Source organism: Bos indicus x Bos taurus, chromosome 1 (assembly GCF_003369695.1).
Source record: "Bos indicus x Bos taurus breed Angus x Brahman F1 hybrid chromosome 1, Bos_hybrid_MaternalHap_v2.0, whole genome shotgun sequence".
NCBI classification, from domain to species: Eukaryota; Metazoa; Chordata; class Mammalia; order Artiodactyla; family Bovidae; genus Bos; species Bos indicus x Bos taurus.
Window position 1 is genome coordinate 113,223,495 of NC_040076.1, and position 288,358 is coordinate 113,511,852.

Consider the following 288,358-nt stretch of genomic DNA (forward strand, 5'->3'; position numbering starts at 1 on the left):
ATTTTAGTGAGGACCTTCCCATAAAACTTGATATTTATCAGATTTTTCACAAATAGTCTGGGAAGTTTACTCTGTTCCATTCCTTGATTTAGTAAAATAAAAAGTAGAGAAAATCATAAAATTTGGGTATCTCCAATTTTATGTTAATTACACCTTCCAACGTTAAGTACCATGAGTACCAAAAACATAAATACCATGAAATTCACAGCAAGGTCCTGAATACGCTAAAGCATTTCATAAGGTTTTAAAGTCTGTTGAAAAATTACAATCCTTTCATCGCTCTGCCAGTTCTTCCACTGGTGTCCTTAAGACCATCTGAGGTTTTAAAAGTTCCTGTCTTAGTTAGTTCAGTGTGAAGCCACAGTTGAGGCCAGGAGTCCACATTTCTCAAAGTTCCTCTGAAAATTGACGTGCCTCAGAGCCACCCAGGATCTTGTTAAAAATGCCTGCCAGAATCTTTAGCATTGGGCCTTGAAATCTATGTTTTTAAGAGGGCACCTTAATTGCACTCAGGATCACTTCAAGGCTAAGTATCAACAGAAATGTAACGAGTCCTGACTTTTTTCTACAGTGAGTTATCACTTCACCTCTGTCAAAACAACCATCATTAAAACATCTACAGATAATAAATGCTGGAGACGGTATGGAGAAAAAGGAAACCGCTAATACTCTTGGTGGGAATGTAAATTGGTGCAGTCACTTTGTAGAGCAGAATGGAGGCTCCTTAAAAAACTAAAAATATGGTTACCATATGATCCAGCAATTCCTCTCCATATATATAGATAGATACTGATATAGATACGGAGATGGAGAGAGAAAACTTTAATTCAGAAACATACATACACCCCAATGTTATAGCAGCATTATTTACAATAGCCAGGACAGGGATGCAAATGTCCTTTGACAGAGGAATGGATAAAGAAGATGTGGTACACATACACAATGGAGCATTACTCAGCCATAAAAATGAATCAAATAATGCCATTTGCAGCAACATTGACGGACCTAGACTCTATCAAATTAACTAAGTCTCACAGAGAAAGACAAATATATCATTTATATGTGAAATTGAAAAATCATATAAATGAACTTTCTTACAAAACAGAAATAGACTCACAGACATAGAAGACAAACTTATAGTTACCAAAGCAGAAAGCAGGGAGGGGGGAGCAGCGGGAGAAATAGATTAGGAATTTGGGATTAACGAATACACACTACAATATATAAAGTAAAAAACAAGGACCTACTGTGTAACGCAGGAAACTATATTCAACATCGAGTAATAACTTTTAATGGAAAAGAATCTGGAAAGAATATATATATATAACTGAATCACTTTGCTATACACCTAAAACTGATACAACATTGTAAATCAACGTTGTAATAATGTCAACATTGTAAATCATTGTAAATCAACTATAGGTCAGTAAAAGAAAAAACTGTCATAATGAATCCTGATTTTTCCCCTTTCTTACTTTCACAAGCCTTCCAAAGCACAAACAGCAGTATCAACAGCTGCAGCTTTACTTTTTGTCTGCAGTGATCTGGTTGCTATCAAGATGTGCCTCATTATTTACTTATTTTTTTACTTCCCTGCTAGCTCAAGTCTTTGAGGTCCCAGACCAATTAATTTCTTAATTCACCAGAGGGAAGTGTCACTCTTGTCTTTTAACTTTGGCATTAGCTTGATAAAGAACCATGATAACTAATTCTTTGAGAAATTTTTTTTTTTAGGTTTGTTAAAATTTAGCAAAATAGGCAGTCCATGGACTACTACTTGGGATATAAACTGGTACATTTTGGTGGGAATATGGCCCTTTCATCTTGGGAAACCTAAGAAGATCACGCTGGGTTTCATGGCAGGGTCACGAGTCAGACTTATTTCCCCAGTACTGTCCCCAACTATGCTGTGAGGAGACGTGAATCTCTCAGACAGGTTTACTTCTGTCCACATTTCTGAGCCAATATGAACTCAGGAAGACTCTCCTGACCAGTAGGTTAGCTGTGTATGATCCTGGCACGGCCCATGGGCATGGGCAGGGCACACAGGATTCCTTTCTTTTTTTTGCAGTGTCCTAAAATTATCTGGACATGCTGCCAGTTATGTGAATGTCTGCAACTTGATGCATTTAGTAATACACTGACAGCTCTTCATCGCACAGATATATTTGTAAAGGTGGCAAACATTTTTCTTATTGAATATTTTATGTGTATTTGAAATACAATGAAAAGCAGTTTATAAATTAATAATAATAGCAATTATCTTTTTCAGGCTGTTGTATATCAGGCACTATGTTTGGACATTTCAAATATATTATCTTTAACACTTTCACAGAAACTGCAAGTACGTATTATTGTTCCCACCTTACAAGTAAAGAAATTGAGTCTGAGATTGTTCAGTCGAATATCTTACAAGTAGTGAGTAGAATCCAAGTTTTAATTCAGAAGTAAACTCAAGAGTTAAAAATACAACCCCCAATTTTACTTTTTGCTCTGTTTTAACTGAATATTTTGTTAAACAGTACCTAGTATATACAGTAACTTTAAAGATTCATCTGGAGGCAGATGAATAGAACTTTGATTACTGCCAAGATGAACTTAGGCAAATGTTTCCATTTCTGTGAGTTTAAGTTTCTTCACCTACAAAATGTGACTATTTGAGGCTTACATGAGAACATGGGCTTCCCTGGTGGCTCAGTGGTGAAGAATACGCCTGCCAGGACAGGAGACGTGTTCATTCCCTGGGTTGGGAAGATCCCCTAGAGAAGGGAATGGCTACCCACCCAAGAATTCTTGCCTGGAGAATCCCATGGACAGAGGTACCTGGTGGGCTACAGTCCATGGGGTTGCAGAAGAGTTGGATACAACTAAGTGACTGCTGCTGCTGCTGCTAAGTCACGTCAGTCGTGTCCGACTCTGTGCGACCCCATAGACGGCGGCCCACCAGGCTCCCCTCCCTGGGATTCTCCAGGCAAGCATACTGGAGTGGGTTGCCATTTCCTTCTCCAATGCATGAAAGTGAAAAGTGAAAGGGAAGTCGCTCAGTCATGTCTGACTCTAGCAACCCCATGGACTGCAGCCTACCAGGCTCCTCCGTCCATGGGATTTGCCAGGCAAGAGTACTGGAGTGGGGTGCCATTGCCTTCTCCAACTTAGTGACTAAACATCAATGATAACAACAAATGAGAACATGAGTGTCAAGAACCAAACCAACAGGTGGTCCCTCTGACTACTTATCTTCTTCCTTCATGCCTAACTGTAGTGCTTACCATGTGCATATTATTTCATAGTAAATTGGAACTGAGAATAAAACTCATAGTGTGTAGATCAAAACTTAAGGTTAAATTGAGAATAAAGATTTGGATTTCTATCAATTCTGAGGAAAGAAATGATTATAAGATAACCTCACACCAAAAGTTCAATATAAAACCAATCTTTTAAAAAATGTAGGGCTCCCTGACTGCCATACTCCACTGAAAAACAGCTAATTAACCACAGATTGCCAGATGAAGACAGACGAGTTCTTTCTCTCTAGTTCTTCCAGAAAAACCCTATTATTACTTTGCCAAAACACTGTGACCTTGTCACCGGGCTGGGGAATGCAAACAGATGAAAATAATGTGGTCTGAAGTGAAGAAATAGACATATAGAGAATTTCTCACTCAAATATTTCTTTCACATATATTGTTGTTTAGTCAACTGTCCAATTGTCAGAATCTACAGATGTACCTGGAGGGCAATTCAAAGAAAATGTTAAGAACTAAATGAAAGGAGAAGGAAGCTCATGCAAAAGTGCTTTGTTTTGATAAGTTATGAATAAAGTAAGCAACCATAGTTTCATGTAATATTTATATAACACCAAGAAAATTAACGAGAGGGTTCTGTAACCTTTAGGAATTTTAGAATTAATGACTGGAGCCTTGGCTTCTTTCCACGGAAGTCACAGCAGGAGTCACAATGAGCCTCAGGCTTTTGTCACAAATACAGCAATTACTCTTTATGATTTTGCTAGAGATTCTTTTCTGTTTGAACACTCTCCTCAAACAAAATATGATAATATTAATTAGCACCCATAAAAACGATAAATTTTTTGGTTCCCTATCAGGCAGTGCCTTAGGCTCCACTTTAAAACAGGTTCATAGGGAAACCCTCAGTATTCATTACGCAAGAATCACTGCAGAGAGTCTGTGTGGATAGTAGTGAACCATAGGACTGGAGAGCCAGGATGCCTGGGCTTCTGTCATAAACCCTGCTGCTTACTATCTGTGACTTTGGGAAGAGACAATCTTTTTGTGCATCTGTTTTGTCACATGTAAAACAGGAGTGATAAGAAGGACCTACTTCATAGGTTGTGGTAAGGATGTAAAACTTTGAGAACATTACCAGGTACACATACAGACACCAGAAACATAACTGGCACTATTAAAACCAACATTTTAGAAAAAGCAATTTGTCAGAGTTACCACCTAGCCACTTGGCCTTGAGTAAGTCACTTTTCTGATTCTGATTTTCTTAATCTTAAAACAGGGAATATATACGGTAATACTCAGCTGCAGAGTGAGGGCTAAAGATTGTCTTTGAAAACATGGCTGAATGCTGCAAATAGTTGGACATGACTAAGCACAGCACAGCACACCAGCAGCAAATATAGTTGCTCACTGTATTGTAACCTCTCATGGTTTTTTAATCTATATCAATCTCTTTTCCCACCTTCCACTTTTTAACTGCTTGCCTGTCTTTTTATTCCTCTCTCTCTCTCTATACACACACACACACACACACACACACACACATACATTTTACATTATTAATTCCCTGAGAAATGGAAGCAATATGTATTTATACTCCATAGCACATAGGTCAGTATCTTAAATATAGTGGATACTAAAAAATTATCAACTGAGAAAAATTAATATTAGTTTAATTTTAGTACTTTGGCATACACTAAATTCTGTGAGTCTCCTTGGCTTTACATTATGAAAGAACTCACTAGGAACCTGGGAAATTAATACAGTAATACTTTCTATACCATACACATAGCAGAAGTAGAATAAAAGTTTGCAAAAATACTTAAAATTTACATTTTCCCTTTGATGATTTGCCACTTTTTTTTCTCTTGTAAGCTCATAACCCACTAGAACCCAGATCCATTATTTCCACACTTCAAATGTAACTCATCCATATGAATTTTAGAAACTTCCCCAGGTAACTGAGACTGATAACATGGATCAGGAAGGCCTAAGTGTAAGAGCACTTCTACCTTCAATCAGCTTTCCAAGTGCTGACTGTGCTGTGCTCCATGGTTGCGCTGTGTTCTGGCCTCACCTTGGTACACTTATGTCTGCTTCTATCCATTGTGCTGTCTTGGCCCAGACACAACTTCTAAAATTCACAAAATCACAGGTCCTCAAGTATTCACGAATATAATCTTTGAGCAGCATATTGGTTACCTACTGTTGCTGTAGGACCACACAGTCAGTGACTGGAAACAGCACAGATTTCTTCTCTTACAGTTCTACAGGTAAAAAGTGTGACAGAGGTCTCCCTGGGCTCAGACAAGGTATTGGCAGGGCCGCATTTCTTCTGCAGGCTTGACAAAAGACAAGTTGAGTTCTTCTCCTATCCCATTACTCTGATTTTTCTTTTGCCTCCTCCTCCTCCCACATTTAAGGACCTTTGTGATGACATTGGGCCCACCCAGATAATCCAGAATAATTTCTCTATTTTGAGGTCAGTTAATTAGCAATCTTGCTTCCATCTTCGAGCTTAATACCCCTTTGCCACGTGAGGTGACATAGATTCCCAGGTTCCAGGAGGTAGGACACAGCCATCTTTAAGAGTTCATTGTTCTGTCTACCACGAGTTGTTCAAAAATAGGTTTAACATCCTTTAAACATATCCAGGTTAGCACACTGGAAAACTGACATTTTAAAACTGGAGTTCTTTGATAACTAATGAGAACCTACTGTACAGCTCAGGGAGCCCTACAAGTGCTCTGTGGTGACCTGAATGGGAAGGAAATTCAAAAATGAGGGCATACATGTATACATATAGCTGACTTCATTTTACAGTAGAAACCAACACATTGTAAAGCAACTATATCCAATAAAAGTTAATTTAAAAATAAAATAAAATTGGAGTTCTTTAAGTAATTTGAGAGAATTAGACTTCTAGAAGGAAGAGATAGTTCATTTTTGGAAACATGCTCACATAGAAATGCCAAGAGATTCTTTCATCTCAGAAGTCTGGTTTCCACAGTGACCAATACAGCATCATCTGTTGTTTTGCAGTCCGCCACGTAGGGCACCCACCTTGATTCCCGCATGGACAGATACGTGACAGAACACAAAGCCCTCCTGGCAGACACACTTTATCTAAAAGTCCACAGGCTGAGCATTTTGATGCATAATTCAGCCTCCTCCAGCTAAGTCCGCTTCCCACTGTGTGCGTGGCAACATGCTGGACTCAATGGAAAGACATCATTCGCATTGGATGGTTTCCACTGACGGACAAGTTGACTGCAGAGGAAAATTTATGACAGACAGAGAGCACCTCAAGTTCAGCTACAGATGTCAGAGTGCTAGTGTCACAAATGAGCTACAGTCTGAATGTGGAGGTTTGCTTCATGTGGAAGCTGACTTTTTAGACTTCTCTGGTATAGCTGGTTATTAGTAGTAACATGGCCTTTATATAAGACAGCCAGGTGCAAAGCCCAGATCTTTCCCTTAAGAGATTCGTCAACTTGGGCATTTCACTTTCTAGGTCTTAGTTTTTGCATCTGTAAAATTAATGATTGTTACCATACTGGATGATTATAAGGAAAAGTGAGGTAATATATTAATTTTAGCATAGTGCTTGGCACACTGTAAGCCCTCGATGGATGGCACTTCTTTTTCTCTTTTTAATCTGTTAGACTTTACTGCTTTAAATTGCAGCCAAAATATTAGGGAGAATATAAAAATATAGCTTTTACCCATAGTAACAAGCTACTGAATTATTATTACATTGATATACTATTTGTTAAAATAGTTCATTCTGTAACACTGTAATTGAACAAAATATTAAATCAATTAAGTGAAAATGAAAATTTTAGTTTATATGACTTTCCAGCAACATGAGATGAAATTCCTTATTATTTTGCAAATTCTATTATTTGCAAATGTAGATTTATTTCTGCCTTGTTTCCTTACCTCTTTACTTTTGGGTCTCTCACATTTAAATTCCCTGTTACTGTGTTTCTAATGGGGCTTCCCAGGAGGCGCCAGTGGTAGAGAGCCCACCTGCCAACGCAGGAGACATAAGAGACACAGGTTATATCCCTGGGTCAGAAAGATCCCCTGGAGGAGGGAATGGCAACCCACTCAGAATCTACCTAGTTACATGATAATGGTCATGCTAAACCAGGCTTCCCTGGTGGCTCAGATGGTAAAGAATCCACTAGCAATGCGGGAGACCTGGGTTCGATCCCTGGGTTGGGAAGATACCCTGGAGAAGGGCATGGCAACCCACTCCAGTATTCTTGCCTGGAGAATACTGCTCCTCTCTCATGGACAGAAGAACCTCATGGGATACAGTCCATGGGGTCTCAAAGAGTAGGACATGACTGAGTGACTAAGCATAGCACACAACACGTACGAAACAAGGAAGAGGCAGCAAGAAGAGATATATGATAGAGGAACATACGGAGTGTAATGGAACCTATTTTTAAGGAAGAGACAGATTTCAGGCTGGGCTTGGTCTCAATCACCCTTCTAGTCAAAAAGACTAGCTGAGCATAAGCCAGATGAAACGCATCTGGTCATGAACATGATATAGACAAAGAGAGCTTCAGGGCCACAGAAATCAAAAGAAAAGTTGGTCCCTAGGGGTAAGCAACCAGAACTGGGGCACTGGGCAGAGCTTTCCTAGCAATAGAGTTGAGAATTATCATCTGTAAAGTAATCTGGAAGCAAGTCCAACTGTAGATGGTGAGATCAAGGGAGTGAATGTAGTAGCCCCAGGTTGCTTGGAAGCGTGAGACAATGGGAAGCCAAGAAGCAGAACCTGAACACAACAAGAAAAAATATATGTTCTGGCCAGAGAAGACCAAATCACATAGCTAGTGAGCTAGTGAGGAGGATTTAGAAATTCACTGTCCAAAGTGAAGCTTACAATATTTCTAATGTCTTTATACATAACCATGCTGAAGTTATGTGCAAATATCAAGTATATGGCTTTCAATGTATAGTCATCATGTAAAGAACTAGTAGCTGTTATCCATTTCAGTGGATTCCTTTTATGATCTTCATGAAGCCATTAGTTAAAGCCTCTTTTGGGAATTCTCTGGCGGTCCAGTGGTTAGGACTCCGTGCTTCCACTGTAGGGGGCATGATTCGATGCTTGGATGGGAACTAAGATCCCACAAACCATGCAGTGCAACCAAAAATAAAATAAAAAGGCTCTTTTTAGGCATTCCTCCAGGTAGCTACATATAATAGTTTATTCTTTTTTTTTTTTGGTTTTATTTTTTATTTATTTTTTTTACAGGCATCCGCCACGGGTGTGCACGTGTTCCGCATCCTGAACCCTCCTCCCACCTCCCTCCTAATACCATCCCTCTGGGATTCACTGGGATGACCCACATAATAGTTTAAATCTCACACTAAGTTTATCTAAATACTATCTTCCACAGTACCAAGCAGGCTTGCTCTATATGTTTGTTTTATTTTTTTTTAACTACATTATTTCTTCCTTTGTCCTTTTCTTTCCTAGATGTATACTGGGAAATTTGTTAGCGCTCATGATCTCATCTGTTATACATGTCCAGGGAAGCCTAATAGGAATTTAGGAAATTCACTTATAACATATGTGTTCCCTACATTCTTAGCCAGCAGACTTCACTGATTGAGTGCTGATGGGTCTGCTGAATGTCCTGCTGAATGTCTTTTACCTGAGCCCAGGTAATGAGAATAGGTGTATCTCTTCTTGGAAATTAATGCTGTTTTTGTCATCTATCTCCAAAGATACAACTGCAGTTTGAGTGTGCTGCAGCTCTCTCTGCTTCCCCAACTCAGATGCTCCCTACTAAAATCCTTCAAGAGGCCATCTTCCTCTGTTTCACTCATGGATGCATCCTATCTGTCTAGGATAGTGCTGGTACATGGGAGGCATGTGGATATTTAGTGCCAAGTTGCTCTTGGGGAACAGGAAGCATAGCAAGGGTTAACCCTGTGTCCGGGGTGGGGGGGAAGGGTGAGGGGAGTAAGGTGGGTCAGAAGTCTGCACTATCGGTTCCTGGGAGAGCAAACATAAGAATGGTTTTGTGCTTTGGTTGCCCTTTCCAAGTATCTCATGGTCTTGCTTTCATACTGTTTTTTTTCCTAAAATTTTTTTTTTTATCACACAATGCTAACAACTACTGTATTAACTTAGTATTTTAAACGTTTTTTCATAAGTACCACTTTTAAAAATATATTCGGCTGAGGAGACCACTCTCCCTGTCACCTACACTCACCTGAGCCACAGCTCTGTGAGGAGCTATTTCAGGGAGGAGACTACTGCTGTGACTTTGCTAAAGGGAGCATTATTAAAGGGATGGTTAAATCAGAGTACAGAAAAACAGCATCGAACATTGATGTATTTGTCAATTGCTGAACATATTTATAAAATTGTCTGCTTAATAATCTTTAATGTGGTGGTGCTAAATCAGTCATGTCTGACTCTTTGTGACCCCATGGACCGTAGCCCACCAGGTTCCTCAGTCCATGGAATTTTCCAGGCAAGAATACTGAAGTGGGTTGCCATTTCCTTCTCCAGGGGATCTTCCCAACTCAGGGATTGAAACTGAGTTCTTGCTTTTTCTGCATTGGCAGGTAGATTCTTTATCACTGTGCCACCTGGGAAGCCATCTAATAATCTTCAATGCTCATGCTAAACATTGATACTCCTGTTTATGTAATCATCAGTAAATCATCAGTAAAGATTATCATTTTAATCTTCAATGCTTCCCTTCTTTATCTTTTATTTCTTCTTGCTCTCTGTTTTTTTCCTGCTCTTTTGTAAATATTCACAAAGAACATACAATATCTATAGTACTGATAGATGCTGGCTTACAGAATAGAATTACAAGGTACTCAGGAAGTACTTGGAGTACTCAAGAAGTACTCTGAGAAGGAAATGGCAACCCACTCCAGTGTTCTTGTCTGGAGAATCCCAGGGATGGGGGAGCCTGGTGGGCTGCCGTCTATGGCGTCACACAGAGTCAGACACGACTGAATCGACTTAGCAGCAGCAGCAGCAAGGTACTCAAGGTACTCAAGGAGACGACAGATTTTTGGATCAACGTGATCCTGTGTGTTAAGTTCTATAGGGAGATGGGTATGTATGAGATGCTGCGTGAGCACACAGGAGAGTAACTAAGTTTGATGTTGAGCAAGCTGCCCAAAGGAGAAATCTTAAGAAAAGAGTGAGACTTCTAAAGGAAGTCAAGAAAGAGGTTTCAAACAAAGGGAATATGTCCCTGACCCCACTGGCTGCCCCTTTAAGCACCATTTCCTCTTCAGTTATTCCTTGCCATCGAAATCCCAACTTTGTTTGTATTTCTAGTAGCCTCATGAATCACTTAAGGCTTGAGTAAGCCTTAGAGATTAAATCTTGGTTAGTCTAAGTCAATAGGAACAGTTCTATTACCCTTTTCATGGTTGGTTTAGAAAAGATGACTTCATTCCATCCTGGTCCATGAGACTGATTTGAGAGATGATTTTTTATGGGGATTCTGGGACATCTCATGTGAGGATGGGGTGGTCTTTTCTGGTTTTTATATGCTGCAAAGTCAGGATATGATGTTTGAAACTAACAGATACACTTGTCACCACAAGAGACAAATTTGATAAAAAAAAAAGGGGGGGGGCAAAAAAACAACAATCCTGGAACCACTAACTGGAACTAACTCTGATTTCTTGTTGTGTCTCATAATAAATCACTTTATTTCATAAGTAATTTTGAATTAATGGATAAATAATAACAAAGGCTTTAGGGACAATAAATTATCATAGTTCCATAATCCTCATACTTACATGAAGGGCTTGGCTAATGTTTCTGGAATCCTTATTGTACTGAACTGAGTAGTTAAGGATGAAAAAGCAGCAATTTCCCTGAGGCTATGGATGAAACACCAGGGCCAACTCTCACAAGCTTGAGACACCAATAAATAAAGAAGAAACTAGTTTGATTCTATGGGAAAATGCAAGATGCCCTAGCCTAAATATGAATGCCAAAGGTAAATTTTGCTAATCTCTGGAAGGGTATAGAGCAAGTGAGTCTGGCAGGAAACAATAGATTGGTCTCTCTGACTTTAGTTCCTTTAAGTTGGCAGGCTCACCAAGTAGACTCACTCCTATAAAAGCCTGCCCTTAAACCGTCAAAGCTTTAATCATGAACCACTTGTACTGATTTTGTTTCACCAAGAGAATCATTTTCAGTTTATGGTTTCACCATGATCTTTGGTCTAATATGCTCAGGGCTTCTTCACTGTTTTTCCCTCCACTCTTCCCCAACACTCAATTTGACACTCCATCAACATCTGGGGCTTCCTCAAAAAAAACATCCTACCATTTTTGGTCAACTAGAATCATCTCCTCTGGCACAGACCACTCTGAACAAGATCTGCTCCAGCTTTATGAAGATTCTAAACAAGATCCACCAAAGTATCTTCTTACAGAGATAGAAAACTGACCAAGTTATTTGAAAAAAGCCCCATTCTTTTAATTTACTGATATTCAACATGTACTTAGGCTTCCCTGGTGGCTCAGATGGTGAAGAATCCGTGAAGAATTCAGATGGTGAAGAATTCGCTGGGTTGAGAAGACCCCTAGAGAAGGGAATGGCTTCCCACTCCAGCATTCTTGCCTGGAGAAGTTCATGGACAGAGGAGCCTGGTGGGCTACAGTTCATGGGGTCACAAAGAATTGGACACGACTGAGTAACTAAGCCAAGAAACATGTACTTGGTTTTTTGAACATATAATAGCAAAAAATTATCAACCTTACTTTTGCAGAGAACATTCAGTTATCTCGACATCAGTATTACAGTATAATTGTTGAACCCACATCAATTCATATTGACATAAATTTAGAATATGTACATGTACCAAATAATAAAAAATAGGTATAATAAAAGTAAATAGTCATGGTGTTTATTTTCCTAAAATAGGTACATTGGAGCAGATGCTTCAGAAAAGTGCTTAGATATTAACAGGACAAAACCCTGTCTCAGAAATATTTTTATTAAAGAAGATCTAGCTTTTTAGGATAGGCTTTATAATTCTTTCTTAAGCACAAGAGAACATTTCTATAAAATGGACAAAACCCTATTTTCTTAATTCTCACTGTTTTCCAAAACTATGAGCCAGACTGGAAGCTGTAGGAACAGAAACCTATCACTCTTGTTTGTTCTGAAATTCTAGTGCTTAAAAAAATGCCTCACATATAATGGGTGTGCTTCTCTTTAAATATATATATATATATATATTTGGAATCAGAAGTCTGAGTACTGCTTTTCTAAAATAAATTTTTTATTTATTTATTTTTGGCTGTTCTGGGTCTTTGTTGTTGCTCGCAGGCTTTCTCTAGTAGGGCGAGTGATGGCTACTCTCTAGTTGTAGCGCATGGGCTTCTCCTTGGGATGGCTTCTCTTGTTGTGGAGCACAGGCTCCAGGTGCATGGGCTCAGCATTTGTGGCTTGCTAGGTTGCTCTGTGGCATGTGGAATCTTCCCAGACTAGGGATTGAACCCGGGTCTCCTGCACTGGCAGGCAGATTCTTATCCACTGCTCCCCCAAGGAAATCCCTGAGTATTGCTTTTGAGTAATATGTGAACTGTGAACTTCCAGATGTTCAAGCTGGTTTTAGAAAAGGCAGAGGAACCAGAGATCAAATTGCCAACATCTGCTGGATCATCAAAAAAGCAAGAGAGTTCCAGAAAAACATCCATTTCTCCTTTATTGACTATGCCAAAGCCTTTGACTGTGTGCATCACAATAAACTGTGGAAAATTCTGAAAGAGATGGGAATACCAGACCACCTGACCTGCCTCTTGAGAAACCTGTATGCAGGTCAGGAAGCAACAGTTAGAACTGGACATGGAACAACAGACTGGTTCCAAATAGGAAAAGGAGTACGTCAAGGCTGTATATTGTCACCCTGCTTATTTAACTTCTATGCAGAGTACATCATGAGAAATGCTGGGCTGGAAGAAGCACAAGCTGGAATCAAGATTGCCAGGAGGAATATCAATAACCTCAGATATACAGATAATACCACCCTTATGGCAGAAAGTGAAGAAGAACTAAAGAGCCTCTTGATGAAAGTGAAAGAGGAGAGTGAAAAAGTTGGCTTAAAGCTCAACGTTCAGAAAACTAAGATCATGGCATCTGGTCCCATCACTTCATGGCAAATAGATGAAACAGTACAAACAGTGGCTGACTTTATTTTTCTGGGCTTTAAAATCACTGCAGATGGTGACTGCAGCCATGAAATTAAAAAACGCTTACTCCTTGGAAGGAAAGTTATGACCAACCTAGATAGCATATTAAAAAGCAGAGACATTACTTTGTCCACAAAGGTCCTTCTAGTCAAGGCTATGGCTTTTCCAGTGGTTATGTATGGATGTGAGAGTTGGACTATAAAGAAAGCTGAGTGCTAAAGAATTGATTCTTTTGAACTGTGGTGTTGGAGAAGACTCTTGAGAGTCCCTTGGACTGCAAGGAGATCCAACCAGTCCATCCTAAAGGAGGACTGATCCTAAAGGAGATCAGTCCTGGGTGTTCATTGGAAGGACTGATGTTGAAGCTGAAACTCCAATACTTTGGCCACCTGATATGAAGAGCTGACTCATTTAAAAAGACCCTGATGCTGGGAAAGACTGAGGGCAGGAGGAGAAGGGGACTACAGAGGATGAGACGGTTGGATGGCATCACCAACTCGATGGATGTGGGTTTGGGTGGACTCTGGAAGTTGATGATGGACAGGGAGGCCTGGCGTGCTGTGGTTCATGGGGTCGCAAAGAGTCGGACATGACTGAGTGACTGAACTGAACTGAACTGAGTACCTGATGGTCTGAAAACACTGAAGCAGACTGTGAGGGTGCTGTTATGCAGTGAGTGTCACTGTGCTTCCGGAAGACTATGACCTATTTCTGATTTCGACCACGGACTCTTAGATTTGAAGGTAAGTGAAGAGGTCTTTTCAACCTCTTACCCACTTTAGCAAAACTGCAGTTTGTTTCTGCTCTTTTTGGTTTTAGTTTGCTTGCTACATCCAATCATTTGTCTTAGGCATTCTTTTAAAAGAAAGAAAAAAATTACTCCATCTTCTATATGACTGTATTTTCCGATCCAGAAGAATAGTTGTCTTTCTGCACATGCACATCCCCAATTTTTTTATGACATTGCTTCTTGACTCTCATCATCTTGATATTTAATCCTTTCACCTTTCTCTGGGACATGGAAATCTCCTTTAATATGTGGTATCATGAATTGAACTCAGTACTCCTGATTCACTCTTTTTTTAATCCCAGTTAAAAATATAATAAATCTAGAGAAAACTTAAAGGAACATTGTATTATTCGCCTGTATTAACAAATATTTAATATTCTCTTTGAGTTTTTCTTTGTCCATATAAAAATATAACATTTTTTGCCTGAAGCTTTGCTAAGTTGCTGACATTAAAAAAAAAATTGCCCCTAAATATATTTGTCCCTAAAAAATAGCATGTATTTTATGAGAACAAAGACATTTTCTCACATTATCACTGTATCATTAACACATCCAAGAATGTAACATTGCTATGACAATAAACAGTCAACATTCAAATATACCTAACTGTCCAATTGTTATTTATAGGTACTTCTTTTTTCCCTGTCCCAGGATCCAATCAAGGATCATGGTTTACATTTGGCAGTTGTGTCTCTTTAATATTCTTCAAATTCTCTCACTTTTCTTTGATTATTTTCTGTTTAAAAAGACTTTGGGGCTGATGTCTTACAGAATATTCCACAATTGGAATTGGTCTGATTGCTTTTTCATTATTAGATTCAGGTTAAACATTTTCAAAATAATACTACATAGGTAAAGTCGCGTCATATCACTCTACTGCATTAAGTGGAGCATGGTGTCAGCTGGTTCCATTTCTGGTGGTAAACATTTTTGTCATTTGATCACCATCATTTAACATGGTGTTCCCAGACTCTCCTTTATAGAGGTCAGTATTCTCTTTTGTAATTAATCCACATATAGGGGGTAATATTACTTTAAGACTATATGAGCATCTTGTTCTCTAAGATTTATACCTACAGTTTTAGCATCTATTGATGACTCTTGCCTTCATCAATTATTACACTGGCTGGTGCAGCAGTTCTAATTTTATCTCTTTAAACTTTACTAGCTGGCATTCTAATATAAAGAAGAGCTTTGCCTTTCCTGATGTGCTTTGTGTGCTTTTCATCTCCTTTGTTCTGAATATTATACTCCCACCAAAGGAGCCTAAGATTGCAGTAAATTATTTCTCATAATTGGGTCACAATGGTCACTCAAAGAACAAATTGCAGTTCCATTTGAGCATCTAGAGTTTTAAACAATTCAGCATATATTAGAGCATTAAAGTGTAAGAATTAATTAGATATGTCCTACGTAATTCATAGGGGATATTCCTATTTCTTTAGCATCCTGACTTAGTTAATTTTTACTTTTTCAAAGCTCTCTACTGACAATGTATTTTTATCTACTGTCTGTCACTGAACTGTAGATACATGCTTAGCAATAAAAATGATCACATAATATTGCTGAAAATGATTGTAATTCTACCCATAGCTACAAAGTCATTTGCCAATGATTTTCCACACATCAGCATTATATGTTAACATGTTAGGGCACAAGTGTTTTTTATTACACGGTAACATTAAATAAGAATTATAAACACTAAATATAGGAATAACATGGTACAATTGCGATGTAATACTTCTCTGCAGAAAACCCTTGATAGAGATACTGTTAACATTTAAGCATATTAATTATCAGAAAATGTTCTAAATGGTTTGAAATTAGGATTATCTGGCTCACCTTTTTTTTTCCCCCCCAGAGAAAACAACAAAGCCTAGAGAAACTAAAAATCACTTCTTTATTTCTTTTCACAAGGACACTTCTTTTCAAGGACACGGGTTTTTTCTTTTTGGTTTGGTTCATAAAATCACAGAGATTCCTGAATTGGTGTTTCTCTCATGAGTGTCATCATCCCTCAAGCTTACAGAAGAAACAGATGTGGCTTTTCTTCCCATAAAGACTGTATGAGGCTGCAGCAGTTAAACATACTTCTCAGCTGCATCTTCGCAACTGCAATTTGGCACTGCTTTTTAATTTATCAAATTGAAAAAAACATAAGGCAAAAATTATGAGCCATTTCTCTTGTTATTATACTGATTATACAGATTCAGCATGAGCAAGACAGATGCTAATTTGTGCATAAAGCACATTCCTTTTGACAGGAAAATATATATACATTGTGGTTGAAAAAAGACAAGGGTAGTGCTAAAAGCATTTTTTGATTTGTATGGAAAGTTTTCAGTTAAAGACATGATCTCCTGCTTTATCACATCACTAATAATTCCTAGATATAGAGTGTCAGTAAAGCCACCCACACAAATCTCTTCCCATGGAGCCCGGTGAGCTTGGCAACTGAGATATTTGAACCAGGATGAATCCAAGCAAATCACAGAAGATAGGTGTGATTGAGAGAAAACAATGAGGTCATCTGTGTCCCAATTTCTTGCACCATTTCTTCTACAGAAATTCCAGTGTGACCTTCAGCAATTCCCTTAACAGCTTTTGGTTTCTGTTTTCCCATCAAGATGTTTGGGTTACATGCTGGCTGTGTACCTTTCAGCTATAACATTTGATATATGGATTTTATTTTTCAAGCTGTGTAGAATGAGTTTGTGATCTAAGCATCTTTGAACTGATATAAATTCAGAGTCAAATAACCCCCATGACAGGTGGATTTTCCCCAAATCCCATTATGACCCAGAAAATTTGGTATTAAAAGCAACTTTCCTCCCGATAAACTTATAAGCACTTAAGTGTCATAAATTCAAGACCCAGTCAGTGGAACAAGAATGATGTCTGCCAAGAATGATGGCAAAGCAGAGTTTTAGAAGAATGGAAGATTAAAGCTTAAAGTGGAGAGAATGTCTGTGGTGATGGATGAACTTCTCCTATTTAACCTGTAATAAAAATCATACTCTTCCTTCAAAGCCTAGTCAAAAAGCTACTTACCCTATAAAAACGTCCCGATTGCCCCTCACCAGCCCTATTTTCCATTCAGTTTCCTTTCCATTTTGTTCTATCTTCCCTTCAGTGCGGTCTTCTATTAAAATTAACTATTCACATGTCAATTTCTCCCACTGTTTTGTAAATTTCTTGAGCCTGACACTTCTCTTTTGCTTTTGTGTTCATTCTTTTTACTTTCTTACAATCAGAGGTCTTGGTAAAAAATGTGAAACGAATAAGCTACTACCAACTGAAAGAATTTGGGAAAGTTCAAAAGGAGAGAGGCGATGCCAGTTAATATGGTCTATCAACCTTCCAGGATCCTCCTTGCTGGAATCTTACCTCCACTGAGTGATGTGCATACCACCAAGAAGGATCCTGAGTCAGAATGATTGACTACAGACAACCTGGAAACGAATCCCATCACCATAAAACCCAAGACTCAGCCACGTGGCACAGCAGTTCTCCTGGGTTCCCTTACCCTGCTACTCTTCACCAAGGCACCCCTTTCCAATAAAGACTCTTGCTTTGTCAGCATGTTGTGTCTCCTCAGATAATTCACTCCCAAGCATTAGACAAGAGCTCACTCTCAGGCCCTGCTTCCTACAACAAAATGATTAAACTGGCCAGTTGTCTTGGTGATCACTAGATGCAATTTCTAAGTATTAGCCTCATTACTCAAAAAGTAAATAATCTCACATCAATAAAAAAGAATTAACTCCTCTTTACTGCATTTGCTATTGATTAATGACATGTATTTTCCACTCTCTGTTCTCATTATGATTGTAGACAGTTAAGTACTCATCAATTTCTGGCAGACAAATGTTAAGATTTACCTGACTGAGCTTCTTGAAGTCAGGGATCATGTCTTGTCCAGTTCTGCGCTGCCGGCATTGGTCATGACATCTGGCACTAAGTATCTGCTCTATTAAGGCTTACTGCATGGAACAATCCTGACCTAGGGACCTGGGTTAGGATTAGACGGGGAGCTTGGGGAGAAAACAATAGATTAGTTTTTTTCTTGGATGAATTCAAAAGAGACTTCCAAGAACGTAAACAAAGGATTGCAGCTCCCAGTGAGCCACACTATTTGCAATATTTTCAGAGTGACTAGTCTTTAACTAACTGTTGTTGACCCCGGAGTAATTCAGGGTGGGGAAGTGTTTAGGGCACTGACCCCTGAACAGTCCTAAACCCACATGTAAATTCAGTCTGCCCTCTTCATCTGGGGGTTCTGATCGGTGGACTCAACCAATCATGTAGTAGTATAGCATGTATTCTTGCCTGGAAAATCCATGGATGGAGGAGCCTGGTAGGCTGCAGTCCATGGGGTCTCTAAGAGTCGGACACGATGGAGCAACTTCACTTTCACTTTTTACTTTCATGCACTGGAGAAGGAAATGGCAACCCACTCCAGTATTCTTGCCTAGAGAATCCCAGAGACAGAGGAGCCAAATGGGCTGCAGTCTATGGGGTCGCACAGAGTCGGACACGACTGAAGCGACTTAGCAGCATAGCATGTATTTACTAAACTAAATTTGCATATAAGTAGACCTTCACAGTTCAAACCCATATTAAGGGTCAACTGTAGTCTCATTTCAACAATGTATACTTTTTAATAAACTTGTATCAAGGGATGTGAGACAGTGAGTGTGAGATCATGAGATACAAAAGGAATTATTTAATATTCTAAACTGAATCATCTAAGGTTATCTCAGTCCTGAATATTCACTGGAAGGACTGATGCTGAAGCTGAAACTCCAATACTTTGGCCACCTGATGCGAAGAACTGACTCATTTGAAAAGACCCTGGTGCTGGGAAAGATTGAAGGCGGGAGGTGAAGGGGCTGACAGAGAATGAGATGGTTGGATGGCATCACTGACTCCATGGATATGAGTTTGAGTAAGCTCTGGGAGTTGGTGATGGACAGGGAAGCCTGGCGTGCTGTAGTCCACAGGGTCGCAGAGAGTCGGACATGACTGAGCAACTGAACTGAAAATTATCTCATTTTTTTCTTATTTTTAAAAATATCCCCCAAACAGCATTTATTTACCCATTGAACTCCAAAAGATATACTTTGAAAGTCTAGTATTTTATAATCATCCATTTCGATTGACATGGGCTGACACATAAGGACGACAGCCAAAGAGTTACAAAAAATAAATCCATGACTCTTAAATAATCATAACCTCCCCCCACCCCTAAAAGTTACAGGTATCAAAACTTTAGATGTATTGCATTGAAAAGAAGGTTTGTGCACCTCATTATTTAAAGAGGGAAAACAAGGTGCAACTTAATCGTCATGTGAGGCAGCTTATTATTAACCAGATGGAAAGAAGAAAGGATCTCTCCGTCTCAGCTTCCTGCACAGTTTTCCATCAGTTTAAGAAACAGGCGAGAGCAGTGAATTCATTTTTGCATGTACAGACATACTGCTTTAACAAACATTACCAGCTTGTTTTAAATGAATCATTTAAATAACTGACTGTTAAATAGCCTGTGTCCGCTAATTCTCCCTTCTAACTTCCCCATTGCTTTCACCTTCATTTCACTTAGATCAGCAGGCATAGTACTGAAAAGGCCTCCTTGGGAATGCACCTGTCTGCACAATTGGAAAAGGAAGCTACCACAGGCTCAAAGCAATGCCAGACAGTGAATTTGTCCAGAACTGCTTCCTGGGAGAGCAGAGAGTAGATGTGAGTAGTCTGAGTAGCTATACTGCCACACAGACGAGTTTAGCACTAGATACTCAGTGATTGTGATGAGGAAGGACTGGCGGGACAGGGTGGGGTCAGGACCGAGGTGCCTGCGTTGTTTTCTCCAGCTTCCTTGTCCTGTTGGTTGCTCCTCCAGAGGGTGAGGTTGTCTTGCAGCAGCAGCATGACGAGCATGTAGTCCTTCTGGATCTCTGTGTCCAGAGAAGCTGGACATCAGGAAGCTGAGGCCTGGCCTAGCCGGATGGGGGTGCGTGGGCTGCAAGTGCTCTTGGCTGATTGCGGAGGCTTCCTTTCCACAGAGTGAAGAGTTTGGGACTACATCGTTTTTCTTCTCACCGGAACGCCCCCCTGCCAGGTAGCGACAGGAGTCGCCTTTCATCTCCAGGGAGAAGACTTTACTCTCACACTGGAAATCACTGTGGTTCCTGATGAGGAACTTGTCCAGAAAAGCCAGCATGGCGTTGCACACCGTTTCCAGCTCCTTGTTGATCTTCGCTCGCTAAACCTTAACCTTCTTTAGTTTCTTCTCATTCCCTGTCCGCCATGGTTTTCTGGTTGATGATCCTCCAGGAAGACAGTCAGGCAATGCCCACGTTCTTGTAAGCCACAGAGAAGAGGTCTCGGTCTTCAGTGAAGACAGGTTCATTGAGGCTGGTCGCTTCCTTCATCGCAGAGGCTTTGGCCAGCTGCAGTCGCAGCTGCTTGTGGTGCCCCTTGTCGTTGTGGCTGGGCCTCTCCTGGCGCCGGGCTCCCTCGCTCGCCCAAGACGCGAGCGCTCTTGGCCACCGCAGAGGCCACTGCCACTGCGCACGCGCACAGTGGCTTGCCTTGTGGTCCAGGCTGCAGGTGGCAGGCAGCTCTGCTGGCCCGCAGCTCTGCTCGCCTTCTCGGCTGCCTAGACCTCTGGGCTGGGTTGTTTCATTTTCATATTTGTCTGGAGTGTCGAAAAAAGTTTATAATTCCTTTTTCCTCCTTTCTAACATGATTGAGATCTTTTTTATCCACTTCATGAGCTGATCCATAAAATGGATAGTATCTGTACTATTCACTTAAATAGTGTCTGACTGAACTATAGGAGACAGCATGTGAGGGAGCGTGTGGGAAACTAGAGTCTGGTACAGCTGGCTGTTGTTGTTCAGTCCCTCAGTCAAGTGCGACTCTTTTGTGACCTATGGACTGTAGCCTGCCAGACTCCTCTGTCCATGGAATTTTCTGGGCAAGATTATTGGAGTGGGTTGCCATTTCTTCCACCAAGGGATCGTCCCCTCCCAGGGATCGAACCCCGATCTCTGAGTCTCTTGCCTGGCAGGCGGATTCCTTACCCCTGAGCCACCAGTGAAGCCCACAGCTGGTTGTGCACTGGTCAAAAACCTAGCATAAGGGAGTGATGCCTGGGGTGATTTTTGGCAATTTTTAGTATATTCATTACTCAGTTTCCTATTGTTTCATCTACATGGAAGAATATATAAAGACTATATAGAATGTGATTTTCTTTATATTATGTATGATAAGAATACAGGAAAATATTCCCTCTATATGCTCTGAGGTCTAGGGTCTGAATAACATCGGAAATGCTACATGCATCACTTAGATATTCTTAACACCCATTAGCACATCAAGAACCTTTGAGAAGTTGTTTAACATTGTTATCCTAAAATTTTCTATGTGTATTTGACCATTTTGCATTTTCTTTCTCCTTCTTCCCTTCCCTATCACTCTTCCTCCGTCTTCTACTTTGACAGAATATCTAATATTAATACTATATTTTAACCTCTGATGTGTTCTTTTGGAAGACCTCTAGATAGGTTAGAATTTATTGTGAAATAAAATCAGGCTAGGAGAAAACTATAGCATAGTCTAGATTGCATAGATCTGATAATTTACTCTCATGGAGTTTCTTTTTGATGCTATATTCACTTAAAAGTACTATCAAATCTACCTTTATATTTGATACAGGAATGCTATTTGGAAATATTGTCCATCCCAATGTTCACTGCACATGAAAATGTTTTTTAGAAAAATTTCTGTTAATTGCTAGTGAAAATTTGCTTCTTCCAAATTAAAGCATCAATAAATATATAACCTCAGTTTACAAGATGTCAGGAGACAGTTTGGTTTAAGAGTGATTATTTAGCAACTTAGTGATATTCACAGCAATTACAACTTCCTTTTTTTCAGCTGTGCACTTTCAGTGTCAAGCTTGTTATCAGGCTAGCCTATGTCATTGCTGTTAGGTGTTTGTAGTAGCACTGGGAGTCAAATCCTCTTAAGAGTAACATCCTAAAGAGTAACATATGCCAAATTTTCTCAGAGAAATCTAGCTAAATGCAAAGGAACATCTCCAGAGAACCCCCAGTTATCTCCTACAATTTCATTGGCCAGAACCAGGTTAGGTGCCGAGCTACAACAAATACTAGCAGAACAACTATTGCAGAGGAGATGAAATGACCATGGCTGGCTTAGGTTAACTGTAATTTACCCCCAATCTACATAACTACCATAATAAAAATGTGTTTTTTTTTTTTTAATAAGAAAGAGACAGGAAGAGATCTTGAGTAGGAAACATAGTGTCTATTCGAAACCCTTCCAGGGGCTCCTTTTCATTTAAAAATAGAAAACAGATTAAATTTATAAGCCATACATGTATCTTTATGGCCATTCTACTTTATGGCCCTTTGTTCTACTTTTATGTCTTAATCTCATTATCAATTAAAATTTATTTTCCTCTTGCTCATGGTTTTTCTGTACTTTTTTTAAAATGTATAATTCTGATGTTTTAGACTTAACATGTTTTTCAAAATGATATACAGTATATGAAAACTAGAGCTATCAGATACAAACTAGGGGATGGAAGGTGATTAGGTAACTGTTCTGTGTTTGAATATACAGGAATCATTGACATTCCAGCAGAACAGTTAGAAAGTACTTTGGGCCAAGCCTTTAAAAACATGGCTGTGGTAATCAACTTTCCTAGCATGATAACCGGAGAAGGCAATGGCAACCCACTCCAATACTCTTGCCTGGAAAATTCCATGGACGGAGGAGCCTGGTAGGCTGCAGTCCATGAGGTCGCTAAGAGTCCAACACGACTGAGCTACTTCACTTTCACTTTTCACTTTCATGCATTGGAGAAGGAAATGGCAACCCACTCCAGTGTTCTTGCCTGGAGAATCCCAGGGACAGGGGAGCCTGGTGGGCTGCCATCTATGGGGTTGCACAGAGTTGGACACGACTGAAGTGACTTAGCAGCAGCAGCACCATGATAACACTGAATATTCTCATGTAATTAACACCTCTAACTTACAGAAAAGCAGCAGTGGTGGCACTCTAGGTAGAATTTAATTAGCCAAGACAAATAAATTAGGTTTCGTGCTTTATCAGGATAGAGGAATTGCAGAGGCTGGTTTGGAAATTTCAAGCCATTGAATATGCCATTTGACCTCTCAAGGAAATTAACTTTTCTAGCTGCCATTCTGAAAAGTTCTAATTAAGCTATATTGTTATTATTGACTTATTTGTTACATTGGATGTCATATAGGCAACTTTCTTGAAATTCTGGAAAATCTTTCAAATGCTTTTCTTCTTAATGTACAACTGCATGATAGGTGAGATGGAAGGCATCTTACGATGGTACATGTCAATTGGACCATAGAGAAGATTTACAGATTTAATCATACAGATCCCCAAAGATTCACTTTATTCTTTCCATATGGGGACCCGATTTGAATTACATTTCCTTTTGTACAAGAGTCTTATAGGATAAAGAATGCATGGAACATTTGAAAAAAATTAGCCTATGTGGTAATGGGAAGAGACAGATGTTGGAAAGGCAAATGTGGACTCATTTTATGGGGAACTAAATAAATAATGGGAAGACTTACATAAGAGTGACAGTTAGTAGTGATCCTAAGGGAAATGATTCAATTAAATAATATATAGGACAAAAAGTATTAGAAAAGGATTGGTAGGTAGAAATATAACTAATTATACGGTTATGCAAACTTGGAAACACTTTGTGTGGTTGGTGCTTGAACTAAAACATATTTCACCAGTACAATTACTTCAGCAGAAAGCAGGAAGTATGTGTTGGAATCAGCAAGGGCCCTGGAGGGCACAGACATAATGAAGAGGAAGAGAAAATTTGATATTCTTGCAGTCAGAAAAGAGAGAAACGAAATGAAGGGTAGATGTCTTTAGGAAGAACAGTTAAATGTATGTGATTATAATGTGTGATACTTAATAAATTTTTCCTATGTGATAGGTAATGTATGTTTTCTCAACCTCCCCATAAAATAATTGATAAAAGCTGATGTTTCTCACTAATTCTTTGTGAGATAGCAGGCATTTCAGGACTGTAACAAAGGCTGAGTTCTGGTCTCGGGTTAGTTCAACTGAATCTTGGAAGGACAGCTACTTAAGATTTCATCAGTTGGATTTTGTTCTGTAAATGGACTTATTTCATGTTTATTTATTTCAGTTTTGGAAAGAGATACTGCTTTTTATTTTTCTCCATGGCAGACATCTGGAGTTATCTTGGGCTCTGCTCTGTTCTCCCATCTCACCAACACTTCTTGAAAAAGGGCCTTCTGTTTGGGGGATAGGGGTGAATTACTCAGGTATATGGCTTTATGGGCAATAATGAGGGGCAGTAGGGCACACCGGTTCAGCATTTCTGTAGTCTTTGAATTAATTACCTTGATTATTTTGTCTTTGGACAGCCCCTGCTGTTGGATGACTTCCTATGGAATACTGGGGAACTTCTCTGGGGTTTTGCATGAGATTCTTGGAATACATGGCTTTCACCTTTGTAGTAGTCCTCTCTACCTGTTTTGGGTTTTGCGTGTGTGTGTGTGTGTGCACAAACATATGCATGTATTTTAAACACTCACTCTCTTATTGATTCCAATTTCCAACAATTTCATAAAAAATTTTTTGCCTATCAAAATAATCTCTTCTTGTTTCTACCTAATGTCTATTTATTTTTATTTCAATTAGAGTTTGGAAGGAAAGAGAAGCATGTGAGATTAGTCAACTTAGCCATCTTTAACCAAAGACATAGGTATATATTCTTGACAGTTTAAAACACTTTATGTTCAGGGTGTACATTGGGCCCCTCCAATGAACTGGTATCCATTTTTTTCTTAACAGGTTACAATATTAAAATTGATTCAGTTGTTCGTATTATCATCATTTAGTCATTAAGTCATGTCTAACCCTTTTCGATCCCATGGACTGTAGCCTGACAGGCTCCTCTGTCTGTGGGGTTTCCCAGGCAAGAATACTGGAGTGGGTTGCCATTTTCTTCTCCAGGGGATCTTCCCCACCCAGGGATTGAACCTGAATCTCCTGCATTGCACGCAGATTGTTTATCGTCTGAGCCACCAGAGAAGCCCTCATACGTCATACTTTCTGGCTAAGGGGAAAACATCCTTTTGGCCCAGGAAAGCTCTTCCTGGAAATAACCTGATGTATACCAGTTTTTATATAACCCAACTCACGTAATTCCTGCTTTGGTTTTAGACATTAGCTTAAAGCAGGATTTGATTTAGTAAACAACAGTTAGTCAACTTTTGTAGTTATTGATCAAGGCATTGCATCTGCATGTGAAAACCATCATAAGTAAAAGGAAGATTGATGGAATATGAGCTGGTACTGTACTTCCTGCTTGCTAATATCCTTTTATTCCCCTTTTAGAGCTAGAATATTAAAATTTGACTTATAGGTAATTATTGCTAAGTGCATATTCAAGCTAATAAAGAATTATTAAACACACTTAGTGAGGAATCAATTTTCAAAGTGATTGAGTCAAAAGAAGCCAAATATGGAAAGGTCTTGAGCATAAATAAAAAGCCCTGAATATAAATCTTGATGCTGTCACTCTTCATGATATTTTTTATGAGAGAGTTACCTGTGCTCCTGCCTTCCTCCCAATTTCTTCCTCTGGGAGTAATATCGTCTTCCTAGGAATAATAGTCATTCTAGGAGTGTTATCATCCTTTCATTGTTGTTGAGAGTAAATTAAAGCATCCATAGTATTTAATAGTACTTCCCTGGTAGCTCAGACAGTGAAGAATCTGCCTGTGATGCAGGTGACCTGAATTTGATCCTTGGGTCAGGAAGATCTTCTGCCCACTTTAGTATTCTTACTTGGAGAATCCCATGGACAGAGGACCCCGGCAGGCTACAGTCCATGGGGTCACAAAGAGTCGGACACAACTGAGTGACTATCACTTTCACTTTTCAACATAGTATTTACAATAGTAAGTGCTTAATAAATGTAACTTAAACTGTTATTGCTATTTTTGCATTCCACCCTCCTTCACATTGTCCTCGTCTCCTTTAGCCCTAGTTCCTAGTTCTCACCTCTGTGTTGGGATCTCTGCAGTCTTACACACTCCTTCTGGGATCTCTGCAGTCTTACACACTCCTGTCACTCTTATTCTCACATTCAGCACTGTTCATCTTTTTCTTGATTTACTGATGATCAATCTTAAAGGGAAAATTGTATCCCTTTGTGCTTTTTACCTTTTTCCGCCTAAACCCCCCAAACCGTATTTTTGCTTCAGTAACCTCTCCTGCAACATCTGCCGCAAGGCTGGGCTGGAAATGCTGGCTAACAGAGCATGCTGGATGGCAGGGTTTTTGCATTTAGTCAGTTAGTAAAATTAAGTGATTATGAAACACAGGAAATGTAGACATGTTATATAAAACTCTACTAAAAATCATATTATTTAAAAAGAAATATATTGCTAGTATTTTCACTTTTTATATTTATCATATAAAAGTTTTAAAACTAATCTCAAAAATATACAAGCAACTCCTACAGCTCAACTCCAGAAAAATAAATGACCCAATCAAACAATGGGCCAAAGATATAAATAATTTATAGATATAAGCCAGTTTTTCTTTAAATGTTTCCTCCAAGAGACTGTTTTGGTATTAATAATGCCAAAATGGGATTAATGATAACAAATGGGAGTAAAAATAAATTAACAGATTTGAAATTAAAATTTTATACATTGCACTCTTCCTGGCAAGGCACAGACATTCCTTGAAGCTCAGCCTAAGCAAACTCTCATTTACCACTCCCTTTGTTCACACACATGTGCGCTCACACACATACATACACACTCAGATGCAAAAACCTGAAATTTTTATGTAGTATCTACATTTTTGTTATGCATACAAAAATTTGATCAGAACGTAATAGCTGAGACAAAATTGAGTTATAACACTCACGCTATCACCCGGATCAAGAAAAATTCACCTAAGACATTCTACACAAGTATTTTTGATTTTTTTCTTTTCCTATCTTCTCTCAGTATTTCAGGGGAATGGACAACAAAAGTTAAATTACTGCTCTCTTAAACTTAGTCGTCATTGTCAGCTGTGCAAGAAAACTCCTCAACAACTAAAGGTATCACATGTCACGACAGAAGAGATAATAGATGTTCAGAATTCCCATTCTGTTTTTCATGTGTCTATTGTGAGTAGAAAGTTTAAAGATTTGTGAAGAAAACAAACTTATGGTTCCTAAGGAGGGTAGGGAGGGGTGGGATGAACTGAGAGATTGGTACTGACATATGTAAACTACTATGTATATAACAGATAACTGATGAGAACCTTCTGTATAGCAGAGAGCTCTACTCAAGGCTCTGTGGTGGTATAAACAGGAAGGAAATCTAAAGCAGAGGGGACATATGCATACATATAACTGATTCGCTTTGCTGTACAACAGAAACTGACACACCTTGTCAAGCAACTCTACTCCAGTAGAATTTTAAAAGTTAGAAAAATAAGATTTACAAGAACACAGTTTGGAAAAGCAGGAATAAATTCTACTTGTCATGGAACTGTAAGTCAAATATTGTTCAAACTCCAAAACATCTCTGCAGGATTTCCATATAGTGATGTTTTGGGAGACTCCTGGAAAAAAAATCTCTGACATTTGGTCTGCAAGATGAGTCTCTATCTTGGATATAGTTGAATGAGTAACTTCTACCAGTTCATTGGCAGTTGAGTTTGAGTTTCTGAAAAACATTCAAGTTGATTGATATATTTATAAACTCTAGAGATTTTCATTTGAGCAAAAAATGATTTTAAAAAACACAATGAGGCAAAAATTTGGCTTCAAAGTTTCCATAAAGAAGATGCAGAAAGCTAAATGTAACAAGACTTGTAGTTCAAGGATGTATATGTTCTGCTATGACTATAGTTCTGTAGGTTGCATCTGCACACTGACATTAAATGTTTTAATGTTTTTTAAGACTTAAAACAATGTTATGCATATAGTAGATATTTATGTGCCTTTGGAATGTCCTGAGCCCCTTTCCTATAGTGAATTTCTTACATTATGAATCCTGCTTCCTAAGATGAAGGCCATAAACATGTTTTTCCAGGCTCCCTTGCAGCTAAGGTACAGATGTGTGACCTTGACTCTGCCAGACACACATTAAAATATGAGGTCTCTGATTGGTAGAGAGTGGTGTGAAGAAGGTAGTGCAAGGGGGATTCAAGTCTGATGATGAATTTGATTGCAGGTAGATGCTCAGTTTCAGAAGCAGCAGCAGCATGTGGCCTAGGTTCCAGCACCTGATGTTGGAAAGACAAGATACAGAGCCTGTGCCCTGCATGCAGGCCTAGTGTCCTCTAGAGTCATTTTGTCCCACTCCTAGTTATATAGCCTTTAAGCCTGATTCTTCAGAAGTCTGTAAGCTATCTGAACCCCTCTATTAAATTTCTTTTCTACTTGAATGGTTCAGAAGAGCTTCTTTTGTCTGCATCTCACAACTTCAATTAGTACAGTACCTAAAACAATGGTACTATCAATACTATTGCTACTACTAATAGTTTATATTTGTATAGAACTTTTGTAATTTTAAAATAACATCTGACTTCCCTGCTGGTCCAGTGGTAAAGAATCCACCTGCCAATGCAGAGGACATGGATTTGATCCCTGGTTTGGAAAGATCTCACATGCCACAGGGCAGCCGACCCCTTGTGCCACAACTACTGAGCTCATGTGCCTGGAGCCTGTGTTCTGCAATAGGAGAAGCCTCCACAATGAGAAGCCCATGCACCTCAACAAAGAGTAGCCTCCACTTGCCACAACTAGAGAAAGCCCTCATATAGCAACAAATACCCAGTGTAGCCAAAAATAAAAATAAAATAACATCTTTTGTGTCTTGACTTTCAGATGATCTCTTTCAATTCTCATATCACCTTTAAAACCTGGGATGTGGTAGTTTCATCTGACATGTAAGGAAGCCATAAAACAGCAAGGCTAAGTAGCTTGTCTTGTCACAGAGCTTCCTGGTGGAGACAGAAGTAGAAATTAACATTATTTTTGTTTTGATTCTATTGGCTTCACCATTATTTAATCCCATAAAGAAATGAACTTTTCCCCTAACCCTTGCTCAAGCTCCTTGATTTCTTACATGCTTAATAATAATAAAAAAAGATTCCACCAGAGAAACATTTTGCAAGTAGAATTATTGGATTTGTAAACATTCTGTGTTACAAGTGACTTGCATCCAGCATCTACTCATCTTTCTCCTAGGTGAATGTTCTCTAGTGGCGGGGGCAGTTACTTATTTCCTGCACAGTTCCTGATCTCACTCTCCTCTGGCTCCAAAGATGAGGGTAAGATTTATACCCATGTAGAGTGATTGGTTCAGAAGGCAATAGCAACCCACTCCAGTACTCTTGTCTGGAAAATCCTATGGACGGAGGAGCCTGGTGGGCTGCAGTCCATGGGGTCCTGAAGAGTTGGACACGACTGAGCGACTTCACTTCCACTTTTCACTTTCACACATTTGAGAAAGCAATGGCAACCCACTCCAGCGTTCTTGCCTGGAGGATCCCAGGGACGGCAGAGCCTGGTGGGCTGCTGTCTATAGGGTCTCACAGAGTCGGACACGACTGAAGCAACTTAGCAGCAAGAGCAGCAGAGTGATTGGTTGAGGGAGGAACGGGGACATGATCCAATGAGATGCCATTTGGATAATCCTGGAGAGGCACGTTATCCTCTGCTGGTTTTAAACATGGAAGGATGCAGGCCCAACCTTCATAATGTATAGGTAAAGTTGACCCAGAGAAAAGAACTGAGAGATGGGTCCTGATGTCATTGTGTGAGCCTTTGATTCCAGCTGTGCCTGGGAGTTTCAGTTACATGAGCCCCTAAATTACTTTCATGCTTAGTCCAGTTGGATTGGATTTTTTGTAGCCAAAATAATTTTAGTTGATAATCTGTGCCCTTCTAACTTTCTTGGGCTTCACCAGTTCTGCATAATTCAACAGAGCAGTAGTCAGGCCAAGAGATAAGTCAACCAACTAGAAATCTAATTTTCTTTCACAACTTAGTTACTATTTTTTCAGGAAAGGACCCCAAATATTGTTTTCCCAAATGTAGATAAAGATTTAAGAGGATAGCAATAGATTAGACTTAGGAATGTATAACTTTCTCAATATTTCCTGCATTAGTCCTGTCCCTACTTTATTAGTAGTCAATAACCACTTAGCTAGTCCCTTTCTAAATTTAGAAATTGCCTTATAATATCCATTAATAGACTTAAAAGAACAGAAAATACTCGTAATGTTTTTTACATTCTAAGCAATTTATTAAATTTGCATATTCAAAACCTAGGTCCTTGAGATTTTAAGTTCAGTTCAGAAATTTATTGTACTTCTGCAAAATTTTTGTAGCCAATTTTAAGGCATATTTAAGTGAATTTGGGTGCCTTTTACAAACTGTATACCCATATTCTGAAATAATTTAAACTGCATTCATAAACTTAATCATTTTCTGTAATTTTTAAGTACTTTAATATCTGACTCACACAAAATCTTCTTAGTATTTAAATAACTTTCATAACTAATATATTAAAGTTAAAAATGTGGCAGATTTAATGTTAAGTAGTCAATAACTTCATGCAAAGATGGGCTCAATATAGGACAGAAATGTTAGGGACCTAATAGAAGCAGAAGATATTAAAAGAAGTGGCAAGAGTACACAGAAGAACTGTACAAAAAAGATCTTCATGACCCAGATAATCATGATGGTGTGATCACTCACCTAGAGCCAGACATCCTGGAATGTGAAGTCAAGTGGGCCTTAGGAAGCATCACTACGAACAAAGCTAGTGGAAGTGATGAAATTCCAGTTGAGCTATTTCAAATCCTGAAAGATGATGCTGTGAAAGTGCTGCACTCAATATGCCAGCAAATTTGGAAAACTCAGCAGTGGCCACAGGACTGGAAAAGGTCAGTTTTCATTCCAATCCCAAAGAAAGGCAATGCCAGAGAATGCTCAAATTACCTCACAATTTCACTCATCTCACATGCTGGTAAAGTAATGCTTAAAATTCTCCAAGCCAGGCTTTAGCAATATGTGAACCGTGAACTTCTGGATCTTCAAGCTGGTTTTAGAAAAGGCAGAGGAACCAGAGATCAAATTGCCAACATCTGCTGGATCATAGAAAAAGCAAGAGTTTCAGAAAACTCTATTTCTGCTTTATTGACTATGCCAAAGACTTTGACTGTGTGGATCACAATAAACTGTGGAAAATTCTTCAAGAGATGGAAGTACCAGACCATCTGACCTTCTTCTTGAGAAACCTGTATGCAGGTCAGGAAGCAACAGTTAGAACTGGACATGGAACAACAGACTGGTTCCAAATAGGAAAAGGAGTACGTCAAGGCTGTATATTGCCACCCTGCTTATTTAACTTCTATGCAGAGTACATCATGAGAAACGCTGGGCTGGAAGAAGCACAAGCTGGAATCAAGATTGCTGGGAGAAATATCAATAACCTCAGGTATGCAGATGACACCACCCTTATGGCAGAAAGTGAAGAAGAACTAAAAAGCCTCTTGATGAAAGTGAAAGAGGAAGTTGAAAAAGTTGGCTTAAAGCTCAACATTCAGAAAATGAAGATCATGGCATCCGGTCCCATCACTTGATGGCAAATAGATGGGGAAACAGTGTCAGACTTTATTTTTCTGGGCTCCAAAATCACTACAGATGGTGACTGCAGCCATGAAATTAAAAGACGCTTACTCCTTGGAAGGAAAGTTATGACCAACCTGGATAGCATATTCAAAAGCAGAGACATTACTTTGCCAACAAAGGTCCATCTAGTCAAGGCTATGGTTTTCCAGTGGTCATGTATGGATGTGAGAGTTGGACTGTGAAGAAAGCTGAGCGCCAAAGAATTGATGCTTTTGAACTGTGGTGTTGGAGAAGACCCTTGAGAGTCCCTTGGAGTGTAAGGAGATACAACCAATCCATTCTAAAGGAGATCAGTCCTGGGTGTTCACTGGAAGGACTGATGTTGAAACTGAAACTCCAATATTTTGGCCACCTGATGCAAAGAGCTGACTCATTTGAAAAGACCTTGATACTGGGAAAGATCGAGGGCAGGAGGCGAAGGGGACAACACAGGATGAGATGGCTGGATGGCATCACTGACTCGATGGACATGGGTTTGGGTGGACTCTGGGAGATGGTGATGGACAGGGAGGCCTGGCGTGCTGCGGTTCATGGGGTCGCAAAGAGTTGGACACGACTGAGTGACTGAACTGAACTGAGTCAGTAACTAATAAATTTAGTAAGGTGTTATCGTAAGTCAACAGTCAACTCAAGTGCTGCTTTTAAATTGGAATTACAAGCTGTGGCTCTAGTAAGCTAAATGTTAACAACTGTATAAAATCCTAAATTTTCACAGATTCTTTCTTAATCACTATGCAGAGTTAAGCAAACTGTACAGTTATAGGAAATAGTCCTCACAAGAACCTTTACTTCAGACACTAGCTGCAAATTCAGGGTCTCCAGTGCCACCTTCACTTAGGACCAGCTGGCTGCAAATTCCAGGATTCCCATGGCCACACTCAGGTTTGATAATTTGCTACAAGGAGTCACAGGAATCATTGAAAGCCACTGTACTCACAAAGATTATACAGGGACAGTGTACAGGACAAAATTATCCAAAGAATGTTACATTAAACAGAGTCTAGGAGGGCTTCCCTGGTGGCTCAGATGTTAAAGAACCTGCCTGCAATGTTGGGAGACCTAGGTTCGATCCCTGGGTTGGGAATATCCCCTGGAGGAGGGCATGGCAACCCACTCCAGTATTCTCGCCTAGAGAACCCCCCATTGACAGAGGAACCTGGCAGGCTATAGTCCATGGGGTCACAAGGAGCTGCATGCGACTGAGCATCTAAGCACACACACACACAGGAGGCCTCCACACAGAGCTTCTGGTCATCCCCTCCTTGTGAAGTTCTGCACAGCACTGCCTCCTCCTGGCTGTGATGTGTAACAACATGCAGGGAGCACTGCCAACCAGAGAGGCTCACTCCAGCTGCTGGTGTCCAGAGCTTTTACTGGGGCTCAACCGCAGACTGCCCACTTTGGTCTAATCTTTTGTCTCCAAACCTTCCTGATGTCAGGCTAATGCCTTTATTTTCTAGTTAGTCTGGAGGTCAAAACTGATTAGCATGACTCAGAGCCACCATAAGAAATCAGTGTTAGGTTCTCTGGTGGTCAAAGGCCCCAACAAACAGATAGTTTTATTGATACCAGGCTGGGCATGCCAGGGGGTAGAGCTCACCTTCCACAAGACAGACTTTATTTGTGTAGGATTAATTCATCAGTACACAGTGCTGAAGTATATTCCTCTATCTGATTTTCCTAAGTGTTTCTAAGTGATTATAAATCGTATGGGTTTGAAAGATGCTTTCTGTGGAAGGTAATTACTATCCCAGTGAACTGAGATTATGTTTCCCTTTAGTTTTTCACCTGGCATGAGTTCTGGAGTTGTGGCCATCTGAGGCACTCCGTGTTGTTCACTGAGATGACTATATTGTTGGCTTTGTCTTCTTAGAACTTTCTGGATTTGGGCCAAATTTACAGGTAGTCAGATTGGTTTTTAAATGAGAACCTTGAGATCTACAGGTGAAAGGTTTCCTAAGTAAAATGAATAAACAAACATTTTGTATTCTGCAAAGTGGCATATACTGTTTTATATGCATAATTTTGATGTTACATTAGCAAGCTCCTTACGAGAGAAATGGGAATTCCCTGGTGACTAAGATGCAGGAGACCTGAGTTTGATCCCTGAGTCAGGAAGATCCCCTGTAGAAGGAAATGGCAACCCACTCCAGTGTTCTTGCCTGGAAAATCTCGTGGCCAAAGGCGCCTGGCAGGCTACAGTCCATGGAGTCACAAAGCGTCAGACACAACTGAATGACTTCACTTTCTTTCTTTCACTTTAAGAGAGAAACAGTAAATTTTCATCTTGTTGCAGTAACTGTGAGCAAATTCCTTCTAAAGCTTACTTACCAGCCATGGTTTGGACATAAAGAGTATTAATAATGCTTTGAAGCAATTTTGCAACATAATAGGAAATCATCATTTTGGGATCCTCTGATTTCTTTAAAAAGCTTCGAGATTTGTTTCTAAAAAGCATGGTGACAACATACAGCTGTCATTATGGGCTCAAAACAAAAGGAAATCACTTTATTTGTGTGGATTTGGGAAGCAGGACACCTAAGCACACGGTAAGGCAAGTCCAGCCCAGATGGCTGTCTGACAAAACTCATATTTCTTGTCAATAGTACAGCAGGATGCCTCCAAAAGTGGGAAGTTAAGGTAGCAAATTCCACGAGCTGTGTCTTTGTGTTCAGGCCATAGATTATGTACTCAGCCTCTTAGACTCCAGAAATTAATTGTAGCAGAGCTCATTACTTCACAGATTTGCATATACCTCTCCTTTTCCCTAGAAAATAGTTTCCAAAGATTAAATGTGAGGTTTTAATGAAGTTATCTTTTTATCATTTATTTTTAAAATTCCTAGCTTCAAATCCCATTGTTAAACTGGAGTTCAGTATCATTTTTACATGTGGAATTTACTGTCACCATCATATCATAGCTAACATATCAGCATATCACATCTGAAGCAAACAAAGTCAGAATTTCAGCCAAAATAATGTGGGATTTAGATGAAATAATAACTAAATATATACTGTTTTATAATCATAAAGAAAATCCTTAGAATTACAAAGGAGGCCAATTATATGGTAATATGAAAGTGAAAGTCACTCAGTAATGTCCAACTCTTTGTGATCCCATGGACTGTACAGTCCATGGAATTCTCCAGGCCAGAATACTAAAGTGGGTAACTTTTCCCTTCTCCAGGGAATCTTCTCAACCGAGGACTGAACCCAGGTCTCCCTCATTGCAAGTGGATTCTTTACGCTGCACCACTAGCGAAGCCCACATGGTAATAGAGACATCAAAAACCCAGAGTTGGTATACAAATGCACATATATTCTATTAGAACATCAATAGTAAAATCTACAGTGGTCTAGTAGTTGCCTTAATTTCTATGTAGCAGTGAGCAATGGGCTTCCCACGTGGCGCAGTGGTAAAGAATCCACTTGCCAATTCAGGAGATACAAAAGACGCAAGTTCGATTCCTGGGTTGTGAAGATCCCCTGGAGTAGGAAATGGCAGCCAGCTCCAGTATTCCTGCCTGGAAAATTCTGTGGACAGAGGAGCCTGATGGGCTACAGTCCGTGGGTTTGTAAAGACTCAGACAAGAGACAGAACACACACACACACAATAAGCATTAAATAATATCTGCAACAATTATATAGTAGTAACAAAGGCTCAAGTAATTCTATTATAACTACTATGGTAATAAATTATTGCTGTTGGTCAGTCGCCAAGTCGTGTCCGACTGCCGACTGAGCACGTCAAGCTTCCCTGTCCCTCAGCATCTCCCGGAGTTTGCCCAAGTTCCTGTCCATCACATTGGTGATGCCATTCAACCATCTCATCCTCTGTCACCCTTATCTCCTTCTGACCTCAATCTTTCCCAGCATCAGAGTCTTTTCCAATGTGTTGTCTCTTTGCATCAGGTGGTCAAAGTATTGGAACTTCAGCTTCAGCATCAGTCCTTCCAATGAGTATTCATGGTTGATTTCCTTTAAGGCTGACTGGTTTTATCTCCCTGCTGTCCAAGGGACTCTCAACTCTTCTCCAGCACCACAGTTTGAAAGCATCAATTCTTTGGCACTCACCCTTCTTTATGGTCCAGTTCTCACAGCTGTACGTGACTACTGGAAAAATCATAGCCTTGACTATACAGACCTTTGTCAGAAAAGGGATGTCTCTACTTTTTAATATGCTGTCTAGGTTTGCCATTGGAGAAGGAAATGGCAACCCACTCCAGTATTCTTGCCTGGAGAATCCCAGGGACAGAGGAGCCTGGTGGGCTGCTGTCTATGGGGTCGCACAGAGTCGGACACGACTGAAGCGACTTAGTAGCAGCAGGTTTGCCATAGCTTTCCTGCCAAGAAGCAATTTGCTTCTTGTCTTCTAAATATAGGGTTTGTTAAATTTCACTTAAAGGTTTGTGAAAATTGAGATATAATGTGTGTGTATGTGTCCAGGGAGTGGATGATGTTGGCCAAAGACTGAATTCTACATAAATTGGTTTCAGAAATGCAAAAACTACCCTCTTTTAACAGGTGGCTATCTAAATGGATTTTGAGAAATGACTTACAGTTTGCAATTTCTCCGACTTTACCTCCCTTTGTTATTCTCAGTCTGTTTCCTCCAAACTGTTAAGCAGTAAAGTAAAGGCCCCCCAAGGGTGCTTGGGCGAACTGAAGGAGATTATTTTTGTACTTTATTGATACCCTTGGCTGTCAAGAGAGTCAGTCCTCCAGTTCAGAATGGTGGCAGCTTCAAAGCAGAAAAGCTTTCAAAAAGGATAGGAAAACAAGCTCAGAGCCTGGAATCTGCAGCAGACAAGGAAGGAAACTTGGAAAATTGGTCCAGCAAGGTAAATAGACAGAAGGCCTAAGGGAATTCCTTGAGAACAACTTAGAATTCATTGCTTTCTTATATTAAACACATGAATTTTACCTCTTATATGAATGCAGTATATATCTGTCAATGTGTACTTTGCCTATTTGTATGTCTATGTGTGAGTAGTTGTTTGATCTTCTCAAAAAAAGCCTACTGTGTGCAGTGTTACTCCACACTTTAGAAATGATGGAACTTGAGGCACTGAGATGTTAAAGGCTTGCCTAAGGTTACATACTTTGTAAGGAGCAGATTCAGGCTTAGCATATAAAGCTTGTTTCTTAACACTTTCCCAATGGATAATTGAAGGGATTGGGCTGACCAAGCCTTGTTCTGGTGTACAAAATGTTTACACGGAGCTTTCAAAAGGTCCTTAAAGGTGATTTTTAGTATGCTAATTTTCATTGACATACAAGTATTTTATGCTGTAATGCCATTAAAATCAGATCAGATACTACATATATGAACTTTTCCAGAAATTACCAAATGTATGGATTTCTCCCTTAGTTAATATTGTACCTGATTCTTAACTTCAAATCTTTCCAGCACAGAGTGAGAAGATTCCTCTAACTAGCCATGGGCTTCTCCAAATTACCTGCCCAACCTCACGTAGAGTTGATGCATGAGCTAGCAGTGCATGAAGAAGTTCATTACAGAAAGGAATTGGATTTGATTAATTTTTTCTAAACACTGATTGACTATGACAGTCCATTTTGCTAACATTTATATTGCAGTAAAGTTTAATTGTGGATTATTTCACCATAAGGCAAACTAGACTGACATAAAGCAGAGAATGAAAATTTACAGTGTTGTATATATATCTATTTCTAATTTTCTGTTAGTTGCTTTTCTATATTATTTATGACTTTAGGCACAGACCTTTATGAATATACACAATTGTGTTCCTAAAATAAAAAAATTTTTAAAAATTGTTAAAAACAAAGAAATAGATCATAAGAAATACAGGATCAGTAGCCAATATGACACCATCTATATGTACACATGAACTTTTCCCTATTGACATGACATTAATGGTCAGGTCGGTCAAAAAATAGATAAACCAATGTGCCATCTGATATGGCTATTTCAGAATAATGATTTTGCTCTTACATATCACTGGGGTGTGAGGATGGTAGAAAGCTTTTCTAACTGCAGGACACTAGCTTAATACATTCTGTCACCAGACCTTTTTTCTTTTTTTCTTTAATTTTTTTCAAAATGCCTCTCTATTCTTTTACCTCTTAAAGTGACTAAAGGATTAGAGATACCGCTTTGGAATTAGTTAGGCTCATCCAAGACACTTCCTATTAGTCAGAGGAAAAAAAAAATTAGCTTGTAAAGGAGCTCAAAATAAAATTAAAAAAAAGTGAGTGGAGAAGGAAGATGGTGAGAGGGACATTCAGGGGGAAAAGTCCATATTTTAATGGTGTGTCCAAGTTCATATTTAGTAATTGCTGTTCATATTGGCTTCTGACCCATAAAAATTTGGATAGATATGCCAATCAGACAAGCACTGAATGAGAAGTGTGTGCACATTAATCTCAGGTCCTCAAACAATTCTGTTTTACTGACATACCTTGGGTATTGGATGATACTGGATATTAAAATAATGAGCAAGACTATTAAATTGCAAATACGAAGTTTTCAAGTTTAAATCAAATCTTGTCCTTGTTTGATCATCACAACCCGCAATAAAAAAGATTTCCTGGTTTGTTTCAGTAGAACAGACATTTGAGGAGGGTCAGTAGGTTCAGTTCATTGTTATAATTAACATCTGGGTTGATAGCTTCAGCTATAAAAATTCTGGTATACTAGAACAGGGAACCAACTACACAGTCTTGTTCAAAACAGTAAGTGCATGTCTCTCACTGCATTCTTTCGAGGATGAATTTTTGTGCCAGTTTCTTTTTAACACTTCATATGAAAACGTGCACACTGATATTTTAAAATTTTGTTCAACTTTGTTTTAGTGTCCAAAAAATACAAGTTTGCTCTAGAATCAATTAAATAAATAATTAAGATCAAAGTAAAGAAAAAAAATTTCCTCTAATCCTTTCTCCTGCTGTCATTATACCTAGGCTAACCACCGAAACATATGGGTCCACGTCCTCCCAGACATATACAATGGTGTGGTAAAGGACCTGCGGGCCAATGCAGGAGACGTAAGAGATGTGGATTCAGTCCATGGGTCGGGAAGATCCCCTGGAGAAGGGCATGGCAACCCACTCCAGTATTCTTGCATGGAGAATACCATGGACAGAGGAACCTGGCAGGCTACAATCAATAGGGTCGTAAAGAGTCAGACACGACTGAAGGGACTTAGCACACACATAACTGAGTGACTGAGCATGCATGCACACACAGTGTTTCCACATATATTCATATATTTCTGATGCAAAATATTCAATATCTTCATTTTAGAAACAAATTGAAAAAGTTGCATCTTTTAGATCTTTACTCGAATAAAATTTCTGATTTCCTTCTGGTTCTTTCCTAATTGCTTATAATTTAAGCTTGTAGCAAATAAATGTACAATCAAGCTAATGATTATTAACCAGCTAATTGCCAATTAAACATTTTTTTTTGAGAGTCAGATATGTTTCCTCTTAACGTTTCTGAGTTTAAATCAGTACATTTAAGTATATTCATTGAAGGTTTGTAACACGTCCAGGAATAATATAAGGGCTAGAAGCAATAACAAAATATAATAACTGATCTCACCATTTAAAAGTGATTTCAGTGTGCCCAAGGATACAAAACAAACATTGGGAATAGATTGGAGAGCAGCTGATGCAATATGGAAGAGAGACAGTGAAGGAACAAACCCTGAGAATTAAAGACACCTCTGAGAAGGCTTCAAGGGCTAGAAGGAGGCTGTTGACCCTGAGAGACTTAAACCTTAGGAAGGAAGGAAGGAAGGGAAAATAATTTCAGGCAGAGGAAGCAACATGAGCCAACGCATGAAACTGATAATGATCTCGGTGTGACAGGCCTTTACACAGTGGGAAAAGGTGGTAGTGAAAATTTGATGTGGGAAGTGACAAAAGAAGTATCCATTATTAAATTACAACATTTTGACTTGAAACCATCTGAATGAATGATTTTGATTTATTGGAAGCCTTATCAAATATCATCTTCATCATCTCTCTAGCTCTCTATGGAAATATCAAGTGCCTGCTCACATCCCACATATCTTTCAAATCAAATGTGCCCCACACTGCATTCATCATAGCCCCTCTATTGAATGCCCCAAATTACCACAATAGAGTCTGTTAGTAAAGCAAAACCTAGCTTGTGCTTCTTGAAGCAAGAAAAAACCATGAATCTAATAGAGTCTTAACCGTGTCTTAGAAGAGGAATATTTACAGAATTTTGGCTTCTAGGCTTAGGTGGCATAAGTTGGTTCCCCCAAGACAGAACTAATTGGGGCTGCACAAAATCTCCCTAAGAACTTGATAAGTCAAGTCTTGATAAGCAAACTTTTATTTGGTAAGTGGGCTGCTGCTCAGGTGAACAGCTTTTTATCTTTAATAAATCTATCTGCAGGAATTTCCTAACACAATTGATGGAGCTGTTTTTTGCTTTACAGCCTTATCTTTCTCTGGAAAAGTTTTCCCGGAACAAAGAACTCTATCATGTTGACATAGGTGGTCTGCAGGCTTGTCTAAGTCATGTGGACACAGATGGTCTCAGTTCTCACCTCCCTAAACCAGGTCCTTCTCAGATGTTTCCTGCCTGAGTCACTGGTAACACCCACCACCCTGCTGCTCTCCCGGGGAACGAGCTTGACGTCATGTTCACTTCCCCATCCTCTGATGCAGGCTGTCACTCTCAGCTCCCATACTTCCCAAATGTTTACCAAATGCTCTTCCAGCATCTCTCCTGTCTCCACACTTTCTTTCACACAAAGGTTAAAGTTACATTTCTAAAATAAATAACTGCATGTGTAACTTCTCTCCTAAATGATTTACAATAGTTTCATACTTTATATATGTGTGTGTGTGTGTGTGTGTGTGTGTGCGTGCGCTCAGTCGTGTATGACTCTTTGTGACCCTATGGACTGTAGCCCACCAGGTTCCTGTATTCATGGGAATTTCCAGGCAAGAATACTGGAATGGATTGTCATTTCCTTCTCCAAGAGACCTTCCTGACCCAGGGATCAAACCCACGTCTTGTGCGTTTCCTCCATTGGCAGGTAGGTTCTTTACCACTGAGCCACCTAGGAGGTCCATATATAGCCCATACACATCTATGTGTATATATAGATGTATACATGATGGTTTCATTAATCAATTGCATCTGAATTAAACTGGACAAAAAGTTTCCCAATACTAAAAAATAAAACCTGAACTTAATAGCATTGACTTCAAGACCCTCCCTGAGCTGGTCTCAACCTCTTAATTCACTTCATATGATGCTTTTTGTGTGTAAATAGTTTCCTTAACACAACATAGAGTTTTCAGGGCTTTGTCCTACCTGATACACTCTCTCCCTTTTCTCCACTCAAAGGTCCTTTATTCAGTGTTACAACTCTCTGTTTCCTTCCTATTGCTCTCTATCTTCCTACTAGTCTCCTTAATTACCAACTGATTTGATTAGTGTCCCAGGGTTATGTCCTTGCCTCACCACAGTTTGTTTGTCTTTTTTTCAAATGCTCTCAGCTATTTTAATGCATCTGTCTCCTCATATTTGGTGGTTCTCCAATCCACATCAATCTTCCTTAACTATCTTCTAAGCTCCAGATGCAAATTCACTGTGCTACTCACAGCCCCTTGGGATTCCTACAGGCATCTCAGATTCAACATGCTTGAGACCAAATGCATCCTTTCTCCTATAACTCTTATCACAGTATCATCACCCAGAGAACAAACCTAGGTGCTAGTTCCCTCACCTCTCACATCCCATCACTGACCTTGCTTTGCCAAATTTACTTCCTTAGAGTTTTTCAGGTCTTTCCCATCCCTGGAGCTCGTCTCTGTCCCTCTACAGTTGCTCCAGTTCATGACTCACAACTCTTGCCTGAGATTTGGTGACGACTGCCTAACTGCTTCTCTGATACCTTGTCATTTTCATATGCTATGCTATGCTAAGTCGCTTCAGTCATGTCCGACTGTGCGACCCCACAGACGGCAGCCCACCAGGCTCCCCCGTCCCTGGGATTCTCGAGGCAAAGAACACTGGAGTGGGTTGCCATTTCCTTCTCCAATGCATGAAAGTGAAAAGTGAAAGTGAAGTCGCTCAGTTGTGTCCGACTCTTAGCGACCCCATGGATTGCAGCCTAACAGGCTCCTCTGTCCACGGGATTTTCCAGGCAAGAGTACTGGAGTGGGGTGCCATTGCCTTCCACTGAGCCACCTGTGTTTCTAAAATGTAAAATTGCTGTCCCTTGAAAGTTTTCAGTGGCTCTTCAGTCCAGTTCAGTTCAGTTCAGTCACTCAGTTGTGTCCGACTCTTTGCAACCCCATGAATTGCAGCACTCCAGGACCCCCTCAAGACTCCCTGTCCATCACCAACTCCCCGCGTTCAGTCAAACTCACGTACATCAAGTCGGTGATGCCATCCAGCCATCTCATCCTCTGTCATTCCCTTTTGCCCCCAATCCCTCCTAGCATCAGAGTCTTTTCCAATGAGTCAACTCTTCTCATGAGGTGGCCAAAGTACTGCAGTTTCAGCTTTAGCATCGTTCCTTCCAAAGAAATCCTAGGGCTGATTTCCTTTAGAATGGACTGGTTGGATCTCCTTGCAGTCCAAGGGACTCTCAAGAGTCTTCTCCAACACCACAGTTCAAAAGCATCAATTCTTCGGCGCTCAGCTTTCTTCACAGTCCAACTCTCACATCCATACATGACCACTGGAAAAACCATAGTCTTGACTAGATGGACCTTTGTTGGCAAAGTAATGTCTCTGCTTTTCAATAGGCTATCTAGGTTGGTCATAACTTTTCTTCCAAGGAGTAAGCGTCTTTTAATTTCATGGCTGCAGTCACCATCTGCAGTGATTTTGGAGCCCCCCAAAATAAAGTCTGACACTGTTTCCATTGTTTCACCATCTATTTCCCATGAAGTGATGGGTGGCTCTTAAAAGCCTACAAAGTACAGATAAGCCTCTTCAACATGCAACATAAAACCTTCTATAAAACCTGGTCTCTCTGAATCCGTGCTATATCATGTGCCTTGTGTTTTGCATTTCAGCACTTATGATTTTTTTTTTGCCTTTGAGATTATGTTTATGTTTCCTTTGCCTGGAGTTTATTTATTCCCCAAGTCTTCTGAATAACTCTGTTATTCTTTAAAAGTCCATTAAGCATCTTTCTAAGGGAGACTTCTGGGATAAGATGAATTCCTCTTTGTATTCTCATAGCAGGGATGTACTATTGAACATAACGTAATAACATTATTTCAGGAGAAGGAAATGGCAACCCACTCCAGTATTCTTGCCTGGAGAATCCCATGGACAGAGGAGCCTGGCAGGCTACAGTCCATGGGGTTGCAAGAGTTGGACACAACTTAGCAACTAAACCACCACCAATGACATTATTTTTTATAGGCCAATTCTGGTGCATTCATAGGACTTGGACCTTGTTTTGATTCTATCTAATTCATTTAATCTTCACAAACATACAATAAAATAGGTGTTTTAATTATTATCATCACTTTACCTGTGAGAATTTGAAGTTTACAGTTTAGTGACTTTCCTAAGCTAGCAAGTAACAGAGCCTGAACTTAAGCCCAGATCTGCTTGAGTTTTAACTATTATTCTATAGTAAGATGATGATATAGTGAGTTCAGTGTCTACATATGGTATATACTCAATGTAATTTAATTATTAACCAAATGCATATTATTCATTTTTATATATTTAGTATATAAGTTACTGTAAGTGTTCAATAAATGCTTCTTTCTTTGAAATAAAAGATGATTCTTATCTTCTGAGTTGAATTAAATATTCCTTACACAAAGATTTCTGTGCTCCAAAAGCATTTGTTTTTAATTTTTATAATAGTAATTTGAGTTTCATTACTGTGAGTCGTTCAAGTGTTTGTGCTTCTTATGACCATAAACTTAGGGTCAGAGAATATATGTATTTCAGATTATTTGTCCACATATCTTCCAAATGGTCTTTCCAGAATTAGATTAGAATTAGATTATCAAAGTATAATATAATTTACATACATAGAGTTGTATAGATCTTAAGTGTTATAAGGAATGATGACAAATGCAGGCACTTACCCCATCAAAATATAGAACATTTTAATCAACCCCAAGAGTTTTTTAAATTCCTCTTTCAAATCAACTAGTGTCCCATCCAACATGGAACACCCATTTTCCCCCTTGGCTGTTTTAAGGATTTTCTCTTTTTTATTCATTGTCAGCAATTTAATTACGATATGTCTTAGTGTGATTTTTGTTATGTTTCATCTGCTTGTAGTTTGTGAGTTTTCTTGGGTCTGTGTTTATATTGCAAATCAAATTTTGAAAATTCTTAGCCACTGTCCCTTCAAATATTTTTGTGCCGCACCCTATCTCTTGACCTTTTCTTAGACGCCAATTACATATTTGTTAGACCGTTTGATATTGTCTCATTGATCACTGAGGTTCTGTTCATTTTAAGTCTTTTTTCTTTATGTGTTTTTTGTGTTGTTTCTATCACCTGATCTTGAAATTCACTATTTTTTCCTTGTGTTGTTTCTAATCTTCGTTAAGCCCATCCAGTGAATTTTTATTTTATTGTATTTTTAGCTATAGAATTTCATTTGGTTCTTCTATATGGTTTCTATTTATTTATTTACAGTCTCTATCCTTTCCCTCCCTATGTTATTGCTGTTGTTCAGTTACTATGTCATGTCCCACTCTGCAACCATGGACTGTAGCACACCAGGCTTCCCTGTCCTTCACTATCTTTTACAGTTTGCTCAAACTCATGTTCATTGTATCGATGATGTCATCCAACTGTCTCATCCTCTGTTGCCCCCTTTTCCTCCTGCCCTCAATTTTTCCCAGCATCAGGGTTTTTTCCAATGAGTTGGCTCATTCCTCCATATAGTTATGTTTTATTTTCAGTCTTTCAACATGAACATAGTTATAACACTATTTTTCACTGTCCTTGTCTGTTAACACATTTGAATCACCTATGTAAGTTATGGTTCTATGGTTCTGTTTTTATTTACTGATTTTTCTCCTGAGTATAGGTCATGTTGTTCTGCATCTTTTCATGTCTACAAAGTTTTTGCTGGATCCTAGATATTGCAAATGCAGTATTTGTGAAGGTCTAGATGTTCTTTCCTTCCTTGAAGTGTGTTGAGTTTTATGTCAGACATTTAACATCTTTGAAGATCAGTTTGATTCTGCTGAGGCTTTCTCAAGCTCTTCTCCAACAAGTTGAAAGTCAATTTTGCTGAACTAGCCTTACTCTTTAGCAGTTGTCTTTCTGGAGTCTCTTCAGAATCTCTTGAGTGTTTAAAAAAGATTCTTTACTCTGGTTGGTCAGTATTCAAATGTCTCTCATTTGAGAGACAACTGGCCCTATGCCAGTTTTGGTGGTGAGTCTGGTTAGAGCTCCAGGTATTTGTTCACTCTTACTAGCACTTCTTTGCCATTTTCATATAATCTCATCCTGGATGTATGCAACCTAGAATTAAGCTAAAGATCTACAAGGGCTCAGGTTGATTTCTGGAGCTCTTTCTCTGTGTGTCTCTCTTGTTGTCCCTCAGCTACAAGTGCCTCTCTCACCTCTGATCTCTGTCTCTTAATCTCAGTGGAACCACTTTGCTTTATTTCTGCCTTGTCCGCTTCTGTTCCAGAAGTGCCTTCATGAAGCAATCTGGGTCATTTGTGGGGTTCTTCTTATTGGTTTCCCTTTTCTCATAGATCAGAATCCTGTAATGCCTGTTTTCTGGTATATGAAAAAATTACATATTTTAACCAGTTCTGTAGTTATTATAGCAGGAGCTATAATCCAGGATCAGTTAACTCCACTATGGCTAAAATTGGGAGTCATTAAAATTAGATTACATTAGAAAAAGTAGCTGCTAATGTTATAACTTTATAGGCTCAGTGATATTTGTGGCAGGATAGAGAATCAAAGTATTACATTTTAAAGCACATTTAAAGGATATATTGATCACTTCATTCTTATTCTTATTCTTAAAAGGACTTCTACAGTAGTTATTTTTTCTATAATCTCACCAAATAAACATTTTGACTTCTATGATGTCTTTCTTTTGATTGTGTTATTATTTGACAACAAAACTGTCAAAGGCTATTGCTCAATGGTGAGTCAGTGGCTCTCTGCAAATTTTATTTGCGCTAAAGCTATTCCTCATTATTCATAAAAAATAGCTTGTGCAAAAAAAAAAATACTACCAAAGATGGTATATTCAGGGTATATGATGGACAGGATGCATCTTACTAAACTCATCTAGTCCACTGAGCTGTGATGAGCATCTTCCTTTATCTGGGTGAGTGAGCACATGGTATGTCTCATTTAAAAACCAAAACAGTTCTCAGAAATTTATAGTAGCATGAAGTCATAGTTTAGTAACGTCTTTTGACAATAAGCATGTCTATAAGAAAGAGCTTGAGTTGACTAAGGAAGGATCTTTGGCAAAGATTTCAAAATGTTGCAATGACATTGTCTCTACTAGCAGGTTGTTTTCAGCTTTGTTGCCTCTCATGAAGAACTGAGCAGAAGATAGCCATGAAACCCAAAGAAAATGAATGACTTGAAATAGCTACTCTAGACTGTGACTCTGATCAAGTGTTTTATAATTGAGGCTGAAGAAAAGAAAAACACTTTTTTTGAATCTGGGGAAAAATATGGAGTAGTAGTAAGTTTTGGAAATATAAATGTAATGTATAGAGTAGGTTTTATGGCCTGAAGTTACTTAAAGTTTAGAAGGCTTAGAGGAATAAAGTGTTGGTCTTACTCAATGGGCTTTGGAGGGTGAATGGTGGACACTATGAAAAGGGAAATATGTGCTTTCAAAGCCCTCTGCATAGCAGAATGCAGAGGTTGAATATTGGAATTCATACCGTGAGCAAACTTTTTTTTTACTTTCAAATGTGTCTATGACTCTGTCAAGTCCCCATTTTAACAAACTCTTGAGGGGACTGATTATTTTGAACCAAAGTGAAAGTGGAGTAACAGTTGAAATCTTGCTATATTCAGAGCTGGTAAACCAACTGTCTGAGACGGCAAAAGGAAGCCTTTATTTGTGGTGCTTGTTGATTTTGGGGGTGCAAATATTCTTACCATGATCAAGTTTATATTTCCCAGATTTTAACAACTGGCTTAAAACTTGCTGACACTTTTATAAGACCTATGGGCAGCTTCAGCACACCAATAGCTATATGATATGGTACAGTGCAAGAGAGGTTGTGATGATCTTAGTTTAGAATTCTGGCCCCATTTTTTGTGAAGTATGACCTTGGGAGAATAACCTTTCTGGCTGTATCCAATAATTTGTGATTTATTAATACTACAAAGGGTTGTTGTGCAAATTGAATGAGGTAATGATTGAGTGCTCAATACAATTCCTGAAACATAATAAGCATTCAATAGTTGGTAGCTATTATTGACTATATGGAGTTTTGAGATATTACAATGCAGTTACAGAAGAGTAACTGCTTTTTTAATCTGAGGATTGAGAAAATAAAATACCTATTATGAATTCTGTAATTTTGGCAAAAATATTTTCATTATAAAGTGAATAGATATAGCAGGCTTATCTTACCTACATTTGAAACATTATTTGTATTTATTCTTACTACAGAAAATGCTGGGATGCATATGGGTTTTAGATATGTTTTGATAAATTAATTGTTTCCTAAGGGTCAAAGATTCATAATTTTGTAACCACTATACTAATAATTTTGCAGTGAAAGGTTGAGTGAGGCAAACGAGTCATCACCTGCAGAGATGAGTGAACAAATGAGTTGATACAGGTCCCTGGAGTTATTACTGCATATTCACAAATGCAGTTTTCTAATCCAAACATCTAAGCACTTTTCTGTACTTGATGATGGAATTTCAAGTAAGACTCAATTTTAGGTAAATTGGACGGAACTGAATTTATTTTTCTAAGAGTGTATAATGTTTCATGAGGAACAGTACTTTTACTTCTGTTTTTCAGAACCTTATTCTTCTGAGGAAAATATCAATATATTTTTATCTATTAAAAAAATACTGATGAAAGTGGCTCATATAGTAGATTTCTTAGAGTAGAAATGTCTTTTTATCAGAATCCTTCAAGAGCTTTTGCATTTTGAAGTTCACTCTATTATTATTGTTAGATATTTTGTTCATTTAAGGCTCAATCCAAAGAACACTGAATTTTTAACTCTCAGTTAATGTTTTGCTCCTTTAACAATGAAAATATCATGAAAATTTTATAAATGTATTTCAAAGGGTAGCATGAGAGTATTTCTAGAGCTCTTTTTGGGGGTAGAAATAACAAGATCACCTTTTTATTTTGATGCTACTGTGCCAAGCCTATCAAAATACATATATTACAGTGTAATTCATATTTAACAAATGGCTATGATTATATTTGAATTCAAGCCTATCAGAGGTAATAAGACTGCAGCTACAATAATTCAGAGTAATACAGACAGCATCCATAGATTTCTCTAGCTTTCCACTTTTGTGTAATCATAAAGCTTCCCAATTACACTGTTGGAAAATCACTGAAAAATGCAAATGGATAAGAGGTTGTCAAGCAGTCGTGGGAACTGGCAAGAATAATAATGTTGGCAGTTCTGTAATCACCAAGCATACAAAAGCTGACAGGACAAGCACTTTCCTACCAATTGACTGAATATATATTATTGCTGCATGTTTTAAAAAGCACAGGTGGCAAAACACCATTTTCTGAGCTGGACTTTAAAGCATATTCAGACTCATCATGATTTGCTGACTGGCAGAAAGAAAGAATGCTGTTTAATATTGAATTAGTTATTCCATAATCAGCTGTGTTGAATGCATTATAAGGACACATTTCTTTTTCAGCAAAGGAGCAAACAATACACAAAATATCCTACTAAAAACAACATTTTTTGGAGCCAGTCTAACTTTCTCCATTGATTGGGCATTATCCAAGGAGCCATGAGGACTGTTTCCCTGTTTGGAAAGTTCTGATCACTTGGTGAGCTGGGGGCAGGACCTGGAGGGCTCCATAGCTGGATCACTCACCAGTGAGCCTCATATATTGGGTTGGCCAGAAAGTTCTTTTGGGTTAAGATTGGACAAAAACTCAAATGAACTTTTTGGCCAACCCAATATAATGGAGGCAAAAAGGCAAGAAAGAAAACTGAGGGGCAAAGATGATTCTGCTGTCTGTCCAGGTGCCCAAGGTCTCAGTTTACCTGCCTCTAAATGACTTTTTTTTTAAGGGCCTGTATTTGTTTCCTGAAGAGGGGATGGCAGCTCACTCTGGTATTCTTGCCTAGAGAATCTCATGGACAGAAGAGTCTGGCAGGTTACAGTTCATAGGGTCACAAAGAGTCGGACATGACTGAGGCAACTTCACACCTTAGCATGTATCTGTTTCCTAGGGCTGCAGTAAGAAAGTATTACACGCTGGGTGGCTTAAAACAACTTCGGTTTATTTTTTCATGGTTTTGGGGAAGCGAGAAGTCAAAGTGTTGCAAAGGCTATGTTCCCTGTGAAGTCTTCCGGGGAGGATGCCTCCTCGCCTCTTCCAGCTTTGAGTAGCCCCAGGTGAACTTTAGCTCATGGTGATGGAACTCTACTTGCTGCTTCTGTCTTCACATGGCCATTTTCCCTTTGTGTCTGTGTCTTTACAGAGTGTTCTCCTGCGTGTGTTTATGTGTTTGTCCAATTTTCCCTTCTGTAAGGATACCAGCTGTGTCCTGTTGGATTAGGCTCACTCTGATGATCTCATCTTAAATTTGATTATAACTGTCGAGATTATATTTCCAAATAAATTCATATTCTCAGGGACCAGGATCTAACATTTATATTTAGGGGACACAGTTCAATTCACAGGAGACTAGGAAACAGATTACTTTTACGTTCTAAACAAGAGAGTTAAGTCAGTTAGAGTAATAGGCTAGGAGTACTCTATGGGCTTCCCAGGTGGCTCAGAGGTAAAAAACCCACCTGCCAATGCAGGAGACACAGGTTTGAGTTTTGGGTCAGGAAGATCCCCTGGAGAAGGAAATGGCAACCCACTCCAGTATCCTTGCCTGAGAAATCCCATGGACTGAGAAACCTCTCTGGCTGCAGTCTACAGGGTTTTAAAGAGTCGGACACGACTAAGTGACTGAGCACATGAGTGCTCTAAAATATTTAAGACAAAAAATAAATTAATGGAGTGTGAGTCATCACTCATTTAGCATTATAGGAATTTATGAATGTCCTCTCTGCCAGACACACACTGGGCATGCCAACACAGTGATGAACACAACAATGGAGCTTGGAGTTTTGTATATTGGATAATATTCAGTTATTCAATATAAATAATATTCAGTTAATCATAGTTGAGTTAGATCTAGTGAAGGGAAAGTTTGGGATGCTAGGAGAGCATATACTGAGAGGATTTGATGTAGTTAGGAAAATCAAAAAAAGGTCTTTGAAAAGCAAGATAAGTATGGTAATAGTAGCAACAATAATAGAAAATAATGATGGACATTGAATGGTGGACAGCAGGTTTTGGAGGGAAAATTGTGACTTTGATTTGGACACTCTGAATCTGAGAGTAGAACTATGATTTCTGAGGTCTCCATTATAGTGGTAGCATTTTAAACTGTGGAAGTGAGTGAGTTTGATGGGTAGAGAGAAAAGCGTATGAGGAGGATGAGGGCTTTACTGGGTTCCAAGGCTCTCCAGTACTTAAAGAGCAAGTAAGAAAGGAAAACGAAATTGGAAAAGTGAGGAGGAGGTAAATTAGAAGATGTGCCATAATGTGACAGAAGCCAAGGGAAGAGAGGATTTCAAGGCAGTAAACATGTCTAAGACTTCAAGTAAGATGACAATTGAGTAGGGTTAATTATACTTCGGAGAAGGCAATGGCACCCCACTCCAGTATTCTTGCCTGGAGAATCCCAGGGATGGGGGAGCCTGGTGGGCTGCCGTCTATGGGGTCGCACAGAGTCAGACACGACTGAAGGGACTTAGCAGCAGCAGCAGCAATTATACTTCATAGTGTAAAAGTTATCAAAGCTTTTATCAAAAATAATCTTAGTGATGTGGAGAGGGCAATGCGTGTATTGAATGAATGAACTGGTGAAATAAGGAAGCTGAAAAGTAAGAATTTTGTACCTACTTCAAGAAGTTTGACTTTGGGAGAAGTGAAGGTAGTGGCTAAAGGTAAAGTGGAATCTTGGTGTGTGTGTGTGTCTGTGTGTGTATACATGTGCACCTATTTAAACAGATAGTTTTGGTTTAGATCAAGCATAAATACTCATGGTAAGGATTCAGTGAAGAGAGAGTTATTTAGATAAAGAGAGACATCACCAGCCTAAGATTCTAGGAAGGTTAAAGGTGGCGGGATTCATAACAGGTGGAAGGGTGAGGGAGCAGATTTGGGCCCAGGAAATTGAAAGTTTATATTTCATGGATCCCAGTTGTTTTGAGGGATAAGAGGTGAAGTAACCTGCCCCGAATGTAAAGAAGACAGACGTGCCAGTTTGTGGAGACTGAAGTAGTCATTGCAGAGATGGAAGGCAGTCATAGAAATCCAAGTTTGAAAGCATGTTGGTTCAGAAATCTTTGTCATTCTGTTTTCCAGATGTATTTCAAATGTCTAGAATGGGACTGGTGCATAGCCCACAATTTGCACCTTGTTGAAAGAATGTTTTATGAATTTGAGGTTGCAAGGTGACCATTACCTAAAGGCCAGAACACAGGAACAGAGTTCTGTCTTTGTTTATATTTGACCTTGAGTCCCTTTACACAAGTTGAAGACAGTTCTTAGCAGACTTAAAAGGGACTTCTGGCTGTAGGAATTTGAAATGGTGTGAAGAAAGGTAGCCTATTCTGTACTACAATTTATATCTATAAGAAAAGATTACATACATTTTCAGCCTAGTTTTGTTCACTTATCCAAGTTCTTGCTCTCTTTCAATTTCTTCTTTGCTTTAAGGCGTCTTTGACAAGAACACATGCACTTTGAGGAAGCTTTTGTCAAAGGATTACCACTTCTTGTTAAGAAATGCGTGCACCTGAGAGAGATCTGTCATAAAATGAGTGGCAATTATTCTGTGTTTAGAATTAGTATTGGAAGTGGGAATGGCATGTTACTTCCATGCTTTCCATATGTCACTTTAGTCTGTGCAACAAATGGCTTGAGTCAGTTTTGACAGCTTTTGCCACTTCTGATGGAAACTTGGTAAGTGACTTGACGATATCAATTTTTTAGTGTTAAGCAACTCAACTCTCAATTCTGAAGTAAATATCCTTGTATTGCCACACATCCTGGTGGTATTACGTAGGCTTCTCTTTCAATGCTTATATTTTATTTTGGAATTAAAGTTAGCATAATCATATAGTAATTTTCATTCTTGATAATGATTTAATAACTTTGGATTCACAGAGAGCAAACCTACTAAAATTGTCCCGGGAGCATGTATGTGAAGATGTGTGATATCTTGATTAATTCCTGCACTTAATTAATTCTCTCTGTCCCTTTTTCCAGTTTGCCTGTGTCCCTCTTTCTAATAACAATTGAGACCCATCCTTTGACAATATATTTATAAATGATAGCACTTTCTTTTCCAGATTGCAGTATTGAAAATAAAATTTAAAGTATTTTATATTTTAAAAGGGCTCATCACACAAAACCAGTAAATTCTCAAAAAGATGTAACATACCATCAGTGATAAAACACTCTGAGTAAGGCTGTCAAATATATTTAATTACAAGAACCATGTTAGTAACCTCATAATAGCTTTTATTTGGTAGTTTAGAAAAATGCTATTCCTCATCCAGAATCAACAGCTTAAAAAAATTTTTTTTCAATGCAGTTTGTTTTCTGCAAGGAATAACTTGTACATGAAATGCATTTCAGAATAGAGCTTAATTCCCTCTGAATGGCTTGAGTATAAGTGACTCATTATGGGCTAAGTGACAATTAATTCATTTTCATCATTCATCGATTCATTTCAACTTTGGTTAGGCAAATTAACCACCTGAGGTGCACCTGTTTGAATGCATGTGTTAGGCTTGCATATAAAGTAACTACAGAAAAAAACAAACACCACCCCCCCCCCAAAACCTGTTTCTATATCCTCAGGGACAAGTAGAGTGCATTGCAAGTGATAAGTGCTTGATAAACAGTTACCAAAAAAATTAAAATTTGCTCAAATTCCACTATTACTCAGTGGAATTTGAAGTGAAGTGCATATTTCTACCATGTATTATTTTACCATTTACTTTTCTGCTATCAAAAGGTCTACAGCAACTATTGCTGAGATATTCTTCCATTAAGCATCTAATGTGTATTTAGAGTAGGTGTAGTATTCAAATAGCTCATCTAACTGTAAGAAGTGTGGAACCTATAGCTACAGAGAAAGGAGTTGTAAAATTACAATGACTTTAGCGCCTAAGACTTGCTATGATCTATCCTCAAACTGCTGTGACTCCTAATGGTCAAAACAGAGCCTTGAACTGTTTTAAAAAACTATGTAGGGAGAGGAGCCAAGATGGCGGAGGAGTAGGGCGGGGAGAACACTTTCTCCCCCACAAATTCATCAAAAGAGCATTTAAACGTCGAGTAAATTCCACAAAACAACTTCTGAATGCCGGCAGAGGACATCAGGCACCCAGAAAAGCAACCCAACTCTTCGAAAGGAGGTAGGAAAAAATATTAAAGACAAAAAAAAGAGACAAAAGAGGGAGGGACGGAGTTCTGTCCCGGGAAGGGAATCTTAAAAAGAGAGAAGTTTCCAAACACCAGGAAACCTTCTCACTGCCGAATCTGTGCCGAGCTTTGGAAGCACAGAGGGCAACATAACAGGGAGAAAAAATAAATAAACAATTAAAACTCGCAGATTGCGAGCCCTATGGTAACTCCCCCAGGGGAGAAGCAGCGCAGACGCCTGCATCCGCCATTAGCAAGCGGGGGCTGGGCAGGGAGGCGCGGCGCGGGCTGCATCGCTCAGAGTAAGAATCTGGCCTGAATACCCTGAGCGCTATCTGAGCGAAATAATTTGGGCTAGCAAACCAGACTGTGGGATATCTACCACGCGAAAAGCCAGCCCTAACCTAAGACTGCCAGGCCCGCGCACGGAACAAAGGACTGAACAGAGATAGCCGGCTGCAGGCCTTCCCCCTCCAGTGACAGGCAGCCAGAGCCGGAAGGGGGCAATCGCAGCCCCAGAGAGACATTATCTATAGAACTGTAAGCAGGCTTCTTTGCTAACTAAAACTTCTTGGGGGTCTGGACGGTCAACATCTGCCTGAGAAGGTGCACCGGTTTTACACCCAGATAACGGAGTGGTGGGGAGGTGATAAGTCACAGCATTGGCGCTCGCCAAACACCTCATCACCTGAGCTGCTCCGACCTGGGAAGAGCACAAAACGCAGGCCCAACTGAGTCTGCGCCTCTGAGGACTACCCGAGTGCCTGAACCTGAGCAGCTTGGACCTGGGAGGTACATGCAGCCCAGGGCCGGCCTCGGATTGTTCCCGGCGGAACAACCTAGAGCCCGAGCAGTGTGGGCAGGGTGGTTACACGCGCCGTGAGCCGGGGCAGACCCAGGGTGGCTGAGGCACTGCGAGCCCACGCCAGTGTTATTTGTTTGCAGCATCCCTCCCTCCCTCCCCACAGCGCGACTGAACAAGTAAGCCTAAAAAAAAAAAAAAAAAAAAGTGTCCTCCACCGTCCCCTTTGTGTCAGGGCAGAAACCAGATACTGAAGAGACCAGCAAACAGAAGAAGATATAACAGAGGGAAACGCCTTGGAAGCTACAGGCAATAGATCAAAACCCTGTGGTTACTACGGACTACATAGGAAGGGGCCTATAGATCTTGAGAAATATAAGTCTGACCAAGGAACTAGCCAAAAATGAACTGAACCCACAGCACCCACAACAAAACCAAGAAAGTCCTAGATATATTTTTATTATTTTTACGATCATTCTTTCTTTTTTTTTTAATTAAAAAAAAATGTTAAGTCCTCTATTGTTCCTTTAATTTTCACTTTTATAACCTATTACTTTGCAAAAAAAAAAAAGACCCTATTTTTTTCTTCTTCAGCAAACTTCATATATATATATTTTATAATTTTTTGATCTTGTTTTTTTTTTTTTTCTTCTTTTCTTTAACATTGTATTTTTGAAATTCCAAACTCTACTCTAGATTTTTAATTTTTGCTTTTTGGTATATGTTATCAATTTTGTACCTATAGTTTTTTTTTTATATAATTTCTGTGACTTTTTTTTTCTTCTTCTCTGTTTCTTTCTCTTCTTCTTTTATATAACATTGTATATCTGAAATTCCAAACTCTACTCTAGATTTTTAATTTATGCTTTTTGGTATTTGATATCAATTTTGTACCTGTATTTTCTTTATAATTTTTGTGACATTGTTTGTTTTTGTTTGTTTGTTTTCTCTCTTTATTTTTCTTTTTTTTTTTTAACATTGTATTTTTGAAATTCTAAACTCTACTTTAGATTTTTAATTTTTGCTTTTTGGTATTAGTTATCAATTTTGTACCTGTACTTTCTTTATAATTTTTGCAACCTTGTTTGTTTTTGTTTGTTCGTTTTTTCTCTCTTTCTTTTCCTTCTTCTTTTCTTTAACATTGTATTTTTTTAAAATTAATTTTATTCTATTCTCAAACTTTACATAATTGTATTAGTTCTGCCAAACATCAGAATGAATCCACCACGGGTATACATGTGTTCCCTATCCTGAACCCCCCTCCCTCCTCCCTCCCCACACCATCCCTCTGGGTCGTCCCAGTGCACCAGCCCCAAGCATCCAGTATCGTGCATTGAACCTGGACTGGCATCTCGTTTCTTACATGATATTTTACATGTTTCAATGCCATTCTCCCAAATCTTCCCACCCTCTCCCTCTCCCACAGAGTCCGTAAGACTGTTCTATACGTCAGTGTCTCTTTTGCTGTCTCGTATACAGGGTTATCGTTACCATCTTTCTAAATTCCATATATATGCGTTAGTATACTGTATTGGTGTTTTTCCTTCTGGCTTACTTCACTCTGTATAATAGGCTCCAGTTTCATCCACCTCATTAGAACTGATTCAAATGTATTCTTTTTAATGGCTGAGTAATACTCCATTGTGTATATGTACCACAGCTTGCTTATCCATCCATCTGCTGATGGACATCTAGGTTGCTTCCATGTCCTGGCTATTATAAACAGTGCTGCGATGAACATTGGGGTACACGTGTCTCTTTCCCTTCTGGTTTCCTCAGTGTGTATGCCCAGCAGTGGGATTGCTGTATCATAAGGCAGTTCTATTTCCAGTTTTTTAAGGAATCTCCACACTGTTCTCCATAGTGGCTGTACTAGTTTGCATTCCCACCAACAGTGTAAGAGGGTTAAATTCCAAACTCTACTCTAGATTTTTAATTTTTGCTTTTATGTATTTGTTACCAATTTTGTACCTTTAAGAACCCAATCTTCAGGACCCATTTTTCACTAGGGAGCGAGATTACTGGCTTGACTGCTCTCTCTCCCTTTGGACTCTCCTTTTTCTCCACCAGGTCGCCTGTGTCTCCTCCCTAACCCCTCTCTACTCTACCCAACTCTGTGAATTTCTGTGTGTTCCAGACGGTGGAGAACACTTAGGGAACTGATTACTGGCTGGATCTCTCTCCCTCCTTTTCATTCCCCCCTTTTATCCTTCTGGCCACCTCTGTCACCTTCCTCCTTCTTCTCTTCTCTGTATAACTCCGTGAACATCTCTGAGTGGTCCAGTTGTGGAGTGCACATAAGGAAGTGACTACTGGCTAGCCCACTCTCCACTATTGATTCACCTCATCTCATTTGGGTCACCTCTAACTCCCTCCTCCCTCTTCTCTTCTCCATGTAACCCTGTGAACCTCTCTGAGTGATCCTCACCGTAGAGAAACTTTTCATCTTTAATGTAGATGTTTTATCAATGGTGCTGTATAGAAGGAGAAGTTTTGAAACTACTGTAAAAATAAGACCGATAACTGGAAGCAGGAGACTTAAGTCCAAACCCTGACTCCAGGGAACTCCTGACTCCAAGGAACATTAATTGACAGGAGCTCATCAAATGCCTCCATACCGACACTGAAACCAAGCACCACACAAGGGCCAATAAGTTCCAGGGCAAGACATACCAAGCAAATTCTCCAGCAACAAAGGAACACAGTCCTGAGCTTCAAGATACAGGCTGCCCAAAGTCACCCCAAAACTATAGACATCTCATAATTCATTACTGGACATTTCATTGCACTCCAGAGAGAAGAAATACAGCTCCACCCACCAGAACACTGACACAAGCTTCCCTAACCAGGAAACCTTGACAAGCCACCTGTACAAACCCACACACAGTGAGGAAATGCCACAATAAAGAGAACTCCACAAAGTGCCAGAATACAGAAAGGACACCCCAAACTCAGCAATTTAAACAAGATGAAGAGACAGAGGAATACTCAGCAAATAAAGGAACAGGATAAATGCGCACCAAACCAAACAAAAGAGGAAGAGATAGGGAATCTACCTGATAAAGAATTCCAAATAATGATAATGAAATTGATCCAAAATCTTGAAACTAAAATGGAATCACAGATAAATAGCCTGGAGACAAGGATTGAGAAGATGCAAGAAAGGTTTAACAAGGACCTAGAAGAAATAAAAAAGAGTCAATATATAATGAATAATGCAATAAATGAAATTAAAAACACTCTGGAGGCAACAAATAGTAGAATAACAGAGGCAGAAGATAGGATTAGTGAATTAGAAGATAGAATGGTAGAAATAAATGAATCAGAGAGGATAAAAGAAAAACGAATTAAAAGAAATGAGGACAATCTCAGAGACCTCCAGGACAATATTAAACGCTACAACATTCGAATCATAGGGGTCCCAGAAGAAGAAGACAAAAAGAAAGACCATGAGAAAATACTTGAGATAATAGTGGAAAACTTCCCTAAAATGGGGAAGGAAATAATCACCCAAGTCCAAGAAACCCAGAGAGTCCCAAACAGGATAAACCCAAGGAGAAACACCCCAAGACACATATTAATCAAATTAACAAAGATCAAACACAAAGAACAAATATTAAAAGCAGCAAGGGAAAAACAACAAATAACACACAAGGGAATTCCCATAAGGATAACAGCTGATCTTTCAATAGAAACTCTTCAAGCCAGGAGGGAATGGCAAGACATACTTAAATGATGAAAGAAAATAACCTACAGCCCAGATTATTGTACCCAGCAAGGATCTCATTCAAGTATGAAGGAGAAATCAAAAGCTTTTCAGACAAGCAAAAGCTGAGAGAATTCTGCACCACCAAACCAGCTCTCCAACAAATACTAAAGGATATTCTCTAGACAGAAAACACAAAAACGGTGTATAAACTCGAACCCAAAACAATAAAGTAAATGGCAATGGGATCATACTTATCAGTAATTACCTTAAACGTAAATGGGTTGAATGCCCCAACCAAAAGACAAAGACTGGCTGAATGGATACAAAAACAAGACCCCTACATATGTAGTCTACAAGAGACCCACCTCAAAACAGGGGACACATACAGACTGAAAGTGAAGGGCTGGAAAAAGATTTTCCATGCAAATAGGGACCAAAAGAAAGCAGGAGTAGCAATACTCATAGCAGATAAAATAGACTTTAAAACAAAGGCTGTGAAAAGAGACAAAGAAGGTCACTACATAATGATCAAAGGATCAATCCAAGAAGAAGATATAACAATTATAAATATATATGCACCCAACACGGGAGCACCGCAGTATGTAAGACAAATGCTAACAAGTATGAAAGGAGAAATTAACAATAACACAATAATAGTGGGAGACTTTAATACCCCACTTACACCTATGGGTAGATCAACTAAACAGAAAATTAACAAGGAAACACAAACTTTAAATGATACAATAGACCAGTTAGACCTAATTGATATCTATAGGACATTTCACCCCAAAATAATGAATTTCACCTTTTTCTCAAGCGCACATGGAACCTTCTCCAGGATAGATCACATCCTGGGCCATAAATCTAGCCTTGGTAATTTCAAAAAAATAGAAATCATTCCAAGCATTTTTTCTGACAACAATGCAGTAAGATTAGATCTCAATTACAGGAGAAAAACTATTAAAAATTCCAACATATGGAGGCTGAACAACACGCTGCTGAATAACCAACAAATCACAGAAGAAATCAAAAAAGAAATCAAAATTTGCATAGAAACGAATGAAAATGAAAACACAACAACCGAAAACCTGTGGGACACGGTAAAAGCAGTCTTGAGGGGAAAGTTGATAGCAATACAGGCACACCTCAAGAAACAAGAAAAAAGTCAAATAAATAACCTAACTCTACACCTAAAGCAACTAGAAAAGGAAGAAATGAAGAACCCCAGGGTTAGTAGAAGGAAAGAAATTTTAAAAATTAGAGCAGAAATAAATGCAAAAGAAACAAAAGAGACCATAGCAAAAATCAACAAAACCAAAAGCTGGTTCTTTGAAAGGATAAATAAAATTGACAAACCATTAGCCAGACTCATCAAGAAACAAAGGGAGAAAAATCAAATCAACAAAATTAGAAACGAAAATGGAGAGATCACAACAGACAACACAGAAATACAAAGGATCATAAGAGACTACTATCAACAATTATATGCCAATAAAATGGACAACGTGGAAGAAATGGACAAATTCTTAGAAAAGTACAACTTTCCAAAACTGGACCAGGAAGAAATAGAAAATCTTAACAGACCAATCACAAGCACGGAAATTGAAACTGTAATCAAAAATCTTCGAGCAAACAAAAGCCCAGGTCCAGATGGCTTCACAGCTGAATTCTACCAAAAATTTAGAGAAGAGCTAACACCTATCCTGCTCAAACTCTTCCAGAAAATTGCAGAGGAAGGTAAACTTCCAAACTCATTCTATGAGGCCACCATCACCCTAATACCAAAACCTGACAAAGATCCCACAAAAAAAGAAAACTACAGGCCAATATCACTGATGAACATAGATGCAAAAATCCTTAACAAAATTCTAGCAATCAAAATCCAACAACACATTAAAAAGATCATAGACCATGATCAAGTGGGCTTTATCCCAGGGATGCAAGGATTCTTCAATATCCGCAAATCAATCAATGTAATACACCACATTAACAAATTGAAAAATAAAAACCATATGATTATCTCAATAGATGCAGAGAAAGCCTTTGACAAAATTCAACATCCATTTATGATAAAAACTCTCCAGAAAGCAGGAATAGAAGGAACATACCTCAACATAATAAAAGCTATATATGACAAACCCACAGCAAACATTATCCTCAATGGTGAAAAATTGAAAGCATTTCCTCTCAAGTCAGGAACAAGACAAGGGTGCCCACTTTCACCATTACTATTCAACACAGTTTTGGAAGTTTTGGCCACAGCAATAAGAGCAGAAAAAGAAATAAAAGGAATCCAAATTGGAAAAGAAGAAGTAAAACTCTCACTATTTGCAGATGACATGATCCTCTACATAGAAAACCCTAAAGATTCCACCAGAAAATTACTAGAAATAATCAATGACTAGAGTAAAGTTGCAGGATATAAAATCAACACACAGAAATCCCTTGCATTCCTATACACTAATAATGAGAAAACAGAGAAATTAAGGAAACAATTCCATTCACCATTGCAATGAAAAGAATAAAATACTTAGGAATATATCTACCTAAAGAAACTAAAGACCTATATATAGAAAACTATAAAACACTGGTGAAAGAAATCAAAGAGGACACTAATAGATGGAGAAATATACCATGTTCATGGATTGGAAGAATCAATATAGTGAAAATGAGTATACTACCCAAAGCAATTTATAGATTCAACGCAATCCCTATCAAGCTACCAACAGTGTTCTTCACAGAGCTAGAACAAATAATTTCACAATTTGTATGGAAATACAAAAAACCTCGAATAGCCAAAGCGATCTTGAGAAAGAAGAATGGAACTGGAGGAATCAACCTACCTGACTTCAGGCTCTACTACAAAGCCACAGTTATCAAGACAGTATGGTACTGGCACAAAGACAGAAATATAGATCAATGGAATAAAATAGAAAGCCCAGAGATAAATCCACGCACATATGGACACCTTATTTTTGACAAAGGAGGCAAGAATATACAATGGATTAAAGACAATCTCTTTAACAAGTGGTGCTGGGAAATCTGGTCAACCATTTGTAAAAGAATGAAACTAGACCACTTTTTAACACCATACACAAAAATAAACTCAAAATGGATTAAAGATCTCAATGTAAGACCAGAAACTATAAAACTCCTAGAGGAGAACATAGGCAAAACACTCTCTGACATACATCACAGCAGGATCCTCTATGACCCACCTCCCAGAATATTGGAAATAAAATCAAAAATAAACAAATGGGACCTAATTAACCTTAAAAGCTTCTGCACATCAAAGGAAACTATTAGCAAGGTGAAAAGACAGCCTTCAGAATGGGAGAAAATAATAGGAAATGAAGCAACTGACAAACAACTAATCTCAAAAATATACAAGCAACTCCTACAGCTCAACTCCAGAAAAATAAACGACCCAATCAAAAAATGGGCCAAAGAACTAAATAGACATTTCTCCAAAGAAGACATACAGATGGCTAACAAACACATGAAAAGATGCTCAACATCACTCATTATCAGAGAAATGCAAATCAAAACCACTATGAGGTACCATTTCACACCAGTCAGAATGGCTGTGATCCCAAAGTCTACAAATAATAAATGCTGGAGAGGGTGTGGAGAAAAGGGAACCCTCTTACACTGTTGGTGGGAATGCAAACTAGTACAGCCACTATGGAGAACAGTGTGGAGATTCCTTATAAAACTGGAAATAGAACTGCCTTATGATCCAGCAATCCCACTGCTGGGCATACACACTGAGGAAACCAGAAGGGAAAGAGACACGTGTACCCCAATGTTTATCGTAGCACTGTTTATAATAGCCAGGACATGGAAGCAACCTAGATGTCCATCAGCAGATGGATGGATAAGCAATCTGTGGTACATATACACAATGGAGTATTACTCAGCCATTAAAAAGAATACATTTGAATCAGTTCTAATGAGGTGGATGAAACTGGAGCCTATTACACAGAGTGAAGTAAGCCAGAAGGAAAAACAAATACAGTATACTAACGCATATATATGGAATTTAGAAAGATGGTAACAATAACCCAGTGTACGAGACAGCAAAAGAGACACTGATGTACAGAACAGTCTTATGGACTCTGTGGGAGAGGGTGAGGGTGGGAAGATTTGGGAGAATGACATTGAAACATGTAAAATATCATGTAAGAAACGAGATGCCAGTCCAGGTTTGATGCACGATACTGGATGCTTGGGGCTAGTGCACTGGGACGACCCAGAGGGATGGTATGGGGAGGGAGGAGGGAGGAGGGTTCAGAATGGGGAAGACATGTATACCTGTGGCGGATTCATTTTGATATTTGGCAAAACTAATACAATTATGTAAAGTTTAAAAATAAAATAAAATAAAATAAAATAAAACTATTTAACCCTTTTTAAAAGAGCATCAGTATGGTTATTGTAGAGACTCCATAGATAGCAGGATGGGCCCCATCCAACATCTGGTTTGATGTCAAGACAGATGATGTCACACACACCCAAAGTTTATGAAATGATTTATTACTAAGCTCCCAGGCAGGTCTGAAATGACTCAGAGAGCAGGGAAAGGAGTCTTAGAGTCTTAATGGATGTTAGGAGGTGGGGTCAGGATGAGGGTTCATTCCTGTGTGGTTTGAATCTTCCCATTGGTTCCCAAGGAAAGAACACCTGGCCTTTCTTAACTTGCCCAGATTGGGGGTGGGGGACAAGAGGAATAAAGGATTGGTGAAACTTAAAAGATGTCTGTGATCAAACATCAAAAGTAGAACCAGGGTCTTTATTACAAAAGCCATTATGGGAAAGCAAAATCAGAATTTGGGAGTGTCGATTTTCATCTTTGGATCATTTTAAATGATCTATTTCTTGGAAGAAATCAAGAAATCATTTCCTTTTGGGTCTTTAAGGCCTCACAGGTTATGATTAACCCTGGGCCACCGCTTTCCCTTCTAACCATTGTTTCTACCATTTTCCTTCCTGGAACCAAGTGCTGGCCGTACGGAATCATGGGTCAGCTCACTAACTCTGGATCTTTGCTCTTGCTCTTCTCTTTTTCTGGACATCTTTCCCACCTCATTTGCAGGTATATGTCTTATCTATTCTTCAAGCTCAGCTAGAGGCTGGAACCTTTTCCTGGTTGTGCCTCTTGGAAGAAATCACTGCTTCTTCTAAAGCCCCAAAGCATATTTGGTTTGCTCTGATAGCACTTGTCATTTTCTAGCTGGTCTCTGAAAGTGCCTAAAGACTGGAATCGAAGAGACGGATTGATTTTTGTATCTTCTGCACTTTCTCAAAAGATATCTGTTCTAAGAGGGCAGGAATTTTGTTTTGCTCATTCTTTTTCCTTAACACTTGGAACAGTGTTCACTATATACTATTTTGTAAATAAATAATAGACAATATTTAGTGAATAAATAAAAGTAAAATTCATAAAGCCTCTCTGACTCAAACTTCTATTAGATTCTTATATTGCTTCATTATGCACTGCGTAAGTAAAAGGAAAAGGCAGATTTTATTGAGAGTTTAGCATTTCAACTGGTTAAGTTGGCAGTTGAGCTAATTTAAAAGGAAAAATCAATACTGAACCAAATATTCACAACTGGGCATCTCAGATATGGTTCTATACAGAGAATCTAGCATTTTCAGAAATTTAGATAGATTTTGATTGAAACAGGGAGTGTTAAATAACCTGTGATCACTGAGAAGGTACTTGGCAAGCACAGACATTTTGCTTTGGCCCTGTTTTCAGAGATTTATGCTAAATCTGTTCTTTTTATCACAGCTGTAGGCAAAATTAGCAGATGCTGAGAGGCTGGCTTCGTCAGATCGTGCACAAACTCCCCTTGGCCGTACTTGTATGTACAGCATTCACTGGAGGCCGACCTAAGACAGGTTGTAAGACAAGGAGTGATCTCAATTACTGGTATTGTGAACACTTAATGGTATCAGGTGGGCCAGTCTGAGTGAGGGAGGTCTAATGAGGAAGGAGAAATCAAGAATGAATACTTCCAAAGTCTGGCCTCTAAATTGGGAGATTGGGAATGACATATACACACTAACATATATAAAACAGATATTAATAATAAGAACCTACCGTATAGAACTCTATAATGACCTATACGGGAGAAGAACCTGAAAAAGAGTGAAAATAGGTATATGTATAACTGATTAAATTTGTTGTACACCTGAAACTAACACAACATTGTAAATCAACTATACTATAATAAAAATTAAAAATGAAATGATAAGAGTAAAAACTTGAAGTTCAAAGAAAAAATAAGCTTGGCTTCAATGTTCAAGGAGTAACTCTTCTCCAAGCAAATGTGACCCAAACACAGGCTGCAGAAGGTTGCGGTATCTGAACTCACATATGCACTCCTCAAACTGAAGGTGTCAAATTCCAACATCAAAATCCCTAGGTAAATAGGATTTCAACTGATGGTTGGTTGTTTGTTTTAAAGAAGTTTCCTTGCCTTTCTACTCCCAGTATCCCTCTTCATATTCAGGAACATAATCCATGCTCTTCATTCTTAGATTATGGATGCCACAATGGAAAAGACAAAAGGAAAAAGAGAAGGATACATGATTACAAAAGGAATTGAGCAATAGGACTAGGAGGTCTGGAAAGTTAATTACTAACAAGCCTGGGGCAGATTGTACTTTTCACTTCTTGAATATGCACTGGTCTTGAGATTTGCTTTGAGGAAAGTGACACTGTGTGTAATTCAGAGTCCAGGGTTCAAGAGGTCTTACAACTTCTGCCTTTGCCCTCCTAGCTGCTGCCCTGAAACTTCCATGTAAGAAGCCAGCCTAGTTTACTGGAAGGTGAGAGGTCACGTGATTGGTTGACTCTCTGCATATTAGAGAAGTCAACTTAGACAGACCTTTTGTTTTGACTGAAGGCAGCTGTGTGAGTGAGTGCAGGTGAAACCAGCAGAGGAACCACCTCGCCAACTCACAGATTAGTGAGAAATTACAAATCATGTTGTTTTGAGTCACTTAGCTTTGGGAAGATTTTGTTACGTGACTAAAGATAACTGATGCACAGCTTGATTGTGAATTTCAATTTTTTTTAGTCTACAGGGCAGTCTTAATTCTTTCCACTTTCCAACTTTTTTAGGTTTTTAAAAACAATATAATTTCAATATCTTTAAGTGTTATATACCTCTGAAAGATCATTAATTTGTTCATTCATTCATACTCACGTTGGTGTTCTTCAAGTATCATATATGTATTAGGAAGTAGCAAGTTGAGACTTTAGAGGTAGGTGGACACTAGATGGTTTTCAATTCAGTATGGGCTTACAGTTAAAAATAAAATAGAATAGATAACAATATTACACATAGTAAAGGTAAGTATGGTTTCAGTTATTAAAACATATGTGTATACTGAGTCACAGTATGAATGTTTCTTTTACCTTATTAAAAAAAAGTTTAAAAGCCACTGGACAAGATCATGGAAAGCATCACACAGTATCCTAAAAGCTTTGATTTTTTCCCAATAGTCTGCAGTGTCATTGAAGAGATTCAGGCAGGTTTATGTATGAGCTTTAGACTGATTGTGCTGGAGGCTGTGTGACAGATCTGTTTGAAGGAGGAATGACAGAAGTAGAAAAATTAGAAGTCTAGGCTGAAACAGAGGTAAGCAGAGAGAGTTTCTTTTAACAAGGATTTACTACATTTGGAGAGAAAGGAGTAGATTTGAGAAGTGTTTAAGAATTTAAATCAGAAAAAATCTGAGGTTAATTGGATATGGTGGTGTAGGGAAGGAAGGAATCAAGGAATTTGCAGGTTCTGACAGATATATGGGAAATAATGCTAGGAAAGGCATACAAGAATCTGGAAAAAATGGTACAGATGAGCCTATTTGCAGGGCAGGAATCGAGACAAAGGCATAGGGAATGGATGTGTGGACACTGGGCGGTGGGTAGTGGGATGACTAGGGCGCCTGGGATTGATGTATGTGCACCGCCATGTGCAAAACAGATAGCTAGTGGGAACCTGCTGTATAGCACAGGGGGCTCTGCTCAGTGCTCCGTAGTGACCTAGATGAGTGGGATGGAGTGGGGAGGGAGGTCCATGAGGGAGGGGATATATATATATATATATATATATATATATATACACATGGCTGATTCACTTTGTCGTATAGCAGAAACTAACACACTGTAAAGCAACTATATTCCAATTTTAAAAAAAGACATCAAGGATGATATAGAGTTCTATCTTGTTTGAATGGCATAGCCACAAACAGGGATAAATAATGTAGGGATAAGAGCAACATCTGTATTGGAGGTTTTACTAATTAATTTAGTTTGGAGCATGGCAAGACTGTGCTGTCTGCAGGACATTCAAATAACTAGCTAGATAAACGAGTTTGAAGCTGGAGAAACAGATGTGAGCGTCATTCAGTGGTAATTGAAATCAAGAAGGTAGATATGTAAAGAGACTATAAAGGGAGAAAAATGGGCCTAAGAAAAGAACTTTTAAATACTGGGGAAACCCTTGAGTAGTCAAAATAAAAAGAGGTTAGAATGATGCCCAGGGAAGAAGGCCAGATCCTGCAGTGTACCAGAAATCAAGGGAAGGAGGCTGGGTTTAATAGTGTCAAGTGAAGCAGAGAGATCCAGGAAACTAAAAATATTCTTTAGATAGGTAGGGAATCATTTATATCAGTGCAGGGGTGGGGGAAGGAGCAGGTGGTAGTTAAATTAGTAGAAAAAGAAAGGATGTCTGGATGAAATTAAAAGGTAAGTATCTTCCCCAACCTCCCTTGCATGAAAGTGAAAGTGAAAGCCACTGAGTTCTGACGGACTCTTTGCGATCTCTCAGACTATATAGTCCATGGAATTTCTAGGCCAGAATACTGGAGTGGGTAGCCTTTCCCTTCTCCAGGGCATGAGCTCATTCTATTCATTGCTTCTTCATTAGCATAATTCAGGCCTCCACTGCCTCTTGCCTGGTCTGCTAGTTCCACTCTGCTTGCTGTACAGACCTTGTGATTTAAAGAATCATAAGAATTGTGACCACAGAAGGTCACAGAAGAATTGTGACCCCACTCCAGTACTCTTGCCTGGAAAATCCCATGGACGGCGGAGCCTGGTAGGCTGCAGTCCATGGGGTCGCTAAGAGTCAGGCATGACTGAGCGACTTCACTTTCACTTTTCACTTTCCACTTTCATGCGTTGGAGAAGGAAATGGCAACCCACTCCAGTGTTCTTGCCTAGAGAATCCCAGGAACAGGGGAGCCTGGTGGGCTTCCATCTATGGGGTCGCACAGAGTTGGACATGACTGAAGCGACTTAGCAGCAGCAGCAGCAGCAAGAATTGTGACAAGTAGAATGAAAACAATATATGAGTTACCTTTACAGCAGTTAAGTGACAAGTATTCTGCCTACTATGACACAGAGCTGATGGTAACATGGTAGCAGCAACATTTAACCTTTTCTGGGAGGTTTAAAAAACTTCCCAGAGAATGTGTCATTTGAACTGAATCTTGAAGAATGAGTGGGTTTTTCTCAGAGGATCAGGACATTTGAAGTAGTAGGAAGGCATGTACAAGAGGAACAACAGAGCACATGGCCAGAAGGTAGGTGGGTGTCTTAGTCTACTTGGGCTGCCACAACAGACTGGGTGGCTCAAACAGGAGAAATCTATTTGTCAGAGTTCTGGGGGATGGGAATCCAAGGTCAGGATACCAGCAGAATCAGACTCTGGTGAGTTTTCTTTTCCTGCCTTGCAGATGGCTGCCCTCTTGCTGTGTCCCCACTAGGTGGAAAGAGAGATAGAGCTCTTTACTTCTCATTAGAACACTACCTCCATCATGAGGGCACCACCCTCATGACATCATCAAAACCCAATTATCTCGCCAAAGCCCCATCTCCAATCATCATATCAAGGGTTAGGGCTTCAATACATGACTCTTGGAGGGACACATTTTGGTCTACAACACTCTGCCTCCCCCTAAAATTCATGTCTTTCCTTGGATGCAAAGTGCATTCATTCAACTCCAACAGCTCCCAGAGTCCTAGATCATCAACTCTAAAGTCTAAGGCCTAAAGTCTCATTTAAATAAGATCTAAAGCAGGCACGGGTGAAACTCAATGCAAAGTTCATCCTGAGGTAAAATTCTCTCCAGCTGTAAACCTGTGCAAAATGTGTTTTGAAATCCAATTTCCAGTGTGTGTGTGTGTGTGTGTGTGTGTGTGTGTTGGGTAGTTTAAGGGTAGAGTGCCACAAGGCTGCCCCCCACTACACCTTCAGATGCTAGTGACAAGCCCAGATTGTTAACTGTAATTTTATCCTGCTCACTGGCTACAGACTAGAAGTTTCATGACCCCCTTCCTAGACTTCAGATGAAGTTTACAAGTTCAGGTTGTCACCTGTACTTATGACTAAAGTGAAAGCAACTAAAGTGTTAGTCACTTAGTCATGTCCAACTCTTTGCAACCCCATGAACCCTCACCAGTCTCCTCTGTCCATGGGATTCTTCAGGCAAGAATACTGGAGTGGGTTGCCATTCCCTTCTCCAGGGAATCTTCCCAACTCAGGACTTGAACGTGGGTACTTATGACTGACTGACTATAAATCAGAGGTTTCCACAGTCCCCTCTCTTTTGGTTTAATTAATTTGCTAGTGGGGCTTATGAAACTCAAAAAGAACATTTTACTTACTAGATTGCTAGTTTATTATATCAAGGGTGCGAGCATGCATGCTAAGTTGCTTCAGTTGTGCCTGTGTGTGACCCCATGGACTGTAGCCCCCAGGTTCCTCTGTCCATGGGGATTCTCCAGCCAATAATGCTGGAGTGGGTTGCCGTGCCCTCCTCCAGGGGATTTCCCAACCCAGGGATTAAACCCCATCTCTTATGTCTCCTGCATTAGCAGACAGTTTCTTTACCACTCACGCCACTTGGGGAGCCCCAGTTTATTATAAAAGGATGTAATTTAGGAACATCCAGATGGGGGAGATGTGTAGGGCAAAGTATATGAGAAAAGGAAAGAGCCTCCAGGTGTGTCATTTTCCCCAAGTCTCCATGTGATCACCAACCCAGGAACTCTCTGAACTCTGTCCTTTTGGGTTTTGATGGCTTCATTACATGGGCATCATGTAATGACAAAGAGACGTTACTTTGTCAACAAAGGTCCATCTAGTCAAGGCTATGGTTTTTCCAGTAGTCATGTATGGATGTAAGAGTTGGACCATAAAGAAAGCTGAATGTGAAAGAAACGATGCTTTTGAACTGTGGTGTTGGAGAAGACTCTTGAGAGTCCCTTGGACTGCAAGGAGATCCAATCAGTCCATCCTAAAGGAGATCAGCCCTGGATCTTCATTGGAAGGACTGATGTTGAAGCTGAAACTCCAATACTTTGGGCATCTGATACAAAGAGCTGACTCTTTTGAAAAGACCCTGATCCTGGGAAAGATTGAGGGCAGGAGGAGAAGGGGACAACAGAGAATGAGATGGTTGGAGGGCATCACCGACTCAATGGATATGAGTTTGGATAAGCTCTGGGAGTTGGTGATTGACAGGGAGGCCTGGCATGCTGTGGTTCATGGGGTCACAAAGAGTCGGACATGACTGAACGACTGAACTGAACTTACATGGGCATGACTGATCATTGGTGATTGATTTAACCTCCAGCTCCTCTTCTCTCCCTGGAAAACCATGGGGTGAGACTCAAAGTTCTACCCTGTACCCTGGCATTGGTTTCACTGGTAACCAACCACAATCTTTAGGTGTGAGTGTGATCTAAAAGTCACCTCACTAAGGTAACAAGAGATAACTCTATCACTTTTACACAGACAATTCTGAGAATTTTAGTAGCTCTGTGCTAGAAATGGGGATAATTTCAGTTCAGTTCAGTCACTCAGTCATGTCTGACTCTTTGCAACCCCATGAATCGCAGCACGACAGGCCTCCCTGTCCATCACCAACTCCCAGAGTTTACTCAAACTCATGTCCATCGAGTCGGTGATGCCATCCAGCCATCTCATCCTCTGTCATCCCCTTCTCTTCCTGTCCCCAATCCTTCCTAGCATCAGGGTTTTTTTTCCAATGAGTCAACTCTTCGCATCAGGTGGCCAAAGTATTAGAGTTTCAGCTTTAGCATCAGTCCTTCCAATGAACACCCAGGACTGATCTCCCTTAGAATGGACTGGTTGGATCCCCTTTCAGTCCAAGGGACTCTCAAGAGTCTTCTCCAACACCACAGTTCAAAAGCATCAATTCTTCAGCACTCAGCTTTCTTCATATACATATATATATCCTAGTATAAATCACAACATCACACTGTGGAACCTAACAGATTTTGTGTTCCCAAAGTACGACGGTGAGACAGCACTGGGTAAACATTTTCAGTCCAAAAGGGAGAAATCAGGAAGAAGTAACAGGGATGGGTCCCAAGCAATCTAGTACCCAGCAAGGTAAATTGCATTAGATCCCAAGACTCAGGATTAAGCCCCTTTGATTTAATGACCCACCTTCCAGATCCATTGGAGCAGGAGTCCAGCTCTCATGGCACTGCTGCCCGAGGGTTGCACCGCTAAAAGCTTTGCTGGGCAGGAATGTTATCCCAAAGGCTCCTGGTAGCTCTGTCCTCTTGGCTCTGGAAGACCCCACCCTCATAGCACTGATTAGAATTCCCTCTCTTTATCCTCTTTAATCAAACCTGGCAATGTCAATTCTCAGATAATCCCATAATCTCTTTCAGTTCAGTCCCTCAATCTTGTCCAACTCTTTTCGACCCCATGGACTGCAGCATGCCAGGCTTCCCTGTCCATCACCAACTCCCCAGAGCTTGCTCAAACTCATGCCCATAGAATCAATGATGCCATCCAACCATCTCATCCTCTGTAGTCCCCTTCTCCTCCTGTCTTCAATCTTTCCCAGCATCAGGGTCTTTTCCAATGAGTTTTATAATAATTTCTTTATTGTGTGAGAAATTTCTTTATTGTGAGAGAGCCCTTGGTGTTCTCTTCTGAAATGGTTTCTTATTTTATTTTATTTTTTTGCAATTTGGCCAGGATGAATACTATCTAAATCTTAAAGTTTTGGTTCATTTTTGATGAACAGTTCATTACTTACTTCTTCTCTTTTCCTGATTTTTACAATCACTCAGGAGGAATCAACCTTAAAACTTTGCTTAGAAATCTCCTTAGCTAAATATCCAATTTCATCATTTGAAAGTTCTGCCTTCTGCACAAAACTGTAATATGAACACAGTTCAGCCAAATTCTTAGAATTGCCCTCCCTCCAATTTTCAATAATGTGTTTCCATTTGAGACCTTGTTACTGAGTCCAAGTTTGTACTGCTCACTGCACCGCAGGACAGTAAATTGAGAGACAGGTTACTGGAGCAAGGACTAGTGACTTTACTTAGAAAGCCAGCAGACCAAGAAAATGGTGAACTGGTGTCCCAAAGAACTGTCTTCTCCAAGTTAGAATTCAGGCTTCTTTTATACTAATAATTGAAAGTGTTAGTTGCTCAGTCATGTCTGACTCTTTGTGACCCCACTGACTGTAGCCTGCCAGGCTCCTCTGTCCATGGAATTCTCCAGGCAAGAATATTGGAGTGGGTAGCCATTCCCTACATCAGGGGATCTTCCTGACCCAGGGATCAAACCTGGGTCTCCTGCATTGTAGGCAGATTCTCTACCTTCTGAGACACCAGGGAAGACCTTTCTTTTTTAATACTAAAAAGGGAGAGAGTAAAGCCCTGGTTCTGACCAGACTCAGAAGGCGATGTGCTAATTTCTTCCTTCCTGCCTCCAGGCCAGGTCAGGACATTTTTTTTCTGTGAGCTAAACAAAGATATCTTAGCTTAAGGTTTATCACCTGGGAGTCAGGGTTCCCAGAGATGGGCCATTATGTATAATTTACACTTATAATTTTGGCAATGTCCCTTTAAAGTTTCTTTCCTATCACAACGTCACCAGAAATGGCCCCTAATGTCCATATTTTTATACCATTCTGTTAATAATTATTTGTATATTCTCTAAGAAGATGGAAACTTTCCCTCCAGGTCTCTTCTCTTCTTGTTATGAGTCCTCAAAAATTAAACTTTAAAACTCCCTTCATAGCAATGTTGGGTTCTTCTAGTATGCATCTCAAAACTCTTCCAGACTCTACTCATTACCAGTTCCAAATCTACCACCCCATTTGTAGGCATTTCTTATAGCAGCACCCCACTTCTCAGTACCAAGATCTGTCTTACTGTGGGAACCGGTAATATATGAAGAGATTTACTATAAGGAGTTGACTCACACAGATTTCAAGGCTGAGAAGTCCCAGGATCTGCCATCAGCAAGCTGAAGACCAAGGAGAACCAATGGTATGGCTGTAGTCTGAGTCCAAACCTAAGAACAAAGACAGCCAATGATTTAATTCCAGTTCAAGTCCAAATCCATGGCAGAAGAAGACCAATGTCCTAACTCAAAAACATTTAGGAAGAGAGAGCACACTCTCTCTCATTCTGTCTTTCCTTTCTACGCAAGCCTTCAAGGATTGGCTGCAGACCACCAAGAAGAGCACTCTGCTTTATTCTACTTATTCAAATGTTAATCCCATCTAAGAATACCCTCACAGACACACCCAGAATAATGTTTAACCAAATATCTGGGCACCCCATGACCCAGACCATCTGACACATAAAATTAATCATCACAGTGTGAATGGAATAGCTCCTGGGGATTGAAGTTGGATGGGCAGGGCTGGAGCCATTTAAGAGCCTACGTGGTGAGCCTTCTAAGGCTTTTTGTTCTCTCTTTGCTAATAAGGAACCATTTAAAAGTATTTTAGCAGCAAGGATGTATGATCAGAACTGTGTTTTAATTTCTTATTAATATTGATGGTGGTGATATAAATTTTTTCAGAAATTCACACAAAAGACCCAGAAGTCTGGTTAAAACACGGCAATATTTAGAGGCACTCTAGATTCTCATCCCCAACTTCAGCACTTACTATTGTTGTGAATTTGTCAAGTTACTTAACCTCTTTCTAAGTCTCAGTTCTTCCATCAGTAATTAGAGAAACTGCACAGAGTCCTGTGGATCAAATGCTATCACGACTAAAATAACTGGAAAAAAGTACCTTTCCCCAGATGTTAGTTCTCCTACCCTCTCTGTGGACACAGTCAACCTAGATTTGCTGCCTACATCAGAGCATATTTTCATCAGTAAAGGAAACAGTATTAAGAAATTATATTTCTGTGTTTGGAATTTCATTTTATTATTTATAAAAAAGAGAGTTGACTGATAGAAGCAAGTGGACTGCTTTGTGTTTTATTATAAAAAATTTCAAACATGCACAGGAGAGAGTATAGTTCATGAACTTTTATTTACACATCACAGACTATCAAAATTTTTGCATACGTGCTTTATTGATGGCTTTCTGTGAAGTATTTCAAGCACCACACGTCACACACACCATAGTGTACCCTAAAAGTATGGGTATATTGCTGCATAATTAAAATGCATTATCACACCTAACAACACTAAGTAAATATTCATGTGTTCTCAACAATAGCGATAGTTCTGTGTGCTTTTCAAACTATTCACATTATGTACTAAGTTATTTCAGTCATGTCTGACTCTCTGCGACACTATGGACTGCAGCCCTCCAGGCTCCTCTGTCCATAGAATTCTTCAGGCAAGAATACTGGAGTGGGTTGCCATGCTCTCCTCCAGGGGGATCTTCTTGACCCAGGGATTGAACCCATGTCTCTTAAGTCTCCTGCATTGGCAGGCAGTTTCTTTACCACCAGCGCCACCTGGGAAGCTCCATTCATATTATAGGGGCTTCATTAATAAATGCACAGAAATTGATGGACAAAAAATAATCTATCATTTCTAAATATATGCATAATCTTAATAGTCCCCACAAAAACAGCTGTTCAGTTAGATTGGCTTATAATTTGAAATACAGGGTTTAGTGTGAGTTAATAATATTCACACAAAGACTTGTGCCATTGATGGTGATGACAGTTTAAATGTGACAAATCAATACTAATGCAAAAGTAGAAGCCACAGGGAAGGCTTCAGAACATTACCAGCAGGCTAGCTTTCCTTGTATTCTCTGTAAAAGCTTGTATTTTACCTTAATTAAAAAGCCATTGACATTCAATTCAGTGATGTGTGTGTGTATGTGTGGCAGAATATGTATATATGTGTGTGTATATATATATACACTCTTTTTAAGTGAAGTTATTGGAAAGTAATACTTTCTTCATAAATTAGAATAACAAAGCCTTATTGTTGAAATTGTTTTTGTACAACTACTCAAGTTGAAAATGTCTTTATCCTTGAAACTGACTTTATCCTAGTCATGGATTGGTGGCGTTTAATATTCAAGCTTCCTCATTCTTTTTTTGAAAGGCTGTCACAGGAGAATTGCATGTAGAATATATAATGATTTATTTAGTCTTGCAGCCCCTCATACGTGGGAACCAAGAAAAGAAAAGGAAGACAAGCTGATTCTCTCTTATTAATAGAAACAACTGTCTGTGAATTAAATAACTGACAGTACAAAATTAAAAATAGTGACATAAGAATCTGATTTTTAAAGTGTTTTTGCTATTCATAGCATCCATCCAGATTTTAGAAAATTTATTTATTTATTTATTTTATTTCTTTGGATGCTCTGGGTCTTCACTGCTTTTTGTGGGCTTTCTCTGGTTGTGGTGAGCAGGAGCTATTCTTTGCTATAGTGCTTGGGCTTCTCATTGCAATGGCTTCTCTCGTTGTGGAGAACGGGCTCTCGGGTGCGTGGGCTTCGTTAGTTGACACATGGGCTCAGTAGTTGTGGCACATGGACTTGGTCGCTGTGGTGCATGTGGAACCCTCTGGGGCCAGGGACTGAACTCACATACCCCGCATTGGCAAGAGGATTCTCTTAGCAATCTTGGCATGTGTGCTAAGGGTGGAGGGCATAAGATGACTGGAAAATGAAGGTCAGCCATATTGCCATATTTCTGAGTATAAATGTGGTGGCTTAGAAATACTCTTTGAAATTCCGGGGGTTACACATAAGCCAGTTAACTCTGCAGCCGTGTCCTTCATAAGTTTCAGCAACAAGCAACCAGGCCTAGCTTTGATATGATTGCAAGATGATTTTGGCATCAAAAAGACAAGAAGCCACTTGACATCCCCATTAGGACGTTTAATAGCTGTCTCATACTCATCTCCCCAAACTCATGTCCTATCAAGACTCCCCCTGCCTCAACAGCTCAGGCTAAGAAGCTCTACTTAGACTAGCTTTGAGTCTTTTTTCTCTCACAGCCCATGTCCAGGGTTCAGAGAATCCTGCAAGCTCTACCTTTAAAACATATTCAGAACTCAATCACTTCATCACCACCTGGGTCCAAGTCACTACATGTCTCCTCTGGATTATTGTAGTAGCTGCTTAATTAGTGTCCATTTTCCCTCTGGTCCCTCTGTAGTCTTGCCTCAACACAGCAGCCAGGATGCTTTGTTCTAATTTTTAGGTTCCCTACTTGAAACCGTCCAAAGACTTCCAATGCCCAAGTAAAGTCCGAAGTCTGTGTTATGACCTATGAGGCTCCACTTGATCTGATTTTCAGGTTACTTTGCTCCCCCTCGTTCATTTATCCTTCAGCACACTAGACACACCATGTTCCAGGAATTTTGTACTTGTTACTCTCTCTGTCAAGAACATCCCTCCCTCCCCCAGGATAGCCACACTGCTGGCTGTCTCATCTCCTTCAAAGTTTTACTTAAATATCTTCTTGGTGAGGCCTTCCCAGGCCTCCTCATTTAAACTTGCAATCTCCTGCAATGTTCATTCTTCTTTTCCCCAGCTTTCTTTTCCAGGTAGCATTTTTCACCACCTAAGCCATGACTTATTTTGTTTATATACATACCTTTATTGTCTATCTCCTCAACTACATTATAAGCTCTCTGAGGCAGACGGCTTTTTAAAATTGCTACATCTCTTGTGATAACAAGAGTGTCTCGTGCGCACTCAGTCCCTCAGTTGTGTCTGACTCTTTGTGACTCTGTGGACTGTAGCCCACAAGGCTCCTCTGTCCATGGGATTTTTTAGGCAAGAATACTGAAGTGGGTTGCCATTTCCTCCTCCAGGATCTGACATATATGAACAAAGGTACCCACGGAGCTGTTTAGCCGTATTTTGCATTATATATTTTTTAAAACATGCTGCCATACTTTATAACATTTTCTTTTCACATCCAACAATTTGGCATAGAACTCTTGCCACATTTTTTACATTTTAAAGGTAGAGCTTGCAGGATTGTTAGAGAGTTGGACCATAAAGAAAACTGAGCACTGAAGAATTGATGCTTTTGAACTGCAGTGTTGGAGAAGACTCTTGAGAGTCCCTTGGACTGCAAAGAGATCAAACTAGTCAATCCTAAAGGAAATCAGTCCTGGATATTCATTGGAAGGATTGATGCTAAAGTTGAAGCTCCAATACTTTGTTCACCTGATGCAAAGTACTGACTCATTTGAAAAGACCCTGATGTTGGGAAAGATTGAAGGCAGGAGGAGAAGGGGATGACAGAGGATGAGATGGTTGGATAGCATTTCTGACTCGATGGACGAGAGTTCAAGCAAGCTCCGGGAGTTGGTGATGGGTAGGGAGGCCTGGTGTGCTGCAGTCTGTGGGGTCGCAAAGAGTCAGACATGACTGAATGACTAAACTAAACTGAGCTGAAAACATGCTACCATACTGTATACACTTTCTTTTCATATCCAATAATTTGGCATAGAACTCTTTCCACATTAGGATGTGGCTCAGCCTCATCTGTTGGAATTGCAGTATGCCTTATATGGATATGAGCTTCCCTGGTGGCTTAGTTGGTAAAGAATCCACCTGCAATGCAGGAAACCTGGGTTCAATCCCTGAGTTGGGAAGATCTCCTGGAGAAGGGAAGGCTACGCACTCCAATATTCTTGCCTGGAGAATCCCATGGACAGAGGAGCCTGGCATGGCACCTCCATGGGGGTGCAAGGAGTTGGACATGACTGAGTGACTTTCACTTTCAACTGATATAGGTCAGGAATTAAAGGACGTTTGAATTATTTCCAATTTTTAATAAAGACACTGTAACATGCATGTTCTGTACCTGATTGCTTGAGCATATGAGACTGTATTTCTTTAGGGTAAGCCGATTTGTGTTTTTTCACCTTTGCTAAGCTGGAACTTGGAGAAGGCAATGGCACCCCACTCCAGTACTCTTGCCTAGAAAATCCCATGGACGGAGGAGCTTGGTAGGCTTCAGTCCATGGGGTCGTGAAGAGTCAGACACGACTGAATGACTTCACTTTTACTTTTCACTTTCACTCACTGGAGAAGGAAATGGCAACCCACTCCAGTGTTCTAGCCTGGAGAATCCCAGGGATCAGGGAGCCTGGTGGGCTGCGATCTATGGGGTCGCACAGAGTCGGACACAAATGAAGCGAGTTAGCAGCAGCAGCAGCAAGCTGGAACTGTGTTTCCTGGAACTCCCTCTCTTATATAGTTCCTACATACTAAATCTCTAAGAAGCATTTTTTCACGAAATTTGAAGGTGGAAGTTATCAGTAGCCATATTGTTTTTATACTTGAAAAATCGGTCTGGGCACCATGTGTTGCCTCTGCTCATGCACCCGAAAACTCAACAACCGGCTCCCATGACAGCCCTGCGGTAGAAACTGAGCCGCACTAGGCCAGCCCAGCCGCACCTTCTCCTTCAGCTTCTCCACCTCCTGGGTAAGGCACATGTTTATTCTGTGATGGCATGCATGGGCTCCTCCTGTAGGACACCCCCATTACTCAACTGAGAGGTTGGTTAGGGCTGCGTCTCATGCAGATTCTTATCCTTCCTCGTGGCTTCAGCCTCAGCCTCCCAGGTTTCAATTCATTCTTCCTTCTCCCACGTCACTTCCATCTTCCCCTCCTGACCATCAGCCTTTGGATTTCATGCTCCAGGTCCAGACATATAAACAGTAGCAGTGTACTGACTGTGCAGCCAGCTCCCACAGTTGCACAGGATCAAGCCAAATACATGTATTTCTATACCAATGGTCCTGCTTCTCTGTTGAAATGTTGATCGATGCAGGTAGATATTGAAAAACAAATTTTCTAGGTTTTAGATGGTTTTCATTTTAATAGATTAGAAGATGGATCTCTCATCTATGAAACATTGGAAGCATTTTCTCCCAGGGATCTATAAATTATGAAACTTGCACCTTTACAACATGAAAAAAGTGCTTCCCTGGTGGCTCAGATGGTAAAGCTTCTGCCTGCAGTGTGGGAGACCTGGGTTTGATCCCTGGGTTGGGAAGATCCCTTGGAAAAGGAAATGGCAACCCACTCCAGTACTTTTGTCTGGAAAATCCTATGGACAGAGGAGTCTGGTAGGCTACAGTCCATGGGGTCGCAAGCAGTTGGACATGACTGAGTGACTTCACTTTGACTTTTTAACAACATGATCAGTTGGTAGAGTGTGTTTCTTGCTGAGAAAGGTGGCTATGGAGGAAACCAGGGAAGGGAAACAAGAGTAACGTGAGGCCAAATGCTGTGTAGTCCTCATTTGCACAGCTGGCCTCAGTTAACAGGACCACTGTGAATCAATTTACATTTTTAAACACTGCCTTTACAATGCCAGAAATCAGAAACGTAATTTCCACAAAATAAAAGCTTAGATTTTTTTTTTTTTCTGTTGAATGTCATTGAAGTTTTGTTGTTCATGAACAAAAGCAATTTTCCTCAGTGTGTGCATTCTTACCCTTGGCAGATGTGGGACAGATGTTTTTACTATCGACACATGGAGACTTACAGGAAAAACACCCTTCTAATTACTCAAAGCAGACAAAAACTGTGTTTCATAACTTAGTGATGAAGTAAAAAACATGTCTCATGGCTTAAAACATTCATATTAAGATGCCATAATAGTCTGTTGTTCCTTTGATCACGTCTATGTTTTAAGAGTCAGTTCTATATATCTCTGTCTTTATGGAGGCCCAGTGAGATGCTTTAAACTCTAGCCTCTTTGTTATTACTGATTGAAGTGAATTTTGGAAAACAGAGTCCTCTTTAGATTTTCTAGTTTCCCTCTGCTATAAAGAGTTTGTGTCAAGCAGTAGTCCCTAAAGTTGTCAATAACAAAAGGCCATTTTAAAAGGTGAAGATGAGGGGAAGGAGAGGGTGGGATGAATGGAGAGAGTAGCAGGGAAGCATGTACATTACCATACGTATAGCTGGTGGGAATTTGCTGTCTGACTCAGGAAACTCAAACCAGGGCTCTGTGATGGCTTGGAAGGGTGAGATGGGATGGGGATGGTAGGGAGGTTCAGGATGAAGAGGACCTGTGTATACCTATGGCTGATTCATATCAATGTACAGCAGAAGCCAGCATAATATTGTAAAGCAATTATCCTTCAATTACAACTAATTTTTTTTTTTTTAACTGAAGGAGCTTTCTTCTTTTGGACAAATGTTTGGTTGGAGGGATATGCTTAACAGAACAGGGCCTGCCTGCCTCTTATGGTGCGCATTTGAATTTCCATAGTCAACCTGGCAAATGTAGCTTCACCATAGGAAGTGACTGTGGCTGACCCAGAGAGTCCCAGAAATGGGGTCCACATATGCCTTTAACAGAATCTACATGCCTTGATGACTTACACTCACAATGAGCAAAAGCCAATTCTTGTGAGATTTATGTTTTATTTTGCAAAAATTAGATGAATTCAGATACTAAGCCGAAGGTTAATCGTTATCACTCTCCACACGGCAACTTTGTGGATCTCTGGAGAGCTCTACCTCTTATCTCACTGGCAGCCAAGGGCCCAGCACAGCTGGGAAAGAGCAGGAGTTTAAGCTGCTCTACGATGAGATACTTCACAAAACAGTCCTGCTTGTATTCCAGAGGCACCTGTTAAGTCACTCTCCAGGGAATCTGCAAACACCTTCTAGCCTTCTCAGGTGAAAGTTAGGGATGTGTTCAAGCTTGGGAACAGCTTTACTGATAATGTATGAAATCTGAACAGAGTTCTGGAGTGTCTGCCCTGATCTGGTCCCTAAAATACTTAGAAATAGGTGTCTTCACTTCTTAGAAATTCTTTTTTCTTTTTAAAACACCATGAAGGTTCATTATAGTTGAGAAATGCCCCTTTTTTTCTAGAGCATTTCTGGTCTAAGGTTCTGGGTTTGGTCTTTCTAGCCATCTAAATTTTCTGTGAGCAGGGCACATTCAGCCAGTCCTGGTTTCCCTAGAATACACTCTGCATTTGCAGTCCTATGATTTAGTTTTCCTTCTCCTGAGGAGAAAATAACTTACTTTCTAGCCCTGACTGTGATGTCATTTCCTTTCCTCTTCATGCCACAGAGGATTCCATTCTGGAAAGTGGCATTTACGCTTCTGGGAAAGGTGAGATATGGTATACACAGTTCATATAGAACTTTGGGTCCAGAGTAGACATTGGCACAGCAGTAAACTCAGATGCTGTTTGATACCAGCCAGCTCATTCTCACTCACCTCTTCCCTCTGCCAGAGAGTACCTCCAGCCCTGACAGGCATACCCTGACACCCAAAGTTTCACATCTGTCTTCCCCTGCCTAGCTTTCTCTGCTCATTGGTCTTGAAGACACAGCCCCAAGCATGGGTCTCTAGGGACCTCATTTCACGGAGTGGTGGTGAAGAGGAGGGATCTCAGAACCAGGCTGTGTGGGTTCCAGACCTGGCTTTTCATTTACTCATTGTGTAAACTCAGGCAAGTTACTTGATCTCTTTGTATCTCAGTTCCCTTATCTGTAAAATGAGGATTAAAATATTTTATCTACCACAAGTGTTGTCTGTGTTTACTGAATTAATGTGTCTGCTTTCTTGAATAGTGCTGGCCACTAGTAAGTACTATGTAAGGGTTAGCTAATATATTCTGACATTTTTAAAATACTACAGTTATTTCCTAAGTATTTCTTTTTTTTTTTAAAGGACAGTTCTGGATTATTGGTCTTTTTTTTTTTTTCTTAAGTTAAAAGAATGTCCAGATTCTTCAACCCTCTCTTTCCTTTCTCCTTTTTACTTTCCTTTTAATTTCCTCTCTGTACCTGCATAGGACAAAATGAGTCTACCTGGCTGATTCCTGGTGCAAAGGGTTCCTTGGGTAGCACTTTGGAAACTGTGATGGTCTTAAAGATGTGTCTCATAATGCATCCCAATGTTGTAACATGACACCAATGGTTTTCTTTATCTAGCAGCAACAACTACGCAGAAGTAGGAGGAGATACTTACCATGGACTGGATCTTGTGATAGGCATATATATAGACCTATAATCTGTCTCTTTACAAACTTAATCTTAACATTTAGAGACATGATGGTAAATACCAGATGCAACAGTTACAGGGGTGGAAGTGATCTCCTCTGGGAAGGGAAACTGGGGGAAGGGATAGGTGGCCCAGAACTGCAATTGTCTTTTTGTACACTGTAGAATGATTTGACTTCCACCTGTTTCTTCTGCTATTTATCATCATTATCAAGAAACATGCTTATACTTTCATTTCTTGATTTTTTTTTCAGTTTTATACATTATCCTATGGTTTCCTGTAATTGGGAAATGAAGATTTAGCTCTCTTACAGCCCTTCTCCCATCATCTCAATATATTTCAGTTAGCTCAATACTGTATTTAGACAGTGTACTGACTGTAAATATTATTTACAGCTGAGCCATGTAGTATGTAGTGCACCTCTTTTATTGTACAATGCTGAGCATCCTTGGAGTGAAGAGCCATTATTTCTATTTATCAGTCACTTATTCAGCACCCTTGATATCTTCAAACACACCAGGTAATTACCAGATTTGGTTTTGTTCATGCTATTTTTCCTCCAGCTCCCCATCTTCTTGCCCTAAGCCAGTAGTTACCTGGGTCTCTCCTCACCATCACCAGAAAACAGTACTGTGAATTGTTTTACTTCTATCTTTTGTTGGATTCTGGTTTTTTGAGTCTTATGTCTTCCTTTTTTTGATCAAGTGGAGCACATTCTCCACTAGTCTCCTGAGAAAGGGAACAGAGAAGATAAATTTGTTGAGGCTTTTCACATGTGCATATCTATTATCACATATACTCACAACAATCGGCAAAGTAGTTTTATTATACTTAGCTTATTGGTAAGAAAACTGAAGTTTAAAGAGGTTTAAGAAATCTTCCCAACCTCACAAAACCTCACACACAGGGAAGTAGAACTGAGAAGGAAACTGGCAGAGTTGTATACATGCAGGCACACACATACGATATAGAATTGGCTAGTACCGTTTATCCTTAATTAATTTTATTTTTACAGAAACAAATTTTAGAGAATTAATCTGAAGAGTATAAATCTTTTTTCATTCATTTAATTTTTTTCTTTCTAGCTTTGCCTTGACAATTAATTCACCATTCTTTTTGAATGATAATCCTAGATAAAAATGTCACTTTCTATAATTAGAATACCAGCTTGAATATTAAAAGATAATAATCAATGGAGAAAGTTTACAGATACAACAAATTGAGTTTGACTATTCCATGTCAAATGAATGTTCAGATCAGATCAGATCAGTCGCTCAGTCGTGTCCGACTCTTTGTGACCCCATGAATCGCAGCACGCCAGGCCTCCCTGTCCATCACCAACTCCCGGAGTTCACTCAGACTCACATCCATAGAGTCAGTGATGCCATCCAGCCATCTCATCCTCTGTCGTCCCCTTCTCCTCTTGCTCCCAATCCCTCCCAGCATCAGGGTCTTTTCCAATGAGTCAACTCTTCGCATGAGGTGGCCAAAATACTGGAGTTTCAGCTTCAGCATCATTCCCTCCAAAGAAACCCCAGGGCTGATCTCCTTTAGAATGGACTGGTTGGATCTCCTTGCAGTCCAAGAGACTCTCAAGTTGGATATTTAATTTTTTTTTCATGGGCATGATATAAATAGCAATAATACTACAAGGATTTATAGCTTCTGAGTAATTAAACAACTTATCTTAGAAATACTGGCTACAGTTTTTATTAGAGAAACAATCCTTCACTCTAAATTCTTTATTGAATCATGTGACTATTGAAATTGAAGACTAGGTAATGGCCTTAGATGGACAGGGAAGCCTGGCGTGCTGCAGTCCATGCAGGTTGCAAAGAGTCTGACACAACTGAGCGACTGAACTGAATGGCCTTAGATGACCTTGGGTTCTCTTCGTTAGCCCTAACATGTTAAAACCACGTCACATAAAAATGAGGAATAGTGTGTAAAGGGGATACCAATGATCAGTTCTTCCATAACTGTTATGAACTGAATGTTTGTGTTCCCTCAGTGTTCATATGTTGAAGCCCTAACCCCTAGTGTGATGGAATTTGGAGACCAGGCTTTTGGGAGGTAATTGGGGTTAGATGAGGCTGTGGGGGGTGTGGCCCCCCAGTGGAATAGTACCCTTCTAAGCAGACAAGGAGAGACCAGAGTATACTCTTTTTCTCCACCATGCAAGGATACTGAGAGAAGGCTACTGTTTACAAACCAGGAAGGTGGAATTAAATTAACTAGCACATTGATCTTGTACTTTCCAGTCTCCAGAACTGTTAGAAATAAATGTTTGTTGTTTAAACTACCCCATCTATGATATTTTGTTATATTAGCCAAAGCACATAAACATAATACCTCATTTATTAAATTTTGGGATATTTTAAAACCTAGGATATTATGACAAGGAACATTTTATATTTAGAACAAACCATTTGTGTGTTTGTCTAAAATATCATGTAGTTTGGAGGTCCGTATAGCATTTTTTCAAAATCAGAGCTCTACAGTTGGAAACGCTAGGGTTCAAGTTTCACCCCTGCCACCGTTGGCTGTGGGAATCTGAGCAAGTTTCTGTACTTGTGACATAGCATTAATAAGACACACCTTGTAGGGTACTGTGACAGTCAAGAGACTAATGTCCATCAGGTACTTAGCATCATCCTTTGTATGTAATAAGTACATAATTAGATTAGATTGGTTTTTAAAAGTGACTTACATCTCTCTCTCTCTCTATCTCTCATTTTTTCCTCTCTCTCTCCCCTCTTTCCCTCTCTCCCTCTCTGAGGTGGCAAAGTCAGGCCCAAATCAAGAGTAGTTTCTTGACTAAGAAGTCTGTTTTAGTCAGGATCAAATCACAAGGAAGAAAGTACAAAATCTTTTGAACAAGGGAAGTTTACTATAAAGAATTATTAATAGTGGAATGAAGTGACAGCGAAGTAACTTTGAGAGGAAAAGAGGACTGTAAAAGATACAGGGTTAGCAGATACAGGGAGCACCCACCACATCCTAGGGTGAGATACAGTGTCCGAGGAAGGACCCTCACCCCACCCGGCTGAGATCCAGGCCTCCCTGCGGGGACTAGGTGATGACTAGATGGCAGAAAAGTCACTGTGGAGATGTAGGACTGGCCAGGGATCTTCCCTCCATGTTGTCAGAGAAGGTTGTCCGGAGAAACTATCAAGCCTCAGAACTTGTGATGTGCTGGGGACACCTGCTGACCATTAGATGCTGCTGCAACTGGGAGCTAGGGAGGCTGCCCTCTGCGGGAGTCTAGTCCTCTGCTCTGAACTTCCAGGGCACTGTCAGGTCATCTGAACAAAATACAGGTCAGCCCCTCTGGGTTGCTGAATGATCATACTTGTAAAATCCTAGGCATACATATACCAAAACTTGGAACAGTGACCCAGGCTGGGGTGCCAGCTTGCATTGTCTGGGGCCCATGGTTATGCCACTGCTGCTTGAGTTGAATGCTAGGCAGAGTGTGCTGCACCCAGATATTGGAGAAAGGTGCATGCTTCTGGATCTCAGCACAGAGGGAAAGCAATGGGAGAAAATTACTCTCTGCTGGTGACTGGAAAGAGATCCACCTGAGAACCAAGAAGAGAAAGCTTATTTTTCCCCAAATCTCTCTCTAGAACACTCTAGAGAACACTCTCTAGAACACTCTATGCATGTGTGTGTGCTCAGTTGTGTCTGACCATTTGTGACCCCCATGGAATGTTGCCTGCCAGCCTCTTCTGCCCATGGGATTCTCCAGGCAAGAATCCTGGAGTGGGTTGCCATTCCCCCCTCCAGGGGATCTTCCCAACCCAGGGATTGAACCGGCATCTCCTGTGTCTCCTGCAGTGGCAGGTGGGTTCTTTAACATTGAGCCACCTGGGAAGCCCCGCACTCTCTATAGATGAGGCTTAATATCTTGTTGAGTGGCAAAGGAGAAATATTTGCAGAGCCCAATTCTGTTACCATACTCCATGAAAAAAGGGTGACATTGCAGCTGACCTGTAATCACTTCGGTAACCTGTACCATGTCACAATCAGAAACTCACATACAAAGAAATCATCATATCAGGATAGTGTGCCCAACACTGTGGGCCCTACAGAGGTCAAGAACAGTAATCCTTAATGGGGGATCAATGTGACATATACCACTCCAGGTGTCTGACATCCAAGAAAGAAATTTTAAATCTTATACTCAGAGAACTTAAGGAGAAAGAGAAACAGAGTAGAGAGTTAAGTATGGCCGTACAAACTTTTCACCAAGAAATTACAGAGGTGGCCGATTTTTTAAACTATGTTTTTGTGTAATTTATGTCTTTTTAATCATCCACAGACACACTTAAACTGCTTTCTATTTAAGTATTTATTAAATTCCACAATAAAGTATATTTCTCTAAAAGCACTATACACCACAAATAAACATTACTTTAAAATCATACAAAATCATATCACAATATTCCACATGTACCAGTTCTGAATTTCCCAAAGCCTGAACATCATTCCTTGGTAGGTTAGCCAGAACTGTTTTCTTTTTGTTTCTTTGTGATTTTGGTTAAAAAAATTCTTTGTCGCACATCTTATTTCTTGCCAACTTGTCACATTTGTTTTTTTTGGCTATTGCTTCTCTTCAGAAATGCATCTTGGTAGGTAAAAGAACATGTTAGAATCCAATAGACCTGGTTTAAATTCCAGGTCTTACATCTTTTAACTTTGTAGGCTTAACCAATTTATCTCTCTAGATCCCTAGTATTTCGGTTTCTTCATCTTTGAAAGGAAAATGTACATAAAAACCATATTCTTACAATGATTAACAGTCATATAACTTACATATAGACATACTCATGGTATTTGGTAGACTGTTGATACACTAGAAACGTTAGTTTATCTTTTGCGGCTTAACTAGCATAAGAAAGGGGAGAACAAAAACTAATCAGTCTGTTTTCTGCTTGTTAATATTTGTGATAATGGAAGTGAGGGGAGGAAATTTTGAAATCATGGAAAAATACAGTTTGGCTGTCATCCATCTGTGGACGTCAGTTTGATGAATAGTCTCTAGAGTGAGAGAGGCGCAGACTTGGTCCTACCAATCAGAAAGTCTTAACAAATCAAGTTGTGAGTTTAGCGTGATGACAAGTCCATTTATTCATCTCTTTCTCTTAGGACTCTGGCTGCTTTGGTGCCCTCAGGAAATGCTATAACATCAGAGTTAGATTAGATATTCTCCATAGGCTTGGTTCTTGGATGTTATTATAACATCCTGAGAGCATACAGAATGTTTATATGTGCTGGATTCCCTCTGGCTTCTTCATGATGAGCTTTCATGATGAGCCAAGGCCAACTGGAATAGCCCATGCAGACAAGATGATACCGTGATAAGCTCACATTCACCAGATGGTCCATTCTCTACTCTCTCCCATGTGGCAAAAAGTGAAACTGCCAGCCTCTTGATTAAACCACCCTTCATCTTCTGTCCCATCCAAAATGTCAACTTCATAAATTATCTACTCCACCCATTCTTCACCCTACAGTCCCCTGACTGCACCACATACCTTACACCCGACAACATACCAGAAAACAAATGTTAAAAAATTCCCGAGAGAAAGCAGAACTTCTTGAAGAAAACAGAATTCATTTGTTCTGCTTTCATTTTCCTTGCTAATTAAAATAATTTAAAAGCCATACATCATAAGAAAAATAGAACCCATAGGAATGGATTGATACCCAAGATGTATAAGGAGAGAGAAATCAAGCAAATATCTGTTTAAGACAACTTCAAAATCAGCCCCAAGTCAATTTTTTTCATGAAATGCTGGAAGAAGTTAATGGAAGATCACAAAATTATTTTCAAAATTATGGAAAATAGTGACTAACAACCCAATTTTTTGAAACGGGGAAGAAGTCCACAAATTTTAGAATAAAAGCTTCACCATGATCATGGGAAAGATTATGCAATGGATTATTAAATGGCAGTTTGTGAGCTCTCAGAAAGGAATGAACGCTCTCTGGAGATCAGCATAGTTTTATATAACTGAATCATGTCAGATCTCACATTTCCTTTACTGACAAGGGTTTTGAATGGGATAGGGCAGCAAAGTGCTTTGGAAATGGTATATATTAACTTCAGAAAGACAGTTACCAAAATATCTCTTGATGTACTTTGGGCAATTCATTAATTTATTTATGATACGGTTAATAAACCCATATTATTTGTCAACGATTATGCTTGCACTATGCAAGATAGAAGAATGTAGCCTGGATGATGATAACTGTGGGTAGATTAAATACTTTCTAAAATATGTATTTCCAAAGTATGTACTAGAATTCTAACAGTTGGGAGTTAGCAAGACTGTAACAGTCCTAGCTGTCCTATATTTTAATGAAAATTCTTAGCTACCAAGAATTGCTCAAGTTTAAGTGACATATTTGAAAACAGAATCAAGGCTGAGTGATAACTTGACAGAGTATAGTGATGGATCAAAACAGACTATGCAAAATTAATTGGAAATGACACAGTATCTAGCACTTAGTTTCAAGAAATCAACTGCACAGGTAATAAAGAATCTTCATTAAAACAGATGCTCAAATGAAAACATCTTAGTTATTTCATTTCCCTGGAAGGCCAGTATTTATTGTGACCTCCCTACCAAAAAGTTGATAGAATTTGAGCTACCTGCTAGAGGCTCAAAGTCAGAATAAGAGTCCATCAAATGGACACTACCTTATACTTGTCAGACCATTTCTACCATGTTATGCTCAGCCTTGGGTACTGAATTTTAAAAGGGACAGTCTGTGTCTACCAGCATGCCAAGTTGAAGGCAACAGTCCTATGTATGTTTTGGCAATCTTGTCATAGAGAGTCAACTGAACTAACTGAAGGATGTCTGCACAGAGAAATGAAAACTCTCAAAGGAGATAAAATAATTATCTTTAAATGTTGAAGGGCTGCAATGTGGAAGAGGTGTTTAACCAAGTTTATGAGCTTGTGACCTTCAGAGCCTTGGGATACCCAAGGGACTGAGAGGTGTTATTTGCTGTGTAGGGTATTGGGGATTTGAAGTGAATGGAAAAGAGGTGGTAGGAGGGGTTTGCTTGAAGGAAAACCAATGTAATAAAAAAGAGAAGCAGAGACTGGTGAGTAGAGCAAAGCCTTTGAGATCCAGTGCACCTGGATCCAAGTCCTGGCTTTAAACTAGTGTGATCTTGGGAAAGTTGTCTAACCACTCTAAATTCAGTTTATCACCTGTGAATTTGGAATAATGGTAGTAACTAATTCAGAAGATTGATATGAGTGTGAAAATATGTGATGCACATAGAGAGAGAAGTGCAAGGCATGTCATCAATTAATATTACCTTGTCTTTCTTCTTCTGTAATGCATTGGAGGAAAGCTAGGATTAGCATTTGAACATTAAATTGAGTTAGTTTTTGGCTTTCTAATGTAAGGATTTCTGATCTGTTGTAACAGCCCAATATTACATCTTAAGTGATAATGAGCTCTCCTCCGCTTGAATGTTCAGACAGGTTTGGGGAGGAGCTTTATATCATATACAACATCATTCTAGAATGATCCTATTAGTTCCTAGGTTTTGTAAGCATGAGGATCTGTATTTAGCATCAAATATTTCTCACAACTTTTCATGAGATAGTGTTTGTATTTTTACTATTCAAGTAAAATAAGCGAAACATACTGAGTTATTACTGTGGAAAATATGAGTGACAGCTACAACATACTGAGTTTTTACTGTGTTGTATGTGTTTTACAATAACTCTACAATAAACTTTAGTACAGTAAACTCTTTGTAATAAACTTTGTGAGGCAGACGAAGCAAACTGAGTCTTCTAGAACTTAAAAGCATTGGACTAGGGCTACAGAATTTATGGAGGACAGTGTAAGCTTTAAAATATTTTTTAAAAAACTAATTCTCATACAAATAAATAGTAAATGTGTGCCAAAATGTTATTTAACTTGTCATTGAGGAAATTAAAAAAAAAAACAAGGTTTTTTAGAAGATATCAGAAACTGATTATATTGTATAGAATCCATTAAAGAAAGAATGCTGGGATAAAAGTGCTAAATCAGATATAAAAATTTTATTGCCTTAATTCCATGAGGACAATAAAAATATAATCTTGGAGTTATCCTCTCTCCCGGACAGGACTCTCTTTTATCGTTATTGAGCAGGGAACAGCCTCCAATACCAAGTTTCATGTGTCGACTGTTGCTGTTGTTTAGTCGCTAAGTCATGACTGACTCTTTTGTGACCCCATGGACTCCTCTGTCCATAGGATTTTCCAGGCAAGAGTACTGGAGTGGGTTGCCATTCCCTTCTGCAGGGGATTTTCCTAACCTGGGGATTGAACCTATTGCATTGGCAGGTGGGGGCTTTACCACTGAGCCATCAGGCAAGCCCAAATATGTAGACTATTTATTGAGAAATGTTTGTAGGATCAACATCTATGGAAGAGAGGATAAGAAATCACGAGTGGGCAGAAGGAACAGCTGAGGTGTGACCCTGTCCCAGCAGATTCAAATCTGTTTTCTTAAGCTGGGAGGAATGTGTTAGACTTTTATATACTTTCCTTTACATAATTTCACCAGTCATGAGCATGAGAAGCTGTTACTCTTGGGAGGAGGCATGACCTTGAGAAAGCCAGTTTTCTTCAGTGAGGCAATCCCCAAAGAGGACTGACAACTGAACACTGTCTTTTGGTAGTATTTCTGGTAGTTGGGGGACTATGACCTTCATTTCCAGAGAAGGCAATGGCACCCCACTCCAGTACTCTTGCCTGGAAAATCCCATGGACGGAGGAGCCTGGTAGGCTGCAGTCCATGGGGTCGCTAAGAGTCAGACATGACTGAGCGACTTCACTTTCACTTTTGACTTTCATGCATTGGAGAAGGAAATGGCAACCCACTCCAGTGTTCTTGCCTGGAGAATCTCAGGGACGGGGGAGCCTGGTAGGCTGCTGTCTATGGGGTTGCACAGAATCGGGGCATGACTGAAGTGACTTAGCAGCAGCAGACCTTCATTTCAGGAGGAAGATCTTGAGGAATAACTTTCTCAATCTACCATAAATAAAAATAAGTTGTATCTTAGTATTCTACTCATTGAAATCTAAATTTAAACTATTGTTAAATGTGGACCTTAATCAGTAGTAAACAGTGAGTCCAACAAACTTACACTTCCCTAGGTCCCAGAGAGTCACGATGGTTTTGTCAGATAATCATTAGCATAACAACTAAGGATATCCAACTATCTTTTGCATCATTAAAAATTTTTTTTAGCATTTTACTTTTTAAATTATTAACATATGATACTACATTTACAGGAAACTTGGAATATACAGAGCAAAGTTATATATAATTACACTGTATATTACAATTATTTTTTGAAGTAGGTATATTAAGATTTTTAGCTGGAGTTGGGCTTCCCTGACAGCTCAGTTGGTAAAGAATCTGCCTGCAATGTAGGAGACCACAATTTGATTCCTAGGTTGGGAAGAACCCTAGAGAAGAGATAGACTACCTACTCCAGTATTATTGGATTTTCCTTGTGGCTCAGCTGGTAAAGAATCCTCCTACAATTCCAGAGACCTGGGTTCAATCCCTGGATTGGGAAGATCCCCTGGAAAAGGGAAAGGCTACCTACTTCAGTATTCTGGCCTGGAGAATTCCAAGGACTGTATAGTTTTTGGAGTCACAAAGAGTTGGACATGACTGAGCAACTTTCACTTTCAACATCAAACTCTCAAAAATTAATAGAATGGATAGGCAGAAAAGTAAGATATAATAGATCTGGAAAGTGCTATGAACCAATTCAACATTATTAAGATTTGTACAATTTTTACACAACAGCACGATACAAATTCTTTTCAAATTCCCATAGACTGTAAACCAGGAGACACTGGAACATATCCGGGCACATAAAAAAAGGCACAATGATTTCATGGTCTAAAGGTCCTGAAATCATACAGAGTTTGTTCTCTTATCATTGTGGCACTCTGTTAGAAATCAATATCAAAAGATATTTGAAAATAACCCAAATATTTTCAAGTGCATTGTGACATTTACCAAGAGCGATCTTTGATTTAGCTATTGAAAGCCTCATTAAAGTTAAAAGACTGAAAAAACACAGAGGGTTATTGCAGAGAAGAAAGCATTTAAATGATAAATTAATATCAAAATGAGAAAGTAATATCAAAGATACCTTAAAAGCCCCATGTATTTGGAAATTAAATGTCCACTTTTAAATGATACATGTGTCTAAGAAGCCATAACAAGGAAAATTAGAAAATATTTGTAACAATAAAAAGGAAAAGAGAATTTATTAGAATTAGTTTCATGCGGCTGAAGCTGCTCAATGCAACTAAATACAATATGGAATCTAGAATAAGGTATGAAAACAAATAATGGCCACTAGCATAAAATTTTATGAAATTTAAACAAAATTTGTAGTTAATACTGTATAATATGTTAATATCCTGTTTTTTTTGTTTGTTTGTTTACAACGTAGTATTTCTTTATAGTTTTGGAATTGGATTAGAAGTTTCAAACCTCATTCAATTTTTTTTTAAATCATTAAGATAATAAGCTTTCTAGACTCTTAGCAGTAATACTAGTTCATCATTTAATTTTTTTCTTAACAATAGTAGGGAGATATGACTCCAAAAAAAGCTCTCATCAATTAAGACAATATCATGAAGTAGTTAAGAATTGAACATCTTGAACTCATAATTTTTAAGATATTAGCACAGATGAACTCAAGATGTACTATTGCTTCAAACTATGGATATTTCTTGGTAAAATATGAATATGAGATATTCCTCTCAGGGATTTGCAACCCACAGATTGCAAATAAAAGAATCAGATAATTTTAGAACAGTTTCTACCTTATGGATTCTGAAGTGCTTGTCTTCCTCAGAGAAAGAGCACACTATGGATATTTACTTTTTTTTTCTTTTAAATTAATTTATTTTAATTGGTGACTAATTGCAATATTGTGGTGGTTTTTACCATACATTGACATGAATCAGCCATCGGTGTACATGTGTCCCCCCGTCCTGATCCCCCCTGCCACTCCATCCCTCATCCCTCTGGGTTGTCCCAGAGTACCGGCTTTGAGTGCTCTGCTTCATGCATCAAAAGAACAGCAAGCAAAACCTCTTTCCTAAATGTACTTTTTTTTCCTCACTAGTAACTGAAATTCTTTTAACAAGAACAAAATCTTGCATGTCATCACTAGTGTTAATGCCTAAATTTAAATGACCTTATGAGCAGCAACATTATGAAGTGGACATTATTATTGCTGACCATGAATTTTAGAAATTCTTTCCTTGCTGGCCTACTTTGAAGTAAGATGTGGCTTGTGACTCGATTTGGTCAATAAAATATGAGTTTAGTTATCATTTCCAGGCAGAAGCATTTATAAGCTGGTGCATGATTTTCTCTGGTCTGTTTCCCAGTTGCAACAATTGGAGAAGCATACATAGATGGGGAGGTGCCATCAATGTCTGAAGAGGGCTGGAATGCAGAATCACCGCATGGAGACTGGCTGCCCTGGAGAGCTGCCCAAACCCTGCAGCAGACTTTGTGGGACTGAGAGAAACTATGTCAAGCCACTGAGATTTTTGCCATTATGACCTTAGTATAACTGAGCTTAATTTACTAATAGAAATGAAGACTTCTATGTATGCTAAGGTATGACTGACTCAGATCATCTCCTTTCCTTTCAGCAGTTTTTGGCAGAAAGGAATGGTAAAGAGAAGCCAGGAAGGCATTTTTGAGGATACTCAGTCAAGAGAATGTGATGGATGTGAAAGGTGGACCATAAAGAAATCTGAGCACCAAAGAATTGATGCTTTTGAACTGTGGTGTTGGAGAAGACTTGAGAGTCCCTTCGACTGCAAAGAAATCCAACCAGTTAATCCTAAAGGAAATCAGTTCTGAATATTCACTGCTGAGCATACACACTGAGGAAACCAGAATTGAAAGAGACACGTGTACCCCAATGTTCATCGCAGCACTGTTTATAATAGCCAGGACATGGAAGCAACCTAGATGTCCATCAGCAGATGAATGGATAAGAAAGCTATGGTACATATACACAATGGAGTATTACTCAGCCATTAAAAAGAATACATTTGAATCAATTCTACTGAGGTGGATGAAACTGGAACCTATTATACAGAGTGAAGTAAGCCAGAAAGAAAAACACCAATACAGTATACTAACACATATATATGGAATTTAGAAAGATGGTAACAATAACCCTGTATACAAGACAGCAAAAGAGACACTGATGTATGGAACAGTCTTTTGGACTCTGTGGGAGAGGGAGAGGGTGGGATGATTTGGGAGAATGGCATTGAAACATGTATAATATCATATGCTAAACGAGTCACCAGTCCAGGTTTGATGCACGATGCTGGATGCTTGGGGCTGGTGCACTGGGACGACCCAGAGGGAGGGTACGGGGAGGGAGGAGGGAGGAGGGAGGAGAGTTCAGGATGGGGAACACGTGTATACCTGGGGCGGATTCATGTTGATATATGGCAAAACCAATAAAATATTGTAAAGTTAAAAAATAAAATAAAATAAAAACTAAAAAAAAAAAAAAAAACTGAATATTCATTGGAAGAACTAATGCTAAAGCTGAAGCTCCAGTATTTTAGCCACCTGATGTGAAGAACTGACTCACTGGAAAAGACCCTGATGCTAGGAAAGATAGAAGGCAGGAGGAGAAGGGGATGACAGAGGATGAGATGGTTGGATGACCTCACTGACTCAATGGACATGAGTTTAAGCAAGCTCTGGAAGTTGGTGATGGTCAGGGAAGCCTGGCATTCTGCAGTCCATGGTGTTGCAAAGAGTCGGACACGACTGAGTGACTGAACCGAACCGAGTCAAGAAAAAGGAAACCGGTTGGTGCAACAAGGAAATATTTGTAACATTTTCACGTTTGTCCTGTGACAAACTTTCATGGATGTAGTTTATTAAAAGTATTTTTGTAGTTTATTGGAGGTATTAAGCATACTTTTGTAGATGTGTTTTTGTAATATTAAAAGTTTCCTTCTCTTTCCTTCTTTCTTCCTTCTCCCTCCCTTCCTTCCTTCAAGATTTGATATCAGAGGAACTAGAGCAGAGAAACCTTGAAGCCTGAGTAGAAAGTCTCAAAAATTATATAAAGACTTTCTTACAGTTTACGGAATATTATGAGATTTTGAATATACATATCATATTTCAACTTGTGACTACTGAAAAGTGGTTTACCATTCAGAAGTCCTTCCAAGTACAAGCAGCACATATCTAGGCCACTGAAAGTTTTATTAGTTACTACCTCCACTACTGGGAAAGTACATGTAAAATGTAAGTCACAATCTATATAGTTTCTAAAAATGTAACCTTCATTTTTTATTAGAGTCATACAGGCTTATAACAAGATCACAACCACAGTCCTATATCCACTTTACCGTTTCCATCTTTAACTTCTACTTTCAAGAGTCAAATACACTTCACTCTTTTAATAATTTTTTACAATATTTACCTTTAAATTTCATTTATTGCTTATAGTTCTCTTTTTCTATTTTTATTTTATATAGTATATTGAGTTACAACTAAGAATGAAGATTAACCTCCATTAAATTGGTAATTGCCCCAATTACCATCCCCTTATACACACCACCCTCCCCTAATTTTAAATATTATAATTTAAGCAAAATCAATATTCATGGATAATACTATGACTATACATATTCACAACTAAGCCATGTAGTATATTGTGAGACATTCTATTTTGTGTATAAGTTTTCTTTTCTCTGGATGTTATAATTATCTCTCAGTTTTTTAAGTTTAGTTTTCTAATTGCTGCTGCTGCTGCTGCTTAGTCACCTCAGTTGTGTCCGATTCTGTGTTACCCCATGGACTGTAGCCTGCCAAGCTTCTCTGTCCATGAAATTCTCCAGGCAAGAATACTAAGGTGGGTTGCCATGCCCTCCTCCAGGGGATCTTCCTAACCAAAGGACTGAACCTGGGCCTCCTGCATTGCAGGCAGATTCTTTACCACTGAGACACAAGGAAGCCCCAGCTTTCTAATTACTTAGCTCTAAGTCAATGCTCTGACAACATTATAAAACTATAAAAGTCCCAGTGATACATTCAAACACATTTGCTGGTTTCATTTTTGTTCTCGACACAGTCCTCCTGGAGTCCTCTATCTTCTGAAATTATTATGACCATTTGCTCTCTAGGCCTGCTGCCTAGATGTCAAAGTGCAATCTTCCTTCACTATGAACCTGCATGCCTTCAGCAATCATGAACATGCTTGAAAAGAATAAAAATTGGAAAAGCCTCATCAAAGAAACAGAAACTCTCAACAAAGAAACAGAAGGTATAAAGAAGAAGTCAGTGGAGATTTTAGACTGGAAAAGTGCATAACCAAGATAAAAAAAGTAATTGGATGGACTGAAGAGTGGAATAGATGGGACAGAGAAAGGAATCAGTGAACTAGAAGATAAAACAATAGAAATTACCCAATTTGACTAATAGAGAGAAAAATGACTGAAAAAAAATATGAACAGAGTCTGCTTTGGGTCCCTGTGGGGTGATAATAAAAGATCTAACATTCATATCATCAGATTCCCAGAAGAGCGTAAGCAATGAGGCCCTGAAGGAGTACTCAAAGAAATAGTGACTGAAAACTTCCTGCATTTAGCAAGAGGAAAACACCCCACAGATTCAAGAAAGCTAGTGACCTCAAACAGGGTAGGTCCGAATAAATCTATGCCAAGACATCACAATTAAACACAGGAAAATTAAAGACAAAGGAAAAAATTGAAAGCAGAGAGGAAAATGACATCTTACCTAAAAAGGGAAAAGCAGTTCCAACAACATTGGACTTTTCATCAGAAATCATGGAGGCCAAAGGGATTGGCAAAATATTTTTCCATTGCTGAAAGGAAATGATTATCAACTGGAATCTTTTACTCAGTAAAAATATTTGTCAGTAATGAAAAGGAAATTAAGACATTCTCAGATGAAAGAAAACTAAGAAATCTGTTATCAGCAGACCTAACCTAAAAGAATGGTTAAAGGAAATTCTTTAGACAGAAATCAATAAAATTAAAAACAGAAAACAATAGACAAATCAGTGAGACTGGTCCTTTGAAAAGATTAATAAAATTGACAAGCCTCTAGGAAGATTGACAAAGGAAAGAAACTGTGGACACACATACAGTATCAGTAAAGAGACGCTGCAAACATCGAAAGGAAAATAATGGAATGCCACAAGCAACTTAATGCACACAAACTTGACAATTTTTTAGAAAATGGGTCAATTCTTTGAAAAACTCGAACTACCACAACTCACTCAATATGACTCAATATGAAGTAGCCAATTTGAAGAGCCCTATAAATATTAAGCAAATTGAATTTGTAACTTATACACTGCTCACAGAACTCTCCAAGCCTACATAGGTACTCTGGAGAATTTCATCAAATATTTAAAGGAGAACTAACAGCAATTTTACACAATCTCTTCTATAAAATGGAAGAAAGAATATGTCCCAACTTATTCTGTGAAGCTTACTATAGAGATACAGTAATCAAAACTGTGTAGTGTTAGCATTGAGACAAATACAGATCGACGGAACAGAATAGAGAACCCAGAAGTAGAACTAAAATACACAACAGATGTTTTACAAAGGTGCAAAAGCAATTAAATGGAGGAAAGGAACTTTTCAGCAAATGGCCGTGGAGCAGTTAAACATCCAGAGTGGAAGAACCCAAGAACAGAAACTCAATCTACTTCTCATAACTTATAGGAAAATTTAACTGGAAGTGTGTCACAGACTTAACTGCATTATGTAAAACTATAAAACTTCAAGAAAAAAACAGAAAAGAAAATCTTCCAGATTTAGGGCTAAGGGAAATATTCTTAGACTTAACACCAAAAGAATAATCCATTAAAAGTAATGTTGATAAATCAGACTTCATTTAAAAAATTGCTTTTTGGAAGATCCTGGTAAGAGATTGGGGCTTCCCAGATTGCTCAGTGGAAAGAATTTGCCTGCAGTACAGGAGATGCAAGAGACACAGGCTCGATCACTGTGTCGGGAAGATCCCCTGGAGGAGGAAATGGCAACCTACTCCAGTATTCTTGCCTGAAGAATCCCATGGACAGGGGAGCCTGGCAAGCTACAGTCTATGAGGTCAAAAGAGCAGGACAAGACTGAGCGACTGAACATGCACACACAAGAGATTGAGATAAGAAGCTACTCACTGGAGGAAAATATTTACAAACCATCTCTCTGAGAAAGAACTTGTATCTCACTATGTAAAAACTCTCAAAACTTACCTGTAAAAATAGAAACAATTCAACAGAAAATAAGCAAAGGTATAAACAGACATTTGACTGTTGAGAAGATACAGTTGTCAAATAAGCACATAAAAAAATATTCAACATCATTAGCCAATGAGATAGCACCACACACCTAACAGAATGATTAAAATAAGAAGTAGTAACATCACCAAATGTTGGTGAGGATATGGGAAAATTGAATTACTCATACACTGCTAGTGGGAATGTAAAATGTTATAGTCATTCTGGAAATATTTTTGCAGTTTCTTAAAAACTAAATGTGCAATTTTTGATCCAGCAATTACACTCATAGGTATTTATCATAAAGAAATTAAGTGTTGTGTTTACATAAAAACCTAAACATAAATATTTATAGCCCCTCCCCAAAGGAAACAACGCAGATGTCTTTCAATGGATGATTAAACAGTTATATGTCTGTACAACAGAACAATAAAAAGGGAATAAACTATTGATATATGCCATAACCTGGATGGATCATCAGAAAATTATAGTCATTTAGAAAAGCCAATCCAAAAGTTTACATGATATGCAATTCCTTTTATATAAGATTCTTGAAAAAAACAAGACCATAGAAATGGAGAACAGGTAAGTGCTTCCCAGAGATTAAGGAGGTGTGGATGGGAGGGAAGTACATTCAGCTTTAAAAGTTAAATATGAAGGATCTTTTTGGGATAGAAATGTTCTGTATCTTGATTGCATCAATGCCAGTATTCTGGTTGTGCTATTGTGCTATAGTTATACAAGATTACCACTGAGTAATCTTGAGTAAAACTCAGTAAAACTGAGTAAATGGTACAGAGATAGCTTTGAATTATTTTACAACTGCATATGAACCAACAATTATCTCAAAATACAACATTTAACTTAAAATACTATGGCATAATATGAAAAAATAGAATTTTGAAATATTTGGAAATTGACAGATAGACCAATAAATGCATGTTATATCTGTATATGTATATTTAGTGAACATATTTATACATATTGCAATGTACATATATTAGTGTGTATATGAAAAAACCCATGAATTTACTATTTGGACACTTACAAAAGCATTGCCAACCCATGATACACACACACACACACACACACACACACACAGCGAATTGATATTTGAAGATTCAGCATTCACAGTTTACACTAGGATTTAAGAACTCCAGGGAATATAATGTGGACAGTGTTAGTTATTCAGTCGTGTCTGACTCTTTGTGACCCGGTAGACTGAAGCCTTGGAGAAGGCAATGGCACCCCACTCCAGTACTCTTGCCTGGCAAATCCCATGGACGGAGGAGCCTGGTAGGCTGCAGTCCATGGGGTCGCTAAGGGTCAGACACAACTGAGTGACTTCACTTTGACTTTTCACTTTCATGCATTGGAGGAGGAAATGGCAACCCACTCCAGTGTTCTTGCCTGGAGAATCTCGTGGACAGAGGAGCCTGGTGGGCTGCTGTCTATGGGGTCGCACAGAGTCGGACACGACTGAAGTGACTTAGCAGCAGCAGACTGAAGCCTGCCAGGCTCCTCTGTCCATGGAGTTCTCCATGCATCAATACAGTATACTAACGCATATATATGGAATTTAGAAAGATGGTAACAATAACCCGGTGTACGAGACAGCAAAAGAGACACTGATGTATAGAACAGTCTTATGGACTCTGTGGGAGAGGGAGAGGGTGGGAAGATTTGGGAGAATGACATTGAAACATGTAAAATATCATGTAAGAAACGAGATGCCAGTCCAGGTTCGACACACGATATTGGATGCTTGGGGCTAGTGCACTGGGATGACCCAGAGGGATGGTATGGGGAGGGAGGAGGGAGGAGGGTTCAAGATGGGGAACACATGTATACCTGTGGCGGATTCATTTTGATATTTGGCAAAACTAATACAATTATGTAAAGTTTAAAAATAAAATAAAATTAAAAAAAATATCTGCATGTGAAAGTGAAAAAAAAAAAAGAATACTGGATTGGGATGCCATTTCCTTCACCAGTGGATCTTCTTGACCCAGGGATTGAACCCGAATCTCCTGCATTGCAGGCATATTATTTATCTTCTGAGCCACCAGAGAAGCCCATCCAGGGCATGTAGGAACTTATAATTTTGCCAATTAATGGATTTTATTGGCACATTGCAGTTCTACTGTGTGTTAGCAAGTTGTTTACCTAAGCAGGGGGCAACTGCAACACAATTTTATGCTTTACTTTTCATTCCCTATTCTTTATATTATTCCTCATGCTATAAATTTTTTTTTCCTGAAAAATAGCCATTAAATAAGAGAAAGATACTAATAAAAATGTAGTTAAATTCAGTGTTAGATGTGCAGGGAAAAGACAAAGTGCTAATAAAGGAGCAAATCATTTATAACATAATTTTGTGTTTTTAAAATTTGAGGGATTCATCAAGGCATTGATATACATCCCTCGAGAATGCCGATGGCTCACAAATGCATATAAAATACGTATTACCATTTCACTAAAGAAATTTAAGTATAAAGTAAGCAATTTTAATAGCAGAACAGAGTACATAAGGATTTTTGTTAAATTCATAAGGATTCTTACAATATAACTAAGGATGAGCCAATGACTTTGAAGTCATATGAACACATAGTCATTTTTAAAACAGTGTTCTAATGCTGTGGTTGTAGTTGGAGGAGGCAGAGTTGTATCAGTAAATATTATTATTATTATTTGGTATCAGTAATTAGCACTAGTAAAAATACTCAATATCCTTTTCTGTCCTTTAAGTTGAGACTTTTTCAGGGTGCTTTAAACAATCATCCAAATGATAAAAGAAAAATACTACACATTATTATATTTTCTTTTTTAGTGTATTTAGTATTGCTTCCCTCTTCAAACATCTATAGCTTCCAGTTTCACTGAATTTTGCCATTATAAATAAAACATTTGGAAAATGATTTTTTCAGAATGATTTTTTTCTTGCATGAAAGTTTTAAGTTAAAATTTACTCCACTTTTATCACCTCACATGAAACTTACAGTTCAATAATTTTGTTTCACATGAGTTTTTAATAGCTGACCATGGTGCTTGAGTGAATGCTGACATCAGCTATAAAATGTTTGTGGGCAAATCAACATAGTCTTACAGATCATATATAAATCATGTAACATGTATACTTAACTTTGTCAGAACTTTGGCATAACTTTTAAATTCTCATTATCGGAGGACATATGAAATTGGGGAAAACATAAGAATTGTTTCTGGAACTTTCCAGTTCCCTTGGAAAATAATTGAGTGCTGATATACTTAGGATTCCAGAGTAAATTTTCCCCATCACAATCAACATTTTACAATGTCTGTAAGTGGTAATTCCCTTTCCTCAAAGTTTCTTTCACTTTATACTTAAGCAGGCAAGTTCCTTTTTCTCAAAGTTTCTTTACACTTAAGCAGGCAAGTATTAGAGTTTTTGAGGAGAATTAGAGAGAGAAGGGGGGGCGAGGATTAGTTATGCAGCCTACACATTTATTTTACATACATTGTTTAAGCCTCAGAGAACTGGGCTGGAAATTTTAATCATTTATTTGCAGAAACAGAGATCTTACAAAAACTTTTAAACTAATAAATTTGATAAATTAGCCTTTATAATATCTACTGTATAGTAGAATGGATAAACTACTGTATTTGGAGTTAAAAACATACACATATATTTTAGATTTAAGTTTTGGCTCTAGGCAATGTTCTTATGCTCGGACAAAAATGGAAAATCTTGTTCGTTGCAAAGCAGAAAGACACAGATCTTTCCTAAATAGCCCAGGAACATGCATGTTTATAAATATTTAATATTGCTGTTATGTCAATATAGCTAGGAGATATTTTTAGTTTCATTCATTTCTCTCTATAGATGATCAAGCTTTTTAAGTATATTAGCCCGTTTTACTCCTTCTATCTGCTAAATTTATCAGTTCTTGTGAAAACTATTTGATACTTGTTTCCTTATATATTGGGTTTTTTATGAGTTGCACATAGGTTCACAATAGTTATGTCATCAAGTAATGTATATATTTATACATAATGCTTTTAACTCTGAATTCTGTTTGCTCTAATGGTACTACTTTTACTATATTATCTTTCTCTTGGTTAGTATCATTTTCCATTCCTCCATTTTAAAACTTCCTATGCGGCAGATGGTGACTGCAGCTATGAAATTAAAAGACGCTTACTCCTTGGAAGAAAAGTTATGACCAACCTAGATAGCATATTGAAAAGCAGAGACATTACTTTGCCAACAAAGGTCCGTCTAGTCAAGGCTATGGTTTTTCCAGTGGTCATGTATGGATGTGATAGTTGGACTGTGAAGAAAGCTGAGCGCCAAAGAATTGATGCTTTTGAACTGTGGTGTTGGAGAAGATTCTTGAGAGTCCCTTGGACTGTAAGGAGATCCAACCAGTCCATTCTGAAGGAGATCAGCCCTGGGATTTCTTTGGAAGGACTGATGCTAAAGCTGAAACTCCAGTACTTTGGCCACCTCATGCGAAGAGTTGACTCATTGGAAAAGACTGTGATGCTGGGAGGGATTGGGGGCAGGAGGAGAAGGGGACGACAGAGGATGAGATGGCTGGATGGCATCACTGACTAGATGGATGTGAGTCTGAGTGAACTCCAGGAGTTGGTGATGGACAGGGAGGCCTGGCGTGCTGGGATTCATGGGGTCGCAAAGAGTCGGACACGACTGAGCGACTGAACTGAACTGAACTGATGCCATTAAGTTCTAAACTTGAACTTGTAAATAGCTGAATTTTGTTTTTTTTTTTACTCAAGTTGAGAATATCTGCCTTTTAAATAGGTTTATCTTCCTTATATTTATAATGATTACATTAAAGAAATCTTTTTATTTCTTTATCATGTAAGTCCTTCACTTTGGACTCATTCCTTCTTTGCATAACATCCTTATTCTGCCCTTTCTAATACTGCTTTCAAAGTTATACTTTCTGTTCTATATATTTGAGTCAGTTTCTCAACGACAGTACAAACAACTTGTTGGGCTGTGTGATTCTTTGCTGTGAGAGCCTGTCCTGTGCATTGTAGGATGCTTCTGAACAGCATGACTGACCTCTACCTTCTCCTAGAGTTTGGGCAACCAAACGTGTCTCCAGCCATTGCCAAATATCCCACAGTGGGGAAACTCACTCCCATTTGAGGACCACTGTTTTAAAGGTTATCTGTCAATTGTCATGTGTACATATATCTTAACAAAGCTTAATGTCGCACTGCATCTTCTGCCCAGAGATGAGGACCTTAAAATGCTATATTTGAACCCCTTCCTTGTAGATTCAATTTCCCTTCTGGTAAAGTACTTTCTTCTGAAATGATACTCTCTGTACTCACTGGGTTTGTATCTGAAAAATATGTTTATTTTAGCTTTACTTTTAAATGACAGTTGAGATTGGTTTAGAAGGATGATGCTACTTTTCCTCAGCAATTAGGAGATATTACTCCAATTTTGTTTGGCATGTATCATTGCTCATGAGAAGTATGCTGATCGTTACTTGTAAATGATTTGTATTCTCTAAGTTTTTACTATTTCTCATCATCTTTGATGTTCTGTAGCTTCCTTATGATATTTTATTCTATTTGTGAATTTGTTTTTAAATTCTACTTAGGATTTAAGAAGTGTTTTTAATCTGAGTATTCACTGTTCCCTCAACTCTGGAAAATTTTCCAACATCATCTCATCAAATATTACTTTCCCCTCATTTTATGGATTTTCTCCCAGAACTGCAGTAGAAATAAGTTGGATATCTTACTCTTTGCATCTCAACTTTCACATCTTATCCCTTTGACTGTGTTTTAGTATCAGTGATTACTTTATATTTATCTATCATTTTATCAATTTTTCTTTGGTACTGTCCAACATAGCTGCTTACACATCTGAGTTTTTAATGTTAATAAACTACATTATTTAATTCTAGACTTTACATTTTCATTCTTTATATTTGACTCCTCTCTTTTCCCCACAATGTTTATTCTTGAATTTTGGTTATATTATTTTCATCTCTGAAAATTGTAAACCTGCTTTTTAATATCTAAGATTTGCATAAAGGTATTGATGAGATGTGAATTTTCCCATTTTTATAGCTGCCGTTTCAGATTTTGGCAGTCTATTTCGTTTGAGTATGCTGAAATTTCTACAAATGGGCTCCTTGTCAGTGGCAGTTATTTTTTGTATGGAGGATCGAGTGGCCTAAGATGTCGGAGTGTCCTTTTAGTTATTAGATAAATGTCTTGGCTTTTTGCTTCTTCAAAAATCATGTCCACAAGCTTGTGTTTTCTCTTTTTCTCAGTTATAAACATTCTTTCTGTGACCCACAGAGATTAACTGCCTTTGCCATATCCTAAGGCATCAGGTACTCTCTCTTCCGTTAAGACAGATAAGACAACTCATGCAGATTCTTTTCTTAGGAACCTTAGTCCCATCTCTCAGACACAAAGCCCAAGGCCATCAGGAGCATCTTGGTGAAACTGTGTTAAAAATCCAGTCATTTAGACAGATGTTCAATCTAGATATGCTATGGGACGCTGCAGTTCTCAGTCACTCTTTGGTTAAGTTTCCTCTTATTTTCTGGCACCAGGGAGTGCTCATTTTTTTACTTTGGGGCTTGGGTTTGAATTTAAATTTTATTGGTTATATTTTATCAATATAACGTTAATATATAATTTCTATGTTAGAAGTTTTCCACTTCAGTTGAGTTTTCTGTATCGACTAGAACTCATTTAATTTTCTAATGTATCAATATTTCTTACTACTACTTTTGCTTCTATATTTTTAATTTTTTAAAAAAGAAACCATTATTTAATCCAATTTTACTTAGATCTTACTCTGTTCTCTCCTTGAAGCCTTCTACATCTGTTCCACAGAAACTGCCTCTTTTCATGTCCTACTGAGAATACAAAACCTGTTTTGAAAAACCTCTGCTAGTTCATACAGTTCCACGTAGTTCATACACTTTTCAGATGTCTGCACTTCATTTTTGCTTTAGGATGAAGTTCTTTCCTCTTTCATCTCCAGTACATTTTTTGTAAGTTCTACACTTTTTCTGGTTGACCTTCTAAATCCAGCCTCTACCCTCCTTCACCCTGTGGGCACTTGCTGTGAAACCAATATGTATGAACTCCATCAACAGACTGGAGAGTCTTCTGGCTTCCAGTTGAGTTCAACCAGGAGGAGCATCTGTAGGCAAAGAGAGGACAGAGAGAGAATAAGGTTGGAACAGTTATTTCCCTATCTTAATTCCTTCCAGGTTATTGACTTGGCACAGCACCCACGAGGGACCCTAGCATTGTAGCTACCTTCTCGAGATTCCAAGATCTGTTACCTGACTTCATCCCTTCAGACTTGGTGTAGAAATGGCTACCCGTGGTTGCTGCCTGGGAATCTGCACCATCCTTCCTTGTATCTCTACACCCTGCCCACACCTTGGTAGAACAATCCCTTTATTGAATTCTTTTCTTGTCTTAGTTTTTGTTTGTTATTTTCTGAGTCTTGATTTTAAAAGTTTAACTTCAGATTTTTGCTATTTTTTTCTCATTCTTTATAGGGAGATGATCTATCGAGAGCAGGCAAAATACATGTGGAGTTTCCTTGGCCAGAGTCTTAAAATATGTTAGTCAGTTCTGTTTTCCATGTTTATAGCTTGAGTTTATTGTGTTCATATTATACGGCTTTGTTAGAATCAAATAAGAATTTATCCTATCCCATTGCCTAGCTCTCCAACATTCTTTTCTGTATTGCTTCATGCCAGCTGTGACACTCCTATTTAACTAGCCAAGCTACATTCTCCGTAGGAAGGGAATAGAATAACACTTCCTGGCATACATAATTCAGAAAAAGCTCTCTCTATATTTATTTGTCATGAAAATGGTCACTCAAGGGCTACTTCATCTAACTGAAGGTTTAAATCAAAGAGGAAGACTCCAAGCTGAAAAGGTTTAACTGGAAAAAGACATGCGGAAGCATTCTGCTTCCTCTGGGCCAAGTACCTCTTGTCAGACTAGCCCTTCTGGGATTGATAAAAACTATCAATTCTTGAAAAACACAAATAAAACTACTACTTGATAGCACTGAAGAGTAATAGAAATGTGTGGAAATTGGAGAAGAGATGATACTTGGAAGAAGGGAAAGGATTCTGGTGTTTCCTGTTTACAAAACATTTATGCTCCACCTCCAAGGATTGCTTAAACTGATGGAAAATGCACAGTGTTACTTGCTTAAAGAACCAGAAGACAGGATTCAGTGGGCAATTGCAACCACTGAAATATGAGGAGGAAAAACACCAGAAAAGGAGAAAATTAGAAAGAAGGAGCCTCAGATTCTGTGTGTAACTCTGCCCAAATCTCTGGAAGCTCAGCTAAAGCTGAAAGAACTGAACAGAGATTTGAGAGGCTACCCACAGCAGGGAAACAGAGTTTGATATTTTGCCTTCAACCAAATAAACTGCTTGCTGTTAAAAAAAAAAAAATTGCAAGTATTTCCTTACTGAACTTATCAGTCCAGGGCAAAGCTTATCTGTGTAATGAGGGTTTCCTTCCCTTCAGTTCTGTTTCTTTCCCATTTTTGTTCCCTCACTTTCTACATCCCGCCTTCTGCCAACTCCTTGAGATATTTTCTTAAACCTCCATTCATCCTTCTACAAACCAGACAGAATCTCCTATTCCTTCTGCTACCTTGTTTTTCAGTCATTACTTACAAGGAACAAAAACACACTGAAAATAGCTCTTCAATAAAAAAGAAGTTATTTAAAGTGAATAACCATTCAAAGCATAGAAATTCAAGACAGCTGAAAGAGGTCATGCAGAGGAAGCTGGGCCTAGTAACAAAGTCATCAGGTCTAGAAAAAGGAAGAAATTTCTCTTTCTAAAGCTGCATGACTCTTTTGTCATTGCTTGTTTCTGCATCCAATATTGAAATCCTAACTAGAGCTCTCCACCCATAAGTCTACATGACTACTTGGCCTCCACTCCCCAAATGACTCATTCTTTGAGTCCAAATTGCAGGAAAAACCAAAAAGCAAAACCAAGAGAGCCACTTTTTGTATTGGCTGACTTTGAGTTCTGTTGCTCATTACCAGTCCCATCAGCAGTGGCTGGTGAGATACATTTGTTGAAGGGAAATGGGAAGATGGGTTACATCACCCCTACAGGAGTCCTCTGGGATGCAGAAGATTTTCTCAAAAGAAGGCATGCAAATGGTGTTGTCAAATATACTGCAACCTTTGCAATCAATAATTTATGATACCTTGGTATAGCACTTAATAACAATAGATAATTATTTTCATAATGGGGACACTGCCAGGATACTTGTTAAGCCAAAAATATTTCTTTTGCTGTCCTCAAAAGCAGAGTTGCATAGATCAAGGAAGTGGTCATTTTGATTGTCAAGGATCTTAAGCCATATGTTTTTCTAAAATTCACATAGCATGTTTGATGTATTATCTAATTTTTCAGACCAATAGTGGTAGATGTTACAGGCTAATGCAGTCTCTATTTGTATTAGTTTCCATCCAGGACCTCTAAATATTCTTTTGTCAGTTATCATATATATAATCCTTTTTTAAAACTGAAAGAGTACAGTGTTAACACCCAGTAAAAGACCCTACGGCAACATAGGGACTACATCAAAATGTTAACAATGGTTATCTCTGTGAGTGATTTTCTTTTATTTAAAAAATTCTAAAATATTCTATAACTAATTGTATTGCTTTAATAATAGAAAAAATAACTTCATAAAAATTATGCATTCTAAGTGCACAGGGGTAAATATTTTTGTAAATGAGAACTGTGGGCATAAATAAGTGATTAAAGTCTTGTAAACATGTAAGTATGGTTGAGAAAAGCACAGAAGTAAAAACCAGCACAACTTAAAGAGAGTGCCATAAAATAGCAAATAACTTTAGAGCTACAAAAAAAAAAGAAAGAAAGAAAAAATTGTCAACATAAAAGACAATAAAGGAAAGCTAGAAGCAGACTTTGACATTTACCTTTAAATACACGCAGTAGAATTTTGAGTAAAACTGCTACAACAACAAACATCCACTAAAAACTTCAGTTAAAAATTCTGAGAAGAATTTTTTCTTTTTTTGGCCTTGGTAACCTTTTCTAAAAAAACTGCCAGTGGTCTGACTAGGAAATGACAAATGCAGACAATATTCATGATAAGAATAAGAAAACATGAGGAAGTAAATACACTTCAAATTTGGTCACTTAATCAGATCATTGATTAATTTATTTATCTTTTCTCTTCTGTAAGTCTAGAGACCAGAAGGAGGGAAATCAAAGTAATAGTAGAGAAGTGATTTCTAAGTGTTAGTCTTGAAGCAACTGGGGCTGCCATTGATCAAGATTTTATATTTTCAGGAGAGTGAGAAAAATGAGAAAATAGTAAACTTCATGTTAAGGTAAATTTATTAAATTTACATGAGATTATGTCCTTAATATACTTTCATTATTAAAATATCCTTTCTTCTATGAAATGACGTAGGTAGTGGATGGTGATTACTAATATATTTCCAGCAAAATGAAAGAGCTATAAATGCTATATTTTCCCAAATTTTCTGAATCTGTTAGATCCAAGAGTTATAGAATTACAGCTTTAAACCATCATCAATGTACATAGTCTTTAAAGACAATAGTTCAATTGAGCAAGGAGATACACATCCACAAATAGGAATAGTACCATGCATTATGTGGTCAGATGATACGGTGAGTGGCACAGATGTGGGCTGGTAGGACCAGGAAGGTCTCAGGTGGTGGTGAGTCTGCCTTGTGATTTATACGCTGGGTGAGATGTTAAGTGATGATGGCAGAGAAAAGAGCACTCTGGAAGAAGACAATGGGGTGATAAAGTTCAGAATACACAAGGGCCTATGAACTGAGTAGACATATTTGTGGACATGGCAAAAAATAAGATCAGATAGACAGGACTGATGAAGTTGAGAAAAATCATTCACTTCAAGATTGTGTTAGGTTTTTTTTTTTATTATTAAGTAATGGCAATTATTTGGCAGTATTAAAACAAAGTGAGTGACTGTTTGAAATTATTACTGTTAAAGTTTTTTTTTCTATGTCTTTGGTGCTCTGATGTTTAAACTATGTATCTAGGTTTGAATTTATTATCATTTATTCAATTCTTGACATGTTGATCTTCTTGAACCTTTAACAAAAATTTGAGGAAGTTCTCAGTAATTTGAATATTATTTTTTGCCATTTTCTCTAAAATTTCAATCTTTAGCTCCTAAGAGATATATTAGAACACCTCATTCTGATTTGTGTCTCTGAATATAACACCTGGACTTGCCAAAGGACTCCAATCAGTGCTCAAATGGGTCTTGCTCTTTGAGAAGATGTTGCCCATCTGAGCAGTCTTGTCTTGATAACACTCAGCCCAAACCTAATATCTGATGTCTCAGGTCTGCTTTGTCTGCAGGTCTGGTGTCACCAACTTTCATGTTTTCTTTGGCTTCCCAGTATTTCTCTACCATGGACCAGTGACTTGCTCTATGTCCAGGAGACAAAAGTGAGGCCACCTTTGAAGTGGGATGGGAGACCTCTTGGAGGTGTGAGGATGATGATCCAGTCCTGAATCACTGCAGGCTCTAGGCTCACTCAAGGGATTGAATTCTTGGTCCTCTCCACCTTTAACATACTTTCTCCAGATAGCTTATGGCCTCATTCTTCAATTTTTTTCATTTTTATTCAAGTGCCATTCAATGAGATCTTTGATGAAAGCTATTTAAAATGGAAGCAAGGTTTTATGTCAGTTTCTTGATTTGCAGATAGTTTATATTTAACTCTCAAAACTGCATGAAATACACTCTGGTTATAAGATGTTCGGGAGACTTTTTCTTCCACCTTTGATGAGCCAAAATTCCATGTTGTCTCCCTTTAATGGTGATTGAGCTTTCTCTCATTCTTTCTTTTACCGAGGGTAACATCTTTTAGGGATAGTATAGTCGTAGCTTTACTGGGAATCTGTTTTCTAACTCTCTGTCTTGAGTGGATCCTTTGTCTTGTTTCTAACTCTGGGATGGGTTTATAAAGTGAAAGTTGCTCAGTTGTGTCTGACTCTTTGTGACCCCCTGGACTATATGATCCATGTAATTCTCCAGGCCAGAATACTGAAGTGGGTATCCTTTCCCTTCTCCAACCCAGGGATCGAACCCAGGTCTCCCATCTTGCAGGCGGATGGGTTTATAAAGCTCAAAGTTATTACTATGATTAATCAAACTCCCAAAGATACTTACTACCTTAGCTCACTGCTTATCACTATTGTTGCAATTGTTGTTATTGTTCAGTCACTCAGTCGTGTCCAACTCCTTGCGACCCCATGGACTGCAGTACACCAGGCTTCCCTGTCCTTCACTATCCCCCAGAGTTTGCTAACATCTGTCGCCATCCAACCATCTCATCCTCTGTTGCCCTCTTCTCCTCCTGCCTTCAATCTTTCCTGGTATCAGGGTCTTTTCCAATGAGTTGCCTTTTCTCATCAGGTGGCCAAAGTATTGGAGCTTCAGCTTCAGCATCAGTCCTTCTAAGCAATATTTAGGATTGATTTCCTTTAGGATTAACTGGTTTGATCTCCTTGCTGTCCAAGGGACTCTCAAGAGTCTTCTCCAGCACCACAGTCCAAAAACATCAATTCTTGAGTGCTCAGCCTTCTTTATGGTCCAACTCTCGTATCCATACATGACTACTGGAAAACCCATCAGTTTAATCCAGTTCAGTCATTCAGTTGTGTCTGACTCTTTGCAACCCCATGAATTGCAGCACGCCAGGCCTCCCTGTCCATCACCAACTCCCAGAGTTCACCCAAACTCATGTCCATCGAGTCAGTGATGCCATCCAGCCATCTCATCCTGTGTTGTCCCCTTCTCCGCATGCCCCCAATCCCTCCCAGCATCAGAGTCTTTTCCAATGAGTCAAATGTTCGCATGAGGTGGCCAAAGTACTGGAGTTTCAGCTTTAGCATCAGTCATCCCAAAGAACACCCAGGACTGATCTCCTTGCAGTCCAAATGACTCTCAAGAGTCTTCTCCAACACCACAGTTTAAAAGCATCAATTCTTCAGCCTTTGTTGGCTATAATGTCTCTGCTTTTAATACATTGTCTAGGTCTTCATTTTAGTATTTGGGAATTTTTCCATTATATTCCTATGATCTCAGCTATATATTTATATAGATATTTACTACTATGTTACTTTTTCTCACACTTCTAGGAGGGATAATTAATTTTTTATCTAACATATCTCATTGCTGGAAATGAAAATATAATCAGTGTGTTAAAATATTGACAATGGTACAAGATAAGATTAGAAATATACCTGTGGTGGATTCATTTTGATATATGGCAAAACCAATACAATATTGTAAAGTTAAAAAATAAAATAAATTTAAAAAATATATAAAAGCTTAGTAGTGTATCAGTTAGAAGGCTAGTACAAAGCACTTCTTTTAAAGACTATTTTTTTAGAGTACTTTCAGGTTTACAACAAAATCCAGATGAAGGATTTCTCATATAACCTCTGCCACCACGCATGCATAGTGCTCCCAGTTTCAACATCATAGAATGGTATGTTGCTTCACCAAGGGTGAACTTACACTGACACATACAATCACTCAAAGTCCACAGTTTGCCTTAAGTTTCACTCTTGTTTTTGTATATTCGTGCATTTGTGCATAATGACATATGTGCTCAGTTGCTCAGTCTTGTTGACTCTTTGTGACCCCATGGACTGTAACCCACTAGGCTCCTCTGGAATGGGTTGCCCTTTCCTACTCCAGGGGGTCTTTCTGACCCAGTGATCAAACCCACATCTCCTGCATTGGCAGGTGAATTCTTTACCACTGAGCCACTTGGGAAGCCCTGATAATGGTATTATAACATCATTCAAATTAATTTCACTGCCCTAAAGCTCCTGTTTGTTCTGCCTACTCATGTTCCCCTGTTCCCATCACCCGTGGAAACCACTAGTCTTTTTGCCATCTCCATACTTTTGCTTTTCCAGGATGTCATATAACTGGAATCATAAATCATCTAACCTTTTCAGATTGGCTTCTTTCACTTAGTAATATGCATTTATGTTTCCTTTCATGGCTTGATATATATATATATATATGTATATTTTACTGATGAATATTTGATTGCCTGTATGTACCATTCACCCACTGAAGGATAGACTGGTTATTTTGGCAGTTTTGGCAATTATGAATAAAGCTGCTATAAACTTCTGTGTGTAAAATGGATAACCAACAAAGACCTACTGAATAGCACATGAAACTTTATTCGATGTATGTGTCAGCCTGGACAGGACGAGGATTTGGGGGAGAATACATGTATCTCCCATGGATATACATATACATGGATACATGTATAAATATGGCTGAGTTCCTTCACTGTTCACCTGAAAGTATCACAAAATTATTAATTGTCTATACCCCAATACGAAATAAAAAGTTTAAAGTTAGAAAAAATAAGTATCTGTGTAGTTTTTTTATGCATTTAGGTTTCAACTCCTATAGAATTCCTAATACAAGCAAATGTGATTGGTGGACTGTTTGGTAAAATGCGTCAGGTTTTAAAAGAAACTGCCAAGCTGTCTTCCAAAATAGTTGTGCCGTTTTACATTCCCACCAGCCAAGTATGAGAGTTCCTGTTGCTCCTTATCCTCACCAGAGTTCCATACTGTCAGTGTTCCAGAATTTGGCCTTTCTAAATAGGAGTGTAGTGATTATGATAAATTTTTGACTTGACCAAATAAGTTATGTTTTAAGGCAGAATAAGAAGATTTAAACAAACTTCCCTACTTGTTTGGGCCTCCCCTCTCCATCCCTAACGTGCCGTGTGCATTTGTGCTGCCACATTAACCAGAGTTCTCCAAAGACAGGCGTGACTGCCAAACTGCAACACTTGTTTTTCCCCTTTCTTCTGATGCTAACAATATAAACTTCTCAGAAGAAAAGCATCCTTTCCCAACTCTGTGAGGGGTCATGGTGACTTGTTGCTTGCTTTGTACATGCTTACCTGGACTATGTATCCTTGGCCAACTTTATGTAAAATATCAATGCTGTTTTGATGTACAGTCTTTGCCTTGAAAATGTGTGTGACTGTGCCTTCAACTTCTAATGGTTAGAAGAGTTGTCAGGCCTTTCTGAGAATTTGTTTTGCAGTTTATAACCCTCAATTTGGCTTGAATAAAATCCATTTGTTTTCTTTATTTTTAATGAATTTTCATCAACAGATTTAACAATTTTACATGTTTAGTCATAAATTAGAAGAGATTTTGATAATTCAGAAATGTTGTGTACTGAGTGAGTATGAAGTGGTGGAGGAAACATGAAGCCAAAGCAGGAATAATTTGGGAGCTGGGAGGTAAGCAGTTGAATAAAAAGCATCACTCTATATAGTCACCCTGTTTATTTAATTTATATGCAGAGTACATCATGAGAAACACTGGACTGGAAGAAACACAAGCTGGAATCAAGATTGCCGGGAGAAATATCAATAACCTCAGATATGCAGATGACACCACCCTTATGGCAGAAAGTGAAGAGGGACTAAAAAGCCTCTTGATGAAAGTGAAAGTGGAGAGTGAAAAAGTTGGCTTGAGGCTCAACATTCAGAAAACGAAGATCATGGCATCCAGTCCCACCACTTCATGGGAAATAGATGGGGAAACAGTGGAAACAGTGTCAGACTTTATTTTTCTGGGCTCCAAAATCACTACAGATGGTGACTGCAGCCATGAAATTAAAAGACGCTTACTCCTTGGAAGGAAAGTTATGACCAACCTAGATAGCATATTCAAAAGCAGAGACATTACTTTGCCAACAAAGGTCCGTCTAGTCAAGGCTATGGTTTTTCCTGCGGTCATGTATGGATGTGAGAGTTGAACTGTGAAGAAGGCTGAGCACCGAAGAATTGCTGCTTTTGAACTGTGGTGTTGGAGAAGACTCTTGAGAGTCCCTTGGACTGCAAGGAGATCCAACCAGTGCATTCTGAAGGAGATCAGCCCTGGGATTTCTTTGGAAGGAATGATGCTAAAGCTGAAACTCCGGTACTTTGGCCAGCTCATGCGAAGAGTTGATTCATTAGAAAAGACCCTGATGCTGGGAGGGATTGGGGGCAGGAGGAGAAGGGGACGACAGAGGATGAGATGGCTGGATGGCATCACTGGCTCGATGGATGTGAGTCTGGGTGAACTCCGGGAGTTGGTGATGGACAGGGAGGCCTGGCGTGCTGTGATTCATGGGGTCGCAAAGAGTCGGACACGACTGAGTGACTGATCTGATCTGATCTGATTATCTGAAGAAGTAAACACATGACTTTGACTTTCACAGAAGAGGGCAAGGGGAAGATGTCTTTACCAAGTTTGAAATACCAAGAGCAGATTTATATCTTCTCTTAGGACAGAGGAGCCTGGAGGCTACAGTCTATGGGGTCACAAAGAGTCTGACACAACTGAGTGACACTTTCTTAAAACTTAGATAGGAGCTTTCTACTTCTATAAACATTAAATAAAAATTACAGAAGAATCCAAAAACTGACTGTTGTTGCCATTGTTCAGTAGATAAGTTGTGTCTGATTCTGTGACCCCCATGGACTGAAGAACACCAGGCTGCCTTGTCATTCACCATCTCCTGGAGTTTGATCAAATTCATGTCCACTGAGTTGGTGATCTTATCATCTCATCCTCTGTTTCCCCTTCTCCTCTCGCCTTCAATCTTTCCCAGCATCAGTGTCTTTTCCAATGAGTCGGCTCTTCACGTCATGTGGCCAAAGTATTGGAGATTGAGCTTCAGCATCAGCATCAGTCCTTCCAATAAATATTCAGGCTTGATTTCCTTTAGGATTGACTAGTTTGATCTCTTTGCAGTCCAAGGGACTCTCAAGAGTCTTCTCCAGCACCACAGTTAGAAAGCATCAATTTTTCAGCACTCAGCCTTCCTTATGGTCCAACTCTCAGATTTATACATGCCTACTAGAAAAACTATAGCTTTTACTATATGGACATTTGTTAGTAAAGTGATTAAAGCCTTTTGATACACTGTTTGGTTTGTCATAGCTTTTCTTCCAAGGAACAAGCGTCTTTGAATTTCATGGCTACAGTCATTGTCCGCAGTGATTTTGGATCCCATGAAAATAAAATCTGTCACTGCTTCCAACATCTTATGGTACCAAGAAAATATGAAAGTAACCTAGTGAGATACCACTGCCAGCAAGAGTCAGTCTAAGGAAAGGGGAGGTACTCTGGATAGTTTAGTAGATTACAGGTCCTTGAGCAGTGACTGAACTCATTAGGAATTTCACATTTTCACAAATATAATTTCATGTCCATGGTTATAGTTCCATTAGCTATTCCATTGACTAGATGATTGTATGCCTTAAGTTACTTGTGTTAAAAAGTAATATATTACTTAGTGAAATTTATTTTCAAAGTGTCGAATGCATGAAGCAATTTTGAATCTAGATTATGTGACAGGTGTTTGGGGTAAGCATTGTAATTCTGTCACAAAATTGCAAAATGGAAGCAATCTTGTCTTTGTAAAATATAGCTCTTCTATGCCCACTTATTTGAAAATAAAGCTGCTTTCATGAAAACAATGTCAACACCCTCATGACATGTCATTGACAGACAACTTTCTATCGCAAGAATAAAGTGCTAAGAGTCAAGAGGGCAGGTAGACTTTTTCTCTTGACTTTTCTTTTCTGCTACATGGTTTGATCTACAGGGATTTAAAATTGTTAGCATATGGTGTGTGAATAAACTACTAATGTTCATTAAACACCCACCAATTAGTTAACACGTTACAAAGCTGAAGGAAGTTCAAGAGATTTTCTTGTTCAGGACATTTAGGCAGATGAATATCTAAATCAGAAATACCCAACTATTTGACAGGATCAGCTCATTAATCAAGTAGCTGGTATGGCACAGTGTAACAGCATCAAAGATTATAGCCTTCAACACTGGGTATGAGGTCTGATTGGAAACTGCTACCATATATCTCTCTTTCCTTTTTACAGTTTTCAGGTAGCTATCCACTTTTTCTCTTGCTTCTGATCTGCAGTATAAGTAACTCCCACAAATAATTTGGGGCTTCATCAAAACCACAACCTGTCTGAAGGTGTTATAGAGCTTCTCAGAATCCAGGAGTTGGTTCATTATCTTTAGAGATGAGTTTATTGACATGAGTCCACCACTCTGCATGTGGTGATACTCTTGGTATATGTGCCAATTTTTAATATTGGTGGTGTGAGAGACTGAAGGAAAATACTAAGGGGCAGCAGAGCCAGCAGGACTTTGAGCAATCCTATGAGGTTTAAGAAACAAAAGTAGATGTATATAGACCTGTGAGGGAGGCCAGGGATTGAGGCTCCAAGATTTGGGAGACAAATAGGGTATAAAGAAAATGTTTTAGAAGTGGTGAAAGAGGAATGGGCTATTTCTCTTCTAAGTATTTGTTCATTTATAAGCCCACAGGGCAAGATATCCAAAATTAAGCAAAAAATAAAAATCAAGCAAAGATTTCAGTAGTCTCCCTTCTTTGCTGGGGAGACAGAAATTGTAGGAAAGAATATCCCAAATGGAAAAAAATAACCTTGGTTTACATTAAAGGCTCTCAACAAGGAACCTCTGGGAAGAGGGGTAGTTGTTTTACATGCTAGGAGACAGAGTTCAAACCTTGTAATGTCTGAAAAACAGCATCATGTCACCTAGATTGAGACAATCTGCCAGCACTCTGGCTGGCTGTCAGAAAATGAGCATTAAGTCTCTGGAGGCAGATATTGTGATCCAGAGCCTCTCACATTTTTCATGCACAATGACTGAATATCAAAAAAAATTACCAAGCGTACCAAGAATTATGTCCAAGAGAAAATGATAAACAATAGCAATCAGTCGTATGGTTGATGCAGGCTATTGCAATAGAAAACTAAGACTTGAAATTTATGGTAATTAACATGTTCAAGATAATAGAGGGTGAGACAGGCGATTCAACCAGTGATCTGAAATCCACAAAAGGAAATTGTAGCACTAAACATGTAATTTAAAATAAAAATGCAATAGATGTGTTTAATAGCAGATTGACACATCTGACAAAAGGATATATGTCTAAAAAGACAAAAAAGACTGAAGCACAGAAAGTAAAAGAAAGGAAATATAAAAGATACCAAAAGACACATTGGAAAGTTCCTATATATGTAATTTTTATGATAGAAGGAACCTGAATGGAGCAGAAGCAAGATTGGAAGACCAAATGATTGAGAATATTTCAAAAGTGATGTGAATAATCAGGCTAAAGGTCCATTAAGAGCTATGAACATAAGCATGGATAAAATGGAAACACAAACCAACCGAAAAACATGCAACTGCATCATAGTAAAAGTGTTGCAAACTAAGATTGGGGAAAAATATAAATAACAGAGAAACCCAAGACAAAACATATATTAACCTTCACAAGATCAATAATAAAATTAATGGCTGACTTCTCATATGGATAAACACAAGTCAGACAATGGAATGGTATCTTTAAAATGTTGAAAGAAAGAAAATTGCCAATCCAAAACTTTTCCTTAGTGAAAAGTTTCTTCAAAAATAGAGGTAAAATAAAAATGCTTGTAGGTAATGATTCTGAGAATTTTGCACTTGGAGGGAAGCACTATAAGAAATGTTAAAGGGTTTGATACTAAACAGAAATGATTCCAAATAGAAATATGGAAATCAGGAAGGAATGAAAAGCAACAAAATGGTAGCTATAAGTAACTCCAAGCAATTATTCACCATGTAAAGCAACAACAATCCTGATTTCCCAGGAAAATTAACATAATTTTTAACTTAATATTTAATAAATACTTCTCAGAAGCACATCTTTTCTTTCCATCTAATGTTCTCTTTCCTTTGAGCTATGGAAAATCTACTTCTAATAGTGAATGATGAGATGTCATTTAGGTTTATTTTAATCTCATTTTATTTTTGTTAACATGTATGGTGGCCGCCCTATCCTAGACCTTTCCCCGACCCCTTGACTGTTCCCTTTGTCAGATTTAAATTTTGAGAAAAGCCATTGTAGACAGCAGACCTTTGACAGTTCTGGTGCCTAGATTATATTTATCTTATTTTGTCTGGCTGTCCTTGTTTCTTTGCTTTGTTTTGTTTTTGGTAATTGCTTTATCCATATAACCTCTCTGTCAAGGAAAGTTCCCAGGGCTCCTTTTCTTTCTTTCTTTGGCTTATCCACTTTTTTTTTTTTTTTTAATGACTACATGTCCCAAGCTAATATTTGTTCACACCTTTATCATTTATGTACCCAGATACTTATAGGCTTTGAATGACAAGTTTAAAAACTACTTCCCATGTAAGAAAAAGAAATTAAAAAAAAAAATATTTTGTGACAAGAACCACTCTGAACTAGAGATAGACACTGAAAAAAAAGACAGGGTCTCAGTGTTTTATTGATTTTAAATATATGCACCTTACTTATAGCCATAGGTGCTATTATCATTCAAATTTTGGACATGCTTAGTCAAGAACTACACAGAGTCTGCCTGGAATATGGCATGTCATTCAGCAGCCCAGTGATTTATTGTCATTTCAAATGGATATTCTTTAAATGTTTGTTTAATATTTATTTAGTAGGGACAGGAAGGGGCCTACTTTTAGTGAACCACCTATCTATTATGTTTAAACTATGTAATTTAATTTATGTACCGCTGCTGCTGCTGCTGCTAAGTTGCATCAGTCGTGTCCAACTCTGTTCGACCCCATAGACGGCAGCCCACCAGGCTCCTCTGTCCCTGGGATTCTCCAGGCAAGAATACTGGAGTGGGTTGCCATTTCCTTCTCCAATGCATGAAAGTGAAAAGTGAAAGTGAAGTCGCTCAGTCGTGTCTGACTCTTAGCGACCCCACAGACTGTAGCCTACCAAGCTCCTCTGTCCATGGGATTCTCCAGGCAAGAGTACTGGAGTGGGGTGCCATTGCCCTCTCCGAATTTAGGTACTAAATGTTACATAATATTGTATTTTACTTGGAATTATTCTTTATTTACAATCCTTCTGTTACTCACGGCTTGTATGGTATTAGTCACTCAATCACTATGGCTAGAGGTAATCACAAGGTTATCAGATCAGATCAGACCAGTCACTCAGTGGTATCTGGCTCTTTTCAACCCCATGAATCGCAGCACGCCAGGCCTCCCTGTCCATCACCAACTCCCGGAGTTCACTCAGACTCACATCCATCGAGTCAGTGATGCCATCCAGCCATCCCATCCTCTGTCGTCCCCTTCTCCTCTTGCCCCCAATCCCTCCCAGCATCAGAGTCTTTTCCAATGAGTCAACTCTTCACATGAGGTGGCCAAAGGACTGGAGTTTCAGCTTTAGCATCAGTCCTTCCAAAGAAATCCCAGGGCTGATCTCCTTCAGAATGCACTGGTTGGATCTCCTTGCAGTCCAAGGGACTCTCAAGAGTCTTCTCCAACACCACAGTTCAAAAGCATCAATTCTTCGGTGCTCAGCCTTCTTCACAGTCCAACTCTCACATCCATACATGACCACAGGAAAAACCATAGTCTTGACTAGACGAACCTTTGTTGGCAAAGTAATGTCTCTGCTTTTGAATATGCTATCTAGGTTGGTCATAACTTTCCTTCCAAGGAGTAAGCGTCTTTTAATTTCATGGCTGCAGTCACCATCTGTAGTGATTTTGGAGCCCAGAAAAATAAAGTCTGACACTGTTTCCACTGTTTCCCCATCTATTTCCCATGAAGTGGTGGGACCAGATGCCATGATCTTCGTTTTCTGAGTGTTGAGCTTTAAGCCAATTTTTTCACTCTCCACTTTCACTTTCATCAAGAGGCTTTTTAGTTCCTCTTCACTTTCTGCCATAAGGGTGGTGTCATCTGCATATCTGAGGTTATTGATATTTCTCCCAGCAATCTTGATTCCAGTTTGTGTTTCTTCTAGTCCAGCGTTTCTCATGATGTACTCTGCATATAAGTTAAATAAACAGAGTGACAATATACAGCCTTGACGAACTCCTTTTCCTATTTGGAACCAGTCTGTTGTTCCATGTCCAGTTCTAACTGTTGCTTCCTGACCTGCATACAAATTTCTCAAGAGGCAGATCAGGTGGTCTGGTATTCCCATCTCTTTCAGGATTTTCCACAGTTTATTGTGATCCACACAGTCAAAGGCTTTGGCATAGTCAATAAAGCAAAAATAGATGTTTTTCTGGAACTCTCTTGCTTTTTCCATGATCCAGCAGATGTTGGCAATTTGATCTCTGGTTCCTCTGCCTTTTCTAAAAGCAGCTTGAACATCAGGAAGTTCACAGTTCACATATTGCTGAAGCCTGGCTTGGAGAATTTTGAGCATTACTTTACTAGCGTGTGAGATGAGTGCAATTGTGAGGTAGTTTGAGCATTCTTTGGCATTGCCTTTCTTTGGGATTGGAATGAAAACTGACCTTTTCCAGTCCTGTGGCCACTGCTGAGTTTTCCATAGTCTTACTCAAAAATGCATTTTAAAATCCTTTCTGCTTATTTTCATGGTGGAAAAAAAAAAATGTTTTCTACTTCTTTCCAGTGATTTCCCTCTTTCTTTTCTTATTTTTATTAGATGCAATTGACATGTAGTATTGTGTACCTTTAAGGTATACATTTATACATTGCAATACAATTACCATCACATTCTTTGCTAACAGCTCTATCAGGTCACATAATTATAATTTCTTCTCTGTGGTGAGAACAATTATGATCTAGTCTCAACAACTTTGAAGTTTGTAATACAATATTGCTGACAATGATTATTGTGCTGTGCATGTACATCCAGAACAAATTTTAACACTAGTCACAAGTTTGTACCCTTAAAAACATCTCCCCAGTTGCGTCATGAAAGTCTCTGAACCCGTTGCCATTCTAGAAGGTACACAGAATGTTCAGAACTGAGATGATGAAACCTGCTTCTGGTCATTGCGCTGTGTCTGTGTGATTTTGGTTGGAAGTTTCTGCTGACAGTGACTCTGCCATGTTAGGGGCCTCTCAGCTGTCTGGTCTCTGAGTTGAGGGTAGGCTTGTCAGCAGTTGGAATGCATGTAAAGCAAGCTGGCTGTCAAAGAGCAGAACCTCTCAAGCAAGATAGGGTGGCGCTAATGAGGCTTGTTCTGAAACCAGTGTCCACTTCAGGGCACTGTCTACATCAGCCGGAGTGTAACCAAATTACATTCTGGCAGTTATATCAGGAATTCTGTCTGGAAAGTCCAGTGAATTGGCACCACTGCCTGATTTCCTGCAATGGAGCTGTCGCACACTTTATTGGAGTGGCCTTTTTTTTAGGTATTAATATGAGTTTCCCTGGTGGCTCAAATGGTAAAGAATCTGCCTACAATGGAAGAGACCTGGGTTCGATCCCCAGGTCAGAAAGACCTCTTGGAGAAGGAAACGGCAACCCACTCCAGTACTCTTGCCTAGAGAATCCCATGGACAGGAGGAGCCTGGCGAGTTACAGTCCATGGGGTCGAAAGAGTCAGACATGAATGAGAGACTAACACTTTAGGTATTAATAGCTTCCTGGCTTGCGGCTCAGTTGTGTTTTCCAGTCTAACTCTATTGATACTGCAACCAGCAGAATCTGCACCTTTCCCTTTCCAAGCCATCTCTTCCAAGGTTTATATATATATATATATATATATATATATATATATATTTGTAATTTTGAACAGTTTTTTTTTTTTTTTTGCCATTTAGTATATCTTTCATGAGCATTTTAAATTAGATGATATTTCAAACCATGCCAACATGTAAAATGGGCCTAACTGGAATTGTTTTTCAATACTTACGGTATTGAAATTCAATGCAATTCTCACGTACCATTCCTTCAGGAGAAGCAAACCTCAACATATCTTAGGGTTAAATTCCATAATCCCAATGCAAGTTAATGATGTTACATCTATACCATATTTTACAATTTATAAGAGTTTTCCATTGTGGAAACAATCCAGGCAATGAACTGCAAACAGTGGGGGAAGAAGGATCAGAGGGCTCTGCACAGGGATGTCTTTTCTTTTCAATCTCTAATATTTACTCTGAAAAACAGGGATAAATTTATGCATTATCTTATCTACTTTATATGAGAAATTTATGTTCTCCTAGGGATGGATGTGTGTGTGTGTGATAGCATTGTGTGTGAAATAATTACTTTAAGTTAAGGATCTATTTTGTTCCCTTTTGGTTTTGCATCACAGTTTAGTATTTTCTGGCATTCATCAAACTTTAAATGATACCATGCCCATAATTACTTATTTCTAATTTCTAAGTTATTCTCTTGACCACATTGATAGTGGAAAAATGACATAAGGAGAAATACATTTCACTTCACTGTCAATCCATTTAATATATTTAAAAATATTTTTAGTACATGTTTATCCAATTTACACCATTTTTATGAAGATGGGATTATTTATATTATTATTTCCCCATTAAATCTGTCTTGAACACTTAAAAGACTAGCTAATTTAAAATATTTCATTTTTGAAAGATTCAAGATGTTTCACATTCATAGTATATCACATGAGATTAAGATGTTTTGGTATTTTTGTTCTGTGGAGAAACACTGAGTTAAGAAATACTATAGAGTTCATTGGAGAAGGCAATGGCAACCCATTCCAGTACTCTTGCCTAGAAAATCCCATGGACGGAGGACCCTGGTAGGCTGCAGTCCATGGGGTCACAAAGAGTCGGACACGACTGAACGACTTCACTTTCACTTTTCACTTTCATGCATTGGAGAAGGAAACGGCGGCCCACTCTAGTGTTCTTGCCTGGAGAATCCCAGGGACGGGGGAGCCTAGTGGGCTGCTGTCTATGGGGTTGCGCAGAGTCAGACACGACTGGGGCAACTTGGCAGCATACAGTTCATAAGATGACTCATAATTAAACTGTGTCAAGATTGCATATTCCATAGTTGATTGTATTTAATAGCCTAGTATTATTGGGAAGGTTGGATTGCTAACCTTTTTTTAACTTCAGAAGTATTTTTCTTCTGACTAAGTGTTAACATATTAAAAATGAATAAAATATCAAATAAAACTTTAACAAAATATTTTCATCTTTCCCAATGTGTTGAGAATCTAGCATTTATTAGTACACAAAATTAAGATTAAAATATTCTAAGGACTAAATAATGAAAATACTAAAATTTGTCCATAATGTAAAAAGTAAAAATAAATCATTCAAATCTATATAAACACATTGAAAAGGGGTTTGAATACTTGTAAAACTCCTTAGGCAAAGGGATTTTCAGAAAAATGGCTTTAGGAAACAGTCTATTTTTGTAGCTGTATCCTTAAAATTTCTAAATCTATCATAAAATTTATTCACACATATGTAAATGTTTTGCATTACTATTCATAAAAATATTTTTATCCTCCAACACATTCCTAAGTATAAATAGATAGGAATAAATATAAATACAATGTACACATATGTTTATATATGTGCATACATTATACCTATATGCATGCATATCCATTATCCATTATCACAGTAATATTGTATAACAAACAACTAGGACACCTTAGAAAGGAATAAAATGACATACATTTATTTATCTCACACTGACATGCTCAGGTGCTCTTGGCTGGCCTGGCTGGTGCACCTGCAGTCAGCTGGAGTGACAAGGCTGCTCTGCTGATGGAAGCTGCCCCTCTTGCACCACTAAGGATGGACTGGTTTGGACTGATGTAGGATGTCTGGGCTGAAATGACTAGGGTGATGTGGTCCTGCTACATTGACTTGCAACCACCAGCAGACTAGCCTGGTTGTGTTCATAGCTGGTAGAAGTACAAGAGCAATAACAGACACATGTGTGCTTTTTTTTCCATCCCACCTTGCACCATCACTGCTAGCCTCCCCCTAAGGAAAGCAAAATCACATAGCTGAATTAAAAATCAAGGGGTAGAGAAATACACTTCATCTTTGTTTGAGGGAAGACATGCAAAGTCATGTAGTGAGAGTGTGACTGAAAGGAGAAGTGAACAGTTGGAAGTAGTAATGCAATCTATATATTGAAACTTTTATATTTAGGTTTTTAAATGAGACTTGTCTTGATAGAATTAGGAGTCTTTTGAACTAGAAATCAGTCAAGGACTATCTATAATTAATAAAAGAAAGGTCTTGAAATTTTCTCTAATACTAAAGATAACAGTTTTGCTTTGACAGATATTTTAGTCAAAATTAAATATTTCTTTTAATTATAAATAAGATTCCATTATTGAAGGTGGAATTGAGTATGTCCTTTTAGGATCTGAAAGCACATGGTAAAAGAGTCGGGAGGAAAATCGTGGGCATGATGTGTGTGACTACCTTCTAGAATTCTGTGACATTGCGTTTTCTCTCTGCTTGTAATATGTCTTGTACTTCTCTTCTTTCCGCTTAAGTGCTTAAGCTGCACTTAATGGCACTTAAGCTGCATCAGGGCAAAGAAAACAAATGAGCAAGCTGAAACAAATGGATTTCACTTCCAAATTCAAAGCATGAGACTGTGAAAAAAAAAAAAAAAATCCCAAGGGTTTGGAAACTAGTCCTGGCAGTCAGCCACTTAAAGGGGATTTTATGCCCATATAAGATATACCAGAATGGGAGGGAAAGAAAAGTAGAGATCAAAGCTGTGGAGTCTAAATCATGAAACTAGGAAGATGGAATACAATCGAGAGAAGCTAGAGACTTGGTTTCTCAGAACAAAAGATCTCGTCTCACCCTTCTGATGCTTGTTATTTCTAAATATTTATAGGCTTGACGGGCAGTGCTACAATTATCCCTCCTGGTTATTAAATCCACTCTGTATTAGTAATACTTTTGGAAACCTTATGTGCTAAGTTGCTTCCCTGTGGAAAAATAAGCTTTTTTTCCTTAATGATTGCTTAAGAAAGAATAAATGAAAAATGAAGTATTAAAAAATCTATCTGGAGTATGACTTCATTTTAAAGAAGGATGTTTTAGGAGACAAGAGAAAAATAAATTACTGTTAAAAACAAAGGAGAAAACTCCTATAAATCTCCTGTAAATTGTAAACATGGAAAACAAAAAGCTCTATTTTGACTGCTGGAATATTTTGTACTCAATTGTAACCATGAAAAAGTTTCTAATGAGTTGGTCTAAATCATTTATGCTTGGGGTTGTTCTTAGATCCATACAGTTATTTTAGGAAAGAGAGAAAAGTCAAGGGACCAATAGAGAACAGAGATAACATAAACCTGAATTTGCTAGCACATGCTTTTAAAATCCACAGTGCCTATGATTTAAAAACTACCTTCAACAATTGCTGAGGTAATTCATTCCACTATCAGAGTACCTTAACATTTTTGAGATAAGGATCCCTTGAGAGGCTAATCTGAGCTCTCCTTCCCTGAAACATTCAGAAACCAGAATTTTAGATCCATTCTGTAGAAAGGAAGTAGTAATTTGTAATTCTATTGAAAATATTATAACCTTGCTGAGTTTTAAAATATAAAAGTCATGCATAATGTTAATTATAAATGAGATGACCAAGTGGAGAATTTTTACCATCTAATAGTAACTATAATATTATTGATAAATTGGTATAATGCTCCATAATTAAAGTATTTTAAGAGCATTATGTGAGTTGACCCTCACATAATAATTATTATTTTTATTATCATTATCAACATAATGATCATTATTATTACTTTATGAAATCTTAAACAATTTCTTCAAAATTGCTTTCATATACACTTTTTACACATTATATCACATTTTTCTGGGCAGTGCATTTCATTTTTCTCATCTGCAAAATATGTTTAATAGTTCCTACCTCACAAAGAAAAGAGTTCATTGAGATAATAATACACATGAACCCTTAGAGTAATTCATGGCATAGAGCAAATGCTTGTTAAATATAATTCATTATCATCATAATGAATATGTATTTAAACAGAATTTAGATGTCAATAGTTTAACAGGAACTTGATCCATAAAAAAAGTGCTAAGAGTAAATTAAAAGCCTAGAAATTTCCTAGATAGTCTAGGATCAGTACATATTTACCCTCATGACTTCTATGTAAATATATACATTGCTGAAATTGACCCTTAAAATCACGTGGTTTTAATAGAAGATTAGACTGTATTTAACTATTTTAAGCGAGTGTTATGAAACTAGGGTCCACTTAATTTTGGATCCCCAGTAAATTGGAGTATTTCTTCTTTTAAGCCTTGGAGACAATAATAGGAGAGTATGTTCACAATTAAGCAAGTTGTCTTCAGAAAGTGACTTTATACGAGGGTGTCTTGTGTCACCAGGCTCAGTTTCTCAGAAAGAGTTACACAGGATACAGTAACAGGCTGTAGATACACAGGCTTTAGATTTGTAAGAGCTTCCAATCTGAGCCGTAAAGGCCTTTCCTTTCCTGGTGATCTAAACAGAACATGACCTCTTTGAAACTCTACCTTAATGTATCTCATTGCTTCTTCATCTTTGATATACAGGATTTTCTATGCGTGGAAGACACGCTTCTACTTAATACAGAAAGAGCAAGCAAGAATAAGAATCCTGTCAGGATGGATAACTTTCACATTTTGTCTGTAACTATGGTCTCTATGGGCTTCCCAGGTGGGCTCAGTGGTAAAGAATTTGCCTGCCAGTGCAGGAGATGTGGGTTCAATCAGTGGTTTGGGAAGATCGCTTGCAGAAGCAAATGGCAACCCACTTCAGTATTCTTGCCTGGGAAATCCCATGACCAGAGAAGCCTAGTGGGCTACAGTTCATGGGGTCACAAAGAGTTGGACCCTATCTAGAAACTAAACAACAACAATGGTGGTTTTGTAATTAGTTAGTCTTAATCCCAGAGCAAAAGGAAATTAAGATTCATCCAGTCTTTTTGCCATTGTGTCTCCATTAATTTCTTGGGTAGCTGAAATTTACTCTTGAGTGGTTTCTTCAAAAGCATTCAAAGGCATTATATATTCTAAGTTCTTGCAGGTTTAGTTTGTTGTTTTCATTCTTACATAAGAATTTGGGAAGTTATAAAATCTCATCCCTTTGAAAACACTGGAGGCATTCCTCCACTGTCTTCCAGTCTTCCTGTGGAAATTCTGGAGACTAGCCTGATGTTTTACCACTTATCTGTAACTTGATTTTTAACACTTGTACTTTTAAAGGACTCTTTTATTATCTTGGAAGTCAAGTGATTTTACTGTTCTATAATAAAATTAGATGTTCTATATCCATTTTCCCCTTTGGCATATGCTATGCTTTTTCTATCTCTGGATTTATGATGATAATTGAAACACTTTTTGCATTATATTTTTAAATAATTTTATGTGTCATTATTTTGAATCTCACCTGTAGGGGAGCCATTTAGGTATATGTTTGATTACATACTAATTATTTTTTCTGTAGTCTTCTTTGTCTCTGCCCCTCCACCAAATTTTATTCAGAAATAATTGACATATATGAATGTGTAAGCATTAACATTATGCTTAATCGCTAAGTACTGTATGACTTTTTTGAGGCCCCATGGACTGCAGCCTGCCAGGTTCCTCTGTCCATGGGATTCTCCAGGAAGGATTCTGGTGTGGGTAGCCATTCCCTTCCCCTGGGGATCTTTCCAACCCAGGGATCAAACCTGGGTCTTCTACATTTCAGGTGAATTCTTTTCATCATCTGAGCCACCAGGGAAGCCCTATAAAGTGATGGTCTAATGTGCAATCTACAGAGTAGGACCCCAGCCAGGGGGACCTCTGTATGTGCCTGACACTCAGAACAACAGAGAAGGACCGCAGGCAAGAGAGCCCTCTATGTGCCTGAACAGGCAGAACTATGAGAGAGACTGGCCAAAGAGGCCTTCTGATCGCCAGCAACCAGAGGCTTGAAAAAAGACTCTGATAGGACCATAACTCCTGCAGCGGAGGAAGTCCTATGTCCCTACATACTTGGAGCCGACAGGGTCCCCACAAGCCAAGCAGCTGCGCCACTTTCATGCTCAACTCTCACTGGGGCAGAGTTACCACAGGCAAAAAAAGTTTGTGTCTATGTGCACAGGGTCGCTTTGGTTGTGCCTGACTCTGCGATCCTGTAGACTGTGGCCTGTCAGGCTTCTTTGTCAGGGAGGGGGGTTCTCCAGGCAAGAATACTGAAGTGTATTGGCCAATACTGGTTGCCATACCCTTCTAGAGCACTATTTTTCCTGCTGCCCTAGCCGCCATCTCCCCTTTGTACCTGGTGCTGCCAGAACCCCTGCAACACAAGCAGCTGCACCACCTCCCCACCTGGCCCTCACAGGGGCAAACCCAAGTCCTCCAGGGCAGAACCAGGAGCAAACCCCAGTGGACGACCTACATGCAGAGGTGGAAATAAAACCACAATTGAAACCCAGGGGCAGTGTGGCTAAGGAAGAAGACACAAAATCTTCCCACCAGCTGTACAAGCTGCAGATTAAATCCACACAATCAACTAGCCAGACTCTGTGCCTATGTAATATATAAAAGATCATTGAGAGCTCCCACAAAAGAAAATGCATTAGTTCTGATGGCTGTGGACATTGGAGGCAAGAACACACAGGACTAGGAACAGATTAGAATCTGAGCTGCCCCCACAGTAAGTCCAGAGACCAGCACAGTGTTGGAGGGCATCCTAGGGAGGTGAGGTGGACTGTAACTCCCAGCGAGGGAAAGGACTCTGACAGCAGTGACTCAGGAAAAACATTTATTATTCTTATGTTTTGACTTGTTCTATAGATTCTTTTTGGATTCCCCCCTCCCTTTTTTCCCCCTCTGTTGTAGTTGGTGATTTTATTGCCACTATGAAATCTAATGAAGCTTTGGAGCTTTTTTTTTCTTCTCAAGCACACTTTTTATTGTTGTTGTAAATCTCTGCCTCTACATTGGGGTTTTGCAGTTCTGTGGAGTTTTTTTTTTTTTTTTCTTTCTGCTTTTTTTAATTTTAATTTTTTAAACTATCATTATTTTTTCTACATTTATTCCTTTGTTTGCCTTCCCTGCCGTTTTTTGCCCCTTACAGTTAATCTTTAATGTATATAACTCTTCTTCATCTACCTCTATTTAAATCTGCATATCTATTCTTTCTTTTCTTTCTTTCCCTTCCTGTCAACATATGTGTTAGTTTTGTTTTCATTGCTTTATTTCCCACTTGGCACCTTGCTCTAGTTTTGTTTTCCAGTTTGTGATTTAGTTAGTTTTGTTCTTAACTGATAAGTATAATTTTTTATTTCCTTTGTTCACTGGGTCAATCTACTGTACTTTATTTTTGTTGGACTGTTTTGACTTTGTTCATGGGTGTGTATGTATATGTGTATATTCCATTATTTTAATTATTATTTGTCTGATTTTGTAACTGCTATTTGTCTGGGGTTCATTTTGGCTTCTCATTTTTTGGATATTTGTTTTAAGCTCACTTAATGCTATAACAAACTATTTGTGGAATCTTTGTTCCTGACAAGATATGAAGCCCTGAGCCCTTGGAGTGGGAGCACTAACTCCAGACCCTAGCCTACCAGAGAACTAACCCTAGGGAGTTTCAAATAGTGAGAACTCATACATAGGAAGGTACTGGAATACAAGACCCAGCACCACTCAACCACACCCTGTGCAGGATGCCTCATCTAAACATCAAACAAAATAAAAATACAAACCAAATTATCAGCAGACAGGATTAGCACTTCACTCAGCCTTGCCCATCAAAGGAAAAACAAACAAACAAAAACTCAGCACAAATCTCACCACACAAACCACTGGACCAGCCTTAGAAGGGCAGAAACCAAAAGGGAGAAAGAATTCAACCTTGAAGCCTGGGAAAAGGAGATCACAAACACAATAAGTTAAAAAAAATAGTGAAAAGGCAGAGAAATACTACACAAATGAAGGAACAAACTAGAAAACACAGAAGTCCAAATAAATGAAGAGGAAATAGGCAAACTACCTGAAAGGAATTCAAAATGATAGTAAAGATGATCAAAAGCCTTGAAAACAAAATGGAGAAAATGCAAGAACCAATTAACAAAAGACCTAGAATAATTAAAGAATAAACATACAGAGACAAACAACACAATTACTGAAATTAAAAATACTCTAGAAGGAATCAATAGCAGAATACCTGAAGCAAAAGAACGAATCTGTGAGCTGGAAGATAAAATGGTGGAAATAACTTCTGAAGAGCAGAATAAAGTAAAAAGAATGAAAAGAACTGAGGATAGTTTCAGAGACCTCTGGGACTATATCAAATGTACCAACACTTGAATTATAGAAGTCCCAGAGGAAGAAGAGAAAAAGAAAGGGTATGAGAAGATTTTTGAAGAGATTATAGTTGAAGATTTCTCAAATATGGAAAAGGAAATAGTCAATCAAGTCCAAGAGGCACAAAGAGTCCCATATAGGATAAACCCAAGGAGAAACACACCAAGACACATACTAATCAAACTAACAAAGACTAAACATAAAAAAAGAATATTAAAAGCATCAAGGGAGAAGCAACAAATAACATACAAGGGAAACCCCATACACTTAACAGCTGATCTTTCAGCAGAAACTTTGCAGGCCAGAAGGGAATGGCAGGATATATTTAAAGTACTGAAAGGGAAAAATCTACAACCAAGATTATGGTACATGGCAAGGATTTCATTCAAAATTGATGGAGAAATAAAAAGCATTTCAGACAAACAAAAGAGAATTCAGTACCACCAAACCAGCTTTACAACAAATATTAAACTTATATAGTCAAGAAATAGAAGAAAAGAAAAACAAATCTACAAAATCAATCCCAAGCAATTAAGAAAATGGCAATAGGAACATATGTATCAATAATTACTTTAAATGTAAATGGATTAAATGCTCCAACCAAAAGACACAGACTGGCTGAATGGAAACAAAAGCAAGACCCATATATATGCTGTCTATAAGAAACCCACTTCAGACCTCAAGACACATAGACTGAAAATTAGAGGATGGAAAAATATATTCCATGCAAATGGGAAGGGAAAGAAAGTTGGAATAGCAATCCTATCAGACAAAATAGACCTTAAAACAAAGAAGATTACAAGAGATAAGGAAGGTCATTACATAATGATCAAGGGATCGATCCAAGAGAAGGACATAACAATTGTAAATATCTATGCACTCAACATAGGAGCACCTTAATACATAAGACAAACACTAACAAACATAAAAGGACAAAATGACAGCAACACAATAGTAGGAGACTTTAACACCCCACACACACCAATGGACAGATCATCAAAATAGAAAATTAATAAGGAAACACAAGTCTTAAATGATACATTAGATGAGATGGATCTCACTGATATCTTCAGGACATTCCATCCAAATGCAGAAGAATACATATTCTTCTCAAGTGCACGTGGAACATTCTCCAGGATAGACCACATCTTGGATCACAAATCAAACCTCAGTAAATTTAAGAAAATTGAAATCATATCAAGCATCTTCTCTGACCACAACCCTAGGAGACTAGATACCAATTACAAGGAAAAACTGTAAGAAACACAAATACATGGAGATTAAACAACACAATTCTAAATAAACAACAGGTTACTGAAGAAATCAAAAGGGAAGTAAAAAAATTTCTAGACACAAATGACAATGAAAATATGATGTCTCAAAACCTATGAGATGCAGCAAAAGCAGTTCTAAGACAGAAGTACACAGCAATACAATCCTACCACAAGAAACAAGAAAAACATTGAATAGATAACCTAACTTTACACCTAAAACAACTGGAAAAAGAAGAACAATAAACCCCCAAAATTAGTAGAAGGAAAGAAATCATAAAGCTCTGAGCAGAAATAAATGAAAAAGAAATGAAAGAAACAATAGTAAAGATTAATAAAATTAAAAGTTGGCTCTTTGAGAAGATAAACAAAATTGACAAGCCTTTAGACAGACTCATCAAGAAAACAAGAGAGAAGAATCAAATCAATAAAATTAGAAATGAAAAAGGAGAGGTTACATCAGACAATGTGGAAATACAATGGATTATAAGAGATTATTATGAAAAACTATATGGTAATAAAATGAATAACCTGGAAGAAATGGATAGATTCTTGGAAAAGGTCAATCTTCCAAGGCCAAACCAGGAAGAAACATAAATTATGAAAAACCCAATTACAAGCACTGAAATTGAATTGTGATAAAAAAATCTCCAAAAAAACACACAATAGCCCAGGACCAGATGGCTTTACAGGAGAATTCTATGAAACATTTAGAGAAGAGCTAATGCCTGTTCTTTTAAAACTCTTTCAAAAGTTGCAGAGAAAGGAACACTTCAAGGCTCATTCTATGAGGCCATCATCACCCTGGTACCAAAAATCAGACAAAGACAACACACGCAAAAAAAAACTACTGACCAATATCACTGATGAACATAAATGCAAAAATCTTCAATAAAATTTTAGCAAATAGAATTTAGCAACACATTAAAAAGCTCATACACCATGACCAAGTTGGGTTTATTCCAGGAATGCAAGGATTATTCAATATATGCAAATTAATCAGTATGATATACCATACTAAAAAACTGAAAGATAAAAACCATACGATATTCTCAACAGATGCAGAAAAAGCCTTTGACAAAATTCAGCACCTATTTATGATTAAAACTTTTCAAAAAATGTGCATAGAAGGAACCTACCTCAACATACTAAAGGCCATCTATGATAAGCCTACAGCAAACATTATTCTCAATAGTGAAAAACTGAAAGCATTCCCCCTAAGATAAAGAACAAGACAAGGGTGTCCACTTTCACCATTATTATTCAACATAGTTCTGGAAGTCCTAGCTACAGCAATCAGAGAAGAAAAAGAAATAAAATGAATCCAGATCAGAAAAGAAGAAGTAAAGCTCTCACTGTTTACAGATGACATGATATTCTACATAGAAAACCCTAAAGATAGTATCAGAAAATTACTAGAACTAATAATCAAATTTGGCAAAGTTGTAGGATACAAAATCAATTCACAGAAGTCACTTGCATTTCTATATATTAACAATGAAAAATCAGAAAGGGAAATTAAGGAATCAACCCCATTCACCATTGCAACAAAAAGAATTAAATATCTAGGAATAAACTTACTTAAGGAGACAAAAGAACTGTATGCAGAAAATTACAAGACACTAATGAAAGAAATCAAAGATGACATAAACAGATGGAGAGATATTCCATGTTTCTGGGTAGGAAGAATCAATATTGTGAAAATATTGATCTGTCTACAGATTCAATGCAATCCCTATCAAATCACCAATGACATTTTTCACAGAACTAGAACAAAAAATTTCACAATTCATATGGAGACACAAAAGACCCTGAATAGCCAAAGAAGTCTTGAGAAAGAAGGATAGAGCTGGAGGAATCAACCTGACTTCAGGTTATACTACAAAGCTACATCATCAAGACAGTATAGTGCTGGCACAAAAACAGAAATATAGACCAATGGAATAAGGTATAAAGCCCAGAAATAAACCTATGCACCTATGGGTATCTTATTTTTGACAAAGGAGGCAAGAATATGCAATGGGGCAAAGACAGCCTCTTCAATAAATGGTTCTGGGAAAACTGGACAGCTACATGTAAAAGAATGAAATTAGAACACTTCCTAACACAATACACAAAGATAAACTCAAAATGGATTAAAGACCTAAATGTAAGACCAGAAACTAAACAACTCTTAGAGGAAAACATAGGCAGAACACTCAATGACATAAATCAAAGCAAGATCCTTTTTAACCCACCTCCTAGAGTAATGGAAATAAAAACAAAAGTAAACAAGTGGGACCTGATTAAACTTAAAAGCTTTTGCACAGCAAAGGAAACTATAAGCAAGGTGAAAAGACAACTCTCAAAATGGGAGAAAATAATAGCAAATGAAACAACTGACAAAGGATTAATTTCCTAAATATACAAGTGGCTCATACAACTCAATGCCAGAAAGACAAACAACCCAACCAAAGAGTGGGAAAAAGCCCTAAACAGATGTTTCTCCAAAGAAGACATACAGGTGGCTAACAAACACATGAAAAGATGCTCAACATCACTCATTATAAGAGAAATGCAAATCAAAACTACAATGAGATATCACCTCACAAGTGTCAGAATGGCCATCATCAAAAAGTCTGCAAACAATAAATGCTGGAGAGGGTGTGGAGAAAAGGAAACACTTGCACTATTGGTGGGAATGTAAACTGATATAGCCACTATGGAAGACGGTATGGAGATTCCTTAAAATACTAGGAATAAAACCACCATATGACCCAGCAATCCCACTCCTATGCATGTACCCTGTAGAAACCAAAACTGAAAAAGACACATGTATCAATGCAGCACTATTTACAATAGCTAGAACATGGAAGCAACCTAGATGTCCATTGACAGATAAATGGATAAAGAATTTGTGGTATAAATACACAATGGAATATTACTCAGCCATAAAAAGGAACACATTTGAGTCAGTTCTGATGAGGTGGATGAATGTAGAACCTATTATATAGAGTGAAGTGAGTCTGAAAGAGAAAGATAAATATCATAATTCTAATGCATATATACAGGATCTAGAAAAGAATTTATTTACAGGGCAGCAATGGAGAAACAGACATAGAGATGGACGTATGGACATGGGGAGAGGGGAGGAGAGGGTGAGATGTATGGAAAGAGTAACATGGAAACTTACATTACCATATGTAAAATAAGTAGCCAACAGGAATTTTCTGTATGGCTCAGGAAACTCAAACAGGGGGCTCTGTGTCAATCTAGAGGAGTGGGAAGGGGCAGGTGATGGGAGGGAGGTTCAAGAGTGAGGTGATACGTGTGTACCTATGGCTGATTCATGCTGAGGTTTGACAAAAAAACAACAAAATTCTGTAAAGCAGTTTTCCTTTAATAAAAAAATAAATTAATAAAAATTAGAAAAAACCCTCGACATTCAGAAAACTAAGACCATGGAATCTGGTCCCAAAACTTCATGGCAAATGGATGGGGAAACAATGGAAACAGTGACAGACTTTATTGTTTTGGGGCTCCAAAATCACTGCAGATGTTGACTGCAGCCATGAAATTAAAAGACGCTTGCTCCTTGGAGGAAAAGCTGTGACCAACCTAGACAGGATTTTAAAAAGCAGAGGCATTAATTTGCCGACAAAGGTCCATCTAGTCAAAGCTATGGCTTTTCCAGTAGTCATGTATGGATATGAGAGTTGGACTATAAATAATGCTGAGCATCAAAGAATTGATACTTTTGAACTGTAGTATTGGAGAAGACTTCTGAGAGTCCCTTGGATGGCAAGGAAATCCAACCAGTCAATCCTAAAGGAAATCAATCCAGAATATCCATTGGAAGGACTGATGTTGGAGCTGAAACTCCAGTACTTTGGCCACGTGATGCAAAGAACTGAATCACTGGAAAAGACCCTGATGCTGGGAAAGATTGAAGGTGGGAGGAGAAAGGGATGCCAGAGGATGAGATGGTTGGATGGCATCATGAACACGATGGACATGATTTTCAGCAAGCTCTGGGAGTTGGTGATGGACAGGGAGGCCTGGTATGCTGCAGTCCACAGGGTCACACAGAGTTGGACACAACTGAGTGACTGAACTGAACTGATCCTTCCTCATCCTCTGATTAAAATGTTATCACAGTTGAAATTATATTAATAATTAGTTTCCATCATTATAACAATGTAAATATTTTTCACTGCAAAACCTCTTAGAATACTATGATTACATGTTCTTTATTTCTTTTTTTTAAGTTGAAGTATAATCGACCTACACTACATTAGTACCAGATGTACAAAATAGTGATTCAATATTTCTGTACATTACAAAATGATCACAATAAGTCTAATTACAATCTGTCACCAACAAGGTTATTTTGATAGTATTGACTATATTCCCCATGCTGTGTATTTTATCCCCATGATTCATTTATTTGTACCTCTGTATTGCTTAGTCTCCTTCACCAATTCCCCTCCTCCTTAACAACCATCTATTTGTTCTCTGTGTCTCAGACACTTTCTGCTTTGTTTTGTTTTGTTTTTTAGCTTTCACATGTAAGTGAAATCACATGACATTTGTCTTTCTCTGCTTGATTCATTTTACTTTACATTCTCAGGGCCTATCCATGATATTGTAAATGGTAACATTTCATTATCTTTTATGTCTGGGTAATATTCTATTGCATATACATACTACCACTTTATTCGTCTATTAATGGACACTTTGGCTGTTTCCATATCTTGGCAATTGTAAATAATGCTGTGATGAACACTGGGGTACATTTATGTTTTTGAATTAGTGTTTTCATTTTTTTCAGATACATACCCAGATGTGGGGGTCTCAGGCTGGTGCCAACCTGTTGGTTAGATGAGCCAGGACCTTGAGCAGCTGGCTGTAAGGCTCACAGAGTGCAGGATTCATGTGGGCCCGCTGGTGGGTGGGTAAGCCTCCGGTGCTAATAGGCTACAGGGAAGACTGTGAACTAGTACCCACCAACACCAGAGTCTTTGAGATAGAATGAACTCCACAAAATGGCTGCCACTAGCCTCTATGTCCCCAGGGAGAGTTCGGCTGTCTCCCGCCTCTCGCGAAGTATCTCCAAGATCAACAGGTGAGTTGGACCCAAAGTCTTTTCCAATTACTGGCTCTGCTCTGGGGCTCAGAGTGTTTGAGATTTTTTACATGCATCTTTTAAGAGCAGAGCCTCTCTTTCATACAATCTTCTGGCTCCCCCCCATGTAAGCCATACTGGATTTAAAAGCCATCCATTATGGGGACTCATCTTCCCAGTTCAGGACCCACAGACTGAGTAGCCTATATGGCACTGAGACCCCTGACTGTTAGGGAGAACTCTGCAGTTGTGATTACCCTCCCATTTGTCGGTTTCCTAACTCAGATTATGGGTTGTGACTCTATCACATTTCTGCTCCTCCCACACGTCTCTTTGTGATTCTTTCCTTATATCTTTAATTGTGGAAAATCAGGTCGTTCTCATTGATGGCTGCTCTGTTGTCATTTAGTCATTAGGTCATGTCTGACTCTTTTGGGACCCCATGGACTGTAGCCCGCTAGGCACCTTTGTCCATGAAATTCTCCAGGCAAGAATACTGGAGTGGGTTGCCATTTCCTCCTCTAAAGGATCTGCCCAACCCAGGAATCGAACCCACATCTCCTGCATTGACAGGCAAATCCTTTACCATCTCACCAGCTGGGAAGCCCCAGCTGCTCTACAAACAATGGTAATTTTGGTGTGCCCATGGAAAGAGGTGAGTTCAGTCTTTTGATTCTGCTATCTTGGCCCAAGCAACTCTTCTTTAACTCTTTTTTTTTTTTTTTTGCATTGATTGATTTTATTTTTAAACTTCTATTTCCTTTTTCTTGTTGTTCTTAATGTTATACTTCCTTACAGGGAGTATAACAACATAACTTTCATTTTTGTGATAGCTTTATATAGCTACCAATTCTTTAAGTGTTTTTAATTTATGACATTATTTTTGTTCATCTGCTCTGTGGCAAGATTATTTTGGTGTGAGATCTTTGCTATTTGCTTTTCCTGTTTCCTCCTTCATGTTATGTTATATTTGGTAAGAACCAATGCTGATTAGTTATTGATGGTACCTTATCTTTGAGTGTGGTTTTCATCCTTTACCTGTACCAGTAATTTATAGGAGGTTCATTACAGGACTGGACAGTTTATAGTACTGTTGGGTAGCTCTTTACTCCATCCAACATAAGTGAGCAGCTGTAGAGCTGTCTCCATTTATATCATTATCTTTTGCTTTGCCTCATGAACTAAATGCTTCCTCGAAATATGGCATGTCACTGAGATTTTTTGTTTAGCCTTACTCACCCTGATTTTTTGTTGCCATATTAGTTCATGGAAGTTCCCACAGTTAACCCACACATTCTGATGTTTCAGTCGAGAGATGTTGACTTCAGTTATTCATGTTGGAAATTCTGCCAAGTTAGTCTGAGATCTGCAGCCACAGGCATCCATCTTCCCTGTTTACCTCCCACTCTTTTACTTTCTCCAAACTTGGAAATCCTAATTTATATCATATCTTGTTATTCTGATTCACAGATTCATTTCCCATAATTATTAAAAGTAATTTTTTTGTTCTCTTTATTTTCTAGTACCATCTTTTATACTAGAGGCATAAAAATGTGATTTTTACAAACAATGCTGAAGGATTACTCAAAAGCATTGGAAAATCTTCATAAATATGAATTATTTTTTCACTATAAATAACATTCTTTCTCCTTTTAAAAACATAAGACTTCTTAGACAGGAAATGTCACAAAATATACTTGCAAAACAAAAGCTCCCATGTAATAACCCAAATCCATTTGTTCATTTAATAAAGAAAAATTACATCTGGAAAATATTGAAGTGATTATGAAACTGAAACAAAGTAAAAATCTAATATAATCTTGACTAAAATGGCTAACAATCAGAGAAATGTCTCAATAATTAACTATGCTGGACTTAGATGTCCCTAGTACTTATAAAGATTCTTAGTTACAAAGGGCTTTATTCTGATAGTGTAGATTCCTCCCAAATCTTTTATAATGAGATGGTGATAAACACTCAGTTTTTACAGGAAGGGAAACAAAGTGGATTTTCCCCTACCAACATCAGGGGCACGTCCATGAGTATTTGAAACAGAAATATACAAAGAGAAAAATGGAGAGGTTTTTAGACACAAGTCTATGTTTTCAGAGGCAGAATCTGTTTGCATTACAAGCACCTCCGAACATTGTGAGGGTGAACCTATAGGCGGCTTAGAGACTGTGCCTTCCAGGTTCCTGTGGTCAGAGCTCTGGTTTAATTCAAATTCCTGCTCAGCCTAGTGGGAAGGACGGGGCTGCCTACCAGTGATTACTGTACATTCAGAAGAGATCACGAAGGTGAAATATATTGTGTATTTCATTAAAAATACCATGATTATACTTGAAATAATTGTTTAGTTCCACTGTCCTATAATCAGGAATTACAATTTTACCATACTAGTCTAGGGGTAACCAATCTAGTCTTAAAGGGACTAAAACGTATTTGGTGAACTTACATTTTTTTTTTTAAAAATCAGACATCTTTATAAAAGGATACCCAATTGACTGACAAAATTTTCAAAATAAAATCTTTGCTAGTTTTTACCCAGCATGAAGTCCTCTTCGTGGTTATTAACAATTCGTTTATGATTTTATTTTTGTCCCTCATAATTTTTACAGCATTTGAAATTTTACCACTCCATATTTCTCAGATTAAATGTATTACTTATGCTTCAGAAAGATTACTAATAGAACTCGTCTCCAATTGTCAGATACATTTTCATTCTAAAATTAATTTTTTTTAGGCTATACAGTAGCTCTCTTGCTTTTTCGATGATCCAGCGGATTTTGGCAATTTGATCTCTGGTTCTTCTGCCTTTCTAAATCCAGCTTGAACATCTGGAAGTTCACAGTTCACGTACTGTTGAAGTCTGGCTTGGAGAATTTTGAGCATTACTTTGCTAGCGTGTGGATGAGTGCAATTGTGTGGTAGTTTGAACATTCTTTGGAATTGAAACTTTCTTTGGGATTGGAATGAAAACTGACCTTTTCCAGTCCTGTGGAACTCCACTGCTGAGTTTTCCAAATTTGCTGGGATATTGAGTGCAGCATTTTCACAGCATCATCTTTTAGGATTTGAAATAGCTCAATTGGAATTCCATAACCTCCACTAGCTTTGTTAGTACTGATGCTTCCTAAGGCCCACTTGACTTCACATTCCAGGATGTCTGGCTCTAGGTCAGTGATCACACCATTGTAATTAATTGGGTAGTGAAGACCTTTTTTGTACAGTTCTTCTGTGTATTCTTGTCACCTCTTCTTAATATTTTCTGCTTCTGTTAGGTCCATACTATTTCTGTCCTTTATTGCGCCCATCTTTGCAAGAAATTTTCCCTTGGTATGTCTAATTTTCTTCAAGAGATTGCTAGTCTTTCCCATTCTATTATTTTCCTCTATTTCTTGGCAATGATCTCTGAGGAAGGCTTTCTTTTCTCTCCTTGCTATTCTTTGGAACTCTGCATTCAAATGGGTATATCTTTCTTTTTCTTCTTTCCTTTTGGCGTCTCTTCTTTGCACAGCTATTTGTAAGGCCTCCTCAGACAACCATTTTGCTTTTTTGCATTTCTTTTTCTTGGGGATAGTCTTGATCCCCATCTCCTATACAATGTCATGAACCTCTGTCCGTAGTTCATCAGGCACTCTGTCTATCAGATCTAGTCCCTTAAATCTATTTCTCACTTCCACTGTATAATCATAAAGGATTTGATTTAGGTTATACCTGAATGGTCTAGTGGTTTTCTGCACTTTCTTTAATTTAAGTCTGAATATGGCAATAAGGAGGTCATGATCTGAGCCAAAGTCAGCTCCCAGTCTTGTTTTTGCTGACTTTGTAGAGCTTCTCCATCTTTGACTGCAAAAAATATAATCAATCTGATCTCAGTATTGACTGAATGTATATGTCCATATGTAGAGTCTTCTCTTGTGTTGTTGGAAGAGGATATTTGCTGTGACCAGTGTGTTCTCTTGGTAAAACTCTATTAGCCTTTGCCCTGCTTCATTCTGTACTCTAAGCCCAAATTTGCCTATTACTCTAGGTATTTCTTAACTTCCTACTTTTGCATTCCAGTCCCCTATAATGAAAAGGACATCTATTTTGGGTTTTAGTTCTAAAAGATCTTGTAGGTCTTCATTGAATCTTCAACTTCAGCTTCTTCAGCATTACTGGTTGGGGCAGAGACCTGGATTACTGTGATATTGAATGGTTTGCCTTAGAAATAAACAGAGATCATTCTGTTGTTTTTGAGATTGCATCCAAGTACTGCATTTTGGATTCTTTTGTTGACTATGATGGCTACTCCATTTCTTCTAAGGGATTCCTGCCCACAGTAGTAGATATAATGGTCTTCTGAGTTAAATTCACCCATTCCAGTCCATTTTAGTTTGCTGATTCCTAGAATGTCAATGTTCACTCTTTCCATCTCCTGTTTGATCACTTCCAATTTGCCTGGATTCATGGACCTACCATTGCAGGTTCCTATGCAATATTGCTCTTTACAGCATCAGACCTTGCTTCTCTCACCAGTCACATCCACAACTGGGTATTATTTTTGCTTTGGCTCCATCCCTTCATTGTTTCTGGAGCTATTTCTCCACTGATCTCCAATAGCATATTGGGCACCTACCGACCTGGGGAGTTCCTCTTTCAGTATCCTATCATTTTGGCTTTTCATACTGTTCATGGGGTTCTCAAGGCAAGATTACTGAAGTGGTTTGCCATTCCCTTCTCCAGTGGACTATGCCAAAGCCTTTGACTGTGTGGATCACAATAAACTGTGGAAAATTCTGAAAGAGATGGGAATACCAGACCATCTGACCTGCCTCTTGAGAAATCTGTATGCAGGTCAGGAAGCAACAGTTAGAACTGGACATGGAACAACAGACTGGTTCCAAATAGGAAAAGGAGTATGTCAAGCCTGTATATTGTCACCCTGCTTATTTAACTTCTATGCAGAGTACATCATGAGAAACACTAGGCTGGATGAAGCACAAGCTGGAATCAAGATTGCTGGGAGAAATATCAATAACCTCAGATATGCAGATGACAGCACCCTTATGGCAGAATGTGAATAATAACTAAAGAGCTTCTTGATGAAAGTGAAAATGGAGAGTGAAAAAGTTGGCTTAAAGCTCAATATTCAGAAAACGAAGATAATGGCATCAGGTCCCATCACTCCATGGAAAATAGATAGGGAAACAGTGGAAACAGTGGCTGACTGTATTTTGGGGGGCTCCAAAATCACATCAGCTGGTGACTTCAGCCATGAAATTAAAAGACACTTGCTCCTTGAATTTAAAAGATCAACCTTGACAGCATATTAAAAAGCAGAGACATTACTTTGCCAACAAAGGTCCGTCTAGTCAAGGCTATGATTTTTCCAGTAGTCATGTATGGAAGTGAGAGTTGGACTGTAAAGAAAACTGAGTGCCAAAGAATTGATGTTTTTGAACTGTGGTGTTGGAGAAGACTCATGAGAGTCCCTTGGACTGCAAGGGGATCCAATCAGTCCATCCTAAAGGAGGTCAGTTCTGTATGTTCATTGGAAGTACTGATGTTGATGCTGAAACTCCAATACTTTGGCCACCTGATGCAAAGAGATGACTCATTTGAAAAGACCCTGATGCTGGGAAAGATTGAGGGCCAGAGGAGAAGGGGATGACAGAGGATGAGATGGCTGGAGGGCATCACCGACTCAATGGACATGAGTTTGGGTAAGCTCCGGGAGTTGGTGATGGACAGGGAGGCCTGGCATGTTGTGGTCCATGGGGTCACAAAGAGTCAGACACAACTGAGTGACTGAACTGAACTGAACTGAATACAGTAGCTCAATAATACTTTTGATAAGATAGAGATTAAAAGGGACTAAGAAATTTTCTATATTTAATAACAACAAAAGAGCTCCCAACTATTTATATGTGAGGTCTATATATTTCAAGAATATTTTATCATTCCCATTTTTGAAGTTCATGTTTCCTGACCTTACTGTGACAAGGTTTTATTTTCTATTTTTACTCTTTTTGTAATCTGCCCTACTTTACCATGTTTTTTGGTCTGTATTCTCCTCAGAGCCCTTTATCCAGCCCCAGCTACCATCCAAAAGACTAGAAAAGAAAGCACTTACCAATTATTTTTACTTCTGTAGCACTTAGCATAGTGTTAATTTAAAGTGCCTTATAGACATATACCAGCTTTTATTACTTGATCATAGTTTTTCCAATGATCAAAAGCCTTTAATGGGTTTTTATTTCTGATAATTTTTCATCCAGCAATGATTGCCTCCTCCTTTTTATCCCTCTCTATTTATACTTATTTTTCCATTGTGTACCCCATTTTTTAGACAGTTTTACCTCATCACAGCCTCTTATAGTCTTCTTCTAAAATTTTCTTAGACCAATTTTGTTAACAAAATTTTGTTTTATACACTGCTGTTTCTTTTTTCTGGTCTTATTCACACTTGTATAAAATACCATAGTTGTATTAGGGTAAAAGTAAATTAACAAACCTGTATTCTTCTAAGAACTCTAGCCCCCTTTTGATTCCTCACATGTGTTCAGTAGATTGTCTTAAATGCCTATGCGTCCCTTTTTTTCTTTTTCTGTCTGTGTGTGGCGGTGATGGCTCCTACTGCTGCTGACTCCAAAGCAGCAATTTTGCTGATCATGCCCACTGAAGATTTCATGGCTGTTCCAGGTCTTTCCTGAGATGACTGAAGCTCCACGTCACAGGTCTTGCTGTGTGTGCTAAGTGCACTCTCTTGCATCCTGATGAATGATTTCCTGTTATTGCAGCAGTGACTGGCCCAATCTCCCATTGCTGCAGAACCTGGAACCATTATGGTGACCACCTTGCACATGAAGTCTGATGTTTACTCTTTTAGGTTTTACTCTGTCTTTTATTGCAACTCCTTAGCCCTAGAAACCAGGCAATAGTCTGTACAGTTTGGTCTTTCTTAAAGGGCAAATGGAGTAATAATAATAAGAGGAAGACTGTTCAGAAACACCCTGATAATTGGCCAACTTCCAGTCTATATGCTTGTCAGAGCATAAATATACTGCAAGACCAATAGCTTAAATGTAATTCTCTCTTTAAAAAACCCTACTATTGAAGCAATGAGAAGTTGTAAAAATCAGTAATTTGCCAGTCAGTTCTCAAAACAAATGATAAAATAGCATTTCCCCCAATTATTTTTCTGTATGCATCTCCTATTTATTTAGGATATAGGGCAAAAGTCAAAGCATTTACTTCCTTTGAGGCTCATCTATTCCTAATATAGAATTCTGAAAATAGGAACTCTCTTATATGGTGATGAGGACCTTTGCTCTTAGATATAGATACTTATTTGAAAAGCATTAATATGAACAAAGCATTACCATATATTTAGTACGTTATTAGTTAAAACAATCGTGGTTACTGGATTGCTGTAAATACCTTCACATATATGAAAAAGAAAGCTAGGTACCTGTTCTCCATGGATTGCAAGGTAGAGGGAAAGGAGAGGGAATTCAAATACCAGGAAGAGAATGCTGATCAAGTGCTCATAATACTGTAAGTTGAGGAACATACACAAAATTCCAAAGAAAGACATTTAGTTCTCTCTTGTTTACTTTTCTTTAAGAGTTAGATCATCATCATCTGCCTCAGGTTTTAACAAACAGTCACCCCTGGACTAAACTTACATTACCATTTGTACAACAGATAACCAATGGGAATTTGCTGTATGACTAGGGAACTCAAGCTGTATAACAATCTAGAGGGGTGCAATGGGGAGGGAAAAGGGAGGGAGGTTCAAGAGGGAAGAAACATATGTATGCTGTGCTAAGTCACTTTAGTTGTGTCCGACTCCGTGTGACCCCATAGACGGCAGCCCACCAGGCTCCCCCGTCCCTGGGATTCTCCAGGCAAGAACACTGGAGTGGGTTGCCATTTCCTTCTCCAATGCATGAAAGTGAAAAGTGAAAGTGAAGCTACTCAGTCGTGTCTGACTCTTAGCGACGCCATGGACTGCAGCCTAGCAGGCTTCTACATCCATGGGATTTTCCAGGCAAGAGTACTGGAGTGAGTTGCTATTGCCTTCTCCTAGACAATGTATACCTATGGCTTATTCATGTTGATATTTGACAGAAAACAAAATTCTGTAAAGCAATTATCCTTCAATAAAAAAATAAATAAAAAGAAAAAAGGCTATTTTCAGACCTTTTCTGCTTAAGCTGTCTATGGTCACTAATGTACCCAATATCTATGGAGACAGGAATGCTTTTGAAAGCTTTTACCTCAGATTAGTACTCGAACCCACGTGGCTGGGACTTGAATCCAGCCCAAACACAGTTTGGGACTTAAACCCACATGGCTGGGACTTGAACCCTGCCAAAACCCACAGTACCTGGTTTCAGGACCCAGTGAAGCACAAGTTCTTGATGTCTCATCACAGAAAGAATTCAGTGAGAGACAGTGATAGGTAAGAAGTGGATTTATTCAGATACAGAGAGAAGCACACTCCACAGACAGAGTGTGGGCCAATGCAGAGGGTGAATGTGCCTACAAAATTTGGTGTGGTTAGTTTTTATAGGCTGGGTAATTTCATATGCTAATAAGTGGGAGGATTATTCCAACTATTTTTGGGAAGAGGTGGAGATTTCCAGGATTTAAGCCACTGCCCCCTCCATGGTCTTCTAATAGTACTGTGGAACTGTCATGGCACCTCTGGGTGTGTCATTTCCTTGTTGATTGAGGATTAGTTCAGTTCAGTTCAGTCATTCAGTCGTGTCCGACTCTTTGCGACCCCACGAATCGCAGGATGCCAGGCCTCCCTGTCCAACACCAACTCCCAGAATTCACCCAAACTCGTGTCCATCGAGTTGGTGATGCCATCCAGCCATCTCATCCTCTGTCGTCCCCTTCTCCTCCTGCCCCCAATCTCTTCCAGCATCAGAGTCTTTTCCAATGAGTCAACTTTTTACATGAGGTGGCCAAAGTACTGGAGTTTCAGCTTTAGTATCAGTCCTTCCAAAGAACACCAAGGACTGATCTCCTTTAGAATGGACCGGTTGGATCTCCTTCCAGTCCAAGGGACTCTCAAGAGTCTTCTCCAACACCATGGTTCAAAAGCATCAATTCTTCGGTGCTCAGTTTTCTTCACAGTACAACTCTCAAATCCATACATGACCACTGGAAAAACCATAGCCTTGACTAGAGAGACTTTTGTTGGCAAAGTAAGTCTCTGGTTTTTAATATGCCATCTAGGTTGGTCATAACTTTCCTTCCAGGGAGTAAACGTCTTTTAATTTCATGGCTGCAGTCACCATCTGCAGTGATTTTGGAGCCCAGAAAAATAAAGTCTGACACTGTTTCCACTGTTTCCCCATCCATTTCCCACGACGTGATGGGACCAGATGCCATGATCTTCATTTTCTGAATGTTGAGCTTTAAGCCAACTTTTTCACTCTCCTCTTTCACTTTCATCAAGAGGCTTTTTAGTTCCTCTTCACTTTCTGCCATAAGGGTGGTGTCATCTGCATATCTGAGGTTATTGATATTTCTCCTGGCAATCTTGATTCCAGCTTGTGCTTCTTCCAGCCCAGCGTTTCTGATTGAGGATTAAGATCTAGTCTTGCCTACCTTCTTGGTCCCATTTGATTCTAATCAGTTTATGTTGTGTCCTTGGGCTATGCCATTCTATCAAAAGGTGTGTCCTGCTGCTTTCCCTCCTGTTAAACTTTGAGTAATGGCTCATGCCAACACTTGTCACTAGTAGCAATAATTCCTAAGATGTGTAAGATCCAGGAACAGTTATGGCTAAGACATAGTCTTTTATATTTTTAACTATGTAATTACAGTATGTTATATTTTATGCCTTTTGAGATTTCTAGTCCAGTGTTTAGGTAAAAGTGTGTTGATTTACTAACGTGTATAGCGTTAGTAAATTGTTAGTCAATTGTTAGTCAAAAAAGAGATGGCAAGAGTGAATGTTGACATTCTAGGAATCAGCGAATTAAAATGGACTGGAATGGGTGAATTTAACTCAGATGACCATTCTATCTACTACTGCAGGCAGGAATGCCTCAGAAGAAATGGAGTGGTCATCATGGTCAACAAAAGAGTCCTAAATGCAGTACTTGGATGCAATCTCAAAAATAACAGAATGATCTCTGTTTGTTTCCAAGGCAAACCATTCAATATCACAGTAATCCAAGTCTATGCCCCAACCAGTAATGCTGAAGAAGCTGAAGTTGAATGGTTCTATGAAGACCTACAAGACCTTTTAGAACTAACACCCAAAAAAGATGTCCTTTTCATTATAGGGGACTGGAATGCAAAAGTAGGAAGTCAAGAAACACCTGGAGTAACAGGCATATTGGGCCTTGGAATACGGAATGAAGCAGGGCAAAGACAAATAGAATTTTGCCAAGAAAATGCACTGGTTGTAACAAACACCCTCTTCCAACAACAGAAGAGAAGACTCTATACATGGACATCACCAGATGGTCAACACCGAAATCAGATTGATTATATTCTTTGCAGCCAAAGATGGAGAAGCTCTATACAGTCAGCAAAAACAAGACCAGGAGCTGACTGTGGCTCAGACCATGAACTCCTTATTGCCGAATTCAGCCTTAAATTAAAGAAAGTATAGAAAACCACTAGACCATTCAGGTATGACCTAAATCAAATCCCTTATGATTATATAGTGGAAGTGAGAAATAGATTTAAGGGCCTAGATCTGATAGAGTGCCTGATGAACTATGGAATGAGGTTCATGACATTGTACAGGAGACAGGGATCAAGACCATTCCCATAGAAAAGAAATGCAAAAAAGCAAAATGGCTGTCTGGAGAGGCCTTACAAATAGCTGTGAAAAGAAGAGAAGTGAAAAGCAAAGGAGACAAGGAAAGATATAAACATCTGAATGCAGAGTTCCAAAGAATAGCAAGAAGAGATAAGAAAGCCTTCTTCAGCGATCAATGCAAAGAAATAGAGGAAAACAACAGAATGGGAAAGACTAGCGATCTCTTCAAGAAAATCAGAGATACCAAAGGAACATTTCATGCAAAGATGAGCTCGATAAAGGACAGAAATGGTATGGACCTAACAGAAGCAGAAGATATTAAGAAGAGATAGCAAGAATACATGAGGAACTGTACAAAAAAGATCTTCACGACCCAGATGATCACGATGGTGTGATCACTGACCTAGAGCCAGACATCCTGGAATGTGAAGTCAAGTGGGCCTTGGAAAGCATCACTACGAACAAAGCTAGTGGAGGTGATGGCATTCCAGTTGAGCTCTTTCAAATCCTAAAAGATGCTGCTATGAAAGTGCTGCACTCAATATGCCAGCAAAGTTGGAAAACTCAGCAGTGGCCACCGGACTGGAAAAGGTCAGTTTTCATTCCAATCCCAAAGAAAGGCAATGCCAAAAAATGCTCAGACTACTGCACAATTGCACTCATCTCACACGCTAGTAAAGTAATGCTCAAAATTGTCCAAGCCAGGCTTCAGCAATATGTGAACCATGAACTTCCTGATGTTCAAGCTGGTTTTAGAAAAGGCAGAGGAACCAGAGATCAAATTGCCAACATCCGCTGGATCATGGAAAAAGCAAGATAGTTCTAGAAAAACATCTATTTCTGCTTTATTGACTATGCCAAAGCCTTGACTGTGTGGATCACAATAAACTGTGGAAAATTCTGAAAGAGATGGGAATACCAGACCACCTGATCTGCCTCTTGAGAGATTTGTATGCAGGTCAGGAAGCAACAGTTAGAACTGGACATGGAACAACAGACTGGTTCCAAATAGGAAAAGGAGTTCGTCAAGGCTGTATATTGTCACCCTGTTTATTTAACTTATATGCAGAGTACATCATGAGAGACGCTGGACTGGAAGAAACACAAACTGGAATCAAGATTGCCGGGAGAAATATCAATAACCTCAGATATGCAGATGACACCACCCTTATGGCAGAAAGTGAAGAGGAACTCAAAAGCCTCTTGATGAAAGTGAAAGTGGAGAGTGAAAAAGTTGGCTTAAAGCTCAACATTCAGAAAACGAAGATCATGGCATCCGGTCCCACCACTTCATGGGAAATAGATGGGGAAACAGTGGAAACAGTGTCAGACTTTATTTTTCTGGGCTCCAAAATGACTGCAGACGGTGATGCAGCCATGAAATTAAAAGACGCTTACTCCTTGGAAGGAAAGTTATGACCAACCTAGATAGCATATTCAAAAGCAGAGACATTACTTTGCCAACAAAGGTTCATCTAGTCAAGGCTATGGTTTTTCCAGTAGTCATGTATGGATGTGAGAGTTGGACTGTGAAGAAGGCTGAGTGCCAAAGAATTCATGCTTTTGAACTGTGGTGTTGGAGAAGACTCTTGAGAGTCCCTTGGACTGCAAGGAGATCCAACCAGTCCATTCTGAAGGAGATCAGGCCTGGGATTTCTTTGGAAGGAATGATGCTAAAGCTGAAACTCCAGTACTTTGGCCACCTCATGCGAAGAGTTGACTCATTGGAAAAGGCTCTGATGCTGGGAGGGATTGGGGGCAGGAGGAGAAGGGGACGACAGAGGATGAGATGGCTGGATGGCATCACTGACTTGATGGAGGTGAGTCTGAGTGAACTCTGGGAGTTGTTGATGGACAGGGAGGCCTGGTGTGCTGCGATTCATGGGGTGGCAAAGAGTCGGACATGACTGAATGACTGATCTGATCTGATCTGATAGCGTTAGAATGCTAATCCATATCGAAATTATCTTCTGATCAAGATAGTTTGGAAAATTGTGTGTTAAACAAAGTTGAGTGGATTTCCTTATCATTGGGCTTTTCAGAGTTTTATTATGCTAATGATTTTAAGAATTTTAAGACTGACCAAGAGAAAGATTTTATGGTTTAGTAGTTTGTGTCAGCTACATGTAAGAGAAACGCAATTACACTGGCTTAATTAAAGGGAGATTGTGGGTTTTTTTAACCCTCCACATTAAAAAGAAGCCCAGTTTAGGCAGTCCAGGACTGGCTTAGTGTTTTCATTAAGTCATCATGTTCTGAGCTTCTTCTGTCTTTCTGCTCAACCAATGTTATTGGGTGTTTTTCCACCTGAAGTTCAGGAAGATTCCTACATCTCCAGGCATTGTATTACAATTGCTTTCTGAGGTGCCTCACCTAAGTAGGTTTTTACTTAAATTTCAATGCCAGAACTAGATTATATACTTTCAGGAAGTCTGATGCCTGTGGAAGGAAGATTTTAAACCAGGAACACTGTCACTCTAACCAAATCACGATTTCAGTAGCAAGGAAGTTGGGGAAGAATGGATAAGTTCAGTTCAGTTCAGTCACTCAGTCGTGTCCGACTCTTTGCCACCCCATGAATTGCAGCACGCCACGCCTCCCTGTCCATCAACAACTCCCAGAGTTCACTCAGACTCACCTCCATCAAGTCAGTGATGCCATCCAGCCATCTCATCCTCTGTCATCCCTTTCTCCTCCTGCCCCCAATCCCTCCCAGCATCAGAGCCTTTTCCAACGAGTCAACTCTTCGCATGAGGTGGCCAAAGTACTGGAGTTTCAGCTTTAGCATCATTCCTTCCAAAGAAATCCCAGGCCTGATCTCCTTCAGAATGGACTGGTTGGATCTCCTTGCAGTCCAAGGGACTCTCAAGAGTCTTCTCCAACACCACAGCATTAAGCATTCTCTAACTTGTTATTTCCATAGTTTATTGTGATCCACACAGTCAAAGGCTTTGGCATAGTCAATAAAGCAGAAATAGATGTTTTTCTAGAACTATCTTGCTTTTCCCATGATCCAAGGGATGTTGGCAATTTGATCTCTGGTTCCTCTGCCTTTCCTAAAACCATCTTGAACATCTGGGAGTTCACGGTTCATGTATTGCTGAAGGTTGGCTTGAAGAATTTTGAGCATTACTTTACTAGCATGTGAGATGAGTGCAATCGTGTGGTAGTTTGAGAATTCTTTGGCATTGCCTTTCTTTGGGATTGGAATGGAAACTGACCTTTTCCAGTTCTTTGGCCACTGCTGAGTTTTCCAAATTTGCTGGGATATTGAATGTAGCACTTTCAAAGCATCGTCTTTCAGGATTTGAAATAGCTCAACTGGAATTCCATCATCTCCACTAGCTTTGTTCATAGCTATGCTTTCTGATGCCCACTACACTTCACATCCCAGGATGTCTGGCTCTAGGTGAGTGACCACACCATTGTGATTATCTTGGTCGTGAAGATCTTTTTTATACAGTTCTTCTGTGTATTCTTGCCACCGCTTCTTAATATCTTCTGCTTCTGTTAGGTCCATACCATTTTTGTCCTTTATCGAGGCGATCTTTGCATGAAATGTTCCCTTGGTATCTCTAATTTTCTTGAAGAGATCTCTAGTCTTTCCCATTCTGTTGTTTTCCTCTATTTCTTTGCATTAATTGCTGAGGAAGGCTTTCTTATCTCTTATTGCTATTCTTTGGAACTCTGCATTCAGACGCTTATATCTTTCCTTTTATCCTTTGCTTTTCACTTTTCTTTTCACAGCTATTTGTAAGGCCTCCCCAGACAGCCTTTTTTTTTTTTTTTTGCATTTCTTTTCCATGGGGATGGTCTTGTTCCCTGTCTCCTGTACAATGTCACGAACCTCAGTCCATAGTTCATCAGGCATTCTATCTATCAGATCTAGCCCCTTAAATCTATTTCTCACTTTCACTGTATAATCATAAGGGATTTGATTTAGGTCATACCTGAATGGTATTGTGAGGAAGGCAATGGCACCCCACTCCAGTACTCTTGCCTGGAAAATCCCATGGATGGAGGAGTCTGGGTAGGCTGTGGTCCATGGGGTCGCTAAGAGTCGGACACGACTGAGCGACTTCATTTTCACTTTTCACTTTCATGCATTGGAGAAGGAAATGGCAACCCACTCCAGTGTTCTTGCCTGGAGAATCCCAGGGACGGGGGAGCCTGGTGGGCTGCCATCCATGGGGTCGCATAGATTCGGACACGACTGAAGTGACTTAGCAGCAGCAGTAGCAGTGAAGGGTATAGTGGTTTCCCCTACTTTCTTCAATTTAGGCCTGAATTTGGCAATAAGGAGCTCATGATCTGAGCCACAATCAGCTCCTGGTCTTGTTTTTGTTGACTGTGTAGAGCTTCTCCACTTTTGGCTGCAAAGAATATTATCAATCTGATTTGGGTGCTGACCATCTGGTGATGTCCATGTGTAGAGTCTTCTCTTGTGTTGTTGGAAGAGGGTGTTTGCTATGACCAGTGCATTCTCTTGGCAAAACTCTATTAGCCTTTGTCCCGCCCAATTTGCCTGTTACCCGAGGTGTTTCTTGACTTCCTACTTTTGCATTCCAGTCCCCTATAATGAAAAGGGGACTTTTGCGTGTTAGTTCTAAAAGGTCTTGTAGGTGTTCATAGAACCATTCAATTTCAGCTTCTTCAGCATTACTGGTTGGGGCATAGGCTTGGGTTACTGTGATATTGAATGGTTTGCCTCAGAAAGGAACAGAGATCATTCTGTCGTTTTTGAGATTGCATCCAAGTACTGCATTTTGGGCTCTTTTGTTGACCATGATGGCTACTCCATTTCTTCTAAGGAATTCCTGCCCACAGTAGTAGATATAATGGTCATCTGAGTTAAATTCACCCATTCCAGTCCATTTTAATTAGCTGATTCCTAGAATGTCAACGTTCACTCTTGCCATCTCCTGTTTGACCACTTCCAATTTGCCTTGATTCATGGACCTACCATTCCAGGTTCCTATGCAACATTGCTCTTTACAGCATTGGACCTTGCTTCTATCACCAGTAACATCCACAACTGGGTATTGTTTTTGCTTTGGCTCCATCCCTTCATTGTTTCTGGAGTTATTTCTCCACTGATCTCCAGTAGCATATTGGGCATCTACTGACCTAGGGAGTTCCTCTTTCAGTGTCCTATCATTTTGCCTTTTCATACTGTTCATGGGGTTCCCAAGGTAAGAATACTGAAGTGGTTTGCCATTCCCTTCTCCAGTGGACCACATTCTGTCAGACCTCTCCACCATGGGAATACCAGACACCTGACCTGCCTCTTGAAAAACCTGTATGCAGGTCAGGAAGCAGCAGTTAGAACTGGACATGGAACAACAGACTGGTTCCAAATAGGACAAGGAGTACGTCAAGGCTGTATATTGTCACCCTGCTTATTTAACTTATACGCAGAGTACATCATGAGACACGCTGGGCTGGACGAAGCACAAGTTGGGATCAAGATTGCCAGGAGAAATATGAATCACCTCAGATATGCAGATGACACCACCCTTATGGCAGAAAGTGAAGAGGAACTAAAAAGCCTCTTGATTAAAGTGAAAGAGGAGAGTGAAAAAGTTGGCTTAAAGCTCAATATTCAGAAAACAAAGATCATGGCATCTGGTCCCATCACTTCATGGGAAATGGATGGGGAAACAGTGTCAGATTTTATTTTTTGGGGCTCCAAAATCACTGCAGACAGTGACTGCAGCCATGGAATTAAAAGACGCTTACTCCTTGAAAGGAAAGTTATGACCAACCTAGATAGCATATTTAAAAGTAGAAACATTACTTTGCCAACAAAGGTCCATCTAGTCAAGGCTATGGTTTTTCCAGTGGTCATGTATGGATGTGAGAGTTGGACTGTGAAGAAGGCTGAGTGCTGAAGAATTCATGCTTTTAAACTATGGTGTTGGAGAAAACTCTTGAGAGAGTCCCTTGGTCTGGAAGGAGATCCAACCAGTCCATTCTAAATGAGATCAGTCCTGGGTGCTCTTTGGAAGGACTGGTGCTAAAGCTGAAATTCCAATACTTTGGCCACCTCATGTGAAGAGTTGACTTATTGGAAAAGACTCTGATGCTGGAAGAGATTGGGGGCAGGAGGAGAAGGGGACGACAGAGGATGAGATGGCTGGAAGGCATCACTGACTCAATGGACATGAGTTTGAGTGAACTCCAGGAGTTGGTGATGGACAGGGAGGCCTGGCGTGCTGCAATTCATGGGGTCACACAGAGTCGGACACGACTGAGCAACTGAACTGAACTGAACTGTACTGACTGAACTTGCTATTCATCGTCCCCCTATCCAACTCCTTTTTTTTTTTAAATAGACTATCAGGACATATGGAGCATACTGAATCTAGTCTCTTTAGATACATATTTAAAAAAACCTGAAACTCAATTATGCTTAAGTCCACATGTTTCTATTGTTTTATTTTTAATACAATTATAGAAAATTTGAAGTGAATGTCCAAGATAATAAAAATGTTTCTTTGTTTCAAAAGTTCTAAAGCATTTCTTTGAACTGTTATACTGTTAGTCACTTTAGGCCTCTCTTTACCCTTTTTCACAATTCAGATTTTAAAAATTATCTTAGCATTTATCTTCATTTGCAAATTGAGAGGTTTAGTTATTGAGATCATCATAAAAATAACCAATTTTAGAACATCAAGCAGACACTTTTAATGTGGGCCATTTGTCTCTGATATCAATTTGATCTGATTACTTTATTGCATATGCATGCTACAAGTGACAGATAGCTTTAATATCACCATGATTAATAGAATATTTTTCTTAGGCTCTCCTGCAGAGAAGAGTCTCATGATGAAATATTGATAGAGTTCTTCCAAGAACAACAAAATTGTTACAATACATCACAAATCTTTAAAACTAAGACTGTATACTCCCTGACTAAATAGGTAAGTTATTTTATGGCTGAAGATGGAAATATTATACTGATTTTGTTGTGTAAAAAATCATCTCAGGAGATTTTCATGTTTACCAGAAAGGAATCTTTCCAATGTCTTCGGTCCTCACGAACTCAGATTATATTTGACTGAATAATATTAAATTTGTCAGTAACATCGATTTGAAAGTCAAAAACTTAGAAATATATATTAAAAATCACAATGTCTGTACTAAACTGAAAAAAGAAGAATGAATAATTAAAATCTTGAGAACATTCAATAGAAACAAGTAGGGTACATTTACATAAGGAAGAGGAAACAAATTTTGATAAAAAACATAAGATGGGTCATTTACAAATATGTGGAAACAGTGAAGGAAAGTTCTTAGGTGAAGGAAGATAGGCAACAGTAATGTAGAAATACAGTACTTGTGTAGTCTACTCTTTCACTCAGTCCCTTCCTGAACTTCCCCTGGATTCCTGTAGGCATTGAATTTCCCATTGACATTGGGCTTGACCACATTACTAGTTTTGGCTAGTGGAATATGAATAGATGCATGACTGAACATGCTTTTGAAGACTGACTGTATCCCTCTGTGAGCATCTGCCTTCTGTCATGAGAATAGCACACTCCAGACAGTGGCTATCCATTAGCCTGGTACTTAGAATGTGAAGACACATAGAGCTAAGTCAAGGTCAACAGATCTGCAGCTGATTAGTGCCTTCATGAAAGTGAGCAAGAGATAAATGTTTGTTTTTGTAAACCACTGAGATGTGGGAAATGTTTGTTGCAACATGATAAGCTGACTGGTAAATCTGTCAATAATACAGAGCTGGAATACCTTAACATGTAAATGGATGCACAATGTCAAAAAACATTGGTTAATTCTCTTGTTGCTCAGTGCTACCTAGATCGCTTCTGGTACTGCTTCTTCATTTTTCTATGTGATTTGTCTTTATTCTCACAAGGAAAATATTAAGGAAAGTATACTTAGAAAGTGAAAGAACAGGTATGCTATAGAATCATACATATATTTAAAAAAAGTTATTAAGGGAAAACTATTGCCAGGCTCTGTTCCACACACCAGAGAAGGTAGCAGTGAACAAAAATGGTAAGTCCATGCTTTTCTGGAAGGTTAAGTTCTAGTTAAAGGTTGAATTAATTAGCCTTAATTTATCAGTAATCAGTAGTGTGAAGAAAAACAAGGCAGGGAATAGGAACCACAAGAGCCTGTGGGCAAGCAGGACTCACTGAAGATGTAGTATTTGTTGTTCAGTTGCTAAGTCATGTCTGACTCTTTGCAACCCCATGAACTGTCCATGCTCCTCTGTCCTCCACCATCTCCTGGAGTTTGCTCAAATTCATGTCCATTGAGTCAGTAATACTATCTAACCATCTCATCTTCTTCCACTCCCTTCTCCTTTTGCCTTCAATCTTTCCCAGCATCATGGTGTTTTGTACTAAGCATCTAATGCAATGGAAGAAACTGGACTTCATCATCAGAGCTGAGGCTGACCCACAGTTCCAGCACATATTAGCTGAATCATTGACTGTAGCTATGCTACCTTACCCTTCTGATGTTGTTTTTTTTTGTTTTTTTGATAGTAAAAAGCTAATTGTAAATTCCTTAAAATATTTAAAGGGGTCATCACAATATTTAGCATGTAGTAGGTCTTCAATAATTGGCACACCTCATTAAAGGCATTAATAGTGAGGAACAGCCTAGGAGCATAGGACCAGGTATTACTTTTACTCTGAGGTGGGACTGGGGGCTTTGGTCATGTCAGGTCCACAGAATGAGCTTGCACAAGGTCTTACAGAGTTTTTATGAGGTGACAGGGTAAGCAACCAAGAAACCAAAGTCTTCATGTCATGGAATAGATAACAGGACACAGCAATCGAGATCTCAGGCTACGAGTCCAGAAGTCCTGCAGCCCCCAGAAACTGAGGAAGCATCAAGTATGAAGAGGGAGGAAACTTCAGCTGGGGTTTGAATGAATTGCTACTTTCACTGACTTTAGTTGCCTTAATTGGCCTGATCTACACGGATCATTTGATAAACATCCTTTCTCTAGCCTAGGACATCACTGCTCTAATTTCTTTTTTTTCCCAAGGACATAGCATAAGAGAGTAAAAATGGCCATTAATTGAAGGCAACGGCACCCCACTCAAGTACTCTTGCCTGGAAAGTCCCACGGATGGAGGATCCTGGTGGGCTACAGTCCATGGGGTCGCTAAGTGTCGGACACGACTGAGCGACTTCATTTTCACTTTTCACTTTCGTGCATTGGAGAAGGAAATGGCAACCCACTCCAGTGTTCTTGCCTGGAGAATCCCAGGGACGGGGGAGCCTGGTGGGCTGCGTCTATGGGGTCACACAGAGTTGGACACAACTGAAGTGATTTAGCAGCAGTAGCAGCAATTGGATTCAGAAGATCTGGATTCACATCTTGACTTTACAATTTTCTTATCACCAGTTCTTTTTTCCTCTAAGATTACGTCATGGAACTATATCAAGAATTATGTCATAATAATGTATATTTTAAAACTTGTGAACTGAAAAAGCCCAGTTTAAACATCTTTACCACTCAAGAATAAAAGTTCATTCACTTGATTATTTATTCACTCACATCCTCACTCACTACACACTGGTGAACTGGGGTAAAACATGATCCTTACTTTCAAAGATCTTTTAAATGTGTGTGGTGCAGCACCATGCCTAACATTGTTTATTATAACAGAAAATGAAAACAGGCTGTGAGTGTAGTATGACAGGATTATGAGTATTCCCGCCTCGTTTTCTCCTTCACTGGTACACTAAGCTCGGTTCCTTCTCCCCCTACACCTCTCCTCCTATTCCAAAGCAAGAGTAAATTTGAGGAAGCAGTTTTTCTTCTTTTGGAGACTTGGTAGATGGAGACTGGAGAAGTGGAAGGAGAAGACTGGCAGTGCTCAAAGAAGAGGAAGAATGGACAGGAAGGACAGGATTACCTCTTGCTCTTGCTATCCCCATGGCGATGTCAGCAATCAATAGTTCTAGGCACTTGTAAGATGCCTGAAGAGAGGGCAAGGATCTGCATGTAGAAACAGGCTGGAAAGGAGATCAAGACCCCTTGAATAAAAGTAGAACTGAACAGTTACTGAGCAGATCATCACTTATACAAAATTCACTGTCTTTTCTGTTTCTTTTTACTTCTTTTTTAAAATCCTTTTTTTTTTTTGGTCTCTATCTTTTCTTTTTCTGCAAAGACTTTCCTGTTACTCCCACCTAAATGAGTACATGTGTCCACATACACATTATTTTAAGTATCAGTTCAGTTCAACTGCTTAGTCGTGTCAGACTCTTTGCGACCCCATGAATCGCAGCACGCCAGGCCTCCCTGTCCATCAACAACTCTCGGACTTCACTCAGACTCACGTCCATCGAGTCAGTGATGCCATCCAGCCATCTCATCCTCTGTCGTCCCCTTCTCCTCCTGCCCCAATCCCTCCCAGCATCAGAGTCTTTTCCAGTGAGTCAACTCTTCACATGAGATGGCTAAAGTACTGGAGTTTCAGCTTTAGCATCGTTCCTTCCAAAGAAATCCTAGGCCTGATCTCCTTTAGGACTGACTGGTTTGATCGCCTTGCAGTCCAAGGGACTCTCAAGCATCTTCTCCAACACCACAGTTCAAAAGCATCAATTCTTCAGCTCTCAGCTTTCTTCACAGTCCAACTCTCACATCCATACATGACCACTGGAAAAACCACAGCCTTGATTAGACAGACCTTTGTTGGCAAAGTAATGTCTCTGCTTTTCAATATACTATCTAGGTTTGTCATAACTTTTCTTCCAAGGAGTAAGCGTCTTTTAATTTCATGGCTGCAGTCACCATCTGCAGTGATTTTGGAGCCCAGAAAAATAAAGTCTGACACTGTTTCCACTGTTGCCCCATCTATTTGCCATGAAGTGATGGGACCAGATGCCATGATCTTCATTTTCTGAGTGTTGAGCTTTAAGCCAACTTTTTCACTCTTCTCTTTCACTTTCATCAAGAGGCTTTTTAGTTCCTCTTCACTTTCTGCCATAAGGGTGGTGTCAATCTGCATATCTGAGGTGATTGATATTTCTCCCAGCAATCTTGATTCCAGCTTTTGCTTCTTCCAGCCCAGCATTTCTCATGATGTACTCTGCATAGAAGTTAAATAAGCAGGGTGACAATATATAGCCTGGACAAACTCCTTGTCCTATTTCGAACCAGTCTGTTGTTCCATGTCCAGTTTGAACTGTTGCTTCCTGACCTGCATACAGATTTCTCAAGAGGCAGATCAGGTGGTCTGGTATTCCCATCTCTTTCAGAATTTTCCACAGTTTATTGTGATCCACACAGTCAAAGGCTTTGGCATAGTCAATAAAGCAGAAATAGATGTTTTTCTGGAACTCTCTTGCTCTTTCCATGATCCAGTGGATGTTGACAATTTGGTCTCTGGTTCCTCTGCCTTTTCTAAAACCAGCTTGAACATCAGGAAGTTCATGGTTCACATATTGCTGAAGCCTGGCTTGGAGAATTTTGAGCATTACTTTACTAGCGTGTGAGATGAGTGAAATTGTATGGTAATTTGAGCATTCTTTGACATTGCCTTTCTTTGGGATTGGGATGAAAACTGACCTTTTCCAGTCCTGTGGCCACTGCTGAGTTTTCCAGATTTGCTGGCATATTGAGTGCAGCACTTTCACAGCATCATCTTTCAGGATTTGAAATAGCTCCACTGGAATTCCATCACCTCCACTAGCTTTGTTCATAGTGATGCTTTATAAGGCCCCCTTGACTTCACATTCCAGCATGTCAGGCTCTAGGTCAGTGATCACACCATGATGATTATCTGGGTCGTGAGGATCTTTTTTGTACAGTTCTTCTGTGTATTCTTGCCACCTCTTCTTAATATCTTCTGCTTCTGTTAGGTCCATACCATTTCTGTCCTTTATTGAGCCTATCTTTGCATGAAATGTCCCCTTGGTATCTCTAATTTTCTTGAAGAGATCTCTAGTCTTTCCCATTCTGTTGTTTTCCTCTATTTCTTTGCGTTGATCCCTGAGGAAATGTTTCTTATCTCTTCTTGCTATTCTTTGGAACTCTGCATTCAGATGCTTATATCTTTCCTTTTCTCCTTTGCTTTTCACTTCTCTTCTTTTCACAGCTATTTGTAAGGCCTCTCCAGACAGCCATTTTGCTTTTTTGCATTTCTTTTCCATGGGGATGGTCTTGATCCCTGTCTCCTGTACAATGTCATGAACCTCATTCCATAGTTCATCAGGCACTCTGTCTATCAGATCTAGTCCCTTAAATCTACTTCTCACTTCCACTGTATAATCATAAGGGATTTGATTTAGTTCATACTTAATGGTCTAGTGGTTTTCCCTACTTTCTTCAATTTCAGTCTGAATTTGGCAATAAGGAGTTCATGATCTGAGCCACAGTCAGCTCCTGGTCTTGTTTTTGCTGACTGTATGGATATGGTAAAAATAAAATAAGTTTTAAACTTTGGCTTACTTTCAAGTATCCTCTTTGAGAGACTTTGTGTCAAAGAGGAATGATTCCTTCAACTTTTTGTTTTAAGTATTTACTAAGATTGTTACAATTTATATAAACATTTTCTTTCTAAGACACATGGTTAGCAACAAAGTTATCAATTATATAACGTCAACAACCATAAAATACATTTTCTAAAAAAGGAACTGGATTAATAACCGTAAACATCATTGCCTCTGTGTGGATTCAACCCAAATAATAACTTTCCCTCCAATCTATCTTATGGACATCTCCCACTTTCAGCTGCTTGTGGGAAATTCACGTTTGGGGATCCCACTAGTAGCAAACATTTAATTTGTTTTGAGTTGAATTCACTTCCCTTCCAAATTGTGATCCTTTTTCTGGGCTTTCTCAGAAATTTAAACTTAGAACCTCAGAGTTATTTTTAATTATCATCTCTTCCTTTTCATCCATGACTAGTATCCTCATCTTATTCTACTTGCAGTACTTGGTATTATAGGAGTCCCTTCCTAGGCTCTGATAACATGATGCTATGGCATTATTCATCTCTCTTGGGAAGAATATGGTATTAATAAGTTATGACTAATAACCAAATTTCAAAAAGACCCCTGTGCCCTTTTCCCATTCATTTCCCACAAGATAAGTTATACATACTGTAACAAGAATAGAAGATAAATTATATATATTGCAAATTCTTATGAGAAATCTCTCTTTGTCTGGTCAATTATATATATTTGCTACTTGAAGTTTATTTTAGAGAATAGGAAAATATCTCATCTTTTGGAATGCAAATGAGGTTAAGGATGTTGTGCCTTGATGTCATAATTGAACCTGCCTCAGATGAGCTAAGAATGGTCACTGGATGTCACTTGGGGTCCTTGGTTTCTATACTGGGGAAGGTAATAGAACAAGTTAGAATTTATCTCCTCATTGGAATAATTGCTTGGGGATTCCACTGAAGCCTGTCTGTGAGATGCAGCCAAAGCCTTCTTTTTGTATTTGCTCAAGGAAGCCAGATGAGGTCAGGTATCTGGGATACTTGAAAGAAATAGCACATTTGCTGGAGGAGTGTAAGCAGTGCATGTAATATCTGGTTACTGCTTAAGATTTTCTCAATTAGATAATAAAGAAGTAGTATAATATTTTGAATGGTCTCTTTATCTCAATATCATAAAACTTTTGTCCCATTGTAATGGAACTATACTAAGCAAAGTCTGGCCAGCGAAATGTCAGACTCTAATTTTTGTAAATCCTCAAACAGTAAAAGGGCTCAGGACCTTACTGTGTAAATACCCTGTGTGACCATGGGAGCATTATATGTAGAGGAAGCATCACTGAGTGACTATTCTGAGTCTTGGGCTGCCACCTTAAAGAGACTTTAACTTGTTAATTGTCAACAGTAAGGTGTCATTCTCCATTATGCTTACTTATTACAATTTGCACATAAGTCTCTTTGTCTACTTGCAACTCAACCGTCTTCTGTCTATTGTCTTTCTCATCAGGCTATACAGGTCATAGTAACAGAGATCATGTCTGTCTGGTTCACGGATGTACTCTAGTCCTCAGCAGTTTCAGGCACATCAGACAGTGCCTAGTAAACACATACTGGAGGAGTAAATAGGTGACTGAATATATCTACAGTGTTATTAAAAACCAAATTATGCCACAGGAAGTACATTTTTAGGTCCTCAAACCAATAAGGGATATGCAATACAAGACTTTGGATTAACTTACACTTAGCTCAAGAAAATACAGATAGGACAGCCTTTCTTAAAGCAACAAACTTATGTTTGCCAAGCATCATTGTTTAGCAAACCCAAACTGAAAGTTTTAGTAGATTCTGAATTTGGAAGGATCTCTTTTTCACTCCCACTTATTAGTATTTATTGTATATAATAAGTTACAGTTAATTAAACTGTTGAAAATATCCTGTAGTATGTTTTACTTTTATCAGTAACAATAAACTTAATGAGTACATCTGGTCCTAATCTGAATATATATATTATTATGTCAATAGTCTAAATCCTACTTTTCTTCTAGTACAAAATGCACTATTTTTAAAAAATTTATTTTGCTTTAGTTTGTTGCTCTTTAGAAAATGTACATATAGAATTTGTGCATTCTGGAATGTCTTTCTTTAGAAACAAGAGAAAAAAAAAATCCAATCCCATACAGTGATTAATGGATGAGGGTAACAATCATATTCCTGTCAGAAAAAAGAAAAAACAGTAAAAGTCTGACAACTGAAAGTTGAGATTGTGTCTAAAGTCCCATTTAGAGGGAAACAGTAAAACACAAGGTTAACAAACAGACATTAGAGAATGAGGGCAAAATCAAAATAAAGCATCCTACAGGACTTACAAAGGAGAACTTTAAAAAGTACAATAGTCTATGATGTAGTTCAATCTAAAGAAAAATGACATGTCTCCACAAGACATCAGCTAGAACTTGTTTTCCCATTGAATACTTCCCAGTGACCACACTTTGCAAAACAGCACTCAGCTACCTTCATTAATGGCTTTTCACCATAATGTTACATCATTAGGGGATGATAAAGTTTCCTCTGTGATTTGAGAAAGCAGAGTTCTGGCTGCAGAATTTACTATTGGAAAAGGGAGTCTTAAAAGAAAAGTTTCATTTCTCTAAATTTTTTTTTTTTAAGAAGAAGCAAGGATATTATCTAATAATTGACAGAACCATCAATTTTAGAACCAGCTGACTTCATATGACAGACAGAAAAAAAGAGAGTGAAAAATACATAGATGAGGGATGAGAGAAGTTTTTGTTTGTTTGTTTGTTTGTTTTGGTTAACCATTGAGAGTCAATTCCTAGGCAGATTGATAAGAAGTCTGGGGTCCCCGAGGAGGAGAAAGGGGTCTGTGGCTCTTAAGGAGGAGATAGGGGTCTGGAGTTCTCAAGGAGGCAAAAAGGACAAACTTTTTTTCTTTTAGCTCAGGGTTGATTATTACACAACAAAACAAGAGTACAGCTTAAACTCTGTACTAAAGATTATATGGGCCTCCCTTGTGGCTCAGCTGGTAAGGAATCCACCTGCAATGCGGGAGACCTGGGTTCGATCCCTGGGTTGGGAAGATGCCCTGGAGAAGGGAAAGGCTACCCACTCCAGTATTCTGGCCTGGAGATGTATCCTGCTTGAGGACATGTTTCTCCTTGAGAACCTTCTGACTAATCCTGTTATTTTCAAACGTATATTATGAGAATGGGTCTGGTAAGACCTTTACAACCTTGAGATATTCTTTTGATTTACTGTAATAACCAGTTGAAAAAGTATATAGCTCCCTTGCTAAGACTAGTGAGTCTAGCACTAGTCTGTCCTCTGTCCTTCTGATGTCTGTGTCAGAAGCTTTCTCTGTCCCTTTTCATACTTTAATAAAATTCTGCTACACAAACTGCTCTTAAGTGATTAAGTCCCTGCTTCCAAAACTAAATCTTCTTCGGAGATCACGAATCCAAAACAGTTCACTGTAAGCTATCATCATGTCCAACTCTCCTCTCTTGCTTGCAAAGAAAATAGGAGATGGAAAAGTTAAATACTCAATACTCAAGTAACTCTTGTAACTAGAGGGTGGCTGTATGTCATAGTTTTAGTTAACAAAATCTAAATAAAAATCTTCTGGGGGGACTTTAGGAAAAGATATGTTTTTGGTAGCTCAGCTGGTAAAAAATCCACATGCAATGCAGTAGACCCCAGTTAGATCCAATCTCTGGGTCAGGAAGATCTCCTGGAGAATGGAAGAGTTACCCACTTCCAGTATTCTTGCCTGGAGAATTCCATGGACAGAGGAGCCTGGTAGGTTACAGTCCATGGGGTTGCAAAGAGTCAGATGGGATTTTCGTGTTTTTTTCCTAATACAAATATTAGTTATTAGCAGCCCCTGACAGTATCCTAACCCCACTCTTTCTGCCATAAATTTAAATGTGTAGCCTGAAGCTATAAAAGTCATTCTGCAAGCCTGGGGAAAGGCTGGGTGCTACCCTGACATCATTGAACCACTAAATCATCAGAAGCTGCCTAATTCCAGACTTTTCATTAGATGAAGATAAATTCTATTTTTCAAAGCCACTGTTCTCTTTTACATACAACCAAATGTATTTCTACCTTTACACAAGAATAGATATGAATCAAGACTTTTAATAGTGATTTTCAACATTCCCATGCAAGTTCAACTGTACAGTTATTGATTCCTTACTATTCAGCAAATTCCAAAAATTTTAGTGTAGTTCCAAAAGTTTTAGTGTCATTTCAAATTTTAATATTCTCACACATGCATATGCATATATATAAATGCTGCTTCCGCCGCCAAGTCACTTCAGTTGTGTCCGACTCCGTGCGACCCCATAGACAGCAGCCCACCAGGCGCCCCCGTCCCTGGGATTCTCCAGGCAAGAACACTGGAGTGGGTTGCCATTTCCTTCTCCAATGCAGGAAAGTGAAAAGTGAAAGTGAAGTCGCTCAGTCATGTGTGACTCTTAGCGACCCCATGGACTGCAGCCTACCAGGCTTCTCGGTCCACGGGACTTTCCAGGCAAGAGTACTGGAGTGGGTTGCCGTTGCCTTCTAATGCTACAAACTAATAAATAGGAAAACTTAAAAGTTCATTACTTTCATCTGTATTTATTTGATTTTATTAAATGAAATGGATCAAATTTATTCAAAATCAAATGTATTTTGAATAAATATATTTTAAATTAATTTTCAGATGATCTTTGCCACCTTAATTTGGAAGGACTAAAGCAAAAAATTAAAATTAAAAGTTTAGGACTTTCTAACTTAAAAGTTAGGACTCTGTGCTTCCATTGTGGGGGGCATGGGTTCAATGCCTGTTTAAGGAACTAAGGTCCTACATGCCAAGACATGTGACCCCCCCAAAAAAAAATGTTTACAAATCTGTTGATCAAGTGTTAGAAATAAATATGTATATGTGAAGTTGAAATTTAATTAAGCTTTCAAATGATACTTCCTGTTAATGTCATTTAAACTTCTAAAGTTATTAAAACTTAAAACTGTATTGTGAGTTTTAGAACTTGCATACCATGAATTGTGGTAAGCACTGGGATAAAAAGCAAATGAGACATGGTACCCAAGTTTAAGAAGCTCATAAAGGTTCTCCATCCTCCTGCACACTAAATTACAACAGAAGTTAAAAAAATGGCAATGCACAGTCCTCAGCCCACACCCCTGGATTCTGGGTTCATTGGTCTAGGTTGGGGTTTAAGCATTAGCATTTTTTAGTCTTCTGTGATTCTCATGTCCAGCCAGAATTGAGAACCGTTCATCTACTGAGTAACGTTCATATTCATTTCCAAATAAACCTAGGTAAACAAGCTTCCTATAAGGAGGGCTAGTTTATGAAGTAGAATAGTGCAGAATGTGTTTAGTAAGCCTTAAGGTTATAGGAGGTAGCAGTCATTCTTTACCTCAGGACTTCAAAAAGGTAATTAACTACCATGTGTGGAATTTCCATAACAATTTTGCTTATGATTTTTCTAGGTGGACAATGAGTAGCCCTTTTCTGTTTAAGTTCTTGTTTAAATCATTCTGAGACGCAGTGGATTACAAATTGCTCTACAGTGATGTCCATAACAAGCCCTCTCTTTAATGAGTGATGACTGGCCATCCTGAGAGATGCAGCCTTGTTACTGGCTTATTTCTTACCGAGAAATTTGCTCTTTGCCTTCCTAAGCTGGAACACAAGAGGGTGATGAATTAAGGATTTCTACTAATAGTATTTCAGTACTAATAGTATTAATAGTATTTGATATTGTTTCCTATATTGCATTAAGTACTTGGGAAAGGAATATAAAGGCACAGACTAAAAGTCCTTCTATATAATTTTCTTCTAGAGCTATTTAGAAATTAATAGGAGATGTGCAGAGGTGGTAATGATAAGTAGATACATTACTATTCAGTTGTTTTATGTGAGGAGAGCTGTTCATGCAACAAATATTCATTAAACAATTGCTTCATGCCAAGTATCTTTCCAGATACTGGGAACACACAAATGAACAGCACAGATGAGGTCCTTTTGCTGGGAGCTTACAATCTAATGGGAGAATTCTGTCTGGGGAGGCCTTACAAATGGTTGTGAAAAGAAGAGAAGCAAAAAGCAAAGGAGACAAGGAAAGATACAAGCATCTGAATGCAGAGTTCCAAAGAATAGCAAGAAGAGATAAGAAAGCCTTAATCAGCGATCAGTGCAAAGAAATAGAGGAACATAACGGAATGGGAAAGACTAGAGATCTCTTCAAGAAAATTAGAGATACCAATGGAATATTTCATGAAAAGATGGGCTCAATAAAGGAGAGAAATGATATGGACCTAACAGAAGCAGAAGATATTAAGAAGAGGTGGCAAGAATACACAGAAGAACTGTACAAAAAAGATCTTCATGACCCAGATAATCACGATGGTGTGATACTCACCTAGAGCCAGATGTCCTGGAATGTGAAGTCAAGTGGGCCTTAGAAAACATCACCATGAACAAAGCTAGTAGAGGTGATGGAATTCCAGTTGAGCTCTTTCAAATCCTGAAAGATGATGCTGTGAAAGTGCTGCACTCAATATGCCAGCAAAGCTGGAAAACTCAGCAGTGGCCACAGGACTGGAAAAGGTCAGTTTTCATCCCAATCCCAAAGAAAGGCAATGCCAAAAAATGCTCAAACTACCACACAATTGCACTCATCTCACACACTAGTAAAGTAATGCTCAAAATTCTCCAAGCCGGGCTTCAGCAATATGTGAACCGTGAACTTCCAGATATTCAAGCTGGTTTTAGAAAAGGCAGAGGAACCAGAGACCAAATTGTCAACATCCTCTGGATAATCAAAAAAACAAGAGAAGTCCAGAAAAACATCTATTTCTGCTTTATTGACTATGCCAAAGCCTCTGACAGTGTGGATCACAATAAACTGTGGAAAATTCTGAAAGAGATGGGAATATCAGACCACCTGACCTGCCTCTTGAGAAATTTGTATGCAGGTCAGGAAGCAACAGTTAGAACTGGACATGGAACAACAGACTGGTTCCAAATAGGACAAGGAGTACGTCAAGGCTGTATATTATCACCCTGCTTATTTAACTTCTATTCAGAGTACATCATGAGAAACGCTGGGCTGGAAGAAACACAAGCTGGAATCAAGATTGCTGGGAGAAATATGAATCACCTCAGATATGCAGATGACACCACCCTTATGGCAGAAAGTGAAGAGGAACTAAAAGGACTCTTGATGAAGGTGAAAGAGGAGAGTGAAAAAGTTGGCTTAAAACTCAACATTCAGAAAACGAAGATCTTGGCATCTGGTCCCATCACTTCATGGGAAATAGATGGGGAAACAGTGGAAACAGTGTCAGACTTTATTTTTCTGGGCTCCAAAACCACTGCAGATGGTGACTGCAGCCATGAAATTAAAAGACACTTACTCCTTGGAAGGAAAGTTATGACCAACCTAGATAGCATATTCAAAAGCAGAGACATTACTTTGCCAACAAAGGTCCGGCTAGTCAAGGCTATGGTTTTTCCTGTGGTCATATATGGATGTGAGAGTTGGACTGTGAAGAAAGCTGAGAGCTGAAGAATTGATGCTTTTGAACTGTGGTGTTGGAGAAGACTCTTGAGAGTCCCTTGGACTGCAAAGAGATCCAACCAGTGCATTCTGAAGGAGATCAGGCCTAGGATTTCTTTGGAAGGAATGATGCTAAAGCTGAAACTCCAGTACTTTGGCCACCTCGTGCGAAGAGTTGACTCATTGGAAAAGACTCTGATGCTGGGAGGGATTGGGGGCAGGAGGAGAAGGGGACGACAGAGGATGAGATGGCTGGATGGCATCACTGAGTCGATGGACATGAGTCTGAGTGAACTCCGGGAGTTGGTGATGGACAGGGAGGCCTGGTATGCTGCGATTCATGGGATGGCAAAGAGTCAGACACGATTGAGTGACTGAACTGAACAGATTTTTCTTAAAATATATTATTTCTCTCAGAAGCATATTTTTACAGAGTCCTTCTGGACTTTTTTATGAGTAGTTTTTTAAAATAACTTTTTTATTACAAAACAAAACAGGTGTGTTTTGTTTTTGAGGCAGAGTTGACCATACTATCATTTAAAAATAAATAAAAAATACAGATAGCAACAAAAGAGGAAAAGTTTAGATTAAAAAGCTTCATAATCCCAGAATTAACTATGGATGATCTTTTGACATATTTTCCAGTCATTTTTCCATATGCATAAACAGATATTTAAAAAAACAAAGCCATATATCTATAAAGTAGGTAAAGACATTTATAATTTAAAAAGTATATTCAGTAACCCAGTTTTGCTATTTTGATACAAACAGAGCATATTACAAACACTAGTTTTGAAAAATCTGTTAGGCAATATCCCTGTCAGAAGGAACAGAAACTGACACAGGTTACTTTCAAAACTGAGAATTTATTTTAAGAACTCATCTTAACAATGAAGGAACTGGAAATTCTTCCAGAACACAGAACAACCAGACTTCCTGGTGATGGTACTAGTGTTTAGGAATTGGAAGATCTTGCAGGTTTCATACTAATTTTAAGATCAGGTAATTCTGACCCTTCTTCAGCTTCAGGTTCTCTTCTTTGGGATCTGACCTCACTGCCCCACTAATGTGACTCAGCTTCACCTGTTGCTTGCTGCTTCAAACTCAACTATTCTTCCCTCTAACCCTATATCTATTTTAACAACCCCCATGCAACCTGACTTGCTATAATGTTACTAATACAACATTATTCCTCTGATGCACACATAGACACACACTGATGAAATCCCAGTGAAAACACTCCAGCAAAACAGATGGACTATAAATTCATTTGAGAACATTTACATATATTTGTATTTCCTCATGGTTTGACTATTTATGTGTTTTCAGCCAATGAAAGCTACTCTACACACGGTACTTTACACTCTTGGCCAATGAGTTTTCTTCATCACACTCCCCTCATCATCAGAAATGAGTGAATTCTGCAATACGTAGTTTCCAACTCTTGGTCTTTATTTCTATTATATATTTTGGCCCCTAGTGGCTTACAGGATATATAAAAATGATAGCATTGGATCTGTTACAAAAACTAAAGCAAAAAAAAAAAAAAGGGAGGAGAGAAAGTATGCTACAAAATAAAGTGAAAGTTTGGTGACTGCTTGAGATGCTTTTAAGAAAATGATCAAGGCATTAGAAAGTACATATAATCTGGCATGATGGGTGGGTGGGTAGAAGTCCTTTCATTTTAGCAACTACATCTTGTAGAGAAACTCAAGGTAATTGTGGCTGAAGACAAGTTATGATGTCAGGTGATTGTCAATGTTTTATATAAGTGACCCTCCTAAAATAGACTGAACAGTAGTCTTCAAACTGAGCAGTAGTTATGTCTGGAGGGTACTCAGAGACTTTATAGAGACATGGATAGTTTTAAGGGAATTCAGTTTCCAGAGTCCTTTTTTTTTTAATTCAACTTTTATTTATTTATTTTTGAATAAATAATACATTCCCAGATTTTATAATTTGAAGGTTCAGGGCATACAGAGTGGAAAAAATCTCTCTTCCATTTTCTAATCCTGACCATTCTTCACCCTCACACTCCTTACCTTGGACAACACATAATGAATAATTTCTCATATATTTACAGAGAAATATATTGAAATAATTTCTCATATATTTCAATTATATTCAAACAAATTGTTTGTTAAATTCCCCTTTTGTACAGAAATGGAAAATACTATATTCTGCATTTTCCATATGGGAACCTTTTTTTTTTTTTTTTTTTAGTTTTCTGGTTTTTTTTTTTTGGATACACTTCACTGAAACTGATCTGCCAAGGTAATGTCAAGATGTTCTTTTACTATGATAAATATCCTCCTACTTTATTCCCACCCAAACTGAATCTTCTTATGGGATACAAAAGCCTCCAGGTTTCAAACAACAGGGACACTTAAAAGAACAGTATCTTTAAGTCTTGTTTAATAAGACACCATGAGATGAAGGTTATCTTCTTCTTTTTTTTATTCAATCATTGTGGTAAGCAAGGATGGTCCCCAAGATGCCCAACCCTGAACAACACTGTATAATCCTCTCCCCTGGAGAATGGGTATCTGTTCTAGGAAAATCACCCCCAGGATTATATTACAGTGTATACAAATATCTTAACACATCAGATGGAGAGGTTCTTCTGTTGGTCTTGAGGAAGTAAGTTGCCACATCCTGAGAGGGCTTGTGAGAGCAACATGGGCCAAGGAATTGTGGGGGCTGTAGGAGCCAAGAGCCAGTAACCAAGTATTAATAGTAAAGTTGTAAGCAGCTGGATTCTGCCAATAACCACCTTGGAAGAGGACCTGGAACTCAGGAAAGAATGCTACCTGGCTGGCATCTAGTGAGATTCCTGAAGTCTGGTGAGACCTTGAGCAGAGGCCCCAGTTAAGCTGGCCAGGACTTCTGACCCAAGGAAACTGAGACAATAAATGCCTGTTCTTAGTTGCTACTTCTGTGGTAGTTTTTTATGCAGCATAGAAAACCAATTGGCTATTGTTCAGTGACTAAGTTGTGTCCAACTCTTTGCAACCTCTTGGACTGCAGCACGCCAGGCTCTAGTCCTCCAATACCTACTGTAGTTGCTCAAATTCATGTCTATTGAGACAGTGATGCTATCTAACCATCTCATCCTCTGCCATTCCCTTCTCCTTTTGCCTTCAATATTTCCCAGTATCAGGGTCTTTTCCAATGAGTAGGCTCTTTGCATAAGGTAGCCAAAGTATTGGAGCTTCAACTTCAGCATCAATCCTTCCAAAGAATATTCAGGGTTGATTTCCTTTAGGATTGACTGCTTTGATCTCCTTGCTTTGATCTCTCCAAGGGACTCTCAAGAGTCTTCTCTAGCACCACAATTTGAAAGCATCAATTCTTTGGCACTCAGCCTTTTTTATGGTCCAGCTCTAACAGCCATACATGACTACTGGAAGAAACAGCTTTGACTATATGGACTTTTGTTGGCAAAGTTATATCTCTGCTTTTTAATATGCTGTCTAGGTTTGTCATGTCTTTCCTTCCAAGAAACAAGCATATTTAAATTTCACGGCTGCAGTCATCATCTGTGGTGATTTTGGAGCCCAAGAAAATAAAATCTGTCACTGTTTCTACTTTTTACACCTTCTATTTACCATGAAGTAATGGGGTCAGATGCCAAGATCTTAATTTTTTAGTGTTGAGTTTCAAGCCAGCTTTTTCACTCTCCTCTTTCACCCTCATCAAGAGTCTCTGTAGGTCCTCTTCATTTTCTGCCATTAGAGAGGTATCATCTGTATATCTGAGGCTGTTGATATTTCTCTGGACAATCTTGATTTCAGCTTGTGATTCATCCAGCCTGGCATTCCACGTGATGTATTCTGCATAGAAGTTACATAAGCAGAGTGACAATATACAGCCTTGTTGTATTCCTTTCCCAATCTTGAACCAGTCAGTTGTTCCATGTCTGGTTCTAACTGTTGCTTCTTGACCTGAATACAGGTTCCTCAGGAAAAGCGTAAGGTGGTCTGGTATTCCCATCTCTTTAAGAATTTTCCACAGTTTGTTGTGATTCACACAGACAAAGGCTTTAGCATAGTCAATGAAGCAGAAGTAGATGTTTTTCTGAATTTCCCTTGCTTTCTCCATGAAATTTTGGAAATTTGATCTCTGGATCCTCTGCCTTTTCTAAATCCAGCTTGTACATCTGGAAGTTCTCAGTTCACATACTGCTGAAGCTTTGCTTGAAGGATTTTGAGCAGAACCTTGCTAGATGTGAAATGAGTACAATTATATGGTAGTTTGAATATTCTTTGGCATTGCCAATACAATGCAAAGAAAACCAATGCATTCATTCAAAAGCTGTTTACTGAGCACATACTATATTCCAGACACTGAGACATAGTCTCTAATGACACTCCAAAATCTCCAAGATCATAAGACTTGTTTTTTGGTGGATAGGATAATCATAAACAAATTTAACATATAAAATATCTAGCATATATAGAGAAAAAAATCAAGTAGGAAAATGGAAGATGACTTGTGGAAAGGCGAGGCATGTATGGAGAGGGCTATTCAAAGTTTAGCTTCACCTAGAAGGGGAAAGGTCTTGTAAGAAGGAACGTAACTGGCAATGTTCATAGAAGAGAGAAAACAGGTGTCCAGGCTCTCAGAGACCAGGTAGAGGGTTGGTAGGCACATGGACCATGTAGTGCACTGAGTCAGGATGGAGAATAGGAGATAAGGTTAGAAAAGGCAAAAGAGATCAGATCATGTAGAGCTTTGAAGGTGTTTGGAGGCTTTTATTCTGAGTGACACGGTGAGCCAAGGGAGATTTTAAGCAGGGGAATGATATGACTTGACTTTTCATTTAACAAACTCATGGTATCTCATGGTGGTTGAAATAATATAATGTGGGATAGGCAACAATAATGTGGTATAGATTGAGAGGGGGCAAGAAGGGAAGCAGGGACACCTGTTAAGATCATGTTGTAATAATCCAGGCAATTCGTGGATTCGTGGCTGGATCAGGGTGGTGGCAGTGGAGAGAAGTTGTTAAGTTTGAACCTTTTCTTTCTTTTCTAGAGAACTAAAGACAGATATGGTTGATATAGAATTAAAATCTCCTTTTGTTCCCCCTACTTATTTATATAAAGGTTTCTCAGAATTTATAGCTCTAAAAAATGAACACATAGAATAGAATAGATGCTAAAACCTAACAAATAAAATGTATCCATGGATACATGAACTAATTAAAACCCTCCAGCTATCTCATTAAATGGCACATTTTTTGTGTTCAATTTTTTTTGAAACTTTTGATACAGTTTCATCATTTATATGGTAATAATGCTAGTAATAAAACTCAATTAACAAATGTGTTCTTAACATGTGAAGCCTTATAGCCACAAGAATGAAAAATTAATTTCAATTTATAAAATGTTTTGCAGAAAAGATTGAGAGGGTGCTTAATAACAGGAATTTACAATAAATATATTTACTAAGAGTACTGCATTAAGCTAAACAACTATTGGGAAGTGAAATGGAAATTTTAGTACAAAGTAAGGAACAATGAAAGTTTTCATCTCTTTAAGAAAAATGTGATGATTACTTTTTTAATGGGTAAAAGTGAGCATGAAATCACCATGGTAGTGACATTCTGTTAGAGCCATTCAAGCTGGGTTGCCCCAAACATTAGTAGTACCTGAACCATGGGAACAAATGGAGGCCCACTTACCACATGCTTAAATATTTAAGAGTTATAAGTCAACCAAATAACTGTAAAGGAAAATATGACCTATTTCACTTTGAAAAATGTACTATCAATGTAACAGAAAATCAAATGTGTAAAATTTTGGTTTTTACAGATCTCAAAGTTGGCAAAATGTTAATGAAGACTGAATTTGTTTATAATGAATGTGTTTGGATGCTGTGCTGTGGAATTAGCTGTGTTTGGACACATGAAAAAATAAAAATATACCTATTATATAAATTGACATATGTTCTTCCACTGATTTAATTTTTGTCTGCATTTCATAAATAATTTATTATGTTGTGTTAACCAAATTCTTCACATAATTTGCATTTTATTGATGGCAAAAACTTAAAGATTAAAAATAAAATGTAGTTATAAACAAAGTGCACAAAACTTAAAAATATGTTTATAAAGAATTATATAAATGTAAAACCACTATTTTTCATGCTTTTGAAGTTATTTTGACTAAAATATTCAAAACTGTTAATTAAAATTAGGTGTAATATAAATTATAAACAATGAATGTTAAACTTTTACACCAAAATTAATTTTTGAACACTGAATTATATATTATTAAATATTTATAAAAGAAAGTTATTTGCAATTTTACAGTTCAATTTCCATCTAGTTGCCAGTGCAAAAAATATAGATAAATAGACCTCAGCTACTGTTTTGAATATACAACTGTTTCAAATATTACTTTAATTAGAAATCAAAAAGAGGCAAGAAAATGGGCATTTGACCCTATAAGGAAATATTCCTTTGTTCTTACAAGAATATGTTGCATGTGATCCATTAGCACAGGGATATGATCAGTTAATTAATTTGTCTTTCTCTTACTTAAGAATTTTGTCTACTCAAATCTGCCCTGGTCTCCAAAGCAGTGTCTGACTCAGGCATCAATGACAGTACATCCTCTGAACTTTCATGACACTGAGATGCAGTTTCTTTCTGTCCAGAGCACCAGGCCATGAGATGTGCAAAAGCAACTCCCTGGGGCTTGAGTGGTGTATATATGTATCCAGAGTTACAGGTCTTTTTATGTGTGTGTAAATGCCAGTTATATAGAATCCTGGGTTTTTGGTTTTTTTAATGAGTTTGTATGCTGTGCCTTTGTGGTATGCAGGGTTCTTCTTGCTCACGTCTAAGATTCTACTTCCTTTTTAAAAATACTAGGGTACTGTCATCTTTAATTGGGCAGGGACAAATCCTAGGAGGCAATATATAAGAAAAGGAATGAGTGCTATACTAAAAAAAAGACCAGAAAAGATTAACGCTTAATAGATATTACTCTTTGATGAGTGTGATATCAACTGCACAGCAATAAAGTAGCTGCAGAAACCTTATGGTCATATTACAAATGTGCCCCAGAAATGAGAGTATTTCAACCAATTTTTCAGCAGAATTCTCTCTGATTGAGTGCAAAATAATGAACTGTTAAGTGTGTCGTCTCTGAATCAGACTCCCTGGGTTCTTAGCCCGCTCTATCACTTACTAGCTGTGTGACCTTGGGAAGTTATTTGGCCAGTCTGTCTCTCAGAATACACATCCATACAAGAGGAATAATAACAGTAACCACCTAGTAGGATTATGAAGACCAAATGAGATAATCACTATTAGTCACCAACTGAGCCTGATTAAAAACTTAAGAAACACAAGCTAGTATTTTGAATAAAAAAGCTTACTGAAGTTAATTCATTTTAACGTATATTTTTGAAAGTAATATGAGATAGTGTAACTCTCGATTTGCCTGAATTAATGGAGAGGAGAGGTGTTAAAAATATAGAAATTGGGTAAAAGAAGCATTAATTCGTCTTTCTATCATCTGGAAATGATCATCTATTTTTAAAAAATAACTTTATTTTGTATTTTTTCACCTTTTTATGCATATCACTTTTATTACAAACAGAAAAGCAATAAATCTAAAAAGCAATTCATTTCTAAAATTGAAACAATTCCACCCTCATTTGCCAATACTACCACTAACTCTTTCATATTACCATGAATATACTGAAATTACATGCATTTAGAAATGAATGGTGGATTCATTCCTGTTGCATGGTTACTTAATATTCATATGGATGTCCTATTGAAGAGGAAAACAGTGAGAGACCTATAAAATACAATCAGGCAATTCTAGCATTTAAATCCAAAATGAAAAGACATGCATGTTGTAGAAAAGTAGTACTAAAAACAATATGAATTCATTTATTAGCAATAATTACCAAGTGTGCTTTGGTAGAATTATTGCTCAACAATCTTGTTTTATGATGTAAAGGGAGGAATTAAGGATATTTAAGTCCTGCTAAGTTGTTACTTTAATTTTAGAAAACAAAATTCCTCACATTTCCAAACCACAGAAGACATCTCATACGTGTGTGCGGGCACACACACACACACACACACACAGGAAAACACACGTACTTTTAAAGCCAGGCCACAAATTACTTTCAATTATAAATTTAAAAGAATAACTATTTACTAAAAATGTTTGCAAAATGGCATTTTATACTGTATTATTTTGTTGAAACCCAAGAAACAACCTCTAGACAGACCATTTTTAAAAATTCATACAAGATAGAAGAAATAATAGATTTGAATTTTGGCTACTTTAGAGGCACCATCATCCCTCTTTAGACACTTGATTTATAAATATAATTATTTAGTTTAACTATAATATCTGCATGGAAAAAATTTAGTCAAATCAAATTTTTACATTTTAGATAAATATCACATTCTAATTTTCAGTTAGAAGTAATTTTTAAGATGGATGAAGTTTTTCCCATTTAACAATTGCTCAGAAAGACATGAGAGAGAAATAAAATGCTCTGACATGATGTAGCATGGGTTTTGAAAACGTTATGTTAGAATTTAGGATGACTAGATACGGCGGTGATCTTTGAACAAATGGGAGTTTACTTCTGACTCTGAAGCTGATAATCCTTAGCTTCTTGTAAGGTGCATGTGTGCGTGCTAAGTCACTTTAGTCATGTCCGACCTTATGGACTGTGTAGCCTTCCAGGTTTCTCTGTCCATGGAATTCTCCAGGCAAGAATACTGGAGTGAGTTGCCATGCCTTCTTCCTGGGGATCTTCCAGACCCAGAAATTGAACCCACATGTCTTATGTCTCCTGCATTGGCAGGTGGGTTTTTTTTTTTTTTTTTTTTACCACTGGTGCCACCTGGGAAGCCCTGCTACTAATGTATATTATGTCAAAGCTGGGAAGTTATGTTTTCACAGCAGTTGAAAACAGTCCTACAATATATCAGTGGCAGAATCCTAACATAGAAGTGGAATCCAGGCTGCCTGGGTTCGAATCCTGACTGTGCTGTATTCTAGATAATAAAGGTATTTAAACATCTGTACTCCAGGATCCTCATCTTTAAAGTAAGGGTAACATCCTATCTACCACTCAGTGTTGTGGTAAGGATCAAGAGTTAATATATATGCTTAGAACTGAACCTGGGTATATAGTAAGCATTTAACTAATGTTATATTACTACTGTCATGATTGCATTATTGTTGTTGTTAGCCTTAATTCTACGATTAGGATTGTCACATATAATATGATAAGTTACATCTGTGAATCCTGATTGCTAAGACGAGTTTTTTCCCTGCCAATTAAACTTGTTCCATGGATGTCTAAAATTACACGTTAACAGCTTGTCTCTGTTAGGATCATGGAGCTGGAGCACAGCCACAGAGGGCTTCAAGTGGCCAGAAATCATGCCAATTTTATACTGTCCTTAGATCAGACATTTAAGACCATCCAGTCCAGTAACCTGGAGAAGGTGATGGCACCCCACTCCAGTACTCTTGCCTGGAAACTCCCATGGATGGAGGGGCCTGGTGGGCTGCAGTCCATGGGGTCGCTAGGAGTCGGACACTACTGAGCGACTTCACTTTATTTTTTCACTTTCATGCATTGGAGAAGGAAATGGCAACCCACTCCCATGTTCTTGCCTGGAGAATCCCAGGGACGGGGGAGCCTGGTGGGCTGCTGTCTATGGGGTCACACAGAGTCAGACATGACTGAAGCGACTTAGCAGCAGTCCAGTAACCAGTTATCTCAGTAGGTGGACAGGCTATAGGAGAAGGGATTTGGCCATGTATAGATCCTTGAGAGCAAGCAACTTATGTCAGGGATATCAATGACCTAGTCTTGGACACTAAGGTCAGGAGCAGCAGACTTTCCTGTAGAGTTTAGGGAGACAAACCAACTGGAATGAACAGCGGCACAAAAGACAGGGACAGGATCTCAATAGCAGTGGACCGTGTACACGTCAGTGTCCTAGTCACCCAGAAGGCAATAATCCATCCCAGCAGAATGACAAAAACACTGCCCCAAAGGCTCTTTTCTCATCCTAAATTTTTATTTTGTGGTAGACACTGGTTGTTTTGGTCACAGAGTGTCCATATATTATGATCACAGTACTCGATTTTTCTTTGGGGAAATCAGCCCTCTATGAGCTTTGGATGAAGATTTCCTGAATTTCCCAGATTGAAGAAGCTGATGTAAACTGTACCAGTCAGTGCATTCCATTCCAACATCCACAGGGATTGGATTAGGGTCGACACATCACTCAAATCATCTTATGAGAGCCAAGAAGACTTAAACCTAGAGCTTTATGTTATCATGAAGCCAGATTATTTCTTTTGGTATGAAGTGTGGTGTTGGTATGATCTCTTCTTGAGATCCCCCATGGAGCCCAAGGATGAAGTCCACTCAATAAAAGCAGAGATGAGAAATGGGCCCTGGTTGTGCTCAGTCAGCCAGCCGTGTCCCACTCTTTGTGACCCCATGGAGTATAGTTTGCTGGGCTCCTGTGTCCATTGGATTTCCCAGGCAAGACTACTGGGGTGGATTGCCATTTCCTCCTCCAGTGGATCTTCTCAACCCAGGGATTGAACTCACTTCTCTTTCATCTCCTGTATTGGCAGATTCTTTACCACTGACTCACCTAAGAAGCCCAGAGCCCTGGTTAGATCTCTTTATCAAATATCTCCTGAACATTAGCTTATATGAGCCAGTATGCTGTCTTTTGCTTAAACCCATTTGGGAAAAGTGTACCGGCCACTTGCAAGAACAACAACAAATCTAAAATAACACACATTTACCTTAACCACTTAAAACTTTTTTGGATAAATCTATTTTTTTTTTGGAACTCTGAGCTCATCAGGGAAAACCTGTCTCGGTTATCTTTGTGTCAACACATAATAAACCCTGTCAAGTAATTGATACATAATAGGTGCTCAATATTAATTTATTAAAGGAGTGAGTGAGTGAATGAATGAGCACAGTTAATTGGCTGTATCACCAAGGGCCCGGGGAAGAGGTTGGCAGACTGTGACTTATGGGTCATATTAGACCGAAGTCTGTTTTTGTTAATAGAACTTTATTAGAACACAGCCATTCCAATGCATTTACATGTTGTCTATGTGGAGGGGCTATCCACTGATGGGGAAGTGCATGTGCTGGGGTAAGAGGAGTTGGGAGGAATGCTTAGAATAAGAGTGAAGATAAGGGAGATAAGGTTGCTGGAGACAAACTTCTCCTGTATAATAGTGATTCTTGCTTACCTGGTCTAAAAGTCAAACTTACTTTGGTTTTGGAGATCATTGATATTCTATCCTCTTAGCATGTCGCCTGAAATTTTCTGAGGCATATGGGCCAAATAAGCAAAAATTCAGAGAACAGCACTTCTAATTAATAGGTCAATGTACGGTTTGTGCTGTAAAACTGGAAGAGGTATTTTGTGCCAATTTTGTAAAAACAAGAATGTGACAAAAATGTACTCAGAAAAAAGAACAGACGGTTCTAAAATCAAGTGTTTCTATTTTAAAAAGAATAAAACACTGTGCTAGAAATTTAGGAATACAAATTTTTTTTAGGAATACAAATTTATAAAAATCTGCTTTATTTGAATTCTGATTGTCCTCTCATCTCAAGCAATAGAGATCTTATAAAATGAACAAGCTTTAGCATTATCAGGATACTTCTGCTGCTGCTGCTGCTGCTGCTGCTGCTAAGTCGCTTCAGTCATGTCCAACTCTGTGCGACCCCATAGACGGCAGCCCACCAGGCTCCCCCATCCCTGGGATTTTCCAGGCAAGAATACTGGAGTGGGTTGCCATTTCCTTCTCCAATGCATGAAAGTGAAAACTCAAAGTGAAGTCGCTCAGTCCTGTCCGACTCTTAGCGACCCCATGGACTGCAGCCTACCAGGCTCCTCCATCCATGTGATTTTCCAGGCAAGAGTACTGGAGTGGGGTGCCATTGCCTTCTCCATATCAGGATACTAGAGGTGAGCAAAAAATAAATAAATAACAAATATTTAGAAATCGACATCTACAAAAATGCCAGGCTACTTCTATACTGAAAGAACAAGCTGCCAAACATTTTTCTCCTCTTCGGATTTGCCAGAGAAATTAAATTGAAATAGCTTGGGGGACTAATTTCAGTCTAACAGTTTAAATTTGTTTAACCTTTTAGTCTGTTAGCAAAACATACACAATATGCTGAACCCATAGAGTTGCTTTTGCTACTAGAATTAGCAACAAGAGGGTTGATTTTTCAGCACTGTTTTTCTTTTTTACATTTTGTATGTTAATGTGCCCTTTATTTTTCCCAATTTTCCTTGACAGAGGAATACATTTGTTTTAGAAGAGACTTAACATAACTTGAAATCTCTCTGAAATAATTTCCCCTAATTAGCTAATTTAGGGAGAGATGTGAAGAATACTATTATATTAACTTCCAAAACAATTACTTTGGCAAAAAGCAAATTAAAGCTGATCAAGTGTAAGTTTATTGCTTTTTTTTAAACTTATTTTTGTTCCATTTTATATATAACACAGGATGGAAATTCTGCCTTAGGCGTTAAATCATCTCAGGTTGGATGTTTTTGCTCATAAACAGGGAAAAAAACCTAATTGTAAAAACACTTACTTGCAGTAGCTATTTAGACAATCTCAACCATCAAGAATACACTGGAAAACTAAGAATAGTAATAAAAGCTGTAATAGCTAAGTGCATTATTTGCAACATGCATAATGGGGTATCTAGAATTATAAAGAAATTCTATTCCATTATCCCTCAGCTGAGTGACATACATAATCAAATGAAACTAATTCTTACTAATTTTTACCTAGTCACTGATTAAGCCCAGTGTAACACACAGTAGAAGTGTACTCATTGGGAAAATTTTATGTGCACAGATCTCTATTTTTTCTGAAATCTTCAGATATATAAATTAGATTTCCATCATTAGGTAATAAGTTAGTTGTCTTTGTTGCTCTTTATTGTTAAAATTTAGCATATAATTGTGTGTATACCTTTTCCCCCACCAATACTTCTATAAAAATACAAACAATATTGAATCACAAGTGTGTTGAGTCCTCAAAGAGCTTTATGTAGATCAGTTTGGAATGGAGCCTGGGCCATATAATATAAGGCTGACAGTATAGGCTAAGTGTTAATTTGAGAGGGACATTTCCTCTAAAATACTGGAGAACTTTTCTTTTTGCCAGACTTTTCTTTTTTTTTTTTTTAATGTGTTGCTCATGCTCCTGTGTATCTGAGTTTTCATCCATACCCTCATGCTGACATTCTGGAGAAAGGAAAGGTTACCCACTCCAGTATTCCAGCATGGAGAATTCCATGGACTGTATAGTCCATGGGGTTGCAAAGAGTCAGACATGACTGAGTGACTTTCACTTTTTTTTCATTCTGGCATTGGTTTGGTGAATATCTGGTCTAGTCTTCATAGAAGTCCAAACTTGTTCCACTACAGAATGATGTTTGGTCAAGTTTCAAAAGCTCCTTCAAAATGACCTTGTCACAGGTCTGCTTTTCAGTCATACACTCGTATGATTCATGGTACTAAAGCCCTTCCATCCATATAAGACATGTTCCCATCAGCAGCCAAATAGCAACCTTTTATTAATCTTATTTGCAACATTCTAAAATGAAGCCTAACTCAGTATAACTTACTGAACTTAAAGGAAATATGGACTTTAGTGTGATTTCTCTTTATTTGACTCACTTTTCTATAGAGCTATCTGGTTTCTTGGACCATTTCCAACCAATAAAGAAAAAAGCAGCCCCTGACGTTTAGGATCTGACCTGGTATAAGCAGCCAGGTTTGGACCTAGTGCTCACAACTGGATCTTGGTGTTTTCCTGTTGAATGTAAGCAATTCCAGAGAACATCAACATTAGACCAGAACACTCTGTGACTATGATAGATGAAGATAAAAATCATGTTTAAACGCAGGCAAAATGTGAACACTGTCCTAAGCATGAGAATAACCAAACATCATCTGTTGGCGAACATGAACTACTTTACCAATCACAACTTCAATTTAATTTTCCATCCCTATAGGTAAGACTTTGGAGAAGGCAATGGCACCCCACTCCAGTACTCTTGCCTGGAGAATCCCATGGATGGCGGGGCCTGGTAGGCTGCAGTCCATGGGGTTGCTAAGAGTCGGACATGACTGAGCGACTTCACTTTCACTTTCCAGTTTCATGCATTGGAGAAGGAAATGGCAACCCACTCCAGTGTTCTTGCCTGGAGAATCCCAGGGACGGCGGGGCCTGGTGGGCTGCCGTCTATGGGGTCGCACAGAGTCGGACACGACTGACGCGACTTAGCAGCATAGGTAAGACTTATTGAGATTGTAGTTGTAAAATTGTTTCCATATTTTGGAAAACCCATTCCACAGTGAATACTTACTATCTTGGATCATTCCCCAAATTATCCAACCAAAGCTGAAGTATAATAAGTTCTTTAACACACTCTTCCTTAGATGCCCCAGTGTTTTTCATAGTGAAACTTCTCTCTTGTTGCAACAAGTGACACACTCACTTGTTTAAGTACAGGCCTCTTTCTGAGGTCTCTGACTAGAGGACATTGACACGATGCTAAATGTCTCTAGCCAAGTGACCCAGAACTTTTACTCACTAAGCCTGGATCTCTTCTTGCCCTCCTGGTTTTATCTACACTTGATTCTAGCCTGACCTTAGGCCTAACTCATCTCTTAAATCTGCTATCTGCTTTGATTTGTCTCCAGGCTGCCTATGCCTATATATCTAATTCTTGCTGGCTCTTTTACTAAGACTCGAGACTATCAGCTTGATTTCTGGTTTGCTTTTCTATAGTATGTCAGATATAGTTCCTCAATACAATTGGTTAAATAAAGATTATTGCCATGAATAGTATAGTTAGATAAGACAACTTCTACATTTTTCCCAACTCTCAGATTGAATAGGTCTCCAAGCCTCCCTTAACTGTACCCACAATGGCACATATTCTCATGATAAAAGCTAATCAAAATAAAGAAGGCCAAATTATATTTACTCTTTCACGTGGTAAAAATGAAGAAAGTTTCACTAGCTCCATTTGAAACTCATGTATCTAGCTATATAAAAAGAGTAAGATTTTATTATTTAAGTGCAAACTCTCCACTCACAATGATAGAGATTTAATTCATCCTATTTGACTGGTTCATATTCATTTACAATTTTTCATTAACTTGATACTCTTATCTTACAATCTTATGTTTTAGTAAGAACTGCTACAAAAGAAAGAGATCTATGTCATGCATGAATGCACTATACAATTATTACCCTCAGTAATACGTCAGCTGTTGCTTACAGGTTGCTAAATTAAAGAAAATTGGGGTAAAATAGAGGACTGGAAAAGTTATAGGAGACATGTCTTCTTGTACCAACTCTATCACTTGGTTTGTTAAATAGCTCCAATCTTTGTTTTTTTTTATCTTTCAAATGAGATAGTTTGGCAAAATTTCTAAAATGCTGTAATTTTATTTAACAAACATTTCATAAACGTAAATATTGCCTCCCCTGATGACTCAGCTGGTAAAGAATCTTCGTGCAATGTGGGAGACCTGGGTTCGATCCCTTGATTGGGAAGATCCCCTGGAGGAGGAAATGGCAAACCACTCTTGTACTTTTGCCTGGAGAATTCCATGGACAGAGGAGTGGGACTGGCTGCAGTCCATGGAATCTCAAAGAGTCGGACACGACTGTGTGGCTTTCACTTTCACTCAAACACAAAGTGGGCTACTCTTAGCCATGCATAAGTGTCCAAATATCATACAACTAACTACTAGGAAGAACTAGGTTAATTAGTGGCATAATCTCTTTCAGTTTAGTTATATATAACTTAATGTTTGGTAAGTGTACTTTTGGTAATTCCTCTCCCTAAGGTTGCTGCTGTGTGTGCTCTGTCACTCAGTCATGTCCAATTCCTTGCGACCCCCTGGACTATAGCCCACCAGGCTCCTCTGCCCATGGAATTTTCCTGGCAAGAATACTGGAATAGGTTGCTATTTCCAATTCCACTCCCTAAGGCTGAGGGCTGCAGAAAAATACATGCATCCAGCAAACAGGTAACTGGGACATTTTAAGAATTTGCTTAAAATCTAAATAATAGAATGGTGTTTATAATTAGGTCTCTTGTTTCCCAATCTATTTCTTATCACCCATATATCAATATTCTGCCATCCTTAAAATTTTGTATTTTAAGTATGTGTGTGTGCATGTGTGTGTGTGAGTTCCTTCCCATTATGCATTTCTGTAGAAAACATATTATGCTTCTGGGAAATTCACTATAGTCAAAATATAGAATCAAATCCTGGGGAACAATCTGGTCTGCCAACATCCATTTATAAAGACGAAAGTGAAGGATTTACTCAGAAGGCTGAGACAATGCAGTTGCCTTGAAAAACTCTCAAGAAAGGTCAAATGGGCCTCTCAAGTGATTTGGGATTAAGTTGAGGTACTATGTATTCCCACAGAATTCTTCTCACTTCAGTTAGGATATAAATGCCAGAAGTTGAGTCCCAGCAAAATCCACTCATGTGTTCTGTGCCCTTTTCTCTAGGATCCCCCGAAGGCTGAACTGAGATGGAAAAAAAAAATAAATTAGATAGTTAAAATTTAAAAACTTGAGCATTTTGATAAGTTTATCCTTGTTTTAAATAAGAGGAACTGCCCAGATCTTGTTGTTTATATTTTAAAAGTAAGAATATTAAACCAGACTCCTGGGAAATTAAGCAAGTAGAAGAATGAAATAATGCACATTCTGTTGTTTTTTTGCTTTCCTCTGAAACTAATTACTGAATTTTCTATAACAGCATCCTTTTAAAACTGTGCACAGGAAGAAGAAACAGTGGAAGAGGTAAAAGTAAAAGGAACAGAAAGAGATAAGATATAAACTGCCAATTTAGGAATTAAATACGAAATAACAGGATAATATGGGAATTCTACAAGCAATGCTATATACTGAATTTGAAAACTTTGATGAAAATGTACCAAGTTCTCAAAAAACACAAACTATCACAATTCACACAATATAAAAAAGACAATCTGCATAACTCCATAAGTAATAGGAAAATTGAGTCCATAATTTCAAAACTTCCCATAACATAATCTCTAGACCCAGATAGTTTCTAGGGAGAATGGTACCAAATGTTTAATGAGTGAGTGACATCAATTCTATACAATCTTTTATAAAAATTAGAACAAGATGGAATACTCTTCAAATCAATTTGTAAAGCTAGATTATCCTGATACCAAAACTAGATGAAGACAATACAAAAAAGAAAAAACTATAGATTGAATATTCTCATGATTGTAGATGTAATATTCCTTAACAAAATATTAGCAAATAGAATTCAGCAATATATAAAAGAATTATACGTGATAACCAGGTGGAGCTAAATACAGGGATGTGAGGTTGTTTCAATATTTGAAAATCAAATAATATGCTCTATCATATTAACAGACTAAAGAAGAAAACACTCATGATCATATTGACTGATACAGAAAATGCATATGGAAAAATCCTACATTGATTCATGATAAAAATATGCAATATATGTAATAGATACACACATATTTTCACAAAGGAAATGTGTAAGAATATTCACAGCAGCATTACTTGCAATATCCCCAAAGTGGAAGGTATCCAGATGCTTTTCAATAGTCAAATAAATAAATGGTGCTTCATTCACATAAAACAGGGATTGGCCAACTTTCTTCTCTCAAGTGTCAGATAGTAAATACTCTAGGTTATTTTGGCCAGCATGGTCTCTGTCACAACTTCTCAACTCTGTCAATGTAGCTTAAAAACAACTATAGACAACATAAACAAGTGGATATGCAATAAAACCTTCAGTTCAGTTCAGTCCCTCAGTTGTGTCCAACTCTTTGTGACCCCATGAATTATAGCATGCCAGGCCTCCCTGTCCATTCACCAACTCCCGGAGTTCACTCAGACTCACGTCCATCAAGTTGGTGATGCCATCCAGCCATCTCATCCTCTGTTGTCCCCTTTCCTCCTGCCCCCAATCCCTCCCAGCATCAGAGTCTTTTCCAATGAGTCAACTCTTCGCATAAGGTGGCCAAAGTACTGGAGTTTCAACTTTAGCATCATTCATTCCAAAGAACACCCAGGGCTGATCTCCTTTAGAATGGACTCGTTGTATCTCCTTGCAGTCCAAGGGACTCTCAGGAGTCTTGTCCTACACCACAGTTCAAAAGCATCAATTCTTTGGTGCTCAGCTTTCTTCACAGTTCAACTCTCACATCCATACATGACCACTGGAAAAACCATAGCCTTGATTAGACAGACCTTTGTTGGCAAAGTAATGTCTCTGCTTTTCAATATGCTGTCTAGGTTGGTCATAACTTTCCTTCCAAGGAGTAAGTGTCTTTTAATTTCATGGCTGCAATCACCGTCTGCAGTCATTTTGGAGCCCCAAAAAACAAAGCCTGACACTGTTTCCACTGTTTCCCCATCTATTTGCTATGAAGTGATGGGACCAGATGCCATGATCTTTGTTTTCTGAATGTTGAGCTTTAAGCCAACTTTTTCACTCTTCTCTTTCACTTTCATCAAGAGGCTTTTGAGTTCCTCTTCACTTTCTGCCATAAGGGTGGTGTCATCTGCATATCTGAGGTTATTGATATTTCTCCCAGCAATCTTGATTCCAGCTTGTGCTTCTTCCAGCCCAGCGTTTCTCATGATGTACTCTTCATATAAGTTAAATAAGCAGGGTGACAATATACAGCCTTGACGTACTCCTTTTCCTATTTGGAACCAGTCTGTTGTTCCATGTCCAGTTCTAACTGTTGCTTCCTGACCTGCATATAGGTTTCTCAAGAGGCAGGTCAGGTGGTCTGGTATTCCCATCTCTTTCAGAATTTTCCACAGTTTATTGTGATTCACACAGTCAAAGGCTTTGGCATAGTCAATAAAGCAGAATAGATGTTTTTCTGGAACTCTCTTGCTTTTTCCATGATCCAGCGGATGTTGGCAATTTGATCTCTGGTTCCTCTGCTTTTTCTAAAACCAGCGTGAACATCTGGAAGTTCACGGTTCATGTATTGCTGAAACCTGGCTTGGAGAATTTTGAGCATTACTTTACTAGCGTGTGAGATGAGTGCAATTGTGCAGTAGTTTGAGCATTCTTTGGCATTGCCTTTCTTTGGGATTGGAATGAAAACTGACCTTTCCAGTCCTGTGGCCACTGCTGAGTTTTCCAAATTTGCTGGCATATTGACTGTAGTACTTTCACAGCATCATCTTTCAGGATTTGAAATAGCTCAACTGGAATTCCATTACCTCCACTAGCTTTGTCAGCACCAAAACTTAAATTTCTTAAAAATTTTCATGTATCCTGAAGTAATGTTCTTCTTTTGAACGGTAAAACAGTTTTTATCTTGTAAGTCATATAAACACAGGTGGTGAGTGGAATTTGGCTCATGGCCCATATTATGGCGAACCCTTGATGCAGAAGAATACTATACAGAAATGAGAATCAAGAAAATTACAATTACATGCAAAAATATGGAAGATTGTCATAAAGTTGAGTGAATGAAGCTAGACACAAAAGAATGCACATCATATGATTTCACTTTTATAAAGTTAAAAAATAGGCAAAATTAATTTATGATGTCAGAAGTTAGAAAAGTAGTTACATTGACTGAGGTGATTCAAAAGGGATATGAGTGGGGCTTTGGGGATGCTGGTGATGTATCTTGGTATGAGTGTTGGTTACAAGGGTATGGTTACTTTATAAAACTTTAATGAACTGTGTCTTATGATTTGTGTGATTTTTTTTGTTATACTTTAATGAAACTTCAAAAATGCTTATAATTTAAAATTTTCCACTGTCACTTTAATCTTTTTATTGGGGGAAAATGTTTTCCTCTTTCACTGAATAAAAATTCTGACAGCCCTGTGATTTTCTAGTCTCCCTTAGATAATAGATGGTCCTGTGTAAATTACAGGTTTGATTTAGAAATTATGATATATTAATCGCACATCCATATTTGTTCAAGCTTCTCTCATCCCTGCCCCCAAGTGTAGTCTACAAAGAATCGCTGCGTGATTTTAGGCTCTAGAGTGTTTTGTTTCTGTCTTTATTTCCCTTCTCTTCACTTGCCAATAACCCTTAAAGACCATATCGGTTGACACAAAAAAGGAAGAGAGAATGGAACAGGAATTTCTGATCTGACTGGTATTATTGAAATATACTTTTTGGCTTTGTAGAATTGTCAGAAAAATTGACCTTTCTCTCATGTGTACCTTCCATGGGGTTTTAAAATGTCTCCTACTAAGACACTCCAAATGTAACTCAGTTGATCTTGATAAATTCTATTTCCCTGGCAGATGCATTACCTTCAGTCTCTGGTTCTCCCATCATCCTTTCCATGTGAACTTTCTCTGTTGGTGTCCTACAGGCCATGTAGGTAGTCTTCTTTGAAAAAAGTCAGATAGCTCCAGGCAAGCTCCCTCCCTTAGCTGACCTACAAATGGTTCACAATAAACACTAGTGAATATTTCATTCAAATCCATCCTGGAAGCACAGGCAACCCAAAATATCACATCCCCTTCACTTTGCACTCTGCTTGGTAGTCCGTTTCTCTCACTCTTATATCTGGCAAAGTCAGATACAAGTCCACGTGCATGTGTTCTAAGCCGTCTTAGCCGTGTCCTATTCTTTGTGACCCTGTAGACTATAGCCCAGCAGGCTCCTCTGTTCATGGGATTTTCCAGGCAAGAATATTGGAGTGGGTTGCTATCCCCTCCTCCAGGCGATCTTCCCAACCCAGCAATCAAACCTGTATGCCTAATGTCTCCTGCATTGGCAGGCAGGTTCTTTACCACTAATGCCACCTGGGAAGCCCTTTACCAGTCCACTGTACTTCTCAAATTCTGGAAGTGTTGTCAAACTCACAGTGATTCTGTTACCACCAGATCTCCAGCCTTGAGGAAAAGAGAAGTCTACCCATCCTTAACCCCTGTGTAAATGTATGATTATGTGTATATGGGGTCAGTGGAAAACTTATTTACAGCATCAGTTCTCTTCAAATAAATATCTACAGATCCTCACAACTATCCAGTTCTTGACTTTTTTAATGTGCTTTTGATGGTAAGAAAATTTTAAAGTGGTGCAATCAGTTCCAAGTTATCCCGTTTGAAAATCGGTATTTTGTGTTATGTCATGTAATTTACAATTACATTATACTTTCTGTTATGAAATGAAAACAGAGCCTAGAGAAAGTAGTCATTTCAAATTTTGGAAAGGATTTAAGATAATTCAATTCTCAAAATGATTTCTAAAAATATTATATCAAATTAAATTTTCAAGAATATTTGAGAATTCAAACTATCATTTTTAGCACTCTAATTTGATGGATTAAAAAATAATTATTTCAGGAAAATTATTTTATTACACATTATATACATTTTTCAAACTGCTAATAATCTTAAGCTCTATTGACTGTTATCCATTTAACCATATCTATTAGCTATCTCAAAGGGAATCACTGTCATTTCATCTGCCCTGACTGTAACTATCTTGACCCTTTCCTTCATGCTTCTAACTAGGCTTTAACCCAATGTGTGGCTTCTTGCTTCTTCTAATTTATATTAGTTTTGTGGACTGGTAGTGTTTTATCCTTACTTTACTGACTTAAATCTGCCTTATTAATCATATTCTGTTGGTGTAATGTCTCATTTTCTTTTATTTTTTTTCCTACATACGAAACAAATGTTATGTAATGTTTTCTTCTCTTTCTTATACTGGATTGCTTCTCTATCTTATATAATTGAAATTCTTTCTTGCATTTTCTTCATCTGAATTTTCATCTAGTTATCATGCTATTTCTTTTCATCTTATCATATAGGATCAACTCTATCCAAAGCTTCCATTTGCCCAGATATAAAAATGGCAACTTGTTCAAGACTCCCTTTTCCTTATTTGGGGTCTATTGGTATTTCCCTCAAAGTATCTGATGCTGTATGTTCTCCCAGCTTGTCTGTTGCATGAGAGCATGGGGGACTAGGATTCAACTAGGGATGTGGGCAACTATTGGTAGAAGAGGTCTCTAATATTTTTGATAACTGTGCTCAAAATCTTGTATTGGTATTTATTCTACTTTTCAAGTTATCTCTCCCATTTCCAAAGGGGTATTGTATCATTCAAGGTTCAACTACAGAAGTATAAACACTAGGAGATATATATATATATATACAGATAGATAGATAGGTGTATATATATATATATATATATATATATATATATATATACATGTGGGATTATGCTCTATGTAGCTGGTTACTCTCTGTAAGGCTGTTTACATCTGAGTTTACAATTTTCAGAGCAAGCATCTGGGAAGGGAAGATAAATGTAAGGTGGAAGAGACAGACAACAACCTGGAATTCACAAGCATAAGCTGTAACTCCACGAGAAAGTACTGAAACCCATGCCAGTTTTTGTCGCTTCTAGTGCAGGGGACATGGGTGTCTTGCAGAAGCCAAGCACTACCTCAAAGAACTAAGCGCACTTACACATGGCCCAGGAGTCAGAGAAACTGAAGGAGAATGTGTGGCAAGATAGAACAGCTGCAGGTTCAGCAGCTGTTTGTATTTTTCATCTTGTATTTCACAAGATGAGTCAGTAAATCAGGAACAACATATTTGAGCTACAAAATGGCTGCTGCTTCCTTTCTGCCCTATAAATCTCCCAAGAATCTTCCGCATGGACCATCCTATCTGGAAACATACCGGAGGGCATTCTGGGAAATGCAGTACAACCTAGCCAAGTGGAAAAAAGTACAAAGGTACCTTTGGTTTCTTTTTATTATTATTATTTGACTTTTGCCTTTAGGCCTTTATTTCTGATACACACAATAAGACCAAAGCTTTATTTCCTATTTCATTCATTTCTCTCTTGAAACCAACCAAGAAAATGACAAAATTTAAGCAATCATGCTGCAAATTAAAGTGCTATTTGCATTGGCTTCCCCAGTGGCTCGGTGGTAAACAATCTGCTTGCAGTTCAGGAGATGCAGGAGACATGGGTTTTATCCCTGGGTCAGGAAAATCCTCTGGAGGAGGAAATGGCAACCCACTCCAGTATTCTTGCCAGGAAAATCCCATGGACAGAGGAGGCTGTTGGATACAGTCTGTGGGGTCACAAAGAGTTGAATATGACTGAGCAACTGAGCATGCACACATAGGAGAAAACAAAGAGAATAATAGTCCTTATGATTTTTTATACTCTGTATTTTGATTTGATGTTTAAACTTATGCAAATTCACTCCAATAACAATTATTTCTTCCAAGATATCTATGAAGCTGGGCTTACTACAACTGTATTTTCCATGTGCAAAGTGAAGTAAAAGGGAAGGTTTTAACCAAATTTACTCTCACTAAACCTTTTTTTTTTTCCTCCCAGAAACTTTCTGTAATCCCAAACAAACATTTATATAATCCTAAAAGCGAAGTCTTCATCAAAGTGCTTCCCTGAAATTACCTTGGCTACCCAAAGCATTTTTATTCAATGAAAAGGCTTTAAAATGACTCAGTTTCATTAGATAGTTATTTCAAAAGCCATAATTAACATCCAACTGTGAAAACACAATAGTGACTTAAAAAAAAACCAACTGGTGATGTGAAAAAATCAGCAAAACCTCATAATGAAAAAAAAAAAAAAGAATTACTGCCAAATGGTGAAACTATAAAGAAATCCACACACCTAATTAAGTCTGTACCTAAGGAACAATGATACTTCTATCAAGAGCCAAGAATTTGCTCCATGGCAAATGTACAAATTAAAAATTTAAACGCAAAAACTAAGTATCTTAAATCAACCAATGTTTTCTCTACTTGCCAGATTTGGTAATTATGAGTTGTCAGCTGAATATACATAGAAAATAAAACAATTTAAGAATTGAACTTTAGCTTCAGTTTTGGTCTTGTGATTATGATGCTTATATATATACTGCTTGTATACTTTTTAACTTTGTGCTATAAAGCTATTTTCTCTTCATTTAAAGTCTGCATTCTGTTTTCCACATTTTACAGAGAATGCCACAGCCAAGTCATTTCATAATTGCCTAGCAGAGCATGTAAGATTTCCCAAGGCCCTGGGTCTTTGTTTTCTTATCTGTGAAATGCTGATAAGAAGACCTGTATTTGATTATCTCAAAAGACCTTTTTTAGTTCTCTAAAGTGATTCTTTTTTAAACTGCTCTGTAAAAATGAAAAGTAAATCATATGGTTAAGCCTGGACTAAAAGAGTTATTTGAACCTTTGTATAAGAGAACAGCAAAGCTTTTTAAGTAGTAGTAATCTCTCTGTGAAAAGTGAAGATTTGAATTTACATCCTCAGAGGCTCAGTGGAACTAGTAAGTGACATCCTCAGAAATAGCTGGGAATACACTGAAAAATGTTAATTTCCTGGCAATAGACCTATACATTAAAAGAGAATGAGACTTTTACAACTCTGTAAAGTCAGATTGGCAAATTTAGGTCATTCAATTGTTTATCAGTATGGCAACTGTGTATTATTTTGCCTATTCTTAACCTTCAGTTAATATGAATTGTTAACAGCTATAAGCTTTTACATTGTCCTTGTCCTTCTAAAACAGGCCACCTTGAGGTAGCACTCTGTTTGTTCCAGTGACAATGAAAATCAAGTTCTTATTTTACATAGTAGAATGATGGATTAACAATTCCTGAGAAAGGCAATTGACATCAATTGTTAGAGTATAATTTTTAAAAAGGTAAAAATCATGGTGGTTATAAAGACAAAAAAGGAACATAAAATTTTATTTAAATCATTAATTGGATTTAATTCATCATTTAATGAGGGAACCAATAAGGGAATAAAACTGGTTCAACCACTTTCCAGGAAACAAATGAAAGCCCTCACGTGTAGTGTCTGCCAATTTTTGTAGTCCAAGTACTCCAATTATGGCTGATTTTAAGTTTCCAATGAGAAAACAATGAACTTTCAAAATTCTTGAAAATTAAATAATTGATTCTCATGAACCAGTCTGAGTTGGCTCCAGTACTCCACTGTAATAGATATATGTGTAATTTAATACAAGAATGTTAAGATACGGTGCTGTTGTTCAGTTGCTAAGTTGTGTCTGACCCTTTGTGACCCCATGAACTGCAGCACGCCAGGCTTCTTAGTACTTCACTATCTCCCCGAGTTTGTTTAAATTCATGTTCATTGAGATGGTGATGCCATTCAACCATCTCATACTCTGTCACCCCTTTCTCCTCCTACCCTCAGATTTTCCCAGAATCAGGCTCTTTTCCAATGAGCTGGCTCTTTGTATCAAGTGATCAAAGTATTGGTGCTTCAGCTTCTAATGAATGTTCGGGCTTGATTTGCTTTAGGATTGACTAGTTTGATTTCCTTGTTGTCCAAGGAATTCTCAAGAGTCTTCTCTAGCACTACAGTTTGAAAGCATCAATTCTTCAGCACTCAGTCTTCTTTATGGTCCAACTCTCTGTACATGACTACTGGAAAAACCATAGCTTTGACTATATGAACATTTGTGGCAAATATGATGTCTCTGCTTTTTAATATGCTGTCTAGGTTTGTCATAGCTTTCCTTCCAAGGAGCAAGCATCTTTTAAATTCATGGCTGCAGTCACCATCTGCAGTGATTTTGGAGTCCAAGAAAATAAAATCTGTCACTGTTTCTTCTTCTTCCCCATCTATCTGCTATGATATAATGGGACCAGATGTTATGATCTTCGTTTTTGGAATGTTGAGTTTTAAGCCAGTTTCTTCACTTCCCTCTTTCACCCTCATCAAGAGGCTCTTTAGTTCCTATTCACTTTCTGCCATTAGAGTGGTATCATCTACATATCTGAGGTTGTTGATATTTTCCCCAGCAATCTTGATTCCAGTTTGTGATTCATCCAACCTGGCATTTCACATAATATACTCTGTATAGAAGTTAAATAAGCACTGTGACAATACAGCCTTGTGAATTCCTTTCTCAATTTTGAACCAGCCCACTGTTCCATGTCTGGTTCTGACTGTTGATTCTTCATCTGCTTTCAGGCTTCTTAGGAGACAGGTAAGGTGTCTGGTATTCCCATCTCTTTAAGAATTTTCCACAGTTTGTTGTGATCCACAAAGTCAAAGGCGTTAGTGTAGTCAATGAAGCGGAAGTCAATGTTTTTCTGGAATTCCCTTACTTTCTCTATGATCCAGCAGATGTTGGCAACTTGATACCTGGTTCCTCTGCCTTTTCTAAATCCAGCTTGTACATCTGGAAGTTCTTGGTTCATGTACTACTAAAGCTTAGCTTGAAGGATTTTGAGCATTACCTTGCTAGCATGTGAAATAAGTGGAATTGTATGATAGTTTAAACATTCTTTGGCATTGCCCTTCTTTGCAATTGGAATGAAAACTGACCTTTTCCGGGTCACAAAATTGGTTGATGTCTCAAGGAGAAATAAACTTTAAGAGTTATTTTCCTACCAGATAGGAAATTTGTATCTCTGTTGAAAAAAAATCTGTAAGTGAACCAATGCCCAAATAGAGCCACAAAATAGCCCAATCAAGAGTGAAGCCCAGCACTTCACTGAAAGAACACCTAATAATTTCTCTTTTCTTTTCCAACTTATGAATAATATTTTCTCACAGAACAGATTGCTAAATCTATAATGAATTTATGTTCCTCTGACTCAATTTAAAAATATGAAGTTTCCTTACTAGACTATGAGGTACTAGAAGGTAAGAAATCTTTTCTATTCTTTGTACTTCAGCCCTCAGCAAGTACACAGGACTGTGGGTTCTCAATAAATATATGATAAATTGATGAGTATAACTTTATATGAGAAAAGTAGAGGCCAATTTCTAAAAATGTACAATCTCGTCTTCATTTTTCTCCTTCCTCTTTAGATTCCTGCCAGTAAATATGACTGAAGGCAGTTAAGGGCAATAATATTCTCTGCCCTCAAAGGAAGCTTTAAAGGCAATGAAAACAAATATTTTAAAGACAGTAAAAATAAGTAGGATAAATGGTGGAAATAGGGAGGTCATAAAAATAATGTAGCAATTTAAATTTACTATTAAAACAGTTCTTTGAATTTTGACCTTAATTTTTCTTGAGAGTATAGAGTTAGGTTAAAATAGAAATTATCATTTCTAATGAGACAAGGTAGTAAGCATTAGACAAATTAGATTAGATCATTTCTTGGGCTGAATTTGAAACACAATGGCCACTAGTCTTAAAATAACTAAAAACTAAACAAACAATTGATCAAAGTTGAGGTGATCACAACTTGTTAAATTAGGTGATCACTAATAAATCTAGTATAAAGATATATCTCATATAAAGAAAGAATAAATGAATAAAGATATTGTCACAATAGTTTGTACTGTAGTCCATCCCTCAGTCATCAAAATTTTATTAAATGCCTATTCTATGTCAGACATTGTTCTAATTGCTAGAAACAGAGTTGTGGAGAAAAAAGATAATTCTTATTTGTGTAGAATTTACTCCCTGGTGTAAATGTATGTACAACTTGCCAAACGATCACCACAGTAAGTTTAGTTACCATCTGTCACCATATAAAGTTAATACAATATTATGACTACAGTCTCCTTGCTGTATATTATGTCTCCATGACTTGTTTTATAAAAGAAAGTTTTTAACTGTTGGTCCTCTTCACCTATTTCACCATCCCCAACCCCTAATTCCTTTACCCTCTAGCAACCCCCAGTCTGTTCTCTGTATTTATGAGCCTGGGTTTGGTATGGTTTTGTTTGTATGTTTTGTTTTTCAGATTCCATGCATAAATGAAATTATATAATATTTATCTTTATCTGATTTGTTTCCCTGAACATAATACCCTCTAGGTCCATCTCTACTGCCTTGAATGGCAAAATTTCATCCTTTTATTTGGCTGACTAGTATTTCATTATATATATAAATGTGATATATATACCACACATTCTTTATCCATTTGTCTTCTGTTGGGCACTTGTTTCCACATCTTGGCTATCACAAATAGTGCTTCAACAAACACAGGAGTGCATATATTCAAATTAGTGTTTTCTTCTTCAGAGAGATGCCCAGAAGTGAAATTGCTGGGCCATACATTAATTCTATTTTTATTTTTTGAGGAAACGCCATACTGCTTTTCATAGTAATTTCACCAATTTACACTCCCACCAATGTGCATGAGGGTTTCCTTTTGCCTGCATCATCCTCACCAACAATATTTTTTCCTTTTTTTTATGATAATTATTCTGACAGGTATAAGGTAACATCTCCTGGGTTTGATTTGTTTCCCTGATGATTTGTGATGTTGAACATTTTTTTTCTTTTATATGACCTGAGTCATTTGTATGTTTCCTTTGGAAAAAAAGTCTATCCAAGTCTTCTGCCCATTTTTAAATCAGATTGACTGCTTTTTTATTATTGAGTTGTATAAGTTCTTTGTATACTTTGAATATTAACCCCTTATTAGATATATGATTTGCAAATACCTTCTTACATTCAGTAGGCTGCCTTTCACTTTGTTGATGCTTTCCTTTGCTGTGCAAAAGAAGTTTTAGTTTGTGCAGTTTTATTTATTTATTCTTTTGCTGCCCTTGCCTTTGGAGTTATATCCAAAAAACACTGCTAAGAACATCGTCAAGGAGCTTACTGGCTATGTTTTTTTTTTTTTCCCCAGGATTTTATGGTTTCAGGTATTATGTGAAGTGAAAGTCACTCAGTTGTGTCCAACTCTTTGTGACCCCATGGATTACACAGTCCATGGAATTCTCCAGGCCAGAATACTGGAGTGGGTAGCCTTTCCCTTCTCCAGGGCATCTTCCCAACCCAGGGATCAAACCTAGGTCTCCTGCATTGCAGGCGATTCTTTACCAGCTGAGCCACAAGAGAAGCCCAAGAATACTGGAGTGGGTATCCTATCCCTTCTCCAGTGGATCTTCCCGATACAGGGATCGAACCAGGGTCTCCTGCGTTGCAGGCGGATTCTTTACCAACTGAGCTATCAGGGAATCCCTCAGGTATTATATCCAAGCTTTAATCTATTTTGAGTTAATTTTTGTATATGGTGTAAGGCAGTGGTCTAGTTTTCCCAACACCTTTTATTGAAGAAACTGCCTTTTACCCATTAAGTAGTCTTACTTCCTTTTTTTCTGAATTAATTGCCAAAATAAGTTTGAGTTTATTCTGGACTCTCTATTTTTTTTCCATTGATATATAGTTGTTTTATAGCAATACCACACTGTTTTGATTACTATAGCTTTGTAGTATAGTTTGAAATCAGGGTGTGTGATACTCCTAGCTTGTTCTTCTTTCTCAAGATTGTTTTGGCTATACAAACTTTAGAATTATTTGTTCTAGTTCTGTGAAAAATGACATTGATATTTTGATATGAAATCAATGAATCTGTAGATTGCTTTGGGTAGTATGGTCATTTTAACAATATGAATTCTTTCAATCCACAAACATGGACTATCTTTCCATTTATTTGTGTCTTCAGTTTCTTTTATCATTTTCTTGTAGTTTTCAGTGTACAAATCTTTAACTTCTTTAATTAAATTTATTTTGAGTTAACTTATTTTGATGCAGCTTGAGTGAGATTATTTCCTTGACTTCTTTTTCTGAGAGTTTGTTAGTGTATAGAAATTTAACAGATTTTGTATATCAGTTTTATATCATTCAAATTTACTAACTTCATTTATTAGTTCTAATAGTTAACTTTTGGTGGAGTCTTTAAAAGAATTTTCTATATATAGTATCATGTATTCCATAAATAGTGACAGTTTTACTTCTTCCTTTTCTCTTTTTTTTTTTAAGAATGTCTTTATTCTTTACTTCATATTTGTGTATTTAAACTTTTTGACTACTTTTTATCAATAAATAATGCCTAATTCTTCACTATTCTGATTGTTCACTGTAACTCCAAACGTTTAAGCATATATATCCATGTCAATTTTTCTAGTTAGCAACAGAAGGATTGATCCTATTGGACCAATATCAAAAGTGCAGGAGGATATGTACCTATCTATATCTATCTATCCATCTATATGGGTATTTATTTCTGTCATATACACATATGACAGAATTTTCAATATTAGGACCCAATAAAAACTATAGAAACTATAATTTAAAAAACTATAAAAACAGAAATTATAATTTCTTAAAATCTGAAATTTTTTCTTTGGCACATAGATACCTAAGATCATTTTTCTTGTCTCAGTTTCCTATCATTTTTCTGTCCATAAAAAGAGTTTTTATCTTGTTAAGGTTAAAAGTCTGATTAGTGACTTATCTCAAGGGACAGAATCTAGTGTTGATAATATTTGTTTAGAAATGAAGAATGGGAAAGATAAATACAATGTCTGAATGTACCTCTTTCCATTTTATGTCACAGTTTTGGGTGCTTTCTGCCTTGATTAAGAAAATTATGGCAAGGGCAAAAAAGGCTCTTTTGTAAACTAAGCTATGAATTGCTCTTTTGAAGGTTTTGTTCTTTGCCATACAGACCCAGGTACATACATATATTTTAGAAAGAAACATGTGAATTTGGTTATTTGACTTCAGCATTATGCTCTTTGATTTCTACTTCAGCCCTCTTATGCCTATTCCCCTCATTCAGTGCAATCCCCAATGCATCCTATAAGCCTGAGTGTTTACCTAAATGCCAGATCCATGTTTATTCACCTCTACCCCGTTCTCTACCACCACACTGGTACTAAAGTCTAAAGTATACCTGCCATGATAAGAACATCCTGGCAGCACTTGCACTTTATACCAAATACAAGTGTCAACCTTTGGCCTTGACTCTTACTCTGGCTACAATTATATGTGTAGCAACTAAAAGAATATACCAAAGATGTTGAACCTACCTGCCTCTATAACTCTCCTCTCTTTAAAAATTTCCTATCTCCATCTAACTCAGTTAGTAAATGACACTATGGAGTACAATAAAATTCTATCTAAAATACAAATAGGCTCTGAGTATGTCTCAGATTAGACCCTCCTCCTAAAATAAATGAACATATTTGGTATTATATAGTTTAGCTGGTCTGGGATCTTTCTGTTTTGGGGGACCCTGGATGATTGATGTTACTAAGTAATTGGTCTCTGGATATATGGAATATTAACATGTTAAACCCTGAAACAATATGATTTCTAAGCCCAGTGTACACAAGACAGATGAATAAACATTCCTAGTTTTGAACTTGTTTCAAGGAAAAATAATTTAGACACAAAAATGTTTCAAAAAACAAATTTCTTGACAATTCTTTGTATCAGTGTTTTGAAGTGATTTACATACTATTATAAAGCCTGCTTTTAACAATCATTTAAAAACACAACATAATGTTTAAAGAATTACTTGAAGCAAGTAGAGTATAATAGTTCAGGCATAAACTTGTCAAAATTAAAATGACAAATATTTTCTTTTATTAGAGGAAAAGTTTTAAGTTTATCTGAATGTAACACATCTCAAACAATGGTCATATTTAACATGTCACTGAATTTTTATTTCTCACATTTTAGCTAGATTATCCTGTAGATTCCAAAGGATAAATTTAAAGGGAAATAATATTTCCTTGATATTTCTCCATGAAGAAAGTTGAAAATGAGAAGACTCAGAATTTTCAAATGTAGGTCTTGAGTCAACAAGAACATCATATACCAAAATAAGTATTGGCTAATATTGGAAAGTCTCTGTTATTTTCTACTATTGATCTACCGTGGTGTAAGGACTATCCAACACTTCACACCATCTTTTGACTATTACAGCTCAATTTCATATATGAGATATTATTTGTTTCTAGAATCATGATAGGTTGGCATTCTCCTTTCAGGGTGTGAAAAGAAATCAGTTATTAGAATGCTGCTATAGCTGAGATCTGGTAGTTGTTTTAATTTGGGAAGGACCTGGTGCTTGGGAAAGAAAATATCTGTGCTAATCCTCTTCAAAGCTGCATAAATCTAAGTCTGTAACATAAAAGAAGCCCATTCTAGTTGACAGAAAGTGTCTCATATTCAGACAGGCCCATTTTGAATTCATAGTTTTACCACTAACTAGCTTTATTGCTTTAGGAGGTTTATCTGATTTCTAAAAGTTCCAGTTTTCTACACTGTTTTGTGGGTTCTTCCAACCTGTGTCATAGAAAACCTGTGCAGGTTATGGCACTGTAAACTGAATTAAATGAAGAATAAGCAAGGATATGCCATTCACAGGTAAGTTTAGTAAACATGTTTCAGAATGACCTGTGCTGCCAGTAGTGACTCTAAAGAATAAATGTTGTTTTACTGGGCTCTTAAAAGCTAGTTAGTTAGACACAGTTGGGACTTAAATGGTTCCTGTTTATGGTAACAACAATAAACTTCACCAAGCAATTCATTTACTTCCATATATTTTCTGGCATCCTTGGAGATAAGTAGAGTCCTAGGATTAGCTCTGGCCAGTGAAATGTTGGTTGGGTGACCCCTGTGACATCAGGGGCTGAAGCAGTGAAAAAACTGTAAAAGATTCAAGTTTCTCCAGCTCCTCTTTGTCATGCCATAGTAAACAAGATTACTTTGTTTTAGATGGTGCAGTTATACAGTATTAAGAGTCTGCATCAATTAGAATCCCTGTCTGACGATGTGGAGTAGGCCACCCCCTGCCCCCACTAGCTGTGATGAACATGTAGTATGAGCAAGAAGAAAACCTTTGTTTTGTGACTGCATTGGAAATTAGGATTTAGTTAATTACCATGGCATAAGGTAGCCTATTATGAGCAATACCTTGGTTTAGAGTGGCCATATTTTCAAATATATTCCCTTATGAATTATTAAATTTAATTAATAGATTTTGTTAAGAATTTGAATTAAATGCACTTGGATTTCCAGATCAAAAAACTATGGAATAGTTATTGAGGATTATGCTATATATAGCTTTCACATAATATTAATATGCTCAAGGTCAGTAAAAATGAGAGATAAAATCAGGAAAGTCCATGAGTATAGCAATGAAACGCACTGACAATACTGAAATAGGCTGATTGATAAAATTGATAATGATTATATTTTGAGCTTGCATAGCTTGCATAGCTTGCATAGCATTTTGTAAAGTATTCAATTCACTACTTATCCTCAGATAAAATTCTAGATCCAAGTGATACTGAACTCAGTGGGAAATATATCCAAGAATAGCATATTGAACTGTAAGTGGACTTGAACTTCAGTGGTAATCGGTTAAAAGCCTCTTCATGGAAGCAGAAAGGACCCTCAAACTATCCATTTTATTCACAGAATGAAATTTCCATTAATACTGAAAGAAGACTTCAGAGCAGTCCAGCAACATTAACTGAATATCAGAACATGGCCAAGAAACAGGGGAGAACTATTTGTCCCCACTTTTCAGGCCAGCAAGAGGCAGCAGGTAATAACTGGTTCATCTAGGGATACTTAATTTAGTAGTAAGATGAAAGGGTTTCCCAGGTGGTTCAGTGAGTAAAGAATCTGCCTGCAATGCAGGAAAGCAGGAGATGTGGGTTCAGTCCCTGGGTTGGAAGATCCCCTGGAGGAAGGCATGGCAATCCACTCCAGTATTCTTGCCTGGAGAATCCCATGGACAGGGGAGCCTGGTGGGCTACAGACCATGGGGTTGCAAAGAGTTGTACATGACTGAAGCACAGCACAGCACAACACAGTAAGATGAATAGGCTTTTGATTTCTAGAAATTAAACCCAGTGGGGTGTTATAGCTATGACTACAAATACTTATAGCACAGAAAATGAGTGCTGACTACATCAGAGAAATCTGATCTCAAATCTCAGCTCTGCCCGGCTTTTTTTAAGCTTTAATATTTTTATTTTGCAAAAGTGGAAATAAACCATACATTTCGATTTATAATTTTCCTTCTTACTTTTTGAAAAGTTTTTATTGGAATATTGGGCTTCCCTAGTGGCTCAGACAGTAAGGAATCTGCCTGAAATGCAGGAAACAAGGATTAGATCCTTGGGTCAGGAAGATCCTCTGGAGAAAGCAATGGCTACCCACTTGCCTAGATAATTCCATGGACAGAGGAGCCTTGCAGGCTACAGTCCATGGGGTTGCAAAAAAGCTGGACACCAATTAGCAACTAACACTTTGACTTTCACAGTTGATTTAAAATCTTATGTGAGATCTTAAAACATAGTACAGATGAGCTTATTTATAAAACAGAAATAGAGTCACAGAGGTGGGAAGCAATATTGTGGTTACCAAGGGCGACATGGTGGAGGGATAAATTGCCCCACTTATTTTTAATGTGATCTTAGACAAGTTTACTTCCATGTAGATGGAATAATCATGTCTCAAAAGGTAACATAAGACTTAAATGACAATGAAGGCAAAGAGTTTAACACAGTGATTAACCCACTGTAGGTATTTTACAAATGGAGTTTTTCATTCTTTATTCATTTACCAATTATTCTATTAAGAGAGTTAGTGAGTTCATTTCTGAGTCGGCAAAAAAAAAATCAAAACTGATGTTGGGATTGTAGCCACCATGTAATCCTCAACTGCATGCTCAGTTACTCACTTGTGTCTGACTCTTGCAACCACATGGACTGTAGCCTGCAAGGCTCCTCTACCCACGACTTTTCAGGCAAGAATACTGGAACAGGTTGCCATCTCCAGGGGATCTTCCCGACCCAGGGATCGAATCCTTGCCTCCTGTGCTGCAGGCAGATTCTTTAACACTGACCCACCTGGAAAGCCCAAACCCTCAACTGACACAACTCTGAGTGTACACGTGAACTGTTTATTTAACAAACTGCACTATTTTAGGGTCCATCAGGTTTTACCATTCTTTGAGTATCTGACTCAGTCTCTGAACCAAAAGGGATCATTAACTGAGGATTAAGGCAGACTCCTGACTGGAAAGCAATGGTGTGTCTGCCAAGATGCTTCAAAAATTGGCACCACAAATGTCTTTGTACAATTTTCCTTCTTAAAAAATACTAGATTAAAAATACTAGATTGTAAACTAAGGATCCCCATACAAAGAATCTCCAGAGTCCATTTTTTTATTTGGTACACTGCTATTCCAGAGATACAAGCTAAGTAAAACCCATTCATGAAGTTACATTTTCAGGACTGTTTACTTTGGAAACAATTTTGGGACGTGGAAGAAAAACATTTTTTTTTTTTTGACCTAGCCTTCTACTTTAAGTAACCATACATTAGGTAACATAATTTAGGGGCATATTGTTTCAAGCTCTAGGAATGTTTGAACTCTATGTATATTGTAATTGTATTGTAATTTTAGTTTGAAGGGAAATTTATTTCTTGTTTGTCTGGAATTCTTCCTGCCTCTTTGTCTATTGCCCCTATGCCTATTCTTGTGAAAATTTGTTTTAGTTTTGTTTCCTATAGTTTCAATAAAAGAAGCCAGATTTAAAAGCTCTGTAACATAAAATCCCACATTGCAGACAAAGATCACAGGGTTATGTTAATTTCTAAAGAAGAGTTGTAATTTATGTCTCTTGTTTCCTCTGTGGCCTCTGTCCAGTCACACACCCTCTTTGTCTGACCTCAAACTCTTTTTTCTTTCAATACACTGTAATTCTCTACTACAGCTCTTTACTTTCTTTATAAATAGAAAACAAAGCTCTTGCCAAACAATACAGACAATGCTGTGGTTATGAAATCTGTGGAAGTCATCTATCCAGACATTTATTTTGCATATAATGAAATTAAGACTCTGACCATAATTATATCCAAAGACCAGCAACCAATGAGAGGCAAAGCTGAAATTCAAACTATTTTCACTTTTGGAGAAAGATACAGAAAAGCATTTACCAAAGGTTTAGTTGGCAAATTGTGATATCAAAAACATAAGTTATGGTGGGGAAATAGAAGCGTAAAATTTTTGTAGGCAATTAAAGTTAAGTTATTAGCATAAAACAGATTGTTATATCTATAAGGTGTTTTATGTGAGTAAAAATTCTTTAAAAAGTACTAGCAAACAAAATTCAACAGTATGTTAAAAGAATCAAATGCCATGATCAAGCGGGATTCATTCCTGGGATACAAGAATGGTTCAACGTTTGCAAACCAATACATGTGATACACTAGAACAGTAGAATAAAAGATGAAACTCTTACGATCATCTTAGATGCAGGAAATACACTGGGCTAAATTCAACATTTATCAACATAAAACCTCTTAAATTGGATACAGAGGGAAAATACCTCAACATAATAAAGTTCATATATAAGAAATAAACAAAAATATACTCAGTGAAAGACTGAAAGCTTTCCCACTGAGATCAGGAACAAGACAAGGGTGCCTACTGTTACTATGCCTAATCAACACAGTACTGGAAGTCCTAGTCAGAGCAATTAAGCAAGAAAAAGAAAGAAAAGGCGTCTAATCATAAAGAAAAAAGTAAAACCATCTGTGTTTGCAGATAATATGATCTTAAATAGTTTGGAATCCTAAAATTTCTACAAAAAACTATTAGAACTAATCAACAAATTCAGTAAAATTCAGAAAAAGCAGGATACAAAATTAACATACAAAAGTAAGTTGCATGTCTATACACTAATAAGAACGTATCTCAAAAAGAAATAGAGAAAATATTCCTATTTACAATAGCATCAAAAACATAAAATGCTTGGAATAAATTTAACCCATGAGAGGAAAGGTCTGTATACTAAAAATTATAAGACATTTATGAAAGAAATTGAAGAAGATAGAAATAAATAGAAAACTGTTTTATGTTCATGGATCAGAAGAATTTATATTGTAAAAAGTGTCTATATTACCCAAAGGAATCTACAGATTCAAAAAAATCCCTAAAATATTGCAATGATTTTTTTTTACAGAAATAGAAAAAACAATCCTAAAATTCATATGGAATCACAAAAGACCTCATCCAGCCAAAGCAATCCTGAAAAGAAGTACACTGGGGTCTTGAATAATACAGGGAGTTAATCTGCATATAACTCACAATTGGCCCTCCTTAACTGAGGTTCCTCTGCATATGTAGATTCAACTAAACACAGACCATGTTGTACTGTAGCATTTACTATAGAAAAATACCTGCTTATAAGTGAAACTGCATGGTTAAATCCCAGTTGTTCGAAGGTTAACAGTACAAAGCTGGAGGCATCAGAATTTCGGATTTCAAATTTTTCTTTACAAAGCTATGGTAATCGAATCAATATGTTACTGGCATAAAAACAGACATATAAACCCATGAAATTGAATAAAGATCCAAGAATTAAATCCATGTATATATGGTTAACTCACAAGGGAGCCAAGAACACTCCAGGGAGAGTATAGTCTCTCCAGTAAATGACAGTGGGAAAACTGGGCAACCACACACAGAGGAATGAAACTGGATTCTGGTGCTATACCACTCACAAAAATTAACTTGAAATAAATTAAAGACTTAAATGTCAGATTGAAACTGCAAAACTCCTAGAAGAAAACAGGGAAAAGCCTCCTTGACATAGATCTTGGCAAGCTTTTTGGATATGACACCAAGAACACAAGCAACAGGAGCAAAAATAAACAGTGGACCTATATAGCATTAAAAAGCTTCTACACAGCAAAAGAAACCATCAGTCAATACCAAACAAAATAATCTGATTTTAAAATGAGTAAATCCTCTGAGTAGACATTTTTCCAAAGACAACATACAGACGGCTAAAAGGGACATGAAAAGATGCTTGGCATCAGGGAAATGCAAAGGAAAACTACAGCGACATATCACCTCACACCTCTTAGAATAGTTCCTATCAAAAAGACAAGAGACAGCAAGCACTGGTAAGGCTGTGAAGAAAAAATAACACTTGTGTAACTCTTGGTGGGAATGTAATTTTGTACAGCCACCATGGAAAACAGTATGGAAGTTTCCCAAAACACTGAAAATATAACTATCATATGATCTAGCAATTCCACTTGTAGGTATATATTTGAAGGGAATGAAAACACTATCATGAAGAGATATCTGCACCCCATGTTTATAGTGGCATCATTCACAATAGCCAAGACATGGAAACAAGCTAAGTGTTCATCAACACACAAATAAAGAAAGTGTGACACACACAGACACACCGGAATATTATTCAACTGTAAAAAAAGAAGAAAACCCTGCCTTTTACAACAACATGGATGGACCTTCAGGGCATAATGTTAAGTGAAATAAGTCAGACAGAGAAAGACAAATACTGTATATTTTCACTTGTATGTGGATTCTAAAACAGCTGAATTCATGGCCGTAGAGAACACAGTGGTGATTTCTAGGGGCTGGGCATTGCTATGAGAGACAAACTGAAGAGATGTCAGTCAAAGGGTACAAACTCCTAGCTATAGAATGAGAAAGTTCTGAGATTCTAACATACAATATGGTGAGTATAATTAACAATAGTGTATTATATGCTTAAAAATTAACACCATCAAAAGAAAAAAAGAAATTATATGATGGGATGAAGGTATTAACTAACTTTATAGTGGTACTCATTTTGCAGTATATAAATATATCAAATCATCACCCTGTACATCTAAATTTACATATATTATAAGTTAGTAATATCTCAAAAAAGCTAAAGGAGATAAGAGAGACTTCGTTGGTTGGGACCGATCGCTAAGCGCTCAAATGTGTTAAGCAGGTAATAAATGTGGTAGTGGGTCTCTCTCACATCTAGTGTACTCTGCCTTACATTCAGGTTGTGGTTAGGATACCAAAGAAAGGTATGATAATTACCACATACTCTTACATAGTATCACTTAATATTCAGGAATATGCTTGATCTTGTATACTTTCAGTTGTCCTTAGCAAAAAATTTAATATTGGGCAAAGTCAACAGTAATGGTTTATACAATATGATATGGATCCAACTGATAACATACAATTTCTAATCTGCTTCATGTAAAATTTGTGTGCAATTAGCTAAGTACAGAAAAGTGTCTTTTTCAACCAACTGATACCATATTCTTCTTACCTCCCAAGAAAAACTGCTTGAATATTAAAAACTGTCTCAAGACTTCATGCATCATGCAGTTTGTGTCTAACACTTGGCAAATTTTATGATTCACTAATTTGGAGAGAAGTCTCTAATTAAGTCCTCAGTCTCAACACTGCTTGCAGTTCTAGTGTTCTGTTACACAAAGTCAAACCACCAAAGTAGAATTTTGAACATTTGGAAGATGTTCCTGACAGGAGACAATCTTTTTTCCCTTGAAAGAACTGAATCTATATTTATAACATGAAATGTGTCACTTTTATAATAGGTTGTGGAAAAGCAATAAACAACCCTTGGTTTTTATTTTAAAATATTGGAAAAGCTTCTCTCACTCAAAATACTTTCCAATGTTAGACAAAAAAATCAGATATTCATTAGTGATAAAGCAAACTACAGAAATGAATTTAGTGTTGGCAGTGGAAGACTTTCTTTAAATCTGATAATGTACTTTGACTATCTCAAACAGAAATAGTTCATACAACAAAATATTCTTTTTCCTGCCCTGAGGACACTTTTGTAGTAAAATATTTTTCCTCACTATCTTTTCACTTCCATTTACCACTGTAACATAATGAGGGGAAAAATTATATAACTTTAAAATGTCAGGTAATCAGATAGCAAGTCAATTATGTCTATTACATTATCCTCATTTTATCAATTGCAAATCATGCTTCTGAGTTCTAGTAAACCTTATCACTTCTCTGCCTTATTTGCTCTGGTTCTACCACACAGCTAGGAATCTAACATATGTATCGTAGTAAAGCCCTTACTTCAAATGCAGCTCCAGGAACTATGACTTTTTCTTATCCCAAGAACTTTATTTCGGTCGCTTAGGGTCTGAAGTCCTAAACTATTTCCAGTAATAACCGGTGTTTTTATTCTGAGCCTCAGTTCCAAAATGTGGGTCCCTCACTCCTGTTGTCACTCCCTGAGCCCACCCTGTGCCTCCAGACCATTTACCTCGTCTCTCCTAATGCTAGCTTTCCAGGAACAGAGTCAACCAGCACACGCCAGTTTTGCCTGGCGCGACGCTCACTCCCTCTCTCCACAGGTCAACCCTTCAACATGACTCTGTTGTAAACTGCGCAAAGGATTTGGCAAGGCGAGATTTCAGGTGTGTGAACCACTGACTTTCGACTCTGTGGTGGAAATGAAGTGATACATTACTCTCGTTTTACTATTTCCAAAGATTAAGAAAAGGTCCAGCTCTCAGGGTTTTTAGAAACCTTGCGAACTCACCCTCCAAGGTACCTGGATGTAGGTGGGGCAGGATGGGGAAAGCAGGATGGGGAAAGCTCTTTCTCCACCCATGTGTGCCTGCAGTCACTAAATTGCCTCAGACCTTTTGTGATCTCACTGACTGTAGCCTGCCAGGTTCCTCTGTCCCTGAAAATTTCCAAGCAAGAATATGGGGGTGGGTTGCCATTTCCTCCTCCAAGGGATCTTTCCCACCCAGGGATAAAATCCATGCCTCCTGCATCTCTTACGTTGGCAGGGAGGGCTCTTTACCACTGAGCCGCCTCGGAAGCAACCTCCACCACCACTTCAGTTCAGTTCAGTTGCTCAGTCGTGTCCGATTCTTTGCGACCCCATGAATCGCAGCACGCCAGGCCTCCCTGTCCATCACCAACTCCCAGAGTTCACCCAGACTCACGTCCATCGAGTCACTCATGCCATCCAGCCATCTCATCCTCTGTCGTCCCCTTCTCCTCTTGCCCTCAATCCCTCCCAGCATCAGAGTCTTTTCCAATGAGTCAACTCTTCACATGAGGTAGCCAAAGTACTGGAGTTTCAGCTTTAGCACCATTCCTTCCAAAGAAATCCCAGGGCTGATCTCCTTCAGAATGGACTGGTTGGATCTCCTTGCAGTCCAAGGGACTCAAGAGTCTTCTCCAACACCACAGTTCAAAAGCATGAATTCTTCAGCACTCAGTCTTCTTCACAGTCCAACTCTCCCTTGGTCTGTTGATCTCTCTCTCAGTCATATCCACGAACTGCCCTCTCCCCTACACCCCCAGTGTCAAGCAAACATGTTAATGTTACTCACACTGCTACTGCACTATTTGAACAAAAGCACTTTTTTATTATGAAATATTTCACACGGAATCCATGGGATTCTCCAAGAATAAAAGAGTGGGTTGTCATGCCCTCCTCTAGGGGATCTTCCCAACCCAGGAATCTAAGTCACCTCTCTTTGGTCTCCCTGCATTGGCAGGTGGGTTCTTTACCACTAGCACTGCCTGGGAAGCCCACCAGACTTACCTGTACACAATTTTTAAAAAAATGAATGTAACGAAATAGCGATAATATGAAGAGAAGTAAAAAGAAAGCAGAATAGAGTAAAATAAAATATATTTCAATCTGTAAATGTTTGGACACATGTACACTAAAGATCTCATGGAGCAGTGAAATTTCTTCTTAGATGCTTACAATGGATTTCTTTTTATATAGAATGTATAAGATCAAGAACCATTACATATAGGAACAGAGTCAAGGATGGACACTCAAATTAAATGAATAAATCAAGCCTAAAATTTGGGTAAATAATTACTGACCAGGCTTACTAGTTCAATGGATAGGAAAGGCCATAAAAACATACAGGAATAACAGGCCGAGGCAAATTACAAACTGTTCAAGTGGAGAGAATGAGGTCAACCCTAGTCTCTCAAGTGATCTTCAGAGCTGTACTTGGAACTGTAGTGCCAAAATTACTCACTTTTTTATAGCTGGGGATGCTGCCATAAGAACACTATATCCTGAAACCCTTTTCAATTACAAATGTAGTTGGAAATGCTAGGCTAGGTTGAGTGAGCAGAATGTGCAGAATAAAACATTGTATAGGTTCAAGATGATGTCTTGATTCTATTTAAACCTCCCTCTGGATAAGGTCTGTTACATTATTGAGCTTTTAGACTAATTTCTTATAAAAATGTCTTATATTTTCATGTATTAAAGTGCTCCCAGTTTATATTTGTGTTTCATTCAACAAGACATCCAAGAGTCCAGAGTACAGTGTGCTCCTAATCATGAATTTCTGCTGTACCCCATAAGGGAGTTCTCCTACCCATGTTAAGAAATTTGAAGTTCCTGGTGGTCCTTCAGTTCCAAGCTCCTCTGTCCATGGAATTTTCCAGGCAATAATACTGGAGTGGGTTGCCACTTCCTACTCCAGGGGATCTCCCAAACCCAGGGCTTGAACCTGCATCTCTTGTGTCTCCTGCATTTGGCAGGCAGATTCTTTACTGCTAGCACCACCTGGGAAACCCATACAGGAGAGTATCTCAAGGGTCACATGTAGGAATAAAAAGAGTAGGTTTCGGAATAGGCTCATGTTGAACGTAGAAGGTAATGCCAAGTGATTGTTTCAAAATGATTGTGCTAATTACAGTCTCACCAGTTGTTTATATGTGTTCTTATTGCTATGCATCTTCACCAGCAGTGTACATGGCTTTATTTTTTTATAATATATGGGTGTGAAATGATATCTTGTAGTTTCAATATTCATTTCACCAAGCACTCATAGCATTATCTTTTAAAATGAATATGAGATATTTGAGTCTTGCCCTTTTGTGAAAGGCTTGTTTGTATATTTTGCTTTTTTTTTTTATTGGATTTCTTATTGCTTTTGAGTTCTTTGTATGTTCTTTGTGACACGCTTTGTTGTTTATGTGTTGTAAATATCATCTCCCAATGTTTGACTTTTCATTTACCTAATGATGTCTTTTGATGGGCACTAATTCCAATTTTATCTAGTAAAATCGATCAAACTTAAAAAAAAAAATGATTGCAGTGTTTGTGTCTTGTTTAAGAAATTGTCCCCTTCTGAAAGGTGATAAAATCTTCCTCCTACTTTCATTATAGTTTCACTTTTTTGGCTTTCCTATTAAAATTATGAATTCTTCAAGAATTGATTTTGTGCAGATGTAAAATAATCAATTGTCCCCTCAAGATTTATTGAACATCATTCTTTTCTCTCTGATGTACCATCTTTCACTGTTATATTAAGATATTGCACTGTTATATTAAGATATTATTAAGGTAAATACAGATATATCTGTATTTCTGCTTTCTCTTCAACTATGTTAGTCTTTGATTGCTCTGTAATGGTGATACATATTTTAAATACTAGAGCTTTTTATTTATTTATTTTTTTATGGGCCTTGGAACATAAATCTCATACTTTATTTCAGAATTTCAGGATAGATATTGTATACATTTGTTCCTTCACTTGTTCACCATTCATCCCTTTCAGTCAGTCAGTTAGCAAGTAACTTTTGAACATCTACTGTTCTCTGGGCTTATTTTATTTTAATTTATTTGTTTTAATTGGAGGTTAATTACTTTACAATATTGTAGTGGTTTTGCTATACATTGACATGAATCAACCATGGGTTTACATGTGTTCCCCATCCTGAACCCCCCCTCCCATCTCCCTCCCCATCCCGTCCCTCTGGGTCATCCCAGTGTACCAGCCCTGAGCACTCTGTCTCATACATCAAACCTGGACTGGAGATCTGTTTCACATATGATAATATACATGTTTCAATGTTATTCTCAAATCATCCCACCCTAGCCTTTCCCCACAGAGTCCAAAAGACTGTTCCATACATCTGTGTCTCCTTTGCTGTCTTGCATATTGGGTTATCATTACCATCTTTCTAAATTCCATATATATGTGTTAGTATACTGTATTGGTGTTTTTCTTTCTGGCTTACTTAACTCTGTATAATAAGCTCCAGTTTCACCCACCTCATTAGAACTGACTCTAATGTATTCTTTTTAATGGCTGAGTAATATTCCATTGTGTATATGTACCACAGCTCTCTTATCCATTCGTCTGCTGATGGACATCTAGGGTGCTTCCATGTCCTGGTTATCGTAAACAGTGCTGCAATGAATATTGGGGTACACGCATCTCTTTCAGTTCTCGTTTCCTCAGTGTGTATGCCCAGCAGTGGGATTGCTAGGTCATATGGGAGTTGTATTTCCAGTTTTTTAAAGAATCTCCACACTGTTCTTCGTAGTGGTTGTACTAGTTTGCATTCCCAGCACAGTGTAAGAGGGTTCCCTTTTCTCCACCCTCTCCAGCATTTATTGTTTGTAGACTTTTTGATAGCAGCCATTCTGACTGGCATGAGATGGTACCTCATTGTGCTTTTGATTAGCATTTCTCTGATAAGGAGTGATGTTGAGCATCTTTTCATGTGTTTGTTAGCCATCTGTATGTCTTCTTTGAAGAAATGTCTGTTTAGTTCTTTAGCCCATTTTTTTAATTTGGTCATTTATTTTTTCTGGAATTGAACTGCAGGAGTTGCTTGTATATTTTTGAGATTAATTCTTTGTCAGTTGCTTCATTTGCTATTATTTTTTCCCATTCTGAAGGCTGTCTTTTCACCTTGCTTATAGCTTCCTTCATTGTGCAAAAGCTTTTAAGTTTAATTAGGTCCCATTTGTTTATTTTTGCTTTTATTTCCATTACTCTGGGAGGTGAGTCATAGAGAATCCTGCTGTGGTTTGTCCATTTCCTCCAAGTTGTCCATTTTTTTGGCATATAGTTGCTGATAGTGAGTCTCTTATGATCCTTTTTATTTCTGTGTTGTCTGTTGTGATTTCTCCATTTTCATTTCTAATTTTGTTGATTTGATTCTTTTCCCTTTGTTTCTTGATGAGTCTGGCTAGTGGTTTGTTAATTTTATCTATCTTAAGGAACCAGCTTTTGGCTTTGTTGATTTTTGCTATGGTCTCTTATTTCTTTTGCATTTATTTCTGCCCTAACTTTTAAGATTTCTTTCCTTTTACTAACCCTGGGGTTCTTCATTTATTCCTTTTCTAGTTGCTTTAGGTGTAGAGTTAGATTATTTATTTGACTTTTTTCTTGTTTCTTGAGGTAAGCCTGTATTGCTATGACCTTCCCCTTACCACTGCTCTTACAGTGTCCAGTGGGTTTTGTGTTGTTGTGTTTTCATTTTCATTCATTTCTATGCATATTTTGATTTCTTTTTTGATTTCTTCTGTGATTTTGTACAGAAGAACCGTACAAAAAAGATCTTCATGACCAAGATAATCACAATTGTGTGATCACTCACCTAAAGCCAGACATCCTGGAATATGAAGTCAAGTGGGCCTTAGAAAGCATCACTATGAACAAAGCTAGTGGAGGTGATGGCATTCCAGTTGAGCTCTTTCAAATCCTGAAAGATGATGCTATGAAAGTGCTGCACTCAATATGCCAGCACATTTGGAAAACTCAGCAGTGGCCACAGGACTGGAAAAGGTCAGTTTTCATTCCAATCCCAAAGGAAGGCAATGCCAAAGAATGCTCAAACTATCACACAATTGCTCCCATCTCACAGGCTGGTAAAGTAATGCTCAAAATTCTGCAAGCCAGGCTTCAGCAATACGTGAACGGTGAACTTCCAGATGTTCAAGCTGTTTTTAGAAAAGACAGAGGAACCAGAGATCAAATTGCCAATGCTGGAGTCCAGCTCTAGAAGCCAGGGAATCAGCCTGAAGGGGTGAGTGGTGTCGGCAGACAATGATGTAGCCTCTGACTTGAGGTACAGGACTACATGTTTATTTCAAGCTTCAGGTTTTATTTTATACTTTGACAAAAGCATTAGGTCAGAGGTTTGACATTTTTAGTTTCCCCCACCCAAATTTATTGTCTCCAGAAATCACTGTTGCCCTACAGAGTTCCTGCTTCAGCAGTTCTCTCAGAATTGGCTTTATTATCTATTATCTATTTCCTCTTATGTGTCCTATACTTAACTTGTGATTACATTGTAACTCATGCTACATTCCTCAGTTTATTTCTTATCTTTCTAAATCCTGTTTGCCCCTAGAATCTTAAGATCACTATCTCCTAAAAAGGCTTCTGCTGCTGCTGCTGCTAAGTCACTCCAGTCGTGTCCGACTCTGTGCGACCCCATAGATGGCAGCTTCTAGCTATTCTTAATTATTCCTAAACCCTAAGCTCAGCAAACTTCTTTTGCCATAAACATTCCCCTCACAAACAGGTCTTAGATAACAATCCTTCCCATGGCCTCAAGCTGCGGCCTACGTGCTCATCCTGGAACATTCTTTGTAAAGATCCTTGAAAAATGTCAATGGTTACTTTATAGATTATTTTCTGGGCACAACTGCAGAAGGGTTTGTGCTTTCTCATGCTTCTCTCAATAACAATAAACACCTTAACATTCTTTCCAGCCAACTCAACTGAAGAAAGGAATAAACAAGTCAGAATCACAAGACCTAACTCCTTCATCCCAGGACCATGCCTGCGGGATGAGGAGAGGGGGTTTGGGCCATGCCTCCATTTTGTCAGTAATGCCTAACATGGCTTCCAACATGCCAACATCCGCTGGATCATCGAAAAAGCAAGAGAGTTCCAGAAAAACATCTATTTCTGCTTTATTGACTATGCCATGCCTTTGACTGTGTGGATCACAATAAACTGTGGAAAATTCTGAAAGAGATGGGGATACCAGACCACCTGACCTGCCTCTTGAGAAACTTATATGCAGGTCAGGAAGCAACAGTTAGAACTGGACATGAAACAACAGACTGGTTCCAAATAGGTAAAGGAGTACATCAAGGCTGTATATTGTCACCCTGCTTATTTAACTTATATGCAGAGTACATCATGAGAAATGCTGGGCTGGAAGAAGCACAAGCTGGAATCAAAATTGCTGGGAGAAATATCAATAAGCTCATATATGCAGACGACATGACCCTTACGGCAGAAAGTGAAGAAGAACTAAAAAGCCTTTTGATGAAAGTGAAAGAGGAGAGTGAAAAAAGTTGGCTTAAAGCTCAACGTTCAGAAAACTAATATCATGGCATCTGGTCCCATCACTCCATGGGGAATAGATGGGGGAAATAGTGGAAACACTGTCAGACTTTGTTTTTTGGGGCTCCAAAATCACTGCAGATGGTGGCTGCAGCCATGAAATTAAAAGATGCTTACTCTTTGGAAGGAAAGTTATGACCAACCTAGATAGCATATTAAAAAGCAGAGAATTACTTTGCCAACAAAGGTTCATCTATTCAAGGCTATGGTTTTTCCAGTGGTCATGTATGGATGTGAGAGTTGGACTGTGAAGAAAGCTGAGCGCTGAAGAATTGATGCTTTTGAACTGTGGTGTTGGAGAAGACTCTTGAGAGTCCCTTGGACTGCAAGAAAACCCAACCAGTCTATTTAAAGGAGATCAGTCCTGGGTGTTCATTGGAAGGACTGATGCTAAAGCTGAAACTCCAATACTTTGGCCATCTCAGGCGAAGAGTTGACTCATTTGAAAAGACTCTGATGCTGGGAGGAATTGGGGGCAGGAGGAGAAGGGGACAACAGAGGATGAGATGGCTGGATGGCATCACCGACTCGATGCACATGAGTTTGAGTGAACTCTGGGAGTTGGTGATGGACACGGAGGCCTGGTGTGCTGCGATTCATGGGGTCGCAAAGAATCGGACACGACTGAGTGACTGAACTGTGATTTGTTGGTTCTTCAGAAGCGTGTTGTTCAGCATCCATATCTTGGACTTTTTAAGTTTTTCTCCTGTAATTGACATCTAATCTTACTGCATTGTGGTCAGAAAAGATGCTTGGAATGATTTCAATTTTTTTGAATTTACCAAGGCTAGATTTGTGGCCCAGGATGTGATCATCCTGGAAAAGGTTCCATGTGCACTTGAGAAAAAGGTGAAATTCATTGTTTTGGGGTGAAATGTCCTATAGATATCAATTAGGTCTAACTGCTCCATTTTATCATTTAAAGTTTGTGGTTCCTTGTTAATTTTCTGTTTAGTTGATTTATCTATAGGTGTGAGTGGGGTATTAAAGTCTCCCACTATTATTGTGTTACTGTTAATTTCCCCTTTCATACTTGTTAGCATTTGCCTTACATATTGTGGTGCTCCTATGTTGGGTGCATATATATTAATAATTGTTATATCTTCTTGGATTGATCCTTTGATCATTATGTAGTGTCCTTCTTTGTCTCTTTTCACAGCCTTTATTTACAGTCTATTTTATCTGTTATGAGCATTGCTACTCCTTTCTTTTGGTCTCCATTTGTGTGAAATATCTTTTGCCAGCCCTTCACTTTCAGTTTGTATGTGTCCCTTATTTTTAGATGGGTCTCTTATAGACAGCATATATCAGATCAGATCAGATCAGATCAGTCGCTCAGTTGTGTCTGACTTTTTGTGATCCCATGAATCACAGCACGCCAGGCCTCCCTGTCCATCACCAACTCCTGGAGTTCACTCAGACTCATGTCCATCGAGTCAGTGATGCCATCCAGCCATCTCATCCTCTGTCGTCCCCTTCTCCTCCTTCCCCCAATCCCTCCCAGCATCAGAGTCTTTTCCAATGAGTCAACTCTTCGCACGAGGTGGCCAAAGTACTGGAGTTTCAGCTTTAGCATCATTCCTTCCAAAGAAATCCCAGGGCTGATCTCCTTCAAAATGGACTGGTTTGATCTCCTTGCAGTCCAAGGGACTTTCAAGAGTCTTCTCCAACACCACAGTTCAAAAGCATCAATTATTGGGCGCTCAGTCTTCTTCACAGTCCAACTCTCACATCCATACGTGACCACAGGAAAAACCATAGCCTTGACTAGATGAACCTTTGTTGGCAAAGTAATGTCTCTGCTTTTGAATATGCTATCTAGGTTGGTCATAACTTTCCTTCCAAGGAGTAAGCATCTTTTAATTTCATGGCTGCAGTCACCATCTGTAGTGATTTTGGAGCCCAGAAAAATGAAGTCTGACACTGTTTCCACTGTTTCCCCATCTATTTCCCATGAAGTGATGGGACTGCATGCCATGATCTTCATTTTCTGAATGTTGAGCTTTAAGCCAACTTTTTCACTCTCCACTTTCACTTTCATCAAGAGGCTTTTGAGTTCCTCTTCATTCAGCCTGTCTTTGTCTTTTGGTTGGGGCATTCAACCCATTTACATTTAACATAATTATTGATAAGTATGATCCCATTGCCATTTACTTTGTTTTTTGGGTTCGAGTTTATACACCCTTTCTGTTTCCTGTCTAGAGAAGATCCTTTAGCATTTGTTGGAGAGCTGGTTTGGTGATGCTGAATTCTCTCAGCTTTTGCTTGTCTGTAAAGCTTTTGATTTCTCTTTCATATTTGAGTGATATCCTTGCTGGGTACAGTAATCTGGGTAGTAGGTTTTTATCTTTCATCACTTTAAGTATGTCCTGCCATTCCCGTCTGGCCTGAAGTGTTTTTATGGAAAGATCAGCTGTTATCCTTATGAGAATCTCCTTGTGTGTTATTTGTTGTTTTTCCCTTGCTGCTTTTAATACTTGTTCTTTGTGTGTGATCTTTGTTAATTTGATTAATATATGTCTTGGGGTGTTTTGCCTTGGGTTTATCCTGTTTGAGACTCGCTGGGTTTCTTGGACTTGGAGATCCTCCCCATTTTAGGGAAGTTTTCAACTATTATCTCCTCAAGTATTGTCTGATGGCTTTTTTTTTTTTTTTAGGTCTTCTTCTTCTGGGACTCCTATGATTTGAATGTTGGGGCATTTAACATTGTCCCAGGGGTCTCTGAGGTTGTCCTCATTTCTTTTAATTCTTTTTTCTTTTTTCCTCTCTGCTTCATTTTTTTCTACCATTCTATCATCTACCTCACTTATTCTATCTTCTTCGTCCGCTATTCTACTGTTGGTTCCCTCCACAGTGTTTTTGATCTCATTTATTGCATTATTCATTATTGATTGACTCTTTTTTATTTCTTCTAGGTCCTTGTTAAACATTTCTTGCATTTTCTCAATCCTTGTCTCCAAGCTATTTATCTATAACTCCATTTTGTCTTCAAGATTTTGGATCATTTTTACTATCATTATTCTGAATTTTTTTTTCAGGTAGACTCTCCTCCTCTTTTGTTAGGTTTGGTGGCCATTTATCATGTTCCTTCATCTGCTGAGTATTTCTCTGCCTTTTCATCTTGTTTAGATTACTGTGCTTGGGTGTCCTTTCTGTATTCTGGCAGTTTATGGTTCCTCTTTATTGTGGAGGTTCCTTGCTGTGGGTGGGGTTCGACAGGTGGCTTGTCAAGGTTTCCTGGTTAGGAAAGCTTGCGTTGGTGTTCTAGTGGATGGAGATGGATTTCTTCTCTCTGGAGTGCAATGAAGTGTCCAGTAGTGAGTTTTTAGATGTCTGTGGGTTTGGTGTGAGTTTGGACAGCTTGTATATTGAAGCTCAGGGCTGTGTTCCTGCGTTGCTGGAGAATTTGCATGGTATGTCTTGCTCTGGAATTTGTTGGCTCTTGGGTGGTGCTTGGTTTCAGTGTAGGTATAGAGGCTTTTGGATGAGCTCTTATCAATTAATGTTCCTTGGAGTCAGGAGTTCTCTGGTGTTCTCAGGTTTGGGCTTAAGCCTCCTGCCTCTGGTTTTCAGTCTTATTCTTACAGTAGCTTCAAGACTTCTCCATCTATATAGCACTGATGATAAAACATCTAGGTTAATGATGAAAAGCTTTTCCACAGTGAGGGACACATGGAGAGATTAACAGAGTTAAATGGAGAAGAGAAAAGGGAGGAGGGAGATAAAGGTGACCAGGAGGAGAAGAGAGGGTATCAAAAGGGGAGAAAGCAGTCTAGCCAGTAATCAATTCCCTATGTGCTCTCCACAGTCTGGACCCCTCAGAGAGGTTCATGGAGTTACACAGAGAAGAGAAGAGGGAGGAAGGGGACAGAGGTGGCCAGGAGGATAAAGGAGGGAATCAAAAGGAGAGAGACAGATCCAGCCAGTAATCAGTTCCCTAAGTATTCTCCACAGCCTGGAATACACAAAGAGATTCACACTGTTGGGTAGAGAAGAGAAGGGAGAGGGAGGAGATAGAGGCGACCTGGTAGAGAAAAAGGAGAGTCAAAAGTGGGAGAAAGCAATCAAGCCAGTAATCACACTCCCAAGTAAAAATGGGTACTGAAGATTGGGTTCTTAAAGGTTCAAAATTGATAACAAATACCAAAAAGCAAAGATTAAAAATCTAGAGTAGAGGTTAGACTCTCAAAAATACAATATTAAAAAAACAAAACAAAATCAGAAAAACTGTAAAACATATATATGAAGTTTGCTTTAAAAATAGGGTCTTTTTTGGCAAGGTAATAGTAGGTTATAAAAATGAAAATTAAAGGAGTAATAGAGGACTTAAAATTAAAAACAAAATTTTTTTAAAATGATAATAGTAGAAATATATCTAGGAATTTCTCTGGAGCTGTTGTGGGCAGTGTGGGGTCAGTTCAGTTTTAGATAGTTCCTTGATCCAGCTTATACTTCTCAAGATCTATAGGCCCCTTCCAATGTAGTCGGTGCTAACTATGGGGTTTTAATCTGTTGCACCTGTCACTTCCAAAGCAGTTCCCTCTGTTTATTTTAGCTTCTTCTGTTTGCTGGTCTCTTCAGTGTCTAATTTCTGCCCTGACACAAGGGGGGAAAGGTGTCACTTATTTAGGCTCACTTGTTCAGTCATGCTGTGGGGAGGGAGGAACACTGCAAACAAATATCACTGGCATGTGTGGGGAGTGCTTGCAGTGTTTTGGCTGCACTGGCTTTGCGCCCACTCATGTCATGTGCGCTTTCCTGGTCTACACTGCTCAGGCTCTAAGTTGCTCTGCCGGGAACTGTCTGAGGCAGGCCCTGGGTTGCGTGCACTTCCCAGGTCTAAGCCGCTCAGGTTCAGGTTCTCGGATACTCCACAAAGGTACAGACTCGGTTGGGCCTGCGTTTTGTGCCCTTCCCAGGTCGGAGCAGCTCAGGCGACCAGGTGCTTGGTGAGCACAGTCTCCCCAGGTGGGGAGTGCATCTTATCAACTCATCAGTCCCAGCGACTCGGTTTCCTGGGTGGCAGCAGGCGTGCCCATCTCAGGTATGCTGTGTGTCTCTTCTGGGGAGATGGATCTCTGGCTGCAACCCTCCCGGCGGATGTCAATCATCCAGAATCCCAAGATTCTGGTTAGCAACTGGAAGTCTGCTTGCAGTTTGGTAGAGGATGCCTCTCTGGGGCCGAGATTGGCCCTTTCTGGCTCTGGCTGATCCCCTGCCTGCCTCCCTGTCTCCAGCAGGGGATGGGCTGGTCCGCAGCCTGCCAGCTCTCCTCTGGTATTTGCTCAGTCCTTTGTTCTGTGAGTGGGCCTGGCAGTGCCTTAGGCAGGGCTTTTCATGGGATAGTTCTCTCTCTCTCTCTCTCTTTTTTTTTTTTCTCTCTCTCTCTGGCTATCCCACAGTTTGGGTTGCTATCTCACGTTAGTTCCCTCAGATTGCTCTCAGGGCATTCAGGCTCGGTCCTTACCCTAAGCAATGCAGCCCACACCTCCCTGTTCAGCCCCTGCCTGCTGGTAGCAGATGCAAGCGCTGGGAGTTGTAGGTTAGGCATGTAATCTGTGGGTTTTATTTATTTATTTATTTTTCCTCCCAGTTATGTTGCCCTCTGAGATTCCAAAACTCCCCTCAGACCCACCAGTGAGAGTGTTTCCTGGTGTTTGGAAACTCCTCTTTTAAGACTCCCTTCCTGGGATGGATCTCCATCCCTACCTCTTTTGTCTCTCTTTTATCTTTTATATATTATCCTACCTCCGTTCAAAGACAATGGGCTGCCTTTCTGCGTGGCTGATGTCCTCTGCCAGCATTCAGAATTTGTTTTGTGGAATTTGCTTAGCGTTCAAATATTCTTTTGATGAATTTGTGGGGGAGAAAGTGGTCTTCCCATCCTACTTCTCTGCCATCTTAGAACCACCCCCAAATACTAGAGGTTTTTAATATACCTTGATATTTGCTGCTGCTGCTGCTGCTGCTAAGTTGCTTCAGTCGTGTCTGACTCTCTGCAACCCCATAGACGGCAGCCCACCAGGCTCACCTTTCCCCAGGATTCTCCAGGCAAGAACACTGGAGTGGGTTGCCAGTTCCTTCTCCAGTGTGTGAAGGTGAAGTTGTTCAGTCGTGTCCAATTCTTCACGACCTCATGGACTGCAGCCTACCAGGCTCCTCTGTCCATGGGATTTTCCAGGCAAGAGTACTGGAGTGGGGTGCCATTGCCTTCTTTGATATTACTAAGTTTCCTAAATATCCTACTTGAGAAGCATGTTAGTGAATTTTGGACCTTTGGTCTTCTGTATGCATTTTAGAGTCCACTTATCAGATTCCATGCTAATACTAATATATCTTTGCTTATTGAAATTCTATTTGACTCTTTTTCATATTTATCCAGGTCTATTTGATAGTCTCTTGTTCCTAATTCAAATTTAGAATTATTTTTTATCTCTTTAAATATATTAAACATATTTCTATTCTTGGTTGATATTAATATCTTTGTTTCCATGGATCCACTGTGCTCATGTTCCCTTTTTTCCTTACTGTATTTTGCATAGATCTGAAATAGGCCACAGCTTGGTTCCAGAACAAAGTTAGTGAAGCAAGATGTACTGATTCTATACAACTTCTCAGTTCCTGGGCTAGGATTTCAAAATGTGTTTTCTCAGTTTTGTTTGGATATTCTTTGTTCAAATTTCTGCGTGCTGATGTAATTTCAAAATGATGCACCCTTAGATATTTTGTTTTTCTCTTCTTTACTGTGACATAGTACAGAACAGTGATTAAGACTCCTGTTGTCATACTGTCTGAATTCAAATTTGGACTTTACCAATTACTAGCTCTGCAAAATAAAATTTACTTATGTGAGCCTGTTTCTTATATTAATTTAGTATAAATATGGTTCAATGGTATATTAGGCTATTGGTAGCAGTGAATATATGAACGCATGTAAAGACTGCATAGTGCTTAGTACATAGTGATAGCTCAATTAACATTCATTATCATTAGTTCTGTTGTTTCTCCTTTAGCCCCAGCACTGAATGTTTCTTATACTTGATACCAGTAAGGATGTGGATTGACTGATATGTGCTGAATATCTGGCTTTTGGACTGCTTACTAGCAGTTATAGTATACATTTCAGAAAGTGAAAATGAAGTATTGATGGAGGGGAAATTTTGTGTACACTGTACAGACAAAAGAGGGCTACTTATAGACAGCACAGATATACATACACTTGAGTGTGGTAGCTGTCTCGGGGCAGTCCTGCCCACATGATGGTGCTCTTCTCCTGCATTCCCAGGAGGTCTGAGGTGTCAGGGCAGTGGAATGCAGCAGGGAGAAAGAAATCATTTGGTTCCTCGTCCTCTGGAAATTACATATGTCATTATGTCTTTTTTCTCCTGGGCGTTAATCTTAAATTCAATCTCAAAAGACTTGATGAATCATCTTAATCATCTTTTCCTTTTTTTATGTCCAAAGAGATAAATTTACTCAAAGCATTCCAGTGGTGGATCCCCAAAGAAGTCTTTTGGGAATGTAGTCCAAAGATAAACAAACTGTAGTCTTAAGTTATACTATTTTAGAAGAATGAGTGTGTGCATTATAAATGCAATGAAGAAAGGTCTAATTTTTTTCCTAGCCTAAATTTAAACATTTTAAATCAAGTTAAACTTGAAAATGTGATTTTAAAATATCTTTTTTGTTGTTCCTAAGAGTATCTTTTTTCTTCTTCTTTCCTTTCTTCTGTTATCCAGAAGCTACTTGCCTTGTCACTACTCACTTCCTCTAGTGTTTTGAAACTATAGGGCCTCACTAAAGCAAAAGGGATTTCAGAGCTCTCATTTTCTTTCAGCACTCAGCTCAACTGGTAATTTTCTTGAGGATTATTGTATACTCCTACCGTTAAAATATTCATTAACACATTGAATCAGACCTCTCAGTATAACATTATTCTGAATCTACTAATTAGTCAAGGTGAGACATTTAGCAGGTTAAATTACTTTTACTTGGTTTTATTACCATTAATGACTCAGCTTATTATACCTGAATGATTTTTAAGTCCTTAAAAAAAACCTGCAGTTTTAAAAAAATCTGTGTAAATTTCCAGTGTTTAAGCTCACTCTTCTGGTTTGTCCCTATACATCTTGCATACATTGCAGACATCTTTACAAAATAAGATTATTCTAGAGATTTGTGTGTATGTGTGTGTGAAAACAACATTAGAGAAAGCTAATTTTGTAGTAGGAAATTGCCAAATAGTGTGTGCCAGAGTCAATGCCTCACTTTCTCCCCCATTAATTTGGCTGGTTTGATTCTGTTTATGTAGCATTATCCCCCCAAGGAGGGGGAAAAGTTTTTTCAGTTCTTCCAGGACAAAGACTGGACTTAAGATTTATACCTGAGTCTGGGCTTATATTCCAAGAGGGCTAGCGAAAGAAGGGATAACATACCGGAACTCACCTCTCTTTTGAAAACATCTTAAATTGAAGGAAGAAAGAAAGGATTTTTAAAGGAAGGACATATTTTGATTGAATTCTTTATACTACATTGATTTGTAATCACAAGACAGCTTATCATTCATTTACATTTATCCTTTTTGTTAAGTGATAAGTAAATATACTGTTCTTATTAAAATAACTATTTGCATTTTGAGTTAGTCTTCAAAATGAGAAAAGATTTCCTTGAGAACATGTGGACTGGCAACAGGACACAGAAATTCATTAGAGTGATTTCATGATGTACATGGATCACAGTGTATTCCAGTGACCTCTCTGAGATGTGGCCTGTAGTTTTCTTGCCATACTTAGTAATTTTGTCAGCTCATGAGCCTCACTCATCTCTCCTGCAGTCTATCTGAGGACTTACCTATACAAAGAGGATGCTACTGTAACTATTTTCCTCAGGTACCCCAGTGTGGTAAAATAGTATATTTAGACATTGACTTTAATCTTCAGTAAGAATATTTCACAGCAGTGTATACATGTATAAGTGTACTCACCTATTGCAATTGAACAGAATGTCAAGAAACAGTGGACACTTATAGTAGTTAAAAATTTCTATTTTATTTAATTAAAAATGCTATTTGGGACACACTAAATTAATTTAATGACCCATAGTTTGAAAAATGCTATTCTAAAAGATGTTTACATAAGAAAAATATACTTGTAAGTACAATTTTTCACCTCTGTTAATTAATGAAAACTTATATTGTTTCCAATAAAAGCACAGAATAGTCAGTTTTGCCACACTAAGGTGATAAATCTTATCCTTAGAAAAGAAGCTTTCCTTTTCATTTCTGTTATGCTTTGTGGAGAAAGAAATCACCCTATTGACCCAATACTTTCTCCCCAGACTCCAGGTTCGAACTGTTTTCCTGTAGGTTTTGGGGGAAGTGTCTCTTAGGTCCTTGTATAATTGGAAAAATATATATTTACCTGACATTTATAGTTTACTTTTTGCTTTATGGGCCTTGTATGAACATTGTCTGCCATTCAGCCACAAGGCACACAAGAAGAAATAGAAGTCCACAGAGGAAATATTGTAAAGAAAATATAAACTCCTTATATTATATTGTGTGTATCAGTTTTTCTTGGTTGTAATGAAAAAGATATCACAAATCCATCTCCTATGTGTTTTTGAAAGGTAAATTGCTGATGATTTGACAATGCTGCAGGAGCTTTTACCAGCCGGTCAGACTCAGTTACTAGCTGTTTCATTCAAGTTTTGCTATTTGATGAGATGAAATTGACCTTGGGGATAATAAGTGCTTTTCACAGTTAGGTCACTGATTTGGTGAAAAGAACACGAGATTATCAAGATCATCATATAACTTCTTATCTCATGGCTCATCCAAGGATGTATACTTAGAATTTAAGGCAGGGGATCTCTCTCACTTCTCTCTTTTTTGGTTTTTAACTTTTTCAGCAAAATGAAAAAAAAAAAAAAAAGAAGATATGTTTAAATGTCTAAGAGATGAAAAGCTTAAAACCAAAGCTATACTAGGTAAGTTCATACAACATCATGGCTCCTACATGATTTAGGATGAAAATCAAAGCAAAAGATTTAGAAATTTACCCTTGACCAGAAGTGAGAAGGGAAAGAAGTGATGCCACCTGGAATCTTTAACTATTCAAGTACCCAATAACAACCAGCATCAGCTCTTCCATGGTTATACCTAGAATCAATTTGTCTGAAGATGGTCAATTTTGAGAGTGTGGAAATAAAGATAATAAGAATAATATATAAACTTTACTGAAATAGCTTGCAAATTATGAACAGTATTTTATTAGGAACCAGAATACCCAGGAATTTTTCAGGATATTTTTATACAAATGGATTTTCTTTCTTTGGACTTTCTTGCAAAAATATCACTTAAGGTAGATATAATTTATATTAACCTTCTCATTCTATTTGGCTTGAGACAGTGGAATAATTAACATGTAATATATGAAATACATGCAGTTTTCCTTTTACTATCATGAGAGTTTTCAGAATTTCAGAATTCACCATGAATTAATACATTTTCAAGAAAGGAGCATTCAGTGTTTCAGTTTGATAAGGCTTGTCATAAAATGGAGTATTATTTCTTATAAATGAGAAAAGAATGTAAACATGAGAAAAGCACAGTAATCTCTTCTGAGCCTTTGCAGATTTATCTTTGTGATTTAAATAAGTAACACAAATCCCAGTCACTTTACCTGGGAACTGTGATCACAGACTCTTCATAATGAATATCTTGGCACTCTGTACTGGGATGGGACTCAACCTTGCCATCAGAGAGCTGTTTTAACCTTCAGTTCAGTTCAGTCGCTCAGTTGTGTCTGACTCTTTTCGACCCCATGAATCGCAGCATGCCAGGCCTCCTTGTCCATCACCAACTCCCGGAGTTCACCCAAACTCATGTGCATCAAGTTGGTGATGCTATCTCATCCTCTGTCGTCCCCTTCTCCTCCTGCCCCCAATCCCTCCCAGCATCAGGATCTTTTCTAATGAGTCAGCTCTTCGCACGAGGTGGCCTACATATTGGAGTTTCAGCTTCAGCATCAGTCCTTCCAAAGAACACCCAGGACTGATCTCTGGTTGGATCTCTTTGCAGTCCAAGGGACTCTCGAGAATCTTCTCCAGCACCACAGTTCAAAGGCATCAGTTTTTTGGTGCTCAGCTTTCTTCACAGTCCAACTTTCACATCCATACATGACCAATGGAAAAACCATAGCCTTGACTAGATGGACCTTTGTTGGCAAAGTAATATCTCTGCTTTTTAATATGCTATCTAGGTTGGTCATAACTTTCCTTCCAAGGAGTAAGCGTCTTTTAATTTCATGGCTGCAGTCACCATCTGTAGTGATTTTGGAGCCCCCAAAAATAAAGTCACTCACTGTTTCCACTGTTTCCCCATCTATTTGCCATGAAGTGATGGGACCGGATGCCATGATCTTCATTTTCTGAATGTTGAGCTTTAAGCCAACTTTTTCACTCTCCTCTTTCACTTTCATCAAGAGGCTTTTTAGTTCCTCTTTGATTTCTGCCATAAGGGTGGTGTCATCTGCATACCTGAGGTTATTGATATTTCTCCCAGCAATCTTGATTCCAGCTTGTGCTTCTTCCAGCCCAGCATTTCTCATGATGTACTCTGCATAGAAGTTAAATAAGCAGGGTGACAATATACCGCCTTGATGTACTCCTTTACCTATTTGGAACCAGTCTGTTGTTTCATGTCCAGTTCTAACTGTTGCTTCCTGACCTGCATACAGGTTTCTGAAGATGCAGATCAGGTGGTCTGGTATTCCCATCTCTTTCAGAATTTTCCACAGTTTATTGTGATCCACACAGTCAAAGGCTTTGGCATAGTCAATAGAGCAGATATAGATGTTTTTCTGCAACTGTCTTGCTTTTTCCATGGTCCAGCAGGTGTTGGCAATTTGATCTCTGGTTCCTCTGCCTTTCCTAAAACCAGCTTGAACATCTGGAAGTTCATGGTTCATGTATTGCTGAAGCCTGGCTTGGAGAATTTTGAGCATTACTTTACTAGTGTGTGAGATGAGTGCACTTGTGTGGTAGTTTGAGCATTCTTTGGCATTGCCTTTCTTTGGGATTGGAATGAAAACTGACCTTTTAACCTTAAGCCCAGGTAATTCCACATTATTGCCATGTTTTAATTAGTACTCCTTTCCTATCTTCTGTTCTCTCCCATACTAGCAACCTCTTGAGGCTCTTGCTTGATTCTCCTGCTCACTGGTTACTCCCTTCTCTCCCAAACCTTTCAGTTATAGCTTCAGCAACCCCCATGCCACACTAAAATCACCCTAATTGCTAAACTTTTCCACACAATACGATTTTAATTTTTGTCGCCCTATATAAACCCTAAGAGCTTCTCCAATGGCTCAGCAGTAAAGAACCCGCCTGTAGTGCAGAAGGTGCAGGAGACTCAGGTTTGATCCCTGGTTCAGGAAAATCCCCTTGAAGAGGAAATGGCAAGCCACTTCAGTATTCTTGCCTGGGAAACCCCATGGACAGAGGAGGCTAGCTGGCTACAGTCCTTGGGGTTGCAAAGAGTTGACCTTCGAGCAACTGAGCATGCACACAGGTAAACACTATCTTTCCTTGTGGATACAAATGTCCCTGGAACATTTCAGGCAGAAGTATTTGTTCTCTCAGCACATCAGTTGTGGCAGGTTGAATGATGCCCTCCTACCTGTCCCCTGAAGATGTCCACATCTTAATGCCCAGCACCTGGAGATTAATGTACTTTACATGGTAAAAGATATTTTGAAGATGTATTAAGTTATGAATCTTGAGCTGGAGATATAATCTTGGATTATCTGGGTGGGTCTAATATAACTACAGGGCTCCTTAAAGGAGGTGGGGCAGAAAGATAAGAGTCAGAGAGAAAAAAGTTATATGGAATGAAACAGAGTTCGGAGAGAAGATGTCATGCTTTGGGCTTTGAATATAGAGGAAAGAGCCATGTGTCAAGAAATGCTGGTGGCCTCTACAAACTAGAAAGAGCAAGGGAACAGGTTCATTTTAGATCTTTGAGAAAGATCACAGGCCTGCCAACATCTTGATTTGAGCTCAGTGAAACTGATTTCAAACTTTGACTTCAAGAACCTCAAGAGAGTAAGCTGGTGTTGTGTTGTGCCACTAAATTTCTATTTTGTTATAGCATCATTTGGAAACTAAAACACCATTATTTATTAACTTTTGTGGCAAAAAGCTCCCCCCTTGAGGTTTATGACATTCATCTACATAAATCCTTAAATTCCCAATTTCTTTTCACAATTATAGAAGACCCTCACACATGCCTCTTCTCCATCTCCTGCTCTTCTGTCCTCCCAGAAGACCATCACCTTTGTTCTGCTCTGGATTTTGTCCCCAAGAACTACTATTTTACTTCTCTCTTACCTAACTTCAGTATTCATTCAAAACTCATGCTCGATCACCTAACTTCTCTTAATTCCCTTGGATCTTCATCTTTCTATGATATCTATCTTGTAAACCCTCAGGCTAGAATTAATATCACTGTCTGCCTTTTATAACTGAGCTCTTAAAGATTGCTAGAATAAAATTTCTCAAATATTCAGACTGTTAGATACAAATTCATGGTCTCCATGGTTAACCAGATCCTTAAAAACTGATCATGACTCATTTTATGTGGCCACAAACAGTTCTGTCTCTCATTATTATCAATGATTGTTATGAATCTTTATAACTCTTCTCAAACCTCTACAAAAAATTTTACCTTTCCCACTTGTGACAGATGATCTTAATTTTTGCCTTACAGATAAAATTAAGGTCAGTGAACGTGAATTGCCCTTACCCAGCACTGCTTATAAGGTATGTAAGGCCCAGGAAAAATATTTTGCAAGGTCCATCTTGGAAGAAACTGATTTGATTTCTAAAAATTTAAAACATTAATGGAGCCATGTGAGTTTTAGTAATTATTGGTGAAGATTTAGATTCCTGAGTAGAGTCATCTGTGTATCTGCTTATTGTCCAATCAGTGCATGAGAAAATTCTTCACAGTGTCTCATACCATCTCTTCATGTTCAAGTCCAGGAACCATGGCTTCATGGTACTTATTTCAGATGAGCCACTTCTGGTTAAGTTTATCTCCCACCATTAATAATAGATAACAGTACTGTGATTACTTACAATGTTGATATTAAAACAATATATATCTTCTTGCTTCTGCAATTCCCAGATATCATTTTTTTAATGGTGGGGCCATGATTACTCATGATGTTGTTTCATCCATTGTACTATCCATGAATACAGGCTTATAATAACTCTCTTGAAGGTTGTTTTTATGCTTAGAATTCTGCCTACCACACTCTTCTTTATGTGTATTTCTTGAGATGGTTTCAATTACCACCTATAAATAGGTGGTTCTGAAATCTGTATCTTCAGTCCCAATCTCCCTATTGATCTTTTGCCAGGCCTCCAAATACCAATAGACCTGTTGCTTCTATTTCCAAATCCCATAGCCATTTAAAATTTGACGTGTTCTAAAAATGAATGCATTCTATTCCTTCTTTCTCATCTACTCCTCCTATATTCCTTGTCTTGTTTAATTTTTTTGAAGTATAGTTTATTTACAATGTTATGCCAATCTCTTCTGTTAGCAAAGTGTCTCAGTTTTATGCATATAACATTCCTTTCCATTATGATTTGTCACAGGATATTCAGTATGGTTCTCTATGCTATATATTAGGATCTTGTTGCTTATCTATTCTAAATGTAAAAGTTTGCATCTAACAACCCCCAAGACTCCCAGTCCATTGCTATCCCTCCCTTCCCCTTGTAATTACTAGTCTGTTCTCTATGAGTCTGTTACTGTTTTATAGATACGTTCATTTGCGTCATATTGTAGATTCCACATGTAAGTGATATCATACAATGTCTTTCTCTTTCTGACTTACTTCACTTCGTATGATAATCTCTAGTTGCATCCGTGTTGCTACAAACAGCATTATTTTTTTTTTTTTTTATGGCAGAGTCAGTATTTCATTTTATATATGTACCACATCTTCTTTATCTATTCATCTGCTGATGGACATTTATGTTGCTCCCACATTTTGGCTATTGTGAACAGTGCTGCTATGAACATAGGGGTGCATGTATCTTTTTGAATTATAGTTTTCTCTGGTTACATTCCCAGAAGTGGGATTCCTGGGTCATATGGTAATCCTATTTTTAATTTTCTGAGGAACATCCATACTGTTTTCCACAGTATCAACTTACATTCCCACCAACAGTGTAAGAGGGGTCCCTTTTCTACACATCCTCTCCAGCATTCGTTATTTGTTTTAATAATTGCCATTCTGACTGGTGTGAGGTGGTGTCTCATTGTAGTTTTGATTTGCATTTCTCTAATAATTGGTTTTTCCTGTGGTCATGTATGGATGTGAGAGTTGGACTGTGAAGAAGACTGAGCGCCAAAGAATTCATGCTTTTGAACTGTGGTGTTGGAGAACTGTGTTGAACTGTGGTGTTTGTATATTTTGGAAATTAATCCCTTGTCAGTTGCTTTGTTTGCAAATATTTTCTCCCATTCTGAGGGTTGTCTTTTCATTTTGTTTATGGTTTCCTTTGCTGTTAAAAAGCTTTTAAGTTTAATTAGGTCCTATTTGTTTATTTTTGTTTTTATTTTCATTAACTTTCTCAATCCTTTTATTTCAACGTGATCTCTTCTTTCTCTGAAATCCCATGCTATTTTCCACTTCTTTTTTGATCATTATATTTCATCTTTAATGATAAAGTCATTTTAATATTTGCTCTGTCCTATCTCCCATCCAAATCTCAATTAAGGGAGAAAGTATGGAAAACTAATGCATGAAATTTAAAAATGTATGGACTTGGGATTTACACTAATTTTAATGGAAATTAATTATGGAAAATTTTAAAACATAGAGAGTAGTATAGTAAATTTTTATGTACCCATCACCCAGCTTCAACAAGGATCATAATTCTGGCTTAATTCAGTTTTGTATCCCTTATTAACTGAGTGATAATGGGCAATTGAGATGGAAATTAAGCTACTGCCTGTGGAATGGATACAAAATGCATAGAAACAAGTGTAAATTTGAACCTGAGCATGGTTGTATGTTCAATAACATCTGATTTGCACACATGAATTTCCATTTGACATGTTTTAACATTAATATTTTTGTGTTAACAGTTTGGTTTTAAAGTTGCCTATGTTCCTTATATATGTGTGTCCAAATAGTTTAACTAAGTTTCATTATGGAGTGAACCAATGACTTTGGTCTTTATTTCAGAGTAGGGTAATTTTCATCCTCCCTTTCCTTAACTCTTCCTTTCATAACACCTTCACTCCTTCCTTCCTTTTGATCAGTTTTCTGGTGGTAAATTTTCAGAGCACTCAACTCTTAAGAACAGAGCACCTAGAGACTTCTGGAATGTTAGAGGTGATGAGACGTCAGAACAATAAAGTGATTTTCCCACTGCCATCCCTTCAAATTATTTGTGTATGTATGTGTATGTGTCTTTATATAATGACCAGCAAGTGCAAGATATATTATAAATAAAAGGTGATTTTTGTTCATTACCACATTGAAGAGTACTTTTAGTGAAGAAAGATAAAACCCACATTATTACAGGGACTTTAAATAAGTTTTTCAAAATATATTTTTAGGAAGCAAGAATGCACAACGTGAAAAACAAATAAGACTTGATAAATTAAAGATGTAGGCTCTTAGTTTTCCTATCTAGAAAAAGAAAATAATATTTTTACTCCTAAAAGTGAGAAATACATGAAAATAAACGAAAATCCAATAGACATCAGTTATCTTTAATTATATCTATTATTGAATAAGTGCACAAAGACATATTCTTCTCACTTTTCTGACGGTAATAGCTTTTCCATTAAGTTCTAACAATCACACACACACTCAAACTATGTGAACAATATAGGTCAGCAGCCAGTTATATAATGAACTTTGTGGGATAATAAACCAGTTTAAAGTGATTAGTCTTTTAGAATGCTTGAGTACTACAGTAAATCTTTGGGAGTTTTGTGGGTGGAGAGTAAAGGGAGCAGCAGAGTGATGAATAAATGGTTAATAGTGTATTTTCCATGGATCTGTCCAATACCCAAAAGAATAGTGGTCACTGAAAATGTTAAATTATACAATTTGTGCAAGTTGGTTTGGTAGCTGGATGAGCAGAGAAATGTACATGGGTAACTGTGTTTCTTGTTAGCATTCCTGGGATGCTTCATTTGTTAATATTCCATTCACATAGAAATGCCTGTTTTTTCAAAGGTTTTTCAGCACAACTTATATTTTTTTCCTTCAAATTATTTTCATTTTCTGCCAAACCTTGCTGATGATGTTGACGTTTTGTGTTACCCAGGCAGTGACTCACTCGCACATTTTGTTTTGTCCACACTGGTTTAGTGACTCTTGCATCCTTACTAACACAGTAATTATTCTGGCTTGCACTTACACTGAGCAATTGATTAATGCCTGCCCCCTTCCATCTGCAGTAAAACAAAAGCATTTGCACAATCATTTTAACAACCATATGGCAGATCATAAAGGTAGACTGCAAATATTTAGGCAATATTTGTTCCAGAGCAGCAAAAGATTTTAATGTCATATTGTTGCTAGATAATGGAGAGATAGGAAAGAAATTGGAGGTGAGAACTAGATGATGTTTAGTAAAGACTTTTTAAAAGGAATCTCTGAAAAGATTTGAAGTAATCATTTTGCATTTAGCACATTTTAGTTCCAGCTTATAGTTTGTTATGTCCTATTCCAATGTTATCTGCTGGATTGTAGGTTAATTAAGTGAAAATGTAGTTCTTTACCATTGTTAGTGAAAAATTAAACTATTGTTTTAAATGACATCAACACATGAAAAAAATTGTATTAAGAGGCACATGCATGCCTTACCTTTAGATTTATGTTTGATGTTTAATTTCTCAAATCTTTTTTTTTTTTTTCTGTAAAGATAGGCTTAGTCCATTGTTTTCCCTGTTCTTTAACAGTATCATTGTTATTTAAGTGAACTTTAAATTTTTTGAATCAGGAACTGATGCTTATTTGAGTCCTTGCTTTTCTTGTCTAATAAAACAAGGATGCTTATCTTTGCCTTCATTCTCAATCTAAACTTTACTCCTCCTTCTTCTCTTCCTTAGCATTAGCAAGCTCTTAAAACACATTATGTTAATAATAGCTTATGTAAACTATCCATTATAACTATTCTAATCCTTGTCTGCTTTATTTTTGGCTTTATTGAATGCAACCAGTAGAATCAGTTTATAGCATGTTCATTTTATTATATAATACCCAGTATTATTTTGTATGCATGTGCCACACCTCTCAGGTATCCATAGCATTTTAACCAAACAGTATCATTAGCAGGTCCTTAAATAAGTGATAATGGCAATACTTTGTAAAAGATTAGAGAACACTTTTTTTCCAAAGAATAGCAAAATTCTGGCACTTGCAAAATGAGACAATTCAACCATCTTCCACATCTTTTCTGAAATATTTTATATTTTTAGGAACTTAATATCTCTCCAAGTAAGTTAATATAGTATTATACATAGCTAGTATTCATTGTTATTCACCAGTACAGTTAGGTAACATATTATGTTATAGACTATAGTTGAGAGGACAGATTCACTTAATATTGTCATCACTCCTTGCCTTTTCTAAACAGATGGAGATAAAGCTTTCAGCTGAAAGAACTTCCTTGAGTTGACAACTCAACATTAAGTCTTCAAATTAAGCATGACAACTGTGGTGCAAAAGGTGAAATGAGAAGGTGCTACAACAAACGAAACAACCCCAGATTATCCATAGTACAAGGGTATGAAAATAAAAATTGAGCTGTTCAAAATGTAATAAAATTAACCTGGAAGTATTCCAGTCTATCTGTGAAAAACAATAAGAGAGAGAAAAAAAGTGGATGGAAAATTTCCCAGTGAAAAACAAATATGCAACTGGGACTCGGTTGTATTTTCAAACAGATTAATATTAAGCTAGGTTGGCATTCTCCAGCTAGTTTTTATGACATGTTATCATTTCTTCACTCCGCATAATCAGTTTATATAGTTTTCAGTATATTGTTTTATGGTCTAATCCAAACAAAGAGGGCCATTCATTAGCACAGCCATCCCAAGAATTTATTATTCAGTTAACCAGCAATCCATGTATTTCAGTTATATTTGGGAATTTGTTCTTCTTGCTTCCTAAGAGTTTTCTGTTGAAATGAAAGGTGAATTCCAGGTTCAGTCTCAGATAGGGACATGTTCTGAATGTTTTTCTACCATATTCTGGAAGTTGTATTTCATAATTCATTAGGCAGGCACTAAAGTTGCAGGTATTAGTGGAATATTTTGGCTGGTAGATCTGCTTTGCAGGACTAGTAACGAGAAGAGCAAAAGAATGGAAACTACCACTTTTAGAAGACAATGAAAGTTAATAAAAATCGTGTGAGTGGGCAAGAGGCACTCCACACTTCTAAAACTGTATTTGAAAATATCACATATTATATTCCCTGGAAGATGTTGAGAAATGAATATTTCCTGCCATATCAGTGAACAAGGATGTCATAATCATCAGTGACTGGAACTCTCCAATGTGATCTGATCAGCCTGAGGAAACTCAGGAAGGAAGAGAATATCTGCCATTGGGCAGCCATCAGACTGCAGCCACTCCCTAGGATGAACCTTGAGGAAACTCAGGTTGTTGCAAAAACATAGAATACTGGCCCCAGATAGGTGAGGTGCATATCAAAGGAATGATTTCAGTGAACCCAGGTTCTTGCATCTTCCCATACATAGAAAAGCACTAAATTCCTTGACTTGGGATATCTTGTTTTCTTTAATCAAGAATAATCTTTTGATGTTCAGACTGCCTGCCTCTTGTTGCAAAACTCCTACATAACGTAGCTTCTCAGTGTAGTTCTCTCAAGGTTGTTTCAGATACTGTCTCCTGGGGTGGAAGCCCTAAAAATTTCCACCAAATAAAACATAACTCTCAACTTTTAGGTTATGAATATAAGTCCACAGTATTCAATATGCCTTAGAACATTAAAGGCTCTGATAATAAAGTTCATTTAGCCTAGAAATTCCCAAATTTATTTCACCAGGTATGCTTTCTTTCACCACGGACTTATTAATATAGTAAGGAGCTTTTGTTTGTTCCATACACATTTGGGGAAAGAGTATATATTATCACTTCTGGGAAACAATAACAAAGAGACTAGTCAGAACGGAAGTAAAGTAGCTAGCTGGCTGAGACCACATGCAGTGGGCATGGAGCACAGCTCCTGAGGGTGTGAATAAGAGTGATGGAACAGGAAGCTCTGATCCAGGCAGAACAGGAAATAGCTAGCTATTCAAGCTACATTATTTGACTTTTGTTTATATCCTGGATGGAGAAATGTAATGCTGTAGAGGAGAAGAATAGGAGCAAAGGAATGGAGTCTGCTGCAGAAATTTGTCTCTAATCAGAATTTAAGAGGGTTATTTTAATGCTCATATAATTGTCCCCATCTTTGATCCTTCTTTATTTAAAAAAAAATTAGCAATAGAATACCTGTCATCCAAACCACCTCCAAGATAAAGAAGCAATCTGTTCATGTTGTTGTAGACTCTTCCACTGGGAGAAAGAACTTATATGGGAAGAACAGGATCAGGCTGAATCAGGTTCAAATTCTGGATCACAACTTAACAAATTCATGGTCTTGGGGAATATATTTCATTTCTTTAATACATTTTCTCTCAAGTATGGATAGTACTATATACTTCACTGCACTATGATGTGCACTTTCAAAGCAATAGGATGTTTATCCTGGCATTATGCTGTTTGCATATATATATATTTTTTTAATTTATATTTATTTATCTTAATTGGAGGCTAATTACTTTACAATATTGTATTAGTTTTGCCATACATCAACATGAATCCACCATGGGTGTACACTTGTTTCCCATCCTGAACCCCCCTCCCATCTCCCTCCCCATACCATCCCTCTGGGTCATCCCAGTGCACCAGCCCCAAGCATCCTGTATCCTGCATCGAACCTGGACTGACGATTCATTTCTTATATGATATTATACATGTTCAATGCCATTCTCCCAAATCATCCCACCCTCTCCCTTTCCCACAGAGTCCAAAAGACTGTTCTATACATCTGTCTCTTTTGCTGTCTTGCATACAGGCTTATCGTTACCATCTTTCTAAATTTCATATATATGCGTTAGTATACTGTATTGGTGTTTTTCTTTCTGGCTTACTTCACTCTGTATAATAGGCTCCAGTTTCATCCACCTCATTAGAATTGATTCAAATGTATTCTTTTTAATGGCTGAGTAATACTCCATTTGTATATGTACCACAGCTTTCTTATCCATTCATCTGCTGATGGGCATCTAGGTTGCTTCCTGCTGCTGCTGCTGCGTGGCTTCAGTCATGTCCAACTCTGTGCAACCCCATGGACTGCAGCCTACCAGGCTTCTCCATCCATGGGATTCTCCAGGCAAGAACACTGGAGTGGGTTGCCATTTCCTTCCCCAATGCATGAAAGTGGAAAGTGAAAGTGAAGTCACTCAGTCGTGTCTGACTCTTTGCGACCCCATGGACTGCAGCCTACCAGGCTCCTCCATCCATGGGATTTTCCAGGCAACAGTACTGGAGTGGGGTGCCATTGCCTTCTCCAGGTTGCTTCCATGTCCTGGCTATTATAAACAATGCTACGATGAACATTGGAGCACACATGTCTCTTTCAATTCTGGTTTCCTTGGCGTGTATGCCCAGCAGTGGGATTGCTGGGTCATAAGGCAGTTCTATTTCTGGTTTTTTAAGGAATCTCCACAGTGTTATCCATAGTGGCTGTACTAGTTTGCATTCCCACCAACAGTGTAAGAGGGTTCCCTTTTCTCCACACCCTCTCCAGCATTTATTGCTTGTAGACTTTGGATCACAGCCATTCTGACTGGTTGAAATGGCACCTCATATTATGTCATTTGTTTCTTGTAATAATCCCATGACAAGTAAGTTCTATCATTATATCTGTTTTACAGAGGAGAAAACTGATACACAGAGAAATGTCACAGGTTACCTGCATATTAAGAGGTGGAGTTAGGATTTTAGTCTGATTCTGAGTGTACTTTTCAGGCTGCTATTCTGCCTAGATATGCAGTAGCCAGAGGGAGATGATAAAGTGTAAATTACCTGTATATCCTCAGATGTCTAATATTAACATATTGACAAGTTAAACTAGAATTCTGCTGACTCTAAATCTCCAACTACTTACTCTGGAACTCCAGTGTCTACCAAAGACCTTTCTGAGTATTCTTAGACTCTTTTAGATGACCACAGAGATAATCAACACTTTTCACAGTTGTTATTTAGTCATTGAGTCTTGCCTGACTCTTTTGCAACCCCAGGGACTGTAGCCCACCAGGTTCCTCTGTCCATGGGATTTCCCAGGCAAGAATACTGAAGTGGGTTGCCATTTCCTTATCCAGGGGATCTTCTCAACCCAGGCTTGAATCCACATTTCCTGCATTGGCAGGCAGATTCTTTATCACCACTACCAGGGAAGCCTCTTTTCACAGTATCTCTCTCAAAAGTAAAGAGGATGGATTCTCTCCTGACTTACATAGTAGAGCCTGCAGCATATTTGATTCTAGGTTGAGTGATGCAAACCATTTAGTTTATTACTACAACACTATCCTTTCCCCTGGCACAAATTAGTTGGATCTAAATAGCTTTTTGTATCTGCTGTCATTCTGAACTTGACTAACAATATCAACTCTTCTCTGACCCTTAATGTTTATTGCTGACTTCAGCTCATTGTAGAAGCTCTCATTTTGATGGTTTCTTTCTTAACATCACAAAAATCTTATTTATTTTACCCTTTTCCCTCACAGACATATCTGCATGTGTCTGAACCCCAACTGCAGAAAAAACATAGTTTAAAAGTACCTCCATCTGAGGAAAGTTCCTTAAGTCCATTGTAAGTCAAAATTTTGAAATCAGTATCTGTAAGGGGATATGTCAGGTAATATGCTAAAGATATTAATAACTAAATTTCATTTCTTACCAGTCCAGGACTATGATACACAAGCAGGTTAATAATTTCAAGTGGCTCACACTTGCTCAGAGACTGTTAAATTTTATAACAATTTCCAAGCCAGTGGGTAGCTTGAAATCAGCCATGGTGGGAATACATACACCATGGAAATCAACAAATTCTACAAATCAGTGCTTCCTCCCACTTCCCTCATTCCACCCTCAGAGAACTACTTGTTAGACATTTCCCAGGGCACCATGGCTTTTCCATCTTCGTTGTTGTTGTTGTTGAGAGCTAATAAAAGTTGGGGGTTGGCGGGGAGTCTTAGCAAAGAGGAATGTTGAACGTAGGATAAATAAAAGAAATCATCCATTTGTAAATCCAGTGAGAAATTTTTAAGGAGCTGCAGTTCCCTTCTAGCGAGTCTAGGCTGTCTTTTGATACTGAATATTATAAGATTTCTGGTAAATGTTTTCTGATTCAAGTAATATTGCAGTTAGCAAAAAAAAAAAAAAAAAGTCTGAAATTAAGTATATTTTATTTTTGTTGCTGTGAATTTAGTGATATGAATCTTTAAAATCTTGTTTCCTAAGTAAAAATTGACATATGATAGAGAAATTAAGAACCCAAGATGTTTTACTTTAGTTTGAATCAACTTTAGGCTCTCAACCCTGTGGGCATATTAGAATCACCTGTGTGCTTTGTAAGCCCTTTGATGCCTAGGACACGCCCCAGATCAATTAACTCAGATTCTGGAGATAAATCACTGGCTACCTTGTTTCTCAAGTTCTCCAGGTGATTCCAATGTACATTGAGGATAGAAAAGTGCCCTGTAGCCTCCAGAAACTCTCCTCTTGGTTCAAGATAGTGTGTGTTTGAGGCAGGATGTGGGCTGGTTTTCTGAAGTGCTGGCATTTCCTCAGAGAATTGGAAATGAACACAGAACTGTAAGTGGTTTGAAATTTAAATTGTGTTGTTTTTGCATGTTTTTAATAGTGTACTATTTATTGCTGGCACACCTTGAAGTTGTAGTAAAGGCATTTACAAATGTAAAACACTTACAAATGTAAAACATTTATAAATGTAAAAATACTGGGGAATAACTAGAAATCTTGGAAAATCAGTTGCAAATCAAATTTACTTTTCGTGCTGACTGTAGAAATAAATCTCAAATGAGAAAGGGGTAGGATTTCTCTGAAAGCGTTTGCTCAGTATTTCTCCACCTATCTCCATGATATTCTTTTGTTAAGAGAGATTGTTGGGTAGAAACTGAAGTAGTCATGTCTGGGTTTGCATTTTCCTTGTTGCAAAGTTGTTGCCACTTTTCTTCTCTGGTTGTGGTACAAAACACACAACTTTTATCTAGTAGTGTATTAAAGGAGGCCCTGACCTATCCCTTTTGTGGCCCTGAGTGGTGGGGAAAAAGAATGATAGTATTCTCACCTCAAATGTATTAATAAATAAATAAATGACTCAAACCAAAAACTAAGCTTTAAAAGAAGTATGAAAATATCCAAAGAAGTTCTGGCTTTTCCCAAAATATCTTGACTCCCTTTTAAAAGCAAATCTGAAACACTCTCAAATTTTTAGTGCCTTAATTCCATTTACAGGTTGCCTATTAGGCTGAGTAGCTCAGAACTAGAATCAAAATGACTTCTCTGTTTTTGCTGACTTCTTTCCTAGAGATTTATTAACCATGAATATCCAATTCTTGACATGGCCCAGTGACTAAGACTACAGTCTGAAGATGATAAATTATCACAAAAAATGATACATTGTGAAAGAAAAAGTGAAAAGTCAGAATAATGTTAGAAATCTGATCTAGATGACAAATGCTGAAATAAGACATAGCTTTGCCAGTTAATCATATTTGTTTGAAAAGCCATAGAAAGGTTTAAACTCATTTCTTTATAAAAACATTGCAGATTTAAAAAAAATAAACTACATGAATTGAACTTATATGAGATCTTAATTCAAGAGCAAGTTGAACTTATGATAGGCTTTCTCTAGAACTGGTCTTTGTTTTCACATTATCCATATATATGGGAGAAAACCACTTAATTGGCAAAAAAAAATTTCCCACTTATAACAGTTATAAAAGTAAATACATTTAGGTTCAATTATCATGTTAATTTCATACATATTAAAGGAGTTAAAGTCAATTTAGTTTTTTAACTTCTAACTGGATTTCTATGAAGAAATTTGAAAGTCACATTTAAATTCAATCACATTGAAAAGAATTGAGAGTAGTTTTTCAAAAGGTCATAAAAGTACTTCTGTGTCTTACAGAACATGATTTTCAGACTTCCTCATGAAGAACATGAAAAATAGAAATGACATGTGTTAAAAATGACATGGTGGATAGCTTTAATATTGCAGGTTTCTTTTATACTCTATTCTCAAATTCATCTTGAATATGAATAGTTATCACTTTATAAAGTCATAGTGAGGCTGAAATCATGTGATGATTTTGTGTCTAAGGGTTCATTCTTCTAGGAGGACAAATTTCACACAAGAGGACTTCAGAGTATTGTTAGAAAGTTATGATTCTGTTGGTTACAAGAGAGCAAGGGGACATATTTGGATGTTTGAACTATCTGAAGATGGGCCTCAGAAATTTAAGTGCTTTAATTATAATATATACATAAAGGATAAATAAATCATCTATACATTTCAGTTCAGTCACTCAGTCATGTCCTACTCCTTGCGACTCATGCTGCCATGAATTGCAGCATGCCAGGCCTCCCTGTCCATTACCATCTCCCGGAGTTCACTCAAACTCGTGTCCATCGAGTTGGTGATGCCATCCAGCCATCTCATCCTCTGTCATCCCCTTTTCCTCCTGCCCCCAATCCCTCCCAGCATCAGAGTCTTTTCCAATGAGTCAACTCTTCGTATGAGGTGGCCAAAGTACTGGAGTTTCAGCTTTAGCATCACTTGATACTATTTTATGAAGTAGACACACCTGTGTAGCCACTGCTCAGATTATGATATGGAAGACTAGGAGCACCCCAAAGTACCACATGTCACCCCCTTAAGATAATTGCTATTGTGATCTATTTAAGCAGAGATTTGATTTGTCTGTTTGGGACCTTTATATTCAATATAAATGAAAACATACTGGATGATATCATTTGTTTACTTTTGCTCAACATCTTGTCTGAGATGCAACCAGGTTGCATGTATTTCTGTTTCAATACTACATAGTATTTCATGAGAAGAAGGTACTACAATCTTATTTATTCCTTCCATTGATATACTTTTGGGTTGTTCCCTGTTTATTGCTATAATGACTAATGCTGTTAAACATATTCTTATACGTGTCTTTTGTTCACATATACAGACTCTTCTATTGGGAATATGTCTAGAAGTGGATTCCTGAGCTGTAAGAGAGGTATATGTTCGGTTTTCAAAATACTGACAAATGCTTTCCAAAGGGGTTCACATCAACAGTGCATGAACATAGTACTGAAGTCTGGAGCAAGTTTGTGTAGGGGCAACCAGAGTCAACCCTGTATGTTTTACCAAAATAGACATGCAGTAATGGAAGTAGTGTTAGAGCTGGAAATGTGAATTTGGGACATGGATGCCCAGTGGATGGCTAGAAAAATGCAAAAGAAAGAAAACCCAAGAGTAGAACTTTAGGAGATGCCTACTTTTAGGGAGAAATGAAAGAGAATCAGGAAAGATGGACACATCAGACTTGGAGTAAAGGAATTTCAGGGTTAAGTGGAGTAAGTTAAACAGGTATAAGGAAGTACAAACTCTATTATGGCATATAGCAAAATGTTTAAAGTTGCCATAATTCAAAGAGTATCCTGGTATACTTTAAAGAATACTAATAAGTTGCTATTGGATTTGGAAATCAGTGTCCCAGTTTACATTAAGAGAAAAAATTTTAGAAAAAGAAAGGGTGTGGAAAGCTCTTTGCAATGGAATAGACTGAGAAGAAGGAAAGGAATCGATGAGTTTAGGTTCTCAGTGCCAGAAAGATGGAGAGTATAAAGGGATGAAGAGAGGACACTTTGGATAACTCAACCCGATGAAATGGAAGGTGCACTAAGAGTTTGAAAAACTACAATGAGTAGAATCTGGACAGATGTGATTGGCTCAGTGGTGTGTCTATTTTTTATCCTTTGGGCCAGAGTGATCTCTGATAGGGTGGGAGAAAGGAGAGAATATTAAAGAGCTTGTGTCAGTCTCTCTGCTGTTAGGGATATTTCAATGAAATATTGTCAAAAGAACATATTTGAAATTCAGTGAAATTGTGAATTGATTAGTAAGCAAGCAGAAAGGTGACTGAAATTTTTCCAGATCCTTTCTTTTTTAGAAGCCTCATTTCCTAGTGCTTGTCACATTCTATTGTCTAAAACCAAGGATTCTCAGCAGTATTAGTCAAGTCGGCCCTCCATATCCTTGGAGTCCACATCTGACGGTTCAACTAACTGTGTACTGAAAATATTGGCAGAGAAGTCCAGAAATTTCCAAAAAGTAAAACTTGAATTTGCCACATCCTAGCAGCATAATGTCCTGAAGTTAATGAAGAAACATCAGATGATGGAATAAATATTTCATTTTGTAATCTCCAGATTTCTGAAGACTATACATATGCAGCCAGATTACACGGTGTCCCCTACATTTGCTTGTGTTTTAAATTAACTAACAGTTTGACATCAGTGACATTTTAAAACTGTTGGATTACCCCCTGGTGGCTCAGCTGGTAAAGAATCCACCTGCTATGTGGGAGACCTGGGTTTGATCCCTGGGTTGGGAAGATCCCCTGGAGAAGGGAGAGGCTACCCACTCCAGTATTCTGGCCTGGAAAATTCCATGGACTGTATAGTCCCTGGGGTCACAAAGAGTTGGACACGACTGAGTGACTTTCACAAACACAAACAAACCCAGTATATAAACATATAGAATTACTGTTAAAATACATAACATTTGACTACTTTGATCTGCATGCAAAACCCATTCTTAATTCTATTAATAATTCAAATCAGGGTTATCTGAGGCAAGGCATTTGGATTAAAGAATTTTCTTTCTGATGTTGACTATTTTATCTTATGACATGCCTAGTGTATTAAAATAATCAGATACAAAGAATGTTTCGTGTTTCCCACTCCTTGACTTATTGTTGTTGGGCAACATTGCATTTTAATGATAAGGAATATTTTTTATTTTTTTAGGGAGAGGGCTGTTAATGATACAGATGGCAGATAGTGGTCTGTTAAATTCTCTTGAGTAATATGAGGCAATTAGATATGCTTCTTAACACAGATTTTTCTTGTTAAAAGTAATGAATTCTATCAATAGACTAGAATTTCTCAATATGATCCTTGAACCAACTGTATTAGCATCTTCTGGGAACTTGTTAGAAATGTGAATTCTTGGTCTGCCCATGCCAAGCCTCCTTTCCCCGAACTGAGTCAGACATTCCACCTCCAGATTCTGATGGATGCTAAAGTTTGAGGACTACTGCCTAGGACTATGGAGACACTGTGATGGTGCCTATCGTTTCTCTCACCTCTTCATTTCTACCTTATCATTCAAACACTGTAAAATAAAATGAAATACTTAGAAAGTGCTTCTCCTCCCCATAAACTTGTCATGTCTGTGCTGTGATATGTTGCTGCACACAAATAATTTCCAGTTATCAGAAGGATGATTTGTTTGGCTGGTGTATTACTCATATGTTTGTGGTGTCCAACATGTCACCTGCAACTCTCGCTAGCAGTTTTGCTGGTAGAATGCTGCTGGATGCAAAAACAAAATCTTTTACTTTACTGCTACCTATCCTCTGCTTGGTTCTATCAACCTTAGACATAGAGATTTTTTTTTTTTTCTAAGGAAAACAATCAGTAGAATGCATAAGTGGAAAATTAGTGTAGGAACTGGCTTACACAATTATTGAGGCCAAGATGTCCCATGATCTGTCCTCTGCAAGCTTGAGAACCAGGAAAATGGTGGTATAACTTTGTCTGGCTCCTAAGACCTGAGGATTGAGAAGCCAATGGTGTTAAGTCTCACTTAAGGTCAGAACCTCCTGAAAACTAGGAATGCTGAGGGAAGGGGAATATGCTGTCACCCTTCCTCAGCCTTTTTGTTCTATTCAGGTCCTGAACACATTGTTATGATACCCGCTCTTATTGGTGAAGGTGGTTTTTACTTAGTTTGCAGATTCAAACACTAAAGTTTTCCCGAGACTTCAGGTATAATGTTTACCACCTATCTGAGGATCCCTTAACCTAGTCAAATTGACAAATATTTATTACACAGTCTCACCAAGTTTCATGTAATTTGGTCTGCTCGGTTTTATTTCCCATTATTCTCTAGCCTAGTTCATCTAGTCTCTCCAGTTGTGTGAATGTTTGGGAACCTTAAGGTTATTTTATACCAACAACATACTCATTTCGAACAGTATATGTTCATTCCTCCCCTTGCACATTTACCAAGTCCTTTATTCTCATCCTCCATCACTCATCTAATTTCTTCTCTCTTTGCTCGGAGCTCAACATGCCCATGTCAGTGAGGAAACCAAATCCAGAGAGGGTAACTCAAGCAAAGGCCTAAGCATGAGGACTGGCCAGCTGGACAAAGGGATATGGCCAGGCAGCAACCTGGTGGGAACCAAGGATGAAGGCCTCTGTGACAGATACAGGTTCTAAAATCAGCAAATCTCAAGTGACCCCTGTTGGCAGATGAGGTCTAGGCATAGTCAGGATGGCTTTGAGACTGGCAGAGGCCAAGCCTGTAGGTTGAAGACACCAGCAAGTCCAGCTGATAGATTGTAAAGGCCTGCAGAGGTCCGGTTGCAAATCCTCCAAAACCTATTCCCTGGTTACCCTCACTCTCACTGTTTTTTTGTTTTTTGGGGGGTCTTTTCTTTGACCGAAGCTTGTTACATCTCACAACATAGGACTGACTTGGTATCCTGCTCTGTTTTCTTGTACTGTCATTGTATTGAAAGTGTTAGTCACTCAGTTATGTCCTCTTTGCTATCCCATGGACTGTAGCCCACCAGGCTCCTCAGTCCATGGGATTCTCCAGGCAGAATACTGGAGTGGGTTGCCATTCTCTCCTCCAGGGATTGAACTGGGGTCTCCTGGATTGCAGGCAGACTTTTTACTGTCGGAGCCACCAGGGAAGCCCATCAATGTATTAGTTCATGCTTTTATAAAAAAGTACTGTAGGCTAGGTGGCTTAAACAACAGAAATTTCTTTCTCATAGTTCAAGAGGCTGGGGAGTCCAAGATAAAAATATTGTCCAGTTTAGTCCCTAGTGAGGGCTCTCTTCCTGGCTTTCAGCTGACTGCCTTCTCCCTGTGTCCTAACATGGCAAGGAGTGAGAGAAAGCAAGCTTAGTTGATCTTCCTTCTCTGACCAGAGGTTACCACATCACCTGCATTGTGATGAGAATTCTTAACCACTCAGCTGGTAAAGAATCCGCCTGTAATACGGGAGAGCTGGGTTTGATCCCTGGGTTGGAAAGATCCCCTAGAGAAGGGAAAAGCTACCTACTCCAGTATTCTGGCCTGGAGAATTCCATGGAGTTATACAGTTCTTGGAGAAGGAAATGGCAACCCACTCCAGTATTCATGTCTGGAAAATCCCATGGACCGAGGAGCCTGGTGGGCTATAATCCATGGGGTCGCAAAGAGTTGGACACGACTGAGCCACTTTCACTTCACTCAGGGAAGTCCCAAGTTTCTGCTGTATTAAGCATTTGCTTGTCTTATAATTCATTGTGTTAGCCTCTGGAGAAGAAAAAGGGTCTAGAAACAGTAACACTGCTGCAAGCAGTCTTGCTCAGTAGGCCAGGGATCACAGCGTATGTACCTTAAGGTCTGTTTTCAGATCAGAAATCAAAAGGAGATGAATTGAAGGTTGCTCATTTTAATCTAAAATAATTCTTAATCTAAAATAATTCCTGTCCTTGACTTGGAATCTAGCCCTATTCCTGGGAAAGCATTTCCACAGCTAAAACAAATCAAAGAACAGCATATACCGAGAAAACCCAATGTGCCAGGTTCATTCTGGTATACTGATGACTAGCTGGAATTATTTCTTTCAGAAAATGCATTTGATTTAGAGATCGATTTGGAGATAGGTGAGTAGAGGTTATTTTGGACACATGGACCAAACTGTTAGGAAAGCAAAAACAAAGGTCTGCTAACAGAGCTTCCCCTGTACTCAAAAGAACACTTCTCTTGTACATTTCAAGTAAAAAATACAAACTGTCATTGTGTTCCAGTGTGTACACTCAGTTTGTTATGTAACGGGGCTCTGCTTTCTCTTTAAATATAAACTATTTCTTGAACAGAAATAACAAAAATCAAATTCTATCAGATTAATGCAAAATTTCAGCTTTTTCCCAAAAGACCTTTTTCTCAAAGGACCTTTTTCTAACTTATGTTTATCAGCATGAAACCCCCCTGAGAATATGGTGAGCTCTGTTTCCTCACTGAGATACCACAGCCTGGAGTCTGGCAGCATTTCCATCATTTACCACCCACAGAGCTTGCCTTTTTTTTTTTTTTTTTTTAAGTTGTTTTTGTCTGTTTAACGAGACCAGTGAATTCTAACAGCAGTCACAGCCAAGTTTCTTCTGGAATTGTCAGCTGTGTATCGAAGTGTTGTTTCCCTGCTGTCTTTTCTTTGTTATATTTTGAAATTTAGATTTACAAAAGAGTTACAAAAATAGATTTTCTTTATATGTTTCACTCAGCTTCTTGTGATATCAACCATGAAACATTTATTAAAACTAAGAAATTAACCTAGGTTAAATACTGTTAGCTCCATATTTTGTTTAGTTTTCCCAGTTTTTCTACTAATGTCTGATCTGTCCCAAACAAATCCAAGATGCTGTGTTGCGTTTAGTCTCCTGTCTCCTCTTGCATGCATGCTAAGTCACTTCAATTGTGTCCAACTCTTTGCAACCCTTTGGACCATAGCCCACCAGACTCCTCTGTCTATGGGGTTCTCCAGGCAAGAATACTGGAGTGAGTTGCCATTTCCTCCTCCAAGACATCTTCCCGATCGAGGGATCGAACCTGCATCACTTATGTTTCTTGCATTGGCAGGCAGGTTCTTTACAACTAACACCCATCAGTCTCCTTTAATCTGTAATAGTTTCTCGGTCTGTCTCTATCTTTGATGTGAACGCTTTCTGCTGTTTTTAAAGCCTTTTATAAATATACCTTTTCATATATGCAAGATACCTTGTAATATTGGATAGAATTGCTTATTTAAATATACTTAAATAATTTCCACATGGCTTTTTTTCTATATTGCAAACAACCTTGAAAGGAGCAAAGTATTTGTGGAAAAAAAATTAGCAAGGAAAAACTAATCCCTTAGCATTTTTACTTACCTTTCCTGCTTCTAAGATCACCATAACAAAATACAGTGGGTACATCTCAAACATTCAGAATAATCTTTTTTGTACTTGTTATTTTGTATTGGGGTATAGCCGATTAACAAAGTTGGGATAGTTGCAGGTGAACTGGGAAGAGGCTCAGGCATACATATACATGTATCCATATTCCTCCCTCAAATCCTCTCTCATTCAGGCTGCCACATAATGCAGAATTACATGTGCTGTACAGTAGGTCCTTGTTGGTTATTCATTTTAAATATAAGTGTACTTGTCCATCCCTGATTCCCTAACTATTCCTTCCCCACTGGTAGCTCTAAGTTCATTTTCTAATTCTGTGAGTCTCTTTCTGTTGTGTAAATAAGTTCATTTTGTCACCAGAATGATCTTTCTAATGTAGGAATTTATCATATAGTAATTATATTGACAGGTCCATATCACCTGCCTAAATTCCAGACTCTTTAGCATGGCACATAAAGTTTCTTGGTCTGGCTCCCATCCATCCTTCAGGAAGCACCTTGAGCTGTTCCTGACCACTCGTCAAGTCCTCTGCGGTAGGCAGCCTCAGAGAGCTTCCAATAATCCCCACCTCCTTTACTTTTTGGCCCTGGGTTATCTATCTCTTCCCATTGAGTGTGGGCTGAATTTGACTGGTTTCTTAGGAATAGCATATGATGAGAAGTAAAGGAATGCTATTTCTGAGATTGTGATAGCAAAGACTGTGGATTCTGTCATGAGTGTTCTTTCTTTCATTTGAGGGAAGCCAGCCACCATTTGTGATAATGAGAGGACCACTTGAGAAAACATTGATATCTCTGACCAGTAGCCAGTGAGGATCCACGCACTGCTAATAACCATGTGAGTAGGCCTGAAAGCAGATTCTTTTCCAGCAAAGCCTGGAGATGACTGCACCCCTGACCCAATGCTGGACTGTAGCTTTGCAAGAGACACAGCTCAAATCTAGTTGTTTTGAAACCATCTGTATCTCTGCCCTTAATGATCTCACCCATTCAATTACTTACCGTCACATATTGTTCTTAAAGTGCTGCCCTAGTAAACTCTTTGTAATGGTGCAGTGTCTTTTCTTTTGTGTGCATATCAACAACATTGCTAAGCAAGTAAAGTTAGATAAATTCTGATTGACATATTGAAGATGGCATTTAACTTTTGTGTTTTTTGAAGTCTGAATTAAAATGATTAAGCTAAATATACATATACAACAACTCTAAAGCAACACTGAGATGTATGTCTGATGATGAGAATGCAAATACAGGGGAATGGTTAGAAATCTCAGTTGATGTTTAGAAACAGTTGGGATGTCAGTAGGCAAGTGAAGACTTGACTGTGAGAAGAGCATACAAACATGCATAGATGGGGCTGAGTGTTACATAGATGGAAGGTTCTAGCCTGAATGGGTGGAACTTTGTTCCAGGAAGCAGTGTGAGGGATGATTGGGTGGCCCAGGCAAGCCTAAGTGACAAGATATAAGCCCTGATCCATTAAGGAGAAGCCAATTTGGTATTTGCCTATGTATTCTAGACTCCAAAGTGCATATTCTGGAGGACGCATATCACTGTTACCTGCCCGTGAACTCATATTAATGTTGCTGTTGTTTAGTCACTCTGTTGCAATTGTATGGACCATGGCCCATCAAGATCCTCTGTCCAAGGAATTTCCCAGGCAAGAATACTGAAGTGGGTTGCCATTTCCTTCTCCAGCGGATTTTCCCAGATCAGGGATTGAACCTGAGTTTCCTGCATTGGCAGGTGGATTCTTTACCACTGAGCTTCCTGGGAAGCCTTACTCTTACTAATGCAGGGTCATAAATCCCTGAAGATCCCACAGAGTATTTCAGGGGTCAAGAGATATGTTCCACTTGAACTCACTTGCAAGTGAGTCAAATCAGTTACGTGTGGCATCCACGTTTGTTCCCTTTTTTCCCATACCTCCTACCCCCTCTCTAGCATAGGACTACTGCTCGTTCTTTCTGGCCCCTCCCACAGAGCATGAAAGAGGCTTATTCTGGGTGGGCTGTCAAATGTTGCCTCTTATGGATGGGGCTCAGGGTACTCAAGCTTCTGGCCATCTCTGTCATTATAATACTTGTAGTCACATTCCCTGTATGTTGCCCTGATGTGTTGTAGAATATATATAAATACACACACACACATACACATACATTTCTAATTGTAGTTTTACACCCTAATCACATCTTCTGCCCCCCAGGGCTCAGTCATGAGCCCAGCCAGGGCTAAGCAGAACAGAGGAGGGAGCTGGACTTGGAGAAAGATCTTCGTGATGTTAATGTTTTATTGATGACTGGTCTTGATGTTTCTAATGATGAAAGATGTTGATGTTCTATTCGTCTTTTCTTCTTCCTCGGCACTAAGACTGCATTACCCTATCAAGTGTGTTTGACCCTCTCTTTATTCAAGGACTATTTGTAGTCTCACCATAGACTTGTGGTAGGTTGACTCAGATATTCTCTAAACTTTGGTGGGGAACACAGCTAGAGCTCAAACCAGGACCACAGCTATACCATGCTCATGTATGCAGAACAAGTGCCAGACTGGGAAGGAACTGTGTCACTCAGGTAGGGAAAGGACCAGAGAGTATAAGGGAATGGACATTTTTGTGTTGGAATGGACCAGGGGAGTGATAATCTGCATGCATTCTAAAGACATGGATCTATTACTGCCTTTGCTGTTCATAACTTTACTCATTCTTGGCATGTGTTTGTATGGACACACCATTTAAGTGAGAGGTGGGACTTCCCTGGCAATCCAGTGGTTAATGCTCCACACTTCTAATGCATGGGGTGAGGGTTTGGTCCCTGGCTAGTGAATTAAGATCCCACATGCCTTATGGAAATAGAAAATAGAAAAACAGAAAAGTAAATAAAAATTAATAAAAATAAAAAACTTATCTAACAATGAGACATAAGCAATGGGTTAAAATTATTAAAATCTTGATTTTTTTAAAGTCCTAATCTGACAGATATATGCAGAATGATTTAAGCTAGAGTGAGCAGGAAGACCAGCTGCAAATTACTGAAATTATCCAGGTGGAGAGTGCTTTATATTTTCCTTATCTGTCAGGAACCTCAGAGTTTTGTGCCAACTTGTAGCTGACATTTAGCCACATTTAGAATATAATGACCTTTCCTTTTCATTTTTCAAACTACATACATGCTTCTTTTGCCTTACTGGTCTTTAGGTTTTATTTTACTTGAATTTTTCCTTGTAAGTTATCTCTTCTTTTTAGAAGTAAATAGGCTGTATATCAATCACCTCAGATACGCAGATGACACCACCCTTATGGCAGAAAGTGAAGAGGAACTAAAAAGCCTCTTGATGAAAGTGAAAGAGGAGAGTGAAAAAGTTGGCTTAAAGCTCAACATTCAGAAAACGAAGATCATGGCATCTGGTCCCATCACTTCATGGGAAATAGATGAGGAAACAGTGGAAACAGTGTCAGACTTTATTTTGGGGGGCTCCAAAATCATTGCAGATGGTGACTGCAGCCATGAAATTAAAAGACACTTACTCCTTGGAAGGAAAGTTATGACCAACCTAGATAGCATATTCAAAAGCAGAGACATTACTTTGCCAACTAAGGTCCATCTAGTCAAAGCTATGGTTTTTCCTGTGGTCATGTATGGATGTGAGAGTTGGACTGTGAAGAAGGCTGAGCACTGAAGAATTGATGCTTTTGAACTGTAGTATTGGAGAAGACTCTTGAGAGAAGAGTTAACTCATTTGAAAAGACTCTGATTGCTGGGAGGAATTGGGGGCAGGAGGAGAAGGGGACGACAGTGGATGAGATGGCTGGATGGCATCGCTGACTCGATGGATGTGAGTCTGAGTGAACTCCGGGAGTTGGTGATGGACAGGGAGGCCTGGCGTGCTGCGATTCATGGGGTCGCAAAGAGTCGGACACGAATGAGCAACTGAACTGAACTGAACTGAGTTAGGAGATGTTGCCTAGTGTTTGAGTTGTGGTGGTGACAAGGAGTTAGAGAATAAACTTAAGATGACATTAGTAATTTTTAAGCTTCAAGTGACAAGAAGTTGGAGGTATGTTTCAAAAATTGTTGGATTCTAAGGATGTCCTGTGTCTCTACACCCACTTTAAAGATCAGTGATCAAAACTGGATTATGTAACAAGCTAAATGGGAAAAGAATTTGAAAAATAATAGATATGTGTGTGTGTATAACTGAATTACTCTGCTGTACACATGAAACTAATGCAACATTGTTGATGAACTATACTCCTATATGGGCTTCCACGGAGGCTCACGTGATGAAGAACCCATCTGCCCATGTAGGAGATGCAAGAGATACAAGTTTGATCCATGGGTTGGGAAGATCCCCTGGAGAAGTAAATGGCAACCCACTCCAGTGTTCCTGTCCTGGAAAATTCTGTGGACAGAAGCGCCTACTGGACTACAGTCCATGGGATTGCAAACAGTTGGACACAGGTCACAAAGAGTTGGACACAACTGAGCCCACATCCATGCACACATACTTCAGTATAAAATAAAAAGCTAAAAAATTATGAAAACAAAAACAAAAAAGCCCTGGGTAATGGCCCAAGTAACATAGGGCTCAGTAAAGTCTGTTCCTTTCCAAGGCTGGACAGATGGAGAAGTAGGAAGGGTGGTGTGATCAGAGTTCCCAGCAATTCACAGTGAGTGGATGTGTTCGTTGTTACCATAGAGCAGTGACTATATGGGGAACACAGTTACGTGCTAGGTGTTAGAGTTTATTAATTAGTGAGGACACTTGCTCTTCAAAAGCTTAAAGAAAATATAAAACCATGAAGGATTAGCAAATAGAAATATAATGTGCTATATCCTCCAGGATTTGGCAAAGAGCATGCAAACTTAACTGCCTACAGGGTCCAGGTAGATCATCTTGAATGAGTCAAGTGGACAAAGTGTATACAATATAAAGAGGAGTGGTGGGAGGAGGGTGGACAGAAGTTTCCAACCCTTCAGTCATAGGGTTGATTCCCTTGGCAACCAGCCCCCAACGCCTCATCCTTAGGTACTTTCCAAAAATCACTACATTAATGTAAAACCAGTTATAATGGAAAGGGGCATGTTATAAGTAACAAGACATCTGTTTCATCTTTATGGTTCTGAGATATCTTCAGAAACTGAAGACCAAATATTATCACAAAAGATTTTCCCATTCCTCTTAATGCTCAGGAAATTCCAAGGGTTTTGAGATCTGTGAGCCACAAATCTTGGATGAAAATCAAATATATATTTCTTATAAACCAACATAGCAGTTGGGGGTGAGGGCTAGGAGTCTAAATTTACAGTAAAAGCATGGATAAGCCTTTTGGTACAAGGCCAGAAAGAATGTGGCTGCCATAGCTTTTGTATGACAACTAATCCCAAAGTGGGGAAAAAAAAAAATTCAGTCAAATGCATGTCATTTAACATTCACCGTGTGAGAAAGACAATTTACAAAACCCTCCAAGTTTCCAAAGGTTTAGATTATGTGATGTGCAGTCTGGTTTGGGGTCTCAATCCTAATTTTGTTTTCTGGTTATAATAGTATTCATGTGATTACTAGTACTAGAAAGTTTTTCTGCATCCCATATCTGTTATTCCTTATGAGACCCCTGAAACAGGTTCTATTATTAGCCCACATTTGATACTCCAGGATATGAAGACTTTGGAAAGTAAAGCAACTTGCCCAAAACCACATTTCTAGGTAAGTTGTGCTCATTGAGTCACTTCAGTTGTGTCTGATTCTGTGAAACTGGATAGACTGTAGTCTGCCAGGCTCCTCTATCCATGGAATTCTCCAGGCAAGAATACTAGAGTGGGTTGCCATTTCCTCTTCCGGAGGATCTTCCCAACTCAGGGATCGATCCTGTGACTCTTATGTCTCCTGCATTGGCAGGAAGATTCTTTACCACTAGTGCCACATTGGAAGCTACATATTCTAGATCCAGACTGGTCTGACTGAAGAGTGTGAGCTTCACTGTGCAGCTTTCTCCATTGATTTGAATGTGACATGACAAGCTTTTGACTTGCCTTGAGTGGGTTTTTGTTTTTTTCCACAAAGTCAAATGTCATGATATATATCACATGTTCTATAAATATATATAAATGCATAAAACAGATGTTTTATTAACTATGAAATAATGGTTGATGTAATTGGCATTTACCTGGCACTAAGTTCCTGTGACGGACGTGCCAAAGCGCGGCCAAGAGGAGCCACCCCACGTCCGTGGTCAGGGGCAGAAGCCAGAGGACCCCATGCCCGAAGGGCGGCGGCCAAGAGGATTTACCCCAAGTACGAGGTCAGGGGCAGTGGCTGAGAGTACAAGACTGCAACGGCACAGGAACAGCCGAGAGGAACTACCTCATATCCGAGGTCAGAGGGGGCAGCCGGGAGGAGATACCCAGTGTTCGAGGTCAGGGGCGGCGACGAGAGGAGTTACCCTGCGTCCGAGGTCAGGGGCGGCGGCCAGGAGGAGAAACCCCACGCCCCAAGCCCGAGGCCAGGGGCGGTGGTCGGGAGGACCAACCCCACGTCCAAAGAGCCATGGCTGCGTGGGCGCAGGAGGGCCTAGAGGAGCTATCCCACATTGAAGGTCAGGAAGGGCGGTGGTGAGGAGATACCCCTCGTCCAAGGTAAGGAGCAATGGCTGTGCTTTGCTGGAGCAGCCGTGAAGAGATACCCCACGCCCAAGGTAAGAGAAACCCAAGTAAGAAGGTAGGTGTTGCAAGAGGGCATCAGAGGGCAAACACACTGAAACCATACTCACAGAAAACTAGTCAGTCTAATCACACTAGGACCACAGCCTTGTCTAACTCAATGAAACTAAGCCATGCACGTCGGGCAACCCAAGATGGGCAGGTCATGGTGGAGAGATTTGACAGAATGTGGTCCACTGGAGAAAGGAATGGCAAACCACTTAAGTATTCTTGCCTGGAGAACCCCATGAACAGTATGAAAAGGCAAAATGATAGGATACTGAAAGAGAAACTCCCCAGGTCAGTAGGTACCCAATATGCTACTGGAGATCAGTGGAGAAATAACTCCAGAAAGAATGAAGGGATGGAGCCAAAGCAAAAAGAAACCCAGCTGTGGCTGTGACTGGTGATAGAAGCAAGGTCCAATGCTGTAAAGAGCAGTATTACATAGGAACCTGGAATGTCAGGTCCATGAATCAAGGCAAATTGGAAGTGGTCAAACAAGAGATGGCAAGAGTGAATGTCAACATTCTAGGAATCAGCAAACTGAAATGGACTGGAATGGGTGAATTTAACTCAGATGACCATTATATCTACTACTGCGGGCAGGAATCCCTCAGAAGAAATGGAGTGGCCATCATGGTCAACAAAAGAGTCCAAAATGCAGTACTTGGATGCAATCTCAAAAACGACAGAATGGTCTCTGTTCGTTTCCAAGGCAAATCATTCAATATTACAGTAATCCAAGTCTATGCCCCAACCAGTAACGCTGAAGAAGCTGAAGTTGAACGGTTCTATGAAGACCTACAAGACCTTTTAGAACTAACACCCAAAAAAGATGTCCTTTTCATTATAGGGGACTCAAGGCAAAAGTAGGAAGTCAAGAAACACCTGGAGTAACAGGCAAATTTGGCCTTGGAATACGGAATGAAGCAGGGCAAAGACTAATAGAGTTTTGCCAAGAAAATGCACTGGTCATAACAAACACCCTCTTCCAACAACACAAGAGAAGACTCTATGTATGGACATCACCAGATGGTCAACACCAAAATCAGATTGATTATATTCTTTGCAGCCAAAGATGGAGAAGCTCTATACAGTCAGCAAAAACAAGACCAGGAGCTGACTGTGGCTCAGATCATGAACTCCTTATTGCCAAATTCAGACTTAAATTGAAGAAAGTAGGGAAAACCACTAGACCATTCAGGTATGACCTAAATCAGATCCCTTATGATTATACAGTGGAAGTGAGAAATAGATTTAAGGGCCTAGATCTGATAGATAGAGTGCCTGATGAACTATGGAATGAGGTTCGTGACATTGTACAGGAGACAGGGATCAAGACCATTCCCATAGAAAACAAATGCAAAAAAGCAAAATGGCTGTCAGGGGAGGCCTTACAAATAGCTGTGAAAAGAAGAGAAGTGAAAAGCAAAGGAGAAAAGGAAAGATACAAGCATCTGAATGCAGAGTTCCAAAGAATAGCAAGAAGAGATAAGAAAGCCTTCTTCAGTGATCAATGCAAAGAAATAGAGGAAAACAACAGAATGGGAAAGATTAGGGATCTCTTCAAGAAAATCAGAGATACCAAAGGAACATTTCATGCAAAGATGAGCTCGATAAAGGACAGAAATGGTATGGACCTAACAGAAGCAGAAGATCTTAAGAAGAGATGGCAAGAATACACAGAAGAACTGTACAAAAAAATATTCACGACCCAGATAATCACGATGGTGTGATCACTCACCTAGAGCCAGACATCTCTGAATGTGAAGTCAAGTGGGCCTTAGAAAGCATCACTACGAACAAAGCTAGTGGAGGTGATAGAATTCCAGTGGAGCTGTTCCAAATCCTGAAAGATGATGCTGTGAAAGTGCTGCACTCAATATACCAGCAAATTTGGAAAACTCAGCAGTGGCCACAGGACTGGAAAAGGTCAGTTTTCATTCCAATCCCAAAGAAAGGCAATGCCAAAGAATTCTCAAACTACCGCAAAATTGCACTCATCTCACACACTCGTAAAGTAATGCTCAAAATTCTCCAAGCCAGGCTTCAGCAGTATGTGAACCATGAACTTCCTGATATTCAAGCTGGTTTTAGAAAAGGCAGAGGAACCAGAGACCAAATTGCCAACATCCGCTGGATCATGGAAAAAGCAAGAGAGTTCCAGAAAAACATCTATTTCTGCTTTATTGACTATGCCAAAGCCTTTGACTGTGTGGATCACAATAAACTGTGGAAAATTCTGAAAGAGATGGGAATAACAGACCACCTAATCTGTCTCTTGAGGAATCTGTATGCAGGTCAGGAAGCAACAGTTAGAACTGGACATGGAACAACAGACTGGTTCCAAATAGGAAAAGGAGTACATCAAAGCTGTATATTGTCTCCCTGTTTATTTAACTTCTATGCAGAGTACATCATGAGAAACGCTGGACTGGAAGAAACACAAGCTGGAATCAAGATTTCTGGGAGAAATCTCAATAACCTCAGATATGTAGATGACACCACCCTTATGGCAGAAAGTGAAGAGGAACTAAAAAGCCTTTTGATGAAAGTGAAAGTAGAGAGTGAAAAAGTTGTCTTAAAGCTCAACATTCAGAAAACAAAGATCATGGCATCCAGTCCCACCACTTCATGCGAAATAGATGGGGAAACAGTGGAAACAGTGTCAGACTTAATTTTTCTGGGCTCCAAAATCACTACAGATAGTGACTGCAGCCATGAAATTAAAAGACGCTTACTCCTTGGAAGGAAAGTTATGACCAACCTAGATAGCATATTCAAAAGCAGAGACATTACTTTGCCAACAAAGTTTCGTCTAGTCAAGGCTATGGTTTTTCCTGTGGTCACGTATGGATGTGAGAGTTGGACTGTAAAGAAGACTGAGCGCTGAAAAATTGATGCTTTTGAACTGTGGTGTTGGAGAAGACTCTTGAGAGTCCCTTGGACTGCAAGGAGATCCAACCAGTCCATTCTGAAGGAGATCAGCCCTGGGATTTCTTTGGAAGGAATGATGCTAAAGCTGAAACTCCAGTACTTTGGCCACCTCCTTCGAAGAGTTGACTCATTGGAAAAGACTCTGATGCTGGGAGGGATTGGGGGCAGGAGGAGAAGGGGACGACAGAGGATGAGATGGCTGGATGGCATCACTGACCTGATGGATGTGAGTCTGAGTGAACTCCGGGAGTTGGTGATGGACTGGAGGCCTGGCATGCTGTGATTTATGGGGTCGCAAAGAGTCGGACACAACTGAGCGACTGATCTGATCTGATCCGAAGTCCCGGGAAAGGTGCTAGGTGAGTTCACTTTTGAGCCTTAACTATTATTTTAAATTTTTCCTCATGTGATTTTCTAAGCTGGTTTCCACTATGTCCATTCAAAGGGAGGAGTCTTCCCCTGTCCCTTTTGTGCTAGTTATCATCTGCATCTTTATGTAGCCCCTTTAACCTCTGGGACAAGTTGAGTATGAGGAGAGATCCAGCCCACCTGAGGTTCCTGTTCACTGAGTGATTATTTTACCACTGTTCCCAGAGCCCAACACCTAGAGAACTTTTCCTTAACAGTGAACATTTCTTCCCACAGGCTTCTAAAATAAAAAGTCATGGCCCACTGCTGAGCATATATCCAGAAACACTCAGTTAAAACCACAGGAAGATCTATTATTGCAGAATGTGAAAACTTGTATCCTCATACAATTTCATCTGAAATGTCATATTCTTTGACTCTCTCAGGGAGGAAAAGAAGTAGAAACAAATGAAAAAATAGGGATGGATATGAGGAAGAATCCAACCAAGCAGTAGGTTGCCACATAGAAACTCAGAGAATGGTTTCTGCTAGCAAACAAAAGCCTGTGATAAGACTGGGAAATAGAGGGTTGAACTGAATATAGGTACCACATATCATGAAAAAAATGAACCTGTGTAAGAGGGAGAAAAGTAGGACATGCATTTTTTTTTTTTTTCTAAATGGTTTTATAAGTACATTAGGTTAGCAGAGAAAATTACTTCTTGGTATCGGTTGGTACAGGGATAGCAGGTCATTGGGAAAATAAATTCTTCTTCTCGTTTAAAAAATACTTTTAAGGAAGGAAAATAGATCTTAGACATAGAGATAAAAACCAGATTGTTACAGCAAAGATTTCTTTTGAAACTTATTTTATGATAGACTATTAAATAGTCTAGAAATTGCTTTAGAAGATTTATACCTGACTGATAAAAATAGTTTGGTACATCAGACCCAGGAATCACTGGTCCTTAGGTTGATCTCATAATAAATAGTTTAAAAGTTTGCTGCATGCTTTTCTATTAAACATGGTAGGTAATATTTCTTTATTGCCATATCTTTAAGATAAAAGACATCTCAAATGTAAAGTACATAGAATTCAAATAAGGTATCCTTTCTTCAGTGCTTATTATACATAAGCCACAGTGTTAAGTACTATAATTCAGATCATTTGTTCTTCAAAACCTTTCAGTGTCTTCCTATGGAACTTGGAATGAAATCCAAAGTCTCACAGTGATGTCCTGTGATCTGCTTCCACCTGTGTGCCGCTTCACCTGGACCACTCTCCCTCTCTCCTTCCAGTGCCTCTCACAATCTAAGCCCTTTGCCACTGAAAGTCATCTCCACTTTGTTTACTCTGTCTTGAGTACTAACTTACTGTTGTGTTTCTTTACAGGGGTCTCCTTCACACTGTTCAAATCCCAGCTTAATGTCATATTTTCAGGAGGACCTTCCCTGGTCCTCATTTTAAAATAGTTTTCCCATCTACTCCCGCCCCCATCCCACCATCACTGATTCTGCCACAGCATGCTTTTATCTCCTTCCCAGAACTTGTCACACTCTGATTGCTTGTTTGCTTCTCCAGCTGTACTAGGGACTTTGTCATTCTTATCATCTATTTTTTCAAATCTTATAACGGTGCCTGGTACACTCAACATGTGTCACTTTTCTGCTAAATGTAAGGAATAGAAACTAATGTTTATAGAACCCTACTTTTATATTGAACATTTTACTGACTATATGTTAGTATATAGTTACTATGAGATACATATTTTTCTAGCTCACTGAGGAGAAAAGTGGAAACTTAGGTTTTATAATGGTGCTAAGTCCTTAAGGAATGCCCAGTCTAGCTATATCATTGGAAGTGAGCTCATCATATAATGGATCTAGATTTTCTGTTCTTCCATGATGCTATGTTGAAATCTCATATAACTTGCATAAATTAAACCATCAGATTTAGCCCTACTTATTATGCCTCCAGTGAATCATGCATGTGTTTGTGGTTATGAATGTCTCTATAAAATAAACTTCTTTTGGAGCAAAGACACTGTCTTCTGTGTTCATAAATGTGAAATGCCCATTAGATTAACACTTGCAATCCTTTAATTATAATATTTTACATTCATATAACAATTTTGCAAAGACTTCTCAAGCACATTAGCTCCTTACATTTCCTTTCGTGTCTCCAATAGGCAAGCAGGGCAGGCATTATTATCCTCCTGCTGCAGATGCTGAAGCTCTGCGATATTAAGTGGCTTGTCTAAGGTGGCAGAGCTAGCATGTGGTGGAGAGGCCTCTTGGCCCTCCACCTTCTGTCCCCAGAGCACAATTCCATTGCCCTAAGGCTCATCTTGTCCATCTTCCCCACCCTATCCATCCTTTATCCTCTGAGCATTTCCTGAAAGTCAGCACTATGGCATAGTGAGAGCTTTAAACAGAGGAGAGAATGAAGGGGTTCTTGGTAGGGAAAACAGATGAGCAAACAGATTTCTCTGCCTGCTCCCCATCTCCCTCAGTGGCCCTCTCCTGCTTCCCCTCCACGGAGCCCTTACTTTCATGCTTACTGATCTGTAATATTTTAATAGGTGACAATGATGAGATAATATTCTTTCCCTGATCATTTGGCTAATATGGTAATAAAACATGGCCTAAACTGTCTCAAATAGTGTCCTTCTCCTCCATTCCCACTAGTCCTACTCTAGTTTCAGTCTTTATCTTTCTATTGTCTGCCAACATTTTTGACTTGTTCTTTTTTCTTCAGCCTAGTTACCGTCCATTCCACTCTCTGCACTGTAAGTGGAGCTTGAATTCTATAGCACAGATCTAATCATGCTGTTTTCCCTCTCTCAAGTAATCAGCGGCATCCTTTCGCTTGTAGCCTAAGTCCAGACTCTTCAGTGTATCATCCCAAGCCCTTGATAACTGAGTCCCTTGCTGCTCCAGCTCTCTTCCTGGTATATACTATGGTTTTCTTTTTAAAAAGACTTCTATCTGTTGTCTGTGATGTCATGCAATCTCATAACCCTTGTCCCTTATCATGGTGTTTCTGCCTCCTTGAATGTTCTGTCCACTTCTCTAAAGTTCACCTCTAACATAACTTCCCATTTGAAGCTTTCCTGGACTTGTCTCTATTACATCTTTATACCAAAGAAGATATTTTTCCTCTAGTTTTGCCTCCCATGGCATTTTGTTGAGCTATCTGTTATGGCTACAGTTATGATTCTTTGTGGGTGAGAATTAACTCAGTATTTGAACACAAAAATCAGGAAAAGGAATTTGGAGGAAAGTATGTGAGGGATGGATAAGATTAGTAGAGACTGAGTGGGACATAGCATCAATAGTGTTTCATGTAAGGAAGTGAACTAAGTCCACGATTAACTGGAATTGCTTTCTATCACCTAAGTGAAAACTTATCCCAAGTAAGATACACTGGCTGAAAATGAAAAATAGTGCCATTGACAAAAGATGTAAAGTACTTTAAAAGTGCTTGAGCATGTAGCGAGTCCTAATCTCGTTTACATGGCTGGCAGAGAAGGCTGACTTACCAAGTGTCACCTCCTGCCTGTGGTTTTTATTCTTCATTCTCTACAGCCTCAAAGCTATGTAGTATTTGGCAAATCTGACAAACAAATAACGTACATAATTACATCATTTCCCACTGAACATCTGCAGCACTCTTACTTGGCATGCATAGGAAGTGAAAGAAAGATCAGGTGGGACATTGGATGAAAGGATATTAAAAAAAAACAAAACCCTAATAAATCCTCTTACATGGTGACATTGTTAGATGAGGTTATTGCAAAACACTTCCAGGTTGGTTTGGGGATTTTCAGAATTTTCAACATTGTAAAAGGAACAATACATTTCCTTTTTGCAAGAAGGACATTTCTGACCAAAGAAGTTGTGGTGACACACTTTCCGGAGATGAGAGTTTGGTGCACACACATGTTCACCAATAATCTTAGAAAAAGAGATGTTGTGTCGAATGCTATGCTCTCCACTTGAGGGAAAGGGCTTTGCTTCTTTAAAGGAAGCAAATTAGTTGCAGGCAGCATCTGAAAGGTTGAAGAAACATCTGGAAAGGCCGATAATAGACTGACTTCCTGAAATGTGGTTTTGACTATGATGACTTCAGACAGGAAGCTTATGCTTCTTATCGTAACATTGGAAAAAGACATAAAATTGCAAAGTAAAACTGATTTAACTGCTATAGGGTTGGAATTCTCTTTTATATTAAAGTCATTAAGGTTTAAAAATGTAATCTTCAGAAGTTTTAACAGTTATCAAATATTTTTATCTACTTTCTTTCATAGGGAATATTTAAAGAAAAATATATGCACTTTTGCCTATTAAATCCAAATGTTATAATCTCTTTTTGAATTATATCATGGAGGCAATTTTAATAAAAATGACATTTCATTCCTCCAAACCAGAATTTTGATGTGAGAAAAGTTTTACCTATGATTAAGTTGAGTTGAGAGTACTCCTGAGAAGAAAAATAATAACCAGCAAAGAAATTAACCATGTTTTTCTAATGATGTGGTTTTTGGCTCTTTTATTTTATGAAAGCTTTTTAGTTTATTTTTTTAGTTGCAGGAAAATTGCTTTGCAATGTTGTGTTGGCTTTTTAAGACCTTAAGGCTATAAGAATAATCCTAGGAGTTATCAAATGCATGTGTAATCTTTTTTAGATTTTATACACATGTGAGTATTGTTCACAAATATAAATTCATGGCATTCTCTCAGGAGACTGGGCAAATCCTTTAGCAGCATATTTCCCTCATTACCAACAAGTTGCAGTGCTCAATTAACATTTAAATAAATATGCCATTTAAGGTACTCCACATACTTTGGAGGAAGTATTCTGCTGTATTTAAGGGAATATGTGCATTTTATGTGCCAAACCTTGAACATCCTTTGGGACTTCCTGTTGGCCATCTCTGAATACATGAAGTTGTAAAGCAGCTTTTATTTTCATGTTAAAAAAAGGACATGTAAAGTAAGGACAATAATAGTTCAACTATCTCACATGATTGATATGAGGATTAAGTAAGTTAATTATTGCTTAGAAAGCTTGCAATGGTGCCTACACATAGTAAGTACTATGTAAGTACTTGCTGTTATTATTATTTATTTCATGGCCTAATTATTCCTTGCCTAAAATATTGAAATAGAATCTTAACTAGTCTTCCTTCCTCAGTCTTGCCCCATTCAAATCCATTTTCTGTAACTGTTTTCAAAAAGACATATCAAGCTATTGTTCATCAAAAGACATTATTTAAGAAGTCAGTGATCACAGACTAGGAGAAGATATTTGTAATAGACATATCTAACAAAGGATTCGTATCAAGAGTACATGAAGAACTTCTACAGATCTCTAAGAAGACTGATTAAAATGTGAAGAACCCAGTTAAAATGTGAAGAAAAGATTTAAACAGGCACTTCACAGGAATTCCTTGGTGGTCCAGTGATTAGGACCCTGTGCCTTCACTGCCATGGGCCCTGGGTTCGGAAAAAAAAAAAAAAAAGGGAGTTACCCTTTATCTCCTCTTGTCAGACACATACATCTCGTCTTCCGACCGAAAGTTGAAAGTAGGAACATAACAATTCTTTACTCAGTTGCTGTTAATGAGGAAGTTTGCTTTTTAATGAGTGCAGAGAATGTGGTGTCCATCTAAACATGGCTATGGACACATGCTTTTGAATCTTACCCAAAGTTCACACATCAATTTCTTACAGTTACATTATAAAAAATTAAGCCTTCAGTTTTTAATCGCATGTAGAGAAGGCAATGGCACCCCACTCCAGTACTCTTGCCTGGAAAATCCCATGGACGGAGGAGCCTGGTAGGCTGTAGTCCATGGGGTGGCTAAGAGTCGGACAGACTGAGCGACTTCACTTTCACTTTTCACTTTCATGCATAGGAGAAGGAAATGGCAACCCATTCCAGTGTTCTTGCCTGGAGAATCCCGGGGACGGGGGAGCCTGGTGGGCTGCCGTCTATGGGGTCGCACAGAGTCGGACACGACTGAAGCGACTTAGCAGCAGCAGCAGCAGCAGATGTTGCACCTCTGTTCTCTAATGTCCCATTTGTCCTTTATGTCCAGCCAAGCAAATTTTCCAATCTTCCCCTGACAAGCTCTACTTTTTGGGATTTGTTGGCCTGCTTCCTCTCCTTGTAATGAGCTTTCTCATTTCTTCACTTCTCAAAGTCTTTCCCATCTTTCTAGGATTGATCAGCTCAAATGCAATAATCTACTTAAAGACGTATCCATTACCTCTTCAATAATTAGTCTTTTTCTCCTTCAGTTGAGCTCTATTAATTCAGAAAGGATTAGTAGGCTGTCCTATGTCCTGTAAGGGTTGGACAAATAAGAGAACAGCTACCCTCAAAAATTAGAAAATAAGGTATATGCAACATAAACATAATACAGTGCAGATTCATATTTAATATCTGTATTCTACTGAATGAGACAGAATGATGTGAAGTTGTGCATACACACATGCATGTATATACATATAAGATATACCTAATAGTGGGCCTGTGAGTGATTAAATGAGAGTTTAATGGTATTGCACAGGAGATTTCATGGCATTTACCCTTTTGTTCTGTTGGGGGTTCATTCATTTATCTTAAAGTGCATGTTATAAGCATTTTCTTTTATTACTATAAAAATGTTTATTGTAGAATAATGCAGAAACTTATAATGTAAAAGTTAAAAGTTATTTTAGTCCTATTCTCACTCTTAAGGGGTAACTGTATAAGCAGTTTGTATATCCCTTTGGGCTTTTCACTGTTCATAATTTGTGTGCACATAAAATTTGTACATATATAAAACAAAGTATTAATATACAGACAGGCATGTCAAAATAGCAGAGTGAGGATTTGAACCTAGGCAGGCTGGCCCCAAAGATTACGTTCTTGATCACTGATACATGCTGTCTCTTATATAGTTGTCCTTAAACTTCCTCCTTATTGTTTAGGTCGTTCTCATTCACAGATTTTAGTTCTATCATCCCAAAAATGCTTTGGTGCCCTAAACAAAATTCTGAGAGGCATTATACAAAAACAATTTGTGTTTTCAGAGAAATTCACCTTGTGTTTTCATATCCTCTACACTTACATATAAAATGGATCTTTCTCCTTGAAGATATATTTAAAAGCATACAGCATGGACCTTTCCTATGCCCCCTTTCCAAACACTTTATCTCTCTCTCTCTCTCTCTCTGCTGCTACCTGAATCTCACAGTCCTGATGCTGGAATCATAAGCAGCATTCAGAATACTCCCCACCTTTGAGTCCTTTCTGTACTCTTACTCCAGACACTGAGTCAGGAGAGGTGGGCTCAGTTTCCTTCAAGTACAGAAAGATACCATGTGCAAATTTCTTCCCTTCTGGACAGAGCAGAAGATAATAGAACACAGCAGAGGGGACTTTAGTTGAAATTCAGGATCTACACAAAGGTGGACCTTGGTCTGCAGGGTACTCAGTACCTTTAAATCATAATGGATCTACAACCCGTATTTACAGAGTTATACTTTCAAGTACATTTTGGATGTCCATAGACTTACCAGAGGACTTTGCAACTACTGAAATCTTTATTTCTATGGTAAATTAAAGGTCCCTTGTTTGGAACTTGAAACACACAAAGTTAAGTATAGGTGCAAATTAGACACCCCACTTGATTCTACAAAGATTCATAGTCAAAGGAATACAAGTGAACACTGAGTTTTGTTATTGAATTTCAGAAACAGTAGTTGCAGAAGTTCTTGAGTACTGATTTTTATTTATTTATTTTGAAGTCCTAATTCATTATTTTTTACTAAAAAATGTTTGGCAGAGCATAGTTGTTCACAATGTTGTGTTACTTTCTGCTCTACAGCAAGTGAATCAGCTATCTGTGTACATATATCCCCTCTTTTTTGGCTTTCTTTCCCATTTAGATCACCACAGAGCACCGAGTAGAGTTCCCTGCGCTATACAGTGAGTTCTCATTTGTTATCTATTTTATACACGGTGTATATATATCAGTCCCAACCTCCCAGTTCATCCCACCTTCTTTCTCCCTTTGGTGTCCATACTTTTGGTCTCTGCATTTGTCTCTATTTCTCCTTTGCAAGTAGGTTCATTTGTACCAGTTTTCTAGATTCCACATATTAGGATAAGACTGCTGAAGGTTTTTCAAAGATAATTATTATTTGTGAAAATATATCTACAAACTATATGGTTTGGGCATAATAGCAAGATCTGGTACCAGTTTTATGAATTAAATACATTTAGAGGGAGACGTTTTAAATTTCACTAGGAAGCTCTCACCTTTGTTTCTAATGCTAACGATGTTAGATTTTTCTTTTATCCAAGTGCTGTTTCATAGAAACTAATCAATAGTCATATTACTCATTCTGAGGGAATAAAGCAGTAAAATTGGATTCAGAACAACATGACCTTCATTAAGAAGTTCTGCAATAATTTTAAAGTAAGGAACTCACATGATATCTTAAAAAGGCTCACATAGAGTGATCTTTCAACTCACAATCAGTCATAGCAGTTAAACAATGCAGATAAGATGTTTCAAATCTGCTGTTTTCCTCTGTCTTAATACTAAATTCCATCACAGTGGCTTCAGTGAATGTTCAATTTTATTTTTATTATCTGTAGATTCAGCTGGTAATTACTGGGTGTGACAGAAGCCCCAACTGAAAAACCTAGGACCTTATGACATCCTTTGGACACTAACTTGTCAGCAACTGTGATCTCAGTGGAGGCTGTAATTGCCCCATGAGGAGAGTCACCATGTGGATTCTGTCTTCTACTTTGTGAGACTGATCACCAGAAATTCCAGTCTTCTGATGATGAAACTTGCAGAAAAGTATACTTCAAACTAGTTGACTATTTACTGGTTTTCACATTTGCTTACATTTTTAGTAGTTCTGAAGTTTCTAAGTCTTATAAAAAAAAAAACAACGCAATATTTCCTCTAAAAACATCTATTTGGAGTGTAGCACAAGTACTGAGTCCAGCAGTGGCCCATTAAATTCAGTGAACAATTTCAGAATACTTCAAGTTGTAGATAATTAGAAATGGGTTCAGGATATGACTATAAGTCAAAATAGCTGGCTATATAAGTAACATTAGCCAGACTCTGTAAATCTGCTCAATTGTCTGATTTTCCCCATTCAGAATACACCCCCAAATGAACTGAAACAGTTTTAGTTTGGGCTTTACTCCCTTTTCCACTCAGATCCTACTCTTGAACTGTTATCTGTAAGAGAAATGGGAGGGCTCTGTCAGCTGAAGGGGTCTTGCCTCTGTGTCCCTCTCTTGTTGTTCAGTCTCTCAGTCATGTCCAACTCTTAGTGACCCCATGGACTGCAGCGTGCCAGGCTTCCTTGTCCTTCACCATCTCCTAGAGTTTGCTCAAACTCATGTCCATTGAGTCAGTGATATCATCCAATCATCTCATCCTCTGTTGCCCCCTTCTCCTGCCCTCAATCTTTCCCAGCATCAGAATCTTTTCAGATGAATCAGTTCGCATCAGGTGGCCAAAGTATTGGTGCTTCAGCATCAGTCCTTCCAATGAGCATTCAGGGTTGATTTCCTTTAGGATTGATTGGTCTGATCTCCTTGCAGTCCAAGGGGACTCTGAAGAGTCTTCTTCAGCATCACAGTTTGAAAGCATCAATTCTTCAGTGCTCAGTCTTCTTTATGGTCCAACTCTCACATGGGTATATAACTATTTGAAAAACCATATCTTGACTATGGGCTTCCCTGGTGGTTCAGACGGTAAAGTGCCTGCCTGCAGTGCAGGCGACCCGGGTTCAATCCCTGGGTTGGGAAGATCCCCTGGAGAAGGAAATGGCAACCCACTCCAGTATGGACCTTTGTTGGCAAAGTGATGTCTCTGTTTTTTAATACACTGTCTAGGTTTATCATAGTTTTACTTCCAAGGAGCAAGAATCTTTAAATTTTGTGGCTGCAGTCACAGTCTGCAGTGATTTTGGAACCAAGAAAATAAACTCTGTCACTGTTTCCATTTTTCCCCCATCTATTTGCAGCAAAGTGGTGGGGCTGGATGCCATGATCTTAGTTTTTTGAATGTTGAGTTTTAAGCCGGCTTTTTCACTGTCCTCTGTCACTATCATCAAGAGGCTCTTTAGTTCCTCTTTGCTTTCTGCCATTAGGGTGGTGGTATCTGCATTTCTGAGGTTATTGATATTTCTTCCTGCCATCTTGATTTCAGCTTCTACTTCATCTAGCCTGGCATTTTGCATGATGTACTATGTATATAAGTTTAAATAAGCAGGATGACAACATACAGCCTTGACATACTTCTTTCCCAATTTTGAACCAGTCCGTTGTCCCATGTCTGGTTTTGACTCTTGCTTCTTGACCTGTATACAGATTTTTCAGGAGGCAGATAAGGTGGTCTGGTATTCCTGTGTCCTTTAGGAATTTTCCACAGGTTTTTGGTGATCCACACAGTCAAAGGCTTTAGTGTAATCAGTGAATCAGAAATGGATATTTTCTGGAATTCTCTTGTTTTTTCTATGATCCAACAGATGTTGGCAATTTCATCTCTGGTTAATCATCAGGGCTCACCTGGGGTTTTGGGTTCCTCACTTGGTTTTTATACCTTTTAGTCATGGCTTCTGGGACTATGATGTTATTATTTCTAAACAAGGCTTCTTATGACTGTATATATACAGTCATATAGCCACTATGGTTGGGGACAAAGAAACATGGTTTTCTAGGCTTCACTCTGCTGAAGACAACTTTTTATCAATTATTTTTGAAAAATCAGTATTTAATTTATATTATTATGGCTCTATAAGTATTATCCACAGTTGAACCATGCATCTGTGATTATGATGGTACTTATTATTTTCCTTTGTATCCAATTTGCTTTTCTTGGAATTATTGTTGCTGATTTCTTTTTTTTTTTTTTTTCATTGACTATTTTATTTTTATTTTTTAAATTTTATTTTATTTTTAAACTTTACATAATTGTATTAGTTTTGCCAACTATCAAAATGAATCTGCCACAGGTATACATGTGTTCCCCATCCTGAACCCTGAGACTCAAATCTTAATTTTCTTTTAGTGCTGAAAGTCTGTTTCTGGAAGACTCACCATCAGGTAATCACTTGTGTTCTCTTTCATTCTAGAATTTTCTGCTTCTCTGCTCCAATATGGATGAACTTATCTACAGACCTGCTACTATTATTAACTATATATATCTATATATGTATATACTATATATATATACTATATGTGTATATATATATATATGTATAACTATGTATATACTATACAGACCTGCTACTACTATTAACTAGAAAGCCTTTTACACCATCATCCTGGGAATTTCTTCATCTCTCTCTTCTGTCAGATCTCTTGTTTTACCTGAATCCCGTGTTTTTCTCTTAATTTACTCCTGCATGTTGATATATCCTCTGTGCTGTGCTTAGTCGCTCAGTGGTGTCCTACTCTTTGCAACCTAACCCCATGGAGTGTGGCCCGCCAGGCTCCTCTGTCCATGGGATTCTCTAGGCAAGAATACTGACTACGAGGGTAGCCTATCCCTTCTCCAGGGGATCTTCCCAACACAGGAATAGAACCTGAGTCTCCTGCATTGCTGTGGGATTCTTTACCAGCTGAGCCACCAGGGAAGCCTGATACATCCTCTAGCTGATTCCTATAAAGTAAGATAAATTTGAGGCATGGTATGTCTGGCAGTTCCTTAATTCTATTCTTAATTTGACCTTTTGCCTAGATCTAGAATTCTACATATGAAGTATTTTTTTCAGAATTTTGAAAACGTCATTCCATTTTCTTCTTACTTCCAGATTTGCCATTAAGAAATCTGATGCTGTTCTAATACTTAATACACATGACTTCTGAAATAAAATCCTTCTGTAGAAGCAACCCAAGATCTTTCCATTATCCCTAATACTTAGGAATGTTGTAGTAAAGTACCTTTTAAAATTTGTTGTCTCCTTTTAAACTGAAAATTCATATCCTTTGGAGAAGGAGGGCAGGGAAAGTTCTGTGATGCTTCTTTTTTTAACTTAATAAGCATATATATTTTGAAAACGATTTTTACTCTCTATTTTGAATTTGTTAGTGTTTCCTTAGTTTAATGATGTGCCTTCCTGGTAAGGTTTTTTTTTTTTTTTTTTAATTGAAGTATGGTTCATTAAAATGTGTTAGTTTCAGGTGTGCAGTAAAGTGGATCCGTTATACATATGCATGTATACACTCTTCTTTAGTTTCTTTTCCCATATAGACCATTACAGAGTATTCAGTAGAGTTCCCTGGGCTATACAGTAGGTTCTTATATCTATTTTATGCATAGTAGTGTGTATATGTCAATCCCAACCTCCCAATTTATCCTACCCATCCCCTTTCTCCCTGGTAACCATACATTTGCTTTCTACATCTGTGACTCTATTTCTGTTTGTAAATAAGTTCATTTGTACCTCTTTTTTCCGTTCTACAACTGTATCTTATTAGTTTCATTTTCTGTTTTGAGCTACAGCTAAGACTGCTCCTATATCTGGGTTTCTGCTTCAAAACTTTTGTCCTATTGCTCACCTGTTTGTGCTCTTATCTCCCATTCTCTTTGACCTTGGGTATTTGTCTTTTTAAAATTCTTTAACTGTCATTATAATAGAGTTTTGGGAGAGGGTAGAAATAAATGCAGGTGTTCAAACTACCACAATTACCTGGAACTTCAGAATTTATATTGCATTCATGTAACCTTGATGGTTCTAGCTGTCAGTATAGTTTGCCAAGATTTTTCAGATCTTGGCACACAGTGTGTATCACCAAGCTTTTTGATATCTGCAAATATATCCTTTTGGGGAGTTTAGAATGAATGCAAACTATTCTGTAGGTTTTTCTAAGGTTTTCAGCAGAAGAAATACTCAGCTATATCTGTCTCTCTAACGCACACCTCCACATACACACACAGAGTAGTTACTCATAAATCTATAACTTATGATTTTTGAATAGCATAGTTTGAAGCTTTAACTGTCATGGTTAACCAGAGTGCAAGTAGCTGATTACTTTTAATAGTACATTATTGATTCTGTTTTTAGACCCTTCCACTATGCTTGCTAAATAGCCTCTATTTAACATGGGTTGAAGGTGACCCATAAGGCGCACACACAATTTTTGTTTACCTTATGTTTTACAGAGAAGGGGGCATAAGTCAATTTGATGGAAGATGGCCAAAATATTCTAGAAAGAATCAAGTCTTTCTCACAAATGCAAAAAAGGCCAATTTGAAGCAAAATAAATAAAATTCTTTTTATGCTATCAGATTCCATTTTATTCACATATCTAAAATGAAGTAATAGAAAGTCTGAGCTGCAACTTAATATCTCTAAAAATTTTGCTTTTGAAAATTTGAAGGTGAAATTTGAGTTTGTTTACCTAACCTAGTTTCCTTACCATTGTCTGTCTTATCGCAGATCTCTGCTGTTGATATTTACAAGTTCTCTTGATTGTCATTGAAATCATTATTGTATATATGTGGCATTTCCCTTTCTATTTTTTTAGGTGAATCTAACTGTTCACAGGAAGGCACAAAATATAAAAATTGAATATCACAAATGGTCATACTTACCTTTCAGTTTAAAGTTACAAAGGCATATTCCCAGTTAAATTACATACTAAAAGACATAAATTTCCTTTTAAAATCATCTTTAATCATCAAATTCTTTTAAGAGGAAAAGAATTTGAACCTCATCCAAGCTGGTTTTATTCTTCAATAGCCGCTACATATTTTCATTTTCATTCAAGAATTCAGATCATTAAGAATCATAAATCAGTTGATCTGGCTAATATAAAAGTTGTGAATTTTTCTGAGTATCCTTTCAATAGTCTTAAGTAGTAACACTGGTAACTGAAGGGGAAGTAAAATATTTTACATCAACTCAAGCCCTAAGTATCAGTGAATTCAGTTACAAAAGATGCTCCTTTGGACTTTCTTGGTTCTAAATCTATTTCATAAAATATAGCCCCAGCAGGCCCAGGACACAGTCACCAGCCAGTTGCTGTGCTGTCTGTCCCCAGAAAAGCTTGTTGTCCTGCTGATTATTTGAAGTTTCTCTGAGTAGGCACTCTGCCTTGTAACATTCGCTCATCATTTCTCTTGGACTTAAACAGAGAGGACCTGCCTCCATAAGATATCAGATGGGAAGCAGAAGCTGGTGTATCTGAACTACAGGGCAGTGAAAATGAATGAGACTTAGCATGGTGCTTGACCATGCAGTAAAGATCATGATATAGCCATCACTGCTGTTATTGTAAGGTTCGTCCTTCTCATTTCTTATCATAGTAGTTTATAAAATGAATAGAGAAATCCTGTGCTTTTTATATAGTCCCATGAGAGCCATTGTTAGGACAAAATGGTTGTAATTGTACAGCAACCAGTAATTACATATTATAATTAGGCCAGGGCAGTTCAGGTGTGATTATTTCACTATTACTTCTTTTTGTGATTTTTTTTTTCCTGTTGTAGTGAGAACTCTTCCAATAGTAGATACAGAGATAGGGGGGGAATAAAACCCTGACAACTTTTCTTTGATGAAACAACAATACATAAAATACTTTTACAGTAAAAGCTTAAAATGAGTTCTAACAACACTAGATTAGGCTAATCTGAACAGAAGTATTAATGTAGCATATGCAATTAAAATATTATTGCCAACATCATAACTAAGAACAGACTTTCCCAGTAGCACTCAGAATACTGTAAATATGTACTTAGAAGAAGTAACCATGTACTTCAACAGAAAGATAGCATACATAAAGATGTCATAAAATATTCCTCCAATATTCCTCCAAAGTATTGTGCTACAATAATGGGATTATGTTGGAAGGGCACAAAGGTCACATTTCGAAAAACAATTCAAAAAGTTGGCTTTATACTTTTGAATGCCCTGAGGCAGTGAATAGAGGGTTTTGGTTTATGGGGGCTTGAGATAATAATTCTGTCTTGCGAGAAGAAGAGAGGAAAGAAAAAAAAAAATCAAGAGTTGCCCAAGGGAGAAAAACCTAAACTGTTTCCAATTACATCAAAGTGAAGTGGGCATAAGACAGTGAGCCCAGCCTCAAAAGGGAATGTGATGGATGCAGAGCTGTATGGATACTCACAACTGTTGAATTCCTTCTCCTCTCCCTGTGGGAGCAATGTGGTCAATAGTGTATTCAGATCACATCTGCACTGACTGCAGGAAATATTGCGGTGTTATCTCTGTGACTGCTCTTCTTCTTGTTGAAATTTCCTATACACAGTCTGCCTGCAGGAACAGAGGGGCTTGTGCAGAGGGTTCAGCGGTATTTCATGTAGTTGGAAAAACATTTTGAAACATCCTTCTATTTTTTTTTTTCTTTTATGTCATCTCATCATTGCCCGTGTTTCTCAAAAACAAGTTCTTAGTTTTAGAGTAACAGATAAAGGAGCACTTCTCTCCTATGAACTGTGATTTGGGTAATTTTTTAAGAAATTCCTTATGGAGTAATACCTCTTCCTTCTTGAACTTTTCCCACACCAATATGAAAACTGAAATATGTTTATAAAGGCAGGGAAAGTTAACTTTTTTAGCATCTGCAATAAAATTACTACCAGAGTCAATGAATTACATCTTTCTTTGGGAATACTTGATCATTTGAACACCCATATTTAATCCGAAAATTACAAGTTCTCATGTTGGGATGCAAGGTAAAAGGTAAGAAGAGATTACCCATAAAATAGAACATGTAGAGTGTAGATATGTGATGCAGGTTGAGTTGTGCCCCTGCGTAAGTAATGGTGCTAGAGAAGCTGGGTTGGATGATGCATGACATCAACCAAGGTATAATCAGTGTGGGTGTGATGGCAGAAATAAAGAGGCCAAGCACCCCTCAGTGGCCATGTGAAGGAGATTTGAGTTGAATTTCCAGGGAAAGGGCGCTGACTCTCAGAGGACCTGCCAGTTATTCAACCAATGATGTTTTTTCTATGTAGTCAGAAACTTCAATAAAAGAATAATGAAATCTGAATTATCAATGCTTCAATCATAACATCATTGGTTATTAAGTTCTTGGCAAACTGCAATAGAAACATTTTCAAAGAAATAGGAACATCTGTAAATACCTTTTCAAAAGTCTTCTCTTGTTATTTGCTCATGTGATCTTTGGCTTCTCATGATCCTTGTTTTGTGGTATATATGAGGCTTCTGTAGCCATTTCTACTAGGACGAGGGAGGGAAAAGGGGAAGGATAGAGGGAAGTATGAAAGCAGAGTAGACTAGAAAGTATGGGGTAAGAAATATCTAAATTTTTAATTTAATGAAAGATTGGTTTTCCATTATTATGGGAAATGCCACCTGGGCCTTTCTATTCCTTAGTTCCTGAGCCCCCTCCCAGACCAGAGCTGCTCTGTGTTCCTCTTTGCCACAGGAAACACTCAACATTTGGAGACCCTCCAACCTGGGGGACACCCAGTGTATTTTCTGTTTCTGAATCAGCAGTGACTGGATATTTTCTCTCAGGGTTGTGAGTTTTCTAGATTCTACTTGCACCTTCAGAGGCTGGAGTTTCTTAGGACTGCAGTGGGTTTTGAGGGTGTATCTTGGCCTGGGCAACTTCTGCCCAAGATATCAATTGCCCAAGATATCAATTGCCCAAGATATCAATCTGCCCAAGATACCAATTTCTTATCCATTCACAGATGATTGGTCTGTGAAAACAAAGAACCTGAAATCTCTTTGCCATTTCTTCCCCCAGAAATACTAGTTTGAATTTTTATTTTTCTTTACAGTCATAACAGAAAATCTTGGCCAAAAAATGGCACTTCTGCCAACTCACAAGATACATGTGATCTTCTGCTTTCCTAGAATGGTTAGTGGTATATGACTAATTTTTTCTCCTCTGTTGTTTTTTCTTCAAATTTTCATTCATAGTGGTCAGTTCTATAGACATAGATGTGATTTACTGACAAAGAGGGCCAGATTGATTCCTCTTTGGTTTCTTTAGGTTACTGGAAGGTTCTTATGGGCAGTACCCTGTTCTGTTTCACTTTGTCATCTTTAGGCCCTAACATGAAGCTTGATATCCAATAAGTGGTTCACTAATGATTTTAAAATTAAAACATGAATGCATTTAACCAAATTTGATGTATAAAATAGAATACATTATTTCCCATTCATATCCTTTAGAACAGTTTCATACCAGTTTCTACAGTGTCTTGGGGGCACAGCTGGTCTCTCTTTAACTGCAGGCTTATCATAATATTAATGAGTTTGCTCACCCTTAATTACCATTACTATTCAAGTATCCTGTGCCTCCACTGTGAAGTAGTTCTTTCATGTCGCTAACATCAAGAAGCATACACCCAGAGTCTAATTGGCTTACTTATTAGGCAGCCTAGCAAAGAGTCAGACACGACTGAGTGACTGAACAACAACTCTTACTTTAGACCAGGCAGTATGTTTTGTGTTGGTTTTGCTTAGAGGAAACAGTTTGTTAGACTTGAGATGATTTGAGACTAATCTATTGGAATAGGTGCACCCAACCTGTGATAATTATAGTGGCGAACCCTTCAATGATGTAACTTGGAGATTTCAGATGAACACACAAAACCCCGTCAGATTGCTATATGCCCTAAGAGCTTCACTTAGTAGTGTCCAGTTTAAAGAAAACTTACAATGTTTATAGCAAAAAAAGTGAAGTCAAGAGGAAAAATAAATATTGCTTTTACTTCCTATTTCTTCCAGCAGCCTCAACACATTTAGAACTATCTATGCTGAGATATTGGGAGAAGGCAATGGCACCCCTCTCCAGTACTCTTGCCTGGAAAACCCCATGGACGGAGGAGCCTGGTGGGCTGCAGTCCATGGGGTCGCTAAGAGTCAGACACGACTGAGCGACTTCCTTTTCACTTTTCACTTTCATGCATTGGAGAAGGAAATGGCAACCCACTCCAGTGTTCTTGCCTGGAGAATGCCAGGGACGGGGGAGCCTGGTGGGCTGCAGTCTATGGGGTCACACAGAGTCGGACACGACTGAAGCAACTTAGCAGCAGCATGCTGAGATGTTATCTACTAAGAGTGGACAGGGAAAGCCTTTATACTTTGCCCCAGACTTGAATCTCAACCCCATAATTTTCTAGTCAGGGAAACTTGGGTATTTGATTCACTTCTCTCAGCCAGTTTTCTGACTTGTAAGTACAGGAAATAGCTGTGGTTAAATAAAATGTGTAATTTCTATCATTGTGACTGACAGCGTGAGCTCACATTTAAATATTAGATTCTTCCCTCCTCCAATATATCTGGTATTGATATTAATATTTATTATTGAAAATCAATGCATGAGGGACAAAATATAAGAGAAATTAAACAATTTAAATTTCAAATTTTGATGAATTGATCAATGCTCAGAATATGGAGTAACTTGTCTTTTAGAAGCATAAAGTAAAAGGAGAATGAGAATATTTTAGTGGAAAATCTTGATAGAGTAATAGGGAAAAGTCTTTGATTGGGAGTCAGAACACCTATTCATTAGTTATACATCTTCCCCAAACACAATACATCAAACACACAACCATCTTCTTTAAGTTTATTCATCATCTCAACTCTCCCTAAAAGCCAATCTCAAAGTCATCTGTATTAGTTTTCCTCAGATTGTCTTCTTCCATACATCTAATGAGTCATTATTTTGTTGCTTCCTGCTTCATAATGGCTTTGTCATCTACTCATTTCCTTTTATTCTCACTGCTAGATCCTAGTCCAACACTTAACTCTGATTTGCAGACAATTATAGCAGTCCTAATTCAGTTTCCTATTCCATATCTCTACGCAAAAACCAAATAAACCTTATTTGTTTCAAATAATTATTTGCCTAGACTACTGAAAACTTATCTTTATAGCTAGCTGCAAACTTCCCCCATAGATTTTATAAGGGTGATCACATTATACAGATGGGGCCATGGACTGCAGTAACTGACAAACAACCCAAGGAGCTGTGCAGTAGATAGCCTGTGTGGCCTGACACTGAGATCCATCTGTAAAATATCCAAATTACTCATTTAAACAATCCTTGAGGCTTATCAGCCTTCACTGATTCTCACTGTCCATACCACAAATACAGATAATCAGGGAGAAATCTGGGAATCCTTATAATCTAGATCTGACCTGCCTTTCCTACCCTATCTTCCAGAATTTCCTAATAAGCATCTGCCATGTCATCCAGACTGGTTATCGCTTGACTCTTGAATGGAATAGACAGATCTAGGTGTTACCTATGGAGTAAGGTATAGAAAGAAGGAACAACAGTATCAATAAATAGGGAGGGCTAGATTAAATATTTTGAGAATTTATACTAAACCAGGTAGAAAAGTTATTACTAGAAGGGTCCTAGGGACCAAAAGCCAGAACTTTGACTGGGATACTACACCATAACTCCATTGGCTCAGAAAGGCCAAGCGAGCATAGAGTCTGAATTCCTCAGCTTTTTATGGACTCCCATCTAGACATGAGAGAAGAGTTTTGACTGTCTATTAAAAAACTCAAGATAGCAAGTCCAAATCCTGGCCCCATGATAGAAGTCCTATAAATGACGGTTAGAAAAGGAATGTGTAAGATATATTGAATAAAACAAGAACCACATTTTCAAAAGGATGAGGAAAAAGTAACTCATTGACTTGGTTGCCAGGTCACCCTAATTAATAAAGCCTGTTTGTTTTTCACAGAAAGAAAATTATTATTGCAATTAAAGTAATTTGAAGCTACCAGAATAGCACTAGGAACTCTTTGTTAATTTTACTTACTTCTGTCATGTCATGCTTCTCATTGCCTTCTGCTTAACCTCATATTCTTGTCAAAATGAAGGCAAAAGAATTCCAGGTCTCAGACATGTGCTGGGAGATTAATGAAACACATTTTGGAACAGAGGGAAGGTGGAAAAAATAGCACCAAATCTTCATCTGTTACATGTGCTGCTGTAAGTCCACATTCTGTAGCCAAACCCTCTTCCCTCCCAGAGTGCCTTTCTTTCAGTCCCCCAACTTTAGATTACCTGTCACATCCTGCTTCACATCACTGAACCAGCTTCTCAATTTCAGTGTTAGGAGAATAGTAATACTGCTGCCAACCACACTGCCACATACCCCAGAGGCTGAAGGTTCATATACAATATAGGAAGGTAGGCTCATTTATATGAGCATAATAAAAATGCATAATATTTATAGTTTTCATATGTACTATATATATATTAAAATTTACCTGGGCGTGTATCAGGTACTTATTGTGGTTCTAGCTATTACTTAACCCAGATATTTGAAAAATAAAGAGAAACAAGATGATAGCACAAAAGAAAAATCAAAAAGTGTTCAAAAGTCATTGCTGCTGCTATCTTCAGGGGAATAACTGATAGAATGGATTAGAAAGTGTCCAGAGAAAAGGGTGAGGGACTCTTTCAAGTTCTACTCATCCTACAAATTGTTTTCTTAATAGTAAGAAGGGATATTTATGAAACACACCATTACTGAAACACAAAGATCAAAGAATTATCCCCAGATAGAAAACATCTAAAGCCTATGCTTTACAATATTGAACTATAGTTGCAATTCCAGCATCTGAACAAATCTGTGCAGAGATATAAAGAATCAGAAATATCTAGAACTAAGTTATTGATGAATAAACCTTCACAATTTAGAACCTAGATGTTGTCATTGCAAGACACTAAGTCTCATGATTTTTTTCCCTGGTGTATCAGCTTTTAGCAAGGGGGTATTAGTTCAAACTGAATGGATTTTGGGTTTTTGACAGAGAAAATTGAGGAGAAAATAGTTGACTTGTTAAGCCTTTGTGGGTTTTTCCCTCATCTGGTCAATGGAGTTACAAACCTCATAATGAAGTGGACTGGCAAGTAACCATAATCTCACACTGAAGGATTTGGTAGAGTTTTGTTTATATTATTTATAATTAAACTATTTTTAATAAACTGAATATTGTACAATTCCTAATTTGAATCAGTTCTTTAGCATACATTGATCTTACCTTCAAAGATATTTTGTGGCAACATCTTTATTATAGGTATATATGTGGATGCTATGTATATCACACCATATTTTTCTTTGAGAATTTCACATAAAAACGAGCAGATCAGACATGCAGCACCACTTACAGAGTTATGTCTCTTATAGGCTTATCCCTTTCTAGATATTCTTCTTGACACATTGACAGTTTGTGAGTTCTCCCTAGTGGTGAATTTTAACAAATATTTGGGACAGCAAGAGAAGGAGTTTTATTTCATGTTTATATAGAGGGTAAGTCCTGGATATACATTACATCCAGATGTATAAAAATACATATAAGCATATAAAATATGTATTCACTAAAAATGTTAACATGCTCACAGAACACGCCTACCTCTTTTGTCTTTTGGGGTGGGCACTTTTATATTTATTTCAAAATAATCCTTGAATAGGGTATGTTCCTATTCGCATTTGCTATATCTATATAGGAGTCAAAACATACAGCAAATATATCACTTTGAGGACATGAAATCTCAGTGGAGATTGTTACATGAATAGTAAAAAAGCAAAAGTGTAAGAGCAAAGCAAATATGATTAGAGGCAAAATTGATGTGAATATCAAGTATTTATGGCATTCATTCATATATTCATTGAACAAACACCAAGTACCAGGCACTCTTCTAGGCACCAGGAGTTAGGTGGAGGGACAATTACTTACTGTCTAACTACAAATTATTACTTGGAAAGAGTTAACTTTGGAGGGAAAAAGGCACTTGATATTTTATAGGTGATTGGGGAAATCCTCTCTATTAAGGGTCCTGAAGATAAGGGTTTAGGCTAGGAAGGCAGAGCATTCTAGGCAGAGGAAGCAGGTAGAAAGGCTTTCAGGCAGGGTATACTCATGGCACAAGGTAGACAGTAAAAGTCATGTATGGCCTCAGAAAGTATTAAAAGCCCTTGAGCTTTTTCTGGCAGAAGAAATCATCCAAAGAGTTTTGAACAGATGACATTGTTTGACCATGGTGCTGTGATGGTTCAAAGGAGAGATGATGGTGGAATTAACAAATGTAGTAGAATTAATGATGGAATTAATCAAGGTGATGAGAAGTGCCAGATTATGAAAATACTGTGAGGGAAAAGTGATACTGCTTTTTGTTGGCTATGGGGGGAGGAAGAGAATTCAAGGAGTCAGGGAGAACTCAAGATTTTCTGATAAGAACATCTGGGAGAATGATGTCTCCATCGACTGAGGAGAGTTGCAGAAAGAGCATCTTAGTGTGGAGGCTGGAAATCAGAAAAGCTCAACATTCAGAAAACTAAGATCATGGCATCTGGTCCCATCACTTCACGGCAAATAGATGGGGAACCAGTGGCTGACTTTATTTTGGGGAGCTCCAAAATCACTGCAGATGGTGACCGAAGCCATGAAATTAAAAGATGCTTACTCCTTGGAAGGAAAGTTATTACCAACCTAGACAGCATATTAAAAAGCAGAGACATTACTTTGCCAACAAGGCTATGGTTTTTCCAGCAGTCATGTATGGATGTGAGAGTTGGACTGTAAAGAAAGCTGAGCGCCGAAGAATTGATACTTTTGAACTGTGGTGTTGGAGAAGACTCTTGAGAGTCCCTTGGACTGCAAGAAAATCAGTTCTGAGAGTTCATTGGAAGGACTGATGTTGAAGCTGAAACTCCAATACTTTGGCCACCTGATGCGAAGAGCTGACTCATTTGAAAATACCCTGATGCTGGGAAAGATTGAAGGCAGGAGGAGAAGGGGATGATGAGGATGAGATGGTTGGATGGTATCACTGACTCAATGGACATGAGTTTTGGGTAAACTCTGGGAGTTGGTGATGGACAGGGAGGCCTGGTGTGCTGTGGTCCATGGGGTCACAAAGAGTTGGACACAACTGAGCAACTGAACTGAACTGAACTGATTTTCCAAATCAGAATTAAAAATATTTATGTCTCTTCAATTTATGACTACATGTTGTTGTTGTTTAGTTGCTAAGATATGTCTGACTGTTTTGCAACCCCATGGACTGTAGCCCCTCAGACTCTTCTGTCCATGGGATTTCCCAGGCAAGAATACTGGAGTGGGTTTCCATTTCCTTCTCCAGAGGATCTTCCTGACCCGGGGATCAAACCCAGATCTCCTGCATTGGCAGGTGGATTCTTCACCACTGAGCCACCAGGGAAGCCATGACTGCACTTTATCCAATCCTATATACCTTTGATTGCAATCATAAAGATGTAACATTAAAAACAGTTAATTTCCTAAGTAGATGTCCCCCACATAATTTAGACCTAACTTTGAATTATTTTAGTCACTTTTATTCATTTATATTTTAAACGTAGTATTTCAGAGAATAACATAACAGATACCTGTATATTCACCTAGGATTAATAGATGATAACATTGACTACAGCTTACCAGATGGCTCTAGTGGTAAAGAACCCACCTGTCAATGAAGGAGATGTAAGAGATGTGGGTTTGATCCCTGGGATGCACCAACATTGATTACATTTGTTCATATTTTCATAACTTATGAAAAATTCCAGATTTTGGTTTTGTCTTTATATATCTCCCCTCTTCCATTATCTTCACCTGCTTTCCAGGGGAAATCACTATTCTAATTTGCATTCATATTTGTCAGTATTTATACTTTACTCCCATATGGCACTAGTAAAGAATCCTCCTGTCAATGAAGGAGACATAAGAGAAGCAGGTTTGATGCCTGGGTTGGGAAGATCCCCTGGTGGAAGGCATGGCAAGCCCCTCCAGTATCCTTGCCTGGAGAATCCCCATGGACAGAGGAAGCTGGCAGACTACAGTCCATACGGTTGCAAAGAGCTGGACACTACTGAAGCAACTTACCACCATGAATACTTTACTTCATGATATGCCCATGAGCAATGTATGGTATTTATGTATATTTTAAAATTTTGCATAAATATAACCAATTTTTCTCATTCAACCTTATTTTTAAACTTCTTACAAGTTAATATGTAGATTGATTTTGTTCTTTTCACCTATCATAGTACTTAACTGCATGATTATAACACAAATTCTCATATTAGTAAATATTTAGGTTGTTTCTAATATTCTCATCATTACAAAAGAACTATAATCAAAATCTTTGTGCATAACTACCTGTAAAAAAGCTTTTCTAGGGGGTCACAAGTTGAAATCAATAGAATGAACATTTTTAATACCAATGAAAAATTCCTTTTTAAGTGATAGTGTTTATATTTCTCCCATAAAATTTTAAAGTTCACATTTTTAGACATTTATTCATACTTAGTATTGCCAGACTGTTTTGTAAATGTGATGAACTGTAAAGTGGTTATCTCAGTTCAGTTCAGTTGCTCAGGCATGTCCGACTCTTTGCAACTCCATGGACTCCAACGTACCAGGCTGCCCTGAACATCATCAACTCCCGGAGCTTGCTCAAACTCATGTCCATCGAATCAGTGATGATGGCATCCAACCATCTCATCCTCTGTCATCCCCTTCTCCTGCCTTCAATCGTTATCAGCATCAGCATCTTTTCTAATGTGTCAGCTCTTCACATGAGGTGGCCAAAGTATTGGAGTTTCAGCTTCAGCATCACTCCTTCCAATAAATATTCAGAACTGATTTCCTTTAGGATGGACTGGTTTGATCTCCTTGCAGTCCAAGGGACTCTCAAGAGTCTTCTCCAACACCACAGTTCAAAGGCATTAGTTCTTCAGTACTCAGCTTTATTTATAGTCCAACTCTCACATTCATACATGACACCTGGAAAAACCATAGCTTTGACTAAATGGATGTTTGTTAGCAAAGTAATGTCTCGGTTTTTAATATGCTGTCTAAGTGGGTCATAACTTTTCTTCCTAGGTGCAAGCATCTTTTAATTTCATGGGTGAAGTCACCATCTGTAGTGATTTTGGAGCCCCAAACAATAAAGTCTGCCACTGTTTCCCCATCTATTTGCCATAAAGTGATGGCACCAGATCCTATGATCTTCATTTTCTGAATATTGAGCTTCAAGCCAGCTTTTTCACTCTCCTCTTTCACTTTCATCAAGAGGCTCTTTGGTAGTTCTTTGCTTTCTGCCGTAAGGGTGGTGTCATCTGCGTATCTGAGGTTATTGATATTTCTCCCAGCAGTCTTGACTCCAGCTTGTGCTTCATTCAGCCCAGCGTTTCTCATGATGTACTCTGCATAGAAGTTAAATAAGCACGGTGACAATATACAGCCTTGACTTATTCCTTACAAGATTTGGAACCAGTCTGTTGTCCCATGTCCAGTTCTAACTGTTGCTTCTTGACCTGCATACAGATTTCTCAGGAGCCAGGTCTGGTGGTCTGGTATTCCCATCTCCTTCAGAATTTTCTACATTTTGTTGTGATCCGCACAGTCAAAGGATTTGGCATGCTCAATAAAGCAGAAGTAGATGTTTTTCTAGAACTCTCTTTCTTTTTCCATGATCCAACGGATGTTGGCAGTTTGATCTCTGATTCCTCTGCCTTTTCTAAAACCAGCTTGAACATCTGGAAGTTCACAGTTCATGTATTGTTGAAGCCTGGCTTGGAGAATTTTGAGCATTACTTTGCTAGTATGTGAGATGAGTGCAATTCTGCAGTAGTTTGAACATTCTTTGGCATTGCCTTTCTTTGGGATTGGAATGAAAAGTGATTTTTTCTAGTAATGTGGCCACTGCTGAGTCTTCCAAATTTGCTGGCATATTGAGTGCAGCACTTTCACAGCATCATCTTTTAGGATTTAAAATAGCTTAACTGGAATTCCATCACCTTCACTAGCTTTGTTTGTAGTGATGCTTCCTAAGTCCCACTCGACTTCACATTCCAGGATATCTGGCTCTAGTTGGGTGATCCCATCATGGTTATCTGGCTGATGAAGTTCTTTTTTGTATAGTTCTTCTGTGTATTCTTGCCACCTCTTCTTAATATCTTCTGCTTCTGTTAGGTCCATACCATTTCTGTCCTTTATCGAACCCATCTGTGCATGAAGTGTTCCCTTGGTATTTCTAATTTTCTTGAAGAGATCTCTAGTCTTTCCCATTCTGTTGTTTGCCTCTTTATCTTTACATTGATCACTAAGGAAGCCTTTCTTATCTCTCCTTGCTATTCTTTGGAACTCTGCATTCAAATGGGTATATCCTTCCTTTTCTCCTTTGCCTTTCACTTCTCTTCTTTTCTCAGCTATTTGTAAGGCCCGCTCAGACAACCATTTTGCCTTTTTGCATTTCTTTCTCTTGGTGATGGTCTTAATCACTGCCTCCTGTACAATGTCATGAACCTCCATCCGTAGTTCTTCAGGTACTCTATCAGATCTAATCCTTTCAATCTATTCATCACTTCCACTGTATAATCCCAAGGGATTTGATTTATGTCAAATGTGAATTGTCTAGTGGTTTTCCCTACTTTCTTCAATTTAAGTCTAATTTGGCAATAAGGAGTTCATGATTTGAGCCACAGTCAGTCCCTGGTCTTGTTTTTGCTGACTGTGTAGAGCTTCTCCATCTTTGGCTGCAAAAATTATAATCAGTCTGATTTCGGTATTGACCGAATGTGTATGTCCATGCATAGAGTCTTCTCCTGTGTTGTTGGCAGAAGGTGTTTGATATGACCAGTGCATTCTCTTGGGAAAACTCTATTAGCCTTTGCCCTGCTTCATTTTGTACCCCAAGGCCAAAATTTGCCAGTTACTCCAGGTGTTTCTTGACTTCTTACTTTTGTATTCCAGTCTCTTATAACGAAAAGGATATGTTTTTTCGGTGTTAGATCTAGAAGGTCTTGTAGGTCTTCGTAGAACCATTCAACTTCAGCTTCTTCAGCATTACTGGTTGGGGCATAGACTTAGATTACTGTGATATTGAATGGTTTGCCTTGGAAATGAACAGAGATCATGCTGTCGTTTTTGAGATTCCACCCAAGTACTGCATTTTGGACTCTTTCATTGACTATGAGGGCTACTCCATTTCTTCTAAGGGATTCTTGCCCACAGTAGTAGATATACTGGTCATCTGAGTTAAATTTACCCACTCCAGTCTATTTTAGTTCCCTGATTCCTAAAATGTTGATATTCACTCTTGCCACCTGCGTTTGACCACTTCAAATTTGCCTTGGTTCATGGACCTACCATTCCAGGTTCCTATGCAATGTTGTCCTTTACAGCATTGGTCTTTACTTCCGTCACCAGTCACATCCACAGCTGGGTGTTGTTTTTGCCTTGGTGAAAACAACCAAGTGGTTCTCTAATAACCTTTACAAATTTTCCCCAACATGACAAAATGTTTCATGTTTATTAGTCATTTGGATCTCTTTGTCAGTGAATTACCTGTTAAACATATATCTATATTTATATAAATATAATTGTATTATTGTTGACTTTACTGGATCTTCATTGTTTTGTGGCTTTCCTCTAGTTGCCACAAGTGACAGCTACTCTTCAGTTGTGGTGAAGCACATGGGCTCAGTAGTTGTGGCTTCTAGGCTCTAGAGCACATGCTCAGCAGTTATGGTCCATGGGATGGACCTACAGCACATGGGATCTTCCCAGGCCAGGGATCAAACCTGTGTCTCTGCTCTAGCAGGCACTTGAGCTACCAGAGAAGTCCCTATATATATTTTTGATTGGGTTTTATATTGTTCTACTTAGGCTTATAGCAGTAATTTTTTGTTATATGTATTGCAGATGTCTTTTCCCAACCTGTGGCTTTTCTTTTTACTTTGCATATGTGGGCTTTCAAAATTGTATCTTTACGAGATTTCAGCATGCTTATTAATCTTTTTTTATGGTTTGTATATACTTTTCATGTCTTGTTAAATAAATGTCTTCATTACTGAGATGCCATAAAAATAGCCTCCTTTATTTACAAATGTGGAAAGCAAAACTTTAAAAATTTTTATGCCTTTAATAGATCTGAGTTTTGATTTAAGCATGGTAAAATTTCTATACTACACATTTTTCCTGTGGTCATGTATGGATGTGAGAGTTGGACTGTGAAGAAGGCTGAGCGCCGAAGAATTGATGCTTTTGAACTGTGGTATTGGAGAAGACTCTTTAGAGTCCCTTGGACTGCAAGGAGATCCAACCAGTCTATTCTGAAGGAGATCAGCCCTGGGATTTCTTTGGAAGGAATGATGCTAAAGCTGAAACTCCAGTACTTTGACCACCTCATGCGAAGAGTTGACTCATTGGAAAAGACTCTGATGCTGGGAGGGATTGAGGGCAGGAGGAGAAGGGGACGACAGCGGATGAAATGGCTGGATAGCATCACTGACTCGATGGACGTGAGTCTGAGTGAACTCCGGGAGTTGGTGATGGACAGGGAGGCCTGGCATGCTGCGATTCATGGGGTGGCAAAGAGTCGGACATGACTGAGCGACTGAACTGAACTGAACTGAACTGACACATATTTTCCCTTCATATGTATGAAGGGAATACTCTATCTTTCACTCACGGATTTATAATATCAGCTCTCTCATATACAAGTTCTATATTGTTATGAGTCTCTTTAGGGGCACCTTTTTCTTTTCCACTGGTCTCTTTTTCTGTCCCTGAACTAATAACTAATTCAAATGATGTAAATCAACTCTCTTCATTCTTTTATGCCAAATTAGTTTTTACTATTTGTGGTCTTTTTTTTTTTGTCTCTGAATTTAGAATTAATTTATTAAGTCTCATGAAAAATGCAGTTGATATTTGATTGCAATTTCATTGAATATGAAGTTTTACTTAGAAAAATTGCCTTTTTTTGTAGTATATCTTCTCACCCATCAGCATTTTAAATCTTCTACTTATTTAGATCACTTTTATATCCATCAGTGAAACTTTATCATTTTCCTAATATGGGTGTTAATATTTCCAGCTATTTTTAGTTACTTTTGAAATTCCTCTTGGAAGTGAAAGTGTTAGTTGCTCAGTGTCCAACTCTTTATGACCCCAAGGACTATTAGCCCACCAGGCTCTTCTGTCCATGGACTTCTCCAGGCAAGAATGCTGGACCGGGTAGCCATTCCCTTCTCCAGAGGCTCTTCCTGATCCAGGGATCAAACCTAGGTCTCCTGCATTGCATGCATTTGTGCTAAGTCACTTCAGTCATGTCCAGCTCTTTGTGACCCTGTGAACTCTAGCCTTCCAGGCTCCTCTGTCCATGGGGATTCTCTAGGCAAGAATATTGGAGTGGGTTGCCCTGCCCTCCTCCAGGGAATCTTCCCGACCCAGGGACTGAACCCTAGTCTCTTGTGTCTCCTCTTTGGCAGGCAGGTTGTTTACCAATAGCACCACTTGGGAAGCCTATTATAGATGGATTCTTTACTGTCTGAGCCACCAGGGAATCCCAATTACTCTTAGCATAATAGAAATCATTTTTTAAGTTTTATATTATTTATCTTGGCAAAAAATATGTAGAAAATGTGTATAAACAGTTCATGTTGTTAGAATAAGCTTGTTAATTCTGTTGTTCAAAACATTAATTTTGTCTTTTTGATCTATCTGTTAGAGAGAGGGGTGTAAATTGTTTCTCTATGATCAGAGGAGTTATCAGTCTCTTCAATCTGCTTCTGCTTTATGTTTTTCAGAGATACACTGTTGAGTACTTATGTATTCAAAGATTCTAAGTGTCTTCATTTTACACTGAAAAATGACCCTTTTTATACTATTAATGGCTTTGTAAAGAGATATATTTTTTTCTGATGTTAATTATGTAATAAGGGCCATCTTTTGATTAGAATTTGCCTGCTATATCTTTTTAGAATATGTTAAAAATTTACTTAAAACTTGCAAAACATCAAGACATATCAAAATAAAGATTCACATAAGTACACATTCATCCTTAAATTGAAGAAAGTAGGGAAAACCACTAGATCATTCTGGTATGACCCAAATCAAATCCCTTATGACTATATAGTAGAAGTGACAAATATATTCAAGGGATTAGATCTGATAGACAGAGTGATTGTAGAACTATAGACCAAAGTTCATAGCATTGTACAGGGGTTGGTGATCAAAACCATCCACAAGAAAAAAGAAATGCAAAAAGGCAAAATGGTTATATGAGAAGGCCTTGCAAATAGCTGAGAAAAGAAAGGATGTGAAAGGCAAAGGAGAAAAGGAAAGATATATCCATCTGAATGAAGAGTTTCAAAGAATAGCAAGGAGCCATAAGAAAGCCCTCCTAAGCAATCAGTGCTAAAAAATGGAGGACAACAATAAAATGGGAAAGACTAGAGATCTCTTCAAGAAAATTAGAGATACCAAGGGAATATTTCATGCAAAGATGAGCACAATAAAGGACAGAAATGGCATGGACCTAACAGAAGCAGACAATATTAAGAAGAGGTGGCAAGACTACACAGAGAATTATACAAAAAAGATCTTACTGATGCAGATAACCACGAAGGTGTGATCACTCACCTGGGAGTGTAAAGTCATGTGGGCCTTAGGAAGCATCACTATGAACAAAGCTAGTGGAGGTGATGGAATTCCAGTTGTTATTTCAAATCCTAAGAGATGATGCCGTGAAAGTGCTGCACTCAATATGCCAGCAAATTTGGAAAACTCAGCAGTGGCCACAGGACTGGAAAAGGTCAGTTTTCATTCCAGTCCCAAAGAAAGGCAATGCCAAAGAATGCTCAAACTACCGCACAATTGCACTCATCTCACATGCTAGCAAAGTAATGCTCAAAATTCTCCAAGCTAGGCTTCAACAGTACATGAACTGAGAACTTCCCAAGGTTCAAGCTGGATTTAGAAAAGAGAGAGGAACAAGAGATCAAATTGAAAACATCTGTTGGATCATCAAAAAAGCCAGATAGTTCCAGAAAAACATCTGCTTCATTGACTACGCTAACGCCTTTGACTGTGAGGATCACAACAAACCAGAAAACTCTTAAAGAGATGGGAATACCGACCACCTTACATGTCTTCTGAGATGTCTGTATGCACATCAAGAAACAACAACTGGAACCGGACATGGAACAATGGACTGGTTCCTAATTGGAAAAGGAATACATCAAGGCTGTATATTGTCATTATACTTATTTAACTTACATGCAGACTATGTCATGAGAAATGCCAGGCTGGATAAAGCACAAACTGAAATTGAGATTGCCAGGAGAAATATCAGTAACTTCAGATATGCAGATGACACCACCCTTATGGCAGAAAGTGAAGAAGAACTAAATTAGAGTCTTGATGAAAGTGAAACTGGGCAGTGAAAAAGCCGGCTTTAAACTCAGCATTCAGAAAACAAAGATCATGGCATCCAGTACCATCACTTCACGGCAAATAGATGGGGATACAATGGAAATAGTGAGAGACTTTATTTTCTTGGGCTCCAAAATCACTGCAGATGGTTACTGCGGCCATGAAATTAAAAGATGCTTGCTTCTTGGAAGAAAAGCTATGACCAACCTAGACATTTGACCAACTAGACATTTGACCAACAAACCTAGACATTTGTTGACCAACTTTGTCAACAAAGGTTCGTATAATCAAAGGTATGCTTTTTCCAGTAATCATGTATGGATGTAAGAGTTGGATCATAAAGAAAACTTAGCACTGAAGACTTGATGCTTTTGAACTGTGGTGTTCGAGAAGACTCTTGAGAGTCCCTTGGACTGCAAGGAGATCAAACCAGTCAGCCTAAAGGAAATCAGTCCTGAATATTTATTGGAAGGA

At 38.4% G+C, this 288,358-nt stretch overlaps 1 pseudogene; it reads right to left on the reverse strand.

Annotated features, from left to right (window-relative positions):
- Window positions 1–20,037: 20,037 nt before the first annotated feature.
- On the reverse strand, window positions 20,038–187,816 carry LOC113898075 (annotated as a pseudogene).
- Window positions 187,817–288,358: the final 100,542 nt, after the last annotated feature.